The following is a 245,507-nucleotide window of genomic DNA, read 5'->3' as shown; positions in this document are numbered from 1 at the left end:
AGGCCTGGATTTCTGAAGTAGCACATGGCAATGGCTTCACCAGGTCGGAGTTTCTTCTGAGGGCAGACTCGGTAGATTTCTGCCCGTCACTCACCAGCATAAGGGTCCATGTACAGGAACCCTGGCCTCAGCTTTGGTGTGGACACAAAGAGATACAAACCTCCCTCATTTTGTGGCGCAGAGTAAATGCTCAGTAAATCTGTGTTGAAGGGGTAAAACTGTCATACCCTTCATTGAAGGGACATGGGAGGGTCAACTTTGGGCTTTCCAGGTGAGGCTTGGCTCTCCAGCCACTGAAAAACACTGACGGAACTCCTGATGCTAAAGAGCATCCCCAGATGTCAGTGACATTCTGGAAAACACTGGAGGTTTAATAGGCATAGCCAGATTGTGTATGATCTCACTGTGGGGCTAGTGATATATCTCGGGGGCAGGGTAGGGTAGAGTGTTTGCCTAGCATACCAGACGCCCTAGGTTCCATTCTTAGGACCACATAGAAAAAGAAAAAAATGTTTCAGTGTGAAATAGATCAGTCTACACAGTGTAAACCCTAACAGAGCACCTTAGGGAAAAAGAGTAATGGGGCAGAGACCCGATCTCGTGGCCGTGATGAATGGGATTCTATGCATGGAGTCCCGCCCCTCAGAGATACACATCGGCAAGTCACAGTGGGAGGCCAAGGACAGGAGGGTTTGTTTTAGCCAGAGACTTCTAACAGCAGATGTTAGATGGTGCCACTTCAAGGTAAGAATTGTCACAAGTTGAAGTCTATGGGGAGGCATGACAGTAGTGAGGCAGGGAGGGCTTGGGAGGTTCCTGTCACACCATGTGGCACAGCTCTTGGTTTGTTTCCCAGCGTTTGGCCCAGCATTTGAAGGTAGGGGCCGTTGCCTTGCTCTAGACAGAGGAACACACACACACACACACACACACACACACACACACACACTGCATTTATACCACCCTAGAACCTCTCACTCTCCCAGCGGGGCACACCCTTCATCCAGATGGTGCCAGTGGGTGCAGGCTTGCTGAGAGCAGTTTCCTCTCTGGAGGGCGTGTTGCAATCCTCCTTGGAAAGAGAAAGAGACTGAAAACCCCAAGCAAATTAAACCAGCCCTGCCGTAGAGTCAGCACAGGCCCTCGACCTGGTGCACAAACCTTTCACGAAGCTACAGTTTCCTTTCTCTGTGGAACTCATCACTGCCGTGGTAATGGCCTCCACAGTTCAATATCCTCCTCGTCCTTTTACAAGACACCACTATAGACCAACAAAGATGGTCCCAAACTAGCAAAGCCCGAGGCCATCAGAGTCCAGTAAGGTGTGCCTCCACTTCCTTGTTGTGCCAGGCTCCAGGGGTCATTTACAAGCATTTCCATGCCTGGCCTGGCCTCTTGGGTGCTGAGGTGAATGCCAACTGTCTTCTTCCACTTGAGCCACCGTAACAGAGTACCAGGTGGGTTCACCACCCAAAGCATCTTTGCCCACAGTCTGGAGGCTGGTAAGGCCAAGATGCTGGGGAGGGCCAGCCTCCCACTTACAGACCCCTGTCTTGTGCCCTCACATGGCAGAGGTCCAATCAACCGTTTGAGGTCTATTAGAGCACAAATCCCAATAATGAGGGTGTCATCTCTAGGCATAATGGTCTTCTACAACCTCTACATTCTATGGTGTTGGGGGTTGAGATTCCAACATAATGAATAAATTTTGGAGGCAGGGATGTGGGATGGGGATCTCTTTTATTGGCCAAATACACTGGGATCTCATTTATTGGCCATATCACTCCCCAACTCAGGAATATCAATTGTTCCTACTCATGGTGACACCTTTGTCCCTGCATGCCGCTGGGATGGGAGGGAAGGAGGCGAAGAGTTCTAGAGCTGTCCATAGCTCTGCCTAGAGCTCCGGCATGGAGAAGCCACACTGTGGGGCAGCTTCGGCAGGGCTACCGTGTCCTTAGCTGCTGGCCTGCTGACTCAACGCCTGTCTCCCCTCTAAAAGTCCCACTCGGCCACTCAGCCTCTACACCTGAGGCCCTGTGTGCTGGCTCCTACAGAAACAGACTGCGGATGCCAGCTGAGTTCATGGCCACAGTGGGGCCACATCCGTGATTGCACTGGAAGTTTTGGGTTCTTTACAGACTCAGTTATGTAAATATGTTTTTATTTTAATCCCAAGTGTGAGATACGGGGCTGCCTTAGTTTGTCCGCAGCTGTTAACTATGATTGCCTCGTGAGGGGAAAGGAGCCCAGGGAGGAAGCAGGCTGCTATTAGCTCTTCCTGCTGCTGCGTTTGCTGTTTGCTGGTTTGCTGCTCAGCTGGACTGCTGGATATACTGTCCGTGAAGATCGAAACTGCTCCCCAGGGAACTTAAGTCTAAAGAGGTCTATGTCCCCTTTCCCTTCTAACCTCCTTTCTCTCTTACTTAGTGTTGCGGGGAGGGGAGGTTGGAAGCAAGGTAACCCAACCAAGAAACCCAAATAAATTAGTTTAAAAAGTACACCTGCAGGTGATGTTCACACTAGTTGTTTCTGCACGTGCAATTCTCGGCTGCGAACACCAGCCCCAGCCTCACCCACTGGCTTCCTCCATCTCAAGAAGTGGTACCCACTACAGCCTGGTCCATTCCGCAGTGATCATAGCCACACCACATGGGGCTCCCGTTCTGTGGGTTGTCCTGCGCTCTGCTCCCACGGCTGATCCAGGGCCTCCCACAGCTACAACACTCTCTGTTGCCAGGGGCCAGTATATGCCTGGACCTAAGAGCCATAGCCTGTCATGGCGAACCCCTTGACCTGGGCAGATAGCCTATCTCCACTGCTCCAGGAGCCTCCCCTCCTCTCCTACAGGCAGCCCCCTGCTTGAGGAGACCCCAGCAGGAGACAGTTACCCCTGCCGTCCTCCTTCCCCACAGGAAGGAGCGGCTGGTCCTGAGATGGCCCAGAGACCTCTTCCTTCGGAAGGAACGCAGATGGCTTTTCCACATTAGAGTGCGGGGAGCACGCACGGAGAATTACCAGAGTTCACAGCGCTCAAACTCAATCTGCTCATTCATCGAGGGTGTGAAACTGAGAACCACCTTGGCTGTTACCCACCGGGACCCAGGGATGCCAGTCAGAAAGAGTACAGATTTGGCTTCTAGTGGCTTCAGGAAACACGAATGTTAACAAATTATAAAGTTGTGGCCTTACAAAGTAAGTCACATACACAGAGAATTAAAAATACTGATCATGTGCCTGATGCCAGAAGAGGAGCCAGGAGATCTTGACCGTTTCCTTTCCGAGGAGGCATCTGAGGTACGCCCAAACCATATTAGGGTTTGGGTGATGGGGCTTTGGTTAGGGTTGGGTTTGGACTAGGAATCTTTGGACTATCCCAAACTAGAGTTTGGACTAGGACCAGGAGTAGGAGATGGAGTTTGTGTAGGAGTCGAGGTTGGGATAGGGTTCAACTCTGGGGTTGAGGCTGGATTAGAGTTATAGTTGGGATTATTTTAGGATTGGGGTGGGGTGGACCAGGACTGATGCTGAGCTAAAAGTGGGGTTGTGTGGTTGGTTGGTGCTGGAGTTAGTGCTGGAATTTAGTTAGCTCAGGGATGTTGTTGGGGCCAGGCTTAGGTGCCATTTAAGGTACTGCTAGGATTGAGCCCGCTTGCCTGGCTCCTGGCATGGATTCTCATCAGGAGCCCCCACTGCTACAGGAGGCTCACTTGGAGGAGGTCATTCGCCCTCTGTTGGGATGTGGTGCTCATTATACTCCACCCTGCGTCTCTGCACCTCTCTCCCGGGGCGCAGGCCTTCGCTGCATGGCGGTGATGGGGGCTGCGGCGTCTGTGCCTGCAGTGAGGGCAGAGATGGTAGGAGGCGAGCAAAGTGCCTAAGTGATTGCCACGGAAGCCAAGATGCCCCCAGCCGGCATGCGGAGACCTGCATGTGACGCTGTATTCGTGAGGCTTGTCTGTGTCGGTGCTGCACGTTAGCACGGCGTGCTGTGCATGTTGGTGTGTGGTGAGTGCCGGGTATTTGTGCATACGGTGTTCACAATAGTGCATGTATACAGCCGGCGTTCACGTGTGATAACACGCCCAGCACGCAAGTACCATCTTAGCACTTACACCCACGTGTACACCAATCCCACACGTGGCCGCATCAGACACACTACACAGAGTTCGTGGATGCTTAGCACACACCAACTACACACATGGCACACAATACATGTTTTCCACGTGCAAACATCCCGTGAGAGCAAAGCCACACTCTAGAACACGGATACAGGCATGGGCTATATACACACACATACTGCAAACATAAACACACCACCACAAGCAGCTCCTGTATACACGCGCGCCAGGCACAGAAGTGCATCTCACACATTTCCGCATCACATTCACGCAGCACACACCTGCCTGCCACGACGGTGCCTGCATTTGCTAGCATGCACATGACCTGTTCCTGAAAGCTGGGAAGAACTTCCGTGCCGAAAAGGCCAGACAGTGCTCCCAACAGCTCGGCCACGCCTCCAGCCCCACACCAGCAACTAATCAGTTCTGCTTCTCAATATGCCGGGTGTCAATTAGCTCAAGCCCACCAGGGGCTGGAGGTCAGCCGGTCAGGCTGAGAGGCGGTGGGTGTGCCCGTCCCGGGTGAGGGCTGTGGGTGTGGCCTTGAGGATGTCCCAGAAAACCGTGAGCAGTGGTGCTGGGCCGTGTGCTGGGTGGGGACAGGAAGACGGTGAGAGAGTGATGAGGGAATCAGGGAAAGACGGTGCCTAGGGAAATCTTGTGCACTGCCAGCGTGTCCCCACACAGTAGGGGACACACACACACAGGCACACACAGGCTTCCACACTTTCACTTTGGCTGCATGGACAGTGGCATTGGTGGGATCTCTTTGGGGAAGAGATCTGGAGAAAGACACATTAAACAAGGATTCCCAGAAGTGCTCTCAGGCCGTGAGTCATGATGACGATCAGAAGAGCCAACGCAACGGCTGAGAGCAAGCGTGGCAGCCGCCCTGCTGTCGCCCTGGAGGTGAGAGGGGGCCCTTAAAACACTAACCAGATAGCTAGGTGGTGTCACACGTCTTTAATCCGAGCACAGCACTGGAAGAGGCAGAGGCAGGCCGAAAATGGGAGTTCGAGGCCAGGCTGGTCTACAAAGCGAGTCCAAATCAGCCAAGGCAACACAGAGAAATCCTGTCTTGAGAAACTTAAAAAAAGGTAAAAATGTGTACTCTGTGTGGGTACAGATTTGTGAGCTCAGCAGTCTGAAGCTGAGAGCCATGATTCTTACGCACAGTCCGAAAAGCAGTCAGGACGATTACACTTACCCACCCTACCCCACCCCTGCGGAGGCATTTCTCCAGCCACTTGCTTCTTTTTCCCTTGTCTGTGATTTTTGACTCATACAGTGAACATGTACACACTTTAAGAATACACAACAGAGAATTTTGTTGGTCTGGGTTTTTTGTTTTAATTTCTTTTTTGTGGGATTTTTAATCTTTTATTTTCTTAATTTTAATTTTTATTTTTTTCTTCACAATTTATTATATATCCCGATTGAAGCCCTTTCCCTCAACTCCGCCCAGTCCCACCCTCCCTCCCTCTTTCCCTCATCCCCTTCCCTTAGTTCACTGGAAGGACAAGGGCAGGGAGTCTTATGGAGGAAGAAAGGGGCGGGAATAGAGGGACATGGAGGGGACAGGAGCCCCACAAGGAGACCAACAAAACCAAAAGATCTGAGCCCAGGGGGTCCTGCAGAGACTGATGCACCAACGGAGGACCATGCATGGAGAGGACCTAGACCCCCTGCTCAGATGTGGCTGACTGGCAGCTCAGTCTCCATGTGGATCTCTGAGTGAGGGGAGCAGGGGCAGCCTCTATCATGAACTCGGTTGACGGCTCTTTGGTCACTTGCTCCTGAGAGATTCCTTTGTTTAATTCTATGTATATGAATGTTCTGCCTGCATGTGTGTTTGTGTACCACATGCATGCTTGATGCCTTCACAAGTCAGAAGAGCACCTTGGGTCCCCTGGGACTGGAGTTGCAGACAGCTGTAAGCCTCCATGTCAGTGCTGGGAATCGAATCTGGATCCTTTGCAAGAACAAGTGCTCCTAACCTCTGAGCTATCTCTCCAACCCCAGTCATTTTTGTTTTTGAGACAGGGTCTCCCTATGTAGCCCTATGTTGCTGGCCTGGAACAAACTCTGTAGACCAGGCCAGCATCAAACTCGCACGGGATGCCTGCCTCTGCTTCCCTAGTGCCGAGATTGGAGTATGCCCCACCTCTCCTAGCAGGTCTGTGTTTTTAATCAATTAATTTGTGTTTTTATACATAGTTATGAAAGGCTGAGCCTGTCATTTCCGCGCCCCCTTAATGTTCCTCCCCCCTACTAGTCCCCCCTAGTTTCATTTCTACTTTCACATCATATACCATTCATGATTTTATGTAGCTATATGAAATATAGGAACCACACAAGAGAGAAAAACATCTGCTATTTGTCATCCTGAGACTGGCTTCATTCGCTTAACGTAATTGCCTCCACCTGCGTGCGTTTTCCTGCAAACATGGCGGCTTCTTGTCTACAGCTGGGTCATGGGTATTGCCGAAGCCCCTCTCAGTTGTTGGCAAAGCCCTGCGCTTTCCCCGCTGAAGGGCACTCTTTTCTAGCTTTACCTGTGGCCCTTTTTAAAAAAATCTTCGCATCTCTGTCGTGGTGGAGCACATCTCCCAGTAGCTTTCTTATGTTTTTGTTGTGAACCTAACCTTTCACGGCTGAGCCATCTCTCCAGCCCTCCAATGGCTCTCTAAAGACCTAGGCCCCCTACACAGATGTAGCTGATGGGCAGCTTGGTCCTCGTATGGGTTTCCTAGTAAGGGGAATGGCAGCTGACTCTGACGTGGACTTTGATGCCTGCTTTTTGATCACTTTCCCCTGGTGGGGCTGCCTTGCCAGGCCATAGGGGAAAAGGATACACTCAGTCTTGATGCAACTTGATATGCTGAGGTGGGTAGGTAGGTGGGGCTACCCTTCTCTGAGGAGTAGGAGAGGGGGTATAGGGAAAACAGGGAGGGAGGGGCCTATGACAGGGAGGTAAAATGAATAAATAAAAATTAAAAAAATAAAGACTCTCTTTACATGAAAGAGTCCTTGTCTCCATGTAGGTGGCCTCCTCAATGTATTGGGATTCTTTTTTTCTAATTAATTTTTTTTATTAGTTACAGTTTGTTAACTTTGTATCCCAGCTGTAGGCCCCTCCCCTATTCCCTCCCAATTCCACTCTCCCTCCCTCATCTCCTCCCTGCCCCTCTCTAAGTCTAAGGGGAGGTGCTCCTCCCCTTCCATCTGACCCTAGCTTATCAGGTCTCTTCAGGACTGGTTGCAATGTCCTCCTCTGTCGCCTAGCAAGGCTTCTCCTCCCTCGGGGGAGGGGGGGTGTCAAAGAGCCAGCCATTGAGTTCACCTCAGAAACAGTCCCTGTTCCCCTTACTAGGGTACCCACTTGGATACTGAGCTGCCATTGGCTACATCTGAGCAAGGGTTCTAGGTTATGTCCATGTATGGTCCTTGGTTGGAGAAACAGTCTCAGAAAAGACCCCTGTGCCCAGATATATTTGGTCCTTGTAGAGCTCCTGTCCTCTCCAGGTTTTACTAATTCCCCCTTCTTTCATATGATTCCCTGCACTCTACCCAAGGTTTGGTTATGAGTCTCAGCAACTGCTTTGATACACTGCTAGGTAGAGTCTTTCAGAGGCCCTCTGTGGTAGGCTCCTGTCCTGTTACTTGTTTTCTCCTACATCCAATGCACATCCCATTTGTCTTTCTAAGTGAGGATTGATCATCTTACCCTGGGTCCTCTTTCTTGTTTATCTTGTTTAGGTGTACAGATTTTAGTATGTTTATCTTATCTAAAAGGTCTAGTACCCACTTATAAGTGAGTATATACCATGTGTGCCTTCCTGCTTCTAGGATACCTCACTCAGAATGATCTTTCCTGGATCCCACCATTTGCCTGCAAAATTCATGATTTCCTTGTTTTTAATCGCTGAGTAGTATTCCATTATGTAAAAGTACCACAATGTCTGTATCCATTCCTCCATTGATGGATAGCTGGGTTGTTTCCAGGTTCTGGCTATCACAAATAAAGCTGCTACAAACATGGTTGAGCAAATGTCCTTGTTGTGTACTTGAGCATCTTTTGGATATATGCCTAGGAGTGATATAGCTGGATCTTGAGGAAGCACTATTCCTAATTGTCTTACAAAACACCAGATTGATTTCCAAAATGGTTGTACTGGAATTCTTGACTTGGCTGGTCAGACACCTCCATCAGCATGGGAAAATCCTTTTCCTACCCACATCGCCTTTGTTGTCCCTGCCTCTCTGTCCCGATCATTCTCCTGGTGTCTTCACACAGCCAGCCCCTGCACCTCCGTCCTCCCACCTCACCCCTGGACACTCTCTGTGTGTCAAGGTTCACCTCCTGAGGAGGTCAGAACTGAGTTCAAGCCCACACTAACAGCCTCATTTTTAAAGCCCCATCCACAGGGCACCACATTCTGAAGCCTCGGGCATCAGGATCCCAGCTTGTGAATCTGGGGAACATCTCCATCTTCTCCACAACAGTGTGAGGCCCAGTAAGCTAAGGGAAACAGGCTCAGATCAGGACTGACTCCAGGTGGGGACGTGAGCTACCTCGTCCCTCTCCTGGGAGGACAAGGCCGGCAGGAGGTGCCACATCTCACCTCCAGTTTCCCACTGTTGGCCCAGGTCACCCACAGATCCTGGCTGGAATATGTGAGAGACGAGACACTAATGCGGCCAGGTGCAAACACGGCACAACAAGGTCATCTCACTGCACCTCCAGCGTGACAGTTAGCGGCGGTCACCCTTCCTACTCACCTTCCCAACGCCGCCCTCGCGCTTCTCTGTGCCCCTTGATGCCAGTCCACACAACGTCAGTGTAAGTGTGCCCATAAACTGTCTGAGCACAGATGTAAATTCATGCGCCTCGGGACTGGGCAGGTAAGAGTGATCAGGGCGGCACGAGAGAGGGCTTAATGAAGAGTGTGGCTGGGTGGAGACACTGCTCTGCCAAAGAACGTCCGCATGGAATGCCCTTTAAAACATCTGCTAGCCACACACAGAAAGATCGCTCCCGAGCCTGCCATCCCCACCCAGCTGCGAGCACCTCATTTGAGCGACCCCCACCATGGATGTGTCGAAAAGTGGGTTCCGAAGGCAGACACACAGACTTGAGTGTGAATCTTGGATTTTTTTTTTTAATGTGCGTTGGTGTTTTGCCTGCATGTATGTCTGTGTGAGGATGTTAGATTCCCCTAGAACTGGAGTTGCAGACAGTCATGAGCTGCCATGTGGGTGCTGGGAAATGAAGGTGAGTCCTCTTCTCTTAACAGCAGCCAGTTCTCTTAAACCCTGAGCCCTCTCTCCAGCCCCCACTCCCATACACTATTTTTTTTTTGAGGCAGGGTTTCTCTGTGTAGCCTTGGCTGTCCTAGACTTGCTTTGTAGATGAGGCTGGCCTAGAACTCACAGAGATCCGTCTGCTTCTGCTTCCTCAAATGCTGAGATCACAGGCATGCACCACCGAGCCCGGTTTCTCCAGCCCCTTTTTAATTTTAATTTTAATTTAATTTAATTTAATTTAATGTGTTTTAATATTTTGCTGGTGTATATTTCTGTGCAGTGTGTGTGTGTGTGTGTGTGTGTGTGTGTGTGGACTGTGGAGGCTAGGAGAGGGTGTGGAACTGGGGCTACAGACAGTTGTAAGCTGCCATGTGGGTGCTGGAACTTGAACCTGGGTCCTCCAGAAGAGCAACATATAGAATAAAGCAGGTAATAATGACAGTGATTTTATTTTTAAATTAGTATCTTCTAGAGCAAGTCTGTTTTCATGTGTGGAGCAGTTGCGCCTCCTAGTGGTAAGCATTAAGAACTGCACCTTAAATAAATAATCCTGAAGCTACAGTAAGCTCTTCGGGTGAAACAATGCATCGGAATCCAGTTCTGAAATACACAAAGCGAGTTACGCAGGTCGTTGCTCTTTATGCTTAGCCTCCATATCCAAGAACTTTCCCAACAATTACAGCTATCCTAAAGTGGCCGCAACGACAGTATAACACCCTTTAGCGTGCAGTAAACACTTAAAAAGCACTTACCCAAAACAAATCTAGCTAGGCCCTAGCACCTTCACAAGCTTAGGGCACCTCTGGGCCCACTCTATACCCTTCCAGCTGCTGAACAGGGGAGGCAAATGGGTACCCAGATGGTTTCATTTGTTTGTTTGTTTGGGTTGGGTTGTTTGGGGAGCTTGGGAGGGGTTGCTGTTTTTTTGTTTGTTGTATTGTTTTGTTTTGTTTTTCCTTTAACTGGGAAACAGTAGGGAGGGGTTATCCTGGCCTGTAACCAAAAGAAGATTAGAGTAGAATGCGCCTTTGGATTGTTGGGAGTGCCACCCAGATTTCTCTCTTAAGCGGAGAGGTGTGACCACCAGGATTACAAACTTCATCCCAGCAATCAAACCAAGAAAGGCGGACTTTACCACAGATCTCCCTCCTGGAAAGGGGGAAAGTTGAGGTCACTGGGGGTCAGGGAAGGATGGCAATGCTATTTGCCACTTGTCCACACACCTACACTGTCTGGGGCTCCCTGCTGAGTTGGGACAGAGGAGGAACCCACACAGAAGACCTGCCCTGCAGCTGGAGGCCCCTCTCAGGAGAAGGAGGGCCAGAGGCCAGGCCTGACAGCGGACTGCAGGGCCCCTGGAGAAGGCCAATCCCACCCCAGCCCCTCCTTCCACTCTCCCCACGAGATCCTAAGTGCTGGCTTTATCTTGCATACTGCTGCTTGCTATTGTTCACCATCGATGCCTTACGGAAACAACAGGAGAAGTCATGGCATGTGCAAGAAAATGGACACAACCAGAGACAATGCCAAGTGAATTAATCCAATTTCGAAAAGACATGCTTTCTCTCATTTGTGAGACCCAGATTTTTAAAAATAATGTATTTAACTTTATTGTATGTGCATTACTGTGAAGGTGTCGGATCCCTTGGAATTGGGGTTACAGACAGTTGTGAGCTGTGGGAATTCAACCTGGGTCCTTTGGAAGAGCAGACAGTGCTCTTAACCACTGAGCCATCTCTCCAGCCCCTGAGTCCTAGATTTTAAACTAAATTTGTTCTTTGACAGTTTGTGTGTGTGTAACATTCTGATTACTCTTACTTCCTGCTCTCTCTTATCTTCCTCTCATCCCTGTCTACCCTTCTCCCTTCCTGCAAGTCTCTTTCCCAACTTCATGTCTCTTTGCTCTGTTTAATGACCCAGTGAGTTTAACCAGGGCTGTGTATGCGCTTGGGTTCAGAACTGTTCAAGAAACCTGCTGTGTTTGTCTCACCAGGATATACACATCTAAGCATGATTCCTCCTCTCCCAGTGTCCATCAGTAGCCAATAGCTCAGCACAGATTAGTGGGGGCCTACAAGTCTGGTTTTTTGAAAGAGGGTCTTCTGGGCTAGCCTTGGACTTGCAATCTTTCTGCCTTAACCTCACAAATTCGGAGAATCACAGTGTGTACTTTCATGCCCAACTTTCTCCTGGCTCCTTTTTCAGCCAACAGAAACATTATGTGTGGGGAAGGTGGGGGAGAAGGGCCTCTGCTTGCTCCTAGAGGACCCTTTCCTCATGTCAAACGGGGAAGTCAGAACAGCAGGCTGGTGCTGACAGAGCCCCACGGCCGCCCTTTCCACCCCAAAGCCAGGGACCTGCAGCAATTTACCATTTTTATTGTGAACTAAGAGCAAACACCTGAACCCATTCCCAGACTGGTCACCAATGAACAAAAGTAAGCCACTGAGATGACGCATCCTAACCAATGGATCTGGTGGATGTGTGGCTGACCGTACCCGGCTCTGCCTGGACCAGTTCACCTTTGCTTTTAGTAAAATTTTAAATTTCTGAGCTAGGGAGGTAGTTCCCAAAAGTGCTTTCATGCAAGTGTGAGGACCAGTGTTCAGGTGCCCAGAACCCATGTTAAGCTGGACATGGTATTCCCAGCACTCTAGGACACAGTAGGTCCCTCTGCAACCCCAGCACTCTACAGGCACAGTAGGTCCCTCTGCCATCCCAGCACTCTATGGCAAGCTGAGAGGTGAAGACAGAACCCAGAGAACCCAGAGAACCCAGAGCTGGCTGGCCTGGCTCAGCAGTGGCTAACAAACCCTGACTTAAAGGAAGTAGAAGCTAAGGCCCAACATCCTGGGCTGTCTTCTGCTCTCCACACATGTGCACGGCACAAGGCACACATATCCCTGCATTCATGTACATGAATGTGCATGCGTACACATATCATTGACACACGCAAAATTCTGAAAGTTCTTCACACATGCTAAAGAAAAAAAAAAAAAAAACCAAACAAACCCCGAGGTCTAAATTACCTACTCTAACAGGCTTAGATTTTAGGGGTAGAAATTGATGGGTTTGTGTCTTCCCCATCCCAGACCAGATGCAGGACTTCCCATCCCCCAGAAACTCCCTCACACCCCTTCCCAGCCAACCCCTCCCTGCCCAACCACCGTGTCCTTCAGGCAACCACTCTGCTGACCTGGGTTTACCGTTCGGGGTCTTTCCTGTCTCCGCCCACGCTATTTCCGTGTCTGCTTCTCACCTGGTATGGTGGCTTTCAAATGGGATCCCTCTGTCTACCCCTGCTCCCCGCTCATCCGGAGCAGGTCCCTAGTGATGGACAGAGCCATTTGTTTTCCGATTCTCCTGTTGACAGCCACGCGTGTTTCTAGTCTTTAGCAGCGATGCCCAGAGCCACTGTGAACATTCTTGTTCGCGTCTTCTTGGACATATGTTTCCATTTATTTTGGGTAAATATGTGGGAGTGAGAAGCCTGGATCATAGGGTAGGGATGTGTTTAACGTCGGCAGAAGCTGCCAAACTGTCTTCCCGGGGAAGGCAGACAATCTGGCCAACTGATTTCAACAGCCCATCTCATCAGCCAGAACAAGCCACCAACTGCCCTCCTTCCTGGGGACTGCGCAGCGAGCCTCTGCAGTGGCTTCAGGAGACAGGCAGGGAGGGGCTGGCCAGAAGCAGAGGATGAAAGGTGGATGGATGCCCACGTGATTTGTGGGCCAACAACTTCCCAGCTCTCCCTGAAGACCCCAGAGCCTGTATGCAGAGATTCTGAGGTGTCCCAAATGTCTTTATGAGAGCTGGGGTGCAGAGTGGGACAGAGGGTAGGGAAAGGTCACTAGTAACTGCTGAAGGAGCCAACAGAAAGACCCATCCCCATTCCTGAACACCAATGGCTTGGAGGTGGAGTGGGGCCACCGTTGACTTCATTTAACCTTTCTGATGGCTAACTCGCTGGAGCTAGAAGTGACAGGTTTTGGTTTGGGTTTGGGTTTGTTTGTTTTTGTTTTGTTTTATGGTCGTACCTCTATCCCAAGGCTCTCCATCTGAACTTTTAGCCCTTCCTCTATAGCAAGTGCAGGTTCAGTGTCAACCACAGTTTCCCTGATTAAAGTTTTAGAAAACTGTATTTAATGCAGTTTAATACAGATTATAGGAGCCACTTTCACTCCAAGCACCGACTCTTTACCTGGGCTCACGAATGGGCAACCAGAGGCATAAACTTGGCTTCTCACACAGGGTCTTATTCAGTTACTAGAATGCCCGCCTAGCAGGCACAAAAACCCTGGATTCAGCCCCCAGCACGGCAGAAACAGAGAGGGGTGGCATGTGCCTCTACTCTTGGCCTACAGTGCTGAGAAGGTGGAAGGCAGAAGACCGGAAGTTCTGCATCATTGTCAGCTACAAAACCCTCCTAAGATACCAGAGGTCCCCGCTAAAAAATAAACCAAACAAGGAGATGAATCCATAGGGAGGGACGCTTGCCGCAAAGCCTGATGACCTGGGTCCATATGGTGGAGGGAGGAAAAAATGGACTAGAGGTTGTCTTCTGGCCTCAAGGTGCACACCATAACATGCGTGTCACACACACACACACACACACACACACACACACACACCACCATGTCTCATAGCCATCTACCCTCAGCTGCCTCTTCACCAGCAATGGTGCCCACTCTGTTGTCCAGGGACACTGAATGATTAAGCAGGATGCATACAGGCTCTGGTTTGGGTCCCAGCTTTACCTCCCTCCACTTCCGTGGTGCCTGGACCCCGTCTCTCCAAGTCTTAGTTCCCTCATCTTTAAAACCAAGGGGGCTAGTATCCACGTGGTAGAGCTGGTGCTTGGCTCTCTTGCGCTTGTGCCGTGGCTGGAGTTGTTAGAATACTCATTATCAACTTTGCTCTCGTGCAGACTAGTTATCGCTGCCCTATGGGAAGTCGTCAAGGGGAAGAATCCGGAGTAGAAGGGACAACCTGACTGTAGGTAGATGTGTGAGCTGAGCCGTGCTGCTTACTCTTCTGCCCCTGGAAAGGGAGGGAAGGGCTAGCAAGGACCAGCTCCTCCAAGCAGCCGGGCACACGAGCCTGTAGGCGAAAGAGGGGTATCTGCATCCACAGACACGGCCAGGGTTTAGCCGTGGAAAACAAGGCCATCGCAGCAGGCTACAAGGTCAGCTTTACCTTTCAGGTGTTTGTTTTTATTCGAGCAAGGTTCAAGGCAGGTGTCCATGTAAGTCTGTCAAGCTTCGTGCCTCCAAAGGTCATAACGGGGCTGGTGACTCTCAACACAGCCAGCGTCTCTGTAAGTCCCTCAGGGGTGATGAAACTGCTTGCTAAGGCAATGGTCAATTATCACAACCCTTATCAATGTCCATAAGTCCCCAGTTTATAATACCTTAAGTGACTCCAGCACCACGTCAGGACATGAGCCAGAAACCAAGATATCCACCAGGGGGCGCCCTTCTGGCCAGCCTTACCTGACTCAGTCTCTAAGATTCGGCAGTCTTCTGGACGGCAGACCAAATGGCCACCGGTCAGACACCCATTCCCTTCCCCTCTGTGGATTTTATCAAAGCCTCTGCAGGCTAAACAAATTCTGTTTCTGCTCCTGCTTGCACCGACCCTCCTGAGGTACCCAAAGCCAGCCAGCTTCCTGGAAATCATGGGGGTATAGAGGGTTGGTTTGTTTCTTTTTCGAGTCAGGGTTTCTCTGTGTAGCCTTGGCTGTCCTGGACTTGATTTGTAGACCGGGCTGGCCTTGAACTCACAGAGATCCTCCTGCCTCTGCCTCCCAGAGTGCCAGGATTACAGGCAAGTGCTACCGTAGTGCCCACCTGGGTACAGAGGGTATAGAGTTTTTACATCCTCTTCACCACCCAGAATCTATATATGTGGTTCCGAGCAGCTCGCCTGGGAGGAAGGCTGTCGGGCAGGAGCTACTCTCTGTGGTGAAATGGAACAAAGGAAGGAAGGCGGCCCTGAGGGTACAATGCTGCTAGTCGGCAGCAGTGCCAGACAACCAGAACTGATGACATACGGCACAGCTTGGGCGGTGACAGAGTCTGTCCTCATGAGGTCCCCCTGGCCACGACCTGTAAGAGAACCCTCATGGATATGGCTCGTTCCCAACCAAGCCAGAGAACATTTCCCCTCCCCAGGAACCTGTTATGGGCAAGCCAGGGCAGGGCCACCTCTTCCCCCAGCCTCTGCGAGGGTAAGACCGCCTTGGTACTCCCAATGAGGCAGTCTGTAACTGCTTAGTTGAAGCTCAAGTCATCTCTGTCTCTTTGAGGCCCTTGGGGTCTCTCTACATCAAAATTCAAGAAAGCTCACACACTACACTGTGAGAGCGATGAGATAGATTTCTCAGCTGCTTTCTGTAGCTGGCCTCTACATAAACTTTGTCGTGTGTGTGTGTACCTCGCCGCTGTAGCTTTGAAGCAGAATCTCTTGTTCAACATGCACCATGTTTCAGCTAAGCTGACCGGCCAGCGAGACATGGAGTTACAGGTGCACATTGCCGAGTTCCACTTTTGGGTAGATTCTATAGATCCAAACTCAGGTCCTCCTGCTTGCACGGCACTTGTCCCACCGATCCAACCCTCTAGACCCTTTCCGTCCTTAATGTAACCCTCATGGTAACCCCAGGAGTCAGGCAGGCTTGCCTCTGTTTTACAGATGGGGTAATGAAATGGAGGCCCCAGACATAAAGAATCTAAGCCAGGACTGGGGTCCAGAGGGTCCCCGCCCCAGAGGGCAGACTCTTACTGCTGCCACAGACTAAGAGATGCATGGTCCTGGACCCCTTCTTCAGACTGGGGGCCCCTCTGCTACCCTTCCATGCTTTATGGGAGCATCTTTAGAAAGAGGATGTGAGGTAGGAGGACCATCCATCCCCCAGTCTCTCCCTGTGCCCTTCGCCCAGCAGCCCCTGCCCCTCATCGTGGATCCACAAGCAAACACCACACAACAGTTGGACCTGTGAGCAGATGCAAATTTATTTTGGCACAGAAATAGCATCCTGAACCCTAACCCCTCATCCCATATACCCTAAAACAGCCCTGATAGCTCTGACAGTCACAAGCTTGTCCTTAGGGCTGGACCGGACCCAGAGTAAAGCAATGGCCTCCAAGCCAAGGCGTAGGGCCTGTCACTCCTGAATAACCTTCACCCACCCCCTCATTCCCTAGAATCCAGGAAAACCCCCAACCAGAAGCAAAGTCCTGCCCACACTGGCCAGCACAGGAACATCTGCAGGCTCCTCTCCATAGAAAAGCCATCCCAACCAAGCCACCGAGCCCCAACCGTGCCGGGAACAGCCGGTGTGACGCTGGAGGAGAAGGTGCCCATAGACTGAGAAGAAAAGGAAGATGACCCCCCAATATCCTGGTCAAAGGCTGCTCTGGGAGGAGGTCTGGCTTCCAGGCCCAAGTCCAAGAGCCCAAAGAAATGGAGTCTAGAGTATCAGCAGCTTCCTCCAACTCAGCTTGGATGCCATTGCTTCATCTTCCCTAAACTTGAGGGGCCTAGAAACTCTTTGCACCCTCCCAGGAATAGAGAACCACTAGTCCTGGGCTACCAAGCTGCACCCAAGCCCGAGGGCCCAGACTCAGTGTGGTGCAAACTTCTTTAAGTGAGGTGCATGCAAGCAAACTGTCTGCCAAGCACGATTCATTATTGCAAAGGCTGCACCCTTTGAAGCCCAGACTTCCTCCCGTCTTCTTGCATGATGTTTATCTCCTGCCTCTGCTAGAGAACCTGAACCAGAGATGTGGCCCCTTTTGACTTCCACAGGCTTCTGGGCCATGCTCCCCTGATTCCACAGTGGCCTCGGTGGAGGACAGGGATAAGCCAATTCATAGCTGTAGCTCTCAGGGCCAGGGCTCCTACAAAATGACCCAGGGCACATCAGTGATCTAAAATGAACCCCAGGCTCAGGCTCAGACACACTCAAAATCGGGGGCCATCACCAACATGCCTTGCCTTCTTTCTTAGCACCCAATCCCAGACCCCTGTAGGTGGCTTCCCAGCCAAAGGCTCAGATGCTCAGGTCCCCCCTGCTACTGGTCTTAGGGGATGCCAACTGGACTGGTGGGAGGATACAGACTATTGCATGCCGGTATACTCAATTGGGCTTCTCCATGTCCTACACTGCCCTCCCCCACCCCGCCTAGAACCCTGTGAACTCTAGAGCAGCATGGGCTGGGGAGGACTGCACTACCCAAGGTCTTCACCCCTTCACTACCCAAGGGACTTCTGCACCCCTCGATTTCCTGGGTGGCCTTCAGCCATTGGCCAGGGAACTGGGTTGGGGATAGGGTGGGAGGAAGAGAGAGAGAGAGATATTAGTATCTTGCTTAGGTGACATCTCTCAAAACACACAAAAGCCCAGGGGAGGGGGACAGGGCAAGGTGAGACAGGACCGAGGTCAGGTGCAGGAAAAGGTCAAGGGGCTCAGGAGACCAGGGCTCTTCCTCAGGACATCCTTTGCCCTGGAGAGTGCCTAGACATTCTCTTCCTCTGGCACCCCGGCACCCAGCATGGGCTCATAGGAGGCCTCCTTAAACGTCCATGGAGTGGATGTGAGCAAGGCTTCAGGTCCACAGTACAGTCCTCCTGGGACACCTGCTTGGCATTGCAGAAAGGCAGGTCCTGGCATCCTCAGTGGAACTCCTGGCTCTGGAGGGAGACAACACTAGTCAGCAGAGGGAGATGGTGACCAAGGCTGAGCCACCAGCGGGGAAGGGACCAGGCCTCTGTCTTGCAAGGGAACCAGAGGCAGGCCCTTGAGCCTCCCTCCTGTTCGCTGCTGGCCCACAGAGCCTATCCCTTCCCTGCTGTCTTCTGGGTGAGTCCTATTCTCTGGACCCCAAAGTCATTAGTGCCAGAAGAAAGGGCTCTCAGGTGTCCAGTGGCACAGAGACCCTCCATAGCTCAGCATTAGAGCCCAGGGCTATAGCCATGAGGCTAACACCGCTGCTGGCTAATTCCACGGTGACAGAAGGAGGACCTCCTCCCTCCTGGGGCCGCCTAGAGACCTCCAGCCCACACTGAGCCACCATCAAAGCAGGAGGTCTCTTGGGGAGCCGAGCAAGATTCAGTGTGGCCAAGCTCCGGAGAGTCAGGTTGTAAGGTTTGTCCCCACACTCTCACACCAGTGAGGGCCACTGCCCTTTAGCCCAAATCCAGATTCTACCCTAGGAAGAAAACAGAACCAGCTAAGGGCGTGTGGAAGGATAGAAAACTGAAGGTGGCGGTGGGTCAAAGTGGAGGGAGAGTGCAAAGAGGAAGCCGCAGATGAGTAAGGGGGAAGTGCAAGGAGTTTCACGCCTGCACACTAGAGGGTGGGCTTTGGCTAGCCACGAGATCACGCTCAGTACCAAGTGCCATCATCCAGGTTTCCAGGCTGCGTCCTCTAGCCATACCTGTCAGACGAGGGTCAAGTCAGGAGGTGAACGAACAGGATAGCCAGACCGATGTTCAGAAGGATCACCATACAGATGAGGACAGTGTTGGGCACCTGAAGGCATGAAGAATGGCTGCCTGAGTCCCCAGGACCGCTGGACCCATCCCCTACCCCCAACCAGATCACAAAGCTGGACAGAAAAGTGGGGCTTCTAGAAGAGTCTTCCAACAAGCATCCGTGGTTTGTGCACAGTTGGATCCTGCGCCCTGGTCCATATCGGAATTCTTGGAACTAATTAGCCGGATCCTCCAGGGCCTCCAAAGGACATACGGCAAGCCCCGTCGAGGGCAGAGTGGAGTCTGGAACGCTCTCCGCTGCTGTGTTAGGTTCCTGGACCCCAACAGAGGCCGGAAACTCAAGCCCTGTTGGGATCATTCCTCCCAGGAAGCCCTCCCTGCTGTGTCCTGAACCGAGGTAGCTCGTGCCCTGGCTGAAAGCCAGAATGGGCAGGTGCACGCTCCTGCTCAGGCTCCCGCCTGCCGCTACTCCTCTGCGTTAGTGTTGAAGCCCTCTGAGGGTCAGGCCACACTCAGTATCCCACTACCTCTGGGGTTAGTCCCTGTCCTGTCCTGTCTCCAGTCCCCCAAGTAACCCCGACTCCGTGCGCACACACAAACTCGCCCGGAGCTACAAGCTTCGCCCCCGCCCGCAGCCTCACCTCCTCCACCTCCACCTCGGCCTCGGCCGCCAGAGCCACCTCCTTCCGGCCCTTCTTCTTGGCCTTGCTCAGCCCCCGGGCCTCTGTCTTGCGCGCCTTGGCCTTGGGCTCGGCTTTGGGGACGATGGGTTTGGGCTCCAGAGTGGCTGGCGTGGTGGGCGTGGCGGACACGGGACTTCGAGGCGTGGGGGGCTGCTCCTCTGGGGTGGTGGCGGAGACGGGGGACGAAGGAGCCGAGTCAGACCCAGGGACCTCAGGCTCGGGCTCGTCCTCCAGGGGCGGGGGCGCAGGTGGCCCGGTGCGCACGGCGTAGCTGTGGTACCCGCTGTACCGTGCCACTTCGGGCTCCCGCGGGGGCGCAGGCGGCGGCTGCAGCGCCTCGATGGCCATGTGCTCCGAGGCGGGGCGCGCGGGGCTGCGACGGCCGGCGCCATCGGACGGCGTGGCGGGCCGGCTGCCCTCTCCGCCAGGCTCGCCGTTCCAGGCGCCCGGACTCAGCAGGCCGTCCTTCGACGTTCCGGGCCGGGGCCTCTTGGGTTGCGGGGGCGTCCCGGCAGGAGACGGGGGACCGCCCTCGGGCTGCGGGGTCTCCCGCTCGTGCAGTTGCGGGCTTTCTCGGGGCCGCTCCGGGAGGCCCGCGCCCGGGCCCCGCTCCGGGGGCTCCAGCAGGCTCTCCGAGTTCTCCAGGATCTCCTGGAGCAGCCGACGCTTCTGGTACTCCGGACCTGCCGGGGACAACAGAGAAAGGTAGGCTTCGAACCCATGGCCTGCTGGGTAGCCTCGGCTGCCACCACTCACTGCATTGAGAATCAGACTCTGGTGGAAGCAGTCAGCTTTGATAACTCTGTGCGGTAGGTGAGACTGTGAATTCTGTAGCACCGAGGAAAAGGAGACCCAGAGATGCTAAATCCTCAGCCCAGGGTCACCCAACGCAGGCTAGTGTTGCGCTTCCTGTGACCAGCAGGGGGAGCACTGTGACTAAAAGACGGACCTCCTGCAACGCAGACAGACCTAGTGTCCCTTCGGATGGTGAGCCCCAGCCAGGATGTTGTTTCCAAGGTTCTAAGTGTGTGGCTCACTTTAAACGCCCCCGATGCTGAGAACGCCAGTCTGCATAGGCCGTGTCCCGGCCCTGAGTCTTTACCCAGCCCACCCCCTGCTGCCTGCCGTGCTTCTAGCTTCCTGCGCGCCCCGCTATTCCGCTGTTCCGTTTCTGTGCCTTTGAACCTGCAGCCCCGCCTTCCCCACCTACCTGTCCCAGCACCCGGCCCTTCTTGTGCAATAGTTCCCAAAGGGTCGTTCCAGGCGCTCCATCGCCTGCCCTGGACCTCATTAAGTGGGTCAATCACTGGTTCCACCCAGACCCACCAGATCAGGAACTCAAGAACGGGCCCAGTCAGTGTCGAGTCCACAGACCTGGCCTGGCCCCAGTGTGACCCCTCAGCCCAGCGTTCATCCCCTGTGTGAGATGCCGTAGACAGGAGCCACTGTCGCCGCAAGCTCGCTGCGGCCATGCCATGCGCTTAGTTCTTGCCCAGAAAGTAGGCACTGTTCTTGTACCCACATCGCAGCTCAGGAGCTGAGCGTTCACCATTGACCTTGCGAGACAAGCTGGCGGGCCGCAAGTGAGAATTTAAACACATGAGTCTGTGTTCCAAAGCTGCCTGTGAGACTCTTCCTGATTCTGGGTCCCAGCTGCTTGTCCCCAGAGCCCAGCCTGGTGCCCGTCACACAGGCAGTTCCTGATCGACTCTCCACAAACCTTGGAGGGTGGCAGTGAGCCCTTTGACCTTCCCGTGCACCACAGACTTGTTCCTCGTTTCAGTGTCACCAGCTCCCCCTCACCTGCCTTGCCCAGAGGACAGACAGGAGACAAGCCGGGGTGGGTCCCATGCGCAGCAGTTTGGAACCTCAGCTATCCATGCCCCAGGCCAGCACAGAGATAATGGTGTGTGCCCTCCTCGTGAGCCCCTGGATTGTCTCAGCTCCTGTTTGCACCACACCCACGGGTTCCAAACTTAGACACTCCCCACCCCCACCTTTCCTCCTGTAGCAAAGAAGGAAAAAGGGCCTACCCTGGGACTGCTCTGCCCACCCCACCCCTGCTTGGCCCTACCTGGTTGGTAGAAGTCTGGAGCCAGCTCCTTGGCCAATGTGCGGGCAATGTTGGACTCCTGATTGGCAGCCAGGGCAGCCTGTTCTGCTGCCTCGGCCTTGGCTTTGGCATGGCTTGTCCTAAGGAGACAATATGGTGGGAGATTTAGAATCTAGCCCTCTCCCCATCCTCCTCAAGACACATCGAGACGAGAGTCTTTCTTGGGAAGCCAATGAGTATTACAGCCCTCTATCCATGACTACTGTGCACCCCCAGCTCAATCCTCCGGTCTCTAGGTATCCACTAACTACATTCCCCAGCCTCCCTTGCAGGTAGATATGATCAGATGACGACATTCTTCCCAGTGCATTCTGGAATGACCTGATGTATGTATGTTATTTCCAGGTCTGATCAGTAAAGCCCTTTCTCCTGTTGCTGGTTGAATACAGAAGAGGCAGTCACCCCAGCACAGGCTTTTTAACCTCTTTCATGTCGTAGATCCTCTCTCTCTCCTTCAACTGACTGATGAAGCCTATGGTCTCCTTTTCCACTCAATGTTTTGTCTTGTTATTGAGACGGGGTCTCACTATGTAGCCCTGGGTGACTTGGAGCTCACGTGTAAACCAGGCTGGCCTTGAACTCCCAAAGATCCATCTGCCTCTGCCTCTGCCTCCGGAGTATGGGATGTAAAATCATGCACCATCACGTCTGGCAGAACGTTTTAGTTTCACAAGGTAAGAGACAGGTAAGAGACAGGCAAGATGGCCCAGCAGGTAAAAGTGCTTGCTGAGCAAGCCTGAAGGCTAGAGTTCAATCTTGTGGACCCGTGTAAAGGTGGAAGGAAAAAAACAAACTCCACAAAGTTGCCCTGTGACCTCCTGCAAACAAACACACACCATAAACACACAACAATAATATCAATAAGGTTTTAAAATACACAAAGTATATAGGGCTGTGAAGAGCTGCAGCTGAATTGACACACTTAATAAAATATTTGAAAGAACAAATCTATGGGGCTGGAATGATGGCTCAGTGGGTAAAAGTACACTCCCAGAGGACCCAAGTACAGTTCCTAGCACCCACATCAGGTGACCCACAACTGCTTGTAACTCTGGCTTCAGGGCATCCAACACCCTCTTTGGACGATTTGAGCACCTACAGTCACATGCATGTATCCATACACAGACATACAATTTTAAAAAATTAACACATCCATGATATAGCATACATGGATTTTTGGTTTTGTTTGGTTGGTTGGTTTTTCAAGACAGAGTTTCTCTGTGTAGCCCTGGCTGTCCTGGAACTTGCTCTGTAGACCAGGCTGGCTTTGAACTCAGAGATCTGCCTGCCTCTGCCTCCTGACTGCTAGGATTAAAAGCATGCACCACTGCAACCCAGCACATATATTCTTTCTTTACCAACATTAAAAATATCTATCAAGGATCTGGATATATATATATAATATATATATATATAATATATATATATATCACATCTGTAATCATAGCACTTGTGTCATTAAAACCTGTGATTTCTATTAGAGACAAAGCCACAGATACAGCAAGTATTCCTATGACTGTCTATTCCCAGAACTGAAGAAAATGCTGAACTCCAGTTCACATGTGCATGGACAGTTTGGGTACCTGGCCCAGCCCCTTCCTGGAGCAAATGCACCTGTCCTAGCTGCTGTGAGTACTAGCTGCCCATGACTCCATGGAACCCCGGAGAACTGCAGCCAGCCAGCAATGCTACTGTGTTCAAAGTGAAAGTGCCGTTTCCCCAGCCCCAGAGAGCCTCTACCACACAGGATGGCGCCAGCCCACTCCCTCCGTGACCACCACAACCCCAAGGTGCAACGCCCAGCCCACAATCCCCTATGCTCCGTCTTTGCTCACTCCCTTCCTTTCCTATGAGTCTGCTTCTCCCTGCCCCCCCTCCGAGGGCATTTTCTCAGCATCACTAGTTTGGCAATTGCTACCACAGGCCGTGTTTCTAGGGGCAAGGAAAATCCTATCCACAAAATCTCTGGTGACCTGCAAGTTAAGAAAAGCAGTGGAAGAGCTGGAGAGATGGTTCAGCAATGAAGAGAGCTGGAGCTGGGTGGGAATTGAACCTGGATCAAACCTTTATGACAGCCCACAACCATCTGTAACTTCCGTCTTGGGGATCAGACCCCATGTTATGGCCTCTGTGGGCAATGCAGGCACATGGTGCGAAACACCCATACACATAAAAATAACCAATAAAAATATTTCATTTAAAGAAATTCAGAAGGCAGGCAGTGGTGGTGCACACCTTTAATCCCAAAATTTGGGAGGCAGAGGCAGACATATCTCTGTGAGTTAAAGGCTGGCCTGGTCTACAGAGTGAGTTCCAGGACAGCAAGATCACAAAGAGAAGCCCTGTCTCAGAGAAAAGGAGGAGGAGGGGAGGAGGAGGAAGAAGAGGAAGAAGAAGGAGAAAAGAAAGAAAGAAAGAAAGAAAGAAAGAAAGAAAGAAAGAAAGAAAGAAAGAAAGAAAGAAAACTCAGGGAGTTCTGCAGAGGAGGGTCAAGGAAGGATTGGAGGAGCCAGAGGGATCAAGCATATCATAAGAACTCGGCCCACAGATCCAACTGAGTGGGACTCAAGTGGGATCACAGAGATCAGGGAGCCTATCTGGGTCTGACCTAGGTCCTCTGCATATATGATACAGCTGTGTAGCTCAATGTTCTTGTGTTCCTAACAGTGGGACCAGGGGCTGTCTTTGACTCTTTTATCTGTCTTAGGGACCCTTTTCCTCCTATTGGGTTGCCTCATCCAGAGTTGATGTGAGAATAAGTGCCTGGTCTTATTGTAGCTTGTTCTGGTGTATTTGGCTGATGTCCCTGGAAGAGCTTTTCTAAGGGGAGGTGAAGGGATCTGGGGGGAAGGGGAGGTGGGTGTAGGGAGGAAAACTGCACTCAAGTTGTAACATATGAGAGAAGAATAAATAAAAGAAAAAAAATTCTGAAGAAGAGGAAGAGGAGGAGGAGGGGGAAGAAGAATTATTTCTGTGGAGGTCCTGGGCCTGTCGGTCAGTGTGCAGAGGGAAGACTCTTCCTGCCGCCCCACACTGGAATGCTACAAGAACAAACTTCACACATTTGTCATGTCACACGCTTGACATTGGAGAGGTATTTGTATCAGCTGTTGGCACCAGTCCGCCATGACTAACAGAAGAGCAATGCCCACCCTCGTAGCAGCCCTGCGTACCGCAGAGCAGGCAGTGTTCTGAGGAGTTATGAGGGTAGCTTGGAAACCATCAGAATGCCCTTGGAAGCTGCTGCTCCCGCCCCTCATTTTACATAGGAGGAAACTGAGGCACAGAAAGGCGTATGAGCCTTCCGAGGGGCAGGACCATCAGGCCACAGCTGCGAGGTGTGCTTAAGCAGGGTGTGTAGGGAACACGTACAAGACTTCTGGTGGAGAGTCTGTGGGGTTGGCTGCTGGGGGAGGCTCGGGGTTAGTCAGAATGGGACTCAAGACTTGAAGAAACACGACTCTTGGGCTGAGCAAAAGTGGAAGGGCAAGAGGAGCCAGGTAGAAGGGAGGGTGCATAAAAATTTGTCGTTATGAATCCTGATGTAAATATTTGGAGGGGGGGGGAGATGAAATTTTGCCAGAGGAGTCGCGGCCCACAGGTTGAGAACCACTCATGTAGAGGCTCTGAGGTAGGAAGAGAGCCTGCAAGTCTGTGCTATCTCGTCTCCACAGATGAGCTAATTCCTCAGAGAGCTGACACGCGTGTGGCTTTCCTCCGTCTCCAGAGTGCACAGTAGGCCACAGGGAAAGGGTCCCATTAAACTCCTATGAACCAGGCTTGTGTGAGTGTAGGTGGGGGTATATGCTATGTGTGCGTGTAAGGACACATGGAAAGGCCAGAGGGTCTTCCTCAGTAGCTTCTTCATCTTCCTTGACACTCACCCTGCCTCCACACTGTAGATGTTACAGCCGTTCGTAGCCAAGCCCAGTTTGTTCTAGGGACCCGAACTCAGATCCTTCTGCTTGTGTAGTAAGAATTCACCCGCTGAGCCTGTTTGTTTGGGGGTTGTGCTCTCCTTTCTCACTGTCAAAACTGCCAGAAAGGTAATTGTCACATAAGTGTAGCTGCTGATGCTCAGAAGGAGCTCTTGCTCAAGGGAGCAAAAGGTAGCTACCACAGGGTAGTGGAAAGCTGCAAAGAATTCCACAGGTGTGGCCTGCCTTGACGCCCTGATCTTTCTGTGTAGTATAAGTTAACCCATCACCCCTCCTTCCAGAGGAGAAAAAACAGAAGAAGCCACCCAAGGATCATAGTGAGGAAGCGACCGCATTGGTTCCCTAGAGTCCGGGGCCTTCCTCCAGGCTTGCCTTCCACACAGGAAGGAATAGCAGAGTCTGACTTCCAAGCCACACAGGCCTCAGATTCCCAGGCCACACCATCTCTTTGCTGTTTGCTCCGGGACTGCATCAGCCCGTGAACACACACAAAGGTACCCATGCATTCACAGGTCACGGTGAAGGGCATGGCTCTTGTAACAGCAGCTTTGCCCTCCTGCTTTGGCTCTGTGGGTTCAGGTGAGGTGAGACCCTCAGATGCCCAAGAGCTCAGTAAACAAGACAAATCGTGCTTACTTTCATTTTTGACTTTTTTTCCATTTGTATGTGTGCCATGTACATATGTGTATATATGTTTTGCTTGTGTGTCGGGGCACACGTGTGTGAGTTCATATGTGTGCTCATGGGTATGGAAGCCTGAGGTTGATGCTGGGAATCATCCTCAGTCCATCTTCCATCTTCCTCATGAGACAGGGTCTCTTAGTTGAGTCTTGCTAGGCAGTTTGCTCTGGGCTCCTGTCTCTACAACCTGACACTGAGAATTACAACAGGAGTGCTGCCATGTCCACTTGGCGTTTACATGGATTCTGGGGACCTGACCTCCAGCCCTCATGGCTGTGCATTAACCATTAACTGCTGAGATACCTAGCGTCCCCCCATCACATTTTAATAAGATATTTTCCAGTAAAATTAATGCAAAAAAAATGCCAGATGAGCAAATAAGGAAGACTAATTTAAATAAAGACTAAATTGGTCTCTCACTTAGCCTGGTATAATCCCTCTAGGACTCCAGAGTTCTCAGGCACAGGGCTTCGTCTTTGTGCCTCAGTTTCCTCAGGTGGAGGGTGGAAACCGTTTCTGAAAGATGAAATGAGCGGCAGGTGAAAAGTGCTCCCCCCACATCACGGTGACAATCTACGCAGGTGATGGTGGTGGTGGGTAAGGCCAGAAGACATTCTTGACATCAGAACAGAGTGGTAGGCGAGCACCCCCAGCTCAGTCTGACCTGTGTGTGGGTGTGTGTAAGAAAGAGCCCTGTGTCCGTGGAGTGGTTCTCTGGGAACCTGAAACGTCAGGTGGGGGGAAGGAGAAATGCCAGGCCAAGAAGGCGCCCTTTTTTGGTCATATGAGCTGAAGGCCTCTCCTTTCTGATGCCTGCACCCGGAGTCCTGGAGGATCCTGGGCACTGTCGCCAGGGCGGCCAGTACAGGCGTGGAGATGGAAGTGGCCACGCTGTCTCAGGCATGAGGGCCGCGGTGATGGCAGGACACACCGCCTCCATCCACCCCGTAGCCTGGCTGGAGAGCCCCTTACCAGCCTTTCTTTCTGCGTCTGCTGGGAGACACAGGCTCCCCGAGCCAGCCACACCCTCATTCCCTGTCCTTATGTCTCCCGCTGCATCTTCCTTTCCCATACTTGCCCTACCTACACATGAGTCCAGAGAACTTGTACGTCCCTACACCTGAGGGCCTCACCTTCCGTGAGCTTCCAACCATGTTCTAAATGTAGCCCAGCTGTGCGACAAGGCATGTTTCAGGCCGCTGCACGAGGGGTGATTACCACGCACAGCTCAAGGTAGCCTTCACACGCTGTGCCAGGCAACCCTAGAAGGACCGGTGGCACCACTGTCGCCGAAAGGCCGCAGCTTTCAGTCGGCTGCCGCTCCTCAGGACGTGACCATCACACAGGCCCAACATCATCCCCCCCCCGGGGGCTCATCAGAAACGCAAATTTCTCAAGCTACTCCAGAAACCCACTGACTCAGAATGGGAGTGACCTTTGCCCCCACCCCCAACGCCAAGCTGTTCTGCCCCTCTGCTGCTGACTCCAGGTTGAGAAGCAAGTGTCCACGGAGCTGAGGTCAGCTCCCTCCTAGGCTGTCCCCAAGCCTGCTGGTGTGGGGGAGGGAAGGATGGGAGCCTTGGATGGCGGTCTTTAAGCACCCATGACCCTCCCCAGCCTGTAATAAGAGACCCAGGGCCACTTCCTTCTCTATGACCACTCCCTAGATTCAAATAAGGCCTCTGGGTGAGGGTCTCCTAGGGTGGTGGTGTGCCTGGGGGAGGGGGTAAGGGAGGAGAGCAGTAACTGGGGCAAGGGGAGGGGCAGGGAGAAGACGCTCTTCTTGGTGGCTTTCGGATTATCTTTCAGCAGTTGGGTTAAAAATAAGGCTGGTAGTTCTGGAATGGTACAGCGCCATCACTTAGCACAGACACCTCGGGGAGCATTTGCCCCCCCTCCCGTCCCCTGCACCTCCTTTCCCTCATCCCTAGCTGATTAATTACAGCCAGTCTTCTTGGGCCCCGAAGGGGATGCCCTCTGACTCCAGGTCTTAGCTTGGCCTGATCTCCAGCCTGGAAGGGTCACCCCTCCCTCCATGCTCGGGACCCACATCAATGCATTGATCCATCCACTTGCTACAACTCTGTGGAGTGTCTATTATGAGGCAGGCACTACTCAAGGCCTCTCAAACACAGCACTAATAGAACGCCCCTGAACCCCTCCAAAGTTAGTGCCAGGCTCAGCCAAATACAGCCCCTGACTGGTTTTGTACCACCCTGGCTAAAAATGGTTATTTTATTAAGTGGTTGGAGAGGGGAAAAAAACCCCAAAGGAGTAATATTTTCTAACATGTGGAAGTGGTCTGGGATTCAAATTTTGGTGTCTATATAAAGTTTTAATGCAGTGCAGCCACACCCACTCATTTGTGTACTGTCTGGAGTTAGGCGGTTGCCATGGAGACGGGATGATGAGCAGTGCCAGAAGTATGTCCCTTCTGGTCTGTTACAGAAAGGTCTGCAGTCCTCTGTTCTAACGCAGGAGCAAATGTTCCCATTTCTCCCAAGGTCACTGACGTTCCTTTGGCTAACCTTTAAGCACTTTGTGCCCTGTTTGTACCAGGCAGGAATATTATGGGGTGTAGTCGTGTTCTGGTGATCCAGCCATCTTGTCCACCGTGTCCTTGACACACATCCTACACTATAGCGGGAAACAAGTCATTGAGATGGTCAGCTAAGCAGCAGGCAAGAGGGCTCGCTTGGGGCAGTGCCGTTGAAGCACTGTCTGGATTCCCAGCACCCACATTACAAACGAGGCTCAGTGACATCTGTCTGTAGCCCCAGCACTGGGAAGGCATAGACAGATGGATCCATGGGCTGGATAGATGGCCACTCCAGCCAAACTGGTGAGCTCTATGTTCAGTGAGAGACCCAAAAACAGACAAACAAACTAGAGTGGGTTTTCCCCTTCCACTTTTACACAGGTTCTGGGGACTGAACCCAGGTCCCAGGCTTACAACACAAACAACTCAGTTACTAAATCAGCTAGTCAACTTTTCTCTCCCCCGCCTCTCTCTTCAAGACAGGGTTTCTCTATGTAGCCCTGGCTGTCCTGGAACTCACTCTGTAGACATCTGGCCTCGAACTCACAGAGATCAACCTGCCTCTGCCTCCCAAGTGCTACATCACCGCCCAGCACTTTTTACTTTCTTAATGGTACTCTTTGAAACACAGTTGTAACAAGGTTCCATTACCCTTTTCTTTTGTTATCTGGACTTTTGGTGTCTATCTAAGAATGTTTGTGCCTAAACCAAGGCCACAAAGATTTCCTTCCATGCGTTTTACAGTTTTCATCTTCCTGTTTAGAGATGTGAGGATTGCTTCTGATAAGAAAAGAAAAAAAAAAAAAGATGAAGAGATTAGGGGTTCACACTACTTCTAAGATTCTGTCACCGTTTCACAGGTGGGAAAACTGAGGAAGAGAGAAGTCAAGTCACTTACCCATTGATTATTAAAGTGAAAGTTGAGCCATACATGGCCCCTGCTCTGGAAAGATGAAGAGTCTGGGGGAAGAGATAAGACAAGGTGAAAAGTCTTAAGAGTAGAATGAATGAAAGGCTGCTGGAGGAGAAAGCCCACTGGACAGGTTACATGGTCATTGCTGGCATCTTATTATTTCTATTTTACAATATATGTAAGTTTATTTCCTTATTTCTATATTCTAAATTTTAAAGATATAATTTGTAAGTATTATCTATCATAAAATGATATTAATACATTGAGAGACCAAAAGATAAAGTAGCAGCGAGTAGCAGCGATTGTTAAGACGGTAGAGTAGGTGCGGTAAAGTAGTTAGTAAATGCCCTGAGAGGGAGAGCTACCTCGCTGCTTTCTTTCCCCACCCACTAGAGATACAGTTGCTAGGAAACTGGACCCTCCCCCTAGGGAGGGACACCTGGTCATTAATGGTCTGGGAACCTTCCTATAGCCAATCGATTCAAAGTGTAGCATTTTGACCAATAGATGCCTGCCAGGCAGGAATCGCCCCTGCCTTGGGCATGCTGGGATGGACCAGAATCTATATATCACCCAACTAACCTGGGGGCGATGTGCTCAGCTCCCACCGCTTCGGTGGTGGGGCTGTGTAGGCCCAAGCTGCAGCTTGTAATTTACAATAAAAAGACCCTCATGTGTTTTGCAACGGAGTCGATTCCTGGAGATCTTTTGGGGGCTCGTGAACTGGGTATAACAACATCAGATAAAAATTAGAAAGTAAGTAGTTCTATAAAGAAAAACTTGCTCATATGTTAGTGTTTGGGGTGTTAGGAGTGTTAGGAGCACAGGTGTAAAACTGGGTGGCTTAAAATTCCTGTGCCTTGATTTTTCCATCTGTAAAATGGTGATATAAACAGTCCTAGAGTCATAGTGTAGATTTGCTGAATTATATAGCCAAGCAACATACAAAAAACACTTGGAATGGGCACTGTTATGATGGTTAATCTCAGTTTTCAACTGGATGAGATCTAGAACCATGTGGAAGACGAACCTCTCAGCACATTTTAGCGAATGATCTTGTTCTAGGTTAATTGTGGTGGGGAAACCTGCCCACCGGATGTGGCCCCATTCCCGGGGCTTGATTCTAGACTTCGTAAAAAAGAGGAAGTGAGCTGAGCACAAGCATTCATCATTCTGTCTTCTGACGGTGGATGTGATATGACCTGTCACCTCAAGCTCCTGCTGCCTGGACTTCCCTCCATGATGGCCTGTGCCCTCAAAGTGTGAGCCAAAACAAACCCCTTCTCCCTCAATTTGCATTTATCGGGCTGTTTTACCCCAGTAGCTAGGAAAGTAACCAAGTATACCAGCACAGAGCAGATCTCGTGTTGGTGTTTGCAACTGCTGAATATGGATGCCTTCCGTTTAAAGAGGGCACCAGAGGTGGCACTGGGGGTGTGGGTTCAAAGTCTATGTGCTACCTGCTCCCAGTCCCTATGCAGAACCTCCCCACCGTGGAAACTCTTCCTAAATCCTGCAGGATGAAGGGGCCGACTTCCAGAATACCTATGTCTTATGTAGTGATGGTCTGCTTACAAGAGGAGCCTCCTGAACAGAATTTGCTCCAGCGGGGGACTGGGAGGATGAATGGAGACGCACCCCCTCCAGCCTTAGACGAGTGGGCCTTTTACATCCCAGCCACTTGTCCTATTCAAATGGCTGAAAAATAGTCCCAAAGTACCTCCTGATCACAGGAACCTGTGAGCGTCCCCTTAAGTGGCGTACAAGCCCCGCAGAGGTGAGATGGGGCTGTGTTGGGTTAGGTAGGTCCTACATGTAATCACCAGTACAATAGAGGCACTCAGGAAGGACTGACAGTGGGGGAGGGATTGGGGTTTGCTGTGCCTTAAGGACGCAGGAAGGGCCACGAGCCAAGCGTCAGGATAATGACCATCTGAAGCTGGAAAGCAACACATGGGCTCTCTCCCCAGAGCATGATGTAAGAACCAGCCCTGCTAACATTTGCCTTTTGCCCAGTGGTGTTCCCAGACCTTTCAGCTGGAGAAATAAAAAGAAAGAATCTTTAGTCCCAAGTTGGCTGTTGTTGGTGGTAGCAGCAATGGGAAGCTACAACTACTATGACCACATTCATCTTTGAGACACCCCAGTTCCCTGCAAAAGACATGCTGGCACAGAAAACCATCCACCTAAGGATTGCAGCTAGAAAGAGCCAGAGTGGGCCAGCGCTGAGCTCAGATCCCCAGCACCACGGCCCTCGAGTGTGTGCGTCTATTCCCAGTACTTCACCTCCAGTCACAGTCCAGAACAGCCATCAACTGAAAATGGCCTTAAGCCAATCTCTCCCTCCAGGATCATTGTGAGGACCACACATCCTCACAGCCTGTCTGAGGGGCCCCAGAACAGGTGGTCACCAGCAGGGTCCCTTACCTCCCCTGAGGAGGCTGTACTGTGGGGCCAGTAGTTCCTGGTAGACAGACCAGGGTTGAGCCACGCTTTGGCAACTGGAGGATCCAGAGAAGGGGATCATGGACCTGGAGAGCCAGCTGTGCAAAGGACAGAGGTCTTCAGAGCCACTCAGGAAACTTCCCTTTCACAACAGTTCACTCATGGGCTGAGGTAAAGTGGCAGGATATGTGCCAAGCGTCAGTTTCCAGCCCAAGCAACAAATAAAAAAATAAATAAATAAAATAAATAAAATTAAAAAGCACTCTTTTTTATTTCGTCTTGTTCTGTTGAGGCAAGGTCTCTCTATGTAGTCCTGGCTGTCCTATGATTTGCTATGTAGACTGGGCTGGCCTTGAACTCACAGAGATCCCGCCTGCTTCTTCTGCTTCTTCTTCCTCCCCGGTGCTAAGGGTTAAAGGCGCAAGCCTCCACACCTGGCCCACATTTCCAATTTTTAAATGAGATTTTATGAATGACTGCAAAAGTAACCCTTGAAGCAACAGCATTCAGAAACCACCATGCCAGTGTCGTATGGATATGGATGTATTTGTTTTGAGGTCTGCCTTCCTGGTGTGTCCATGCCTGTACTGGTTTGCCAATGGGACTGTGAACACAAAAAGACTCAACTGAGCCATGAACATTAAGATCATGGACTCTGAGCATGACATTTGGATTTGAATCTCAGACTCCCACCCTTCCTAGTTGTGTGACCTGTACGAATCGCTTAACTTCCCTGGGCATTCCTGGAAAATGAGGGTAGCAGGCAGATTTCTCCGATGGCTCCTGAAGGACATGCCCTGTGTATTTCCCTCCCTCTGAATGTATGCTAACTCTAGTGATTTGCTCTAACAAACAAGATCTGCCCGAAGTGATGGACACCGCTTGGTTATAAACTTATAACAGCGTGTCACTGCTCTCTGGCTTACAATCTTCACTAACAGGTGGGTAGGCCGGGAAGCCAGCCCCCACACTCCAGCAGGAAAGGGGCAAGCCTGGCATTCCATTGTGACTCCCACCATTGTAAGAAGATGGAAGGGGCCGGGGCCATAGCTCAAGGGTTGAGTGCTTGCCTGGCATGGGCAGCAAGCCACACAGCAGTGAACAGGAGAGCCCCCTCAGGCTCACAGGCTGACTTACTGTGGTGCCTGGCACAGAGGGCCTCCCACAAATGGTAGCTGCTATTTTTTGCTGACAGGGTGCTTTGTCTCCGCAAGGGTTGAACTTGCCACCCTGGGGTGTCTGGGTCTCCTGGGATGTCGGCCCGGAGCTTGCTGACTTAGCTGCGATTGTGCTCAGCCTGCTCCACCCACCCTGAGAGAGTGAGCCCTCTGGCTGTGGCATCCCGCAGACCCAAGTCAGCAGCCATCTCCTGCCTAAATAAGGACAAGGCTCCCAGGAGCCAGGAGCGCTCTCCCTGAGCCCCAGGAATGTGACAGCTGAGCCCTCCCTGCTCAGCACCGCCCCCGCCTCCAGCCCCTCCCCAGGTGGGGCTCAGCTGTGGCATTCCAGCTTTCTCCAGAGCAGCCCCCAGCGGCACCAACCCCCGCCTCAGCACTCCCCACAACACACACCAAGTGGATGGAAATTGATGAGGACTCTGGGAGGAATTCCAAGCAGGTCCCATTTGCTCTCCTGTGGCCTGGGAGCTGGGTTCCCAGCACCTCCACTGAGACTCTGCAAGAAGAAGCTCAAGAGGGACCCCACACACACACACACACCTACAACCAAATATCACACTTTGGTTCCAAAGGCTGTCCTAGTGACAAACCGGTACAGACCATGCCAGGCGCCAGGCTCCACAAGAGATGTCAGTCACTGCCTCTCAGCCACAGAACTGCTCAGCAGCTACAGTGATGAGTCCCTGTGTATGGGATGTGGGAAAACCTGCAGCCACTGTGAGCAGCACACTGTCAGGGGACCCATCCCGGAGGTCCCTGCTGAGGGTGGGTTTGAACAGGAAAACTCTGATGCCACCTGAGCTGGATTCCAGCCCTCTCCCTCGCTTTTTTAAACTTTATTTTGTAAAAATTACATTTATTTACTAGCTGATTGGCTTTCCTTTTCTTTCGTGTGTGTGTGTGTGTGCGCGTATGTATGAGTGCGTGCATTCATGTGAATGCTCATGTGTGCTTGTAGAGGCTAGAGGACAACCCTCTTTGCCATCTAGCTTTTTTGAGACAGGGTCTCTCACTGGCCTGGAGCAGGCTAGGCTAACTGGCCAGTGAGCCCCGGGGGTTCTGCCTGTCACCCCTTTTCCCAAACTGGTATTACAACTACGTTGCTGCACCCTTTTGATGTCCGTCTGTTTTTATTAGGTTTATTCAGTTTTTCTCTTTTGTGTGCAAGTGTTTTGCCTACATTTATATATACATGCCCTGCTTGTGTGCCTGGTGCCCACAGGGGTCAGAAGCGGGCATTGGAACTGGAGTTACAGATGGTTATGAACCACCATGTGTTTCCTGGGAATAGAACCCGGGTCCTCTGGAAGAACAGTGAGTGCCTTAACCACAGAGCCACCTCTCCAGCCCCTTGTTTTATTTTTTTTTAACGTGGGTTCTGAGGGTTGAACTCAGGTCCACATTCTTGAGTGACAAGCATCTGACTAGCCATCTCCCCCGCCCACAACTCTAGGGACTGGGCCCTGTCATCAGCTCACACCCTGCTTTTTCCTAGCTCTGTGACCTCGAATAGGTTACTTTACTTTCTGTGTCTTCGTTTCCCCTTTGTGAAATGGGGAAGACCCCAAAATCTTAGTATCTGAGGGAGCAGAGTCTTTATGATTCCATCAGAGCATAAACAGCTGGTTGACACCTAGAATCACCCAGGACTGCCCCGGGCTAGGGACTGTGCCACACCAGGAAGCCCACTAAGGCCAGAGATGACCCTGCCTCTCTCGCAGCTATGTAACCCCTGCATCACTGAGCACCATGACTAGCACACAGTAGGTGTACAGCTGCAGCAGTGAACACTGCACCCAACACGTAATAGGTGCATGCAGGTTGAGGTTCCGCTTGATGTAATGGACTTGACTTTCAGATTTCCCTGGAAGGATAACTAACCCACACAATGAAGGCATTTAAAACCAGTAAAATTAAGGAACTTGATACAGTAAGTCAGAAGCATTTGCTGGGCCTCTCAAGAGGTCACAGGCTGGGGGCTGGCATAGCAAGAGGTGTCCTACCTAGAAAAGATAAAGAAGCAACAGATTTCATGCCTGGTGACCAACAATGGCTAGTTAAGCAATGGGGAAGGATGTGGAGGGGAGCGATGGAGCCTTGGGTAGGATTAGAATATGTGCATAGGAACGAGTCAGATGGGAGAGAGCACTCAGTGGAAGGAGGAAGATAGAGCAAGAGCAGAAAGGTGGACTGAGGTGGGGGGCATGCTGGGTGCATGGGGGAAGATGGCTGAGGACATAGGTCCAGGGACTGAGCACCAAAATGAGTCCCTGATCCACCCCAGTCACTGAATTTGTGATTCTGCTTCTTACAGAAGGAAGCTGGGTTGCCCCCAAACCCAATGAGACAAAGTCTACACAATTTTGCTCAGTGGCTGGGGAGACAGCTTATTCAATAAAGGACTTGCCTCAGAGGCACAAAGACCTGCTGGGTTGAATCCTCAGCACCCAAGTGAAAATCTCAGGCACGGTATCTCACCAGATTAACCAAGGAGCTGAGGCAGGCGAACAAACAGTTCGCCAGCCAGTCTCCACTTCTCCCTGTTACACATCTCGTCTTTCTCTCAGGGTCTGTTATAGGCCATCAGACTGTTTCTAGTCCACAAAATGTGAGAGAGAGAGAATATAATTTAGCTCTTCCCAGCCCAACCAATAACCCCCCCCACTAGTATCTGCTTTCTCTTTTTACCAGCAGAAGAGAATGTGATCTTAGGAGCCATATAGCCAGAGCCACAGATAGACAAATCCTCGTCCCTGAATTGTCACATGGAAGAAGGGCTTTATATGACCAAGAAGTAAACTTGTGCTGATCTGTTTGTTTGACATTTGGGCTTGTTTCTTATCTAGTACAAGCAAAGGGATGGAAAAGATGAAGTCCAAGTGGCCTTGCATCCCTCCCTTCCACTCTGTGGGCTCTTCTTCTAGCCATCTGACCAGGCCCAGCTGCTATTTTCAGATGAGATTCTAGCAGACACCATTTGTCTGAATATCTGTCCTTCTTCCACAGGAATCCTAAGAATTGATAACTGTGACTGCCTGCTGTATACAAGGCCTAAAAAAAAGACGGGTTCCTTTTGTCCAAAGCCTCCAAAACCCTAGTTCCTGGAGGACAGGCCCTTATAAATCTAGCTCTTGTAGGACATCCCCTTACAAAGACTGATACCTATGCCCCTTATCACTCTGGTCCTTAGAGTGGAAGAGGGGCAGGAGAAATCTTTCAGGCCAGCGTTTCTTTTCGTGTGTGTGTGTGTAGTGGGGTATGTGCACATGTCTAAGTCTGTGCGTGTGTCCACAATGTTCACGTGCAAAGCAGAGAACATCACGTGTCACACTCTGCCTCTCTCCACCCTATTTCCATCAGAGTTCCCCTGGAGGTAGGCTGGCAATTGGCAAGCCCCAGTGGTCCTAAGGTTTCCTAATGCTAGCTTACAGCTCCTCATGGAGCCAGGCCCAGCCAGGAATGAATGCTAAACCACTGCGCATCTCCCCAGCCCCTTTGGACGCTGATTCCGTCCCATGCTCCTGGTCGGGGCAGAAAAAAATGGCTGATGGTCTAAAGCCATTCATTAAATAGAATTGTTAAAATTCCATTTCTTTCTTTATGTTTGTTTAATTTTTGTTTTGTTTTTTTAAACAGAGTCTCGGGCAGCCTAGGATGGCCTTAAATTCACTATGTCCTGAGGAATGGCCTTGAACTCCTGGTCCTCCTGCTTCTGTCTCTCATGCTCTGGGATTATATGCATTTGCCATCATGCTTGGTTTAAAATTCACTGCAATGAACATCTGCAAGTAAAGATGTGTGACACACGCTGACACACTACAGCTTCCATGCCAAGATTTTTTTTTATATTACTGTTATTCTGTCTTACTTTATTTTCTTTTGGGAAGAAGGTTGCAAGAAGAGAGTATACATACAAAGGGGTGGGAAGATGAGAAGGATTGGGGTTCATGATGTGAAATCTACAAAGAACCAATAAAAAGTTTAAAAAAAAATTAGTTAAGCCAGTGATGGCAACTAATCCCAACAGGACAATCACAAGTTCAAGGCCAGCCTGGTCTACAAAGTGAGACCATGTCTAAAAAACCCAAAAGAAAAGAAAATTCAGTTCCATTTCAATCACTTTGATTATATCAATAAGAAATATCTCATTTGGTGCTTTTGTGCTCTCTCTCTTCTTCTGTCTGTCTTGTTATTGCAAATTCAACCTTCCTATTAACTCTGGGGTACTCCAGAAGCCCCCAGAGCCTATACTCAGCCCCTGAGCTACATCCCTAACTTCCAAAGAATGGAAGACTCAGCAGCCAACAGCCTCAAGACTTTGAGTAAACCAATGGATGGCTCTTATGCCATCTTGCCTTGTTGTATTATTTTTCTGCCTTTGGCTAACTTCTTTAATCTGCTTCTCAATTTTTATTTATGGTTTTATAAAACTCTTTGATCACAATTAAGTTAGGTTAAAGAAGTTCAAAATACTTTTAAATAGAAAGGGACAACTTATCTCAATGGTAGGTGGAGCCATAGTTGGAGAAGGTACCACTGTAGCCAATCTCTGGGAAACCCTGGCTTAGCCCATCATCACAGGTATGGTCCTTAGGATCCTATCTGGGCTAAAGTCATGTTCCAGAGACACCATGGCTGCAGTGGCCGCACAAGGTTGGGATGTGGCAAAAGCCAAACAAGGAAGTGATTCAAGGATCAATTTCATTATCATTGTTGTTTCTCCCCATGAATATGAACACAGCATAGAGAACACAGACCTCTGAGCAACCAGATCCCACTGAGAGTCACAAAGTTACCCAAAGTGTGTCTTCAAGCAAGGGCAGACCCTCCCACTGAAACATGACTCGGAAAGAAGCTAGAATGGGACCACCGCTATAGAGAGCCCTGCATCCAACAACTGTGCTTACGGGGGGGGGGGGGGGGGAGGTTTATTCGAGAAGTTTGCTGGCCTGTGGGAGAAGTGATGGGTGCACAGCATGACCTCTGCAAAACAACACTTAAGCAGCACATTCCACAGCTGCCCAAGAAATTCAACAGTTGCCCAAGAAATAATGAACTATATGGGAGTTTAAAATCACCTGAGAAAGGCATTTATTCACAAAAACAAAACAAAACGAAAAAACAAACACAGACAGGTCTCTAATATATGCAGTGCAAAGAAGGAAAAAAACCCCAAAGTTTAAAACAATACATATAACATACGCTCTTTTAAGAAATAAATTGTGGGGCTGAAGAAATGGCTCCGATCTTCTAGAGGACGGGAATTCGGTTCCCAGCACCCACATCAGAAGGCTCACAACTGCCTGTAAACAACTGTAACTCTATCTAGGTCTAGGGTCTCAGAGACCATCTATGGACTTGATTTCCTCTTCTGGGCACCCGAGTACCTGTGGGACACATACACACAAATGAAAACAACCAAGTAGACAGTAGGTCTATAAATACACATTTGCTTACAGCAGGTTGAGCAGCATTAACTGGCTCTGTGCTCCAGTTTCATTCCTGCAGAAAGGAACCCAGAAACACAAACAATAGTCTGTGACAAGATGCAGAGGCGGCAACAAGACAAAGACAAGACGAGGCAGGCTATGTTTATGATCAAATAAATGTCACACACACGTGCGCGCATGCTCGCTCACACACTTGGCCTCGCTTGTACTAGGGAAATGCTCTACCACGGAACTACAGCCCCAGTTCTATGGTTCTATGTTTGTTTGTTTGTTCAATAAAAAGGGAAATATGGCTTTAAAACACAGACCCCTAGGCTGGGGTAAGCCCCAAAGTGGGGAGAGAGCTGCCTTTCCCAAGAACAGAAGCTATGGCATCCTGGTTTCTGTAAGCTACATACATATACATATACATATACATATACATATACATATACATATACATATACATATATATGATATGTATGTGATATATATGTCTGTTCCAGTTGCCTCTTAAAAGGGGACCTGAGCTAGGGTGCAGGGCACTCAAGTGAGCCTCTCACAAGAACCTTTCCAGAGGACACACTCTGGCATCTGCCCTCGACCTGGGGATCAGAGTCCCATTGCTCCCCCACTCAGCCCAAGCCACAGAAAGCCCTGTGGAGTTAGAAGTCAGTTTAGACACCGAGCTGCCATGACCTTGTGCTAATTCCCCTTCCCAGATAGGGTTGCGTGAAGCCAGGGCTGATGGGACAGGCCCTTCAGCAGGTAGGCAGGAAGCCAGTTGGGGGAGGGATAATGGTTTGCCCGTGGGTGGCTTTGGAGATGGGGTCCCTCCTGTCTGTAGCCCCACACCACACCCTCCTCAAAATAGCAAGAGACAGGTTCTTTCTGGGGTGACTACTGGAAGTGTGGAACACTGGGGGCCTGCCCAGAGAGCGCCTGTGCTGGAATCTCCGGCTCTGCAGTCAGTACCACTGGGAAGAAGATAAAGGTTATAATAATAACCTTGCTGCCCTGCCAGGGATGGCAGACAGAACTTCATGAGCACAGTGCACAGCTTGTCTCAGTGTGCCCACACAACACCCAAGCGGTACACACCATGGTCACCTCTGCCACCTTTCACATCTGGGGAAACCAAGGCTCTGGGAAAGAGCTTGCGCAGGGCGTGAGTGCTACCCAACCCCAAAGCCTGCATTCCTGAGCACAAATGTGCCTCGCACAACACACACACAGAGGTAGAGAATGTAAGCAAACTTGAAACCAGGGACATTGAAGGCACAGAAGACATAAGAGGGCAGAAGACTGGAGACAGAAGATCCGAGGTACATCTAGGTCTCTGCAGAGACGTCGGGGCAGATGTTATTAGCAGCTCAGCCACGTTGCCCTTCTTTCCCACAAGCAGAAGCCTGTTGTACTCAGGGAAGTGTTCCATCTGTCTAAAGACACCTTGGCACCTTTCGGTGGTGGCACACACCTTTAATCCCAGCACTCCGGTGGCAGAGGCAGGAGGATCTTTGTGAGTTCGAAGGCCAGCCTGGTCTACAGAGTGAGTTCCAGGACAGCCAGGGCTACCCAGAGAAACCCTGTCTCAGACAAAACAGAACAAAACTTTGCACCTGGCTAAAAAGCACAGACTCCTGGGATGGGGTGAGCCCCAAGGTGGCAGTGGTGGGGGATGCCTTTACCCGAGAACAGAAGCTATGGCCTCTGATCTTTCTCTTCCTCCTCTTCTCACCTCCAGGCATGCTGGGACCATCTTTAAATATGAGGATAAAAGCTACACTCTAAAGACAGCAGGAGGAAAGACAATGAAATGTGCCACCAAGGATGTACTGGAGTGGCCAAAAGCCCCAGGGAAGGCAACACCGGCAGCCTCAATGGCCCAACTGGCTGATCCAAGTCTCAGGGGTTACAACCAGGACCCGTAGAAAGAAGCCACAGGAGGGCAGAAAGCCCCCTAGCCTATCAGATCCCAGGGCCAAGATGACCAAAGCTGGTCTCGGTCATTCTCCAGCAGTGCTGAGCTCTGCTCATGTGCATGCAGAGGCAGTGAGTGAGCGAATGGCTGCTTAACAGGGGCAGTAGGAAAGATACTCTGGCGTTGGCTTTGGCTGGGGCTGCACTTTATGGCCTTGCGGGCTTCAGTCATCCACACCTTTGGAGGTGAGGAAAGAACCCTGTGACACGTGCCCAGTTCTGTATGTAAACAGTGATGGCCTGCAGTGACCTGCAAAGCCACAGGAAGGCACTGTCCAACGAAGCTCCCAGCGGTTACCATGTTTTATTCCTATGCTATCCAAAATGGCAACCATCAAGCACTTGAAACATGGCCCCTACCCCTAGGGATCGGAACTTGTAATCAATTTAATTAAAACAGCCGCGTGTGAGGATTACAGAGCTGACTTAATTGGTAAAGTGCTAGCCCAGCAAGCATGAGAACAGGACTTTAACCCTCGTGAAAAAGCCAGGTGTTGTGGTAAATGCCTGTGATCCCAGCAGTGGGAAAGCAGAGACTGCCGGATCCTGGGGCTCAGCGGTCAGCCAGCCTAGCCTGAAAGCAAGCTTCAGACCAATAAATGATCCTGTCTCAAAAAACAAGGCAGATGGCTCCTGAGAAACTGTACCCAAGGCTCACCTCTGGCTTCCACATGTACATGTACCTCTATACACATGTGCACACATGTGAACATGCATCCACTTTACACACACACACACACACACTCTGTATGTAGCCAGCGGGCAAGGCCTCCATCTTTTTCCACCAATACCCCCACCTTCTCTGGTCTCTGCTTCTTCCAATCCTTCCATTTCACTCCAGCCACACAGGGTTTCTCTGCCTCATTTCCAAGAGCCCACTCTGCTCCAGGCACACCCTGGAGGCACCTCTGAAGTGTGCCTGCCCTTCCCTCTGCACACGACCTGCTCTTCCTAGACCGTGCCCTGACTGGCTCCCTCTGATTGACGCCTCCTCGCTGCTTTCTCGGTGAGGTCCTCCCTGGTCACTAGGCTACTTCTGTAACAAAGAAGGGAGTCTCGGATCTTCAGGCTTTGTCCCCCCAGCCTGGCACGGATCGGGCTCTCCATAACCGCATGCTGACTGTCTGTGAAGGCTTAAGTGGGTGCACAGTGGTGCCTCTGCCCTGGGGGTCTTTTCCGTCACACGAAGCCTGAGAACTGCATCATCAACCTGCTTTTTGAGGCTTCTATGTCAGGTGCTGGTGTGCATAACACAGGCGACCTCAGACTGGACGGGCGCTCAGAGCTTCCCCGGAGCTAAGCAAGACTGCACGGACGGGCTGGTGGTAGTGAGGGGAACAGTGACATGTGCCCAGTTCTGGTGAAAGGCATTTCAGGCAAGTGGAAACACACATTTGAAGGACCATGGTCAGGAGAGAAGGCCTTCCTCGGAGGAACTGCGGCTGAACACTAGTGAGGGGACATTAATGTCAGATGGGACTGGTGGGGTGACCTGGAGCTACAAAAGGAAGGCTCCAGAAACTCGAGGACTCTGACTTCTCCTAAAGCGACATGTCTGGTGTCCTCACGGTGTCTCCTCTGCTGGCAGACTCACTTGTCACGGTCCCCTAAGCCCAGCTGTCCACTGTCTGCCCAGAGCTTCCTTGGATGCAGTAGATAATTAAGTGGTCTTGTCACCCCCCACCCAAGTCCATACCCAAACCAGAAGTGGGGTGAGACTCGGTAAATTAGGGCTGGGGGGGAGGGGCTCACAGTTCATCTATCAGAAGAAAAGTCCTGGGGGTCCCAGTGTCCAGTCCCTGTGGTCCACAGTGGTGACCCAGTCATACCAGCTTGTACCGGCTGCCCCTCTTCCATGCGGAAGTCCTACTCATCTCCTTCCTCAAATTATCTCCCAAATAAACCACATGCACCAAACCCTTGTCTCAGGCTCTGCCTTCTGTAGTACTAGTCTGGCTGCATTCAGCAGCAAGAGGAGTGAAGAGCCAAGAGGGGCCTTTAAGGGGCCAGGGAGAGGGGCTCGTAGTGATAATAACAGGAAAAAAAAAGGGAGGCAGGGGCTTGACAGGCCAAGGTGCTGCTGAGGCCTGGCTGGGCGAGCTGGCCTTACCCCATGCCAGCTCTCCATCCCAGCCTGGCCCTGAGACCTGCTGCAAAGACTAATTTTAGAGAGCTGGGTGTTTGCTTGAAGGATTTGAGGCCTGGCTTTATTTTTAACATCTCTCCTTTGGCAGGGCAGGATTGCTCCGGACTCAGTAAGGGAAGTGGAAGTCGGACGCAGCTTTGGAAACCCAGCCACGGCTAAAGACAAAATGACACGCAGAGCAGAAGGAAGCCTGGTGCTGGAGCTGGCTGGTTTCATGTACTTTGCTGCCTCGGTGTCAAGGAGGGTTTGGGGGTGAGGGGAGAAAACAGCCTCGGCTCCTACTCACTGAGCACACCCACTGGGTCCCATGGCCACCCAGAGAAAACCGTAGCACCCGACCTCATGTCAACCTGCCGTAACCTCAGGAAGCAAGGCTGTTGTTGACCTGTTCTACAGATGAAGCAAGTGAGGTGAGGGAGGAGGATAGGAACCCATTTCTCTGTGTTCCTGGCTTTATGGGGCCACCGGGGCCACCAGACTGAAGCATGGCCACAAGTTACCCTGACTCCTAAGAGCTAAGGCTCTCTGCCTTAGGGTGAGAGGGCTGAGGCAGGTGAGTGAACTTGAGGCCTGTCTGTGCCTGCTGTTTTGTGGGGTTTACACTACTTTCCTCATAGGTGGAAAACATGTGGCTAACAGGAAGCTCTCCCCATGAGGACGAAGTAGATGAAGGCTCTCAGCATGGAGCCTGACTGTGGGATTCCCACACCTCAGGCTGTAATAGGTACTGTCCTGGACTTGTCACATGGTGGGGCATCTCCAGGTCCTCTCTCCAGCCCACAAAGCCACTTGTGACCTCTATAGACGACCAGGGTGGGGACACATGGTGGGTTGGGGCGGGGGGAAGCTTACAAAAACAGCCACATAACCAGTAATAGGACCACAGTGCCAGCCTCCAGCCCCTGACTGGAGTTCTCAGGCTTCCCCATGAGGCAGCTGTGGCAGCTTCATGTGCGCTCCTCACTACAGCATTCTGGCATCTGGACTCTTCCAGTGCTGACCCCTGTGTCCCTGGAGTGGAGGTGCCAGGGTCAGACCAGACATTTTCCTCCCTGGGAAGTGGGGACACCTGGGCATGTGCAGGAAAGGCACTTTTCTCCTAAAGGTGTAGAGCGCCAGCCTGTCCGCTCTCCGACTTTTCTAGTCAGGCTGAAAAATACTGTAGAGAGGCCCTTTGGCTCAGGGTAGGGCGGCAGAGCCCCTCTTTCCGCCCTGTCCTTTGTCCAGTAGCCAACTGAAGCTACGATGACCTCCCCACCTCCAGCCTATCTGTTCAGATCTCATTCACCACACACCCTGGCTGAGCTCCTCCCCCTTCCCAGGTCTCAGTTTCTCCATTGTGAACCCAGAACACTGGGCCTCACCCTCCCGGGAGAGCCTTCCATTCTGACTGGATTTTTCTAAGGACAGATTCGAACTGGATGTTTGCCTGGATTCTCTGCTCGCCAAGCCTGGAAAGACCTCCCTAACACATTCCCTTCTAACTCTCTCTGCCTCGAAGCCACAGCTGCCTTGTGTATATTTCCAGAATCCCACCCTGACAGCGCAGGAAATTCCGTCTACCACCATCTTCAGACTCTGGGTGGCAGAGGGATTCTGTCCATCTGGTGAGTCACAAAGGAAGGGCTCGGGGAATGGCAGGGCTCTGAGCTGGAGCCTTTCTGCCATTTCAACCAATTTCTGGGAGGTTAATACACTCAACTGATGGAACCTTCTATCAGGAATACCAGAAGCCAAGCCACGGAGAAGACAGCTGTCTTGGGGGATGTTGAAAAGGGTCCCTGAGTGCATGACACTCGTGGCCATGTCCTCAAATAACTGACAAAGAAACAAAAGGTGAAATACATGATGTTAGCAACGGGGTTGCGGGGTGTCCATCTGGTGACAGCCCCTTGGAGGTTATTAGGGGTTCTGAGAGCAAGTACAATACTCACTGCTTAGCCCCACAAAGTCCCCTGTAGGCACATACCCCACTCCTGTAACAATCGCTCTTAAAATGTTTGGTAGATGCGCAGGAGTGGTGTGGCCGCTGGAGAGGGATGGTTGGGAGTGTGCTCGCTTGTGCTAACCCCCTCCATGGGACGGCAGGCCTCACCAGGAGAGCCTGCTGAAGTGGCTGTCGGAAGGTGACTCCCTGCAGAGACTCAGGTGAGGCAGCATTATACCCAAGGTCCGACACGGATTTTTGTTTGTTTCTTTAAGACAGAGTCTCACGTAGCCAAAGCTGGCCTCCCACTCAGTCTGCAGCTCAGGGTGTCTTTGAAACTTCCTTATCCTCCTGCTCTGACATCCCAAGTGCTGAGATGGCAGGGAAGAGAGATCACGCCCCGGGATCACGTGGTGCTGGGGACCAAACCCAGGACTTCTTGCATGCTCGACAGACTATACATAGCCCGGGTCCAGAGGTACCAAGCGGAAATTTCTAAGACAACAGAGCCGTATTCACACGTTGTAACTAACTTCTGTTATAGTCTCTTACTATAACTGCTCTGGGGTATCTGTAACATTACTGAAAAATCTACTGCGCCTAATTTAGAAATTAAGCTTTCTTGGCATTCCTCACACAGGGAAAATATCAGTGTATAAAGGTTCATGTATAAAGTGTATAAAGTACTAAGCAGGCCTGTCGCTGTGACATACAGTACCTCTCATTGGATGGTTCCAGTGAACCCTGATGATGCTTGGATGTCTCTGAGGAGTTTCCTGGCTGGACTATTCCCTCAACCAGACACTGTGAGGAAGGGCAAGGGCTCTGTTGTATTCACCGCAGCCTCGCTTGTGCTCATGAAGACATTAAATGTTTTCAGGCACTGTGAAGTGAAATCTAGTCAACCACATCACGGTACCGACAATTTATGTGACGGGAGTGGGGAAGGGAGATAGATCTATCTCTCGAAAGGCTCCCAGAGCATTGTGAAGGCCACTGTAGTTATGAAAAACAGAACCAAACAAGAGCAGAGAGGTATGTGGAAATTTTTGCAAGTGAACTCTTAACAGTGAGTGGTCCCTTCAGAGGCAGCTGGGGGAGGAGAAGGATTTTATTTTATTTATTATCCTGCCTTTCCTTAAATTTTTTTAACAAGGATGCTGTAGAACAATGTTTCAAGTGGGAGGGCTGGAGAGAAGGCCTTGTCAGTACAGCGCCCTGTCCTGAGTTGGGATTTGCAGCACCCACATAAAAGCCAGTATCCGTGGTGACACCCAGCACTGGGGGAGGTGTGGGAGGCAGGCAGATCCCAGGTCTCCAGCTTAGATGTGAGCACTGTGGCGTTTAGCTGAAGACGTGTTGTGTCTCTCTCCCTGCTGCTTCAGCTTCTCCTCTCTCACCACGTCCTTCGGGGCCTCTTCTTTTCCTCTCCTCTCCTCTCCTCTCCCATTCTGGGACTAAGTTCTCTGATTTATCATGCAAAGAACTTAGAAACTGAAAGATTTTATCCATGTGACTCCATGGGAAACAATATGAAGAGTATAAGATCCATTTGGGAAGATTTCATGTCAGAAAAATTGAGCCTGAATCTGTTTCTGGAAAACAAGTTGAACAGTAGCATAAGGAACCCAGCTGACAGAGGCATAGGGGCACACACCTTGACCACAGAGCTTAGGGGGGTAGATGTGGGAGGGTCTCTGTGAGTTCGAGGCCAGCCTGGCTTCAATCTCCAGCCTCCATCTCCAGCCCTTTCAGGGACTCATCACTTCCTGCATACTTAGACCTTGATGAACACCTTCCAAGTTCCTCTACCTAGAATGGCATTTGTCTTTCTGAGAACTCCCAGCCAGAGGTGGCCACCTCCAGAGTCACCTGTGGACTTCTGTCCCTCACCACCCTCCAGCAGCCACTCTCGCCTTTGCGACCCAATCCCCACCCCATTTCGGCTCTTTCCTCCCTCTGTTCCAGCACCCATCATGTCCACTCTCCGACTTCACCTTTAAAACAGTGTGAACCCTTGGGGGATGCTGACCTTAACAGTTCACATGCCCAATGATACAGCACAAGCCCTGCTCACAACAGAGGCCAATCAAACACTGTGAAAGGCAAGTGTTTGATGTCACCCCTCAAGGTGACAGCAGGAAAGAGGGGCATTCTTGCCCCTGATCCTGTAAGCTTCCACTCTCAGTGTGATTGATGTGCTTAGACCACTTGTGTTAAACCCAGATTCAAACTAATGCCACGGCACCAACTCCTAGCCACTGCACACGGGAATTTCAGTCCCTGATAACCTGCAAAGCCAACGCACATCACAGGCTCTCCCAGAGGGCAGTTCGAGGAAGTGCTGGAGGCAGGGAGTGAGTGGGTCAAGGGACAGAGGAGCCCGTTCGGGGATATCACTCTGGTATAAATTCTTCTAAGTTGTTGGGTACTTCTTCATGGGGCAGCCAAGAACTCTCCAGCAGTGTCCCTTTCCTGCACACGGGGTCAGGGAGGGACACAGAAGGCAACAGCAGGGGCATGTATGGAGCCCTGGGCAGAGTGCTCAGCAATCATGACGATGCTGTGAAGGTTGTAAAAGCTGTGAGGTGGACATCAGCCCTCTCCTTTGAGAAAGGAGGAAAGTGTGAGCTAAAGAGAAAACAGTAACCGGCAGCCAGAGCCCCTCCCTCAGCCACTGTCTGTGCTCCTTCCAGAGGGAGCCTTTTACTGGGGTATGAGTGGGTGTGACAGAGAGCCCAAGGCCCCTCCTAGCTTCCCTCCACCACCCAGATCCATGACCTTAAAAGGAGTTAGAAAAAGAGCTCTTGGCCACAAAATCTGAAGGCCTGGATCCCTCGGTGGCTGTAGGCATGATGTCATGCTTTCTGTGCCTTGGTTTCCCCCATGTGGCCAGAAGATGGCTAGACTATCTCTGAGGGTCTGAACGGCTCAAAGACCTAGAGCAACACTGTCTAATAAAAATGTGATGTAAATAACTCACATACATAATTAAGCTTTTTTTCCCCCCTAGGAACCACCTTTTAAAAAGTGAAAGGAAACAGGTAAAATTAACGCCAGTAGTATGTTTCCCCCCCCAACATACTGAAATACAACCATTTCAACATGTAACGCATGTTGTATGCGCATGTAGTATGTTTGTGCACCATGTACATGTGTGCCTGCGGGTGCCAGCAGTCAGTCTCAGGGGTGGGTCCTCAGGAGCTGTCCAACACGTGTGTTTTTGAGACAGGCTCTCTCACTGGAACCTTGGCCTTGTTGATTAGTCTACACTGGCTGGCCAGAGAGACCCCGGGGATCTATCTTTCTCTATCTCCCCAGTGCTGGGATTACAAGTTCATGCAACTGTGTGTGTGTGTGTGTGTGTGTGTGTGTGTGTGTGTTTTATGTGGGTGCTGGAGATCAAACTCAACTCCTCATGCTTGCCCAGCAAGCATTTTATCAACTCCACCATCTTCCTAGCTCCTTATAATTTATATTTCTTTTTTCAAAAAAAAAATTAACAACTTACTTTGCCATCTTTTTTTAGTAAGACTCCGAAATCCAGTGCACATTCCCCACAAATCACTTGGGACTGAATATATCTCATGGGTCCCATAGCCACATGTGACAAGAGGCTAGCACACAGAATGAGGGTCCAGGTGTTTTTCTGTCCGGTGTCCATCTTAAAGGCCTGAGGTGTGTAGGTACCCTTCCTTGGCTTAGGAGAGATGCCTTGATTGTGAACCCTGAGTTGTTTGATGGGTATAACCAAGCCCAGAGCAAGAGCTAGAGGCTGTGGGGGACAGAAGCCCCGCCCGCCTGAGCCCTGAGAGGCTGCTTGGCTGCTGGGGCTGCTTCCTGCCCCTCTGCTTCCAGCTTACTCACCAAAGCCCCAGGGAGGGGAGAGCTTTCAAAGAAGATGCTGCAATCCTGTGCTTCCTCTCAAACCAAAGACTCCCTTAATTGGAAATTCTGTTGGGCTTGAATTGGTGCCCTAGCCACGCCCACTCAGGGTCTCAGGCTGCATATTCAAGAAGCCTCCAGAGCTCCTCTCCCTCCTCCCCTCCCACCCCGCACACAGCGTACACACCATTCGTAGGAGATGCTGGGTACCAGATTCTCATTCCAGGCACCCAGGCCAGCTGCAGGGTCACTTCTCAGTGATAGTGTCACACATGCAAAATGAGCGAGTGCTTGCAAGGACAAGAGCAGGGAAAGTAAGAGAGCAGATGGAAGTATCTCTGGGTCCCACTAGGGAAAGTTTAAGGAAAGCTCTCCTCAACTAGCACCAATTGTCATTGTCTCTAAAACTAAACTGACTGACTGATTTCCACTGCTGGCGGTGAGTCAGTCACTGGCTCACCTCCTCCTAACCTCCTCTCTGCTCTGTGGGGCAAGAGGATCCCACAGTAAGCGGAGGAGCAATTTGGGCAGGGTCACACAGCTGCTACAAGAGACAGTGTACCATCTCATATAGTCTTCTGAACCCAGAAAACAAACTCTTATTTGCTTTTCCCTGTGACGTCCCCAGGTGACCCAGGACAACCCTGGCTTCCACCTGTCGGTAACCTTATGAAATCGGTGCGATTACTAAGAATTATGACCTGTCTGATAATTTTATTATAAAATTATAACAGCTGGACATGGTGACAAATGCTGCTAATCCCAGCACTCAGGAGGTAGAAGCAGGAGGATCAGGAACTCGAGGCCAGCCTTAGCTACTCAGTGTGTCTAGGCGCACCTGAACTAGACAAAACCCCGTCTCCAAAAATAATTAATTAATATGGGCAGTGGTGGCACACGCCCTTAATCCCAGTGCTCTCAGAGGAAAGGCAAGCAGATCTCCATGTGTTTGAGGCCAGACTGGTCTACAGAATGAGTAGACAGGACAGCCAGGGCTACACAGAGAGACCCTGTCTCAGAAAACAAAACAAAAAGAATTAACTGATGGCTGTATCATTTATTAGTGTGATTGCAGCTCAGTGCTACCTGCCTGGCGTGCCATCCCCAGCACCAAAAAAAAAATGAAAAGAAATAAATGAGTATGTTGTTTATAGAAAAGGGGATAAATTCCATTCAGACAAAACAACTTCAAATAGTGCATCCCCTGTCTAAAAGGTGAAGCTTCCTCTTGCCTGTGAGCTGGACTTAGTGTCTGGGCCCCAGAGAATAGGAGGCAGAATGGGCAGTGTTATGTCTGGGAATAACACTGGCTTTATGTTAGAGAGGTCGGGCAGGCCCCACCTTCATCACAGGCTGGGATCAGAAACACCACCATGTGGAGTTGATGCGCCCAGCGTAACAAGGAGAGAGGGCATCTTACATCTGCGCTCTGCTCTGTGGCTGCCGCAGTCTAATCATTAGAAACACATCAGCCAAATCCAAACGGGGGACGTTCTGCAAAACGGCCTTCAAAGCTGTGGTCTTCTGGGGAACTCCAGAAAGGCTGAAAGCCCCACCAGGAATGACTAAGGACGGCTGTTTAATGCAGCCCAGTGTCCAAGAGAGGATCCTAGAACAGAATGTGGGCGTTTGTATTCCTACAAACGGCAAAATTCAAATGACGTCTAGAGTTTAGCGGGTGATAATGTGCTGGCGCTCCGTGCCCGTGTGTGTCCACACACATGTACATGGGGGTGCCCTTACCCATGTGTATACGTGTGTGGGAATCAGCGGACATCAGATGCTCCTCAGGCACCATCCGCCTGGCTGGCTGGCAAGCTCCAGGAACGCACCTGTGTCCTAACCGTGACAGGGCGCCATGTCACCTGGCTCTTGCTGTGGTTGTTCTGGAGATGGAACTCCAGAACCCATGTAAAAATCCGAGCATGATGGCACATGCCTGGGGAGGCAAAATCAGCAGGATCCCTCCTGTTCTCTGGGTAGCCAGCAAGTTCTGGGGCCTAGTGAGAAACCCTGTTTTAAAAGACAAGGTGGCTGGGTAGCTCCTGAGAAATGACACCCCAAGATTGACCTCTGGCCTCCACAAGCATGTGTGTGTGTGCACACTACACAGACAGACACACAGAAACACACACTGCAAACTCACCTTTTTCTAAGGAATGGCATTAGTCCCACCCATGAGAACAGAGCCCTCACGACCCCAGGCCCCTATCAAAACTCCCACTTCGTGAGCTTGTAATACAGCAATTGCATTTCCCGCACGAGCTCAGACTGGAGGAACATTCTAACCTTCGAAGCCTTTAACCGAGAAGTCCCAAGTAAACCGCCCCTAATTTCATTCCTACTTTACAGTAAGTTAGCCGTTCACAACAATGTGAAGTTTACAGCTGTGCAGGTTAAAGCATTGGAATCGGAAGGTTTGCGCTTAAGACTTCGCCTGCTTGCTTTTTTCGTGGTGTTGGGCACCGTTGTGTCTTGAAATGGGAATGTCCCCACAGGCTCACGCTTTGGAGATTTATTTATTGTTTATGTGCATGCATCTGAGTACATGTGTACAAAGCATTTACACATGGCCTGGCAGAGGTCAGAGGAGGGTGTCCCAGCCCCTGGAACTGGGGTTAAAGGCAGTTTCGAGTGATGGAAACCAAAACCAGGTCCTCTACAAGATCAGTGAGCACCCTATCCTCCAGCTGGTGGCAGCATTTTGGAAAGTGCTGGAGGTGAGGCCCAGCTGGTAAGAGGCCACTAGGTGCAGGTTACTCTTAACCCACTTCCTCTCTGACTCTCTGCTTCCGGGTCCATGCTGGAGAAGCCTCAGCCACACCCTCTGGCCACCATGAACCGAGTCACTCTGCCATACCCTTCCCTTTCACAACAGACAAAAAGCCTCAAAACTGGGTGGAAAAAAAAACAACAATCTTCTCTGTTTCTGTCAGATAATGGCATCGTCATGACACAAAGAGTAAGGAATACGGGCACTCTGTAGAAGTGACCTGGACTGAAGAGAGCTGTCCAGCCCCAGAGGCCATGCTCCTTTGTGGAGAGGAGTCTATATTCCATGTAGAGGGCCTGGTCCAACTCCTTCATTCCAAGCTGGGATGTCTTTGACAGTCATCACTCTGCAGAGCACCCCACATGGTTGATGGGGGCCTTTGTGGAGACCTCACTGCCACCCACCCTCTCTGCCAGCCCCTTCCTGCTTCTTCCCCTTCTCCAGAGTGCCAATCCTAAGAGTGCTCTCCATACACCCCCCCCTCACAACTCGGCTCTCCATCTAAGAGTCTGCCTCCAGAGGACTCACCAAGAGCACTTCACAGGCTTTCTCAAGCTTCAGAACAGCCCTGTTTGTCCAGATGAGGCTACCAAGCTTCGAGAAGAAAACACAGCTGTCCAGAGATGGACAACTAAGAACCGGTGACACCATAGGGGGAAACCCAAACCTTCTGGGCTAGTGCTAGGCAAAGCTCTTTATTGCTCTGAGCCTCGTTTAGCTCGTCTGAAACAGCACAAAATGCCTGTCGGGCTGCTAAAGGGATGTCGTTTAACACAGACTGGAAGACAACTGCAGAACTCCATCTGCTCCACAATGAGAAGACACAGGAAGACGGAATGTAGGTGATGAGGTGGGTGAGGAGCAGGCGGGAGGCCGAGGGGATGCATAGGGGGAGGCTGGTAGGTGGGCAGTGCTGGGAGGGAAGTGTAGGCGATTGTTGGATGGCTGTGGAAGCGGCTAGACGGCTGGGTGGTGGAGAGGCCACTGAGTGGGTGGCAGTGGATATGTCTACGAGTGAAGTGTGGGTAGGAGGCTGAATAGTTAAGTGGTAGTATCTGGTGCTGGCTGAGTGGGTAGACTCGTTACTGATTTTTTTAAAAATAATGGGTGAAGTGGTTGCGTGAATAAAGATGGTAGATGGAGGAGGGATGTTGTCGAATAGATGTGTGAGTAGTTGGATTCGCAGTTATGCAGATGATTAAACAGCTAGGGGAGTAAAAGGGATGGGAAGTTGGCCTCTCGGATCAGGGTGCGCGTGGCTGTGTGGGCACATAGTTTGCTCAGGTGGATATGAAGGAGACTAAGTGGCGGACGTGGTTGGATGGGTAAAAGGGTTAGGTGAGTACAGGACTTGTTCGAGTGGAAGAGTTGTGAAGGAATTGGAGGGATGCTGGGCTTGGTGGGTGGGTGGGTGGATGGATGGATGGATGGATGGATGCATGGTGGTGTAGGTGGGTGACCGCATGGTGAAGCAGACAAGAGATTTCATGGTGGGGTGGGTAGGCAGTAAGTGGAGTGGGTGAGTGGATGACTGCTGAGCAGACAGACATGGCTGTTAGATGGGTTATGTAAGAACAGGATGCGCCAAGGGTTGGGACTGAGTGGGTCGCAGCCGCTGAGTGGATGGCTGAAAAATGATGGTCAACTGTGTAGATAATTAGAGGCCCGGGTGACTCATACAGCCGAGAAATGCAGGTCCAGGCTTGGCCCCAGGCATCCCAGGCTGTGGGTCCCCACTGGGCACCTACCTGGAGGCGGCGATCTCAGCCTTCTGGCGCGCAATGGCTGCTGCACGCTGCGCGCCCTCGACACCATGCTCTACCTTCTGGCGGACCTTGTTGCTCTTGAGCGGCAGCACGCGGCGCTTGGTGCCCTTGACCAGCACGTTGTGGCGGTACTTGCCCTCCTCCCGGTGGCCGTCGGGTAGCGTGGTGCGGCCGTAGCCGTGGCGCAGGTTGTCCAGCCACTCGCCCTCGTAGCGCAGGCCGCTGGAGCGCTCGCTCACGCCGAAACCCGAGCGCCTGTCGTTCTTCCACTCGCCCATGTAGGTCTCGGTAGTGGTGGCGTCGATGTCGGCGTCGAAGGGTGCGGCCGCGTCTTCGGGGCCCTCGGCGCCCTCGGCCAGGCTGCCGGTGGAGGCGGCGTCGCTGGCGCCCGAGCTCAGCTCGCTCTTAAGGAAGCTCAGGCGGCTGCGCTGGCTGCCCAGCGACGTGCGTGACTCTGAGCGCCGAAGCCGACCCAGAAGGGCGCCACGCGTGAACAGCCCGGCCGGACGCGCAGCCTCGGCCGTGGCCAGCAGGCTGAGCGCGAAGCCACCGCGTGGCACCGGGGGCAAGGGCAGCGTGGGTCCGTCGGCTGCGGGCGAGTCCGGGGCCACCGTGCCATTGCTGTGCTCGCTGCGCAGCGAGGACAGCGACGTGCGCAGCGGGGAGCGCACCACCACCGCCATCCCGTAGGGCACGCTTTGGCGCACTCCGTAGCCATGCCGCATGCCGTTGGTGAACTGGCCTTGGTAGGTCCCTGCGGGGCGGGCGAAGAGAGCTGTGTCAGTCAAGTGGAAGGGACTTGGTGACCCCCCCCTGACGTGGACAAGATGGGGCAGAGCCCAGGGAGGGGAGAGGCCATCGGAGGGACAACGAGTGTGTGCTGTTGTGCCAACCTGGAGAGTGGCCTCAGTAGGTGACAGGCCGAGCCAGCAGAGCGCGATGACCTAGGTGTGGGCAAGGCAGGACGGCGGCAAGACTGAGCTGGGCCGTCAGAGGGACAGAATGCATTCTGCTGTGTTCGTCTGAGAACACAAGTGTGCCAGGGCACATAGGAGAGGGCAAGCCGGAGGGGGAGAGGGGCTTATCACCGCTGATGGGAGCCCCCGATCTCCAGTGAATGGTGTGAGTCAGCAGGATCAGTGGGAAGCTGTGTAGTTGGTTAGTCGGGGCCGAGGCGATGGGTGAAGTTAAAGGAGGATGCCGGTACAGGAGGGAACGTGCCCGAAGGAATTTGGGGATGGTGTAAACACTTCCATGGTGGGAACATGCTAACTAAGGTCACGGGTGTGCGACAGACTGTGAAGTGTGTGAATCCATGTGTTGCATTGTAGTTATCCGAGCAGGTCAGGCTGTGAACTCTACTTGATTTTGGATTACATGAGACAAAGAAGGAATAGAGACGGGAGCTCGGGGCAGCATTGTGCTGGGTGTGCAGGGCTGATGCAAGGGAATGTGCGCAATGTTTGAGAGCTGTGGGGAAAAGCACAAAGTCCTGGGTCAGAGCTGCTTGGAAATGCCGGATCATGCAAGGTCATCAGAAGGCCAAAGAGGGGAAGGGGTGCGGAGGGGCAAGATCCCATTAGTACACAGAAGGAATGCATGACTGTCCCATTGTGCGAGGTGACTGATTCGTGAGGGGCACGAACGGATAGACAGCAAGTCTGCAGAGCAGTGTGTGTGTGTGTGTGTGTGTGTGTGTATGCAAGAGCCTTATATGTGTCTTTGGCTACATGAGATCACAGGTGTGAGGGGCCGTGTGCACACAGGAAGCCAACTGTTTGTGGTCCCATGGAAGTGACATTATGAATGTGCAAGGTCACCAAGGTTAGGGCACTTGAAACAGTGAGTGTGAGCTTATGGGCATCCATTAGATGGAAACCACGGAAGATCTAGTCCCCAGACTGTGATATGGACAGGCGCTGCCAGCAGCCAAGGGCCCATGTGGGCACAAGCACTCCGGCTCATGGGAATGAGTGCATGCCAGCAGGCCACTCAAGTCTTGCACAAGTAGAAAGGCATATAGACTCCGGGGACTGCCTCCGCCCTTGCTGTGTGACCTCAGGCAACTAACATGACCTGTGTCTCAGCTTTCTTATCTGTCAGAAAGAGCAAGCACCTCTTCACATCACAGTGTTAAGGCTTAAACGAGTCTGTAGCTGGAAAACTGAAGGAAATGGTACGTGCTTGATGCTGTGGCTCCAGCATTGAGGTCACCGGAGTTCCCTGAAGAATTGGCCAGAAAACTGTCAAGAAGACTTCGTGTTTCACTCCCATCCTACCATGGAGCTACACTGGATCCGTGGTGATGACGCCATCAAGTGCTTTGTTACCACTGTGTATGTCCTGCTGACCTCCAAAATATAGTTCTGGCCCCCAGTCAGGCAGATGTCCTCTAGATGTCTCTCTCTCTCACACACACATACAAGCTTCTTGGTCTTTCCCACAGTCTCACTGAAAGCCAGTCTTCTGCCTCCACCTCTGGAGCGGTCATGCGTACCAGTACTGTGACATCAACATCACCGCCCCAAAGTGGACAATCAGAGACTTTGCTGCATCTTAAGAGTCCTTCACATGTCTGTTTGATTAAAGGCTTAGTCCCCAGCATGGCACTATTCAGAGGTGGTGGAGCCTTTAAGAGGCGAGGCCTCGAGAGAGGTCATGGGAGTCCCTTCCTCTCACCTCTGGAAGTGGAAAGCATTGCTCTCACACCTTGATGAGCATATCACAATATAGAACTAAAAACACAAGGGCCAACAGATCATGGACAAGAACATCCCCAGACCAGAACCTCCAAAACCCACTGCAAGCTTCCCTGAGACCTAAATACCTCCCACTAAGCCCTGCCTCTTAAAGGCTCCATTACCAAAGTTTAAATAAATAAATAAATAAAATTCAAGAAAAGTTCAGGAAGACAGACAAAGAACAACACCCAGCTGTGTTTTGCAAACATTCACCAGAAAGGATGCAAGAGCTCTAGACTACGACCCCTCCTCAGCATCCTCCCTTGAACTGGGCAGTGATTGGACTACAGTTCTCATCCTCTGCCAGCAACTGGTCAGCAGCTCAGACGGGTTCTATCCCAACAGGCAGACAGAATGTTCTTCCCTAGGCTACCTATGTGGTTTACTCTACTGTTGTCTTCAAGCCGTCACTCCTGACCACACTCTTTAAAACAATAACCTTCCTTCCCATGTGAGGTTTCTACCTCCTTCATAGCTCCAGTCTTCCTCACAGTATATATAAAAAGAGATGCTCTTCCTTTCCTCTTGTTTATTGCTCTCACTGGTGGGAGGCTCTATAAGGGCAAGGATTTCTGGCCTATTTTGTTCATTGTGGAGTCCTCGGTGCTTAAAAGAATGAATAATAGGAACGCAATGCAAATACCTTGCATGACTGAATAAAATGTGTCCATTCTACAACTTTTATTCTCCTTTCGCCTTATCTCTGTGTGGGGGTGGGGGAAAAGCCTGAAGAAAAGTTAAAGTTTGGCAAGGATGAAAGACACACAAGATGACATAGCTCATATGTCGCCAGAGCCAAAATTCCATGCCTAGCTATACCTCGTCCTGTTTCTCCAAAGAGGATGGGGGGGGGAATAGGAAACAAGAAAAGGAGCAAGAACAGGGCCGAGAAGCTGGGAAATGGAGACAGAGGTGACACCTAATCTCCATACTGGAGAAGTTTGTGAAATTGAATCCAGCAACCTACCTGTAGCTAAAATTTGACCTGAGATGGGCTGACAGGGCCCCTTTAAGCCCAAGAAAACCTGAGCCTGCAACAGAGAGCGGCTCTTGGCCACCAGTTGGAAATGAAACAGTCTGGCTATATTAGGAAACTTACAGGCATGCAGCAAAAGTCACCGACACCCAGGGGAGATTGATAGTGGCAGTGCCCTGGGAAGGAAGATAAGTGGATGGAAGGGCCGTCTAAGATGGGGCAGTCTTCCCTGGGACAGGAGGCCCACATCTGCAGAGAAAAGCTCTGCAGTTAACTGGCTGAATCGCCCTGGGCAGGGGTGCTTCCTCAGATGCCTAGTGAGGCATTCCATTGTCCCAGAGGACCCGCCGTGCACAGCCCGGCACAGCCATTTCATTTTGACCTGTTCTCTGATCCCTTTTCTTCCTACCTCAGAACCTTTGCATGTGCTTCTTTGTATTTGTTTTTTATCATTGTTGTCCATTGTTTGCTACAGGGTCTTACTATGTAGACCAGGCTGGCCTTGAACTCAGAGATCCACCTCCCAAGTGCTGAGATTAAAGACATGTGCCACCATGACCAGCAATTGGCAATTTGGGGGAGGGGGAGTATTTACATCTTATGCATGTGCGTTTATTGCCTGCGCGTATGTCTGTGCATGCCTATAGAGGCCAAAAGAGGGCATCAAACTTCCTGTGCCTGGAGTTACAAAGGGTCGTGAGCCACCATGAAGGTACTAGAAATCAAACACTGGTTCTCTGGAAGAGCAGCCAGGACACTTAACCACTGAGCCATCTCTCCAGCCTTTTTGTTTTGTTTTGTTTTGTTTTTTGAGACAGGCTCTTGCACTATAGCCTAAGCTAGCTTGGAATTTACTATACAGACCAGACTAGGTTCAAACTGCTGACAATTCTCCTGCCTGAGCCTCCAAATTGCTGAGGTAGCAGACATGAGCCACCCTGTCCTCAGCTTATTCGTTCTTTCTCGGCCCACTCTTCTCTTCCCTCTGCCATGGCCATCTTTGACATTCAGACTTCAGCTTATGTGTGGACATCATCCAGGGAGAGTTCTAAAAACCCTTCCTTGAGTACTACCCAAGACAGCCTGACCACCTTCATAATGCTTTCCCCAAGTGCTATGAAACAATAGTCATAACAATTGATGCACTGGAAGCCTATCATCTCCTGTGGGACTTTAGCTTGCAGGCAGAAAGAAGCAGCATCGAATTCCCACCACAGTCCCAGCATCCTGCACAGTTCCCAGGCCCAAAGAGGCCACTGGCAAACATTGCCGTATGGCTATGCTTTCCTGACTGTGCTGCTAGGTTGGCCTAGGAACAGGACCACACCCTACTTCTTTCTCAACCCTGCATGAAAGGGGCACTAAAAGCAGGTGGTGTTCAGCTCTAGGTTAAGCACTACAAACTCTGGGAATGATGGTCACAGCCATAACACGGAACATGCAGACCTGTCTCCCAGGGAGACAGCCTGCACACAGCCTTTCTTCTCCCTGCTCATCTCATTTAGTTTGGAATGATATGGATTCCAGCCTTAACTCTGACTTTGAGTGATGCTAAACCCCCCATTGGTTATTTAAGCCCGCAGAGCCTCATTTCTGACATTCTGTGATGTGGAGGTGACGAGACATGCCTCACTGGCTGCTCATACCGTGCATCCATCACTCTAACTGCCAGAGATACGGCGGTGGCTGAAATAGACACCATCTCTGCCCACAGGGAGTGTGGACTCCAGTGCCAGGGGTGAACCATAAAGCTCTGGCCTGGGATTCAGCTGGTCACACACACAAAACTAATGGCTGACACAGCAGTGGTCCAGAGAGGAGACAAGAGTCAAGGTTTAGAGAACTGGCAGAGGGCTGTTAATTGAAGATTAAGGCAGGTACGTGGGAGGCAGTTGGCAGAGCCAGCCCACAGGGAGTGCTCCCTAAGGGATGCTGGACAGGAAGTGTTCCTTGAAGGCTAGCTCTTTTTGCCCCTGTGCTGGGGATGGAACCCAGGTCGTGTTTGCTGGTCACATGCTCCAGCACTGAGTTACCCCTACTCCCACCCCAAAAGGCCAGCTTTTTGGCAGGTCAGAGTCTTTGCTCAGAAATGCTGGCCCAGAAAGGATTAACTGTAAAGATGAACCAGAGCCAGGAAGGACAGAGAGAACCCAGGAAGAGATGGAGGATAGCTCCAGTTTTCTGCCTGCCTTATGGCTGCTTGTGGCTTCATTTCCTCAGCCAGGTCTCTGCACTCGCTGTTCCCTCTGCTGCACACAGCATGGCCTCCTGTCTGGTTGGCCCCTCTTCTTCCTCCTGATCTCTGCACAAACTACACTCTCCGGGAAGCCTTCACCAATCACTAGACCAGCCCACAGACCCTTCTGCTTCCCAGTTACTTTTCACTCTCTACTACAGCCACTGCTAAACTCAGGTCTCTGCTAGTAGAACCTATGCTCTTACAGGCAAGGCCACTTCTGCACTCCCACATGCATGCCCAACACATCGAAGGCAATCAGTAGACGCCGTCAAATTAATTGAAGGGCACCTGGCCTTGGATGAAGTTCTGAGTCTCTCTCTCTCTCTTATCAAGAAGTTGAACACGATAGATCATCTTTTCAGGGCTCCTGTGAGCTTTACAAAGGTCACTGTAGAGAATCCCCACCTCTCCACAAATGGGGGCTGCCCTCACTCTACAGAAAATACATGATTTGAGACTGAGGTGTTCCTTTCAAGCCTGTGTTCTGAGTGTGCGGTCTACATACAGAGATGCTATTGGGAAGGGGAGCCTTTGGGAGAAGGGTAGGGCCTAGTGGGCAGAAGCATGTTACTAGGGACAGGACTTGGGTCCCTCCATCCCCACTTCACCCTCCACTGAGGAGTTAGGAGCCTCCACCACCCTGAACCCCATTGTGTCTTGTCTGCAACAATGGATGGAGCCCTATGAAACCAGGAGCCAAAAGTGAATATTCCAATCTTAAGTTGTCTCTGTCAGGTATTTTATCATAACAATGAAAAAAAAAAAGGCAACCGACACAGAAAATGGCTGAAACGGAAGGATTCCTCAAAGGTGATGCGTCCTAACACCAGGACGGTTCCAAGCAAACTGAGAGAGCTGGTGGCCCTAACTCCGGGTAACAAGGGCGCCGAGCTGATATGTTTGTGAGCCAACTCTTCAGGAAAAGCAAACAAGCTCTGATTTGCACCATTCTGAGGTGTAAATACCCCTTCCCTGGCTGGTCAAGCTGCCACAGGTTGAACTTTGAAAATGTCCTAAAAACATGAGCGTGGGCCCTCCTGAGCCAGTAAAAGCTGGCTCGGTGCTGGTATTTAATATGGGGTCTTGGGTTCTTGTTCTCGACAAACATGCCGCTAGCTACGGATGAGCTAGCGGGTGTGAGAATCTCTGAAAAGTTACGGCTGCTGTGAAACTTGGAGAAGATAGTATCATGTCCAAGGAAGCAAGTTACCTGACCACCTCTGTCCCATCCTGTGTCTCCCCCCCCCCCCCGCAGGCAATGCTTATCAGCCACAATGCTGATACTAACAGCGCTTCCCTGTAGTTAGTTAATGTTGTTCGGAATCAATCTGCCTTTAAGAATAAGTGTGACACGTGCCTAGTCCTAGCACTTGGGGAGGCAGAGGCAGGCAGATCTCTGAATTCGGGGCCAGCCTGGTCTACAGAATGCATTCGAGGACAGCCAGGGCTACACAGAGAAATCCTATCTAGGAAAAAAAAAAAAAGATAAATGTGGTCATGTTCTCTTTGCAAAAGGAGAGTCTCAAAATGGCTATGACAATGAACAACGTGCCCAAGGCCAACACAGCCAGGCAGTAGCTCAGCTGAGACTAGAAGAACAGATTTCCCGCTTAGCTTGATCTTGCCCTGTTGACTTCGGAAAGCTGGGTGTACCAGAATGGGAAGGAACGAGGAGGGAGCATTTGGGACCCTGAGTCTAGATTCTGGGAAATGCTCTGCTAGAATCTAAGTCTCAAATGTCCCCTACAGACTCATGTTTTGGAACACCTTGTCCCTGTAAGAATGCAATGTTAGAATCCAGCCTCTGCAGCAGCCCTTCTCTCCCCTCTTAAAGATTCTGACAGGCTCCCTCGCAAACAGACCTCCTGATGTCTGTGGTCCTGACTAGAGAAGTGAGTTTACTCCTGTCGAAGAGAGTATTGGTGGCCACTCATCCCACCCTACACCCTTCTCTGTTCCCTGCCTGGGATTCAGAGAGGCTAGGTGCCGGGTTATTGAAACATCCCCCGAGGAGGATCCAAGATGGTGGCACCAAGAGGACACTGTGTCTGATCAGCAGGACAGCAGTGACTGCACAGCAACCAACAGATAGAACTATGGGCCCCAAAACTCTAGCGATTGTGCTCCCCAGGTGAGAGAAAACCCCACGGTGTAGGCAACAATCAGGTCCGATCTCAGGTCACACAGCTAAACTCTGGGATAGTTCCTGGGTTCTCTACAGGCGCTCAGTCACCAGCCCAGAGCCACACACCTGCGTGCTCTGATCACCGTCCCAGACTGAACTGTGGGCCCCACAGCACCAGAGACTGGGTTTCCCAATCGAGAGGAAACCCCACGGCAAAGGAAGCAATCAGGTCTGACCTCAGGTCACCCAGCCAACCCTCCTGAAACCTTCCCCATCCTCAGAAAGGGATAGGAGGCTACTATTTCTGCCACATGCACTGGAACTTCCTTTCTTCAGACCCCTTAACATGTTCTCTGTCTCTGGTGTTCAGTGTCCCTGCCATGCCGTTGTCTGTCTGTCTGTACACTCTTTACTCTCCAGAAATTTATCTCAGTGTCCCTGTTGATCACGCCCTTCCATCCCAAACCTTTCAGTCCCTGGCTGGCAGTGCTGTTTTAGGTTTGTGGTCTTGACCAGTGGAGGTGGGTTGCTGAGACAGGCCTTACTTCTGTCCCCAAACTCCTTCCCATCCCCCACTCCTTGATTTGCCAAGATGTGAACAAGACACCTAGCCACCTCCCACCACCAGCAGCTAAGCCACTCAAGCTGCCAAGCCATCTCCACCATGATGGACTTTCCCTCTTAAACTGTAAGCCCCAACCCCCAGCTCCCCCCCCAAAAAAAATCCTAAAAACTGAAAACACACATACACACACACAAACCCTCTCTTCCCCTAAGCTGCTTTTATTGGGTGTTTTGATGAAGTGAGAGAAAAGTAACTAATACACTCTTGCCCTCTTTTTGCACCTCAAGGATGTCTTGTCCACACAGACATAGTTTTTGTGTATTGCAGAGGGAGCACATAAACTCCTTGCAACATCTTCAAATAAATGAGTGTACAGACAGAGTCTCTACTGTCATCCCAGGCAAGACTGCGGTCAACAATCTAGGTCTTTCCTGGCCATTTGCTACACACAGCATATGTTCATAACAGGTAAAGTGAAAGGCTGGCAGTTTCCCACTCCGCCACGGCTCCTGTCCCTGAGAATGAACACAGAGTAGGGTGGCCACTCTGTAAGTGCTTGCCAGATGTTTTTTTGTTCAGTGAGCATGGCTTCAGTTCCTTTCCATGGGCATGTAAGAGGTTGACCTCTGTGTACTGTGTCCCATGGGCTCATACCTCTCACTTGACAGTCCCTTTGCTGAGCATCTGGCCAGCTTGGTGTTTCCTCCACAATGGTCCTGAGGCCTTGCTCTCTGCCTCACCTGTGAGGTTGGCACCACAGTCCCTCCAGTGGTTTCCAAATGCCACCATCCATCAAAGCCCCACGGTCTCCAGTTTCCTGGGATCACCAACAGACAGCCCAAGTAGAAGAGTTGGCAGCGTCTGTGACAGCTCCCAAGAGCAGGGTCAGGTTGCAGCCATAGATGCCAAGCCTCCTTAGCCTTCAAAGCTCTGCCACCCCCACATGCAGGGCTGCTGCCCCGGATGACACCCTACGGCTCACACAAGAAGCTGAGGATTAACTGGGCAACACCGGCTGGGTGCTGACAGCCCAGGGCCTGTGGTCTGGGTGGAAGCCCCTTGGCCAGGCCTGGGTCAGCTCGGCACACCGAGGGTTGCCAACAACAGTGAGGACTGTAGACTGGAGCTGACTTGGGTGTGCAGGGGAGGGGGGAGAGGGGACAAGGGGAGGCTCTGGGTTCAGAGGCAGCCCACTACCGTCAGTCCCATGAGAATGTCTGACAGGCATCTCTCTCCCATGTGCCAGACACTGAGCTCCTGACCCTCACACAATTCATGGCCATTTCTCCGTGGTTCGCACAAAACCTGGTGCCATCGTCGCTGCCTCTCCCGCTCCTCCCAGCCACAGTATCATCAAAGCCTACCTGTCCCCCCTTCACAGCACCACATCTTGCCACCTTGGCAATGGTGGTCCAAGCCCCTATCCTTCTCACCTAGATCATTCTTACTGCATTAAACTCACGAATGGGTCTCAACACTGGCCTGGCCCTAGATGGCTTCCTCTGCACCCTGGAACTAAAAGCATCCCATGAAAGCAGAGCAAATCCTGTTGCACTTCAGCTTTGGGAGGCCAGCAAGACAGCTTAGTGGGTAAAGCTGCTTCCTGCCCAAACTGATAAAACCTGAGTTCAATCTCTGGGACTCACACGGTAGGAGAGAAGTGACTCCTACAGTTCTGACCTCTGACCTCCACACATGCACTGTGGTGCATGCACACCCACACAAAATAAATAGGTAAAAGGAAATAAGAAACATTTTAATTTTATTTATTTATTCTTACGGTGCTAACAGTGGAATCCCAGCCACTGAGCAAGTTCGCCAACCCATCGATTTCATTGTCCCCATTTTTCTCAGACTAAAAGCCACGTTCTTACAGTGGCCTTTCCTAGCATGAACATTATATAGACACCACATCCTTCTCTGTATGTCCCATCAAGGGACTCACTATTCATCTGCCTGCTTCTGGGGAAAGTCACAACTGGTTGCCTGGAGAGGAAGGGTTTGCAAGGATTCCACCTTGAAAACAAACAGTAGGAAGGTAGTGACTCCTGAACAGCACATGCTTTAGTCACCCAGGAGGGAAGGAGGCCAGACCCCACTGCCTCCTTACTCTGTGGCCCTGGCTAGGGGAGGGGTAGAAGGGAACAGGGACAGCCCTCTGGCCTGTGGTAGGAAGCACCCTGCCCCCTTCACCCCACGCTCTCAGCAGAAGCCCTCAGAACATGAGACTGAACATTCCTCACAAGGGTGTGACCAGCCGGCTAAGCAGAGCTGGTCTGGGGAACAGCTGCTGGGGGCACAGAATTAGCAACCCCTGGAAACCAGCAAGCCGAGTGAATCCTCAAGGCCTGCCTTGGACAGGGTACATCTGCTGAGACTAGGCCAATCGGATACATGAGTCACGGAATCGAGACCCAGAGAGGAAAGATTGTGTCCGCTTTCTCATCTCTTTGAGGGGGCTCTCCCTCCCCGGAGTACCCAGATAATTCCAAAGAGGCTGCCCAGACAGCAACCTAGCCCCCTGTCACGCTGATGCCTGGCTGTGAACTGTGACATGAGAGCCTTGAGATGAGGTTAAATTATGCTGATTCTACATTCAAAATGGAGTCACGCCTGGTATAGGTTCCATGTACACCAACAGGTCACAGGGCAAAACTGAGCCAATCACCATCTTAGCTTATTAACTCTTCCAAAGTCAGAGGCTGGTTTTTTGTGTCCAAAAACATTATTCCAAAGATAAGAATAGCGATGACTCAAGCTATCTGAATTAATTCACCCTGAGGGATATGGAGAGCACCCCAAGAAGGAGAACATATATTCTGGCATTTTCATATGTGCTGGGCATTGCTTTAAGGGCTCTCCATTTAATATCTCATTCCATTGTTTCAACTGTATGTTAAGAGAAGTTTTAACAGTGGTGGTGGGAAAAGAGCAATAAGACCAGAGAGGTTGCTCAGTGTCCACACGCCGAGCAAGTGGCACAGCCGGAGCTTGAGCATCCATCTACGTGCCCCAACCCCCCTGCCCCAAGAGCCTAAGTGCAACGCGTCTCCCATCAGATCCTCTTCTGTTTTGTTTTCAATCAAGATATTTTAAAATGAAAGGTACTACTTGTAAGTCTGAAAAGCAAAAGTTCTACCAGAGTTGAGAAATGTATAGAACAAGCCAAGAGGATTCAAGGTCAACGTGAAAGAATGAGATCTGGGGGAGAGCTCACTGAGCAGGTGAGAGCACTGGCTGCTACTCCGGGGGACCACAGTTCAGTTCCCCGCCCCCATATCAAGAGGCTCCCAACCTTCTGTAACCCCAGCTCTAAAGAATCGAACGCTCTGGCCTTGGTGTGCTATGTGCTCACTTGCACACACTCACATACTTACGTGCAAATAAGAAATTTTAAAAAGAAAATAATTATGTTTTTATGAACTAGTACTGAATGGTTGGAAAAATAAAATTTAAGGTGCTGTTTACAGTGTCGAAAGAAAACAGAGAGAAAGAGAGAGAGAGAGAGAGAGAGAGAGAGAGAGCTATCATGGAGGCTTAGCAGCTTTGGGCATTTGCCATAAAGTCTAACAATCTACGTTCGTCCTTGAGACTCACAAAGTGGACAAGAGAACTGACTGCAAGTTGTACCGCCCGTGTACATGGTGGCACGTGTGTGCCCCTCACCCAAGCAAATAAAAACAGTGCAACGGCATTTTTGTAAAATTAATGCACAACATTTTTTTTTTAATGTAGGCATTGAAAAGTTCAAAGCATTGCTGAGTGAAACTGAATAAGGCATCAATAAACTGGGATATATACCATGTCCATGGTTTGGAAAACTCAGTGTTGCCAGAATGTTATAAAGCTAACAAAACAAAAGCAGGTTAGCATTGTTAGGAGCGCAGATGAACGACAATAAAGAAATATTCCTTTGGGAGTACAAATGAATAAATAAGGAAGTCACTTTTCTCTAAAGCATAACTCTAGAAGAACACATACTCCAGGCTCAGAAAATGAGACATTCCATCCTGCTCAGTATATGTTCTGACAGAATCATTGCATTTGCATGTTCAGAATCCACTGGACTAAATGAGTTTAGGTCACTAGCTTTGAGCAAGGATAAATAAGTAAACAAACAAACAAATAAATAAATAAGAGCAAACGGGGTCCTGAGTGCAGCAGCTTGGGTTCTGGACTTGGCTGGCAAATATATACATGACTGCCTCGCTTTTCAGGGTGGTAATAATAACAGAAGCATGTGGCAAACTGTCCCAAGAGCTTTACATAGGCCAGATCATCACTGAATTCCCCAACAAGGTAAAGCAGGAGAACAGGAGACATGGAGCAGAGAAGAGGAAATGAAGTGGAGTGTTGGTTTCTGTTCTCCATTTTCATTGATGTGCACAGGTAGAGAACCGCAGTGTCTGTAAAATACATTTTCTGACTGTGGAGTTGCAATCATGAAAATTTGGAAGGCACAGGCTAGGAAGAAGTCTGAGAAATACGATGCTGCATCTAAGGGTCCTAGCATGAACTAGGTACACAGAGAAGCCTAGTAAGGGGAACCTGCAGCCATTCCTGCGGTCGGGTGAGCTTCAAAAGTGCCTTGGAGGTGCATAAGGAAACTAACCTAAAGCTCTACTGTCACCATTTTGAAATCTGTAGGTGATTCTGAAGAGGTCTAGGAAGGGGCTTCAATTGGTAAAGTGCTTGCTGTGAATGCATGGGGTCCTAAGTTTGGCTCTCCAGCACATAAAAAGCCAGGGGTGGAGACACACGCCTGTAACCCTAGCAGTTCTTGCTGAATCATGAGCCCTGTCTCAAGAAATGAGATGGACAAAGACCGAGGAAGATTCTTGCCATCAACCTATGGCCTCCATAAGTGCACATCTGCATGCACACACAAACACATAGGCACAAGCTACACATACACACACATGCACACACAGACACAAAGACTTTGAAGGAGCTGAAGAAGGGTTTGAAGGAGACTGAAGCATACCTCCTGGGTGAGTGTCTGTGAGAGCATTTCCAGAGGATTAATTGAATGGGGGAAGGTCTGTCCTGAATACAGATGGCAACTTCCTATAGGCTAAGGGCAATGGGACTAAAAGAAGAGAGGAGAAAGCCAGGTGCCGAGGCTCTCCTTCCCTCTGCTTCCTGGCCTGTGCTGTGGTGAGCAGCCTCTCGGGCACATGTCCCCACCACTGGGAACTCATCATGCCTTCCCTGCCGTGACAGACTGGACCCTCTGAAGCCTCGTACCAACATAAGGCGCTTCTCCTTAAGCCGCTTCTGTTAGATACTGTGTCACCGAGACATGAAAGTGGGCAACATGGGCTCCCCACTTCCATTTGCTTGGGGTCCACAAATCAGGTAGGCGGTCCTGTCTACTGTGTGTCGTTATCTGTCATCTATCAGAATGCTTTTTAAGGACATAAAACACTTCATTCCTTAAAATAAATTGTATTTCGTTCATTTAGTTATTGTATTGCATGCCACAGCATGAGGACAGGGGACAAGTAGCTGGCGTCAGCTCTCTCCTCGCACCATGTGAGTTCAGAGGATCAAGTTCAGGCCTGCGGGCTCGGGATAAGGCATCTTTACCCACTTTCCCCCCCTGGCTCAGAACATCCCATCTTACTCGCTATTTTCAAGCTCCAGCTCTACTTCTCACCAACCAGATCCTCGACCTTTCTCAGTTTCCTCATCTGCAAAATGGGACAATAACGATACTTCCTATAAAGTAACATGGCCGTGTCAAGTGCGCAGGACAGCACCCGGTACCCAGTGAGCAAACAAAATCAGTAACTGTTATTATTATGAGTTTTATGGAAAACAATGAACCCCAGAGCCCCATCTTCCCGCTGTATTCTTTGTTTGCTTGTTTGCTTGAGATAGGGACTCATGTAGCCCAGGCTGGCCTCTCGTTAGTTGAACTTCTAATCCTCTTGCCTCCTCCTTCTGAGTCTGGCATGACAGACATGCACCCCTAAAGCTGGCTCTGTTGTACGACCTGGTTACTAAATTTATTTGTGCATGAGATTACTTTAAGAATCTGATGATCTTGGGCTGGAAAGATGGTTCAGCGGTTAAGAGCACTAGCTGCTTTTCCAAAGGACATGGGTTCAATTCCCAGCACCCACATAGCAGCTCACCACTGTCTGTTATTCCAGTTCCAGAATCCAATGTCTTCACACACATATACATGCAGGCAATACCAATGCACAATTTAAAAAGAAATATATATATATATACATATATATATATATATATATATTCTGATGATTATCTCAGAAAACATGTCCCAGGGTAAGGACAGGTTATCCATTTGTATGTGCAGGAGGCTAAGGTCATGGCCCCAGGTTGAGAGTTTCATAAAGCAAGGACCACAGCCCAGGGGGTGGCTTTCACCTGTAATCACAGCACTTGGGATGCTGAGGGCTTCAGAATGAGACTTTGTCTACAAAGCAGAGATAGGGATGGGTGGGAGAAAAGGAGAAAGAGGAAGAGGAGAAAGAGGAGAAGGAAGAAGGAGGAGGAGGAAGAGAAGAAGGAAGGAAGAGAAGGAAGGAGGAGGAAGAGGAGGAGGAAGACGAAGAAGAAAGGTGAAAGCCAGGGTCACCAATGGTCTTTGAAAGGGTGCATCTGTGGGTCTCCTGGTGGAAGTAGTCAGGTAGTCACTCAGTGGGTTCCTTCTTCAGGGCTTGGGTATTTGCACCAGCTTTAAGTCAGCAGCTATTTTTAGCTTTGCTTTATATGGCCAGGGAAGGAATGAGGGCTATAGCAGGGGGAGGACGCCAAGAGGCTTCAGCCCAGGAGCCTTCCCCCACCCCCAACCCTTTCCCATGCCAGAGCTAAAGAGCTTAACCTCCCATCAAAGCAAGTCTGGGAAGAGAGGGAGGCTGGGTGGAGGTGGGAATGGCAGGGCCTTCAAAGACAGTCCTGGGCAAGTTTTTTTAGAACAGTGACTTCCAACCTTTTTGGCCATGACCTGCAATAACAAATACTTTTACAATATGACACAAATAAACACAGATTTTTTTTAAAAACACACACACATACAGTGATATATATATGTGTGTGGACATATTATATTTGTATACATGCATGTATACATATATAACATTGACTAAATTTTTCCAGGAAATAATGCTCCAAGAAAGGCTACAATAGTTTCTGTTCTATACCTGCCATTCCTTCAATTTGGAAAACGTAGCTTCTGACCCACTAAATTGATCTGTCTACCAACAAACCACTTGGCACCTCCAGTCTGGAAAGCTGATGTTTGCTTTGGTTTAGTCACAGCTGCCTGCAAGGCAAGGCAGTCTCAGTGTCCAGGACAAGATGCAAGTTTCAACTACGTGTGGAGACTGAGGCCCATGCTTCGGGCCTCCTGCCGCTGCAGACTTTGGCCTTCCAACCAAGAGTGGAGCTCACTCATGAACCTGTGGTGGGGTGTAACTGGCCACTTACTCCAGAAAGTCCTCCTGAATCCTGGAGTCCCAGCCTCGTGCTCTAGTCCAGGCACCCGGCCTTTCCTAGCACTGGCCACTGGGCTGAGTGTGGCTCCTGTTACATTCCTGGCTTGGTCATTCTGTTCTTTCTACATTTCCCAGTAAAGTGCAGTGCTTGCCTTGCAAAACACAGTATATGCTTCTTGAATGAATTGATAATCTCAGTAGTAATGACAGCAACCACCGCTTGCTGGTTTCTGTCATTTCCCCTGTGTGAAATAAATGGGTGGGTTTGATGGCTGGCTCAGCATGGAAAGGCACTTGCCTCTGAGCCTGATCCTGGGCATTCCATCTCCAGGTTACACACCAGGAAGAGAAAACCAGCTCTTGCAAGTTGTCCTCTGACCTCCACACATATGCTGTGGCTGTCCCATATGCCCTGCCCCCCCCCATGAATAGGATAATGATATTTTTAAATCATATGAACGATTAGGAGTGGTTCATCACAGGGATGAGGAAACTAAGGCTCAGAAATAATCCGGTGGGGCAGGGTCATAACCCCAGACTTGTCTGGCCCCCACCTGCTCCTAATCTTAGGATTTTATTTGTGCGCATTCCTCTTGATGCCACCCAGGAGAGGGCAAGGGGCAAGTCCTTAACAAACCCTCAGGGGACTGATGACAGGGTGATTAAAGACATTTTCCGAAGCAGCGGCCACATCTAAATTTGGACAGTTACACCTTGTGTGTGGCTTGGGAGAGAGAACCCACAAGGTTTCCAGAGGCCCTGGCTGTGGGGCCATCTCAAGGGGAGGGAGAAGGCTGGACAATGCAGAGCACCTGCTCTTCTGACCACCTGGCCACTAGAACTCCCGGGCACACCTGGGCTCAAACCCCAGGCCCACAAACCAGGGTCACCTAGCCTATGCCTTTAGTTCCAACCTGTGCTCCCGCCGCCTCATCTTCCTTGTTCTTCAGACATGCCAAGCTTAGTCCCACCCCAGGGCCTTTGCACCTCCACTCCCTGCTTGGGAAGCTCTCCTCTCTAGTCCTCCACAACCCTGCATCCCTGTCCCACTGTTAAACCTTAAGAAATTAGAGAGAAAGAGTGGGCTTGTGCATGTTCCCGTGTGTGTGTGTGTGTGTGTGTGTGTGTGTGTGTGTGTGCGTGTGTGTGTTCATTTCCTGGTTTGCTTCTGTCTCCTTCACTAAACAGGAGCTTCTGGAGGACCGTGTCTTCTCCCTGCTCTAGTCTCTAACATTAGGCATGGCACAATGACAGCGTCGTTGGCTGCAGGAGTGAATAGGTTCCCTTTTTTTAAGACATGTTTGCAGATCGGCCCATCATGTCCTGTGCTCACCTCACTCCAGCAAGCTGTAACCCTGTGACTCACCTCCAGATCGCCAAGCCCTCGGAGACAGAGAAGAGAAATCGGGAGGGATGTTTGGCACACACCTGCCATGTGCCTTTTTGCATAGGTGACCAATACTCTATAAGCACACAAGGATTGTGTCCATTTTATATCTGGGAAAACTGAGGCTTGCTTTCTTCCCAGCAGCCAGTGCCCAGCACCATGCTCAACACAAACATCCTCTGAGTTGAAGGGCGCTGATTTGGAGGCTTGGTGAATGACTCAAGGTCATTGGAATTTGTCCTCAGTTCAATCCAGTTCCATCCAGTTCTATAGAGCTGCCCTATGTGTCCTCAGAAGATGGAGGGACAGAGCTGATGTTTGGACAGAGTTTATGCCTCAGTCCAGGCATAAACCCATCCTACATCTTAAGTTACCCTCAGTGGGCCCCAGCTTGAGCGAACTCACCCCGAGGGCTGCTCTTGTTCAGCCCTCCTTCCTTGCTCCCCTCTCAGAATGTCCCTTTCCCATATTCTGCCACAAAGAAGAGGAACAAGTCATGGCTACATCGGCCTACAAGTGGTTTTCATGCCGAGAGTGACTTTTCTTCTAAGGGGCCACGGTTCATCAGGAAAGTGTCACGGAAACGCCCCAATCAGGGGAGCCACAGCACATGATGGTGCATGCCTATAATCCCAGTACTCTGGAGCTGAGGCAGGAGGATTACAGATCCAAGCCAGCCTTAGCTACCTTTTGTCTCAAAGAAAAAGACTGCAGGAGTTGGTAACTGTTTTCTATGAGAGAAAGCAGGTGAATGCTTTAGGTTTTGTGAGACAACAGCCAAATGTAAGGATGTCGTATGGGGACTTTTATCTATTTTCCATGTGTTACAGAGTATCTTTCTTTAGAGCTTTTTCATATAATTATAAGTCTAAAAAACTGTCACCTCACGGTATATATAAAACAGGCAGATATTCGATGACCAGTGATCCCTACAGTTTGCTCACCTCTGGTTCCCTTCTTTCCTCTCTTGCTTTTTTCCTTCTTCCCTCCCTCCCTCCCTCCCTCCCTCCCTCCCTCCCTCCCTCCCTCCTTCCCTACCTTCCTTCCTTCCTTCCTTCCTTCTTTCTTTCCTCCCTCATCAGGGTCTCACCATGTTTCCAAGCTGTTATAAAATGATCCTCCTGCCTCAGCCTTCCAAGTGGCCACCACATGGTACCAGAAAAGCAACACTTTCCTGGTGGGCATGTTAAAAACAGCCTTTGTTGGTCACAGTGCTGGTTAGAGGTCTGATGAGCCCTGAACTTGCACTTTGCCGTGGGTACACACTGGCACTATTCGTTCACTGCCCATGCTCTGAGCAGTACTGACGTCCCACGTGCCCCCTGGTGTGGACAAGAAACTAAGGCTCAGGTAAGTGACATGTCCAAGTCACACCCTGCAGTCGAGTAAGGTGTCTGCACTGACAGCTCCCAGTGTTCTCTTGCCTCAGAAAACTCCTCTCTGAACTGCGATGCTCTCTGAGTCTCTTTAAATCCCCCCCCCCTGCTGGGACAGACCCCAACTCCTACCTTCATGGTCACAAATCGCTCACAAAAATCTAGCTCAGGAGAAAGCCTTCCCCACACCCCTCAGACTTGCCTGCTCTTTTCTGCCACCATTCTCTGACATGTGACAGGTTTATGGGTGACACTGGCCTGCCTGCCCATCTCTGAAGCTAGAGTCCAAGTCCTAGTCCTCTTTGTATGTAATTATTTGTGTATAACTGACAAATAGGAAGTCCCACTGAAATATTCATGGAATAAGGCTTGAGATGTAGAGCAATTGTCTAGAAATACGCATTGAATGAAAGAATATACGAGTGGATGGATGGATGGATGGATGGATGGACGGACAGACAAGAAAGTGGCTGCTGGGTGATGGATGGATGATGCATTGGTGGATGGATGGATGGATGGATGGATGGCTGAGTTGGTGGATGGATGGATGAGTTGGTGGATGGATGGATGGATGAGTGGCTGAGAGATGGATAGATGGGTGGGTTGTGGGTGGATGGATGGGTGATGAATGGTGGACAGTTAGATGGGTGAGTGAATGGGTGAATGGATGGATAGATGAATGAATATGTACTCTTATGATCTATCCTGTGGAAGTAATTTTCATAGCAAAATTGAGGCCAGTCCCCTAGCTCTGCTGAAGCACAAGCTAAAACCTAGGTGTTTACAAACCTAGAGAGTAAACAGAAATGATGACATCTTATTAGGTGTCTGATGAGTGTGCATCCACAACCTTGCACTAGTCCATTCCTGCCAATCTTCTTAATAACCGCTTTATTGCCCCACCTTTTCTGATAAGAAAACGGATACAGAGAGGCAGAGTAGCTTACCTAAAGCCACACAGCAAATATCACCCTCGACCATCTATTTCTTTGCCAGCTACCCTGCCGTTTCCCACTGCCCCTTCCAGAACCCCCTCCAGCTCTGCGGGCCGAGCTGGGCTCACCTCCGTCGGCGTAGGTCTCCGTGCCGTAGCCGTCCTGTAGGCCATTGTTCCAAGTGCCCTCGTACTTGGCACCGCTGCTCGTGCTCTGCCGGATTCCGTAGCGCCCCTTGAAGCCATGTGTCCACTCTCCCTTGTAGAGCCAGCGCCCCTTGGTCTCTATGCCAAGCCCATGCCTCTTGCCCTGGCTCCAGTATCCCTCAAAGGTATTCCCGCTGGGCCAGGTGTAGACTCCTGCCACTTCAAAGCCAAAATTCCAGGAGCCCGAGTATTCACCCTGACCCTTGGGGCCGGTGCATAGGCCGTGCCCGTGCGCCTTCCCTCCCTCCCAGCCCCCACAGTACGCCCCGCCATCGTCAAAGTCAAAGCGGCCCCCACTCATCTCATCCTCGCTCCTGACAACGCCTCCGTCCTCCAGCTTGGGCCTTTGGGGTACCTGATGCTTTCCAGGCACCTCCAGGCTGAGCCCCTAGACTCACAACCAGGCTCTCCAGGAGTGGGAAAAAAAGCAAAATGCCAGCAGAGGCGGAAAGAGCCCAGAGGCCAAGTCAGCAGTGGGGGCGCTGGTCAGTGCCATGGCTGGGAGGCCCCCTCAGTCATCCCAGCAAGGCAGCAACTGGAAAAAGAAGCGGACAGAAGAGACTCCAAGCTCCCACAAAGCGTCCCAGGTCCAGCTTCCATGGAGTCTGGTGTGCCCTCCTTAAAAAGAGCAGCGAAAGGAGTTGAAGGGTCCTGTGTTTTCAAAGAGGGGCAGTTCCCAGGATAGCAACCTAGCCGAGGCTGAATTGCCCCCGCCCACCCTGAAGCAGCCGCTGGCCCCCTTCTCATCCACCCCAGTGGGCGTGAGGCTCAGTCCCGGCTGCCCCGCCCCTTCTCCAGCCCTGCCTTCCTCCCAGGATAGAAAGGTCAGTGTTGCCCTAACAAGGCCATTGGATCTCAGAAGCTGCTCCCAAAATAACCCCCGAGCTGGCCCAGCCTCCTTCAGAGCCGGAGGGAGGGGGCCTTCCAATCCGCTGGGCTTGCAGACCCAGGCAGTGGCCCTAGGGCTGAACGGGAAATCTGAGAACCAAGTGTAGACAGCCACTTGGTGGCTAACCTTCTTGTGGGTCGGAGCTGCCTCCCACCTGGGAGTCCCCAGGATCTGCAGGCAGGGAGCCTGAGACCAGCAGACTGGCCTATCCCGGGCCACCCCTTATCTCCCGGAGGGCAGAGGATGGCAGACATGGGGCCCTACCACTGGGGGCATGCTGTGACAGGACCTGGGGCTTCAGTGCCACTGCCAACCCCATCGAAGAATCCAGTGACCCACAGAGAAAGGAATGGGGGGACGGTAACACATATGCCTTTGAAAACAGAGTGGAACTCAGAGTGAGCGGAGAGGGTCTAGCCACAGTCCCTAACGTGAGCAAGTCCCAGTTTAGTGTTCATGTCCTCATCCCACGCCCCGCCCAGAAAACTTGGGAGAACGCTGATAGAAGGAATCAGTTCAGGAGGCCGGGGAGATAGCCGCGTTGATAAAGAACTTGCCATGCAAGCCTGAGGACTTCAGTCGGATCCCCAGAACCCAGTTAAGAAACAGGGGGGCGGGTGGGTGAGGGGGGAAGCGAGGAGCCAGGTGTGAAGGCATGAGCTGGGGAGGCGGAGACTGGCAGATCCCTGGAGTTCACTAGATGCACAATCTAACTTAATCCGTTAGCTCCAGGCTAATGAGAGACACTTTTTAAAAATTGGGCCGTACTCTAAGAAACGACACCCAAAAGAGACCTTTAGCCTCTACACACACACACACACACACACACACACACACACACACACAGACACAAGCTAAAGTCAGTCATCTGACTTCAGGCATGTCTCCTTGACGTATTTCCAAGTCCCACGATGGTTTGGTCCCTGAACATCACTGTGGACATTTCCTTGTTGTAGAAATGGGCAGAACGTGTTCTCTGCTTCCCATTCTACTGATAACCAGTTCTTATGACTCGGTTCCTGCCAATTGCTGGTTCTCATGATGACCTGCGTAGCCACTGATCTCACAGAGTCCCTTTGGTCCACATTCCAGCAAGCACCAGCCTCCACACAAACTGTCATTTTGTCCAGGTGGCTGTCACCCTGTCCAGATGGACCTTCAGCCTGCTCAGGCCATTCCCCACTAAAAACAGTTTCCGTTTCTTTCCCAGATTCCTTCCAGCTTGGCAATCATGGGAAGCTGTTATCCCTGTTCACTCCTAGCAGCTCCCCGTGATGGTCTCCCTTCTAGAAGAAAAACCTACAACCATACAAACAGGCTGCACAGCCCCACCAGACCAGGGAAGTTCAGTCCTCCTGGGAGAGGCCCTGGGTGGTTGCCTGGAGCTCCCAGCACCCCACACAAATCTATCTTTAAAATAGATTTTTATCTATTCATTTTTAAAGATTTATTAAAAACTGTGTGTATCCGTGTATAGGCATGTGCACACGAGTGCAGGTGCCCTTGGTGGCCAGGTGCTAGATCTCCTAGGACTGGGAATACAGGTGATTGTGAGCCACCCAGTGTGGGTGCTAGGAACTTAGAGTCCTTTGCAAGAACAGCACCCCTTAACCACAAAGCCATCTCTCTGGCTCCTCATTTATGTATTATTATATTTAAACCTCCCCCACTATGAGTGTGTGTGTCTGTGCATGTGTGTTTGTGTGTGTGTGTGTGAGAGAGAAAGAGAGAGAGAGTGAGAGAGAGAAGAACATATGTGGAGGTCAGATGACAACTTGAGGAAATCCATCTTGTCCTTCCATCTTGTGAGTCTCAGGGGCCAAAGGTCCTGTATCTCTAGAACTTGCCTGGGATCAACATTTGCATTGATGATAATCACCACCACCTTACATGGCTGGGGGGGGGGGGGAGTCACAGGAGTTTCTGCACTAAAGAGGGGGCTCAGTACTTATGAACACTTGCTGCTCTCGCAGAGGGCCCAGGTTTGGTTCTCAGCACCCCACACCATCCGTAACTCTAGTTTCAGGGGATCCATCTCCCTCTCTGGCTTCTGTGGGCACCAGAAAAGCACATGGGACACAGACAGATCTACATATAGGCAAAATCCAAGTATTAAACAAAGAAGATTCCTATTTTGAAGGCATTAAACACCTAAAACAATGCTGGCCATTATTACTACTCTCACATAACAAATTGCTTTTTAGGCTACTGTGATTAATAAAATGGTCACCAAAGAAAGACTAAATACTAAATACCTTGACATTGAAGGACTCCAGCTAGTCATTCAGCATTACCCTGTGGCTCCTCTGTTGCCAGAGAAGGCCACTAGTAAAGGAACACTTTGATTTTGCAAAAACAAAAGTCAGATTGAAGAATTTGCCATTGGCCTTAACTATGCAGCCAGAGCAAAGCTGTCTTCCAAGCTGTAACTTCCCTGTCCCACCTCTCTGGCTTCAATACTGTGAATTCTGGAGAAAGCATGCCCCCTTGTGGCTATGTGTGTATTACAACAGATTCTGCTCGGGAAAACAAAGTTCTTAAAAAAACTTACTAAGCTCATACAAGTTTAAACTGTTTTTAAAGATGAATTGGGTTGGAAAGCTGGCTCACCAGTTCCAAGCAACTGTTGCTCTTGCCAAGGACCTAGGTTTGAGTCCTAGCACCCACCTAGGTCCCAAACCATGCCTGTAACTCCAGTCCCAGAGGATCTGGGGCTCTTAGGCACTGCATGACATACATTCAGGCAAAACATTCACACACATAAATCCTTGAGGAAAACAAACAAACTACGTCTTGCCAAGATTTTTTGCCACCCGGCTGGCTCTGTAATGTCAGAGCCAGCCACTCCTTTCCTCTACTTCCTTCCCAGGGAGCCCAGGATGAGGGGCTGAGAAGGGGGCCACTGGAATTCTGGATGTCTGAAGGCTCACCTTCCCAGGAAACTTCTTGCAATGCTGGCTGGGCCAGCACCCCTCCCAGACCGCTGTGCAAAGCAAGATTATCTTTGCCCTAGTTTATAGACACTTGCTATGTTTGTGTCCCACGCTGGGCCACCCATGCCTGCAGTGGCTGCTCCTGAGGCCTCCCTTGTGAAAACTGCTTTTTCAGTTGACTTTTTTTTTTTTTTTTTTAGTTTTTTTTAATTTATTTAATTTTATTTTATGTGCGAAGACTTTATATTAGTGTGAAGATATCAGATCCATTAGAATTGGCATTACAGACAGTTGTGAACTGCCATGCAGGTGCTGGGAATTGAACCCAGGCCCTTTGGAAGAACAGACAGTGTTCTTAACCACTGAGCCATCTCTCAGGACTTTTGAGTCCTCCTCTTTAGTTAGCCCAGTGCCTTGCAGGTTCCCTGACCATTGCACCTTGGGTGTCCTGGACACTTTAATCCTGACTTTTTTTTTAAATATATTTTTATATTAATTAGTTATTCGCTTTGTCTCCCAGCTGTAGCCCCCTCCCTCGTCCCCTCCCAACCCCACCCTGACTTTTCTTTTTTGAGACAGGTTTCAGAGTGTTGCCCAGGCTGGCCCTCAAAATCCTACGCTCAAGCTCTCCTCCTGCCTCAGCTTCCTGAGCAGCAGAGACTACAGATGTCTATCACTGTGCCTAGGACTTATTTGACTATCTGTACTTGTGCACGTTCACACGTATGCTTCACTACTCGGCTAAATCCCTGAGCCTACCTCTTTGTCAGTTTTTAAGTTGTGTGTGTGTGTGTGTGTATATATATATATATACATGTATGGCACAGTGCACATGGAGGCCAGAGGGTAACTTTCAGGAATTGGTTCTTTCTTCCACCATATGGGTCCCACGGACTTAACTAAGGTCATTAGCTTTGGTGGCAAGCGCTGAGCCATCTTGTCTTGCCTGCTCCTTTAACTTTTATATACTCACTGCCTAGGTGTTCTCTTCTTATGGCTTTAAAAACAACCTATTTTTTTTTAAAGTAAATTGTTTTAAATAGGTCTTTCTAGCAGTTTCAAGCCCAAAAAATGAGCAGAAAATACAGCATTCACCCATACTCCCTTCTTCTAAAATCCTACATTAGCATAGCCATATACTGATAGCGCCTACATTTGGCTCTCCAGCTGTGCCTCTCCTCCCGAGTTTAGTAATTAATGCAAGCACCCACTCAACTGCTCTATGTAGCTAATACTAATCTCAGACAAAAACAGAGCCAAATTTCCAATTCCCCCTCCCAAATCTAAGCCAGCTCTGAACCTAAAAGCTGCTGGAGCATTCTTAATCCCTGTCTTCCTCACACCCTGCATTGGGTCTCTCTTCGGCTCTACCTGTGAAGTAATTAGAGAACAGCTCCTGCACTGTCCAGCCACCCAAAGCTACAACCTCCCAATAACCTACTCAATAGCCAGGGTTTGGGTCTCCGTGCTACATTTCTGTAACCCCAGCACTAGAAGGCCGAGGCAGGGGTGAGCCAGGGCTAGTGTGAGCCCATCTCCAAACCTCTCTTCAGGTCTTCCTTCATACATCCACCAAGTGGCTATTTCACACACTAGGAGCCAGAGCTTTTCAAACCACCCACTGATTATCCACAGACTGACCCCACCCTGAACCTCTTCACCTCACCTGCTCTGGCAGCGTTTAGATTCCAGTGGTTTGTTTGTTGATGGTACTCTTCAATTGTTCACATGGCTCACTTTGATTCCTTCCGGTCCCATGCCACTCTATAAGAAGCTGCTGGCCTTAAATGCAACAGAATCTCTCCTAATCCTTTCCCAATCCAAGAACACTTACATTCACACCTTTCCCCACTGACAAGGACAGGGTCTGCCTACTGTTGTATCCCCAGCACCTGGTGCAATGAGCACTTGCTTGTGCTGCAATCAAGAAACATCCCCCAATGACCGCTTAGAGAATACCAAAATAAAAGCCTGGAAACTAGGTGTTCTTCAGAATGAGTCCATGCACTCCTCAGCCATCACAGAATCCATTTCTCAGTACGTTATGAGACTAGTTAAGCCATACCACATGACCTCTAGGTCCTTTGGCAAAGATCAAGTGTGATGAGTCACCCACAAATCAAATGCTCTCAAGGACATTAAATTGAAATCTGCCCGATTGGATGTGAGCAGGGTAATTTTTAACCTCAATATTCATGTCATGGGTTTCGTTTGGAGACAGGGTGTTGGAATATAGCCCAGGCTGGCCTTGAACTCTGACTCCTCCTGTTTCTGCCTACTTGCCATAACAAGTTGATGATACCACACCTAGCAAGACTATTTTGCCAAACAGTTTGAATGGGATACAAATAACTTGCACCTTATTCCCTTATTCCCACAAATCTGCATGTCTAAGCTCTGATCTGACCCCTTGAAGAAGTTATTAGGTCACTGGGACTTTGTCCTTTATAAAACAAAACAAAACACCTTAGAAGGACCTAGGAAGGATTTGAATTCATTTTAAGTAGCTTGGCACTCACTTGTTGTTGGAATGGTATCTTTTTAGTCGATACCGTAAGTGGGTCTGTATATTCTGGGAAACCTGGCGCTCAGGCTTTTGTGGAATCTGAAAGGCCAGTTTTCAGGGTGCTGAGACCTTCTTAAAGGTGCACTACAGTTACTGGTGATCACCTAGTTTGTGGTCTCTTATGAGAATACATGTAACAGACGTCTATAATTTTCAAACATTAGGGAGATGTGCAAAGCAAAACAATTCTACTCTCTTCATCCCGTCCTGGAAAAGCTGCCTTAAGATGTATCAAATAGTATACATTCTGTCACCACCAATGACAGCATTTTGTGCCACAGTGGCATTTTACTTCTTGCTCTAACAAGTGCCTTAACTAGATGCCTACTACACTAGAGGCTGTCTTCCAAAGGTTAGGTTCTAGACCTTTCTAGTAGTTTCCAGCTTCTCCCAAGTGCAAACGACTCACATGTGAAGCCCAGATCCACTGTGCTGAGTCAACACTAAGGCAAATGAGGTACTTTAGTGAACAGTGAAGACCTACCCTACAACATGAATGAAACATATTTCCTGTATCTTTCACAGCTAGACATTTTCACAATTGGTAGGTATGTATAATGTGAATTAAAATTGAAGCTACATGGCACATATAAAACTTAAAACCAACCAAGCCAGGCCTGGTGGCTATTCCCAGCACTCAGGAAGAAGAGGCAGGCAGATCAGATCAGAGTTCAAGGGCAGCCTGACCTACAAAGAGAGTACCAGGCCAGGGCTACATAGGAACACACTATCTAGAGGAGGGACTGAGGGGGAAGCGGGGGGAGGAAAGAAAGAAACCAAATCACCTAGGAAAAGTTAAGAATTAATTCAACCTCTCAAGCCAGGTGGTGGTGGCACACACCTTTAATCTCAGTACTCTGGAGGCAGATCTCTGAGAGTTCGAGACCAGCCTGGTCTACAGCGCAAGTTCCAGGACAGCCAAGACTACACAGAGAAGCCCTGTCTCAAAAAAAAGAAAAAAAAAAAAAAAAACAAGGTAGTACGGAAAAAAATTCGCCCCCCCCGCCCAGTTGAAGTGAGCTCCACCCTTGAACCACACTTCAGTGGGGATTTTACAATGACTCAAAAGAAGTGTGTATTAGGATAGGTAAGAAATCCTCCAGGGATTTCAGGGTGGGAGATGACGTCTAAAACATGAGACATTAGACCTATATTGCAATTGGCTGCAAGAAACACATCACATACACGAAACACCAGAGATAGAGGCAACACACACACACCTCAAATGCTCAGGAGTCCCACTTTAAACAGCTTGTTTTTGAGAAACAACACACCATACCTCTGGATAAACAGCACCAGCAGGGGTTTATTTAGTGATAGTAAAGTTAATGACTCCCTCAAACAATATAGGACAGGCCACCTGGTTTATTCAAACTGAATCTAAACCTTAGATCTGACTCAACAGTAACATAAGAAACCTTTAATGACACAAACCCGTGTTAAACCAAAGATAGTTTAAATGAGTCTTATACGCTCTACTATTGGTGGGTTGGCATCTACAACATGACAAGTGTTCAGTTCAGTTACAAAAGCACATTTGAGTTTCTTGGCTGCCACATCTTAAGCAGGTCTGAAATATGCTGTCTTAACAAGGATTTCACCATGTCCTCACTGCTGCCAGTCTCCAGTCATGGTTTCTTCAGCCCTCAGAACATGTTTAGGAGATTTTCTTTGACCTGCTTGCCTTAACAGGTACGTAAGAACTCAGTAAACTGACAGAATGAAGATTAACTGAGATGCCAAGAAAAGTTTTTATTGCAAGCACAGTGAGCAGATAGAGATGTCTTCTCACAGAGTGGCCACCGGGTCTGCTGTTAACTAAACCTCTGACAACCTTTCATTGGTTTAAAGCACATGAATTAGCTTCTTTATATCAGGTGTACATCATCTCTGCCATGTGGGACATTTTCTTAGGGATATACAAGTAATACTCCATGTAGCCTGATAGGTCCTCAATGGTCACATCATCTACATAGACACGAGCTTGCTCGGAACAGGATCGAGGAGAGCCAGACAGAGTTCTGGTGTGCAGTGACTGAGAGTAGTCCTCAAGTGATCTTCGTTCTGGGGCCAAAGGAGGGACATTCTGCAGACCTGAAAAGGAATACACTTCCATATCATGCCATCTCTTACACTGGCATTCCTTGCCTACACACGCACATGGCTTGCCCTGGCTTAGCTTGGAAACAGATCGAAAGTCAGAGAGATTGTTGGCTGTAAGACTTTCTTGGGAAATGTGGGTAGCATCAGAGGGCTCTTCTGTTTTACTCTCTGACGGGAGCCTTGGAACCGAACTTCTCAGAGGCTCAATGGCTGCCCCTGTGTGATTAACATCAAGAGAAGTAGAGTTTTCTCCTGTGTTGAACTCTTTGGGGGTTGAAATTCCCCGTCCACTGCTGCCATCAGGTGGCTCAGTCTGGCTTCTGTGCTTGAGCTGGCTGCTAGAAGGAGATGCTGTTGTACTGCAATGTATGAACTTGGGAGGATGAAGGACAGGAGACTTAGAGCGTCTACGACGCTGGGTTCTCACTGCTCCTCGTGAAGACTTCCTTGTAGACCTAAAAAAGAAAAAGACACAAGATGTGGAGACACAGATCCCTCCTTAAAGAGGACGAATGAGAGATGGAAACAAATCTCTGGAATAAAGTCATCAACGCCCTTTTTAACCTGCTTAGGACTCTGTTCAGCACCCTTGTGGTCATCTACAGAAGCAAGTAGAGAACACAAATCACCCAGGCAGATACATGGGACACAGGGTGTAGAACACTTATTCCTTCCATTTTTGGCTTCCAGTATGGGAGAAACAGATAGACTCAGGCAGTAAAACCAAAATGTAGACCCTCAGCCTGAATGTGGCTCCAGTACCCAGGCTAATGCTACAAAAGCCACTGTGCCAGTACTACCAAAGAGTGTGTCAGTGTTACCAATCATTTCTATCACTGGTATCAGACAACAGAAACAAACAACAAAAGTAACAGAAGTGGGGAGCTGGCTCAGTCAGTAAACTACTTGTACCAACACCCATGAAAAAAGAGCTGGGCACAGTGGCACGCACCTTCTAGTGCTGGGAAGACAGGAAGGCCCCTGGGACTTGCTGTTCAGCCAGTTCAGCCACTGCCCCCAGGTAGGGGAGCTCCAAATTCAAAGACCTTACTGCTGCAGGATATTCGATCCCATTGTGAAGCCCAAAATTGTGAACTGTAAAACCCTGTTTCTTGTTTGGTGTAGCTGAGTCCTATCACATACCTTTAATCCAAGAACTTTCTGTTTATTGTAAACAGGTGATTATGCTGTGGTTCACCCAGCCCTAACACACACCTTTAATTCAAGAGCTTTCTGTACACAGGATGTTATAAAGTTAACCCTAGGTCAAGAGTCAAGCAAGAAACCAGCTGACAAGAATTAAAGAGCAGGAGAAACTTTGAGTTGAGGGGTATTTAAGTCAGCATGGAGAAGTAGAAGGGACTTTTAGCTCTCTAGCTCTTTAGCTCTCTGGCTTTTTGGGTTTCTTGAGTTTTGCACTAGCAAGCCTTTGCCCTTGGGGTTTTTTTTTTTTTTTTTTTGACCTTTTCCTTCTGGGCTGTCAGCTGAACTAGTGAAAGTTAGGCTTTTCCCATCAGGCCATAAGCTGAGAAGGAAGGTCAGCTGGGTGCTTTCTCTGCCTCTCTGAGCTAGGAGGTTTTCACCCCAGCATCTGGCTCCTTTATTTATTGGCAAAATAAATAAATACTAAACAAACAAACAAACATTTTTATAACAATACCTTACCTCATTAAAAAAAAAAAACAAACAAAACAGGGAGATAACAACTGAGAAAGACAAACAGTATTAATCCCTGGCCTTCACATGTGAGCATGCACGTACACACAGACACAAACATACACACAGAGGATTTGGTGTCCCTAAGATTTCTAGAAAAACCCAAAACAAAACACAATCTTTTCCATGAGAAGCTTTTACCCAAGCCAAAGAGATAGCTTAGAATAGAGGTGCTTAATCCAAGCCTGACAACCTGAGCTTGCTCCTTGAAACACATTCAGTGGAGAACCAGCTCTCACAAGTTGTCCTTTGACTTCTATGCATACTCCCTGGCAGGTTCCACACCCCAAATAAAAAAATGTAATTGGGAGGGGGCACCCTTACCCATGCCAACTGTCTTTAGATGCACATGTGGTTTTAGGTTTGGTATCATCTGCTGCTGTTCTGACTGATGCTCTGACACTTGTGCCTTCTCCAACAGACAGAGATATGATGGACCTGAGGACAAGAACAAAATTTACTGAGATGGAAAACTGTATCCTAAGAATAACTTTCCATGCTTAATAACCCTAATACAACCTTATGAGTGATACTGTCATTTTTCTTTCTAGCTTTCAGTTCTCAAAATTCAACTTTCTAGCTGGCAGTGATGGCACATGCCTTTAATCCCAGCACTCAGGAAGCAGAAGCAGGCAAATGGATCTCTGTGAGTTAAAGGCCAGCATGGTCTACAAAGCTAGTTCCAAGACAGCCAGGGCTCTGTTACACAGAAAAACCCTGTCTCAAAAATGAACGAATGAAAGAGAGAAAGAAAAAAAAAGAAGGAAAAAGGAAGGAAGGAAAGGAAGAAAAAGAAGAAAGGAAGGAAGAGAGGGAGGGAGGGAGGGAAAAAGGGAAAGAGGGAAGGTGGGAAGAGGGAAGGGAAGGAGAAAAGAAAGGAATTAATTCAGATTTTAATGTAAAATTTCCTCCAAAAACAAGCCCATAATTGCAAAATCATAAGCCTGAAAACAATCTGTAAGTGTAACCAGCAGTGGGATATAAATAGCCTTTTAGGCTGTTTATTTGGGGCAGATCAAGTCCTCTATGTTCAGGGAGACTGTTAATGACACTGATCACTCTTTTATCTAAGGAACCACAGCCACAGGAACTAAGTTCACAAACCTATCTTTTAAGAGTCAATTCAACTAGCAAATGGCCACACTTTTGAGTATTTAACAACTTTTAGAATATTTTCCTACTTTTGCAACTAGTAAATCTGAAATATTACCGAGTTAAATCTTTACTTTAAAAGTATACAGCAAGTATTATGGGTTCCTGGTGAAGAACATGTTTTTAAAAATGTGACTACCAATATGGGCATTTTGATATGCCCTTCCAAAATACACACAGCACAAGAACCGTATGCTTGTAATCACAAAGCTGGGTAGAAAAGAACAGGATCCAGGGGATCCAGGGGCTCACTAGCCAGCCAGCCTAGCCTATGTGGCAAGCTCCAGATTAGTGAGGTATTTTGTCTTTAAAAAAAAAAAAAAAAAGATAGCTATCACCCATGGAATAAAATCGTCTTGTGGACACACACACAATTTATATATACAGCCAAGCATGATAGTGCCCAATTGTAAATCTAGAGGCAGAGGGAGGAAGGAAGTACATGTAGAAGTTCAAGTCCAGCCTGGGCTACATACACAGAAAGGTGCTTGGACTACCTAGTAAGACCCTGTTGGAACCTCATCCCTAGAAATACAAGTACAAAGAACTTTAATGACATGAGCACATGTCTGGATTATAAAAGACACTACAGTAAATGTCTGTGTATGTCGTGGCCTAAAACACTATGCCCACAATCCCAGAACTAAGGAGGCCAAGGAAGATCACAAGCTGGGAATCAGTCTGGCTAAACAGACAGACCCCATCCATGCCTCAAAAACACAACAACAAACAAAAAGGCATGTGTGTGTGTGTGTGTGTGTGAGAGAGAGAGAGATAGATTTTTCTAAATTTTTTATAGTCAAAAGGTTTATTGTTTTATAACAAATACAAAGATATTTGTCCTGATAAGGCAAATACCACTGAAAATCGAAACCCATTGAACAGGATCATACGAAGTTTCTGGCGAAGCTTAATGAGTCAGTCCTCCACAGTAGTCCCATTGGCAGTGTATGACAACAGTAGGAAACACTCAGGAACATACACTGCAGACTCTACAAGCTTACTTTGCTTAGTCACGCTGATGACTCATCTCTTCTACTCTTAGTTTTCTCAAATATTCTCTACTATTCCTTCTTCCTATAATTTTAGTAAATGCTTATCACATGCTACAAATATGTAATTTCTTAAAAAGACAAATTTTATTATCTATTACTTGTAACTGTGAATGGGTACATACTTTTGAGAGCAGTTCTCTGTGGAGACCTGAGGCACAGGATCTCCTTGGAGCTGTAGTTAAACAGCTAAGACACAGACGCTGAGAACTGAACTTCGGTCCTCTGCAAGAGCAATATGTGCACCTCCCCACTCAGCCCTGTCTGTAGCCCCCAAATATATAATTTACAATCTAAGCTGCATGGATATTTTGTAAGATTTTATAATGCCCAAAGTAACATTTAATGCCTTCAATAGCTTAATTTTATTTTTAGCTTGATTTTATTCTCATTGATTTCTTCTCTCTGAAACAGGGTCTCTTTTAAGTAGCCCTAGCTGTCCAGGAACTCTCCATGTAGACCAGGTTGGCTCATAACACAAAGATTTGCCTGCCTCCTGAGTGCTGGGATTAAGACTGCGTGTCACAACAGCAGGCTTCTATTTCAATTCCTTACAGTAAGGAAAAGTCTGCATATGAAGTTCCTTACATAGGTCTATACACATGATGCTTTGTGTGTGTGTATGTATATATTTCTAATTTTTTTTAATTTAAGTTACTTATGCACCGAAATCACAAAGAATATACTAAAACCACAATCTAGAATTATGCTTTCTCACTTTATTTCCCTTCTCAGAGAAGGATTACCAAGGGCTAGCCGATACAGCTTAGTGGCTCAGTATTTAGGTACCACGAACAAGGCCCTGGTTCTATCCTCAGGACAGAGTATCTCCATCAAAACAAAAAACAAAAAACAAAAAAAGACAATGGCAACAAGAAAAAGTTGGTTATGGAGGCATGGATTTAACTCCAGTACTCGGAAGACTGGGAAAGGAGGACTATGATAGAAGGCCAGCCTGGGCTACATAAGATTTTGTCTCAAAAACCCAAAACAAAAATGTGTATCTAAGTACTGACATGGGGAAAAAAATCCTAGAAAAAACAATGGGAAAATGGTATACTTTTAAAGTAGTGTGGAAGCAAACATGAAGATCTTAACATCCACTGAGCACAAATACGCTAAGGTGGGCCAGAAACAGTGCTAGTCACAGGCAGGCAGCCACTAGCATCTGTTTGGCTTTTACTTTGTAAAATGTTTCCATGCTGTCTGCAATAGACCACATGAAAGAATGACTAAGGGCAGGTTCTAGAGCAAGAATGCATTCAAACTCCAAGTGTAACTTCTACCAGTAGAAAGATGACAGCAGTGTCTGTCTTCTAAGACAGTAGACAGATTAAATCTGTTCCAAGTACTTAATTAGTACTCAGGCCAAGAGTGAAATGCTGGTGACTAGGACTATTATTACCAGGACAGTGCTCAATTCTGAGCTTCCAGTGTTCAGTTTCCACTGATAAAAAGAAAAAATTCATCATATTCATAACATGAGATTTCCCCTGGCTTGGAGCCAGTAAGAACTACAGGAGATCTGATCTGTACACAACATTTTATAAAGGGTTAAATAATAATACTCAGACAGCAGCTAGTCTGCAGATACGCCAGTTAGTTTGGCCAAAAGCTCTAAGACTACTGATCTTGGTGACAGACCCTTACTGAATACAAGTTTCCATAGAGATTCAGCAATTAGAAACTATGAAATCAAGAATGTCATCCCAGACCACTATTGGGCTAATTTATTTTTAGGTAAAAACAAAACAACAACAACAAACAACTGTGATTCCCTTGAGGTATATGATAAATCCCTGGTGGGATATTACTTGACCTAACATTTGATTAACAAAGGGAAGAGGGACCTCCTCAGGCCTAAGGAAACCAAAACAATCAACCTCAGAGTAAAAATTAACTGCTGCTTTTCAGGTATTTACAAAGAATATGGCAGAAGTCAAAAACATTACCATGTACATATCCTAGGATGAACAAAGAAGTCACAAGAGTAACCATTTTAACCAAAAGAACTATTTAAATCCAGTCAATAAATAATCCCAAGTCACACGTTCCATATTTTATTACCCTGATGCATCCACTCTTAATTTCTTGAAGGCAGTTTGTAGACTCTCCTCCTCTCCATCCTTGGCTTCAGATTTCATTGTGAAAGATTAAGCACTCCTATGGATGTTCCTGTTAATACTAAAAAGGAAATAAAAAAAGTGAAAATCGGTGCAACCAAGAGTATGTTTCCTTATATAATTACTGTTAGAAGACAAACACTGTGTTAATTCTAAGCAGCAGTTTCCAAAATCAGACTATAGGGCTCATTTCCTAAGAAAATAAGTGATATATATATTCACAGCATTCAAACCACCTAAACAGTTGATGCCAACATCCTCTAAAATCTAAATCTGCAAACTATATTTCAGGCTATTAAATGAAGAGAGAAAAGCTCTACTACTCTGACTTTCCATGTACATGTCGATAAAACTATGGACAAAATTAACATCAGAGACAGGAGAAAGCTCAAAATGTAACATTCTGATTAACTAAAATGCTATGAGTATTTGTCTAATCTGGCCATAACAATTCTAAGTATGAATTTATGACACCACGGCATTTGTACAAAACAATTTTAACGGATGTTTCAACATACATGGAAAACACCATGCTATTGTTGTTAGAGCAGGAATAGAGACTTACTTCAGCATCACAGTTATTTTATACTCTACTCCTCTCTTAACTTTATTTGGTGTTTGTTAGCTTTGAGTACCGTAGTTATCAAACAAGAAATGATACCTGTACTCAAAAACAGATAAAGAAAAAAAGCAGAGTTTTTCTTTAGTTACAAGAAGAAAAAAAAATACATAAAATACTGTTCCACAGATATGACTCTATATGCTCTTAACCAACTAGTTTGACCACTAATGGTCGCAACCTCTACTACTGACTTTCCACCTAAAGTAAAGACATAAAAAAACATCAACTAAAGCAACAAGAAACACAAATAACTTTTTTGATAAATTCTCAAATCTAATCTTCAAATTACAAAAGTAACTAAATCTTTAACAAAAAGGGAGTATCCAAAAAGGGAGAGAGAGGGATGAAAAAACCCTAAAAAACAGTAAGAGATTTTTTTTTTAAGCCAAGGATATACTTTACCTTTATTTCTATTTCTAACCTGGTACCCCCTAAAATCCCCCACCCCACCCCCCACCTCCCACCCCCCACCCCCGGCACTCTCACAGAGAGTAGCGCCCCTCTATGTATGAGTCCTTGGGTACTCTCTGATTCTAGATCAGCCTATTTCTCAGAAGTGAGTTATATGTTATTGTGAGATCTCTAATATTCCAAAGGTCAGGATGTCATAATGTTTGACATTTATGTTTACGCTCAGCCTCAAAAGAACTTAGCTAGTTTTCACTGCAACATCAGAAGACAATTTAGGCTCACGCTTCCACACACTTCATTTACTTGACCTGGTCATAAACACGAAGAAACCTCATCCACATGACTGCAGGCCTCACTGGTCTCTAGTTCTTCAGTGGAGCAGGATTCCTCCATATACACAACATTCTATATACTAACCGGAGGGCTGAGTTCTGGTACATCTGAAGTTCCACACATAGGTCTATCATAGGTTGTAAACAAATTATTTTTCCTACCACAACTCCATTAAAGCTGGACTTATAAGGACTGATGAGATGGCTCAAAGGAAGATTTATAGGGACTGATGAGATGGCTCAAAGGGTAAGGGCTCGTGCTACCAAGCCCGACCATCTGAGTTTCTTTCCTTGAGTAACAGAAGGAAACAACTCCCCAAGTTGCAATATTCTCATACACATAATACATTTAAAAAATTTTATAAAGTGTGGTTCATAGTTAGCACACACCAAGCTACACGTACACTGGTGAACACCACAGGCAGAAATGCAACCCTTTCACAAGTACTTCCAGAATTCCTAGCACTACCTTGGATGCCACAACAAAGGCTGAACTGAATGGGGATCCTGGGAACCCCATTTCAGCAGGGATGGTGTCTCACACTCCTACCCTCCAGGATCTCACACTTGCTTGGCTAAGAAGCTTTCTGGCTAAACTTCTCAACTTCTAATTACACAGTGCTGACATAATAGTATAGCAGATGACCACCCTAGATGTTAATACAAACTTAGCCTTCTTGTTGAGACACTGACAGATGCAGCATTAAAAACCAAGGCAGCCCAAAATAAAAACCTGGCTACAGACCAAAACTAGAATAAAGCATTGTCTAAACTGTCTTCAGACTTCCAGAAGTGTGCCTGCTCCTGTTTTTCCTCAGTTACTCTAAACAGAGCAAAAGTGACTAGTCTAAGGTTTAACCTCAGGGGCTGCATCAAAGCATGCTTGTTATTTATTACAAAGGGCTTACCAGGCTCCCCCTTGCATCAGCTCAACAGCTCTATATGACAGGTGACTGGATTGCCCATCTACGTTAACATTGCATTTGTGGGAGATACTCATATTATCCCTTCGCACTAACTTCTCGAAGAATCCCCAATGACCTCAGATTGGGGGTGGGGGGGAGAGGAAGAAGCCTCGAAAAGCTACTTTGCATGGTTTTAAGTCAAATCACATCCCGGTTTGTTTCTACAGAATAGCGTGTACACAATCTCATTTACACTTCTGAAGTTTTAACTAAGTCCTCCTTAGGTTTCAAGCCTAATTCCTCGTCTTCAGAAGTCTGAAAACAATCACAGTTCCGTAAGCGTCTTCACAAAGTCAAAAGCGAAGAAACTTCCCCAGACCTCCGGGAAGTACAGAGCCCTGGGAAGGAAAAAGCCCTGTCCAGCAAGTCGACACGAGAACGGCTCCCGATAGCATCAATCAATCTGTCCCCAGGACAAAAACAAGTCCGCACCTCTCTGGGCACACCCACCCGAGCCCTCGAGTCCAGCCAGGCAAAGCAACGCGTTCGCTCCTTTTCAACAGAAGCCGGGTCTGTCGCGGTTAAAGAGGGCCGGGCGGGAAAGGTCAGCACCCAGGGACACCCAAGCGGGAAGCTGTCACGGCTTCTGCCCGGCCCGCCCCGGCCAAACACGGGACCCGGAGAGGCCGGAGTGGATCTGCGGCGCGAAGGACACGGGAGGAGAAGCGAGCGGAGCCGCCGCAGGAGGCAAAGCCGAGGGGAGTGCGGCTGGCAGGGCGGGAAAAGGCGGGAAGGGGCAAAGGGCGGCAAGGAGAACGAAAGGGGAAGCTGCGGCCGGCGCGGCCCGGGCACCGCGGGGACGCAGGAAGGCGGGAAGCGAAGGCCGCGCAGCTCCGCACTCCAGGCCGCGGCAGACGAGGGCCAGGCCCGGCCAGGCAGTCGGCGCGGGCAGACGCCGCGACCGGACGGGAGGGCGGGACTCCGCCTCCTGCCGGCGGGAGGCCTGGCGGACGCGACGTCCCGACCCTCCTCGAAGCGTCGGACTACTCACCTCCTCGCAGCTGGGGCGCTCCCGGGGATCCAGCCCCGTCGGCTCCGAGCGTCTCTCCGCGACGGCCGCGCCTGACTGACCCGGATCCAAACCCCGCAGATAGGGCGGCCCGCGCCTCCAGAGTCGTACTGCGCCTGCGCCGCGTAGGCTCGCGCCCCGCCCACCGGCCACGCTCCTCCCACCCCGGTGACTCGGCAGCCGGGCCCGCGTCAACTGCGCAGGCGTACGGCGGCGGCCCCGCCTTTCGAAAGGCCTGCTCCAACCCCTCTCCGGAGCACGTGCGTCTTAAGTCATTTCCTGTTATTCTTTTCGCTTCCTCCGCCCCCTGGCTTGGGTTTGCTCCCGGCAGGCTTTTGGGCTTGCCTACGTCCTCTTCTGTCACGTGAGTGAGTAGGCTGCTTGCTTTGCAGCTCTCAAGCCGCCTTTTGCTTGTTTCTTCTCGTCTCGAAGTCACCAAGGCAACGGGATTCGACGGGCTGTGGGAGTGTTTGCGCCAAAACTCCGAGAATGCTCGACGGAGTTTTCTAGGTGCTCGAATCGAGGGCACCTGCTCTCGGGCTGCAACCCTCGATAAGGTCATCTCTTTTGAACGAAGTGGATACTAGCCCGGAATTGGAGTGGAAATTTTTTAGGTTTTGTGTTTTTCTTTTTTTAACAGGGTCTCACCTGTTTAGATTAGGCTAGCCTGAAACTCCCGTTGATCGCCCTGCCTCAGCGTCCTGTGCCTTCACTTTTGATGTATTTCTTGAAGCAACTGTTTGCCTCTCTGGGCTCCAGTTACTTCATCTGGAAATTGAACGCTGTCAGCGAATGTAAAGTTAGTTTGTAGAAGGAAGTATCAGTGTTTGAAAGTGATGTCTAATTGAGTGGCAGAAGAAAAAAAAAAAGGGACGAATCAGAAGATTTGATGGAATAGGATATGCCCTACTCTCACGAGAGAGAAGAGGGAAGCTAAGGAGCAATGCAGAAAGAGGGGCAGTTTTATTAGGACAGTAGTAGAGCGAGAACGAGCCAGAGAATGAGAAGCCAGGAGATTAGAGCAGATTGCTTGAGTTAGTTTGAGGCCAAGCAGAACAGTTCAGAGGCCGAGAGAAAAACAAGATTGAGCAAGTCAGCTGGGAGAGGAGTTTGAGCCAGAACAGCTGAATTGAACCAGCCAGCCCAGAGCTCAGTAAGAACAAGAAAGGGTGAGCTTATTAAAAGTAATTCTCAGAGGCTGAAAACATTATAGATGGTACGCCCGCTAGAAGCGTCCAGGACTAGGCCTAGGTTTACAAACAGGAAGTAAGCATCCAAGACAACAGTTGAACCAGGCGAATAAAAGTTCCTTTTACAATCAAAGGCATTTTGTTTTTGTTTTTTCAAGCATAGTTTGGGAGCATCAGGTGGGAAATTCTGCAGGAAAGTATTAAGCAATTTACCTGTGTCTGGTTTTTAGTAATCTGGCAATAGGTGAAACATAAAAGATCCCCTATCGACATTGTCAGGACTTGTTCTATCTGGGGACAACGCCCTAGGTTCAACTGATGCCAAAAATAAAAGGGAGAAGAGAGATCTTAGAATCCAAAATAGAGTGCATCCCCAGGGCCTGAAGTCTTGTGGTGTACACCCCTTGCACTCGATAATTACTGCCCAAAGGAAGGTGCTGAATGTTCATTGTGGCAATTGAGATATCTTTAATCTTCACAACTATCTGCAAATGTTTCCTATCACCAGAGGTGGTGGTTGGGAGAGGGGGGAATGGGTTCAGAGGACTCGTTTGGGAAGACTGGAAGGGGCAAAAGCTGTTTGGTTTGCACAGCAGCACAGGGTACCTTTTCTTACTTAGTCCTCACACAGACCTCACTCGCCCAGTGCTGTGCAAAAGCCCTTCAAGTAAGTTCGTGGATTCCTTAGCCACAGAACCAGAAGCACAGTAGAGAGTAGATAGGTGCCCAGCCTGCTTTGGTGGTGCCTTGGAGAGGTTTTCTTGAGATTGAAAAGGCAGCCTTGCCTGGGCAAAGGAAAGGAGCGGGAAGAGAGCAGCTGGGTGAGGCCAGCCCAGGGTAGGTGAGAGGATCACGTTAAAGAGCCTGGACTTTATCCAGAACATCATGAATTATTTTCATGATGGAGATGTGCTAGTAAGTTTGTATCCCCTGAGGAAGCAGGTGAGAAGATCGTGAGTGTAGGAGAAATTATTTTGAGGAAGGGCCACAAGATGGAGAGGGTTCTGGAGAGACTAGATTCTGGGTACTGGACACAGGCTACTGACCAAAAAGATGACCTAGTTCACTAAGAGAAGGAATTCAGAGATAGGTGTGATGGCACACACATATAATCCCAGCACTCAGGGAGGCAGAGGCAGGCGGGTTACCGTGAGTTCGAGGCCAGCCTGGTCTACACAGTGAGTCCAGAACAGCCAAGGCTATATAAAGAAACCCTGTCTTGAAGAAACAGAGAGGTAGGGAACTTAGGAGGACCAGGCTTGAAAAGTGGGTTGTTTGCTTGGGCCATAAGTGTAGCTGGCATTTGTTACTTTGTCGGTTCTTTCCTCTACCCTTCTCTACCCCCTTTTCCCCACCCTTTCAATCCCCTAACACTAGATAGGAGGGAAAAAATGATAGAGGGGACAGGGGGTGATGTCATTGTTAGACTACTTCCTGCTGATTACGGGCACTGAGTTCCTTGGGGCAAGTTTGATCTTCGCCGTTAGGATATCTAATTTCTTATTCCTCCTGTGTCATTGTGCGCGACTACTTAACAAATTGCAACCCATCGATCAGGGCTCTAACATTTTTATATCCTCTGAAAAGTTCCCAAAATTCCAAAAGTCACGAAATAGCAGAAACTATCTGCAGCTGTCAAAATCACACCTTCGCTAGAGCACGAGGCAAATCATAGTCAGCTGCTGCAAAGCAGCCTCATATCCCACACTTGGGATTAAAACAAAACATGTTCTTATAATATCTCTGTGTTTCTTAAAGAAACAAAAATTACAAAATTCTCACTACACAAAAGGAATTGGAACCCCAGGTAAAAGCAAAACTCAGCTAATGAAAGGATACATTCTGTATGTTAATCAGTGGGTACCTGGTAATATAGAATACCAGTCAAGATATATGGAGTCAACCCTGATTTGAGCTGGGTGTCCTGACACAGACTGTTGGACCATGACCCTCAGGACTTGCCTTGAATGGGTATGACCCTTACTATCATCTTCAAGCCTCTGCCTGTCACATGCCAGCTCTTGGGCCTTCTCCAGCTCTAGCACTCCAGTGACACTGCACTTGGGTTCAGGGGATGGCCTCTTCCAATTACCTTCCAGCCTTTTGCCCACTCTCTTGGTTGTATTTCTATCCTGTGATAAAAGGATCATGATCAAAACCAAAATGGGGGAGAAGAAAGGATTTATTTGGCTCACATATCCTAAGGTTACTGTTCACTGAGGGAAAAAAGAATTCGAATCAGGAGACAGGAACTGAAACAGAGGCCATGGAAGAAGACTGCTAATAAGCTTGATTGTTCTGGCTTGGGCAGTTTGCTTTCTTGTACACCCAGGACCACTTGCCCGGGAATGGCACTGACAGAGGCCTGGGCCCTCCCCCACTTATCATCAGTCAAGAAAGTGTCTCACAGGCTTGCCTATAGGCAATCTGATAGAGGCATTTTCTAAGTTGAGGTTCCTCTCCCCAGGTAACTCTTAACATGTCAAGTTGACAGAAATAACAACAACAACTGGAACACCAGATATCTGTCTTCGTCACTGTATGCTGAGTGTCTGGCTGGCAAGACATACCTGCTACAGTGTGTGTGTGTGTGTGTCCGTGTCTTGTCTTGCACAGGCTTGGCACTGTATTAAATGAGTGAGCAAGCTTATGGAGCCATCAATTAGTCGTCAGTCATCTCAGCAAGGACTTCCAGTTGCTTGTTGGTACTTCAGACTCACAACTAATGACAGCTGATCCTGTCAGCCTTTGACCTGAGGAATGGGTCACCACATGCTCTTATTTGGGGACTAGGCAAGGGTTGGGTAGGTAGGGATTAGCTGTTTTTCATGCCCTCTTTGTCGGTCCCAAAGCTATCCTACGCTTATTTAGGCAGTTGCTTTCCTCACATGTTGGAGAACAGAATGAGGAGTAAAAGGACTACTATAGTGGTGCATTATGGACAACCTGACCTACTTCGTCTCTCCTGATTCCTGGTAAACTGGCCACAGCCTGTGCTCCTGGATTCTGTTTAATAATTCTCACCAGGAGGGAGACTGTTTCCTAGTAGTTATTTCTGGCCAGCAGAGGGCGAGGGACAGCAGTTTCCCTTTATAAAACGCTTTCAAAGCTTGAAAGACCCCAGGTGAGTGACTAGCTGGCCTCTGACTTCAGTTTAAATTGTGCAATGACATCAGGAAGGTTTAAGTGGAAAATGGGATCAAGAAGTGAAGCTGCTGGAGAAAGTTTATGATGAGGCCAGGGACTATGGAGAGACTTCTGAAGTTCCTCAGACACCCATTTCTTGACCTGATACTGGTGATAGCAATGTGTTCAACCTGTAAAAAGGCATGAAAATATATAATATAGTATAATATAATATAATATAATATAATATAATATAATATAATATAATATATCTAAATACTTCTGCTTTACTGAAACCCAGTATAGTTCACAATCTGAAAATACAAAAACAAGTAATAACAACAAACAAGATGGCTCCATGGGTAAAGGCCTGACAACCTTGGGACCCATGTGGTAGGAAAGAACAGACTCCTGAAAGTTGTCTTCTGACCTCCAGTGTGCACCACGGCAGACATTTACACACACACACACAAATAAATAATGTAATAAAAATAAGCCTCAGTATACAAACCAACGTGGCAACATGGGTATTGGGTTAGGGTAAGATGTCTTCTGTCACTATAGTTTTAAACTTTGACTGGGTCATGAGACCTTTGAACTGAGCAAAAAGCCCAAAAAGTTGAGCGCTTCTGCAGCAATGGAGGAGAACATGAGTAAGAGACACAATAGTGCACAGAAAAGGTTACAGACAGGGCTGAAGCATATGAAAAGACGCTTACCTCAGATAAAAAGATGCTCAACTTCAATCTTTGTTTTTGAGATTATAAGAGTATTACATCATTTCTCCCTTTCCTCTTCTCTCTCCAAACCTCCCCATATTCCCCTCCTTGCTGTCTTTCAAATTCATAGCCTCTTCATCCATTACTTGTTGATATATATGTACATATATACATATATACATATATATGTACATACACATATGTATATACACATACCTATATACATGCATATACATATGTGTATATATGAGTGTATGTATATAATATGTATATGTGTGTATGTAAGTGCACATATGTGTATATATATGTTTGTGTGTATGTATATACATATATATACCTACAGACACATATATATACATATATACATATAATAACTTGCTCAGTCTGTATAATGTTACTTATGTGTTCAGAGCTGACCATTTGGAATTGGATAACAATTACTGTTCTTTTCTCTAGGGAAGACGATTCTTCCCACATTCAGCATTTCCTAGTTGCCTGAAGTTTGTTGTGGTCTTTGTTTTTGTTCCATTTTTCTCTGTGTAGCCCTGGATGCCCTAGCACTCACTTTGTAGACCAGGCTGGCCTCACACTCACAGATCCATCTGCCTCTGCCTCTTGAGTGCTCGGATTAAAGGCATGCACCACCACCTGGCTGCCTGTAATTCTTTGTGTAGGGTTGACACCTCATGAGCTTTCCCCTACCCACTTTGATATGTCTATTATTCCTGTCTATCGTCTTTGTTGTGCTAATAATGTTTAGGCAGTCATGTTGTGAGACTATAGGTGTAACTTTTGACATTACTAGGAGACAGCTGGTCACAGCAAACTCCTGATCCTTTGGCTCTTTTGTTATTGTTGTTTAGGTTTTTTTGTTTGTTTGTTTTGGGTTTTTTGTTGTTGTTGTTGTTTTGTTTGGTTTTGGTTTTGGTTTTTCAAGACAGGGTTTCTCTGTGTAGCCCTGGCTGTCCTGGAACTAGCTCTGTAGACCAGGCTGGCCTCAGACTCATAGAGATCCACTTGCTTCTGCCTTCCACGTTTGGGGATTACAGACAAGCACAGCCACTTCTGTCTTGGTCCTTTGGCTCTTACAGTCTTTCTACCCCCTCTTCCACAATGTTCCCTTAGCACTAAGTACAGGAGTTGTTCTGTAGACATATCCTTTGGGGTCAAGCCCCACAACTGCATTTTGATTGGTTGTGGTTTTCAGTGATGGTCTTGGTCTGTTGCAAGAAAAATTATTTGATGGGGAGATAAGTCTAGAGTTCCCAGTGAGTATAAGGACAAATATCTAGAGTCTAGTTAGAGGTTCTCCTTCACGCTTCAGTCTTTTAGAGATAAATGTTTATTAACAGTGTGATGAGGACCATTTTTAACCCAAAGGTTGGCAAAAGTCTCACAATTTGATGGTATCCATCCTGTCAGATGGAGGAGGAATGGATGGGCAGTGGGTAGCAGGCTCATTCAGGAATGTCTAGTTGAACTCTGAAATGAACAATCTTGTTGATTTAGTAAAATCAAAACTAAAAGTCTAGCTATCTCCACAACATCTAATTCTCCTTGGTTGGGGAAAAGGTTTCACGTGAGAGGTTTGCCTGTCTGCTCAGCGTGGGTGAGTGGAGATCTTGTTCTGTGTCCCTTTCCTATGTCTGTCCCCAGTCCTGTGTGACACCATCCCTGTTCTAGTAGCCCTCAAGATCCCACACTTTACACCTTCTCTGGAAACACTGCTTTCTGTATGCCACGTCTTCTCTGGGTTTGATTTGTCACTGCTGTTTTAGTTTTAGTCTTAATTGGCTTCATTTGCAGTTCTAAAATCTGGCAGCAGTCCAGACCAAGAAGGGTTCAGAACACTCCACTCTGCCACATGGGCAGGTTTTATTTATAGACAGAAAATTTCTCTCACCTTTTAAAACTCCAAAATAAAATGGGAAAAAAAATCAAGACCAAAACTCATAAAGCCCCCTTCTGTCCAGGCCCTTCTAAAGCAACTGTTCTTTCTCCCTCCAGAGTCTTCGCATCTCTGCTTGCACTTACTCATTGTCTGTCTGTGTATCTGTCTCTCTGTCTCTTCCTGCACATCTTGCCAGCTTCCTGAATAACCTCTTTGTGTTTCTGAATCTAGTTGCCATGGCTGAAGTCTAGGCACTCCTTGACACTGGACATGGCCTCCTCCTGACTACTTTTGGTAATCTAAAGGAGTAGTTCAAATAATAAACGAAGCATAGAGTTGATCTTTTGACAAAATAAATAAGAAAAAACCTTTAGCCAGCTGATCAAAAGAGAAGACCCAAATTAAAATTAGACACTAGGGGAAATGGCTGTTCTTCTGGAGGGCTGGAGTTCAGTTGTCAGCACCCACGTTGAGCGTGTCCCAATAGCCTGTAACTCAGCTCCAGAGGATCCATGGCCTCTTCTGCCTCTGTGTGCAACAAAACCATGTATGTACACACACACACACACGCACACACCTCTGTGTGCAACAAAATCATGTATGTACACACACACACACACACAGAGAGGATGGAGGAGAGAGAGAGAGCCTTAAAATCGGAGATGAAAAGTGGGGATAGTAGATTTCAACGAAATATAGAGGATCCTTGGGGTTCTACTTGGAAATTTTGCATATTATTAAAACTGGGAGATCTCGATGGAATTGCGGAGTTCCTAGACAGACAGGACCTACCTAAACTAAATCAAGACCAGTTCCGGCTGAGTTACATTGGCCCATCGTCTGAACTCCATGACACCTCTCCCACCGCAGTGATCAAGCTAGTGTCTGTTGCAACTGCAGATCTCTATCAGCATCATCTCCTGTGCCAAGTCTGCGATGGGGTTTGTCTAAGTTCCCAGAAAGAGAAACAGTGGTTCACCTCGTAAACCTAAAGTCACCTTCGACATGAAGGTGCATTTACACACACATCCCACAACTTCAAAGAGTTAGATATGTTTATCGGGGACTTACAGATGAGACCCAGAAAAGGGAGGCCCTTGTGGAGTTGAGGTGTGTGTCCACGGGCAGTGCCTTACTCTCTAAAGCACACCTCCTTCAGCGATGAAGATGAGTGCCAGGAGACACTCAGGCTTCATCAGAGACGTTTGGGGGAAGATGTTGGTGAGCCCTCCCACTGCGTAGGTGCTCTGCCAGTGCTCTGACCATTTCAGTGAAGCAGCGCAAGGACTGCGCGGTGGGTTTCAGGAAGAGCTGGCTTCCTTCCAATTTCTTCATAGCTGCCACTTCCTGTGAGACCTTGAACAAGCTACGGTACTGTGCTGGTTCTCTCTGCTCAGACCCTTGCAAGGTGTAATACCCATTCCTGTCTGCCAACTTAGGAGAGTGGCTGCGAGGGCCTGGTACTGGGGTTTAAAGTTTGCCACTCCAGGAACCCCTCCAGCTGGATCTGCTGGGGGGTAGGGGAGCAGGCTGGACGTTTGTGAGGTTTCTGTCTGACCGTCCTTCCTTTTCTACTGGTTATTTTACAGAGTTCCTGGAAGATGGTAGGAGTCTGGGGTGCTACAGAAAGGGAAAGCTGTCCTGTGCTCTCCTGCCCCTCCCTACCACAGTACAGAGAACACCACTATGGTTTAGCACACATCTTTCCGAGTCTTGTGGAAGTGTGAACCTGTAATCTCGGCAGCTGGGAAGGTAAGCTGGGAAGATCCCAAGTTCAAGGCCATCATGGGCTATAGTGAAACTCTGTCTCAAACAAATGAATTAGGAAAAAAAAAAAAAAAAAACCCTGAAAACCGAAACACAGTTCTCTGTATATACATACTTAGGGATATACCTGCTCATATCATTTTGGTCATTAAATGTTATAAAAATGTCACCCACTGTTTTTGCACCTCACATTTTCCTTTTGTCATTGTTTATTGCCAACCTTTCTGTATGCAATCTACCTGATTCTAATTCTAGGCATTTTACAGGTATATCTAGTCAACTACTTTCCAAAGCTATTAAATTTTAAAATGTTACATTATGTGCATTAAAATGTGCATTAAAATGCTTCTCAACTAAATTTAAATGCTTCTGAATTTACTTTGAAGTGAAATTGGTGGCACAAATGTCTAGACTTGGTATAGGGGGAAGGCCATGATTGAAAGACCTGAAAGGGCAGAGGTCCCCAGTGGAAACCACTTCTTTCTCTGAGGGGTGTATAGGGAGAAGTCATTTGTGTGAGCCTGGAGGAGCCCACAAAGCTTGTAAGTTAAAATTTCCCTTCCTCTGACCTTCTCATACTCTCCATTGCTCTTCCTTAGCACCTTCTCTTAGTACACACCCAGAGCCAGGAGCTGCCTCTCAGCCAGTTAGCCTCACCACAGACCAGGGCTCCACCAAGGACTAGTCTACCCAGACACAGCAGAGGTCCTCACACTCATTCCTCAGTATCCGTTAGCGCATGCGGGCGCGCGCACACACACACACACACACACACACACACACACACACACACACTGCACATGTGGAGCCTGAGCTGCTGGTAGAGCTTAGCTGAAGCGTGAACAGGCTCACACTCCCCTCTCCCAGGTCCATTAGCACATACATGGAGTGGACCTCAGGCTACACTTCTGCCCATCCTTCCACCACTTCAGAGCCAGCCTGGAGGAAGCGTCCTTGAAGGACTGTGTAGTCTGACCTAGATATTCCCAAGAAAATATCCCGTGCAGCGGAAGTGCTGTAGAACTGCCTGCAGCCTTTGTGAAGGGGGTGGCCAACAGCAGACACTCGCAGGGAGCAGATGTTCCTGGCCCTGATGCTGGAGACAAGAGTTCTGTGTCTTTTGAAGCCGCAGCCCAGTGTGCATTTCCAGTACAGTAAAGGGATGCAGATGCTGCCTGGTCTGTTGGCCCCCTCCACTCTCAAGTCATGCAAAAACCAAGCCAGCGGAAGGCAGCGTTCGAGCTGCAAGGCCACAGATATCTCAGATACTCCGTCTTGCTGACATAGAGACACGAGAGTGGCAGGAGGCTTGTGGTGGGAAGAGAAAGGAGGCTGAGAAGTGAGGAAAGGCCTGAGCTCTGGTCCTGTCCTCCTTCCTGGCCCACACTGGATAAATCACTGGGCCTCTGGCTTCCCCACTTACTAGAAATTGGAAACATTCAGTTTTTCAATCCTGCATTAGGGATTTGGGGATTTAGGGTTTGGAATAATGCCAGTTCCTATTTGTTGGTTCTACTTATTTGTAAGTAACAGATGTTCAGAGCAGCAGAGGGGAAAAAATGGGACAGAAGACATCTCTAAGCAGAAAACAGTTGAAGAAGATGGTAGAGAAGGCCACTTATGAGATACTGCCTTATTGAGTTACTTAGTGATTTACTTAAAGCATTTCGTGCACTGTGCTGCTCATGTCCAAGCGTGACTTCACTCATTGAAACAGAGCTAGTGACCTGGAAAAATAGCTGAAACAGTGAGCCATTGCCTGTAACAACCTGACCACAAATGCTTACACCTGTCAACCTTAACAAATGCCTTTAAAAACAGCCTGCTGATTGCCGTTAACAATTCTGTAAAATCCCGCTTGTTTGTTCGCCCCCACCTTGTGGTTTGGGGGCATAAGATGAGAATGCTGCAGGAATCTTTCTGGAGTTAGCACTCTGACACCAATGAGAATAAAAGAGAGCAAATGTCACTGGTGGCAGGACGGCCCCTCAAAGGCTCCAGGGCCAAGTCTGGTTTGTATTTTGGGTCTGGTTTATAGTCTCATGTTATACCCTAAAGCCACAAGGTGAGGCAGGCAAGCAAGCAAGATTTTATAGACGCCTGCTCAGCAGTTGGCAGGTAGTTAAGAGCAGTGCCCATTGTTACGGCAGATCCTCTAGGACATTCTGTTCCGGGTAGCAAGTGAAGTCAAGCGTACAAGCAGTGCTTTAAGTAAATTACTAAACAAACCAATGTATCGATAGCTGATAATTCATCTTTTTCACCTTATTCCATTTCAAGAATGCAAACTAGACCCAGGTCAGAGGCCTTTGAAGGAGCTCGCCTGGCTCCAGCCCACTGGGGAACCTCTCCTCCCTTCCACTCTGGTGTCAGAGTGTTTATTCCAGAAAGATCCGGTAAGGAGGTTTGGCTTTTTGCTTGTTTGTTTGTTTGTTGTTGTTGTTGTTGGTTTGGTTTGGTTGATTGGTTGGTTTTTCAAGGCAGAGTTTCCCTGAGTAGCCTTGGCTGTCCTGGAACTAGTTCTGAGGACCAGACTAGCCTTGAACTAAACAGAGATCCATCTGCCTCTTCCTCTGGAGTCCTGGAATTAAAGGTGTGCGCCACCACTGCCCAGCTTGTAACAAGTTCGTAAGAGTACTGTGCCATTGGCATCTTAGTGGGTCCTTTCAGATACAGGTGGTTTGATAGTTGGTTCCTAACCTAGATTGTAGGGAGGATTTAGAGAGCCCATGAACCCACCAAAATTGTGGGCTTGGGATTTCTGCCCATCCACTCCGTTTCCAGAGTTTCCAATTCTCCTCTAAACAAAACCTGTTGTCTTAACTGTTTCAGAGGCACATTTTAAAAACCCTTTTTGTGAGCCAGACCACCATGTCTTTAACCCCAGCACTGGCAGGGCTCTTTGAGTTCCAGTAAAGTATACGTAAAGATACTCTGTCTCAAAACAACTAACAAAATAGAAGAGTGTCTACCACACAGCTGCCGGGTATCCTGCTGTTTCACTGACTCTTAGGGTTAGAAATCTGAAACGCTCTCGTGTTGCAGGTTTAATTGCCAGTATAGGCTTTGGGGAGGTGACTGAATTCTGAAGACTCTGGGTTCAAGTATCTCAGTGGGTTAGTCCCATGATGGATTCATAATGTGGCTACACTCTGTAGGGAGTGGGCCACCAGGTGCATGCCCTTGAAATATGCATCTTGTCTCCAGCCCCTTCCTGCCCCTCTGCTTCCCAGCTGCCCCCAGGTGAGCAGCTCTGCCCACCTCCTCCTGCCATGGTTTGTGCCTCGCCACAGGCCCAGACGGACTGAGACCTCCGATACTCAGAACATACAGGTGTCCTCCTTCTTAGTTCTCTTTCCAGGAAATTTGTAACAGCAAGGAGAACTGACTGCCTGTGTAATATGTAAATATGTTTATTCTTATTTCTCCTTTTGAAACAGGGTATCATTGTAGCCCAGGCTGGCCTCAGCCCCACTGTGGAGCTGAGACTAATGTTGAACTTCTGACTTTCCTGCCTCCACTTCCAGAATTCTGAGGATACAAGCTACCATCCTCAGCGTAGCGGCCTTGAGGACGGAACCCAGGGCTTCATGCATGCGAGGCAGGTGCCCTGTTGACTAAGCTGTAATCGCTCGCAGTTAGGAAACACGTTTTTTTTTTTTTTTAAACAAATAAAAGCAGCGTGGGCAGTGGTGTTGCATGCCTTTAATCCCAGCACGTGGGAGGCACGCAGCTCTCTGGGAGCCTAATCAGAAACTCTTAAGGGATTACCATTCGTTTTCAACCAATTATATTTAAGTCAACAGTTATCTATCCGGCAGCTACTTTTTTATGCCAGATGCTGTGACAGATGCTGGAGACTTAACAGCACGCACTGACCTGGGGCTTAGGAATAAGAAGAGAGCAACCCAGACCCTGTTCTCTTCATAAAGGCTTTGATTAAGCAGCCACAGGAGGAAGCACTCGATGACCCAGCCACTCTGCCTGTGAGATGGCGCCACATTTCAGGCTCAGTGGAGGCCTCCTTCAAGTACACAGCCGGTACAGATGCTTCCCTAAAGCCCCACAATGAAGGTCATCCAGGAAGCTCACTGTCCTTTGGCTCCACCCCGGCCTGCCAGTTGGAAATTTTTCCTGATTCAGCTGAAACTTCCATCTTAGAGGTTTGTTTGTTTGCTTGCTTGCTTTTTGTTTTGTTTTGTTTTGTTTTTCTTCTGACTGACTCAGAACCTCACAGAGCAAGCCTGTTATTTTCTTCAGCCTGTGGATCTAAAAACCTTTAGATCTGTGGGCAAAGCACCCTGTCTTGTGGTCTACTTCTCCAGTCCGTGAAGTCCTTCCCTGACAGAAGAGCCTGCAGGTTTCCGGTTGATTCATCAAGCCCAGCATATGCCCAGACCTATCAGAGTCCCCAAGAACAGATGGCCCACGCCATGGGGGCAGCAAGGCGCAGACCTCTGAGGACAGACTGTGCTGGTGACACCGGGAAGGGCTCTGCTTCTTCCACAGGTGTTGGGGGAGGGGAGACAGCTCTGAGTTGGGAGACCTAATCCAGTCCTTCCGGTAGGAGCTTACTTGCCTGTGTCTCGGAGCAGAGCCTCTCCCTTCTAAGTGAGGCTGGCCTCCTACAAGTCTGGCTGCTCCGCAGTCTGGATCCAGCTGGTCAACATAAGCCTGCGTCTGAAACGAACCCATGATTTCAAGGGTTAGTCCAGACGTCAGACACCCTCAAAAGGCTTTTGACAAATCCTATCAGATGTGTTTCCTAGAAGACTCGGTTCATTCACAGTATCTTGTCTGGGGTGAGTTTCAGGACTCAGATTTCATGAGATTGTAGGAAGCGAACAGGCTTGTCCTGCATGACATGCAATTCCCAGGCAGGCCGTGGCAGCATCTCAAAAGCAGACAGCAGTCTTCATGAAGACTAAACAAAAGCTGTGTTGGTTAACACCGGATGGATCTGGAATCACCCAGGAGGCAAGCGCAGGCATGCCCATGAGGGACTTCTGAGAATTCAAGGTCTGTATAGTGAGTTCCAGGCCAGTTAGGGACACACAGTGAGACCTTATCTCCAAAACAAAACAAACAAACAAAAAAAGGTTTAAAGAGAAAAATAAATGGTTTTTCTAAGTTTCCTCACCACAGGTCAGCATGAGGTCTTCTTCTGTTTGCTCCTTCCTAGTGTCTCTCAACCCCTTCTTTGTCCTCGTAACAGCTTTTGCCAAGATGTGCTATGACTGGATGTGCTATGACTGTCAAGGTCTCCACTGAAACAGAGACAATTCACTGAGAAAGAAGTTGAAAGGCTCAAAGACATTTGAAGGTGGGAAAATTAATTCGTAGTTCATGACATTCAAGCAAACAAAGCAGCTGACGAAGGCAAATGAAAGGGTAAATTGGCAGGTCATTTCACAGCGTCTGACAACCAGCTCTGCCAAGGCTGTGAGCAAAGTGTGTGGATTCCACCAGGCAAGGGCTGGAGAGGGCATGATGGACTTACCGTAGAAAGACAGCACCACCTATGACCAATCCTGACCTGCTTAACAGGGAGACAGTAAGACACTGTGACTCTAATGGGCACCCATAGCCCCACTCAGGAATAGAAATTAAATTCTAATTGTCTAGCATAACTAGTTACTAAAATACAGGGGACTAAAAGGGTATGGACTAAAAAGAGATAAAGGAAAAAGGAAGAAAGGAAAAGGAAGGAAGGAAGGAAGGAAGGAAGGAAGGAAGAAAGAAAGAAAGAAAGAAAGTAAGAAAGAAAGACCCATGCATTTAATCCCAGCACCTAGGAGGCAGAAGCAAGGCAAATTCTTCTTGTGAGTTTGAGGCTAGCCTGGTCTACATAGCGAGTTCCATGCCAGCTAGGGCTAAATAGTGAGTTCCTACCTGAAAAAAGAGATAAAGGGAAAAGGAAGGAAGGAAGGAAGAGAGAGAGAGAGAGAGAGAGAGAGAGAGAAAGAAAAAGAAAGAAAAAAAATACAGGGGCTGGCCTAGAACATCTGCCAGGCATACATGGGACTCCCAAGTTCCATCCCTAGCACTTCAAAGAGAGGATATGAGAGAGGGGGAGAGAGAGGGAAAGAGAGGGGGAAACCAAGAAGCCAAGAGACCAAGCCCAAGCCCAAGGGCACCACGGTGCATCAGCCGGGCAAACCTCAGAGTGGGTGTCCTGCAAGACAATTGCCCAGTCTTTTCCAAGAGTGTGAGTCGATGTCATGGGAGAAGAGAACAAGGGCCTGTCTAGACATAGAAGACATTAGGAGAAATAAAGTGTGTTGGGTGGTCCTCGATCGAGTCTTCATTAAACTAGCTATAATGACCGTTCTGGCAATACTGAAGCAATCTGAATACGGAGTAATCATTAGAGGCCTACAGTGATTTTTTTTTTAGCATGAAAGTTGTGTTTAATGTAAGAAAATCACTTTGTGTTAAAGCTGAGCACAGTAGCTCACCCTGTGACTTGAAGCAAGATAATTGCCAAAAGTTCTAGCTTGGGCTACAGAGTAAGACCCTAACTCAAAAAAGAAAAAGAAAAAAGAAGGAAGGAAAGGAAACAGGAGAGGGGAAGAAGAGGAGGAGGAGGCTCAGGAGAAACTGCTCGCTGACTTGAGTTTGGATCCCCAGCAGCCAAGCAAAAGCCCAGGGCTGTTAGATGCGGGGAGACACAGATCAGAGGACCTCTTTGGCTCAGTGGCCAGCCAGCTGAGATGAATCAGCAAGCTCCAGGTTCAGGGAGAGACCTTGTCTAAAAAGCTAAAGTGAAGAGAAACTGAGGGAGACACCATCATTAAGCTTGACCTGCAGGAGTGGGCTCACACACTTGCATACACATGTGCGTGTAAAGAGGAGCACATGTACAACAGCACATGGTAGATAGGAAGTTTTTTATCATTTCCGAAGTCTCTGGGATGCTTAGGGTGGCCCACGCCTGTCATCCCAGCACTTACAAAGCTGAGGCAGGTTGGGCTAAGAATGAGACCCTGTCTAAAACACCAACAGGGGTCTGCAGAGGTACCTCACTGGTCAAGAACACTTGCTGTTCTGGCGGAGGACTTGGGTTCCATTCCCAGAGTGGCTATTCACACTTATCTGTTCCCAGGAGATCTGGCACCATCTTCTGGCCACGAAACACATAAGTGTTACCCTGACATACACGCAGCCAAAATACCCATACACACACACACAAAAAAATTAATCTTAAAAGACAAATAGCGAGGGGAAAAAAAGGTTCTCACACAGAAGTGTTTCATCTGAGAAATATGATACCTACAATTTACCACAAGTAGTCCAGCCTGCAGTTAAACAAGAATGGAAAGGGTTTTGTTTTGTTTCTTTGAGACAGGGTTTCTTTGCATAGCCCGAGCTAGGGGACAAGGTTTTAATGACAATTGTGTCTTGTGATGGAAATATGAATGTTTGTTGTGCTCTTTTCTTTCTTTCTTTCTTTCTTTCTTTCTTTCTTTCTTTCTTTCTTCCTTCCTTCCTTCCTTTCTTCTTTCCTTTCTTTCTTTCTTCCTTTCCTTCTTTTTTTTTCTTTTTCTTCTTTTTGTATGTTTGAAAAGTGAAAACAAGGGGGTTGGAGAGATGGCTCAGTGGTTAAGAACACTGACTGCTCTTTCAGAGGACCTGAGTTCAATTCTCAGTACTCACATGGCAGCTCACAACTATCTGAAACTCTAGTTCCGAGGGATTGGCGCCCTCACACATATGCAGGCCCAATGCACATAAAAGGTAATAAATAAAAATATAAGTGAAAACAAAATGAGTAAAGCAAAATGCTTAAAGCAAAGTTGCATCTTTTGCCTATGGACTCCTACAGAAATAGAGGAATCCCTAGGAGCAAACTGAGCAGTGTACCTTCCCAGCTACATTCATTCACAGAACCTGTCCAATAACAGGGCTTGGGATGCCATGGCAATCACATAGGTCTGCTGTGCGTCCAGGACGAAGGAGGATACCCACACTTGTAGCTCATGAGTAGGAAAGCTTGTGGGGGCTTTGGAAAGGTGTTCTTTGATCTCACGAGGCTGTTTCTGGGACTCAGCGTGTAGGTGAGATGCTGTGACTCCCACAGGTCCAGGTGAAGAAGACCCCCAAGATTTTCTTTTTTATATAACAGAGGACTTGGAGCAGAACATGTATCCATCAACAGGAGTTGCAAAATACAGTCCTGTGCGTGTCCATGCAGAGTACTGCGAAGTGTGGCGAAGATGCTCTGTGCTGCTGGGACTCTCAGTGAACTGCTGAGTGGATGACACAAAGGCAAGCCAGGCTCTCTTCTGTCACTGAGTCTCTGGGACCTACTAAGGTTTCTGGCACACATGGATCATTCCCACTAGCTGAGGGCCTGGGTATAGTCAGATTCACTGCAAGGCAGATTTCCTACCTTTTCAAACATCTAGGGTTATGTTTCCATAAATTCACAAATATTTGACTGTTCCTCACAAATGCACCAATTTTGATTATCAGTTTGATTGGGCCTGGGATCAACTAAGAGACACACCTCTGGCTGTACCTGTGAGGGTATGCTGACTAGTTTAATGTCAACCTGACACAAGCTAGAGTCATCTCAGAGGAAGAAACCTCACTTGAGAAAATGCCTCTATAAGATCAGGCTGTGGGGCATTTTCTTAACTAGTGATTGATGGGGGAAGGCCCAGTCCACTGGGGGGGTGTGCACCCTGGGCTGGCCTTTCTGGTTCTATAAGAAAGCAGGCTGAGCAAGCCGTGGGGAGCGAGCTACTACACAGCACTCTTCCACGGCCTCTGTTTGCATCAGCTCCTGTGTCCATGTTCTGCCTGATTTGAATTCCTGCCTTGGTCACCCTCAGTGAACTGCAATTCAGAATATGTAATCTGTTTGCTTTTCTCCCCCCCAACACACAAGCTTCTCTGTAGGCTAGGCTGGCCTCAAACTCAGAGATCCACCTGCCTCTGCCTCCCAAGTACTGGGATTAGAGGCCTGTGCCACCATTGACCAGCCAGGATATGTAATCTAAACAGACCTTTTCTTCCCCAAGTTACTTTTAGTCATGGTGTTTCATTATAGCAGTTAATAACCCTGACTAATACAGGGAGTATTTCCTAGAAGGATTAACTGAAGGAGGAAGACCACTCCCTCCCCTGCCATAGGCACCTTCTTTTGGTGGCCCAGTGTAAAAAAATCTAAAGGAAAGGAAGGGCTGCTTTTTGCCTGCCTGCTTTGTGCCCAACTAAGCGTGCATCCACTTTGCTGCTGCCACCATCACTCTTCACCAGCTTTTTTGGTCTTCCAACATAAAGACCAGTGGCTACTGGGGCCTGCAGCACCAAGTTGGAACTGCTGAAACATCAGCCTCATGGACCAAGCAGCCTCTGGGCTCCCAGGCTCTCCAGCACACAGACTGCCGCTATTGGACTACTCAGCCTGTGGCATGTAAAGCAAGCTAATAATATGAAAGCAAGCCCTTTGTGACATGCATTCATTCTGTCAGCTCTGTTCCTCTAGAGAAGCCTGACTAGTATAATATCTTCCTCTGCAAAATCAAACTGTGAACAAGACTCTCCAAGGAGAAAGAAGGAGGGAAAAAAAATCCTAGAACATGACAAAGGATTTCCTGAACAGGGAGGCTAATGTAACAGTGAGACTAAGAGAATGCAGCTCTAAGCTTCCTTTAAGCCACCACTTAAAGGGAAACATGGCGTCTGCAGAAGTTTGCTTACTTAGTAGAAGAACGAAACTCCATTTCTTTAACACGCTGTTATAGTCCATGAAGCGATGAGCCTAGGAGTCCCAAGTAGCAAACTGAGAGGTCTGCTCTCCCAGTTACATTAGCTCATAAGAATAGGGTCCAACAACAGGGCTCATGAGACTGTGGTTCTCAGTAAAACTGGTTTATGTAAGGCCTCACGCTATGACATTGGCAGACATTGCCCAAGGATATATTTCTCAGAACATCTCCCCCTTCTTAAGAGGCCAGCAACTGTATTCTCATCTACTGTCTCAGGGTCCACTTCTCAAAGGTAAATTAGGCATAATATTCTGGGACTGAAGAGATGGCTCAGCTGTTATAAGCACTGGCTGCTCTACCAAGAGGACTGGTGTTCAAATCCATATGGTGACTAACAACTGTCTGAAACTCCAGTGCCAGGGGAATCTGACACCCTCTTCTGGCCTCTGAGGGTACCAGGCGTACACAGATATATATGTAGACAAAAACATCCATATACATAAAGAGAGAGAGAGAGAGAGAGAGAGAGAGAGAGAGAGAGAGAGAGAGAGAAAATTCTCTAAAGGAAGCATGAGTTTGCTAAGGAACTTTACATAAGTTCCAAAGAACATTCAAGATACCCTACCTGGCTGATTATCCTGGGGTAAAGGTGTGAGCTAGGATCCCACCAATGGCACCCCTCCTCATCTGGGAAAGTCATGTCCACACAGCTGAAACACATGCTTCCTTGAAAGGGCTTGAGTTGCTGCTTGCATGACTGCTGAATCACCAGCTGGTCCTGTCCTGCAGGCAGCCAGCCTTGAGTTTGAATCTCAGCGTCACCAGTTAACAGCTCCGTGACCTTCAGCAAGGTCGCTTCTCCTCTGAGCCTTCCTTTCTTCCTCGGTGAAACAGACCAAAGAGATAGACGGCTGCAAAGCCCTTAGTGCCATGCCCGGGTAGAGAGGAAGTGCCAATGTGGCTAATAAATTGTAGTCCACTCCCTTCTGCTGCTGGAAGTCACTTTTAAATGGAGCAGTCTCCAGACACTACTTGTGAAAAAGGGCTAAACAGACCTCTATACTGCCGTTTATCTAAACTAAGAGGTGCTTTCGCAAGATTGAAAGGCACAAACGCGTTATGGTGGTGGAATCTTCTGCAGGTGACTCTCCAGCTGTGAGCGCTTTGGGGGGCGCGGCCCTGGTTTCCGCATCCTTCCCTCCCTGGGGCCTTCAGGGAGGACCCACAGCTGGGAGGAGGAGGAAAGAGCCCCGGGATCCCCTTGCCCCTCCCCCTGCACCCAGTGAGTAATGACATCGCGGGGAGGGGGAGGAGAGAGAGAGGGGCAGGCTCGGCGAGGCCATGTGATGCTGGGCGCCAGCGAGCCGCCGCCGAGCCGCCTCCTTCCTCCTCGGATCTCGGGCTGTCATGGCGACCCCCAACAACTTGACCCCCACCAACTGCAGCTGGTGGCCCATCTCCGCGCTGGAGAGCGATGCAGCCAAGCCGGTGGAGGCCCCCGACGCACCCGAGGCAGCCAGCCCCGCCCATTGGCCCAAGGAGAGCCTGGTTCTGTACCACTGGACGCAGTCCTTCAGCTCCCAGAAGGTAGAGCGGGCGCGGGGTGCGGACAGGAGGCTGGGAGGGGACCGGCGAGAGGGGCAGGTAGCTCCCGGGTTCTCCGGAGGGAACTGCCCTGTCTGGCCGCAGAGCCCAGCCCCAATTCCAGGAGAATCTCCTTAGGCCCCGTTCCCTCCTGGGGACACCTGAACAGAGAGACAAAGGCCGGGGACAGACCGGGCCCTGCTGGCAAGCGGCCTGATGGGGCTGAGCTGAGGAAGCCTTCATCCCATCAGCTGTCCCAGACACCGTGAGCCCCCAGGGCACAGATGCCAGGCCCTCGTTCTGGCTGGGGTCTTCTTCGGTCTGGGGTTTGGAAAGTCTGTCCCCCAGCCATCACCCTTTCTCTAGAGCTGAGAAGGAAGGAGTTAACCCATCCCCTCAGAGCAGCTGGCTTGTCCATCAGATCTGTGTTTTGCTCTTAAAGGCACACACCACTCCCCTACTTTTTAAGGTAAAAGCAGTTGAAAGTACACCCTAGTGTTCTCGCTGGGGCTCCCGCTTTGTGGGAGTGAGATCAGATACTGCGCCCCCAATGCCCAGCTGCCTCTGAGCCACTCAGTCCCCCATCGTGGGTAGCAGTCCTGTTTGTAGCCTGTGGGTTCAGCACCATGGCCAGAGCCCAGGCCTGCGTCCAAGGCAGAGCTGCTAACTGACCACCCCAGCTCTTGTCCCATGCATCCATTTTACACACGGGGGCAGGGGAGGGGGGGGTCAGTTTTTGGAAACCAAAAACTTGGATTTGTGTTTTGGTCCAGACTCAGTTCTATAAGCTGGAAAATGAGATAGTGATAGAGGTAATAATAGCCACCAGGAACGTTAGCCCCCTGGTAGAGTTGCTGGAGGGGCTGTTTAAGGGGTGACACAACACTATTCCAGGCTGGCTCTGCTCACACCCCACCGTGCCTTGAAATCACTTTACGATCTTGGCTAAGACACAATCTGCTGGATTCTGCCCCAGATGGCTCAGTTAGTCTAGAGGGTAGTCTAAGTGATACTGAGAAGATTGGGCCACCCAGCACGGTTTGGTCACCCAGTTTAGAGTCCTTGAGTCTGAGGCCAGGCAGAGCCTAGTGGGAGAACCATCTTCTTTGCTGACCCACTAAGAGGCTTTGGACACCCCTGTTTGCCTCTCCAAAGGCTGTTTCTGATCTGTAGAATGGGGCAACCATCACTTCTGCAGGGAGCTACTGTGAAGATGAAGTGAGATTGTGCACAGAAAGTGTTGGTGCTGATGTCTGGTGAAGGATGGAGGGTCTGCTGATAAGGGTATGACGATTCGTGAAAGGGTTCTGGGGTGGGTTGGGGATCAGCTCAGCGGCAGAACTTGCGCTTAACACTAAATGGGGCTCTGGGCTGGAGTCTCAGCAATGGGGGTTGGGGGGGAGACCTGCTAGATAAAGAAGAGTCAGACACAGCCAAGGTCACTCTGAGACCTGCCCATGCATTCTGCATGTGCTTACCAAGCACCTACTTGCTTGCTGAGTGCGTCCCGGGTTTTACAAGGCACTGGGGATTTGGAGATGGGTCAGACTGACCTCCAGAACCCAGAACTGTCCCAACCCAGAGCTTCAGGAAGCAGACCTCAGTGAGTGGGACACAATGTGGGGCAGGGGGGAGGCATCCCCTGCTGTCCCTCAAGAGGCTCTCCTGCTCCTCCCCCAGGGAAGATTCACTGTTCAGCCTGAGCACAGGGACATAGGCGGGCTACAGTGAGGGAAGGGACCACTCACAGCAGCATTGCTTTAGGCTGAATGTCTCTCAAGCTAGCCGAGGCATCTTCCTGCCTTCTCCACCAGGGCAGAGACACAGCCGCCTGAAAGCAGCACTCAGGAAGATGGGTTTGGCAACCATATGTCCTGGTTCATCTGCTCTTGGCTGCTTACCCTCTGAGTGACTCTGGGCAAGTCACTTCACCTGGATGTAGCTCAACATCCTCACCTGCAAACAGGGCCTCCTCTCTGGCCCCTGCAGATTTCCTGGGGTGGGGGGAATTTCAGAACACAAGTGTGTGTTAAGAACTTGGAGTGTGGTAGGAACTGAGCAGGGGCATTCCATCTTCCCCTTTGGGCCTGAAGCCATGCTTGCAGCAGACTCTCCCCACAGGTGCCTCAGAGAAGTCAGGGGACTGTGTTAGATCCTGAGGACAGAGAGACCATTCAGGAGCCTAAAGCCTAGACCCTGGGCCCAGACAGGCAGGCTGGCTCTGACTAGCAGGACAATCTGTACACATTACTTTGCCTCTCGTGTCTCAGTTATGCATTTGGTAAACTGGGGGGGAAGGTCATTGAAAGTAGGCAGTACATGTGCTTCTGGACATCATCTAGAAAGTACATGGCACCAGCCAAGGACTCTGTGATCACTGACTACCATGAAGACACCAGTTGTGGCATGAACCAGATTCAGTCCTTGTCCCTCTTAGCCACATGGCCCTCTGGGTGTCCTCACCTCTATAGGTTTCACTTTGTTTGGTCTTCTCAGTAGCAACTCCATCTGAGGGTGTGAGGGCTGAATGATGTCATGCATGGTCACACATAGAGCACCTGCATTACTCGGCTGCACACTGACAGGGAACGTTCAGGCACCGTGGTGGGCGATGGCTGGAGGCAATTAGGTTTGGAAGAAGATATGGCTGCATATTGGGAATGTGAGCCTGGTCCCTAAGGATGTTCCTTCTCTAGTTTCCTCTTTCTCTCAGGGAAGAAGGGAGGCTGAGAGAGGCAAAAATTAGGAAATCAGAGGACCTTAGCTCCACTGATTGGATATGTCCTCAGCCCTCATTGGACCTTAGGTATTTTCCTCAATATGAAAACATATAAGCTACAACCTACCAGAATCCCTCCTTCCCCATACAGAAAGAATAGCCTTTCTTATCCCAGTGGCTTCTGCCTTACACACACACACATACACACACACACACACACACACACACACACACACACACACACACACACACACACCACTCCCCTTTTACCTGCTAATTTTTTAAAGAACTAAGCTACTTGGTAGGTACTGAGTATCTTGGCCAGGTTACTTATGGTCTCTGGGCTTACTTCCTCTTGTAAAGCTTAGATATTGACAGTGCTAGGGCATCCATAGCTCCTGGTATCACATCCCTGAGTATATGTAGGAGTATCTGATTTCATTCGCATAAGGCTGTCAGGGCAGCACCTGGCCCAGCAGAAGAATATAAGAGAGCGGCCCGGTGATGACCTTGCTACCTCTATGACAGTGACTCTCAGGACCCCTGAAACCTACCTGATTCAAGGTTCCCCCTTCCCTCTTCTTGGGCCTCTACCGCTGTCCCGACTGTGCCTGAGAGGAGCCCTAGCCCAGCCTTCAGCCCCCAGAGTTAAAAGCCTTAGGTCTGGGTCCTGCCAGGGACCCATCCTCCTGACACCATACAAGAACTGGAAGAGCAACCAACTACCCTGCCTTCCAAAATCCTGCGCACTTCCTACCAGCCTGCCTTGCCATATGTGCAGCACGCTCCTGCTCAGGCACTGACAGCAGTTCCCTAGTGCCCCCCAGGAGAGGCCCAGTGTCCTCACAACGGCCCCAAGGGTTTCAACCTGATTGAGAGTCAGGATGAAGCGCAGAAAGTCCATGAACCCTTCTCAGCATGCTGTTTTCAGTTGAATAATGTGTCATGATAGGGTCATTAGAGCAGAAAGGGAACCAGTCTTTTTCAAAGTCAGCTATGAAAACATTTTTAATACCACTGCTCTACGTAATGACGCGTCTTTCTGCACTAGCCCACTATCTAACACGACCTGGCGGCAGGTCGTGTTCAAGTCCCAGTGAATACATACATACTCTGAGTAACTGCAACAACTGTGAAGCCACGCCCACACCCGACTTTATTGCCCACATCCTTGAAGAAAGGATAGCAGTCAGGCAGCTTCTGTCACTGAAGAGATATGTCATTCCTGTCCTCACTCACGGACTCCCTGTATTTTACCTGCACATGCCCCCCTGCCCAAGTCTGGGAGTCTTCATTAGGCCCCAGAATACAATCCTTCTTGTACTCCATTCCTGGGCTTCACACATTCATCCTGGCTTCCTGATGTTTCAGACACGTCCTTGTGTGCCTCTGTGGTAGCTGCTCTTCCTCTGGAACTCCCTGCCCAGGTCCTCGTGTGGACCATGCCATTACCTTGTTAGAGTTGTGTTGAGATGTTATATCCCATAGCTCCTGTTTGGAGCTGTCCTTGTCTCTCTGACACCCCGATACCCGTGGCCCTGCCCTGTTGTCTTCACATTTTACCTTCATCTGACGTGCTAGAATGTCAGCAATAACAGAACAGGTCTGTTATGTTCACTGCAGGGCCTCCAGCACTTAGAGGAAGGTCTGGCTTATGGGTTCTCAATGAACAAATACTGAAAAGTGATGTATCCGTAGGTCACTGGTGTTTGATAAACCAGGTGTAGTGGCACACACTTGTAAACCCAGCACTAGGGAGAGAGAGGCCTGAGAGTGAGAGTTGAAGGTCATTCTTGGCTATCTAGGGAGGCAGAGGTCAGCCTGGCTTAGAGACCTTGCCTCAAAAAAAAAAAAAAAAGTATTTACTTCAGTACACTGGCAGCTGTTCATAAATAGTCTACCTTGGGGAGGGGATACTGGAAAGATAAATAAAGCTCGGAGATTTTGAATGCCTTCCACAAAGTCACACCACAACTACATTACTGGGTAGAAGAGCCAACCCAGGCCATCACAACCATCGCACTGTGTGGCCAGCCCAGTGAAGCAGCAGGAAGCACTTTCTAGGCACCCACAGAGGAGGGAGATTCCCCGGAGATGGCTACACAGAGTTGTGACCCCCTGGGTCTAACCAAGTCTCCAGGAGACTGAGTGGCAGATGGTTGTGGGGGCTGTGTGCCCTTCCCTTGGGCCTGGCTTCGTCTCTGGGTCCCTCCCCTGCAGGATGGCACTGGGCTCTGGCCTTCAGCTCCTCTAAAGGTGAAAGCCTCCTCGGCCATCTGCCAGGGTGACCCGAGGCGGCTCCGAGCAGGGCTACTATGTCTCTAAAGATAGTCCCTCCCCAGGCAGAAGCCCATACCTGACTCCCTCAAGGGAGCCTCAGGGTACAGCCCAGAGTACAGCTTCTGGGGAAAGGTGCTCTGGCCGGATAGAAGGCCAAGGGCAAGGGCAAAGGCCTGGTGTGGTCTTTCTGGCCACTAGGAAGTTCCAGCTTGATCAGGAGCCCCTTCCCCCAGCTTGGCAGAGCCAAAGGCCATTGGGATACACAGGAAGAAGGGACTTGGTTTTGTCTTGCTCAGATCCACCTCAAAGCTTATGGGCTTCTACAGGGTACATGCGCGCGTGCACACACACATCGAAACCATGGGCTCACCTAAGCACATCCACACACACTCTGCCCATGAGTACACACACTCCACCAGGCAGAGTACACACACTTCCTCCACACTCCCACAGCACGCTGCACACATGCAGGCACAGATGCCCACTCGTACCTGCCTACTCGCACACCTAGAGCAAAGAGATGCCGCCCCAGCTGCTCACTCTGCACTTGTTCCTCCTGGCTCTGGTAGAGCGAGAAACCTCTCCCACTACCCCAGATGGAGGTGATGGGAGGGATGGAGAGAGGGAGGGAAGGAGCTGGAAAAGGGGTCCCGGAAGGGGTCAGTGACAGCTGAAGCTACACACAGAGTACACCAGGAGGATGAGCTGGGTCCTCATGTCTAACCTAGAGATTCCGTCTATACCATGGCCACCCCTTATAGGGCTAGCTTTTGGCCAGTGGAACATGTAAAGCTGTAAGTGTTGGGAGTTCAAGGGTGAATTACATCTCCCTTTGCACAGCCACCAAACAGAAGGAAGGGTGTTCACATTAGCTGTGACTGTGGACCATGAAGGGCTCCAGGACACCAAGTCAGAGTGCAGTGTGTGTGTGTGTGTGTGTGTGTGTCCAACCAACCACATTAGGACCATGGATTAACTCCCCTGTGCTCGGACTCTGTCCACACCACTCCATAGCAGCCTGGTCCCACCCAGAGGTCAGCGAGGTCAAGTCCTTTTCAGATCACACAGCAAATATCCTGTCAGACTTCAATTCCAAGTCTCTGTCTCCCAAACCTGGTGTCTTAGTTTTCTACTGCTGTGATAAAAACAAAACTGACCAAAAGCAAATCGGGGAGGAAAGGGTTTATTTCAGCTTAAACTCTCAGGTAACAAACAGTCCATCACTGAGGGAAGTCAAGGCAGAAACAAAAGCAAGGCGGGAACCTAGAGGCGAGAACTGAAGCAGAGGCCATGGAGGGGTGCTGCTTACTGGCTTGCTCCCTATGGTTTGCTCGCCCTGCTTTCTTGTACACCCAGGACCACCTGCCCAGGGATATCACTGCCCCGAGTGGCCTGGCCTCTCCCACACCAATAATTAATCAAGAAAATGTGCTACAGACTAGCCCACATTTGGCTCATTTTCTCAATTGAGAGTCCTTCTTCCCAAATGACTCTAGTTTGTGTCTCCCAAACCAACCTTGTGTCATTGTTTTCTATGGCTCTGATAAGAACAAAACACTAGCCAGAATACCTGGTCTAATTCGAGTAGCTAATACACACTAACCCTATTGTGTGCCGGAACACCATACAGGACTGAGCTTTTACTCCTTCCACAGCCCTCCAAGGGAACACGTTAGGACTCCCTACAGCAGGGGGCTCCCAGAAGTAAGGAGACTTTTAAAGCCATCTTCTGGGTTGGAACACACACAGCAAGCCTGTGACTCTGACATCAGGACTCCTTCTGACACTACCCTGGAATCTCGGAGCGGGTTGGGATGTTCAGCCTGGGACTTGCCATGTGGGGTGTGGGCAGACGTAACTGCTCAAGAATGGCTTCTGCCTCTTTCAAGGATGGCCTCCTGGCCCTAGACTGGGGCCAAAAGATGGGAGGGCAGCATAGGAGTGGATTGCCACTACCCCCTTTTCAGGGAGGAGACTAATCTCCTTCCTGGGTCTCATGTGAGGGTAGGCTACAAGAGCTTTAGGCATCTTCCAGCTCCCCGACACAGCCTGGGTCAGGAGAGTGGCCAGCCTCATTGGGCCCCTTAGGGGTATAAGGGAGGAGAGGTTAGCCCCAGGAACTCCCCAGAGGATACCTTCAAGGAAGAGAGCCCTGGCCTGGAACCATCGCTTCCAGTTATAAGCTGGCTGCTAAACTGTTGTGTGATGTAGGCCGTGATGCCTGCCCTCTCTTGGCTTCAGCTCCCTCCCTGTCCTGCTCACCCCTGGTTACTGTTGCCAGAATCCAACCAGGCAATCAAGGTGGGAGGGTATCTGGAGCGACTCAGGAGGACTGCTTGGACACGGGCACTTTCTTCTACCTCACTTTGTCCCCCAAATCATCTGAGGCATTTAGCTCTCGGTCGTGATGACAACTGGAATTTCTGTGAATTTCCACCCCTGGAATCTGAGCTCAGTGTCTGCATCGTGGAAACAATAAGCATGAACTGAGCACCATCTGTGTGCTGGACACAGACATGGAACTATTAATACTTTCATTGGGCCCTGGGGGGCAATTAGGCAATTTACCCACATCTGCACAGATGGAACCCCAGCCCAACATGTAGCCCCTTCACCACTGGGCAGCACTTTTCCCTGTGTTCCAGCCTAGGGCAGCTAGGGGGTCTCCAACCCTCTAGCGTATGCCCCTGAGCCATAGCCACACCCCCCTCATCCAAGTGCCCAAGAATGGGCTGCAAGCAAGTGTCCCCTCTTGTGTGTGACCTCTGACCTCCCTTCCTGCACGCCTCCCCCACCCGGGCAGAGTGTCCCTGTGTCCACCCGCCTTCCCCCCGCTCTGACCCTGGCGCCTGCAGGTGCGGCTGGTGATCGCAGAAAAGGGCCTGCCCTGTGAAGAGAGGGATGTGAGCCTGCCTCAGAGCGAGCATAAGGAGCCCTGGTTCATGCGGCTCAACCTGGGTGAGGAGGTGCCAGTCATTATCCACCGAGACAACATTATCAGTGACTACGACCAGATCATTGACTACGTGGAACGCACCTTCATAGGAGGTATGCTATGTGAGCAGCATCTTGAACCTAAGCAGGCCATGGGCAGGACTCAGGGTTCACCCAAAGAAATCGCTGGCTACTGTCGGGCCTTAGATGCCCCCAGAGCTACACACCTCTCCCTGGCACCTCCAGGGAAAGGTATGGCCCAGATAAGCCAGGTCAATTGAGGTATAGCCCCCTTCCTTTGCCAGGACCTCCTTTAGGTTCAGGTTCAGCCCTGGTGTCAGGATTCCTTCAGGCTCCCGTAGACAGGATCAAAATTTCTCAGGGCCCAGTACCCTACAACCCTTTAGTGAGAGCCAGACTCCCAGGAACCCTATTGGCATGCTCTCAGGCATGGAACCCTGAAGACGCTCACAGGACATCCCAGAACCCCCCTGTTTCCTCTCCCTGCCTTTGACCTCTGTAGGCTTAGATGCTTCCTATCGTAGAAGTTCAGACAGCTGAGACAGTGGGCCCAGGGCCCAGGCTTGTACTATTTTTAAGAACAAGAATTTGCAAGTAGGACATGGTAGCACATGCTTATAATTTAAGCACTCAGAAGGTAGAGGCTTGGAGCATCAGGAGTTCAAGGCCAGAATCAGTTGAGTTTTTAGGCCATGCTGGACTACATGATACCCTAGCTCAAATCAAGACTTTTTAATTTGTTTGTTTGTTTGTTTGTTTGTTTGAGATATACTCTCATCATGTAGCTCTATCTGGCCTAGAACTCTTATGCAGACCAAGCTGGCCTTGAACTCACAGAGATCCCCCTGCCTCTGCCTCCCAGGTGCTAGGATTAAAAGCCTGTGCCACCTCACCCAACCTCAAAACAACTTTTTTTTTTTTTAAAGAATATAAGTTATCTGAGCATGGTGGCACATGTTTATACCCTGTACTTTCAGTCCTTTGGAGGCTGAGGCAGGAGAATCTCTAGTTTGAGAACAGACTAGGCTGCATACTGAGTGAGATACCATCCCGGAAAAGAAACATAAGTATGAATGATTATTTGCCAAGTCAAGGCAGCTAAAGTTGTAAGAATCCAGCTTCTCAGCCTATGGAAAGCAGGCAACACTGGGCATATTCCTCCACTTGGCATCAAGAGGTGCTGGCCCCATGAGGACAGCTTAGTGGAACCCAAAGTAACCACTGCGTCACCAGGATCCCCAACGGCCAGTGGCTAAGCCCCAGAAGGATTGGTCTGGGACCTCTGAGCATGACATTTGGGGCCCTGGGTTCCTAGGGGTGGGTATCTAGGTGGGGCCAGATATGGACCCTACTCCAGCTCTTGGCGGTATCCACAGAGCATGTGGTGGCCTTGATGCCCGAGGTGGGCAGCCCACAACATGCCCGAGTGCTGCAGTACCGGGAGCTGCTGGATGCACTGCCCATGGACGCCTACACACACGGCTGCATCCTGCACCCTGAGCTCACCACGGACTCCATGATCCCCAAGTATGCCACGGCCGAGATCCGCAGTGAGTGCTCCCCCACAAAGCCCTCCGTCCACCCTCCTTGCCGCTTTCCTTACGGAAGGTCCTCCCTCCTCACCTCAGCTTCCACTCCTGCGGTCTGTCTATTCATCCTTCCCCTCCCTCCCTCCCTCCCTCCCTCCCTCCCTCCCTCCCTCCCTCCCTCTCTCCCTCTCTCCCTTTCGGCTTTCCTCCCTGTGCACCCCCTCCCCGGCCCCTGCCACCCCATTCAGATAACTGCACAGATGCCTATCCATCAGTGGCTCCTCTCTTGGGTCTGTGAGACCCCCCCAGAGCAGTCCCACTTGCAGATACTTGAGGTCAAAGACTGGGGAAGGCCCTGCAGAGGCAGCCAAGAACACTGAGCGACATCAGGGTGGAGTTTCTGCAGAAGGCTGCCCAGCATGACAAGACACCCAGCAGGTCTCTGCTTTCTGATCCAGGGCCACCCTTATACTCTCCTCCCTTCCAGCCTGCCCACAGTCAGTGGATGCAAATTGGATCCAGCCAGATGGCCCAACAATAGTTTATTCGTGAGGATTCGAGTCTAGATACTGTTAGAGCACTTGTGGGTCCTGGAGGCAGAAGAACCATGACCATGTCTAATAGGTCCTAGATACCCAGTAAGTGGTTACCTCCTTTTCCTTCCCATCCTCCTCTGTCCCACTGATGTGCAAAGGTGGGCATGAATCAGGTTGTGGAACTCACCCCTAACTCGTAGCATGCCTTGAGGAAGACTCAGGAGCTATGTGTATGCTGTTGCTCCCATTCAGTCAGCCTCACCCCGGATGAGGCTGCCAACAGATAAACACAGCTTCTGCCACCCCAGGGTCACCTGAGAGCAAAGACAAGGTCAGGTGATGACAGTGCAAGAGAAAGGAAATTTGGATACCCGCCGGGGGGTGGGGGTGGCACTCTGTACCAAATGCCAAAACGGCTCACGCCGTGAAGATTATCCCAAGGTCAAACTTGAACTTGTGCACCAAGAAGTGCATTCAAAGATGTCTTCCAGGGGTGGCGGTGCACACCTGTAATCCCAGCACTTGGAAGTCAGAGGATCTCTGAGTTCCGGGACAGCCTGGTCTACAAAACAAGTTCCAGGTCATGGCTACACAGAGAAACCCTGTGTTGGGGAACGGGGGTGGGTGGGGGATTTACCACAGCAGAGTGAGAAATCTCACTGGAAACAACCTTGGGGTCTATAAGTTAGAGACTTAAGTAAAATTCATAAAGCTGTTATACTGAAAAAATACTAGACACATGGAATGTTCTCAAAGTTACGCTGACGTGTCGCAGAAAGAGAAGAGGACTGAGCACACAGCATGCCACCTGCTCTAACAGGTGCTGAACAATGCCCTGGGCTCTCGGTGCGAGGGGCGTTTCTGGAAAGCTGAACAAGAAACTGGAGTAGTGTTAGTCTCCGGGGAGCAGCTAACAGTCTGAACACAGACATGGATTTGTTTTGTTTGGGGGTTTGTTTTTAATATTTATTTATTTATTTAATATGTTGGTGTTTTGCCTGCATTGTATGTCTGTGTGAGGGCATCAGAACTTAGTTACAGACAGTTGGGAGCTGCCATGTGGGTGCTGGGATTTGAACCCAGATCCTCTGGAAGAAGAGTCAGTGCTCTTGACCGATGAGCCATCTCTCCAGCCCATTGTTTGTGTGTCTTTGAGACAGTCTCGTGTAGCTTGCTCTGGTCTTGAACTCACTATATAACTGAGCATCACCTTGAACTCCTGATCCTTCTGCCTCCTAGCGCTCTGTGTACAGATGTTTTGGTCACCACACCTGACTGAAGAGAGGTATTTTTATTGTACATCTTTTACTTTTGCTTGAGTTTTTAATTATGTATACTTTTAATGTCTGTACACAAATCAGTTAATTTTTAAAATCTAGTTCCAATATCAGGGTCAGCATAACACTGAGGGTCCAGGGTCACAGAATCCCAGCACCTGGGATTGTGGCAACATCAAACAACAAGTAGGCACATTCATGAAAGGAGGGTGGGGAATTGTGTCAGGCTGTGGGGTAGGACAGGTGCAGGGGTCAAGAGCCGAAGGAAATATAGTGGGGCAGAGAGGAGCACGGGGCAGCAGCCGGGTTTTGTGTGGAGCAGGCTTGGAGGACAGGGAGCTTTACAGAGAAATAGTGGGCCTTGACTGGGCAGCAATGCATTTCCCAAAGACAGAGTCCTGAGAGAGGAGGCGTAAAACCTTGGCTGTCATCTAGGTGAGTAGTGACATGGCCTGGCTGGGCTCTGGGCACTGCACTAATCTTGTCCTGATCCATCTCATAGGACCTGGAAGGCAACAAGGTTCAGAGTGGACCCAGTTTTCACCCCTTTGAGGAATCAGAGATAATTTCAGGATCCCACAGGATGTGGGGAAAGGGGGCTCTCATAGGGTGCAGAAGAGTAAAGCCAGCTTGCAGTGACTATGAAAATGGTCCAAGGCAGGGCTGGGGAGATGGCTCAGAGGTTAAGAGTACTGACTGTTCTTCCAAAGGTTCTGAGTTCAATTCCCAGCAACCACATGGTGGCTCACAACCATCTATAGTGAGATCTGGTTCCCTCTTCTGGCGTGCAGGCATATATGCGGCATATATGCAGCCATAACACTGTATACATAATAAATAAATAAATCTTTTAAAAAAATCTTAAAAAAAAAAGAAATGGTCCAAAGTATTCCCCATAGGCTAGGCTAAAGACAGGCACAAGGGCAGCCATGGAAAGAGGGGAGGGAGGAGAGGGAGAAGGACAGAGAGAAGGAAAGGCAGAGAGAGAGAGAGAAAAAAAAGAGAGAAATTAGCTTTACTTCACATTCATAAAACATCAGTGAGAATTAATATAGCATAGGGCTGAAGGAGCCAGTTGACAGTGTTTGCTAAGACTGCACCAGAGCATGTGGTGGGTAGATGAGGAGACCTCAGCGGGCAGAGAGCAAATGGCTGCAGCCTCTCACACTCTTGCTCATCTCCTTCCTTTCTTCCTTCAACACTCGTGGAGACCTGCTCTGGCCCAGGCCTGTGCTGGGCTTTCAGTGAACAGGGGTGAGTCTCATATAGCTGCAGCTCAGCAGGAGCTCAGAGACTGTGAGAAGAGATAAATACACCAAAACCCAAATTACCACATCTTGCACACTGCAGTGTGCAAGAAGCGCTGTTCACAGAGGCCACAGATGAGTCGTGTTGCTGTGGCAGCTCTGGTTGGTAGTTTTGCATCTCCTGGCAGAGGTCTGTAGAGCACTGGGAATAAAGGCCCTAAGGTCAGACCAGGCAGTTAAGGGGAGATGTTCAACTAGATCTAGAAGGAGGCTTTCAAGAACAGAGAACATGGGGGCGGGAGAGATGGCTCAACAGGTAAGAACACTTGTTGTTTTTGCAGTTGTGTTCTGTACCTAGCACCCAAAGGGCAGCTGAAACTGTTAACTCCAGCTGCAGAGGCTCTCTGACACCCTCTTCTGGACTCTTAGAGTATTACATATGGGTGCAGACACATGCAGGCAAAACATCCATACATATAAAAATAAATACAAATAAATCTTTTCTGTTTTGTTTTGTTTTGTTTCCAGACAGGGTTTCTCTTTGTAGCCTTGGTTGTCCTGGAACTTGCCCTCAAACTCACAGAGATCTGCATGCCTCTGCCTCCCAAGTGCTGGGAGCAAAGGTGTGTGCCATCACTGCCCAGCAAAAAGAAATAAGTCTTAGAGAGAGGACATGGTTATATCAGGAAAGGAGATGCGGGCCAGGGGGGTTGAAGCAGTCTGGTACATGGGGATTTATTTGAGTGTCTGAAATGTACCTGGTGGAGACGAGGTTTAGGGGCAATTCAGTGAGAGACAAAGCAACTGAAAGATGGATCCCATGGTTCCTGAAGGCAAGCAGACAGCTAGGACATTGTCTGAAGGACTAGTTTAAGCTGTAGACCGGAGAGGGGGTGGGGGGAAAGAGATGGGTGAGAGTGGAGATGGGTAGGATAATGCAAACTTCCAGTCTGCTTAGGAGACAGAGGCAGCAGGATCCCCACAAGTTCAAGGCCAGCCTGGTCTATACAGCAAGTTCTAGGCCAGCAAGGGCTACATGGCAAACTCTGTGAAACTCACCCAAGTGAGAGTTCACAGATGGGCACTGAGCCCTGAAGGTCTAGATGGGGAGTATACAAGTGAGGAGTGCTGGAGGAAGAAACTACGGGACCTGATTTGAGGTGAGGGGCTCTGAGGACATCCCAGGTGGGGCTGGCTTCATTTGGAGGAGGGGATTCTGGAAAGGTGAGCAGCTCTGGGTTTCAGGTTCTACACATTTCCAGCATCATCTCCCCTTCCCCTTCCTCGAACCCTTCTTCTTCCTCTTTCCTTCTCTAGGCTACAGTCTCCCCTTCAACAAGGTTTATTGGCCCCTTGTGCCCTAGGCAGGTGGCCCTCTCCTGGTCAGGTGGGAAGGAGAGGCCCTAGTGAGCAGGGAGACAGGACCTTTCCTATTCTGTCCCAGGACATTTAGCCAATGCCACCACAGACCTCATGAAACTGGACCATGAAGAGGAACCACAACTCTCTGAGCCCTACCTTTCTAAACAGAAGAAGCTTATGGTGAGTGCTCTGCTGATGTCCACTCCCTCCTTCCCACAGACAAGGACAGCTACAATGAAAGCCCTGCCCATGACCCCTCCCTCCCTCCTTCCCTCCCTCCCTCCTGCAGACAGGGACAATTAGGAGAACCCAACTCTAAATGGAGGATCAGCAGATGCTTTGACAGGAAAAAGTACTGGCTCGGCCCTCCAGTCACATCTCTTCGACCCTACCCTGGCTGTTTGGCCATGAAAAGCCAGTGCAGCTACCCCCCCCCCCCAGCCTCTGGTTTCTTATGTTGTCCCTGGAAGCAGAGCCCTGAGCACAGGTTCTTGCATCAGACAGTATGGAGAGAATGCTCCAAGGACATGGGAGAGGTAGGGAAGGGGATGTGGCTGAGCCTCCTCTGACCCCTCCGAAAGCTCTGGAGTATAAAGGGTACCATATCACTGGCCATCCTTTGATACCCCGTATCAGTCAGCCGTTGGCTACAGACTGCCTGGTGGGGTGGGGATCATCTTCCATGTGCTTCCAAGCTTCTGGCTCTCTCAATAGCAGCAAGCCGTTCTGTGGGAAAAGAATACTGGTGCACCCAGCACACAGTAGTGGCATTCCCCCAATCCTGTGCCAGGGAATGTGGGCAAGGTGGCCAAGCTCACTGGACTGGCTCAGTCCTGGATGAGAGCACCCTGCAATGGTGGGCCATGCCATACACCAGAGGGGTATTTGAAGGCAGGGTTATGTGTGTGTTGGGGGGGGAAGGTGTTAGGCAGAGCTCCTCCATCTCTGGATAGCATGAGTCCCATGACAACAGCTCATGCCTGAGCATCTCCCTGCTCTGCCTGTAGGCCAAGATCCTGGAGCATGATGATGTGAGCTACCTGAAGAAGATCCTCGGGGAGCTGGCTATGGTGCTGGACCAGATTGAAGCAGAGCTGGAGAAGAGGAAACTGGAGAATGAGGGTGGGTGCCATGGGTGGTAGAGGGTTCAGCCCACCCACTTACCCTACCCTCTCTGCCAATCCTCTCTTTCTCCCAGAGATTGCAGAACCTTCCCAGGTGGTTAGGACCAGGATCTGAGTGCCGGGTAGGGTGGTAGGCAGACCTAGGTTCTAGGGCCTGGACAAGTCCCTCCTACACTGGAACCTCAGTCTCCCGCATACAGAGTGGGGAGAATGGCAGAACCATTGGAATACTGTGTGACACAAGACATTCAGAGTACCCGCAGCATGGCATGTGCTCACTCCCATGGGTGAAAAGGATGCTGACCGCCGACTGTTGGCACCCACTGTCTCACTTGGCCCTGCGAGGGGATGTCCGAGGACCCCGATGGCTGCAGAGAAGGTCTCTAACCAGCCTCATGCCCACCTCATGCCCACCATGTGCTTCCAAGCTTCTGGCTCTCTCAATAGCAGCAAGCCGTTCTGTGGGAAAAGAATACTGGTGCACCCAGCACACAGTAGTGGCATTCCCCCAGTCCCGTGCCCACCCCCACACCTTTGCAGCAACTCTACCCTAGTGTCCCCTCCATGCCAGTCTGCCCCATGAGCCGGTAGCCCGGGCTCGTTCTGAACTCACTTTGTAACCAAGAATGACCTTAAGTGTCTGATCCTCCTGCTTCCTCCTGTCAAATGCTGGGATCACAGGCATGCTCTACCACTCCCATCTCATTTAGCGAAAGGGCTCCAACCTAGGGTCAAGTGCATGTTACCAAACTGAGCTGTGCACTCAGCCCCTTCGGTTTTAAACTGGCAGTCTAGGGAGCCCCTTGAAAAGACATGAAGGCCTATGGAAGGAGATAGACTGAGCCCATCACTTCGGTAGGAGAACATTGTTCCAGACAGAGGAGACTGCCAGTGCCTAGGCCCTGTGGTGAGATTGGGCTTGGCGTGAGGATCTGCAGGGACATCAGTGTGGTGGGTAAGAGTAAAGGGTCAGGGATGGGAGCAGAATCTGAGGTCTGGAAGGAGGGGGCAGAGAACCACACAGTAAGATCACAGGGCTTGGCTCTGACCGTGACGCATCGGTTTTGACAGGATCCCACGTAGATCTTGACGGGATCCTTCTGCATGCTGCTGTGCTGGGAGCAGACCTAAGGAGGCAGAAGCTGAGGCAAGGGGGACCATTTAAGAAACACTGTGATCACGTGGGTGGGAGAAGCGACTGGGATGGTGGAAGAAAAGACACCAGAGTCTGAAGAAAAAGCTAATCAGACATGCTGGCAGGCTGACTATAGGGGAAACGGAAAAAAAAAGAGTTCCTGGTGTCACCAAGAAGAAGGAAGGAAGGAAGGAAGGAAGGAAGGAAGGAAGGAAGGAAGGAAGGAAGGGAAGGAGGACGGGAGGAAGGGAGGGAGGGAAAATAAGAGAGGAAGCTGGGGAATGCTTCCCTTGGTAGAGTGCTTACCAAAGTCCTAGCCCCCGGCACCACACTATCTCTAAATGCAGGACTGCATACATTTTATGTGGTGGTATAGATCTACAATCCTAACACTCAGGTATGGACAGGAAAATGAGAAGCTCAAAGTTATCTTCACTACATTGTGAGTTGGAGGCCAGCCTGGGATACACAGGACCTTGTCCTTTTTAAAGAAACAAACAAAACAAAACCCAGGGGGAAAAAATACAAGGTAGATCTTTGGAATTTACAGGTCAGTTGGCCTAAAGGAAAAATGAAGGCAGCACATATAAGGCTATGGCAGCAACTGCTAAGGGTTCGGGAGAAAAATGGCCTCAGGAGGCACTGGCAGGCAGATCAGAGAAGTGAGTGCCTGGTGTCCTTTCCCTTCACAGGGCAGAAGTGCGAGCTGTGGCTCTGTGGCTGTGCCTTCACCCTGGCGGATGTCCTCCTGGGAGCCACCCTGCACCGCCTCAAGTTCCTGGGACTGTCCAAGAAATACTGGGAAGATGGCAGCCGGCCCAACCTGCAGTCTTTCTTTGAGAGAGTCCAGAGACGCTTTGCCTTCCGGAAAGTCCTGGGTGACATCCACACCACCTTGCTGTCAGCTGTCATTCCCAATGCATTCCGACTGGTCAAGCGGAAACCACCATCCTTCTTTGGGGCGTCCTTCCTCATGGGCTCCTTGGGTGGGATGGGTTACTTTGCCTACTGGTACCTCAAGAAAAAATACATCTAGAGCCAGGCCAGGGCCTGGTGTGTGACTGGCGGTGTCTCTGTGCTATGTGCTTCCCAACTCCCTCTCAGTAACTTACTGTCCCATGAGCACTGGACAGAACTTCCTGCCCCTTCTTCCTAGTAATTCTATTGTCAGTGTGACAACATTCCATAGTTTAGAAGTAGACATTGTCAACGCCGTGATTTGAGGCCACGGCTCTCCCAGAGGACACAGAGAAAAAGCGCGAGAAAGGAAACCCGAATGTCTTTTCTTCTGATTCAAGGACTCAAGACGTTACTGTGGGGACTGGTTAGGATCTGAGGTGAGTCCCAGGAGGTTCCACCCAGCAGGGCCCAGATTCTGGGAGGTGCTGGGGACTCAAAGGACCTGACCCCAGCCTCCCCTTCCCTCTTGGCAGGGACTTCTTCTGTAGGACAAAGCCAACATGGAGACTCAACTCATCCAACCAGTACCTCTGTCTGGGACTGGAGAGCCAAAGTCCCTGTGGGAGGCCTCTGAGGATCGAAAGGGGTCTCATTCTTCTCCTGGACATGGACTGAGCGAGACAGCACTGGCTCAAGCCAAGCAGTGGCACCCCAAAACCCCATCCATGGCTGGGACCAACTAACTTCCATGAGTATCCCATTTACCCCCTTCCTCATTGTCCAGCTGGTGAGGTTTGGCATTTAACTAGCAACCTCCAAAGGCCACAGCCATCAGCCACTCCTACCTTGAGCTGAGCTCCCACCCTTCCAGGTGGGACTTTCAGCAAAAGCCATTTCGACCTTCCCTCCCAAGGTCGTCTCAGCTCACGAACAGGGGTGCATCCCTCATGACCTCCACCTTTCCATCTTCCCAGAAACCCCTCGTACTGCATGCAGCAGGGTCCCTCCTCCACACTGCCCCCGGTTCTCACTTTCCTGTGCCTTCTGCATGTTGGAAAAGGGTCTGGGTGTCACTGCCGCTCATGCTTAGAGTCCCCAATAAAGCATCTAGGAGGAGCCATTGCTTTTCGTTTCTAACCCATGTGTGTGGTCTACTCAGCTCTCCTTTCCAAAGTCAGGACAGAGGGGTGGACATGTGAGGTTTCCAGACCCAGCTCTGCTGGGGAACAAGCCAACCTGGAAAGGTGGCAAGTGCCTATTGTCCCAGCACGTGGGAGGCCAAGGAAGGACAGAGTACAGCCTCACCTACAGTCTACACTTCTGACATTGTCATAAGTCCACTTCATTTGGGCACAGAACTTCACAGTTTACGTCCATTTGCTTACATCCATTTGCTTACATTTGCTGTTAGGGTTGCCCAGGGCAAGCTTATACAATTTCTAATTTCTAAGTGGGAGAAACATGCTAAAATGCTCAAAGACTGAGAATATAACTTGTTCCAAAGGGAACATAGTCATTTATTTTGCAAAATATGAATAAATAAAGTATAAAGTAGGCATGGTGGTGCACACATGTAATTCCAGCATTTGGGGAGGCAGAGGCAGGCAGATCTCTGTGAGTTCGAGGCCAGCCTGGTCTACAAAGAGAGTCTAAGAGAGCCACGGCTACACAGAGAATCCCTGTCTCAAAACAAAACAAAACAAAACAAAAAGTATTAAAAAATTTGGGTATTTTTTAGCAAGGTTACAAGAAAAAAAGTAAGGCTGGGGATGTGGCTCGGTTGGGAGAGTGCTGGCCTAGCATGCTTGAAGCCCTGGGTTTGATTCCCAGCACTGCATAAACTTGACATGGCAGTGCACATCTGTAATCCTAGCACTTAGGCTCGGACAGGAGGATCAAATTCAAGGTCACCCTTAGGTAGTGAGTGAGTCTGAGGCCAGCCTGGACTACACGAGACCTTCTCTCAACAAACAAACAAACAACCACAAAAAGATGGGGCTGGAGAAATGGCTCAAAATGTAGAGTACTTGTTTTTCTTACAAAGGACCTAGGTTCGATTCCCAGCACCCACACGGTGGCTCACCAAATATCTGTGACTCCACCTGCAGGGGACTGGACACCTCTTCTGAGCTCTGCAGGCACGCGGCATGCAAAACTTTCATACACACAAAAATAGCCACGGCCAAGATAGAACAAGGGTGGGATTCGTACACAGGAACCTTCTGGCACTGTCTACCCTACTGGGCATCCCATGAAGACCCTTCTCAGTCCTAATAAATGTTCTCATGACGAATAACACATGGGTCCTAGTGGGGTAAACACATATAAAAGGACATGCTCCTCCTCACTCCAAAACGAGACTCTCGGAGCCCTTCTCTCAGTCTCCTCTCTGGAGGAGGCAGGAGTTGGATTCTGCTCAGGCCTCCTTTAGTTCCAGCATTCACAATCCTCCCTCGCATACTTAATATACAAATTAGATGCAAATGTAACCATTGCCAGACTCCTTTTATTCAGCCTGCATTGTGCGGCGCACACACACACAAACACACACACACACACGAAAATCCTATCAGTTTCCGAAACTGATCCCTGAACCACCACTAATCTTTATCACTTCTCTCTTTCCAGTATTGCCTCCACCAGTTGGGGTTTATCTGGAAAATGACTTACACCCCAGTAGTCCTTGGGTGGCTGTGGTTTTCTGTTGATCTTTTATGGTTGGATATGGTAGTCCCTTTCCCATTATCTTCTGAGCCACCATGGTAGAGAAGCAACTCTGTGTGCCTTTAGCAGTCAGTACCCATCTGCCCAGCCAGGAAACAAACCATGTTTTTGCCTACCGTGCCAATAGTGTAAGTCCAAACTGAATGTCTAATTCAACAGCAACACTGATGTACTCCCACTTGGAACCATAATCTCTAAACCAGAAAAGCCCTTGAGGCTGGAGAGGTGGCTCAGCAGTAAAGAGCACTTACTGCTTTTCCAGAGGACCTAGGTTGAATTCCTAGTACCCACATATCTGCTCACAGCCATCCAACTCCAGTTCCAGGGACTCTGAAATGTCCTCTTCTGGCCTCCCTTGAAGCAAAAATGCTCATACATCTAAAAATATTTTTTAACTAATCAAAGTCCAAAATTTCAGCTACTTTTTCTTATTACTATAACAAAATACCCAGAGATCAACTGAAAGAAGGGTTTGTTTCGGCATATGTTTTTAGATGTGTCCTGGCAGGAAGGCAAGGCAATAGAAGATGAGGCAGCTGCTCATACTGTATTGAGAGAGAGAGAGAGATAGAGTGACAGAGAGAGACAGAGACAGAGAAAGGGAAGGCACTGGTGCTCAGCTGGCTTCCTTCTTCTCTTTTTAATTCAGTTCAGGTCCCCAGCCTGGTCTCTCCCTCACTGGGTCCTCTCTCCTCAGCTACACCTTCTGAAAAAATCACCACCAATAGGCCCAGGGGTGTGATTCTAAATCCCAGCAAACAGACAGTAAAGATGAGCCATGACGGGAAGCAAGTTTTGCGACTGAGACACACGGAATCATGGGAGCAGGCACCTCCACTTCTACCTCAGCAGTACTGGCCTCGGGGGTTTTCCCACGGCCCCACGGCAGGAGCAACCCGCACAGGATCGGCTGCATCATGTGGTTCAGAACCCCAGCTACCCTGGAGCACAGCCTTAAGCGGTCCACCTCGGTGCCCCTATGACTCCCACTCCTGGTTAGACAACACGCGGGCAGCACAGCACACGGTGAGGGCCACAGCCACATTTCTTTTGCTGTATCATCGGATCTTCGGCGACAAGACCCGGTCCTCAGCTCCGGGGAGGCTCCTGCATGGGTGCTGCAGAGGAGCGCATTGCACAGGACTCTTGGGCAGCAGGGGAAGTGCTGACTCAGAGGCAGGAGTGGGAGGAGTGTGGTGGTAGTTTTAATTGTCAGCCTGACACAACCTGCAATCACGGAGGAAGAGAGTCCCCGTGAAGGGCTGTCAGGCTGTGACATGTTTGCGGGGGACTGTCTTTTTTAAATGATTTATTTCTTTGCTTGTGTAGCATTGGTGTTTTGCCTGCATGTATGCCTGCGTGAGGGTGTTGGATCCCCTGGAACTGGAGTTGCAGACAGTTGTGAGCTGCCATGTGGGTCCTCCGGAAGAGCAGAGAGTGCTCTTAAGCACTGAGCCATCTGTTCAGCCCCCTGTCTTCTTCTTCTTCTTCTTCTTCTTCTTCTTCTTCTTCTTCTTCTTCTTCTTCTTCTTCTTCTTCTTCTTCTTCTTCTTTTCTTATATGTACAGGTGTTTCGCCTGCATGCATGTCTGTGCCGCACCTACATGCCTGGTGCCTGCACAGGCCAGAAGAGGGCAATCGCATTCTTTGGAATCGGAATCACCGATGTTGTGGGCTGTCCCGAGTGAGCGCTGGGCGGAGTCGGGTAAAGGAGGCGGAGAATGTTGAGTTGTGAGGGTTAATTCTGAGGTGTTTTAACACAAAGGACTCAACCCCTGGGAAGAGTAAAAGACCCCTGCTGGCAAGATGAGTGCCAGCGACTGCTGTGATGTCCCTCTCCCATACCCTCATTCAGCCCATGCTGTCGCTCTGCCTTCATCTGTATGGTCCAAACTCAATCTCAGAGGCTGGGGGCCTAGCTCAGCATGGCCCTGAGTTCCACCCCATGAACCACCAAAACTCTACCATAATGGGGTACTAGAGTCCCTGTCGGTCACACTGATAAAGACAGGGACCACAGCTAGGTAATGAAGGTGGAGAACTTCCAAGGTGGCCAGCTTCTCCCTCACCCTCCTGACCTGAAACAAAAGCTTGGCAGCTTACAACAAAGGCTCTATGGACCCTTTTCCTGCCAGCAGGCCCTGCTGATGGACAGGCTCAACAAGTTCCAGGCCAGATCAGGAAATATTACACAACAGTTGTGGGCCAGTCAGCCATCCTGTTTCTCAAACTGCCAAAGTAGGAAAGAGAGGTGGACCCTTCAGAAACTTAAAAAACACCCAGCCTGTGAGAAGAGACTGGATTCTTGGCTTCCCAAGTCCCATCTCTGTTTTACAAAGAAGTTATTTTTCTCTGGGGGCCAGGACGCAAGTGTTTCCTCACAACTCTCCCCGCTCCCACCACCAAACACCTTTCCTCAACTGCTGATTCTGTCTGTTCTGTTTGCTGTATTCAAGACTTCTCCACAGCTGCTTGCCCTGCTCGAGATTTTTCCTGCCTTTTAATCCTTTAACTGGCAGAGGAAACAAATCTGATCAAGACCCCTAGGTGGCAACAACAAAAAGCCCAGGTTTTAATGTGTTAGGATACTGAAGGAGGGATACAGGAGCATACGTGAGGCAAGGAAGGCATCATGCAGCTGCAAAGGAAGCTGTGGAGCATAGTCTCTGGGTGGGCAGCCAACTGCAGGAAGGGAGAACAGCCTCTGACATAAGGAAGGGGAAGAAGTGCTGATGAGAATGGGAGAGCCCTCGCCTAGGCTGGACAGCTTTGGCTCCGGCCTGAAAGAGAGGAGGGTAAGGAAACCAAGGCCCTGGGAGGGGCAGGTGCTCCACCAGGTAATGACCCCACTATGAGAGCGTTATCGTGGAGAAAATCCAGGGTGCTGACAGGCAGAGTCAGTACACCCCACCTTCTGTGCAGTTACAGGTGTCACCGGGATGAAAGCAAGGGCGCTTGCAGGTGTCACAGTCAGGAAGCTGGGCAGCAGCACCGCAGGACTGGAGTATCCCAAGGTTTCTGTCACCAAGGAGGGTGTGGAGCGATGGCTGCTGCTCTGTCGGCACTGTGCTATCTAGCTTGTAGGACACCCTGGACCTAGGACGCAACAAGATAGCCATGGTGGTGCACTTGGGAGGGGGAGGTGTGAGGATCAGGAGTTCAAGGTCATCACTCACTTTGAACTACATAGTGAGTTCAAAGCCAGCCTGAGCTATATGAGACAGTTGTGAGAAAGGAGGAAGAGGAGGAAAGAGGCGAATGGAGAGGAGAGAGTCAGAGGGAGGAAGGAAGAAGACAAGGAAGGAAGGAAGGAAGGAAGGAAGGAAGGAAGGAAGGAAGGAAGAAAGAAAGAGTGGTTAGGTCTGCCTAGCATTATCCTAAAAATTCTTGTTGAGGAAGACAGTAAGGGCTGTGAAAGCTATATGTTTTTCAGCTCACTGCTAAAATCACTGGCTCCACTCTGGTATCATGGAAATCTGTTGGGTACTTCTCTAGCGTCCTGAGTCCACAGGTGCCTTAGTCTTCTCTCTGAAATGGAGCTGATAATGAGAGTTGCTATTCAGTAAGAACTCTATTCATTGAGAACTATCTGTCCGCTAGGAATTTTACACAAACTAATACCATTTTGTTTTCATCGATGTAGAGACTGAGGTTCAGTGTCCAAGTTCCCACATTGCAAGCTGTAGATTGGATCTGAATTTCATGAGCAGCCTTTGCTATAAAACTGCAGCCTCCCACTGTGGGTGGACTTTATTCCAACCCAATGAGAACAGGCCTGTCCATAGAAAGGTGTGACATGAGCAGGGTCTTCACGTGTATTATGTGGTTTGGCTGTGTGTATCTTAGTGACCATTTTGAAAGGAGTGTGTCCCAGGCAGTTGTTGCCTGTGGTGGTTTGAATAAAAATGGCCCCCATAGGCCCACAGAGAGTGGTACTACTATTAGGAAGTGTGTCTTGCTGGAGGAAATGTGTCACTGGGGGATGGGCTTTGAGGTTTTAGAAGCTCAAGCCAGGCCCGGTGGCTCACTCTCTCTTCCTGCTGCCTGCTGATCCAGATACAGAATTCTAGGCTCCTTCTCCAGCACCAGGTCTGCCTGCATGCTGCCATGCTCCCTGCAAGACAGCAACGGACTAAACCTCTGAACCAGCCCCAACTAAATGCTTCTGTTTATGGGAGTTGTGGTCATGGTGCCTCTTTACAGCAATAATACCCTAACTAAGACAAGCCCTTGCCCCTCCAGTCTGGAACCAGAATGAATCAAAAGAGCAGCAGAGCTGAGCCCATCATGTGTCCTACAGATAAGCACAGCTGACCTCGGGCCTAGCACTAAGCAGCTGGAGACAGTCTGTCAGCAAAACTACAGCTGGCCAAACTTGCTGTCAGTCAAGGAGTTTGTCAGGGTTGGTGATAGTTGTTACCAAGCATCAGTGCAGCAATAGCTGACTTATCCGGCAAAGGTGCTGAGCTAGGAAGCCACACGTGTAAGGAGCTAAAGCCTTTGCTATTTTTCTCTTGGTCCAAGAAGGTATCAAGGAACCAGAGGTGAGATGATACAGTCAAATGTCAAGTACTAGGGCTAGAGATGGCTTGGCATAGAGAGAACATATCGCTCTTACAGAGGACCCAAGTTCAGTGACCAGTGCCTATGTAACTCTAGCTCCAGGGTACTGAAACCCAGTTCTGGTCTCTCCAGGCACTGCACCCACATGCATAAACACACACATATACACATAATTAAAAAATAAAATATTTTTAAATGTCAGATAAAGAAAAACTGAAAAGTAACCATTGGGTACTTGACTAAAACAGTTAAGGACCGTGACGCACACCTTTAATCCCAGAACTTGGGAGGCAGAGGCAGGTGAGTATCTGTGAGTTCGAGGTCAGCCTCATCTACAGAGTTCTAGGCCAGCCAGAGATAGCGAGACCCTGTCCCTCTATAAAAATGGCAAAGGTCAGTCACCTGCTTTATTCAATGTCGCACTTTGTTATATAGATGGCTCTAAGTCCTTTCAGAGTTACTGGGGACATCTGGGCTTCCAACAGAGAAGATAGGCAAAGATAAACGTCTTTAAGTGGGTAGCAGCAGTGGTACTTGGGAGGCAGAGGCAGGCAAATCCCTGAATTCGAAGCCAGCCTGGTCTACACAGAGAAACCATCTCAAAAAAAGCAAACACACAAAAAAGTGTTTCTCATAGGTACCCAACATTTTAAAGTTTATGTTTACCCATCTATGGTTTCATTAAGCAAATCAAAGACTAGTACAACAGAAAGCATTATGATTCCTTAACGCTTTCCTCATATAGCTCAGGCTGGCTTTGAACTCACTATGCAGCCCGTGATGACCTTGAACTCCTGATCCTCACACCTCATATGGAGATGTCCCATATGGAGATGCAGGCTTAGAGAGGCTGAGAGGCTGAGTGTTGTGTCCAGTATCATACAGCTGAGGGGCTGACAGGCTCTGAATGCTGCCTGCTTACCCTAAGGTCCTATGCGTCTAATCACAGCAGCTGAAAATCAGTGTCTGGTCCGCCGGCTTTCACTGCCTTGCTCCTGAAGCACAGAGGTACCCAGCAGTTCAGGTGTGCCCTGAAATTTCAGGTAGAAGTCAGGGAAGCACAAGAGGCATGGAGGGAGATACTGCGGCCTGTTGGGGCAGAGCCTGAATACCTTTGCTCTTAGACACTACGGTCTAATCCAGGCAGTTCCCTGGTGCCCCACCCTCTGGCCTCCCAGGCACTCAGAATCTCAGGAGCATGTACGCTGACTGGCAGAGCTGGAGTATGTACGCTGGGTGGCTGAACCTGGCAGAGAAGGCAGCGAGGGGAAGCAGAGAGAAGGTTCCTAGCCCTGTGCCCCAAACAAGCTGCTAGGAATTGGCCTCAGGCCGCTGTCAGCTCCCTGTAGCTGTCAGCACCTTCAACATGGCCCTAACTCACCCTGGCTATGGGGATACCACAGATCCAATGTCCTTTCCTGTTAGCTGTCCCAGAAATCAGCTCCCCTGCTTTCTGCTACCCTTAGTTAACCCAGATACCACCAGACTGGAGCTAGACTTTGGGGACGTGGCCCTCCACACCCAGACTGCACAGCTAACCTACCCGGAAGTCCATCAGAATTAAAACCATCCCTATGGAGGAGTGGCGGCAATGGTGCAGCAGGGGGCTCCACATACATCCAGAAGCCATTTATACAGTGCCACCTCCAAGCGCTATGCCCCGTTCTGAGGACTTCTCCGGTGTTAATTCATCCCCACAGCCCTGTGGGAACTAGGGCACAGCGAGGTTAAGGAACTTGCCCACCATCGTACAGCAGCTCGGGTGTGAACCCAGGTGCTCTGGCTAACGTTCCCACTCCTCTGAGTGTAAATGTGTTAGGCAGATTGTATCTGCTTGAGAGGTGACAACATCGGGGCAGTGTGATGGCGAACCCTGACTGTCAGCCTGACAGACCGGGAGATGCCTGGGAGCTTAGGAAAGCACAGTGTCCATGCGAGTACTCCAGAGACCACGAATGCTTTGACCTACAGATTAATCTGTTGACAGACTCCAAATTGAAACAGACCATTGGGAGGTGGAAGAACTGTGGAAGGTGAAGCCAGGAGAACCCCCTAGTTGTGTCCCAGAGGATGTGCCTTTGTTTTATTTTGTTTTGTTTTAAGACAGGGTTTCATGTAGCTGAGGCTGGCTGCAAACTTGTTATGTATCTGAGGATGACCCTGAACTCCCAATCTTCCCGATTCTAAGTGTTCAGGTTACAAATATGTGTTCAAGCACACACGGCCAAGGGTGGCATTGGCCCTTTCGTGTTACTGTTCTCGGCTCCCTGACTGCCACAGGTAAGCAGTCTCTCTTCTACCTGCTCCTGCTGCTATGAGGTTCTGCTCACCTCTAGCCTAAAGTGACAGAGCCAGGCCTGCTGCGAACTGAAACCTGTCAAACTGTGAGCCAAATAAGTCTTTTTATCCAGGTGTGGGGGTGCACACTTCTAATCCCAGCACTCAGGCGGCAGAGGCAGGCAGATCCCCCAGAGTTCCAGCCATGGATACAACCCGAGTGACTGTCTCAAAAAACAAACACCACATATCTTTGCCCCCACCACCTGCCCCATAAGTTGATTCTCTCTGCTACTTGTCCCAGACTGAGGAACACTCTGCCCTGGACGGTCCCTTCACTTTTAGGGGTCACATTCCACTTCTGCCCAGCTGGTAGCACTCACAGAAGTTAAGTCCTTCCCTCTGACTTAATGCTGTGTCCCCCGTGCCTGGCAGATTTCAGCACACAGGGGCTCCTCTCCTTCCAGCCTGTGCCTGCTGAGTGAAACCCAGTACTGCTGACCCTGCTTGAACTCCAGAAACAGACTTAGAGGCTGACCTGGCCAAGGGCACCCAGCCCAGACCTTCTGCCTTCACAGTTGACACTACATACATCATTCATTTGCTGTGGTGACTGTGTTCAATTATCAGCAAGGAACTGCAATTGTTTATGTGACTAATTAGCATCAGGGTTCTTGGCATTTTTGCAGACAGCTGTCATGAAGTCTTCCTGTATGTCACAGCACAACCCCACCTGCACGTTTTAAGCGAAGCGTGAATACTACCCGGTCATAAGTGCACAGGTGGTGACAATCTGCCACACTTTCCCTGAAGCACCTGAGTATCTGTGCTCTGCACTGTGAGTTCAACAGTAAAACTCCCCAGACATTCCCGAGAGGTTACTAGAACAATTCTCAGTGGTGCCTAAGCTGGGAATTAGGTTGACTTCCTTGTGCCGAGAAAGCCCGCATGGTCCAAGTGCTCAGGTCAGAACTCATCCAGATGTCCACACGGAGGGAAAAAGAGGTGGGCGGCAAACAGCTGCAGCCCAAAGATTGCTCCCTGTCACTCACTGGGAGGCCAACTGCTACTCGACCCAGGCAAAGGTTTCTTTTCCTGTCGTTTCCTAAAATAAGTCGGAATGAGCTCGGGAGGAACTCTTCAGCAAGCAAAGCAGAGAAACGGAGAGTAGAGTGGAACCCAGGGTTCCTGAGGTTACCTGGGCAACCTCTACCCGTGGCTTATCAGATGAGACTGAGGCCTAGAGACGCTGTTACTAGCTCAAGATCACAGAATGGCAGAACCTGCCCAAGCCAGGTGTTATAATAGCCCAGAACCATTTGGATCAAAGCAAGTCACGCCTACAAGTTCCATCAACTACCCCCTAAACCTTTCCTCAGTCTCCAGGGCTTTTGAAAATGAGAAAGTGAGGCTCCCTCCTCTGAACAGAAGTCTTGGGACTACCGAACATGGCCTTGAGTGTGCTGTCCCTGCCTTCGTTTCCCTTTCCTGTGGGAGTGTTTGAGTTCTTCTTCATCCTTTCAAAACAAAAGGAACGTTGTCTTCTATGAATGTGTTTCGGGATCCCCAGGGCAGCAGGTTCTCTGTTCAGTGTTCCCAGGTCCTCACCTTGCCCCAACAGTCAGGACACCTGATGGCGGCACAGGCTCTCTTCCCTCTCTTCCCTGAAATGCACACCTGCTCTACATACATTCATCTTTATAACCCGCACACAGCTTTAGCTAGGAGGGGGACTGCTCTGAGCCTGAACTCCTGAGTTGAACATGACTTGCCCGCACCTAGCTTGCAGCGAAATTTAGAGTTGGCTGCTGCCACAGGACTAAACAGCGTGAGAAGATTCTAATCTTGGGTCCAATGGGCTTTCGACATACACTGCCTCTTGGTGCCAAGCAGGTCAGGCTGACAGTGACTGGGTATAAAGGCACAAAATGCTATTTTGTGTGCAGAGGGTTCCAGGGCTGTGAAGTGATGTTAGCCCAGTAGACTGTCACTGCCCTTCAGCATTCTGTCTGTGAGGCCTACTTCATCCCTTTTGCTAAGGGGACAACTCCTAGGCCTGGCTGATCCAGACCTCAGGATCCAGTGACAGAGAAAAGAGTAAGGCAAGCTGAAAAATATCTGTACTTAGGACAGAAGATGTAGGTGAAACAGGCAGAGAAACTCCAGCCATGAAATGGCTCCTATGAGAGCAACTTAAGAAAGGATCAGAAAGTGGCCTGGTGAAATGGCTCAGCGGGTAAGAGCTTCTGCTGCCAAGCCTAAAGGACTAGGCTTGGTCCCCAAGGTCCACAATGTTGTCCTCTGACCTACACATGTAGATTATGGCACATGAGTACAAACACATGCATTATACACATAATAATAGTAGTTTTAAAAATAGGGTCAACAAGATAGCTCCTTGGCAAAGGCACTTGCTGCCAAGCCTGACTGCCTGACTTTGACCTGAAAGTCCTACATGATAGGAGAAAATTAACTCATGCAAATTGTTCTCTGATCTTCACGTGTGCCATGCATTCATACACACACACACACACACACACACACACACACACACACACATAAACCCACCCACACACATTTAATTTAAAAGGTAAAGTTAAAAAATTAAATTAAAAACAAATAGAGAAAGAAACACACCACACTCCGGAGTATGGGACTCCATTATCTCCAAAGTATTTTAATTTGCTTGTTTACACATGGGCTCTGTGTGTACATAACAGTGGCATGAGCCGTTCTCTAAATACAATCTGGTATCCAGACAATGACAGATGTACATGGAAGCTAGTGAGCAAACCTCCACACAGGGAAGCAAAATAGCATGGCATGACTCTGGTCAGATGCTCCCAAAGCCTCATGTTTAACACCTAGGGACAACAGACACTGAAAGATGACTGGAGACTACTTCAATAGGAGAGCCAGACTCGGAATATTTCCTCAACAGAGATTGGTTCCTCTGCTTCCTGTAGAGGAGCCAGAACACTATAAATGCCATCAAGAGAAAGGCGGGGAGAAAACAGCCCATGCAGCACACGTGCTCAGCATCTTACATGTCTTTCCTTTAGGCACTCAAAGAATCGCCTCCACTTTACAGACAAGAGCAGCAAGGCTTGCACACTGGTCAGGTGGTTTGGGAATGGCGGCAACATTCAAACCTCCGTCTCATGGCTGCCCAAGCCCAAACACTCAGCCACGCCATGCTTCCTCACTGGAGGGAAGGCACGCTCCTGAGAAGGCAAGGGCTCTGAGGGACTCGGGGTGTAGCTCAGGGACAGAGGGCTTATCCAACATGCACAAAACCCTGGGTTCCACCATCCCCAGCCCCGGGAGAGGAGGTGGAGGCATACCAAGAATATGCATGTAGTCTAATCCAGCTCATATGCAGAAAATGCTGAGCAACTCAAAGTTTCTACTCCTAGTCAGCTTAATGTTAAACCTGCTCAGACCACTGGACAAAAACGTCCAAAGCCTCAATGTGACAGATGAGCCTGTGGATGCCTCCCATGTCTGCTCCCTTCTGCTGTGGACATGAAGCTTGAGAGATATCTGGTGGCCAGCCCTACCATCTTCCCCAGGCCCACTCCAACCCGGGGGAGATGGATGGAAAAGCCCAGATGGTCAAACACCCTTTCAGTCCATTGTCAACTCACCAAAGCATCATGGTGACACTGCCTGCCTTTCTTCCCCTTTGGTGAGAGCATCTCACATCTTATATTGCAATTGGTCAAACTGACCTGTAGCTCAACAGGACATAAAATACATCTTTTAAATAGATTCTTATATATTTTTAAAAATTCCTTAATAGCCAGATGTGGTGGCTTTAATCTTAGTATACCTTTAATCCCAGCACTCAAGAGACAGAGGCAGGTGGATTTCTGTGAGTCTGAGACCAGCCTGGTCCACAGAGAGTTCCAGACTAGCCAGGGCTGTAAAGTAAGACCCTGACTCAAAAAAAATTTTTTAATTTAATTTAAAAAATAAGATTAAATAAAAAGAAAGAAGTTACTCTTAATTTACTAAGTGCTAACAACCTGAGCTTGAGTCAGACCAAAGCTTATCATGCCATTATCCAGCTCTGCCAGGAAAGAGGCGTCAAAGCAGCTTCAAGGATGTTCATCCAAAAGGCCGGGGGCTCCGGTGTGAAAGGCTGAAGATGATCACCTGAGGGAGGAAAGGGGCCTTCTTATCTGAGACTAGAAGCCTGCCGTGTGGGACATGGGTTGCGAGACTTCTTACCCTAGCAGTCACAGTGAGGGCCACATAATGACACAGCTGAAAACTAGGCAGTGCTGCCAAGAAAAAATGTTGCAGCTATTAAATGCCCCCCTTGTAGGTTGTTCTGTTGGTGAGATGAGGATGAGGAAGCAGGCCAAAAGCATGCTACTATGTGAGCTGCCGTGTGGGTGCTAGGAACTGAACCCAGGTCCTCTGGAAGAGCAGTCAGTGCTCTTCACTGCTGAGCTATTTCTTAAGCCCCAAACATGTCACTATGTAACGTGGACAACTCTGCATGGCAATGATATGTAATAGGGGCGGCTTTGCATGCCAGCTGGCTTCCTGCACGAGAGGAGACATTTTACCTCACCTCCAAATAATCATAATATCCAAAGGTAAAAATCCCTTGGGCTGTGGTAATTGTCCTATGATCCTATGAGGTCCCCAAACCCAAATCTGAAATTCTCCATACAATCACTTGACAGAATTTCTCTCTCAGCTTAAAATATATCAAATAATGAAAGTGTCTGCATTTCAGTTTTATTCTTTCTTTTATTTTCTTTCCTTTTTCTTTGAATCAGGGTCTCACTCTGCAGCCCTGGCAGGGTGCCCTCAGACTCAGAGATCTGCCTCCCTCTGCCTCTGCCTCCTTAGTGCTGGGATTAAAGGCTTGCGGCACCATGGCCCCTGCTCCAGTTTTATTACCACAGAGAGCACAATCCTATGAGGTGGAGTTTAATATGATTAGCCTGAGATTTGGGCTCATAAAAAGTTAGTGTTCTAAAAAACCAAACAAAATCCCTCAAAACAGTTTTCACACACCAAAGGGCAGTACTGGAACATTGTCAACAAAGAACAAATGTCATTTGTGGTGACTGAAAACCATACAGCACCCAGTCAGGGAAGAAGAGGGGGTAATGCGGTTCTCTGTGACCGCTCCAAAAGTCAACACATAACAATACACAGTGCGAACAGAAAAAGCTTACTGTTCACTACACAAAAATCATCCAGGTGCTGGGCAGTGGTGGCTTGACCTTTCATCCCAGCAGTCAGGAGGCAGAGGCAGGTGAATCGCTGTGAGTTTAAAGCCATCCTGGTCTACAAGTGAGGTCAAGGACAGCCAGGGCTGCAAAGAGAAACCTTGTCTTGAAAAACAAAACAACAACAACAACAAAATCATCCAGGCACTGCAGGGTAGTGGGCCCTTGTTGGGAACTGATCACAGTCAGGTGCAATTGTCAACTCCACAGAGGGTATGAATACTACAGGCAGAGAATTGTTTTAGGCATTGGGGTGTTTAGTAAAGAACCTGCCAGAGAGAATGCTTTTCTCAGAATCAGCCACGGGGAGACACTGTTAAAACAACAGCATTAACGTGGCCACTAAACTCTAAGGAGAACCAGAGCCAGAGAGACCACAGCAGAGGGAGAGCTGAAGCTCTGGTTTCCCCTTGACTCACACACAATGAGGCTGTCTCCTGTCCCTCTGCTGAGCCTTAGCTCTCCCTCTCCGAACAGATTAAGGTCACGTCTTGACAGAGATGACACAATTCTGACAGGAATGGCGCTGCTGGTGATACGGGGGCACCACCAGCAGAACCTGAGGACTAAGCTTGTTTCCCAGACTCCACCCCATTCCAAAGACCCTCTAAGGGTCCTCTCTGAAGGGGGACCCAATAATTCAGCCAGTCACTGGACAAAGTAGGTGGGACATCTATTAGCCATTGTCCTCCTGTCCCCATTTCTTTCTCTTTTATTTCTTGTAAGTATCTCGCTTCAGAGTCAAACTAGAGGTCTGGGGAGGAAGTCCTGGAGAGAAAGACTTCAGGTACCAATACCCGTATGTCCCATACCATCCCAGCAAGCCAAACATGGTGCCAAACACTTTCTGGGTCAAGTCATGGAAATAAACCGCTGTGCACAAAAACATCCATACCCAGATGAAGGTCAGGAAGCCCAAGGCGACAACCAGGGTGGTAATGGCAGTATGAAGGTGGTGGCTGCGATCCGTCTTCACCTCATGCAGCACCGCCATCTCCTCCACAATCATGAGCGCACAGAAGGTCAGGAGGAAGGAGTGGCCTGAGATGTCAAAGCCATGCCAGAAGCCCCCTTCCCGGTGGCACTGCTGTTTGCTCCGATGCTCCTGTCTGATGCCCTCCAGGGCTGGGGACTGGTAGCAGCTGCCTGTGTAGTGTTCAATGTTGGAGAAGAGGGCTGTGCAGGTATACCAGATGGCTGTGCCCACAAGCAGCGTGCTCAACCGCCGAAGAACCAGGCTAGTCTTGCCTGTCAGGTGGTAGTTGGTGAGGGCAATGAAAGGCAGGAGGAGACAGACTGTCCAGGCCCAGGCCATTTTAACAAAATACCTGACAAAGGAGGAGAGTGCAGGTGAAGAAGAGACACGGCAGAGAGGAAACGGTGCCATTACACTTGAGCAACCTAAGCTCCCAAGGGAAGTCAAATGAAATTGATCACAGCTGCCCAGCCACCTAATGTGTCTGAGTCCTTAATACATGCTTACACATGCTTTATCCCCTAAGTATTGAACCTAGTTAATCTGTAACTCTGTAAGGTGACCCTGGGCCATATAGATGTGTCATGCCAAAGTGGAGGTCATAAGTGGTAGGGCTGGGGTTCGAATCCAGGGCCTGAAATTTTCCAGTTGGGCTATTTGTTCAGAAGAGCAGTAACTGATCATCTGTCAGATGTGTTCACATGTGATTCACTTCCACAGAACATTCACAACTAGCTGAGGAGGAAGGGGTTGTTTTTTTAAAGTATAGCCCAGGCTGGCCTCAAACTGCCTATGTAGCTGAGGATAGTCTTAAACTATGGATCTTCCAGCCTCCACCTCCCAAGTAACACCATCACAGGTACCACAGCCAGGTTTTGTGGTGTTGGGGATCAAACCTTTGTGCACGAAAGCACTCTATCAACTGAGTTGCACCCCTCATTTGTCTCATTTTACATGACTCCGAGGGCCCAGAAAAACCGACTACTACTTTGCCAAGGCCACACACACAACAGCAAACACAGACTGAGCCACACTTTGCCTAGCCCCAAAGCCAGTGCCTTTTCTACCACACTGATGTTCTCTCCTACAAGGCTGCTAAGTCTTAGAAGAAAGAGCTTTACTTTAAGCTACAAGACCAGGGTTTGAATCCCAACTCTGACTCTATTTATCACTGTGTCTTCAGGCCTCAGTTCCCTCAGCTGGGAAAAGCTAAGGGCACCAAACAGTTTTTTGGTTTTGTTTTTTTTTTTTTTTTTTTTAATCTCTTTCAGATCCAATGAGTCATTGCCAGTTCTCTCCCATTAACCATCACCATGTCTTGAAACAAAACATCAGAATCCATGGCTAACTCCTAAACAACAGAGACTGTTGCGTCCGGCTGCTCCCGATAAAGCAACACCTGCCATATCTGCCTCCTCTGTGCCCATGAGAGGTGGCTGACTTGGGGGTAAGGGGCAGAAAACACACACAAAAGAGATCTGAGGCAACTACCCCCCTCACACTCTATTGTTAGCCCAGCCACTAAGGGCGGGGAAGGATGAAGGTGGGCCAAGGTCAGATCGCCTCTTCCCTAGGTTCCAGTAGTCTCTCAGACAACACTCAAGAGCCTGTCACTAAAACCTTCATGAACATTGATAAGGAAAGCCTTGTCAAAGCCAAGGCCTCCAAGCCAAGCTCTGCCAGAAACCTGACCCAGCTGCCAAAAAGAGAAAACAGGGTTTTAAGTAGCTACCAAGAGTTAGACTCTCTTGGCATGCTGCAGACACAGTCTGAAGCATCAAGTTTACATGGAAGGGGCAATTTCATCTTCCAAACTCCCTGAATTGATGCAGTGGTGTTTTGTGCAATAAACATGTGATGTAAGTGTTTTAAAGGACTAGGAAAGAAGTGAGTGGCATTAGAGAGACGTCCCAAAGAGGTCCGCTGGGCTTGCTTTCCTGGGCAACTGCCATGCACTGTAGAGGAGTGAGGAAAGTCCAAGGAGATCCAGGAGAAAGGTCACCAGTGTGAAAGGTTTCATGGTTCTACCAATATAGGGCCAGGAGGGAAAGGCTCTCCAGGGTGGTAAGTAAGTCTAGAGGTGGTCTTCAAAACAACGGTGGGATTTTTGTCACAGGGGTTAGGAGAGGGGTGTCTGAGAAGCCGGCAGGAGGGAGGTGACATCTCCCTAAACAGGACAGGGGAGAGCGCCAAACTCTGGGAGGGGGAAAACAGCAGCTTCAGTGCACCCCATGCACACTGTCACTTACAACCCGCCCTGTCACCGACCCGCCCGTCAATTCGGCCCTCCTATCGGAATCCTCAAATGCTGGGCGCGAGTGTCACTCGCTTTCCCAAGGTCCCCGCGTCGCGAAACGCACACGAACGCGGCTTCCACGACAGGGCTTCCTCCCGATGGCTCGTCTCCCCCCCAGCAGCGATCTGGCGTCTTGGACGGGGGGACCGGGAGCCTGGTTACTCACACGTTAAGGACGTTGCGCTTGTTGCTGAGGTAGCTCTCGGGCAGCGGGGACAGCTCCTTGAGCAGGGAGCCCGCCAGCATGGCGGCCACCAGCGCCCAGGGCAGGTAGCGCCGCACCGCCACCCTCACCAGCGTCCCGCGGAGAAACCACGCGCAGCGCTCCAGATGCTCCATGCCGGACCTTCTCGGCCACCGTCAACCTCCTGGTGCCCTCTCGGCCACCGTCTTGCCCTTCGCTCGGGCTGGTACCATCACCTCCCTCCGGGCGCATGCGCGTTCCCGCAAGCCCCGCCCCCTAAGGGGCGCGTGCTCCCTCTAGTGGCCGTGAATGGCCTCTACAGAGCGCGGGTCTGCATCTACCTGAGCCGCTCTCCCCTCTCTCACCTGGGCGCCCCCAGGCGACGTGCTGCGAGTACTGCAGGCCACGCTTTGCCTGGAATTCTCGCTTGCTTTTCTTATCCGCAAAAGACAAAGGAGAGCTCCAATTTTCTTAAGAGCTAATTTAGGAGTTCCTTATGTTCCAATATAGGGTTCCGAGATGAAATTTTATTGCAAAGTAATTCCATAAAATAATTAAATTACCTAATTTAAATCTTATTTGCTTTTGCTTTAAAAGACAGGGTTTCTCTGTGTAGTCCAGGCTGACCTGGAACTCACTCTGTAGACCAGGCTGTCCTTGAACTCAGAGGAATCCCTGCACTTTGCCTCCGGAGTGCTGGGATTAAAGGCGTGTGCCACCGTGCCCAGCACTACTTTGTTTTGTTTTGTTTTGTTTTGTTTTCTTTGTTGGACACAGGGATAGTTCCTGCAATCTTCCTGCTTCGGCCTCTCAAAAGAACGAAAACTTAAATTTTAAATTGATAAGTTTATTTTTATTTAAAATAACTGTTACCTTTTTATTGCTGTGACAGAACACCCCCACTCAGGCAAGTTATAGAAGAAAGGGTTTATCAGGGATTACCTGAGTCACTGTTCTATTGCGGTGAAGAGACTCTGTGACCGAGGCACTCTTATAAAAGAAGTTAACTGGAGACTTGCTTACAGATTCAGAGGTTTAGCCTATTATCATCATAGGGGGCAGCTTGGCAGCAGGCATGACAGGCGCGGTGCTGGAGTTGAGAGCTGCATCCTGATCCACAGCCAGAAAGAGAGAGAGACACTGAGCCTGCCACGGTCCTACTCCTAGTGACTCGCCTCCTCCAACAAGGCCACAACTCCTGATCCTTCTAATCCTTTCAAAGAGTCACACAAATCTATGAGCCTATGGGCCGTTCTTAAACTACCACAGGGGGGTTACAGTTTCACTGGGCCAGTCCATGACCATCATGGCTGGGAACATGGCAGCTGGCAGGTAGGCATGGTACTGGAGCAGTAGCTGAGAGCTCACATCTTGAGATACAACCCATAGGCAGAGGGGAGAGAGAGAGAGAGGGAGAGAGAGAGAGAGAGAGAGAGAGAGAGAGAGAACTACTAAGAAAGAGCTAACAGGGAATGGATAGGAAACATCATACCTCCTCCAACAAAACCACACCTTCTAATCCTTCCCAAATAGTTAGTTCCACCAACTGGGAACTAAGCATTCAAATACATGCGCCTATGGAGGCCATTTTCATTCAGACCACCGAAGTGAATCTAGAGAGCTGACTCAGCAGGTAAGGACACTTGCTACAAATAACCTGGGTTCAGTCCTTGGGACCCACATTGTGGATGGCAAGAACCAATTCCCATAAACTCAACACACATACATAAACACAGAGAGAGAGAGAGAGAGTGAGTGAGAGAGAGAATAAATGTAAGAATAAAACAACTGCGTTGTTGACCGAAAATCGTGGGTGCTGGAGGTTAGTGGGTCTCAACTGAGGTGCTGGTGACTCAGTCACTCAGTTTGGTCCCATAGCTAAGCTCCTAGCCTGTGAAGCTGGGTGTCAAAATCAGGGGTTCCCAACCATTAGTCCTTCCTGGGCTACTGTATTATATAAACCAACACTTAAAATCAATACTGAAAACTCATCACTTTGTAATTATTTTACTATGTTTATTATTATTGTTGTTGTTGTTGTTGTTATTTATATTCTTGTTTGTCTGTTTTGAGACAGGACCTCATTATATGGCCCTGACCGGCCTGGAACTCGCTATGTAGACAAGGCTGGTTTTGAACGTGTAACAGTTTTCCTGTCTCAGCCTTCCTCTTGAGTGCTGGGATTAGAGGCACGTGCCATCACACCCTGTTGCTTAACCTAGCGGCATCCATTGTGCCTGCCTGCTGTGTCTCTGCGCTTTCTTCCCACGTCTGTGCTGTCCCCTAGAAAGCTTGAAACCAGCTACCACGGAAGTATTTACACTAAGGAAAGTGGCAATTGCCACAAACAAGGGTTTTATTTTGTCGTTGAGGGCTTTCATTGGGCTACAACCTGATTGGCTAAATAAAGCTGCCTACACACTTAGGCAGGACAGAAGTTAGGTAGGCATGGCCAAGGCTCCAGGGCTTGAGGAGGAGAAGAGGATCATGGGAAGAGAGAAGGGAGACAAGACAGGTAGAGGAAAAGCAAGAAAGCAGGACTGCCGGGGGTTAGCGTGGAGAGAAACATGTGGCCGGGAGGAGTTAACTCTGAGGTTCCATGTGAAGAGAAATGGCCCAGATGAGAAACATGTGCAGGAATTTTAGGATTATGGATGGGAAGTAGCCCAGAAAGAAATGGTTAAGAAAAATGGCATGGAATGGGGAGGAGGGGCTGGGAGGTAACAGGGTGGCTTAAGGGGTTTACACCTGCCCAGCCCTACCTGAAATAAGGATTACTCAAAATTCTATCAGGTGTCTGTGTCTTTTGTTGATATGGGTAGGGGGTTAAATAAAACCACCCTAATGGTTGTAGGCTTTAATAACAAACTTTATCAGCCATTTTAAAAATTTTCTACAACAGGAAACAAATATCCAGCAAGAATCAATAAAATTGTTAGCCTCAGTGAGTTGTATTTATGATAAAGAGTTCCGTGGGAGCTGGGGCCACAGCTCAGTTGTAGGGTGCTTGTCTGGCAAGCACGCAGTTCTAACACGGCATAAACCGGGTGTGGTGACACACGCCTGTGATCCCAGCACTCAGGGAGTCAGAGGCAGGCTGATCTCTGTGAGTTCAAGACCAGCCTGGTCTACAAAGGGTGTCCAGGACAGCCAAGGCTACACAGAGAAACCCTGTCTTGAAAAACCAAATATAAAAACAAAAAAGTGTTGTATATCTCGTTGTTGGTAAATCATGTACACTACTCTTCATACTGAGAGATTTTTTACTTTTTAGAAAATTTATAATAAAACTATATATGTATATACTTATCTATGTTCTTCAGGAAAGTTCATTATATTAAGTGTTTGTTAGCAAACTACTGTTTGCAATATAGTACACACATAAGAAACACGTCCAGCAAATAAGCAATTATATATGTTAATGGATACATAGTTTTAGCTTCAGGACGGTTCATGATACAACATACTTCCACCATGTGTGAGGCCCTATGATTTTTTTTTATATACTCTATTATACAACTCAATTTAACTTTTAAAACATCCTGGTGTTCCTCACCTATAATCTCAGTACTTGGAAGGAGCCAGGGGGACCTTGCACGTTCGAGAGCCGTCTGGTCTAAATGAAGAATCCCAGGGCTGCAAGGTCCTATGTTTAATCACTGGTACCAAAAAACAAACAAACAAACAAACAAACAAAAGCTGGTCATGACCTCACTGTTTGTTTTAGAATAATATATGAGAAAACATTGAAGTTTTAAGATATTGGAAAGCCATGCCCTTGCCTTTCCCACCAGAGAGAGATGGAAGACTATGGGGAGGCGATGGAGAGGAGGCTCAGTGGGTAAAGAGCTAACTGTGCAAGCGTGAGGACCGGGGTTCGGACCACCAGCGCCAGCCAGGTGCAGCGCTTTGGAATTCCAGCGCCAAGGAGAAGAGGTGGGAGATTCCTGGGGGTGCTAGCAGCCAGTCTAGCAGAATCAGTGGACTCCAGCACCGGTGCAAGACCCTGCCTCAAGGAATGAGGTGAAGGACAACTGAGGAAGACACCAGGCATTAACTCATTAACCTCTGGCTTCTGTATGGACATACATGCACGTACACACACACACACACACACACACACACACACACACACGGTGGGGGGGGGCAGAAACAAGTCCCCATTTGTGCCAGAGACCTCACTGTGCCACCCTCTTGTTGGTTTTTATCCCTCGTTTGTCTTTTATGTAAATACTCATTAGAAGCACTGTTTCTGTACAAAGAACTGGAAAGATACCCCCATCCTCACATACTGGAAGAATTAATGTTGTTGAGAACTGTGCACACTATCTAAAGAACCTACAGATGCAAAGCAATCCCTACCAAAACTTCAGTGGCATATTTCATAGAAGCAGAAAACATAATCCAAAATTCCTCATGTACGTGTTGCCTCGACATACATCTGTACATCACCTGCATGCCTGCTATCCGAGGTGACCAGAAGAGGTCATCACATACCCTGGAACCGGAGATACAGATGTTTGTGAGCCACCATGTGGATGTTAGGAATCAAAGCTATATCCTCTGGAAGGAAAATAAGTGCTCTTAACAGCTGAGCCACTTCCCTGGCCCTTAAATATCAAACCAAGGCAGTCCATGAGCCAAAAGAAGAAAACCGATTCTACCACCCATTTCAAACTACATTACAAAGCAGCAGTAATTCAAGCAGCATGGTACCGCCATGAGAAGGCATGCATTGACCTTCAGAACAGAATAGACGTCCAGAAGTGAGGAGCTGGGGTGGACCTCAGTTGTCAGAGTGCTTTCCCAGCATGCATGAAGCCCTGGGCATCAGCTCTAGCACCACATAGCCAAGTATGACAAAATATGCCTGCCTGCAATCCTAGTATGTGGGAGGCAGAAGCAGCAAGGTCAGGGAGGAAGGTCATCCTTGGCTACCTAGTCAGTTCCAGGCCTTCCCGGACGAGAGGGAACCCTATATAAAAAGAAAAATAAAATGGGGCGGGGGGGGGGGGGGAGAGCCTGCAGGAGCTTTAAGTTTGAGGCTAGTCTGGTCTACAGAATTTCAGGACAACCAAGGCTACACAGAGAAACCCTCCCTGTCTTGAAAACCAAAAGAACAAACAAACAAATAAATTAAAAAAAAAAAAAAGACAAACCAGTCAACATTTTAGCAAGGAGTAGGGAGGGGGTCCCACACTCCCACTCCTAACTGAAAATTTATTGACAGTTGAGGCTTCTAGGGGAGGAAGAGTCAGTTTTCTTTAGGGGTGTGGCCCCTGATGGGGCAATCGAACTCTAGTAAATGGTTCCACAACCCGAGCATGCGAGAAGATCAATTAGCTCAGTGGGATATTTTGTTAAAAACAACAGTTTGAAATTGGGAGGGGTGGGAAGGTGAGGGGTGGAACCAGGAAGATTTCAATATGTTCAATATGAACATATGTGAAATGTTCAAAATACATTGTATGAAAGTCTGAATTAATTAAAATGTCATTATAAAAATAAAGAAAAAAAGCCCAGAAATGAATGCATGTGCATAGCACCGGTTAAGCATCAAAGAACATGCCAAATAAAATAAAATAAAGTGAGAAAAGAACAGTGTCTTCCATAAACGGTTTGGGATGACAATATCTATAAATAGATCAAAACTGAACTCCTAGCTTATACAACATAGAAAAAATCAATCAAAACAGATTAAAGACTTACATGTAAAACCCCAAACTGTAAAACTCTTACTGAAAAATTATGGAAAAGCTTGGCATGGTGGTGCATATTTGTAAGGCCAGCCAGCATTTGGGGAGGTGGAGTCAGGAAGATTTAGGAGTTCAAGGCCAGCCGACCAACCTAGGCTACCTGAGACCCTGTCTCAAAACCAACAAATCAAACAAAATGTTAAATAAACTAAAATAAAAGCCCAGGGAGGAAATCAAGGAAGTAAACTTCTGTTTTGGTTCCTGGTTTGAGAAGTTGAGGACCCAGGTAGCAGGTGTTCTGGTGCTTTTAGTCGTGGCAAGGTGGGAAGAAATTTGAAGGAAAGGTGTGATCTAACTGCACCCTCATCGAGGTCAGGGAGAAGAGAAAGTAGAGAATGGAGGAGCCCAGACCAACCCTCTCCAACCAGGCCCTCCTGCCTTCCACCTCATGACAGCACCATTAGCAAATCACAAATCTATCTGTGGATTACTCCCCAGTGAGGTCAGGGGCCTCAGAATCCATCTGTTTCTCAAAAGCAATTCCCTGGGACCTGTGCCTTTAGCAGGGGAGCCTCCTAATGATTTTTCGGGTTGGAACCACAGCTCTCCTTAGCAGAGCTTTGTGTGAGCACTCAGCACAAAAGCAGGAGGACGGCACAAAGCTCCATCCTGGGCTACACAGAGTTCCTGGCCAGAGGGCTCCAGAAGTGAGGCCTTGTCTCAAAAACCCAAGTAAACAAATGAAAACAATCTTGAAACCCAGTTCTCTCTCAGGCAAATAAGCCTTCTTCTGCCTCCCATCCCACACACACCTTTGGTCTGTCCTAAAGTAAATCAGACCAAAAAAAAAAAAAAAAAAAAAAATATATATATATATATATATATATATATATATATATATTCTGGATTGGAAGTACTTAAGATAAATCTTTTCTTTTTTTTAGACATGGTCTCAAGAGGGCTTAAGCTCATATATCTGAGAATGAAGCTGAACTCCAGATCCCCTTGCCTCTGCCTCCCAAGTGCTAGGATTATAGGTCAGTACGACAAAACTTGGCTCTTAAGCTACAATTTACTTATTCATGTATTTATTTTTCTGTTTCCCCCACTTAGATGCCAGATCCAGAGAGTCCCGCATGTACTGTTTCATTCGCTGATGTATCCCAGGGGCTAGAATGGTACCTGGCACTTACAGTGCAGTTAAACAATCATGTTGACGTGGGGTTTGGGTCATGCTAAGTAAGTAATTTCCCCTGAGCTGTATCCAGTATACAGAATCATTACTAGAGCTAGAAATACTTGCTTAGCAGTGTAGAGTGCTAGCTGCCCTTTCAGAGGACGCGGGATCTATTCCCTGCACCTACACAGCAGCTCATAGCTCTCTAACTCCAGTCCAGGGGATCCCGCACCCTCTTCTGGCCTCAGTGGGCAGCAGACATGCATATGGTATACAGGCATAAATGCAGATGAAATATCATGATAGATCGATAGATAGATCTTCTTAGAAGAAGCATTACAAATGCAGTGAGCAAAGGGAAGCTATTTCTGAACTTTAAACAGATTTTTTTTTTTTAACGCATGGAAAATAACCCCAAGTAACAGCTATGAAATAATTACGTCTTTCATCTTGAGGAGTTCCCACCATTATGAACGACTGTGAAAGCTGCTCTGTGGTCCCCAGTGTCTGGAAGATGCTGAGCTGAAACGGCGGCTTTGGCAGAGGCCAGCTTAGGCCCTGGAGGACAGGGAAGGGTCAGCTCTTGGAAGAGCTGAATTCTCCCCACACTGAGGTCTGACGGCTTGGCCAGCGGTCAGCCAGAGGAGCAGTGGGAAGCACTCATTCCCGGAAGAGTGACCTCCCCCCACTCCCCCCCCCCCCCCGTGCCCTTTTGTTGGCTGGTGCCTATGAAATAGCTCATTCAGATGGGGGATGAGAGAGACAGCCAAGTCAGCTCTTCCAGCAGGAGGCTCTCTTCATCCACAAGCCCTGACCAGCAAGATGAGTGCTCACTCCCAACATCAATGCCGTCCTTCTGAACTCGGTCAGCAAAGCCTTCCTCATTAGTCACCTCTGGCCACTGCTCTCTCTCACCCAAGGGAATTACCAGCCACTGCCTGGAGTGTGGCAGCTGAATAAGGCTGGCGTCTGCCAGAGGCCGGATCTCCTGCCTTCCTAGCTGGAAAGCTGTGCATGCTGTCTGTGCCTCCAACACAGCAATTTAAGCATAGGGACAGCAGAGCTGGCGCTAAGGGTAGGATCCATCTTTGCTCATTAGCAGGCTGCAGTGAGAAGGGCAAGGGGTCTCCCTTGGGACCCTCACTACCCCCAAGCAGCTTTGTGGACAACTTCCCAACTCCCAGCTTCCTCCTATAAATACGCCTCCTACAGATCCCAGACCATAATATCTCGGCAGCCAAGAGCAGCCTAGGAGAGGTAGCTATCATTGCCTGGAAGAGGTTGGTAAAACCAGAAAGAGAGGAAAGGAGCAGCTTCATGCCAGGGTAGTGGCTACCTGCCAAGTAGGAAGAGGTGGGCATGGGAGTTAGAGATGGGCTGGGTGTTTAGACATTCTCTGTTTCTTCACCTGGGGTGGGAGTGGAGGCATCCCATAGATGTGTGTGCAGAGAGAAACAAACAAAGCCTACTCATTAAACTCTACACTGACATCTCATAAAGCTCGTCTGCATGTTATATTTCACCAAACTCCTTTAACACACGCACATAAGCAGTCAATAACAGCCATAACAGAATAAGAAGCACGAGGTAGATTAAAAGGCCCGAATTCTAGGAATATGCCTGGCACTGGGCTCAGTGTTAAACACAGTCAAGGTCACATAGCTAGCTAGCAGAGATGCGGTTCAAAGATCTGTGTTCCAGACAGGAACAGGAAGAAGTACCTAAGTCCTCCCCCGGACTCGAGTCCTGGGTCTGGAGGACGCAGCTCTAACAAGGCCTGCTTCGGGATAATCTCACACGACCACAGCGCTTTGCAAAGTTTACCAAGGGACGGCGAACAGTGTGTGAACATTAAAGGCGGCCCAAACCTTTAATTCCAGCACTGCAGGGAGGCAGAGGCAGGCAGATCTGTGAGTTCCAGGCCAGCTTGGTCTACAAGAGAGAGTCCAAGACAACCAGGGCTACCCAGAGAAACCCTGTCTCGAAAAAACAAACAAAACAAAACAAAAAAACATAACACAAAAAGTGTGTGAACGTCATATGTTGCATTGATTAAAACACAGGTGTGAGTTCAAGTCTAGCTTGTGTTCATTACCTGTCCTACCTCTGACAAGTTTTCCTTGCTGAAAAGCCAGAATCGTATCTTGTCTAGTGTATTGTCTAGACAAGTATGTGAAATCTTATTATGTTCATGGTCAAGCATCCAGTAGGTGCATAATAAATGGTCGTCTCTGAAATAATGATGGTCGTTGGGGAGATGTTTACAGGAACAAGATAGCGAAAGCAGTGTAACCACCCCCACTTAACAGACGGGCAGCGTCTCAGCTGCACCAACAGGGTCCCACGGTCCCTTCCCACCCCTCCCTGTCGAATTCTTAGGGTCCAGCTGGGCGGTGGCTGCGGGTCGTGCAGGAATGCGAGGCTGGGTGGCCAGGCAGGGGGCGCTGACGCCTGGGCTTTTCCGCTCCAGCTGCGCGGGCAGGCGACACAGCACATTCCGCGGCCACACCTGGCGTGATGCAGCTGTCCCAGACCAGGGTGAGGATTTCCTAGTCCTGTCGCTGCCAGCCCCGAGGGCATGGCGCTGACCCCAGACTGCCGGGCAGGGGTGCAGGGGACCACGGAGCATCCCTGGGGTTCCGGGCTGCCGGACTACCTCTTCCTGCCTTGCAACACCAGGCACCACCGGGCACCCGCGGCAGGCAGCTCTGGTGCGCCTGTTCTGTTCCCCTGTCCTCCACCCCAGGAGGGCGAGCGGTTCTTTGGCTTGGTTTCAGCAAACATCAGGCTGATGTCCACATCTCGGGGGCACCTCAGAGGGTTCGGGGGACTGTGGGAAATCAGGCATTGGGCGGTGGTGTGGGTTGAAATCTCCTGCCCTGCAGGGCTCAGAGCTGGTATTACCTCCACTCTCTCCTCCCGTGCCATCTCCTGTACTTAACCTGGCTCTTAGCTGTGGTCTAGAGTGAAAAACGAAGGTCTCTTGCTGAACTTCCTTGCAGACCCCGTATTGCCTCCGGCTCTCCTCCCTCACACTCAGAACCCCCAAGCGCTTCCCTAGCCTGGCCTTTCAGACCGTCAGTGTGGGGAGAATTCAGCTCTTCCAAGAGCTGCTTCAGTAAAACCCAGTTACTTTCTGCCCCTGCCCGAGTCTTGACCCTCCCCGCCCTCCGTCCCCCACCCCCACCCCGGCCCCGGCTGACCACGGCTCCTCAAGATTAGTAAAGGATTTTGAAAATTCCTAGGCAGTATGTTGGGGAAGGTACTTATGTGTGGTTAGAAAGTGTCTGTTAGGAGAATAGGAATATCCCCCCAGCCCGACACCATCGGGTTTCATTCTGTACCCCACCCCCACCCCGCTAGCCGGCAACCTGCAACTTTATGTAGACTAGGCTGGCAGCGAACTCACAGAGATCCTCTTGCTTCTGATTCCTAACTGCTGGAATTAAAGGTCTGCGCCACTATTTCTCTTAAAAAAAAAGGTGGGGGGAGGGTGCCCTGGAGGTGGCTGTGAGCTGCCACATTTGGGTGCTTGTAACCAAATTCTGGTTCTCTTTAAGAGCAGAATATACTCTTAATATATATATGCATATTACTTATATAGTGTTCTGCCTGCATGTGTGCCTGCACACCAGAAGAGGGCACCAGATCTCATTATAGATGGTTGTGAGCTACCATGTGGTTGCTGGGAATTGAATTCAGGACCTCTGGAAGAGCAGCCAGTGCCCTTAACCTCTATGCCATCTCTCCAGCCCCTCTAATTCTGTTCTTGTTGGCAGGATAATTTGTTAGTCTTTACATTAACATATTTACTGAAGGAAGAGGCACATATGTCTCCTGGCACGCACACGGAGGTCAGAGGGCAGCCTTCAGGAGTCACTTCTCTCTTTCATGGGTTTCGAGGCTCAAACTCAGTCAGTCTTGTCAGCAAGTGCCTTCACCCACTGAGCCCAAGCACCTGGGTGGAAGCATGTAGTTTTTGTTTCCATTTCACAGATGGGGGAAGAGTTTCAGAGAGGGCCTGGGACTCAGTGAAGGTCGTGTGGAGCTCTTGACTCTGAATGCTGGGTCTCACCCACCAGACCAGCAGTTCTCAACCCTTTGACACAGCTCTATCTCCAAAAAAATTTACATCATAGTTCCTAACAGTTGCAAAACTACAGTCATAAAAAAGCAATGAAAGTGATTTTATGGTTGGGGTCACCACGTGAGGAACTGTATTAAAGGGTCCCCACCTTAAAAAGGTTGAGAAGCGCTGCCCTGGACCATTCTGCTTCCCTCTGAGTGGGCCACTGAAGAGGCAGCACTGCACCAAGTTCAGAGAGAGCAAAGGGCAGTGCCAGGGGGCCCATAGGTATTTTGTGGATATTTATTCGCAAAGGCACGAGACACTCTGAGCTCCTGTGAGTCTCTCCAGCACCCTCGCCTAGGCCAAAGACGGTCACCAGCAACCTTTCCATTCTGCTATTCTGGGGACACAGGCCTGGCTTCGGGTCAAATTTTGGTGTCCAGATGTATTGGCTATGGGCTTCAGGCAGTTGCCTCCCTCTTTGAAGCTATGTTCTCAACTGTTAAAAGAAGATTAAAATTCCTGCACATAGCTAAGGCGGTAACAGGTGGGAAATGTGGGTGTGAACCTACAGTCATTGTTATTGTTCAGCTTTCTAAATTATAAAATAACACAAACACAAAAAGTGAAATATGGGCTGGGGATGGAGCCCATTGGCTCACTGGTAGAGTGCTTAGCTAGCACGCCCAGCGTGCCCCGGGTACCACCCTCAGCGGTGAACTCGCTGGGAGGTGGCCCTTGGCTAGACCTAGACACAGGAGGATTAGCAGTGCAAGGATTTCCTTGGCTACATAGCAAGTTCGCAGGCAGCCCGGGCTGCTTGAGACTGTCTCAAAACCGAACATGAAAACCAACTGTGGGAGCAGCATATATACCTGTGTACTAGAAGCTCTCAAAAATTGTCTTTTGACTGGGCACACACAAAATGAATAAATATATATTAAAAAAAATTAAGCCAATTGTGGAGCATGTAGCCCTAAGGCTTTATTGGGAGGCAAACCACTTTGTCAGCACTAATTCCAGTCAAGAACTAGAAGCCCCTTCAAGGTCCCACCCCAAAACTTTTGGAATATTTTCTAGTGTTGTTGACATTCTTCTTTGCTGTGCTCTTCTTTATAGCTTTGTTGCTTTGGGGGCATACCCTTAGTCAATAGTATGTCCTTTTGTTTTTGTTTTTGTTTTTAAAACACAGTCTCATGAAACCCAGGCTGCTGGCCTTTAAGTTTACTGTGTAATTGATGCTGGCCTTGAATTCTTGATCCCTCTCCCTCTACCTCCAGAATACCAAGATTACATGTGTGTACCACCATGCCTGGGATAGAGTGTATCATCTTAACCATGTTAAAAAAAACTATAGTATTATGTCTAATTAAAATAAGTGAGTTACAAAACACACACACACACACACACACACACACACACATAAAAGTGGAAGCAAAGGGCTGGAAAGATGGCTCAGTGTTTAAGACCATTGTCTGTTCTTCCAGGGTGCCTAAGTCAGGGTTCCTATAGTTGTGATAAACACTGTAACCAAAAGCAACTTGGGGAAGAAAGGGTTCATTCAGCTTACACCTCCAAATCACCCTTCATCATTGAAGGAAGTCAGGACAGGAACTCATACTGGGCAGGAACCTGGAGGCAGGAGCTGATGCAGAGTCCATGAAGGAGTGCTGCTTACGGGCTTGCTCAGCCTTCTTTCTTATAGAACCCAGGATCACCAGCCCAGGGATGCCACCACCCACAATGGGCCGGGCTCTCCCACATCAATCTAATTAAGAAAATGCCCAACCCTATGGAGACACTTCCTCAGTTAAAGTTTTCTCCTTTCTGATAATTCTAGCTTGTGTCAAGTTGACATAAAACTAGCCAGCACACAGAGTAACTGGGTTCAATTCTTTATACCCATATGGTGGCTCACAACCTTCTATAATTCCAATTCCAGGCATTTCTATACCCTCTTCTGGCCCACATGGAGCACAGATATACTAGCAAACAAAATTACCCATACACATAAAATAAGTAAACCATTGTTTAAAAAGTAAGAGGGATGCCGGGTGGTGGCACACACCTTTAATCCCAGCACTCAGGAGGCAGAGGCAGGCAGATATCTCTGTGAGTTCAAGACCAGCCTGGTCTACGGCGTGATTTCCAGCACAGCCAAGGCTATGTACAGAAAAAAAAAAAAAAGTGAATAAATAATTGTTTAGAGGAGACTTGGTGAGAGAAGGGATTCAGCAGAGGGAGTGGATGTGGATGAGGGTAATGGGGGTGAAATGACCAGAATACATAATATGTGTCAAAGAATAAAAAAACATAAAGCTATGGGGGCTAGGGAGATGGTCCAGCGGTTAAGAGCATTTGTGGCTCACAACCATACCTGTAACTCTAGTTCCCAGTGAACCTGCTCCATTCTTTGACCTCTGAAGGCACCAGATACACACGTTGTGCAGGACTGCTATAATTTTGAGGCCAGTCTGGGCTAGATAGGAAAATCCTGTTTCAAAACAAACAATGGCTAATGGCTGCCCTCCTGCTGCTTGGATTTCGAGGGACAGAGCTGGGCTGTAGTCCTCAGCCTGCCAGCTCCTGTGTATTTTCCTTGGACAAGCTGCTTAAGCTCTCTGAACCTCCTCCCTCTCAGCTTCTCAGGCTCCTCTGCCAGCGTCAGTCTCACGGTCCACACGCTTGTTTCAGGTACAGTCTTGGCAAACTGCTTATCCTCGCTGAACTTCCGCTTTGTCCGCTGGAGAGCAGGCTTGCTGATGTCATGAAGGTGGGATGAGGCTTGCCAAGATGGCGTGCATAAGGCACTTAGATTCTGTCATCTCCCACATGCTCCACAAATGCTGCCTGTTGATGTCATTATCAGGTGTTATGAGAAGTACCAGCGGCTTGTCCTATGACAGGCATTTCATTGAGTGTCTTAAGAGATGCTAATTCTGGCCAGCAAGGTCTCTCAGGTGAGTAAAGGCACTCACTGCCAAGCCTGACAAACCGACTTTGCTCTCTGGGACCCGCCAGCTCCTACAGTTCTCTGACCATCACAGGCGTGCTGTAAGAAATGCAACTTAACTAATTAATTATTATTATTATTATTATTATTATTATTATTATTATTGGAGACAGAGTGTTACTCAGTAGGCCTAGCTGTCCTGGAATTCACTGGGTAGCCCAGGCTGGCCTTGAATTAAAAGCCTGCTTCTATATCCTAGGTGCTGGAATTAAAAGTGTGTGCTACCATGCCTGGCCTCAGCCTCATAATTTTATTAATTTTAGTTCCCTTTCTCTCTTTTCCCTCTGAGGCTTTCTGGATGTGTCTCCTGTGACCCACAATCTACACAGCCTCAAACACCACTCTGGAAGAACTTCCCTTCACTCACCGAAGCCCAGAGTAGGCAAGAAGCAGGCAGTAGCTGAACCCAGCAAGAATAGAAGCCACTGAGAGACATTAACCAAGAGCTCCTAATTTGGGCTACTCCTAATTACTTCCTGCATTACACTGGCTGTTTTGCTCTGTTTCATCTTGGTTTTCTGAGACAGGGTTTCTCTGTGTAGCCCTGGCTGTCCTGGACTCGCTTTGTAGACCAGGCTGGCCTCGAACTCACAGACCTCCACCTGCCTCTGCCTCCCAAGTGCTCAAATTAAAGGCATTCGCCACCACACCTAGCTCACACTGATGTGAAAACTTACCTCATAGACCTGGGTCCTCCTTGTCCAGAGCAGAGAAGGCCTCAGTTTGTCCGTCTGTACAATAGATGTATGTCCATGTACTGGGACCATTGATGCTAAGCTCTGAAGCAAGGCTTAGGCACTTCACATGGGAGTGGTCTGGGTTGGGCAGCGCTCGGCTTTGGACATATTTTGGCAGTCCTCAGTCCCCAAGAGCTGGAGATGTTTGTGTCTGCTCTTCTTGCCCTATGGTGGGAAGGCCCTGCTGAGGTCAGGGATCTCAGCCTCCCACAGCCTCCTTTGGTTTCCAGCGGTCATTTGGGCCAAGCCAGGGATGTTGTGGCTAGGGACATGGCCGCAGCAGGAGAGTGTGTGCTTTGGCGGCCTTGTTGTCTGGCCTGTGGAGGAGCGGTCTGGGTGGCAGCCTGGAGCTAGGGTTTCAAGCGTCTGGAGGCAGACCTGGCGTAAGTCCTGTACCCCAGCTGGGCAGGGACTCAACCTTACTACTTCTAGATTTGGTTCAGCCTGGGGAGGGGAGGTTTCTAAACAAAAAAAAAAAAAAAACCTTTCTTTTGAGATTTTTATTATTTTTTTTATGTGTATGTGTGTTTTGCCCGCATGTACATCTGTATACTACATGTGTGCCTGGTGCCCTAGGAAGTGGTGAACCTCCAGGTGGGTGCTGGGAATCGAACCCAGGTCCTTTGCAACAAGCGCTCTTAACCACTGAACCAACTCCTCTCCTAGTGATAAAGGATGCTTGTTATCAGCGCAGAAAACCATAGAGGAGAAGAATGAACGCCAAACCCACAACTTGAGCAACTCAGAGGCCAGTGGGAGCCGAATCACACCCACACATGTTTGTATAGACACTGTGTGCTCACACCCACACCTGGGTATACAGGATATGGCACATGAGTCCGCATGCCTGTGTGTGTGTAACTGGACGGCACACGCGTAACACACAAGTGCAAACAGTCAAATAGGAGCCCATGGTTGTGCGTGAGCATGCATGTGCACACTCACAGAAAACACTCTGTGTGCTAGCTGCTGCTGTAACTCTACAAACATTGACTCGTTTGCACTCACAACAGTGTGATGAGACAGGTGCCTATTTCTCTCATTTGTACCAGCGAGGATAAAACAATTCGGCAATCAACTGTTTGTGGGCACTTTGCAGTGAGTATTATAAAGGGGTTTGCATCGCGTTGCTGAACACACACACACATACACACACACCATGCTGTGTGAGTGCGGTTCACCCCATACACTTGTATTTTGTTTGAATACAAAACAGAACATCATTTGCTCATGCTCACAGAGCCCTGGCGGGCAGACTTGGATTTGAACCCAGGCTCTCTTGACTGTGACCTTCTTCCTTCACCTCTGTGGGGCTTGGAATCCTCTGCTATAGAATGGTACAAGGAAGGGTTGTGACACCTGCCTCCAAATGTTGGGCTGAGCTTTTTGTGTGTAAAGCTCCCATCCTACGGTGTGGCACATAGCGGATGCTCATACCTGGACCACCATCACATCTGTCCACTCTGAAGCTGAGGGCTTCCTAGTGAGAAGTCAGAGCTCCCTCCTGCTGCTTCGTTCTACAGGGGTCTGGCAAGGAAAGGCCTCCCCTGGGTCTGGGATCTCCCTGGGTGTAAGGGCATGCCCTCCCAGGACTCCTACCCCTTTACCCTATCTCCACCCAGCTGGCAGCTCAGCCACAGCCCCTGTGCACGCCAGATGGCAAAGGGACCAGGAGGAGAAGGCTGGAGAGAAAAGCCCACAGAAGAGGCAGGCTCCGCCTGCCTCTTCTGGCTGTGCTGCCTGGACAAGGAGGGGGCCCAGTGACTGGGACGCCAGATGCCATCGCTCCCTGGGGACTGTTAAAGTCGCTGCACTACCAGGGTATTTGCAGAGGTCCCCTGACTTCTCCAGCACCTCCTGCCACCTCCTGGGGCTGCCTGTTCAGGGTATGTGCCCCCAGGGAACCTGATGCCTAGCCTCCTCTCCTCTCCTTTGTTCTATTCCTCTTTGCCTCTATTTCTCCCTCGTTCATTCCATCATTCTAGCTCTCCTTTCCTCCCTCCTTCCTACTTCTTTCACATTCCTTTCCTCCTCCTCCTCCTCCTCCTCTTCCTCCTCCTTTTTTCCTTCTCCTCTCCCCCCTCCCCCTTTTGTCTCTCTTGCTTTTTTTTTTTTTTTCTGACCTCTGGTGTCCTTTCCACCTCTGTGTCATCCTCTGCCGTCTGTCCTTCCCATGTCACCCCCTCCATCCTGAGGCTGCTGCCCTAAGAAAAAGGCCTGTCCTGCTTCTGTGGGCAACTACCGGGCCCAACATTATGGGACTGGTGAAGAAGGTATTTGGCCACAGGGGATCGCCGTCTGTCTACTGGGCAGATGTGACAGAGCCATGGCTTTGAGGTGGTAGCACCTTCCCACTCCAGTCTGAATTAGCCACTGTCTGGGCACTTCTCATCACCTAACCCACTGAATCCACTGGGGAGGAAGGAGGAAGCACTGAGTACCTGGACCAGAGCTGGGTCAGAGCATCTCTGCCAAGTTCCCAGGGAGCATTCTCTGGCCTGGCAGTGCCAAGGAGACCTCTCAGGGTTTGGCATTCTCACACCCACCTCTTCCAGGCAGCGGCTCTAACTACACCAGACAGGTACACCATCCCAGACAGCTATGCCTCTTCTGTCCAGCATCATGGGCCTTGCAGGCCTTCTCCTCTGGACAGGCCACACAGTGGGGGCCTTAAAGATGCCCAACACCACACTGGTCCAGGGCCAACCCAAGAACATAGCCGTGTGGCCCCTGTCTGGCCTGGGGGTGCCCCGGCACCGCCGGAAGCGCCATATCTCTGCTCGGGACATGAGTGCCTTGCTGGATTATCACAACCACATCCGGGCCAGCGTACACCCACCTGCTGCCAACATGGAGTATATGGTGAGTCCCAAGCCTTCCGGGTGCGCCTTCCAGCTGACACCAAATTGCTCACTGTGGCCTGGGGCTGGCTTTGAAGAGCTGGACCATCTGCCTGGCTGGCCCAAGCAAACAGTGAAAATGAGTAATCCATTTTACAGATGCAGAAAGTAAGGTCCTTGCCTAAATCCTCAGTTGATGGGAATGGGGTAGAGAGGGATGGGGGTGGAGAGAGAGGGATAGTACCTGTAGAGCACCTTGGGACCCTTCCCATAACCCTCTTCCTTCAAGACAGTACTGTCTGTTTTCCAAATGAAGGGACTGAGAGTCAGAGGATAAATTTGCCCTGAGTTCCCCAGTCTGGATAGCAAGCCAGGTCTGCCTTTCCACTAACACAGTATGCTGCCCAAGGATTTTGCTCCGCACTGGGGACCTGCAGGGGGTGGGAGATAGGGTGCTCTCCAGGCTATTGTCTCTCAGCAGAGGGGGTTGACTGACACGCCCAGACCATTCATTCCCAGCCTCTGCGGAGGACAGACAGGCACCAGGGTATCTTGGGCTGAGGAACGCCGGGAGCCGAATCTCAGTGCAGGTTAGGATGTCTTTTTCAAAAAGTCAGTCCTGGTGTCTCTCAGCTCTGTCTGCCAGAAGGCAAAACCTTCAGCACAGGAGGAATATCTTCCTATCACAGCTCCTCCCCAGGACCATTGTCCCCAAACCATGGGGACAATAGGCTGCGGGCCCACAGAGACTTCTTTAGTGAAAGAGATAGCTGATAGACCCCCTCCCGCCTAACAACTGGAAATATGGCCCCTTCTCAATGTTCTCTTGCTTACTACCTCCTTCTTGAGAGCCAGATACAGCGCTTAGCCTTCTGGGTACTGTGGAGAACAAGGCTTGTTCCCTCAAGAAGCCTACTTTCAGGGTTGGGGCGAGGTGGGGTAGGTAAAAGAAATTAAAGACCACAACAAGATACAGAGCCCCAATATCAGATATCAGGGGGTAATTACGAAGAGGCCAGATGGGAGCCAGATAGCAAGCAATGGGGATGGGTGGGTGGGTGAGGTGTCATTTAGTTGTTTGCTCACCCGTTCGTTCGTTTATTAACACTAAACCTGCCTGCCGTGCAGAAGGCCCTCAGGTTCCCAAACAAATGACACATTTAATTGAGCACCAGCGGTATGGGTGGCCCCGATAGGTGTTTACATAGGTGTGTGTTATAGAGCACAGGAGCAAGCTAGCCAGTCTCAGCAGGGATGCTGGGGAAGGTCGCCAGTGCTTTTATTTTGTTCCTTCCCTCCGTTTTTTTTCTTTGCTCTGCTTTCCCTAAAAGAACACGAGGCAGCAATGGGAGTGCTTGGACGTCTATTTCTTATTTGCAAGGTGGCACCAAACAGCCCTCACTCCTGAAGTCTTCCAAGCACCAAGAAGGTCTGGGGCACTTTCCACATTCCCACATGCCCTGGGCCTGTCGTGAGTCATGCCTGTTTGACAGCTCATTTCCTTGCTAGACTGAGTCCTTGGTGCCAAGGAATATTGTTCAATATTTGCTGAGTGAACAACAAATACCAACACAAAGAATTCCAGGGAGTCAGAGATGGAAGGAAACTGAGGGCTTGGGGTTCTGTTTGTTAATATTTTCTCTGTTTATTTTTATGTGTGTGTGAGTGTCTTGCCTGCATGTATGACTGCATGTATGACTGTACCGAGTAGGTGCCTAGTGTTCACGGAGGCCAGGATCCCTGGGAACTGGAGTTCCAGATGGTTCTGAATCTCCATGTGGGTGCTGCAAACTGAACCTGGGTCCGTGGGAAGAGCAGCCAGTGCTCTTAACCATGGAGCTATCTCTCTCCAGTCCTCGGTTCAGATTTGAAACAAGGTCTTTGTCAGCAATAAAAAACATTGTTAGCTCCTCTAAGTCTCAGCTGTTGGAGGACTTTAACCAGGTCCCAGGGGGAGGGCCTCTTCTCTCCTCCTGAGGCCCGGTAATTTTCCGTGTCTTACCATCCTGCCTCAACTTCATGTAGTCCTTAAAGAGAAGTGGGTGCCAGCTCCTCTAGAACTGGAATCATAGGCAGCTGTGAGTTGTCACACGGGCACTGGGGAACAAACCCAGGTCCTTGTAAAAGCAATGACCTGGCCCTTCCCCACTGACCCATCTCTCTAGCCCTGGGAACCAGCACTTTTTTAAGAGCTATTTCCCCCCAGTATAAACTGTGAAGAATTTCCACGCTGGAAACTTACATGACTACGAAAAAGGATAAGAGGGGATTTAATAGGCACTGGTGTGGAATAACCACTAGGGTGGCCTGTTCTTGTCAAGGGAAAGGAGTTTGGTGCAGGACAGAGCACACGCAGCACACATGTCTACATGTCTGGGTGTACAGAGAGTATTTAAAGTTGGAGAAGGGTACAAGTGGTTTAAGGGACAGTACAGGAGTGAAGAAAGAGGTAGGGTGGCCCACGTTGCCTTCTTTTGTCTCACAACAGCGTCTTCCTGCCATGCAGCCTCAGCTGGGCTGCTGCTGGCTATGTGGACCAGACTGGCCTCAATTTATAGATCTTCCTGTCACTGCCTCCCCAGTACTAGGATTAAAAGTGTGCATCACCATATCCTGCTTTTATTTTTAATCTTAATTTTTGGCATGTTTTCAAACCTTAAAAAAAAAAAGATCTTGAATTCAGTTTTTAAGTGAAAATACTGTGATCTTAAAAATCAATGACTCAAGCTGGGCATGGTGGCACACACCTTTGATCCCAGCACGTAGGAAGACAGAGGCAGGTGGATGGCTGTGAGTTCCAGGCTAGCCTGGTCTACAAAGAGAGTTCAGGACAGCCAAAGCTACACAGAGAAACCCTGTCTTCTCAAAAAACAAAAACAAAAAAATCAATGACTCCTCTCTACCCTGGACTCAGTCACACATAGGGACTGCCTGTAACTATTAAATCAATGACCTGAGATTCAGAACAAAGCTTTGGGCTTTAAGTTTGAGGTCTAATGAGGAAGAAAGAGCATGGGACTCAGAGGCTCAGCTGTGGATTTGTGCTTGACCTTGGAGTCAGAGCCTCTGTTTTGTGATTTTTTTTTAAGTGATGTGTTGATCTCAGGAGACTGAGTAAGCACTGTGCCAGATAAACAGGCATCTCTAGCCCACTACGGTCATGGTGGTTATCTACCCTGGGGCAAGTTCACAGTCTTTCCTTCATCAGGTTTGGGATGAGCAGCTGGCCAGGTCTGCTGAAGCCTGGGCCACCCAGTGCATCTGGGCCCATGGACCCTCCCAGCTGATGAAGTACGTGGGCCAGAACCTGTCTATCCATTCCGGCCGGTGAGTGAACCTCTGCCCTGTCTTCATTCAGTCATTCAACAAATGTCTACTGAGTGCTTACTCTGGCCCTCTGGCCGGGTGCTGTGCAGGATGATGGGTGCTGTGAAGAACCAGCTCTGCACGTGAAGAAGCCTTTTCTAGTCAGGCGACACGGGCAACAAGGGGTAGACAAATTACAGCTCATGCCACTTCGGAGAGTGGCACAATAAGGTGACGGTGGCTGTGGGGAGTGGAGCTAGGACAGCATGTAGGAGGTGAGGTCCACTGGGCCCAGGAATGACAATGAAACTGAACAGCCAGCCTGGCTTTCGTCACCATTCCAGCTCATGAGTCAGGATGTGGACGTCTGAGTTCTGCTATACGTGGCCTGAGGAAGTTATGCCTATAGTACAAACTTGGGGTCTCTGCCGATCTAGGTTAGCTGTTTCTAGACACGCGGGTTTCATAAGCTAGTAAACGTTCAAAGACATTTACAGGGGCTGAGGAAATGCTCAGCTGATAAAGTGTTTGTCGAGGGCCCATGTTCAATCTTCAAGGTTGGTCCTGACCACTGAGCTCGTCGTTGGGCCTGTCTGCGCCTTTGTACGTCACCGTGGTTGGAGGCAGTGCCAGGCCTGAGGAACTGTGGAGGGTCTCTCAGAGCCCTGCAGAGCTGCTCTTGATGACCATGTCCTTCCCGAAGCTCACACACCCTCTCTCCTGCCACGAAGTCCTTCCAATCTCACTGAAATTGCCCGACGGCTGGCCCTTCTGAAGCTCAAGGTGAAAGTGTGTTGAAGAACTAAGGCACTGCCAACGTGCACACTCCCACATCCCCTGACTGCTCTTTTGGCTTTATTCCTATCTGCTAAATATAATGACAAAAGAGTAAGATAAAACCCCAGTGGGCAGCCTGGGAAGTGAAAGCTAACAGCTCATTTAGAGAAAAGGGTTAAGTCAGTGGTTAAGAGTTGAGGACCACAAGTGGAGAACCTAAATCAGACAGCTCACAGATGCTTGTAACTTCAGCTCTGAGGGATCCAACACTCTTTTTTGACATCCTTGGGCACTATACTCATGTGCACAGATACATACAAACATATACTTATACGCATAGCTTAAAATAAAAATAAAATCTTTAAGAAACTGTTTTACACTTATGGGTATATGTGTACGCCACTTGCGTTCCTGTGCCCTGAACTTGGATCTTCTGGAAGAGCAGCAAGTACTCTTAACCTCTGAGCTACCTCTTCAGCCCCAAAGATTAGCCTTTTTAAAAGAGTGAGAATAAGAGACAGGAAGAGAGAAAGAGAGAGACAGACACACAGACAGAAAGACAGAAAGAGACAGCTGTAATGACAACACCTTTCGTCCCAGCATTCAGAAAGCACAGGCAGAGGCAGGCCGATCTCTGTGAGTTCAAGGCCAGCCAGAGCTATCGTGAGATGCCCTAAGAGAAATGGTGAGGGGAGGTTCGCAAGCCTCTTCAGAGAAAACATCAGATGAAAACACCAGAGCATTCCCAAGAACAAATGGAACATCAAACTTTTGTATGTTTGAGGGTACTGGCAGGAAATTTCCCGTCATGGGATTTTGTTTATCACAGCATCAAGCTACAGCGCTAGACTGCTTCTAAACTCTGTCCCAGGAGGTGCTGCTTGGGAGGTAGCCTGATCTCTTCAGGCTGTGGACAATGTCAGGTATAGCTGGTGGAGAGAGTCTTCTGATCCCATTAGGTAGTTTTAGCCTGCAGAGAGCTTCCTGGGTTGGCCTGATGGTCCAACATACTTCCTCTTTCATGAAAATACAAGCTCTGTCTGAGACGTCATCACTACCTGGCTCTTTGCACAGCTTTATGGAGTACTTACTATGTGCCAGGGACAGGTGAGCTCTCCATAGCTTACCTCAGCTGCTCTTCAGAACGTAACTATGAAGTAAATATGACTGTCTCTACGTTCTCCCATTTTACAGATGGGGAATGTGATGGAGAGATGAAGTGACTCACCCAATGAGCTGGTGACAGAGTGACTTCTCCATCTTTCCCCCACCTCATGTTCTTGGCCTCCCAGGTACCGTTCTGTGGTAGATCTTGTGAAGTCTTGGTCTGAGGAAAAGCGGCATTACTCATTCCCGGCTCCAAAGGATTGTACCCCGCACTGTCCTTGGCTCTGCAGTGGTCCTGTCTGCTCCCACTACACCCAGGTACCCTTCTGTCAATCAAGAATGCTGAGCAGACCCTGACATCTTGGACAGACCATACAGGGGATAGCAGAATGAGGATGAAAGCAAAGGTCCCATGGGCTTTCTTTCTTTTGTTTCTCTTTGTGTAGACAGGATCACTGTGTAGTTCAGTCTGGTCCCTAAGTCTCCACTCTCCTGTCTCAGCCTCCTGAGTGATGGGTTGCAGGCAGCCCACCATTCCCAGTGTACGTTTTCCTTCATGGAAGGTGTACATTCCTGGAAAGTTGCGCAGACAATAACTTGAGATGAATCATACTGAAACACAGGTGCTCGTGGGCCTGGAACTCATAGAAATCCTCCTGTCTCACTTTCTGAGACTACAGGCATCAGAAGCTGCCATTGTTTTGTTTTGAATATTTTGTGTATTTTCTGTTTCTCAAGACTCCTAGTATTTGTTTTGTTCTACCACTGAGCTACACCCAAGCTCATTCCAACTATATTTAAAAAAAAAAAAAAAAAAAAAGCCAGGTATGGTGGCTCATGCCTTTCAGCTCAACACTTAGGAGGCAAAGGCAGGCAGATCTCTGTGAATTCAGGGTCGGCCTGGTTATATATCAAGTTCCAGAATATCCAGGGATACATAATGAGGCTCTGTATCAAAACAAAACAGAACAAAACAAAAAACTCCAACAAATCCATGGGCCATTATTACCTCCATCTTCCTAATGCAGCACAGAGGCACAGAGGGGATTAGAGACTGAGTTAAAAACCTCACAGCAAGCAATGTTGAGATGCTGATTCAAATGTGTGTGATTCAAAAGTCCGTGTTTAACTCCCAACACTACAGTGACTTACAAAGGTTGTCGCTAAAAGGAACATCTTAAAAAGAAGATGAATGAGAAGGTATAGAAAACACCTTTTCTATATCATACCTGATGTGAAGAGATATTGCTTTGCTTTGTAACATCCTTTGGTACGCTGGGTATCAATCCCAGGGGCTTAGAACCAACCACTAGGAACGCGTTCTACCCCTAAGCCTTACCCCTGCTTCTTCCATCACTCTTTTATACAACAATGTGACAAGGTGAAACATTCCTTACTGTTGGTTTCAGTAAAATGTCATTTTTGAGAGACATTCTATTACAAATTAAATGCCTCAAACCATCCTCCGACCCCTTAGAATAGGCAGATATGGACCCTTTCCCCATCCTATTCCCTCCTTCTGACCCCCATTTGGGTGTCCTGTGCCCCACCCCAAAGCTTCACGTAATGTACTCAAATGGAATGGGAACCAAAAACCTTGCAGCCCAGAGCTCCCGGGCTCCTCCACGTCTCACCCACCTGGCTCTGTGCTTCCGCAGATGGTGTGGGCATCCTCCAGTCGGCTGGGCTGCGCTGTTCACACCTGCAGCAGCATCAATGTGTGGGGCAGCACCTGGCAACAGGCCGTGTACCTGGTCTGCAACTACGCCATCAAGTAAGTAGTGTGCCAGGGCTCCTCCTACTCCTGTACCGGCTCTGGCAGTTTTGGAGTCAACCGACAAGACCGTTTGTTTGTTTGTTTGTTTGTTTGTTTGTTTGTTTTGTGGCAACAGGACTGGGTCTTGCCCAAGCTGAGCAAGTGTTCTACCATTTAGCCACAGCTTCAGCCAATAATCCTTCTGTATCCAAGTGGAGGGAGAGAGAGAGTGAGACAAAAGAGTTGTGGCCTGAATTAGCCCCTCTGTCCCCTAAACTTCACCATGAAGCTAGCCTCTCACACCAAGGCCAGGCATCACTGAGCATTTGCAACCCTGTCGTCATGGGTGCAGTGACCCCTCTGACATCACCCCAAGAAACAGACAACTAAGATCACCTGCCCCTCAATAGGAGGGCGGATTGGATGGAGGAGCAAAGATGAACAGAGCATGCTCAGCTCTCTCTCATACTCACATTGGTAGGCAGGAGATCAGGAACCATCTCGGAAACCCAGGGAAATAGCAGGAAAAGTTCCCATCCGATATCAGTGTGCAGACTTGTGAACATCACAGATTTTCTTCTCATTGAAGAAAATAAAACCTGTTTTGTTTGTTTTGAGACAGGTCTCATTCTAACCTGAACTGGCCGGGAACTCGCTGCTCAGTCAAGAGTGGCCTCAAACTTGCAGTGATCATTTTCTGTCTCAACTTCCCCAGTGGTGGGATTAGGAGCCACAACAACCCACTTTAGCCTTTACCTTTATTTTATTTGAAGCAGAACTTGCCCTCAAATGGTTACACAAAAACAAAACAAACAAACAAACAAAAAAACAACAAAGACCGGAACTACTTTGATTCTATCTCAAATTGCCTCCCTACCCCTTCCTCTTCCTTCCCCCCCCTCCGCCCCCCACATCAGGCTCTTTTGTAGCCCAGGCTGGCCTCAAGTTCTCAATGAAGATAACTGAACTTCTGATTCCCCTGCCTCAACCTTCTGATTCTTGGGGTTATAGGTGTGTCCCCCATGCCTAACTCCTAATCGTACTTTTAAAAGATACAATCTATAGTATCTGGCGCTAACCCTGATGTTCTGAAGAGCGCAATGGATGAATGAACAAATTAATGAAACCTGTTAGGAAATGAGAAGTATGTCTTTTCCTGAGCACTGGCCAGGCCTGGTGGTGCATGGCATAATCTCAGCACTGAGCCGGTAGAAGCCACAGGGTCAGCTGGGCTCCATAGTGAGGACCAGTCTTAACTACAAAGACATCCCAACTGAAAAACAAAATCAAAACAAGCAACATTTAATACCAACCCAATTACTTCTAATGGGGGTGAGGAGCTGGGAAGTAGGGGGTAGGAGGATAGGGAGGATTCCATTTCTGGTCATAAGGGGTATTTGACCATGCAAACTGTGATAAATAAGCCTTGGGAGTTGTAGATAACTTACAGAAGGGACAGAAATAAGATCTTGGGGTAGCCTGGAGCAAGAACAGGAGGTGATTTTAGAGTTTCAGAGGAGGAAGAACAAATAAGAGTGACAGGCACAGCCAGATGGAGGAAGTGAGTTGTGGATTAGCTGAAGGTGCTACTTGGGTAGCCGGGAGCCTTTAAATGTTATTTAGTTTCATTGTTGTTTTGTACTTTTAAGACAGGGTTTCTTTATGTGGTCCAGGCTGCTGGGAACTTACCCTATACCCCAAGCTGGCCTAAACCCCATAAATCCTCAAGCTTCACCCTCCCAAGATGGCTGAAGGACTACAGATAACGCACCACCAGCCTTCTAGCCAGGGCACTCTGGAACACCAGCCCCACAGCTGGTGATGACATTCTGTAAGGCAGGAATCTGAGGACTGTGATCTGTGGTCAAACCTGGCTTGTGGTCCATTTTGTAAATAAAGTTTTATTGACACACAGGGATATGATTCCTGTATCTCCTCTCAGGTCAAAGAAACACAGGCACGCACACAATAAATAAATAAATAATAGAAACTTAAAGTTGTAGTAAAATGTGACATATAAGATACCATTGAGTCCTTTTAAGCGAAGAACACCGTGACAATTATTATCATAATATTGTGTAACCATTGCCATTTTATTTATTTGTTTGTTTGTTTGTTTGTTTATATTACGGTCATGTATTTGTTTGTGAGTGTGGTGTCCACAGGCCACAGTGCATGTGTGAAGGTCAGAGGAAAACTTCTTGGAGATGATTCTCTCCTTCTACCATGTGGGTCCTGGGGTCACCAGATCACCAGGCTTGGCAGCAAGTGCCTTTACCTGCTGAGCCACCTTGCTAGCTCTATTTTTCTCTTGAGACAAGGTCCCATGTAGTCCAGACTGGCTTTTAACTCATCAATTAGCTAAGGATGATCTTGAACTAATCCTCCTGCCCCCACCTTCAAGGGCTAGAATTATAAACCTCCACACCTGTTATATGTGGTGCCAGGAACTGAACCCAGGGATCTGTGCATGCTTGGCAAGATCTCTACCAACTGAGCCACACGCATCCCCACCCCTGCTAAACCTTTTCCCTTTTCATCAATTTACAGAAAGCTCCGTAACCGTTAGGCAATAACTCCCTATCCCCTCCCCTAAAAGGTGGTGGTTTTTTGAGAGGGTGATTTTAGATCAGAGTACCTGGTCTCCGGGGAGACTGGGAGAACGAGAGAATACCAAACCGTACAGGATGTCACTATTTGCCAAGCATGATGCTGTGTCCATGTGCACAGGCTGCATTTTTGCTCTCCTCTGTAGCCCTGTGGAGGAGGGATCCGCTGGGTCTGCATAGGAAGAAGCCAGGGCTTACAGAGGTGCTAGGCTCAAAGTCACACAGGCAGCAGACGCCAGGGCCAAAACGTGAAAATGTGTGAAGGCTGTATAAACTCTCCTGCTCCCTAACCCTGTTTCTCTGGGCCTCCTCTCTTCTAGGGGCAACTGGATCGGGGAGGCGCCCTACAAGACCGGGAAGCCATGTTCTGCCTGTCCCCCCAGTTACCAAGGCAACTGCAGCAGCAACATGTGCTTTTCTGGGCTCAAATCCAACAGGCTCCCGTGGGTCTGAGCTGTCCCAGTGCTACGGCGTCCCGGGCTGGGCCTGACCCTGGAAAGACTCCTCCCCAAAGCCAAAAGGGAGAACAGGAGTTGGGGAGGCCCTACAGTTCTTATAAATTCCTTTTCTTAAATGTTCAGTATATATCAAAGGAGCTTTCTCTCCCTTCCTTAGAAACATCTTTTTTTCTCTCTGATATCTGAGGAGACATGCATTTCTCTTAGTTTTCTTCTTTCTTTCTTTCTTTCTTTCTTTTTTTCTTTCTGGTTTTGGTTTTCAAGACAGGGTTTCTCTGTATAGACCAGGCAGGCCTTGAACTCAGAGTTCTGCCTGCCTCTGCCTCCAGAGTGTTGGGATTAAAGGCTTGCCCTGCAAGACGTGCAGTTTTCATTTGCATGATTATCTGGAGCCAGGGCTGCTGGGAACAGAACCGGAAGCTTAGTTTGTGACTCTCGGGCTTCCAATCCACAGTCCACCTAGTGAAAGTCACCTACAAAACAGCTGTAACCTGTAGCTCAGGGTTGGCGTGTGCCTGAAAGCACTGCGCAAGCCCAACACGGCGGTGCACACCTACGATCCCAGGGTTCAGGAAGCAGCGGCAAGAGGATCAGAAGTGGAATGTCACCGTTAGCTACATAGCGAACAATGAGGAAAACTGAGCAGCTTTAACGAAGGCTTGCCTCCAGCTATCCAGTTCCGGCCTTCCTGGCTAACCTGTGCAAGCTGGTGATTTCCTCTTCCACTGGGAAAACTTCAAGTCCTGGCTTTTTTTTTTTTTTGGTGCACATCATAGCCCCATCCTTAGTACATTTTCTAGAACAACCACAGGGTCCAGGCTCGTTTCAGAGATGAGGACACTGAGGCTTAAATTCACACTTCTTTGACCTTCCTGGAACCTCTCCAAAGACACAACTGCAAGTTGGCCAATGAGCTGTGTCTGCCTCTGCCTTTCTTCCCTGTCGCACGCCATCATGTCCTGCGCAGTCTTCCCTCTGAGCCATCACTGTACTCCGTTGCCCTCATCTGCTCCACCACTACACAGTGTAGTTCTCCATCTTAGATGCCACAGGCTGGTTCTCTCCTTTTTCTCCCTTACAAGGTCATTTTCATTCCAATAAACCATTTCCCCTCTCTCCACCCCATCTCACCCACAGATCATAAAACACAAAAGTCCTATTGTCCTAGAGATAGTAAAATCTCCCCCTTCAGACCTTGCCCTCATGCTGGGGTCCACTCCCTGTGGGCTAGAGAAGGCTCCATTCAAAAAAAAAAAAAAAAAAAACACTTAGCCTGGGCAGAAAGCTCACCCCTTTCTCTAGAGGCCCTATGGAATCCTGAGTCTTCTTAGGGCTCTATCAGAAAGCAAAGCAGTGAGGCGGCACATTAAGATCCCACCACTGGAGCCATGAGGTGGCACGTGCTTTTCTTTAATTCCAGCACTTGGGAGATAGGCAGGCATATCTCTGTCAGTTCAAGGCCAGCCTGGTCTACATAGCAAATCCCAGGCCAGCCAAAACTTCCTAGAGAGACAGTGTCTCAAAAAACAAGCAAGCAAACAAACACAAAACAAAACCCAAGATCTCATCACTGGAATGACACCCCCAGGTTTTCACTGGAGAAGACAAGAGCTACATTGATGAGGTGAGGACCTGGTTTGTCCAGGGCAGCACCAAAGCTGGGAAAGAGCAAACAGCAATTTTCAGTAGGGAGGTAAAAAAAACGAGGTTGGCTTGAACCCAAGTGCTAGCATGGGAAAGGAAAGTGAGGGAGCCGTCAGGGTGGGATTAAGGATCTTCAGGTGCCCACGATGGAAGATGGAGGGCAATGAGAAGGCGGGCTGCAGGGTTTCCGAGTGGGGCTCTGGAGGGCTGACCCTGGCTTCTTCATTCCCTGAGGAAGGTCAAGTGGCATCCTGTTGAAAAGAGAGTGGGGAAAGTCCAAGGAAAGAAAAATCTGGAATAGGAGAGAAGAGAGACCCAGGAGAGGATTTGGGGCAGAACAAGAGGATGCACTGAAGTTGACAGCTGTCATGGGCTCATCTGTCTTTCCCAAGGGTTTTTGTTTTGTTTCAGCATGAATGGTTGGCTGGATGTAGGCAGGAAGAAAGCAAAATACTCTCAGGTCCTTCCTAGCTTCAAGTCTGAACAGGGAAGGGGCTGGGAGAGGAGCAGAGAGAGTAAGATAACAGTCTTGGAGACTTAACCTGGATGAGAAATAAAATGAAGGCAAGAAGGTGCCGGCATAGGGGGAGAACTTGGGAAGCAGAGAACAGTGACAGCCGGTGCCCATAATGACAACTAGGGGGTCTCCTGGAAGTGGCTGGGAAGTACCCTGGAAGACGAAGAGAATCTATCCACTAGCTGGTTTTGGATGCAGGGCAACCCACCATGGGGAAATTACTGTAAGACAACAGAAGAACTTAGCAAAAGACTCACCAGGAAAATGGAGGATCTGGGGGTCGCTCATTCCTCAGAGTTTCAGGTTTGTCGTTTGAGCAGTGTTTTAAGTGAGAAGATCTAAATCACAGAATCCCAAGGCAGGCTGGGAGCTCCAACAACAGGCCAAATGAAATGGGGTATCCGCAAAAGAAAACAGAGAGCTAGGTGGTAGGTTGTCATGTGTGAGAGAAGGTCTCAGCCAGACTGCCGGCTTCAACGGTGGGTTTCCTGTAGAGTGGAGAAGGAAGCCAGCAAAGGGCTGTACCAACTAGTTGGTCCATCTCAAACAGCTTCCACCCTTGACCAATAATGTGATTAAGCTTCCTCTCTTCCAAGTTCCACGTAGAGCAGATGACATCCCCTTGGCTCATTTCCATGTCACTGGAGTTCAGCACAGAACGCCACACATAGTAGGTGTTCAGCTGACCTGTGAGACGAGGGGTGGACCAGGGCTGTGACCCCCAGATGCAGACTGGAGTCTGCACACAGTGGAGACTCTAGGCAAGCAGCTTCTCCCTGTGCCTCAGGGTCCTTCATTGATTTACTTTTAGCCTTATTTTAGTTTACGTGTATGGGTGCTTCATCTGCATGTGTGCCTCTATACCACATGCTTGCCGGGTGCCTGAAAAGAGCCCTGGGTTTCCTGGATCTGGAGTTACAGATGGCTGTGAGCTGCCTTGTGGGTACTCGGGATCAAAGGCAGGGTCCGCAGAAAGAGTAGCCGGCGATCTTAACCACTGAGTTATCTCTCTAGGGCCCCCTCCCCCCTCAAACTCCTTTATCTCAAGGCTTGATTAATCCTAGCAATGTCTATGTTCAGCTCCCAGCATCCAGTCTGGTATGCTATAAAAACCCTTACCCTCCCTTCTCCCTCTACCCCTCCCTCAACTTCCCCACTTTTTCATGCACTTACCTCACCCATAATCCAGAACCATAAAACTCCACCCATCACCGACACTCTACTCGCTAGGCCCTGCTGCTGCTCAATCTCTTCTCTCAAATTGGAGGGCTGATGTTTCCCACATCTGGCTTCAGGTTCTCCTAAGCCCAGAGTCCAGGACTAGGGCCTGAGTGGACCTCAGGTCTAGCCAGGTTGCCGTTGCCATGACAAAAGCGACAATCCCCAGCCACAGGTTCCCTAAGTGACTGGTTACTCTTTAACATATCCACCCACCTTGGGTGATTAGAAGAATCAATAAGATAACCGGGCGGTGGCAGCTGGCTGTGCTTACTGCCTTCCTGGTGGACTGGCTCCCCGTGGCCCCTTTGCTGCTGTGTGCGGGCCCCAGCTCCTCCATGCCTCCCAGTGTCCAACTGGGTACACTTGGTCATGGTCAGTGTGAACGCCCCCCTCGGGGCTCCAGTGGCGAGTCCTTATGGTAAGTAAAGCTAATATCTGGGGCTTGGGGATGGCTGGACAGGGAAGGACCACGTCAGAAGGCTACAGGATAGGCTCCCAGACCCTCCAACGGTTTCTTTAGAATAACCGGGAAGTTCAGAAGGGTCTGGGCCTTGATCTCTAAGGTCCCTGACAAGGTGGTGGTTGTGTGGGAAGTGCTGGGAGGGGCCACAGGAGACTGCAGCTGGGGCTGGATTCTTTTTTGCCCGAGGAAGGCTTTCCTGAGAACCTACCACCGGGGAAGCTTTTCATAACTCTATAGAAAGTAGGGGTCTCCATACAGATGTTCACAATCCCCTGAAGGTGGTGCTGAGAGTGTGCACGTAGCTACCTGGGGTGGCGCCTTGGTGGACGGACACCAGGGGATACTATGTTGGTTCCTCCATCCCTCCCTGCGGATGAGGTTGAAATCACTGTCCTGCGGGGGCTAAGAAAGTGAGTGCGATCTTGCATCGGGTGTGGGAAGCTGGGAAAATGTGCACTGACCACAAAGGCTTCGGATGACCAGTGAACTGGGTATACGTGGATTTATAATGCAATGCTGTTCCAGTGTGGAAGAAAAACATGCAGATGTGTGTACAGATAGAAAGTCTCAGTTGCAGCAAAGCCCTGCGGATGTTTCTGATAACAGAACGGATGTAGTTCCATATATGTACACACGGGTTTGTATTTGCATAGAAAATTCCAGGAAGGACACAAAGAGGTTGGTGACAGTTTTGTTTCTGAGGAGATCCAAGAGAAATTTTTTTTTTCTCTTGAGACAAATTCTAGGCTTAAAAACAATAACGTGGTGTGTTTTAGGGAGCTAAATTACACACGCACACACATATACAGCGCTTGGCCTGTGAAATGCTGGGCATCTTGGCCGTGTTCTTTGTTGTGGGACAATCATTTGGGTCATTGAACGGTTCTGTGCCCCCACCGTTTTTTGTTTTTGCTTTGACATGGAGACAAAGCGGGAGCTGTGAATGCGTAGGGGTCAGCTGAGGCAGGACGTAAGCTCATGGCATCACACAGACTGTGAAGACTCCGTAGATATTAACACCATTCTCTTTTAAGAGTATACATGCATCTGTTTCTTATTTGTGTGCGTACATGCTTGCATCATGATGTGCTCATGGGGACCGACACACGACCCTCAGGAGCCGGTCCTCTTCTGCCATGTGGGTCCCAGGGATGGAACTCAGGTCATCAGCTTGGTCACCCAGTACTTTTACCCACTGAGCTGTCATCAGCATCTTGATAGCATTCTTAGCTGAAGCTGGATGGCCAGTAACTTTTCAGGGATAGGTCTTCTGACTCGTCTGGGGATTCTTGGCCTTGAATCACTACTAAGCAGGAGAATGTGACAACAGAGCAAACTACAAAACCCTGAGAACCAACTAGCCTGGGACCCATCCCACATACCATCAGCGTGACCTTGGAAGAGTCACTTCCCTCTCTCAACCTACTTCCTCTTTTGCAAAATGAAGCTAATTTTACTGGATTAGAGATTACAGGAGGATATCTAAAGGGCTAGATATACTTTACTTCATAGTTGTTAAGACTTGGTTGAAACTGTGGCCAGAGTTGGCTCTGGAAGGGGGCAAACACATTGTCTGCAAACTATAACCTTTCCATTAGAACAGGCTAGAGGTGACGAAGAGGCTCCACAGAGGGCTCCGAAAGGATGATGTAGTAAGAACATCCTTCAGCAGCGTCTCTATGTCTCCCAGGTCTATACTTAGGAAGATGTTTGTACATCCTTTCGCTCCAGATCCTTTGCAGTGCTTACCAAGGACTGCTATCCAACACAAAGTTGTTGTCATAGATAAATGGGTGGTTGGTTGGATGGATGGGTGCATAGATGGATGGATGCTTGAATGAATGGATGGATGGATCCATGATGTTTGGATGAATGGAGAATTAAATGTATGGATGAATAGAGGGGTGGATGGAATGATGATGGATGAATAGATGGATGCTTGAGTTGATAGCTATAAGAACAGTTGATGGAAAATAAATGGATGTATGTATAAATGTATGGTTGATGGATGGATGGTTGGGTGATTGGATATATGGTTGAATGGATGAGTGGATGTTTGAACTGGTGGGAGGATTGCTGGGTAGATGGGTGGTTAAATGGCTATGTGGATAGTTGGCTGGAAGGAAGGATAGATTATTAGATGGATGATGATGGATAAATGAATGGATGGATGGTTGAATGCTTGAGGGGATAGTTGGATAGATGCATGATTGGGTGAATGGCCATATGACCAGTTTAATGGTTAGACAATGGATGGTTAATGGATAAATAGATGGATGGTTGAATGTGTGGTTTGGTGGCTAGATGAATGGGTGGGTATATGGTTATATGGACAGATGCTTGGTTCTGTGTTTAGAGAGTTCAATTTATGGATGTATGGATACATGGATGGTTGGTTGAATGGATATATATATATATATATATGTGGATGGATAAATATTTATGTGCACATATGTATGCATATATGTTAAGTGTATATTCTATACCTATTGTCCCATTTAATGGTCACAACAGTTATGTAAAAGAAACAAGTCACCTCTGAGGGATAAAAGAATAAAAAACCTAAAGGTCAGGATTTAAAAAAATATGTCTGACTTGAGATATGATATAGTCACCTGTTTCCAGTCTTCCGGGCCAGGCACAGATGTGACTGGTCAGAGAAAGGGGGACACCAATGGCCAGAGTCATAATATACATCTCCCATAACTACAAAAAAAAAAAAGTACCATTGTCCCAGGACAGTGGAGTATTTGCAGTAGGCTCTCTCTCTCTCTCTCTCTCTCTCTCTCTCTCTCTCTCTCTCTGTGTGTGTGTGTGTGTGTGTAGGAGGTGGTTAAAGAACAGCATTTTCTGATAAAACATGCCTTGGTTAGCATTCTGGCTCTACCTCCTTTCTTCAAGCCACTGTTCCGTTAACTTTCCAGGACTCCAGAGAGCTCGTCAGTAAAGTGAACGAGGGAAGCCTGCTGGGAGACTCTGGGAAAAGGTCTCGTTCTGATTTTAGAACAAAAATACTTAGAAGAAAAGAACAAAACCTTTTTCTGGGGACAGCAGTGGCCACTCCTGAGGTTAGCACAGCAGAGGCTAGGTCTTGGGTGAAGGCTGGGAACAGCAGAGGCAGTGAAGGGCAGGAGCTGGGCAGCCCAGGAAAAGTCCCCGATAAGCCACTGTTGCTTCCTGGGCTTGACCCATAGTAGGGCAGCCTCTTTGGTGTGGTGACACTGGGAGGACAGGGATTTCTGAATGTCCAGTCTGTCCACAGCACATCTGATTTTCCTTCACACTTACCATCTCTTTGATGAGATTACTGGCGTGAGTTGTAACACTCGTTACATTTGCCCAAGGTCGGGAACATTGATGGTTTGTCTTATGGAAGCTCATATGATGACTGACACCCCAAAGTGTCTGTTGGGTGGACCCATCAGGAAGGTTTTAACCACAGAACTGTGACCCTCAATATCAGCCAGCAGTGGGTACTTCCTGTCCTTTCTGTCATCCTCACTGTGCTGGCTTTTGTACCTAGTTGTCTGTCCCATCCTAGGACCAAAATGGCTTTCCGGGCAGCATGCTGACCCTTAGGTGTCTGAGACTGGAGAAGACTGAAAGCGTTCCCCTCAGTACACATGGGGTTCTCTCAAGGCTACACAGAGAAACTCTGTCTCAGAAATTTAAAAGAAAACCAATAACAACCAAAACCAAACAAACAAAATCGTGCTTCTCCAGAAATCTCCCAGCAGACTTTCCATTGAGGAAAGCTGGAAGTCAAGGTGGGAAGAAATGGGAAAGTTATGGCTGCTTTAGCCCAGCCATGCTCCTCTCTTGGGCCCAGCTTACTATTGCTCCACACTGTTCTGCTATAGGCTTCTGGGCCTCTGCGCTATCAGCATGTTGGCTGTCCTGTGTGTGGTGCTAAGCAGCAGCCCTGAGCCCCGGCTCTGCTCAGCAGAGGCCAGAAGTGTCTCTCCCCATCAGGTGTGGCCACTGAAGCAGTCTCTAGATTCTAAACAGCTGCCTCCCAGGACACGTATCCTATCCACGTATTACATGGAATTAGAAATAGCTTCTGGGCAGTGTCTGTGACAGGGGAGCACACCGGGACTCATGGGTTGGCGTTTGCTTTAGGTGCCAGGGTCTAACTCCTAGCTGACTTTGGCTGTTCTGGGCAATTGTGAGTGTAAGATGCTTCAGCATCCACATTGTGCGCTAATCTGGACTCATGGCTCTGTATATTTCCTATCTTTGTTTTCTCCATTACTTTGACCCCTTAGCAGTTATCATTTCTACTCTGATCTCTTTGAAGGCTAAACCTGTATTATCTGCTTCTTTTTTCTTGTATTTGTATTTCTTGTATTTGTATTCTTGTATGATCTATACAATGGGCTTCTATAGGGCAGGGCTCTATATAGTCTTTGGGGGAGATTAGTTGAGTGGCTGAATCAATAGAAAGATGAATGGGTGGATGGATGGATGGATGGATGGATGAACCAAGGAGAGCAGAATAGCAGCACCTGCATGTGCTTAGGACAGAACAGGTTAAGGAGATAGGAGTCATTAAGCTACTAGACAATAGGCCTTCGTTAGAGTAATATAACTGTTTCTAAGTGTCAAATGAGCCCCAATTTTTTCATGAGATAAAAGCCTCAAGTCCTTTTGACCAACAGCAGCAGCCTTGGATCAGAGGTACTCTGGGTAAGAGCTTCCTAGCTTAAAACCAGGTAAAGCTGGGCTCTTTCCTTCATCCCTCTGACTGGTGCTTCTAGGATCTTGTGGGGGAATCTTGTCTCTCTATGTAACCCTAATTGGCCTGGACTCAATACGTAGACCAGGCTGGTCTCCAACTCACAGAGATCCGCTTGTCTCTACCTCTGGGGTGCTGGGATCAAAGGTGCACACTACTACGCTCCGTTTAGGGTTTTACTCTGTAACTCAGGCTGGTCTGGAATTCACTCTAAAGGCCAGGTTAGGTTTAAACTTGCAGCAATTCTGCTGTTTCTGCCTCTTGGAGGCTGAGATGTGTGTGTTCTACCACATCCAGCTTCAATGTCTCTATCCATCAAACAATCCTTGGGTGGTTTGTAAGGATTCCATGAGCTATTGAAACAAGAAAAGTTCAAATGATAGCATGTTTAGTTCCCTTGAAGGGTGATAGGTCCGAAGTTGAATAGAACCTCCGATCCTAGTCAATGACTGGGTCATTCCAGTATCTATGGATGCTTCGTTTCCAAAGTGTAGCCTTTCCCACCACTCTCCCAAACCCCTCCATATAGCTTTTCACCCTGCCTCAACATGGAAGCCTCTATGATTCAGGCTCACAAGAGTGGCTGCCCATAAGCTTTTCTTTTCTGTTTTGAAAGTGTGTGTGTTGGGTATACCACAGATCATTGTAGGGGTCAAAGGACAGTCTTGTGTCAGTCCTTTCCTTCTGCCTTATTTGAGACAGGGTTTCTTTGTTATTCACCACTGTATGCACCAGGCTAGGTAACCCAGTGGCCTCTGGGAAGTCTCCTGTCTCTGCCTCCTATTTCTCCTATAAGCACGCTGGAATTTCAGACACACGCTGCTGCATATGCCTTCACACGGGTTCTGGGAGACCTGAACTCCAATCCTTACAAATTGTACATCAAGGGCTTCATGCACTGGGCCATCTCCCCAGCCCAATAGAGACTTTCTTAAACTATACACCTGGAGGCTGAGGGTTTCCTGGGGTGAGTTCCAAGCGTCTGCTATTTTTATTAAGGTCTGTATGTGACTTTAGGCATCCTGGTCACATGGGATTGGGAAACTTCTGCCCCACCTCCTCCCAAGTAGCAAAAAGAGGCATGACTGCATCCCGCCTCCACCCTGAAGCTGCATCCATTGCCTCGCTGTGCTCTTGTTCATTCCTGCTTCAGCAACTACCGAAGGGGGTAGGACTGTCTCAGACACTCTGCTAGGCACTGGGAACACACAGGAGACAAATGTGGTTTCAGGGCCTGGCTCCATTTGCTGGGAAGGTGGACAAGCCAACAGGGACCAAAGAGCGCATAGCCCGAGGTGGGCAGAAAACAATGGGAACATAAGGGCTTCTTGGAGGAGAAGACTAGGGACCTCTTGTCTCTGAGAGAGCAGACTGCTATCTTAGGTGGAGGGGGAAAGGTAGCCGGAGTCATCCAGGAGAGGAGAGGAGAGAGGGTTCCAGCTGAGGAGGCAGTCTGTACAAAGGTCCAGAGCCTAGCTGCATACTGGGCTGACTTAATGGGTACTCAAGCAGCAATTGGCTCTACCCTATAAAGAATGCCTGGGGCCCACTCAGACCATTCTGTGTCTGGTTTATCTGCTTCCTAAAAGCAGCCTGGGACACTGAACTTCAGCAGTTGGGCCTTCAGTTTTGTTTTTTTTTTTCTGACTCAGACCTCCCTGGCAAGGGAATGGGCTCCAACCAGGAAAGAAATATTCCTCTTGAGCTGTGATGAGGGTGGCATGCATGTTCACCCCTATGGATTTTTAAAATTAACCAATTACAAAATAAAATTTTAGATCAATTAATTTCGTGGCGCTGAGGGTTACATCGAAGGCTTTCTGCACGCCAGACAAGTGCTCTACCACGGAGCCACATCCCCAGCCTGTGTTGTCGCTGGACGAAGCCACCTGTGCAGCTCATGGAAAGGACCGTGTGCGTCTCGGCTGTTGCTGCTATCCCTGTAGCCACGGAGGGGTACGCCTCACATGTGAGGGACGGCAGGCCTGCCGCGTGCCGAGCATCTTGTTATGTTATGGCATAAACAGAAACGAAGGAGGGAGAGGCGACAGGTTCCAAGAGGCAACTGTTGGGAGAGTGTCCATGCTTGTGTTATATAATGGTACAGCGGTGCGTGGTTGTAATCCCAACACTCGTGAGGATCGGATTTGAGTGCAAAACCAGCCTCTTGAGACGTAGCGAGTTCGAGGCCAGCCTAGAACACTTGAAACTCTGTTCTAAAACACAAAAACAAGGGCCTCTCAAACTTCTCAAAGTGACCCTGTGGGGTAAGCCGTGTTGTTGCCATGCCCGTCTTACAGATGAGAAAATGGAGGTGCAGATTAATCAGGCCACTCAGCCAAAGGGAGCAAAGGCATTCAGAGACACACACGGGGGCCAGCCGGGGCAGGTGGGCGCATCGTCTGTTTTCACTACATGCGCAGTATTCACAGAATATATAGCACAGCACGTTCTAAAGCCACAGGACAGAACGTTCATAAAAGTTCCTGAGCAACACTTTTACTGGTGTCCCACTGGGAACAGGGCTGGTTGTACCAGCACGCAGGCAAACACTTTTAAATCTCTCTGGATTTGTTTTGCATTGTGTTAGGAAGATTTATGACAAGCACATTAAGACGTCCACAGAGAAGCTCCTTGGAGAGCTGGCGAGAGGGCTCAGTAGGCCAGGGTACCCGTCACCAAGCTTGATGACCAGTCTGATCCCCCCAAATCTACAGGGTGGGGAAAGAGAACCAGAACCGACTCCAGAAAGTTGTCTGCTGAGCTCCGCCCGTGCGTGCACGCGTGTGCACACAAAATAAATAGAAAAACTCCCAGGCAACTCAATTTTCCTGTTGTCCCTGATGCTGCTTCGGCTTTACCCCTCTGGTAGCCTTGCTTGCTCTTCAGAAACAAAAGCAGGAAGAAAAGCTCCCTTGTAAAGTACCCGGTGTCCTGCTCGATTAGGGAGCATCCACACTGAAACAGGAAGGCTACAGAGAAGACCAGCATGGCCTCTGTGCGAGGGTGACAATCGAATTTAATGAAGTGTTCCGTATTCTTTGGAATTCCTTTTTTTTTTTTCTTTTTTTTTGACACAGGGTTTCTCTGTGGAGTCCTCTAGACCAGTCTGGCCTCGAACTCAGAGATCTGCCTGCCTCTGCCTACCAAATTCAGGAATTAAAGGCATATCCACCACTGCCCTGCCCATATATATATATTTAAATGAACATGTACATTCAAAGAAAGAAAAATACAGAGCAAATGTTTGCTAGTGAAGAAAGTGTAGCTGATAGGTAGCTGAGTGAAGAGCCGTCGGGAGGGCAGGTGTCGGGCACCCGAGGCTGCAGGCTGCAGCCAGGCCTCAGTCATCTTCCAGCTGCTTCTTTCAGGGCTCCTGTGGGACTCTCTCTACTGTTCAAAGCACTTTGTACAACTCAACTCTTTCATTCCTCCTAGCCACCCAGTGAGGCAGGTGCTGTGATGATGTTTCTCAGGCGAGATAGCAGGCCTCAGAGAGGTTAAAAAGCTCACCTAAGTCACACAGCCCCTGAGTGATGGGACTCGAACTCCAACCCAGTATGTATGAAGGAGAGCAGAGCCAGCTGACGTGATAAACAAGAGTAGAGAACTTACCTCCTTTGCACAGCTATTTGGGGGACAGCACACACACACACACACACACACACACACACGCACACACGCACACCCGCCACTATTTTTCTTACCCCATCACCCCATGACAGCGGGTAAAATGTTCTGTGTCACCCTTGGCTCCTGGTTCTGAGAACGGGGTGAACAATGCTGGTCCTGTTCCCCGTCCTGGTGGCCCTGCTGACAGAGGGAATTCTTCTGTGATTCTCCGGATTCCTCTGCGAGCTGTAGAAGCGTTTTGTGTGGAAAGCACGGCTGGCAGTTGACACAGCTGTGGGTGACAGCTGTGTTCCTTCAGTGGAGGCCGGTGGCGAAGTGGCCGCCGGGTGGGGCGGCTCACAACTGTAAACCTAGCTTCCCCAACAGTGAGGCGGGAAGATCAGTGTGCCCGTAGCTTGGGTGACAGGAAAACCCTGACTCAAAACAACAACAAGAAACCCAAGCAAATTAAAAAAAAAAAAGAAAAAAGTCACTGTGAGGGGTGGTGGTGTGTCCCTCTGATACCAGCATTCTCCCGGAGGAGTGGAACAGGGAAGGAGAAGTGGCGAAGTCCCTTGACACTTGCAATGTGGTGAAGACAGGGGCAAACAGCTCATGAGTGTGTAATTTCACAGCCCAGGGAGATAATGGTACTGATGGCAGTGGACAGAGGTGAGGTGATCTGAGATTGGGTGGTCAAGGAAGACCTTCTGAATGGAGGTCACTCGAGATACGATCCAAATTATGAGAAAAGCCCGAGAAAGGGATCCGTTGGCTGAGGAAGCAACCCCTGCCTTAAAGAGCCTGAGGAAGAGGATGAGTCCTGCACAGGGTTGGGGTGGGGTGTTGATAAAAAGGCTGATAAGTGTGGCTGGAGAGAGGTTAGTGCCGGAGGGAAAGACACCAGACCGCCGGACATACTCTGATCTTGTGAGGTCTTTTTGGTCACAGCCGAGAGCGGAGGAACACCAAGCCCCCACCCCCGCCCCCGGCGTTTCCGCAGAACCCGAGTGCAGCAGTGTCGGCCTAACTGCTTCCCTAACACTGGTCTTTAACCCCATAACCTTCTCACATCTGTTCCAACTCCTTCCCTTTTTTCTCACTCTTAAAATTTTTGTTGTTGGTAGTTTTAAAATCTGTTTATATACAAGGTCTCAGGTAGCCCAGGCTAGCCTTAAACTTGCTCTGGTGGCTGCAGCTGGTTTTGATCCTCTGATCCTCCCACCTGCCACTCACGAGACCCTAGGTGCGTACAACCAAGCCTAGCTTTTACTCCTTTACGGCCGAGTCTTGCTGTGTAGCCCAAGGTGGCCTTGAACTTCAGATGCTCCGACCTCAGCTACAATTGCTGGTATGCTCTCCCATTGTGGCCTGATTCTTGTTTCCAGAGGTCAGGGAAGTTTGAAACAGCGTGAGCAGCACACAGTAGGTCCTCCATAGGCATTTGCAGACTGCGCAAACACAGATGTGGATGGTAGGGTCAGTGTACTGAGCGACTGGCTGGGTTCATGGTGTGGGAAGGAAGCCACAGCCCCTGCCTGGGCCCTGCCCTAGGTAAACATGCCTCCCTCTGCCCAGACAGCCGCTGTTTGACAAGTGTCTGTTGTGGGACTGGCCAAGGCTGGCCACCGCATTGCCAAGGCCCCAGGATTTCCCAAGACAGGCAGCAGAGGCAGCCACACCTCAGGGAGGGTCTGGAAGGACCACTTGGTTTCTTGAACGGCTCCGGAAAAGTAAGCCCCGGAAGCAGACAGAGGGAGGCCTGTGCTGAGCAGAGCCCAAGAAACTGGAGCTGGCATCTGTGACCCCTGCAGGGCTTAGTTGTGGACACAGGAGGAACCAGGAAGTAGTCCCAGCCCCGTGCCCAGGCATCTGCTATGTGTGAGGTTCCATTTCTTCACCTGTACATTAAAGGGCTGTGATTGGGTTTGTTTATTTGACGCAGGACCTCACTCTGTAGCCCAACTGCTTTGGAACACAGTACGTCATTCAGGGTGGCCTCTAATTCGTGGCAATCCCCCCTGCCTCAGCCTCCCGAATGCTAGGGTACAGTGTCTCATGTAGCTCAAATGCTCCTGAACATGCTAAGTAGATAAGAATGAAGTGCCTCTGCTTTCTTCACCAGCAACTGGAATCGTGTGTGTGTGTGTGTGTGTGTGTGTGTGTGTGTGTGTGTGTGTCTGTGTCTGTGTCTGTGTGTGTGTGTGTGTGGTTAAACTGAAGTTAACTAAGGGAAGAGGAATACCATTAATGCTGTTTCTTCCCTCCCACCTCCCGCCTTCCCACCTTCCTTCCTTCCTTCCTTCCTTCCTTCCTTCCTTCCTTCCTTCCTTCCTATTAATATTGCACCACTAGCCAGTCAGGGCATGCTAGCCCTAGGCCAAGAAACAAGTTAGTGTCAGAGCCCAGGCTAGAAAGATGGATGTGGAGACCTGGGAGGAGCCTCTGAGGTCCCCTTGTCACCTGGCCTCTTCCATCCCATGATGGCACTGTAGCAAGGAAGATCCTGTTGTCAGGCATGTGAAAAGCCATTGCAGAAGCATGGCGCTCAGGTCCAGAGAACCTGGCTGTTTACCCACTGCCATGTGATGGGCGGACAGTGGGTAGAGCCTCCCCGTGAGTTTGTCCCCCAGAGCTCCTGTCAAGCTAATAGAGCTCTCTCCGCCCCTGGCTTGCCCTGGAAGGCTCTCTTCTTAGGTGTGTTTCCATGCACCTAAAACCTATGTTTAATAACTAAGTTCCTAGATATTTCACTTTGGTTTTCTTGTTTGTTTTGTCCGGTTTTTGTTGTTTTGTTTTTTTTTGTTTTTAGCTTGTTTGTTTTGTTTGAGACATGGTCCCAGGTAACCCAGGGTGTCCTTGAACTCACTGTGTAGCCAAGGATGACCTTGAACTTCTGCCGATCTGTCTGCTTCCACCTTCCAGGTGCAAACACACATGCTATACTCACTACAGCTAGTGCTGGTCAGCACCTGGGCATGCTCTTTCCAGGCTTTTGGTCTCATAGCCAAATGACTAAAAAAACAGGGATTGCACGGATAGGCAGAAGCAGCAAGGTAACTACATTTGTAGCATGGCGATAGTGAGGGTTTATCCAGGGAGACACTGTCATGATTGACAGCAGGACACACGTGAAAACACACAAGAGTTTTTGTTGCTCCAGGCTTCCTTTATGGGGTTCATGAGAAGGCAGAGCTCATCACTAACAGGTGCCCTTAGGTGCTTCTTTGTTTTGTTGATAGATTAGGCTATATAATCTTTTCTCTGCTTTGCATGTCCCTTCCCATAATGCACCTGTTTTTAATCATTTGTCATCCAGTTATGCAGAGCTGTGGGATGCGGAGTAGGGGACTCTCTGTCAGAGGACATTGTATTGCCTTCCCGCCTTGCGCCCGCAGCCACTTCAGGCCAGATCAGTTCTCCTCACCTTCGCACCCAGGAGGGCTGGCAATACACTTATACAGACACTGTCTAAATCTGTATGTTAGCGGGCATGGGCAAACATGCAGAGAGGGGAGTACGAGCAGCGAGCAGCTGCAAACAGTCAGTGACGCACGGGTGTTCTGAGGTTGCCAGATGAATTTCTTAGAGAGAAGTGTGTGTGTGTGTATCTGAAGGAACCGCCAAGCACATTATTGCAAAAGGGGGTGTGTATGATTCCAAACCAAAATGGGGGACCAAGCTAAACTATCTCCTGTGCTCGCTGGTCACGCTACCATCCCTGGTTTGTGTAAGGCTAAGAATGGGACTCATGGCCTCACTCATGAGTGCCAGGCAAACCCTCTACCAACTGAGCCACATCCCCAGCCCAGTAAGGCTTTTAAAATGAAGTCACGTATGATGTCACACTGCTGTAATACCAGCAATTGGGCGGTGGAGACAGGAGAACCAGGAACTCAAGGCCGTTGTTGGGTGTGTAAGGAGGCTGAGGCCAGCCTGGGCTACACAAAGCCCTGTCTCAAACAAGATTATACTACTTTGTTGTATGGTCTTGATGCACAGTAAGATGGTAGATTGACCATCCCCCCAAGATGCTCTTTCTCTTTCTAAGTAGAAAATGTTCAAATATGGAGAAATGGCCAGACGGTGATATTTTGTTAATAAGGATTCTATCTACCTTTCACTCTTATCAAATCCTGCTATGTGGCCATGTGGGTTTTTTGTTTGTTTGTTTGTTATGTTTGTTTTATTATTTCATTGATATTATTACTAGTTATGTGTGTATGTGTATGTGTGTTTATGTGTGTGTGTGTATATGAGTCTATGTGTGTGTGCAGGCACACATGTGCCATAATACAAGTGAGGATGTTCTAGAACAATCCTCAGAAGTTGATTCTCTACCATGGGATGCAGGCTTTCTGGCACATGGCACCTGTAGTAAGCATTTTTAGCAGCTGAGGTATCCTCCTGGGCCTATTTTAATCCAGGCTTATGGATCTGATGCCCTATTCTGACCTCTGTACCAAGTACCAAGTACACATGGAGCACAGACACATATGCAGGAAAAACATTCATACACATAAAATAATAACACCTACAGGGGCCGAAGGGATGGCACCGTGGACAAGAGCACTTGTGGCTCCTGCACAGGACCAGGGCACAGTTCCCATAGCCCCTTCCGACCTCCAGGCACAAGTGAAGTGTTCAAACACATGCACACAAAACACACAACAAGATAGAACTTAAAAGCCTAAAAAATACATTTATCTATCATTCTAGTTATCTATTTTGTGTGCATGGAGTGAGCACATGCATGTAAGGTACATGAGGAGGTCAGAGGACCACTTGTGGCAATTGGTTTTCTCCTTTCACTGTGTGGCTTAGAACTCAGGTCATCAGGCCTGGTAGCAAGCAACTTTACCTCCTGAGTTATCTTGCCACCTTGAGGTCATTATTGATGTTTTGTTTTGTCTGTCTGTCTGTCTCTTTGAGACAGGTCTCTCTAGATGATGCAGGCTGGCCTTCAACTTGAATCACTCTTCCAAGTGCTGGTATGTAGACGTGAGCTACCATGTCCAACTTAAGAACTGTTGCTCATGCTGTGCAGTGGAGGTATAATCCCAGCACTCAGGAGGCAGAGGCAGGCGGATCTCTATGTGTTTGAGGCCAGCCGGGTCTACAGAGAGAGTTCCAGGACAGCCAGGGGCTACATGGAGAAACCCTGTCTTGAAAAACAGAAAGAAAGAAAGAGAGAGAAAGAAAGAAAGGAAGGGAAGGAGGGAGGAAGAAAGGAAGGAAGGAAGAAAGAAAGAAAGAAAGAAAGAAAGAAAGAAAGAAAGAAAGAAAGAAAGAAAGAAAGAAAGAAAGAAAGAAAATGCAATTCTTGTAAGGGTCTTCCAGAGGACCCGAGTTCAGTTCCCAGCACCCACACTGGGCATGTCATAACTACCTGTTGTAACAGAATGCTCTCTTCTGGCCTTGATGAGCAGCTGCACTCATGTGCACACACAAACACACAAGTACACGTATAAAAATAAATAAAAAAGATTTTATTAACAGGAAAAGAGCCGTTGTTCATTTGGCCCACAGTTCTGAGGTGTGCTATAGGCATCTCCTGAGGGCCTTTCGTGGTGTCTTATCTTCGTGACCTCATCAGATGCTAACTAGCTACCTGAGGCCCTTCCTCCAAAATATCATTAACATAGATATTTGGGGGGTTAGGTTTCCAGTACTTGGACACCTGGGGACACTTTCAAGCCCCTGCAAACGTCATTACACTTTTTGTCATGTGGATGAACAGTTGGTCTAACCTTAGTCGTAGATCAGGTTAGCCTTTGTTGGGTAAATGGTTTACATGGCCATAAATTTTTCTTTTGTTACGCAGATCTGTCTTAGTTAGGTTAGGTTCCTACAGTTGTGACAGAACACTGTGATCAAAGCAACTTGGAGAGGAAAGGATTTATTTCCTCTTCTAACACAACAGGTCACACTCTTGCTACTGAGGGAAGTTGGGGCAGGAACTAAAGGAGAGAGGAACTGAGGCAGAAGCCATGGAGGAACACTGCTTACTTACCGGCTTGCTCCTCGTGGCTTGCTGAGTAACAGCCAGGGGTGGTCCCACCCTCACTGAGCTGGGCCCTCCCACATCGATCATTAATCAAGGCACTACCCCACAAAAACGCCAATCTTACAGAGGCATTTTCTCGGCTAAGACTCCCTCTTCTAGTCGTGTCTATGTGCCAAGTTGACAGAAATCAACCAACACTCTGTTCTAAGCTCAGTAACTATATTTTTTTTTAAAAAAAATTTTTTTAAGACAGTGAATGAGGTTGGACATGGAAGTTCATGCCCAATAATTCTAGCACTTGGGAGCTGGAGCCAGGAGAACCTGGAGTGCATTCGTTAGTCAGGATTCTCTAGCAGGGCAGAACTGATAAGAGAAAAAAAAAATGGTTTAAATCAGTTTACATTGAAGTAATAACAGCCCAGAGGCTGAGACTCTGGGAGCTCTCTGCCCTAGAGGTGAGGTGCCGCGGTAGTCAGGCTGCTTCCACCACAGTTGTTTTACACTACAGAGGCCCAGAATCTAATGGCTGCTCAGCAGTGCCAATTCAGGGCCAAACCCTAAAGGGTTCTGGGAGAGCAGCTGACCGTTGTCAGGTGAGGGATGTATGGAAATGCCGCTTCTACTACGTGGAGGAATCGGCAGCTTCAACGGTAGGGAAAGTTGGCCAAGAGGAAAGGCCGAGAAAGCCGGAGGCAAAGCGAGCAAAGGCTCTTCCTTCTGCCACCCCCATTTTATCTGGAATGCTACCAAAAAGTGTGCCGGCATATGGGATGGCTCTTCCCACATCACTTGAGGCAATAGGACAACTCCTCGGTTGAGGCTCCTTTCTCCAGGTCCTAGTGAAACTGATGGTCACGCAAAGTTCAAGGTCATCCTTAGCTGTATAGCAAGCTTGAAGTCAGCCTGGGCTATAAGGCACCATTTCAAAAACAAACAAGAAAAAAATTGGTAAATTCAGGTCTGGCAGTGTAAGTCAGCTAGCTGGTAGAACATTTGCCTAGCATACCTGAAGCCCTAGGTTTGGGTTATGGACTTTGTGACTCCTGGGAAAAGACCATAGAATCAATCCATTTCTTTTTCTTTTGAGACAGGGTTTGTCTGTGTAGCCTTGGTTGTTCTGGACTCTCCTTGTTGTCCAGGCTGGCCTTGAACTCACAGAGATCCACCTGCCTCTGCCTCCCCAGGTGCTGGGATTACAGGCGTGCACCACTGCTCTTGGCTACTCAATCCAATTCTAATTAATAGGTGTATTAATTAGCTGCTGGCAGGATGAACAGTCTCTGAGGCAAATTTGAGATTGCTGAGATGGAGGAGTACAGAGGAGGACTTTTAAGGAGGAAAACCACACAAAGACCTTCAATATCTACAAGCCAGCAAAGGCTGTTCTGCCAAGTAAAGTAATTAAGGCAACTCAGAACAATCTTGGGTATCTGTGTAAGCGAGTTACAAGAAGAAGAAAAAAAAAGCAGCTAGTCATATCATAACAAGCAGGTAATCACAACCGTGTATTTTTGAGTGGGGGTCAGTGTCAGGGTGGGTACCAAGATAGATGCCTAGCATAAAGTGGAGCTCCTTTAGCTCAACACTTGCCACACCCCCATACCATACAGGCATCCACTTGTAAACTCAGAAAGTGGAAGCAGAAAACGAGGAGTTCAAGGTTATCCTTGCCTACACATCGCATTTGAGGCCAGCCTGAGAACATGAGACCCTGTCTCAAAAGACAAACAGGAAGAGGGGCTTCTAAGGTTTCATCCCCTGTAAGGATGTGTTTTGTTGATGGAGGATGGAGAGACATTTTCTTCAGTAGTGTAAACCCCTGGTAAGATGCTCATACTCCTGTAAATAATTCCTGTAATAACTCATTGACACGCACACACACAGAGTATGAAAGTAGAAAGGAAGGTTTATTTATTAATGGGAAGAAGAGTGGAGCAGGAAGGGTAATGGAGAGAGAGTGAATATGACCAAATTATATTATGGACGTGTCTGAGAAACATCATACCACTTCCCACAGAGGCTACACTGTGTTACATTCTAAGCAGTTAGTGGACAAGCATTTCCATGTCTCTACACCCTCACAAACTTTCTCTAGCACAGGCTGGCCTGGAACTCACTATGGAGCCAAGACTGGCCTTGAACTCAAGACAATCATCTTGCCCAGTCTTCCCAGGTGATGGGACTGCAGACAGAAAATACCATACGTGGCTTCTGTTTAGCTGTTTTAATATTGGGCGATGGAAGCTGTGCTCTTGGGTTTTTGTTTTGATTGTTTGTTTGTTTGTTGAGGCAGGGTTTTGCTGTGTAGCTCTGGCTGGCCTGGAACTCACTATATAGAGCAGGCTGGCCTCAAACTCACAGAGATCAGCCTGCCTCTGCCTCCTGATTGCTGGGGTTAAAGGCGTGCACCTGCTATGCTTAGGTTGGGTTTTGAGGCAGGATATTGCTCTGTAGCCCAGGCTGGTATTGAACTTTAGATCCTCCTGCCTCTGAGTTCTGGGGTTGTAGGCATGCACCTCTATGCCTGGCTTTCTTACTGTTGGTGGGTTTTGTTTTTCTCTAGTGCCTGGTGGGTAATGCTAGTCTTCCCATGGTCACAGCAGTCATTCGATCATTTCTTTGAAGAAGTGTCTGTTCAGGTGCTCATGTAAAGCTGTTTGTCTTCTGACGCTGGGCTCTATGTATTTACAAGTATTTTCCTCCCAGTCCATTGACTGATTTCCACTCTGATGATAGTATCCTTTTGATGTGGGTGCTTTGAAAGCAATGGAAAATTGGCTCTTGGTTATCTTAGCCCAGGGACCTAGGATGCTGGCTGATCATGGTTGTCAAAGCTGCCTTGAGCCAGTGACATCTGGGTTCATTGTCTCAGAAGGATAAGACATACAGGCCAGGAGAGAATAGAATGAACCTACATTTATTAAGAACAGTGAGAGGAACTCTGAGAGGGAAGAGCATTCTCATGCTGCCCTGCCCTGGGATCTTTCATGGGCCTTCTGGAGGGACTGAATACAGACTGGGGTAATCTTTACTGGGACTGGTCATTTTTAGTGCCTCCTGGTCTGAAGCTGCAGAGTCCACATGTCCTACGAAGCTCTCTTGACTCAGCTAGAGAACTTCCTGTGTTCCTGAATGATCTTGAACCTCTGATCCTTCAGCTTCTGCCTTCCAAGTGCTAGCACTACCACATCTAGCTTGTCAACCTCATTCTTTTACAGGTGGGGACTCAGTTTCCCCACTGTGCTTGAGTTTGATTGTGTTTCATTTAAGACATTTGCCCCCCTGGGCAAGTCTGCTTTGCCCAGCTTCTGGTATCCACAGCCCATCTTCCTTAACGTCGTGGTTCCCGGGCTCATGCCTGAGAACCCCAGTGAAAAACGCTGACATCTGGATTCGTCAGTACTGTCCCTGATAGGACAATCACATCGCCTAATAAAGTCTTTTATTCTGGCTCCAAGTTTTTCTCCCATCTATCGATTCTGGCTTGCTTTCTGGGATCATAGGAACCATCAAGTTTCTTTTTATTTGTCTATTTTGTGTAGCCCTGGCTGCCCTGGAACTCACCCTGTAGACCAGGCTGGCCTGGAACCCGGACAGCCACCTGCCCCTGTCTCCCGAGTGCTGGGATTAAAGGAGTGCACCACGACCACCCAGCTAACAGTGAATTCTTATTTCCCAGGAAATACCTTGTTTTGCAGCACTGGAATGAGTTGCAGGATTTTTCACATGCTGCGTGAGCTACCTAATGAGCTACAGCCTCAGCCCCGTTTTGAACCCAAAACATAGCTGCTTTCTGGCCACCTGCATGCCAGGTGTCTAAGGCTTATCACATTGGCTCCACCAAACACTACATAAAGAGGCCCTACTGTGGAGTCCTATCTTGTAGGTGAAGCAAATAAGATCTAAAGAGCTTGTGACCTGCCCGGGATCAGACAGTTCAAAGGCCACAGCCCCGAGCACTTAGCTGAACTGCCTCTCTGCTGCTGATAGCAACCAGCCCAGTCCCCGCCTCGGCTTCAGCCATTCTCCAGAGGGGGCAGCTGTTGTGGCCTGTCCTGTCCTAAATGTTCTTCCTAAAATGAAAGCCCAATGCCAGTGTCCCTATGTGGTCATTTGAGGACACTGTGCAGAGGACATTGGCTCTTCCAGCCTGAACGCTATGTCCTCAAGAATGACGCATGACATGACAGAGTTGGAGTAGCTGTCACCAACAAAAATCAAAGGCTCTGCTACATCACCTGCCACCGACAGAGGGCATGTAGCCTCCCCATCCACGGCATCCTTGGGATTTATTTATTTTTAACCTGTGGAGAGATCCCCCCACCACCACTATGGGGTTCATGCTCTTTTATTTATTTATTTATTGAGCAGACTGGCCTCGATCTCACAGAGATCCACCTGCCCCTGCCTCCTGAGAGCTGGGATTAAAGGCTTGCACCACCGTGCCTGGCCTGGGATTTATACCCTTATTCAAAGACATTTGGGTCGTTGCTGTGTTTTGTTTCCTTGTTTTAAGTCGGTCTCATGTAGCCCATGCCTGCCTCCCCTTATGGCTCAGGCTGGCTTTGAACTCCTGACCCTCTTGCCACAGCTACCCTGGTGCTGGGATCACAAGTGTGTGCCACTGTGGCTAGATGGTGTTTGGATCGTTATACAGTCTTTGTTTTGCAGCTAGCATCTTTGCAGCACTCACAGTGTGCCAGATACGGCTTTAGCCCTTTATCTACATGAACGCCAACAATCCCCACCACAGCCCTTAGGGCTGGGGGTGCTGGGCAGTAGTAGAGCATATGCATGCAAACCCAGGAAGTCAAGGCCCAGAATTTGCTTATTCAGCCTTGGCAGGGAACTGGCTCCTCACTGTCTAAGCATCTCCACTGGGTTTTGATTTTGCAGGATGATAGGGATCCTTTTTTTTTTTTTTTTTTTGAGACAGAGTTTCTCTGGAGACCAGACCAGGCTGGCCTTTAACTCAGAACTCAGAGATCGACCTCCCGAGTGCTGGGATTAAAGGCATGCGCCACCACCACCTGAGACCCTCTTCTTTTTCCTGATTGTTTTTCATTGCTTTCTGTTTAGAAAAGTATATTTCTCTTGATTGGAATAACTTAAAAAAATGAATCTAGGAGCTGGAAATGTCAGTGGGGTGTTTGGCTAGCATGCTCCAGCACTCCATCTCCAGCACCCCACAAAAACTGGCCTAATGGCACATTCCTGTAGTTCCAGCACTAGGGAGGTGAAAACAGGAGAATCAGAAGTTCATGGTCATTCTCAGCTACACAGCAAGTTTGAGCCTGAGACCCTAGGTCAAAAAGGTTTTTACAAGGCTATACAATACATCTAAGTAAAAAAGAAGTGCAAGAAAAAAAATGTATGTAGGTAACATCAGAGGTGGTTTTCAGATATGATAAAAGCAATGATGGTCTTAGGGAAACCTGAGATGCTTTGGGAAGTCTGTCCCACCTGATCAGATATGCTGTCCTGTGACAAAACGCCCCCAAGATTGGTTCCAATAGCTTGTTCTAGCTCTCTTACAGTGCATGTCCCTCTTTGGACAGCAGGGGGCCCTCCTCACCAGGGTGACTCAATACCCATCCTTGTTTCCATAAAGAAAGGGCTGGCCCAGCCTGCTTTTCCTCACCCCTCACAGTCACCTCCAACTTCAGAGAACAGAACAAGTATGACGCTCCCACTTGCCTGTAAGGAGGGTAGCCTAGGAGCGGGTTGGGCCAGGGCCCTTTGATTTGCCTTATCCACAAAGGGTCGAACATCTGCTGTTCCCCACCTTTTCATGTATTTATTGTGTGTGCATGTGTATGTGTGTGTGGACAAACGTGGCAGTGTGGAGCTCAGAGATGACTAAAGAGAGGAGGATCTGTCTTTCTGCTAAGTGAGTCCCAAGAAAACATCTTTATTCACTGAGACACCTCATTGGTCTCTTTTCTCTTTTTTTTTCTTTTTCTTTCTTTCTTTCTTTCTTTCTTTCTTTTTTTTTTTTTTTTTGACATGGTTTCATATAGTGCAAGGCTACACTTAAACTCACTCTGAAGCCCTCCTGCCTCCGCTTTCCAAACGCTGAAGTATTTGCCAACATGCCCGACTAAATTATTTGCGATTCTCAGACTATTTGTTTCACTTTGCAAAAATCCTGCTGTAGGCGTAGAATTCTTTTCACTGACCATTAATGACATTCTCTTCCTTAAACATGCATGTATGAAGCCAGGCATGGTGGTGCACCCCTTTAATCCCAGCAGGGAAGCAGAGGCAGGCGAATCACTGAGAGTTTGAGGCCAGCCAGGTCTAAAAAGTGAGTCCAGGATAGACAGGCTTCACAGAGAAACCCTGTTTTGAAAAAACAAAACAAACAAACAAAAAGACAAGACAAAACAAAAACCATATATATGTGTGTGTGTGTGTGTGTGTGTGTGTGTGTGTGTGTGTGTGTGTATGGAGGAAGGGTGTTCTACAGTGATCTCGTGAAGGTCAAAGGACAGGAGTTGCTCCTCTCCCCCCACCATGGGGGTCTTGGGGGTTGAATTCATGTCATAAGGCTGAAAGGCCAGCCCCTGTACCTGGTGAGCTCACTGTGAGACACTCATCAAGTTCTCCTCACAGGCCCTTTCAGAATGCTACCAAATCTCTACCCGCTGCCTCTTCTCTGTTTGTTTGAACCTGCTCAAGGATTGGGGTGTGCTATAAGGAACGCAGCCAGCAGGCATCTCCACGATGGGGCAGGAGAAGCATAAATAGGTTATCTACAGGTAACTGGACACACTGGCTGCTTCAAGCTGACATGCTAGGAGGAGGTTACGAGACAGAGAATGTAGGTTGAGGAAGGTCCAGAACTCACACAACAAGTCTGGAGCTGCAGACCCACCCTCCCTCCAGGTCACGGCAACCATAGTCAACCGCAGCGGGACTTGCAAAGGCCCAGAGCCAGGAAGGAGGAAGGGAGGGATGAGATGAGGCTGGGGATGTGGGAACACAGTAATAAAGTTCTTGTGGCGGGAGTCTTCTGAGCTTCATAAACGCTCAGGACACTGTAAATGTTTAAAGAGGGGAGGGATCCAGGGCAAGGTATGTTTGTGCGTGATCACCCCCACGGATGGCGCAGGAGCCGGAATGGGCAAGAAAGAGTTGTGCAAAGATTCCTGCTCACTTCCAGAAAACAGGGTGATTGGGCCCAAGTTGGCTGTAGTGGAGTGGAAAAAAAATAACAAAAATTCTAGCTACTGTTGCTGGTGGTGTGCACTGGGTTTGTTTGTTTGTTTGTTTTTGTTTTGTTTTGTTTTATGACTCTGGAAGGACAGGAGGACACGAAGGCAGGAATTGATGTGGTGGTGGTGGTGACGGTGATGGTGATGATGATAAGATCTTAGATGGAGCAAGCCGTCCTCTTGGGCAAAGCTTCCGGTGCGTTTAATATGAACCTAGTTAACAGCCAAATTGCACTCATTTCTCCTTGTTAACTTTTATTTACTTTGATTTAATTATTAGAGGACGCTGTGTTTGTGTGTGTGTTTGTGGTGTATGTGTATCCCCTGGACCTAGAGGCACAAAAGGTTGTGAGGTGCCCCATGGGTTCTGGAAAGGCAGCTAGGAGGGGCCTCTGCAAGTAAGTACTTTTAACCACCGAGCCATCTCTATAGCGTCCATGTTAACTTTTATGATGGGGGAGTGAATATTTAATGTTATGAATTCCATTATAAATGAGGATGGATGCAAATGAAGGCAGACGTTTGATGCCAACAGAAACCCTGGGAACTTCCTCAAAGATGCCGCCACACTGGCACCTGGGGTTGGAACTTTCGTGGCAGTTAGACATGCAGAATACAAGGCCTTGGGACTGTCTTTTAAATCTTGCATTCTGATTGGTGCGGTGGCAGTGGGCAGTGCGGCATCCTGGGATGAATGTGACTATACTGTCTCTGAGCGCCAATTCCCACATTGGCCACTAGGAGGAGCCCTCGAAGCTGGCTCCTGCCACCCTCACCCTGCTGGGACCGGGATGGGCCAGAAGACGCTGAGCCCTGTTAGGAGGCCACGCTTCGCTTCTCTGCGCAGCTCCTTTGGCCCCTTTCCTCTGGCTCTCAGCCTCGCTGAGGACATTGGCTGACCTGGGGGGGTGGGACGTGAGTTTGCGGAGGATTGCAAAGGCCCAGATCCAAGGTGCAAAACTGCACAGTCTAGCAAGTGACTCAGCAGCCAGCAGGCCCCTTCTATCCCTCTGAACAGCCTTGACCATGCGCATGAAGCTTTTCCTAACACCTTACTGGGGTGTAAAACTGTCTTCTCACAGGAGAGGGTCACCTGACAACCAGGCGCTGTCATCTCTCTCGACTTCCTTGTTCTCACTATTTTTAAAATTCACTTCCCTTTTTAATTTATTCCCCCACCCCCACTGCCTGCTATGCCAGGCTGAGAGTGAGGTTGCTGGACAGAGCCCAGGATTCTCAGTTATAAACATAACCGATTTGTGACGAGCCACACCCTTCCTTAAACCTTTTATTGTATTTTTATTTTTATTTATTGTGAGTTCCAGCATGAATAGGTGGCCATAGGCCTCTGGTCCTGTGGAGGTGAGAGATAATTTTCTGGGGCGGGTTCCTAAGGGGACCCAGGGGACTGATACCTTTTCCTGCTGAGCCCTATTACGCCTCCATTTTTTGAGTGTGAGTGTGTCTTAGCATTGTTGGAGATACACTTACCATACAAACACATGCTGTTCACCTGAAGTTACAGTTCCACTGGATGTTTTCGTTTTCATCCCTAGCTGCAATCCTGCATGGGAAGGCTCTTGCCCACTGCCTTCCTTGCTGGATGCTTAGATGGGTAAATTCCTTCAATTCTTAACTCATTTATTCAGCCAGGACGTTTATTTCAAGCACCAGTTGGGTCCCTGAAAACAAAACAAAACAAAAAACAATGATAAGTGGGCAGTCCAAAGGCAAAGGTAGTCACCATCTGATTAGACTTTGCTAAATACAATGTGAAGCTCTGGGGGACTGGGAAGGGACAGAGGAAGAGTCCCCAAACCCACCCAGGTCATCAGGACAACAAGGGGAGACGTGGAGACCCACAGCCCTATCAGGGAGCGGGGCAGGGCCATAGGGTGCTGCGGGAGGGAGTGTGTGGTGTCATAAGAAAGTCACCCACGCACACGGGGTGTCACTACCCTGAGGGAGGCCAGGGTGGCTTTACTGCACTCATCTTATATGTGGGGAAACAGGCCTGGAAAGTGAAGGGCCTGGGAAGGGAACATGGAGCTTCAAGCTCAAGTCTGAGAGACTCAGAAGGGAGCCTGTACTCTTCTAGAAAAGCTACTGTGCTTTTGGGGACCAGAGCCCCAAAAGGAGAGCAAGGATCCTGGGGAACAGGACTCTCCCTACAAGCACGGCTGCCTCCCAGTTTAGCAGGAAGGCATGAAGAGACAGCGGCAGGTCTTAGCAGGTCCCCAGTTCAGCCTCCCTCACCTAGCTAGGCTGGGCCTTCAGGAGGCCCCTTGTGAGGAAGCCTGAGGCTGATTACTCCCATGGGTCCCAGAAAGGTCTTTGGTCTCCATGGTGACCACCTCCCACTGTCCCCGAAATCTCATTGTGACCAGTATTAAGGGATTAGCTCGCCAGCAGCCCTCACAGGGTCTTGGGTGCCAGAGTGGCAGCAGGAAGTTGGTCAAGGATGAGGAGGTTGCCCACCGAGCGTGACCCTATAGGACCAGGAGGAGGATGTCGGACAGGGGCCAGGGCCTCCCGCAGGACCCACCAGGTATGCTGCTGAGTTCACACCTGTCCAAAAGGAAGCCCAGGGTGGTGGGAGAGAGGCCAGAGACTCAGGGAGATGCCCAGCATTCAGGGCTTGTAGGGATCTTTAGTCCCAGTGCTAGGCAGCCCAGGAAGGCCAAAAGGCCAAGGGTCCTGATGGGTGGAGGGCATTTGATCAAAATAAGCTCCAGATCTCCTCAACAAGGGCAGGGGAATCCCGGAGACTCTTTGCGGGGGGGTGGGGGTGGGGAGCATGTACTTCAAGGCTGATCAGCCATCTCATCTCCATTTTGCAGATGGGGAAACTGAGGCAGAGAGAGAAAGTGCATTGTTTAAAGTCAGTAAACTGAGGCAGTGGAGACTTCAGAGGGGACCTCAGGGTTATCTAAACAGAACATTGGTTAAAAAAAGAAACACGATGAAACCCACTGTCACTCCGTCTTGAGCTCCACTGTCCTCTCTGTCTTTGGGAGCCCAAGGCAGCCTGACTCACTGGCCCTGCTACCTTCCCTCCTTGCTGCTTTTCCCTCCTGACTTTCCCAGTCATATACCCACTCAGCCTGAGGCTGGCAGAGCGTTCTAGTCAGGCTCCACAGGGCTTGAGGGTTTGGCCACCAAGCCCTAACTATGTCACCCAGCGGACAGCTAGTCTCTGGGTCTCTGCTCATTCTCTTTTTAGCTTCTCTGGGGATTTGGGATCCAAAATGCCCTGGTGATCCAGCAACCAGAAAGGCAATATAAACCCCAGGGGCTGGGGATACAGTTGATAGAGTGCTCGCTGGCTTAGCATGCATGAAGCTCTGTGTTCTGTACCCAGTGCTGGATAAACCAGATAGGATAGTACACACCTGTAAGCCCAGTATTTAGGAGGTATAGGCAGGAGGATCAGAAGTTCAAGGTCATCCTCCGCTAGCTAGCGAGTTTGAGGCCAGCCTATGCTGCATGTAAGAAACCCTACCAAAAAAAATCAGAGGCTTGGCTCCCTGGGGAACTGAGGCTCTCTGGCTGAGCTGTCTCCTCCTCAGCCCAGGCTTGCCCTAACGGTGTCAGATAACCTACCAACCACCACAGAAAATGAGCAAAGCAAAAAGTGCAGGACAGCGCAGGAGGCCAGGTGACAGCACAGGAGTACGCAGGTCCTGGGCACACACGCAAGGCTCCAGGAAAGCTCAGAAGACAAGAAAAAGTAAGAAATGGCACAGATGGTGCAGAAGCTGAAAGAGGGGATGGACAGAGTCAGGGAAAGCAAGACTTCTCAGCAGGTGCCTTTTTATGTTTTTATTTTGAACCACAGCAATGGAGCTAAAAGCCTGAAACAAATGAGGTAAGAGAGTCGATAAGAAGAATAAGGACACTTCCATAACGACAGGTGTGCAGCGAAGATTGCGATGCACATCCTAGGAATTAGCTCCAGGTATCATCCTTGACCTGGAAGTCAATTCGCTGTTGCCAATAATAACAGCACTAGACATTGGTACCTGGAATTGGAGCTGTCTACAAACTGGAGACAGGGCCAGGTGTGGTGTAAACAGCACTCATGAGTCAGCATTCTGACTTTGTGAGAAGTGATCACTGACCCACCGATTGGATGGGGAAACTGAGCCTCGCCAAAGGTTTGACTCCCACGTAGTCAAACCTGAACCCGCACTGAGACATTTCAGGCTCTCCCCGGCTCCGCAGAGGTTCCGAATTACTCCAGACTTCTCTGGGAATTTCTGACTCCAAGGTTTTTGTTTTAAGTTAGAGTGTAACTCTATGGGTCAGGCTGGCCTTCCACTCCCCAGGATGTAGTCCAGGTTGGCCTGGAATTCCCAATCCTCCTGCTGTAATTACAGGTGTGTGCTACCTTGCCTGCTTGCCTGTCCAACTCCAAGACTTGCCTGTTGGTTTGTGATAGGGCTTGGGAATCACTGTCTTATCTCTCCTGTTGTGTGGTGCTTGGGATGGAACTCACGGACTGTTACATGCAAGGCAGCACGCTCCCACTGAGCCGTATTCCGGCACAAGCCCTTTCAAAGCCAGGATGTAAAAATCTTTTACAGTCTCAAGTAGTTCCACTTTGTTATCCAGAGGGAACCTTCTGCTTGATTTTTCCAAATGAGAAACCAAGACCAAGGAGGGAAATGACCTCTCCCAGCACCACACATGGCTGAAAACAAAGTGGGGACAAGCTGTTCAATGGCTTACATGGACTCTCTGCTCAAATAAGAAATGGAATCTTCCTTTGGCTAGCCCAGGCCCCTAGGGCTTTGGAACAAGGTCTGGATTTCCACCCTCTTTACCATCCCCCGCCTCAGCCTTCTTGACTGGAACATTTGTGCAATGAGCAAGTACACACAATGATTCTGGCCTGTCTCCGAACTTCCAAATACTTTACCCTGATGACATCAGAGAAATCCCTGGGGCCCCTCCAAACAGGAGTCAGGGAGATGAAGGGTCACTTCTGAATGGTAGACTCATTCCTCACCCCCAAAACCAGGACTTGGGTTAGCAGGGGCTTCCCATCACCCCTCAGTCCCCACACAGGCCAAGGTCATTTGGCAGAACACAAACAGCGCAGTGGCAATGTCAGCCCAGATGTCACAAGCCACCTGGCTGAAGGCAAACAGTTGGCAGGAAACGCCGCCCACGGGACCCAAATCCTGGCTTCTACCTGATCGTTCCCCAGACCATCCTCTCACCAAACCTCCTAAACCTTTCCAGCTGGCATCTCCCACGATACACTGCAATCTGCCCAGAGCTGCTTCTGCGTCCTTGTCCTGCCAGCCTTCCCCAAGCACTCACTTTGTCTGGGAAAGTCTTGGAAGGATGGAGTAGTCTCAAGACTAGGCAAACAGGTTCTGGAGTCAGGTTGGATTTGAGTCTTACATCTTATTTCCTGTCAACTATGTGAACTTGGGTACATGACTCAACCTCCCTGGGCCAGCTGTCTTACAAACTGCTGATGAAAACCCAGAAGTATCAGGGCAGTGTGAGAATTCATGAACAAAGCCCCTGACACAAATGTCCACATGTTACCTATGTGCCTTTGGCACTATTTTGTCCCCGTGGGAAAATTATATCTTAGGCATTTCCTCAGCTTATAGGGGAAGACACTGAAGCCGAAGGGTCTAGGCAGTCTGGAAAGGGCTCTGGGTTCTGTGTCTTTTCTCTAGAGGCCTGATGCGACATGGCCAAGGATAGGAGGTGTCTCTACCCCACACTCTTGCTGCTGGGACTACTGCACAGATGACACCTCCTAACTTGGGCCTCTGGTGGCTCTCAAAACCTGTCAGCAGAGGAAAAGACTCCTCATCCTCAAAGTCCCTCAACACATCCCTCAGGCCTATCACTTCTGTCCCAGGAGACCCAGGCTATCTAGAGTGGCCTGTTGTTAGACAGGCTGCAGCCCCTCTCTGCCTCTGTTTCCCACCTGCTGGGTCTGGGCCAGTGCTTCCCCCGGCTTGAAAATGAACTATTAAGATCCCACCTAAGAAGTCATCATCTGACCCCCTCCGTGAGCTCCTGAGAACCCCCATAGCCCAGCTTGAAAAGCTTCTATTTGCGCCTCCCCTATGATTCCCTGGCTGGGACATTGAAGCTAAAAGCCGCTGCTTCGCATCCCCCTACGGGACGCTTCCCGCTACCTTTATCTCCCTGTGGTTAACAGAACAAATATACTCAGGCCCGGGAGCAGGGCACATGCAGGCTGTTGGCTCTTGAGCAAAGTCTCTTCCCTCCGGAGGGCGCAGCAGAGACTGCTGGACGTGTGTGGAGAGGCCAATGGCCTCTTGCATAACCCAGGAGGCCTCCTGGCCACCCAGGGCCTTTTCAGGGTTAGGGGTGAGGCAAACCGCAAACTCATGCCCAGTTAATTTTTTAAAGCGAGACCGAAAGGCTCAGCAATGATTAGCAGGCAGGTAAGTTCATCTTAATCACGCTGAGGACAGAGAGGGAGGAAGAGGCTGCTGGAGGCCCAGGGATGGGGCCCAGTTATCATTAACCACACAAACGTTGTTCCTTCGAAAACCACTGGCCTTCAGCCCCCAGCTCCCTCATCTTCCTCTCTGAGATACTGTGGTCACTGAGTGAGCCAGTGGCCATCAGTCACTGAGTAAAGCAACATGCAGCCCCAGTCTTTTTGGACTGGGAAAGAAATGGAGTGCCCTTTATTAAGATAGAACTCACACACCACCACTAACTAGCCTGAAGCAAGTTCCTTCTCCCCTCTGGGCTTGGCGAGAGGCCCCAGATCTTTGGCCCAACTCCCAAACTTCGGCAAGTACTCTTCGCCTAAGGGTTTCAGGGTCTCCATCTGCCCTATGGGTAGCTTAGGAAGATGGCTTTTCTAGTCTGAAATTCCATGGGACTGAGCCATAGTGGAATGGACAGGGCACAGGAGCTCAAAAAGAAAAAAGAAAAGAAAAGAAGCAGAAAGGCCCAGGGAGGATACCTACCTGGTTTCGGTTGTTGGCATCAACAAGCATCAGATTCCAGCTTCAGGCAGAGCTGTCCTCTCAGACAGGAGCAGGGGTCCCTGGGTAGTGAGCTGGTAGTAGTAGAGGATGGTCTGGCAGGTCCCTGCTGCCCAGGAAACCTACCCTCAGGTCTTGGGAGCTGCTAAAAGAAACGGCCAAGCCAGGCCAGTCTCAGGCTAGGTGGCCGCCTGGACTGGAGTTTGGTCAGCAGTTGGGGACCTATATTGTGAGATAGTTAGGACTTTGTCCACAAACTGGAATTTGAAATTTCAAAGGGGCGAAGCTGAAGGCCCTACCCCAGAGTAGAGAGATGGCTCTTGGCTTCTTGCCCCCACGACTTTTGTTCTTTGTCTTGATAAGTGCTGGTTTCCCCTGCACTGCACCCCGGGTGGCAGGTGGGGGAGGAAGGAGAGGAGATAGAGCTGAGGTGAGCTCTGAGAGGAGCAGCCAAGGCGCCAGGTGCCCCAGGTGGCTGGATGTCTGTAGTATGCCTCTAGATCTACGAGTGGCCAGAGACAGGGCCGAGGCTACTCAGGTTCATGACAACAACTTTGCTGCACCGAGATAGGGAAACCAGCTGCAGCCAGACCCAACCTTCAGGAGTCTGTAGTTATTCCAGGGACTCAGACGTGGGGTAACATGGACAGAGGGGCTTTCAATCCCTTAGTTAGCCTTAGTCCAAATAGCAGACTCTTCTATTACATGCTTCATGGCCTTGGGCAAATGTACTTCATCTCATTGAATCTCCATTTGGCTTTATAAAGTGAGGATAGCCTGGGCCTCAGGGTTCTTATCATGAGGCCAAGAACATGTTTCCATAGCCCCTTGCCGTCACTGTCGCTTGGTTGAGGGGCAGAGGTTGTAGCTCAGTCACTACAGGGCTTAGCTAGCCTGAGAGAAGCCTGGGTTAACTCATGACTCAGCCGTGGTGGTACACAGCTGCAATCCCAGCACTCAGAAGGTGGGAGAATGAGGATCAGAAATTAAAGTCACCCTTGGCCGCATGGGGAGCCTCAGCTACGCGAGACCCAGACTCAAAGAGCAAGCGTGATGGGGAAGGATTTGGTCCATTGCCGCAGGGACCTTAACCTCTGTTAACAGCAGAGGCATGAGCCCCCCAGCCCAGCTCTTGGCTAGCGGCCACCTCTTTGAACCATACTCTTCCCTGCTCAGGCTCTGTCTCCAGCCACAAGATGAAGGAGTTGGGCTTCCAGGCCAGCTCTGAATTCGTTGCTTCCAGAGGCTGCTGCCCCTTGATCTGGGGCCTGACAGCTCAACAAGAAAGGAGAGAGGTGACAAACAAGTTCCACACTGATGGCATCAAGACTGGAAAAATGCCCTATCTAGGAGCTCCTTAGAGAGTAGGGGCTTCTGATTCCCAAAGATGACATGACCGGCGGAGCCAGGAGTCCCTAGCCAGCGGTGACAATCATTACTGTTGTACACTGTATCCCTGGGCATCGGTGATGGAGGTTCGAGCACCCTCCTCAGATATCCAGATTCATGGGCGCTCAGGCACTTGACATGAATGACTATTGTATTTGCCTATGACCCATATACAACCCACTGTATTTTTAGTCATCTTCGGGTTATGTGTGCCACCACGGAAGTGCTGTGTCCTTAGCTGTCTAGTTCTTAGGTTAAAATCATTAAGGAGTAAATGACAAGGAAAAAAATAATATGTATCATGGTCAGGCAAGTGGCACTTGCTTGTGTTCCAACTCTCAGGAGGCTGAGGCAAGGGATTGCTTGAGCCCAGGAGCACAAGGCCAGGTTGGGTAACACAGTAAACCCCATCTCAAACAAATAAATATCCCCATTTGTACAGGTTGATGTCAGAAATGATAATGATGATGATGATAATAATTGTGGTATTATGTGTGTTCATTCGTTTGTGATTTAGTTTATTTTGCTGTGTACGTGTGGGATGAGTGTACATGTATATGTCTGTATGTGTGAATCTGACATCAGGTGTCTGCCTCTATCACTTTCTACTTTGCTTTTGACAGGGCTTCTCACTGAGCCTGGAGCTCACTGGGTGGTTTGGTTGGCTGGTCTGTGAGCCTTGAGATCCTCCAGTCTCTGCCTCCTGTTACTGAGATTAGAAACATACAGCCCATGCCAAGTTTTTCCTGTGGGTGCTGGGGATTTGAACTCAGGTCCTCATGCTTATACAACAAGCACTTTCCCCACTGACCATCTCCCTAGAACCCTTTTTACCATTTTTAAATAAAAATTATTTATTATTTGTGGGTAAAGAGAGATAGAGAGGTGGGGTGAGCATGGGCACAGAGATGGAGAGCTGGGCATAGAGACAGATGTGGTGAGGGTGGGCACAGAGATGGAGAGCTGGGCATAGAGACAGATGTGGTGAAGGTGGGCACAGAGATGGAGAGGTGGAGTGAGGGTGGGCACAGAGACAGACGAGGCAAGGGTGGGCGCACAAACAGACAGGTGGGGTGAGGATGGGCATGATCTTGTTGAGGTCAGAGGACTATGTTGAGAAGTTGGTTCCCTCCTACTGTGGGTTGCAAGACTTGAACTCAGGCCAGCACCTGCTAAGCCATCTCTTCAGCCCTGTTGCTGCTGCTGTTGTTGCTGCTGAGACGGTTTTATACATTCCAGGCTAGCCTTAACTCCCCATCTTCCTTGCCTCCACCTCCCATGTGCTAGGATTACATGCATGTCACTACATCCCTCTCAGACACACGTACGTTGGACTCCATGATCTATAGAGACAATGGACAGGGACAGCTAAATGACAGAGTGATCTCACTTAACTGTCACCCCAACAACAACAAACCCCACAGGTTAGCCCTGTTCTACAGAGACACTAGATTCAAAATAGCTCGACCCAGTCTCCAGGCCCGTTATATCACAGAGGTGACAAATCTAGGCGAAGGAGGGCTGCCGTGATGGTGTTGCTCAGAGTCAGCTAAAGGTGGAGGAAAGTAAGAATGAAACAGTTATGCAGTTTACGATTGATGAGTGGGTAGGTTGCTGTGGGTGGGTTGCGGCAGGGTAGGACATGGATGTGGAATATGTAACACATAACGTATGCCGTAGCTTGTGTACCTAGCAGCTCTTGTCGCCCAAGAGTTCTCTTGCCCTCTTGGTAGTTCTCTGCCTACCCATGCTGTGTCCCGGCAAACCCTCGTTGAATCACAGACCGTATTTAATGGAATCTACATTGTCATCTATAAAAGGGCCTTTTGTTGGTTTGCCACCTAATAAAACTCTGGCCTGCTAACCATCACGTTCCACTGACAGAAGCTCAGAATCATGTCTCTTCTGGGTGACAAGCCCCAGGTGGAGCAGACGTTCCAAATGCTGTGGGGTGGCTGTGGTCTATCACATGCCTTCCCTTTCCACCCAGGCCGCCCCCCCGCCCCCACCCCAGTGTCACCAGGACCAGATGCTGCCAAGTGAAGCTGGAAAGGACCTGAAGTCTTATTTGGGTCTTAAGTTATGGGCTGCAGGCTCCAATCCTTCCCCCTCCTTTCCACCAAGAAACAAAGCACGAGTCTAGGATCTTCCCCCACTATAACGAAAGTTGCCCAGAGAAGAAAAATGAACTATAAAGCCATTCTTGACAGAAATGGTTTCTGTTTGCTTTTAATCAACCGAGAGCGTATATGATAGGAGCAGGACATGCCGGGGATCAAGCTCAGGTCAGCAAGCTTGCAAGGCAAGTGCTATTTCCTGTTTAGCCGTCTCGTGGGCCCCCAGAGATAGTTTCTAAACCCAGGGCATTGACTCTAACATCGTTCTTCCCCACAATTGCCTCCCAGCTCTCTTCTGCCATCTTATTTCTGGGGACAGGATGGAAGGGGCATAATAGGGCTAAGGAGAACAGAAAGAGGGATTCTACTGGTTGTGTCACTACGGCGCTAAGGCGCAGCTATTTCGCTCAATCTTTAATTCACATATCCATTCACTCACTCATTCACCTTTTTACGTACTCATAAATTTCACCCATTCATTCTCTTATATAGGTCTCCTAGTCACTCATTTTTTCTGGTTCATTCACTCATTCCAAAGCAGACTCTGTCTCTCATTCTTGCTCTGTGTTGTTACCATGCCCTCTGAATTGCTATCTCAACTAACTGAACAAGACAGGCCCTGAAGCTCCCAAAGCACCTGCCCTCACTCTCAGCCTTCTGTGGCTCTCTCTCTCTTCCCGGCTAGTGGTAGTTTCAAAAGTGTCAGCAGAGAAGGACGCAGAGGGGGACTACACAAGAGGACAGATGCGCCAAGTCCATAGTCAAACCTCATAGAGGATGTTAGAAACCAGAAGGGACCCAGAAGAGAAGAGTCTTCCTCTGCAAGGATCCGAAAGACCCAAAGGTGGGCCTGGGATTTAGGTTTCCAGTTCAGTCGCCATGCTGGACACTGGACGGCTTTACCTCGCTCGAATTGGGGATGGAAGTCAATGATTTGGGAAGTAGTTGGATTAGGGCTTCTTGAAGTTAGGCTTGTCAGTGTCTAAGCATGTCAGCTGGGATGTCCGACTCAGCACAACGTCGGCTTGGGGGCTGCTGAGGTAAGGGTCCAACCAATGCCAGTCCTGTTCAGTGCCTGCTTTTGGAAGATTGGTGACTGAATATTAATGAGCTGCAGCCCAACAGTTGTAATTAGCACCCCAGGTGTCAGTCAGAAACCAACAAACAGCCAAATCCCTGCGGCTCCGCCTAGCCTACCCAGCAACGGGGGTGATTAACCATTAACTCCCACCCCTCCCCACACAGCCTCCACCCTCTGCAGAAGCTAGGCCAGGACGCCAGGCTGAGTCTCCCAGAGGACAGTTTGAAACAGAGGAAGGCAGAGAAGGGACCTGGGAGGAGGCAGAGGGAGGGCGGAGACAGGGGCAGGGGCTCAGCCCAGGGGCTTGGGTGGCATCCTGGGCAGGGCAGGACAGGGGGCTGAGGCGTGGGTAGGGGAGAATGCGACTCTCTAAAACCCTCGTCGACATGGATATGGCTGACTACAGTGCCGCTCTGGACCCAGCCTACACCACCCTGGAGTTTGAAAATGTGCAGGTGTTGACCATGGGCAATGGTAGGTGGGGGCGATCGTGCCCAGGTATGGAGCGGATCTTTGGCACTGGACTTTGGGATGGGAGGAGAAATATAGAAAATTGTAGGTTGGTCCTATAGGCTTGGACAAGTGTCGCCTGGTGGAGCAAGTGGGCCTTCGTACCGTGGCCAGAGGCAATCTGGGTAAGGGAGGACTGCAGAAGTGGATTTCCAACAGAAAAATTCCCTAGGTCGTCCCTACCTACCTAGGCCCTGGCGTCTCAAACTGCCCTTCTTACCACATTTAGGAAATAGGGCCATGAGGGTGAGCTTCCTCTGGGTGGCTACAGAAATCCTGCCCAGCATGGCCCTGTCTTCGGGCCCCTGGGCCTACTATGTTCCAGCAATGAAAGATCTGTCTCATCCCTTGAGATGGTGACAGGAGGCACGGCTATGGAGTTCGGTGGGAAAGTGGAGTTTCCAGGCTTCCTAGCTAGAAGGCCAGCACAGCGGGATGCATGTACATGTATGCTCCTAGGTGTCCATGTACGCGAACGGGCGGCATGGCAAATGCAAGAATACAGCTTCCTGTTTGCTCGCCTTGTCGGGTTTGTGTCCTGGCTTTGTCTGTATGTGTTTGTTAAATGATCTGTAGTTGTGTCTCCAGGAGCATTTGGTGGTGGTGATGGTGGGTTTTGTTTTTTGCTGTTTTGGTTTTGTTCTTTTTTTTTTTTTTTTTTTTGGCTTGACTATATGCGTGTATGTCTAGTGTCTGTGAACATGGGTCACAGACCGAACATGTTTGTGAATGTGGACATGTGGGCATACCCTGTGCTTCCTGCCTGGTGGCCCTGGATGGCATTTTTTATATGCACATGTGCATACAGCCCCTGTGCTGCTGGGCACTGCTCTCTGACATACAGGATGGCATAGCGCCATTCAACGGGTTTTTTTGCTTGCTTAATTTTGTTTTGAGACAGGGTCTCTACATAGCTCTGGCTGTCATGAAACTCCCTACATAGACCAGGCTGTCCTCAAACTCACAGAGATCCACCTGCCTCTACCTCTCAAATGCTGATATTAAGGCATATACCCTTCAGACCCAGTTTGTTTGTCTGGGGTTTTTTGTTTGTTTATTGATGCAGAGTGTGTGCTCCTGAGCTGGCCTGAAACTTAGAATACACCCAAGCTGGCCTGGAACTTGAGATCCTCTGCTCCAGCCTCTCAAAATATCAGGGTTATGTTGTGAAGGTCTTAATTATTGCTATATACCAAAAATTGGGATTCACATCAGCAGCATGCGTGTTTGTGTCTGAGCAGATTCTGTTGTCTGTGTGTGTCACCCCAGTTCAAACATCTGCTCCAGTGTCACTAAGAATATGTCTGTAGGGGGTGATGGTTTTCCTTTGCCAGGGGGCTGAGAAGGCACAAATCCTGGAGGATAGGAGGCTTCTGGAAGGGAGAGGACCAGGTTCCAGGCTAGCCTTGGAGAGATGGCACCCGGCTGAGGCTGGCCGGCCGGCCACCACCTTCCATCCGTGACTCTGACTGTACGGCAGGTGCCAGGACGCAAGGCTTAGGTCCAGAAAGCTAGCTAGAAAGAGGAGGCAGCCTGTGGGCTCTGTCCATGGTCAGTCCCCCAGCTGCCTGCCCCTCGCACCCTCTTGCCGTGTAGAGTGTGACCATGGGCACGCTGCCTCCTCCTTTGTCGTTTGTGCAGTGTAAAAATGGGCTCCTTTACCCCAGCCTTGTTGGCCAGAAGCTTTCAGAAGGATGGGTGGTTTGGAGGAGGTGTTAAGGGGAAGGAAAAAAAAAACACCCTGGAAGTGGTGAACAACTTGCTTGAGACGGTATCCCACGACCCCCACAGGAAGAGCGTTTGCTGTCACACTCCTGGTCACCGCACATCCCGTCAGCACCTGCAAGTCCTGTGCTCCTGTACCCGCAGCCGAACCCTTGGTTAAGTGTCTTGAAAACATATCAGTCACCCCCAGATCTGGAAAAACCCTTCCTCGCAGCCTCAGGTTTTTTAAATCTGTAAAACAGGGATTGGTCCAGCTGTTTTTTTAAATCTGTAAAACAGATATTGGTCCAGCTGTTCTAGTTTATACGGTTTACAAGAGCACTTCTCCGTGCTTGATCATCCGGGCTACTACAGTTGTGGTCTCCAGGACCCTACTTTCGCTGGAAGGGTCTGCATGCCCTTCTGGATTTCACAGAGGTCTGAGAGCTGAGGTTATAGGAGTTTGTTCCCCAAAGTAATTTGGGTCCATCCTGAGCTAAAGGCTAGAAGGTTCTAAGGATAGCTGCACCCACCTTCTGTCCCCAGGTCAGAAACAGTTTTTTAAGGTCCCCACAGATACCCAGGCATGGACAGCATGACCAGAGCAAAGCACTCTACGCCATAAGCCCAGGCTCTCTGGCTGGCAGCAGCATAAGGACTCCAGGCAAGTCCTTGGTTCTCTCCAAGCCTCAGTGTTCTTAACTGGGAAATGGAAGTGGCCTGCTGTCCTCAAGGGTTGGGGAGGGGTGGGGGAGGACAAGCCAGCTGACTGTGTCCACGATGCCCAGCAAGGGAACACCTTGCCAGCCTCTGCCCAAGTTGCGGGCTCAGCTCTCCCCGGGGGTCGAGGGAGGAGAGGCCGAGGGAGAAAGGGCAGCCATGAAGCTTAACGATTATCCCCGCCCTGGGAATAATTCACCAGCCGGAGGGGGCTCCACTCTAAACGCTCTGGAGTCCGAGGAAGGGTTCAGCCAGGAGACAGCAGAAATGAGAAACAGCTGCAAGGTACCCGCTGGCCGAGTTCTCTTCTACAGAGAAGCATTTGATCCACAGACACAGGTTTAGAACTTGCTGCCTGGCAAGCACTTCCGGCAGACTGACTCACTGAACCTACGGACAATTCCAGGAGATGACTGTGTTCTGTCTGACAAGTGGAGGGGACAACGACAAGAAATAGCCCAGTGCCACAAGACCAGTGGAGATCTGACCAATGCTAGGAGCCTTCAGGGTCTATGCTTTAGCGTATCACAGCCCTCTCCAGTTTGCAATAGGACAGTCCCTTAGGAATCCAGGATCATATACAGAGTTTCTATGGAAATGCTTCCCCTCCAAATTGTGTGTGTGTGTGTGTGTGTGTGTGTGTGTGTGTGTGTGTGTGTGTATTGTGCACATGCATGGACTTTTGTTTTGGGAGGAATGGAGTTTGTCATCTCCAAAGGGTGATTTTTTTTTTTTTAAGACAAGGTCTCAGATAACCCCTACTGACTTGGAACTTACTTAACTTGGAATTTAGCGGAGTATGGCCTTGAAATCTCTTGACCCACCTGCTCCTACTTTCCTAGTGATGAGATTTTCTAAAGTTTATCTGGCCAGGCACAGTGATGCACATCTGTAATCCCAGCACTCAGGGAGATCTCTGTGAGTTTGAGGCCAGCTTGGTATACAAAGTGAGTTCAGGATATCCAGGGCTACCCAGAGAAACCCTGTCTCAAAACGCAAACAAACAAGAGTTTATCTGTGGTAGAAGATTTGCTCTTAGAAAAAAGAGTGATCTTTTGATATATTATATATGTGTGTGTATATATTTACATATATTAATATAAAACCAACTGAACTAGCTGAACTGATCCCTTTGTAGTCAGGAACATTGAGGCCAGGAGAAATTGAAACTAGGAAAAGGAGTTGATCCAAGGCCAGAGGTAAGTTAGGGGTAGCACGGATATAAATGCCCAAGACTCTTGACACACAGGTTGAACTCTCCTTTGCTGTGGAGTCTGTCCTCCTCCCAATCATGGGGAGATGGCTTTTGGTCTGTGGTAAGAGGGTCCCATATCTGCTGACAAGGATCCTTGTCAGCACCCACCCCAGAGGCAAAGAATGTTCCCTGTGAATACCTTTCTACTCCTCGGGGAGGTTCTGTGGTGTCTGAAGGCTGAAGCCTAAGTCTCCCTGGTCCGGTTCTTTTGGTGAGGAAGAGGCTGAGTAGTCACTGTCCCACAGCTCCTGGCTAGGAGTGTGTAAATGACTGTGATGGTCAGATTTTCACACCTTCCTGTGGAAGCTGCTGCTATAGCTTCGGCCCTTCTCTGTGGAGGAGCAAGCCCTTGCAGGTGGCCCCAGCAGTTCGGTCGAAACTGAGACTCCAAATGCCAAGTGACACTGCAGGCAGGAGGACGGAGCCGGCATAGCCCCTGCTCTGGAGAACCTGTTACAAGCCTCAGGTCTCAGGCTTGGGTCTTGTTTGTTTGTTTGTTTGTTTTGTTTTGTTGTTGTTTTCTCTGTGCCCCCTCCTGGCTCCTCACTCACACTCCCTTTTGGTGCAGACACATCCCCATCTGAAGGCGCCAACCTCAACTCCTCCAACAGTCTGGGTGTCAGTGCCCTGTGTGCTATCTGTGGAGATCGGGCCACGGGCAAACACTACGGAGCCTCGAGCTGTGACGGCTGCAAGGGATTCTTCAGGAGGAGCGTGAGGAAGAACCACATGTACTCCTGCAGGTGAGGAGCCAGCTTGGGCCTCAACTTCCTCGGCTGAGACACGGGTATATTGGGATTCATGTCCTCTAGGGGAGGGAGGGGTCCATCCTGAAGCATCTACCCTTCTGGACATTCAAGGATGGTCCTGTTTCTTAGCATCTGTGGATCCAGGTGGGAGCAGCTGCTTTAGCGACTGTCGACCAACCTTAGAGAGGGTAGGAGCAGCCCTCTGACCGGCTGCTTTTTATAGGTTCTAACAAGGCATTGGCCCTAAGCCTTTCCATCTATCCCAGTGCCAACCCCCTGCCAACACAGGTTCTGAAAATCCCTCTTTCAAAAGCATCTCTCATTTTGGACTGACAACAGTAACAAAGTAGGAGTGGTTGACTGAGCCATTGTCCCATGCCAAGCCTGTAATACATCATTGTCGCCTGTCAATGCCCTTCTGAGGTGGTCGCAATTATTATCCTCATTTTGTAGATGGGGGAAGTTATGTGTCGGAGGGCTAGGAATTTACCTGAGGCCAACCAGCTTGGGTGAATGGTGGAGTCGGTATTGAAATCCATCCCTCCTGCATAACCTTTGCCTTTACCCTTTGTGGGCCAACTACCAACGCTAAGCCATAGTCAGCAGGCTGCTACAGGCTCTCATAGGATGTGGTGGAAGTGCTCGGGTACCCAAGAGACTGAGGTTTCCAATTCAGCTCCACTGCCAACCACCTGAGTGACCAAAGTCACATATCACCTTTCTGGGCTTCAGTTTCCTGTGTTGAGTGGGACAAATTAGACTTTCAGACAGTTCCATAGACCTCTTCAGGGTACAAAGACAGAGCAAGGAGGTTGACTGATGGCAGGGTTCTCATTCTGTCCTAAGAAGGGGAGGCTGTTTCTTCTCCATCCAACCATCTAATGTCCCCTCCAGGTTTAGCCGGCAATGTGTAGTAGACAAAGATAAGAGGAACCAGTGCCGCTACTGCAGGCTCAAGAAGTGCTTCCGGGCTGGCATGAAGAAGGAAGGTGAGCCTCAGCCCCCCCTTACACCCCTGCCCCACCTGTACCCAGGCTCCAACCAACCCCGCATTTACAACTGTATGTAGCCATACTTTATGGCTCTGTGACAGGCCCTGGGATGACTGGCTAATGGCTGAGAGGAGGGAGGGCCTGGAGATCTGACCACAGGGAGTGGCTGGGCTTGGTCTTGAGAAAGATTCAGAGATAAAGCTCCCACTCGCTCACTTCAGCTCCCAGCAACTGCCACTGAGCCTCCCTGTGCCACTATGAGGCAGCCAAGATGGGTGTTTTTCTTTTCTAATGGATACCGCATGCATTAGAATACAACCCAGCAAACACCAAGACTTCTGGGCTTCCTGTCCAAAGACAAACACCACCTTTCCCTTATAGTCCTCATTCCTGGGTGTCAGGTAACCTCTAGAATTTTCCCCTTTCTAACAGTGGAATGAGGCGTTAAACCCAGCCTGGATGGTAGAGTTGGAATTACTGAACACAGTGTCTTCCAGCCAACTCCTGCATCAGATATGGAGCTGGCTTTTCCGTGTCGTAGGTCATTTCATTCCAGTGACAGCTCTGTGAGGCTGGGATGAATACTGCCCCCTCTCATGGCCAAAGGAGCCGAGGGCCACGGTGGGTAGTCACCTTGCTGAAGCCCCCACGGCAGTTCCTGGAAGAGCAGAGGTCACCACTCCAGCCTTGTGCTGTTTGGACACCTCAGTGCTGCCTACACTGTGCCTTCAGGCCTCGCTTATGAGCCATTTTCAGCAGCCAGAGCTGTAGCATGGTAGTAGAGCTATTACCGCCTGACAAACATGCAGGGCCCTGGGCTACTCCTGCCTGCAAAAAAAAGAGGAAGGAAGGAAGGAAGGAAGGAAGGAGGGAGGGAGGGAGGGAGGGAGGGAGGGAGGGAGGGAGGGAGGGAGGGAGGGAGGGAGGGAAGGAAGGAAAGAGGCAGACAGACAGACTGGAACTGAGAGAGATGGAAGGAAATAAGGGTGACAGCCTCCTGCCTGGCCTCTGCCCTCCAATCCTCAGATTATTCTTTCTGCCTGACCCTCACAAGGGTTCTTGCAGGTAGGATCCTAGTGCAAGGTCTGGAGTTTTGATGGAAAATTAGAGCCCAAGGGTCCTCCTATACACATTATATTCTAGCTAACCTCTGCTTCTCTGATGTGAGGGCTGGGGCTTCTTCAAGGGGCCTGTGCCCTCCCCCTCCCTCCCTTCCCCCGCCGCTTCCCATGGGCATGTAGGTCCATGGCTAACCTCATCTTCTCACTGAGGAGTGCTTTGTGGAAGGGGACTGTGGTGTGTGTGTGAATACTGGAGGCCAGATGAAGCACTCCAGCCTAAGCACTTCCTCTTGCAAAGAGTTCTAATAGCTGGTGATTCTGTTATCTAGTTCCGTATGATAATAAGCACAATGACTACCCATAAGCATTGTGTTTTAGAATGAGTCCCTCCTATAGAATTATCAGCAGATGGGAGAAAAGCAGGCAGCCAGTGAGGCAGGTGGCTAGCTGGGAAGTCTGCGCCTGGTCGTATGTAATCCATCTTTTGCTAAATGGAGTTTCTAGGGGGAAATTGAGCTTCCAGCCCCAACGGTCTCTGCTTTTCCCAATGACTCACAGAGCCAAGCAACCCTAGCTCCCAGCTCCTGAGAGGAGAGGAGCCCCACCCCAGGCAGCCTTAGCTCAGCCATCGAAACTAACTGCTTACTTCTTAGGGTGGGAAATAAGCCTTCTGCCAGGGGGACAGGCGAGCCACTGAGTCACTGACAGAGAGTGCTGGCCACAGGTGTGTGTGTATGTGTGTGTGTGTGTGTGTGTAACTGTGTCTGTATCTGTGTGTCTGTGTGTATATGTACACGCCTGCATTATTGAGAGGTCGTGAGGTACAAGTAGACCAGGAGAGCAAAGCATTCTGGGCTGCCATGACTATTGCTAGATCTGTCTGTTTTACAGTCCTCAGAATTCCTCAGCTTGATAGAAAGATCCCAAAGCCACTGACCAGGTGACTGGGACATGTCTTCATTTATTTTCTTGTCATGTTAAAGTTCTCTAGGACCAGAAAGTGGGTTGAAAACAAGGTTTACAAAGCGGCTGGGGCAGGTAAAGAAAGATCTACCTGATTCCCGGGTGGGAAAACTGAGGCAAGAGAAGCGATATGATATGTTGGGGTGGAGTAAAATTTAGGACCTGAAGCTGTCAGAACCAAGCCTTCAAGCTCTCTGGACTGAAATTTGGAAAGACCCTTCCTGGGTGGAACATTCTGTTCTTGGTGACTGAAAGCTCCTGGCAGAGCAGAGAAGAGCTCACAGGACCGTGAGTCCTGGACAGAGGATGTGCTACAGAGGCCACAAGGGTCTTTCCTGAAGGAGACAGACTGGGGGTGGGGAGCCTCGGGGGTTAGTGAACAAACAAACAGCTGGTGGAAAATTCTGTCTTGTGACTAAAGCCAGGGAAGAGGGACACCTGCATGGCCTTGGCTCCCAGGACCAGTTCCCAGCAGCAGAAAACCAGGCCAGAGACTAAGACCAAGAAGTACAGGAGGAGCGTAGCCCACCCCATAGGACCGTCCTCACAAGCCCAGCTCAGCCCCCAGGGCCCACCCAGGGTATTCTAGGAAGACAGGCTCATGTCCTCTCCACCTCTGTCCTGCCGGTTAATATTCAATGGAAGTTACATTAGGTCCCCGACCCTGCTAATACTGCGCAAACATTAGGAAAACATCATTCCGTGACTGAGCTCCCGGCTGCTGATAAGGCCCGGCTAACCTTGAGGAGCTCTAGCCACAGATGCTGACAGCGGTCTTTCATTCGGCCCGCCTTCCCGCAGCGCCCAGTGGGGGCAGGCGACAGGGCAGTTGAGCTGCCAGGGAGGGGTGTGGCAGGCTGGTACAATCAGTGGGGGGACTTCTACACCTCAGGGTCTCTGTCCTACCCTGACTGTTTCTGGGTTTTTGAGACAAGACCTCACTTTTCTCTGTTCTAGATTTCTTATTATTCTGACTGTCATCTTCATCATTATTAATTATTGGTGTATGCAGGCACACTCAGAAGGCAGAAGAGGGCATTCGATTCTCCTGGAGCTGGAGTTACAGGTGGTTGTGAGCCGCATGATGTGGGTGCTGGGAACCAAACTCTGATCAACTAAGCCATTCTTCCAGGCCCCATCGTCTATAATGCTGGGATTATAGGCGCGAAGTGCCACGCCCAGCTCTCTATGTCCACATTTTGAAATCAAGAGGCAGTTGAAGGGTAGAATGTGAGTGTTCCTTAAAGTCGTGTGCTGTCTCATCCAGTGACATCTGTCACTCCACAAATAGGTACTGGGTACCCACTGTGTGTCGGGATGTACTCTAGGGGTCAGGGTGACAGCGAACAAGAGGGAGGAAGGTCTGGCTTTATGGAGCTTAGGAGCTAGCTAATAAAGAATTCAGCAGATAGTGCTACAACCGACTGATACCTCAGGGAAATTTAAAACAGGAAAAAAAGGGCAGGGCCAGGGGTGCAAAACTGTATTTGCCTTATTTTTAACTGTGTGTGTAAGTGCACACCCATTGAGTGCAAGTGTCTGCAGAGCAGTCAGCCAAATTCAGGTCCTCCACAAGAGCAGCACACGCCCTTAACCACTGAGCCATTTCTCCAACCCCTGAAGGTGAAGGGAACGGGGTTTCCAGCGTCAGGAAAGGCTGAGATTGCCCTGAGCACACGGGTAGCCTGCGTGCACATCCAGATATAGGGTGAGGCGGGTGTGGGGGCAACTGAGAGGAAAGTAGTAACAGGGAGATGGGGGGAGCAGCTCTGATGAGATGGTGAGACGCCCACTCTGAGCAGAATATGATTCATGACCTGGGTGTGTTCAGAGGGATCCCTGAGAGCAGTTCAGCCCCAAAGGGTGAAGCTGGGAGTCTCAGGTCTCAGGACCTCTAGAAGGGACTGGTCCAGCCCAGGGGAAAGTGATGGGGCCTTCAGGGGCAGAGCAGGGTCTGCTGTGTGATGAGCATCACAGTGGTTCCCCATGAACCAGTGAGGGCGTGTGGCTGTGTGGTGGGAAGACACTGCTTGCCAGCTCCTAAGAGAGAAGGCAAGGAGCGGGGTGGTGAGAAGAAGCTTTGGACAGATGGTGAAACAGAAGCCCCAGGGAAGGCATTCCCACCATCGCAGAAAAGGTCTCTTACAGCCTCACCTTCCCTCTTTCTTCTGTGACTGGTGTGACAGTAAGAGGACATCTGGTACCTTAGCACCATAATGACTTTGGCCAGGGGCAGATGGCGTGCTGGAGGTCTGTGAGACAAGGCCTTAGGTTCCTGAATTCTGGAAAGGTCCCAGTGTGAGCAGGAAGGAGAGTGCTTCCCCTCATTCTCCCAGCTTAGAAAGCAGAACTCCTCCCAGCAGACAGCCCACTTCTGCCCCAAGCTTGGGAGTCTCAGCATTATCCTGAGATTTCTGTGTCGCCAGGAAGAGGTTTGCTCATATGGAAGAGAAGGGATAAACTGGCTTGCAAGTGGGGACCGTGGGCTGGGATAGTGGCGGATTCTCTCTGAACCACTCAAACGTGGTCTGTCCACTGAGTTGTCACTAATCTGCCCCTGGCGACGGCCAGTCATTCCTTCAGCCTTCTCATTGCATATGGGGCAGAGGGAAGTTTTGGTGTCTGGCAAGCTTTGCAAACTGAGTTAGAGAATCTCACTCGTGTCAGGCAAAGTGACTCTGGGGCATCACCTGGGACACGCGTGATAGAAGGAAAGAACCAACTCCTACAACTTGTCCTCAGACCTCCACATACACATCATGGCACATGTATGCTCAGGCACCCCCCCCCACACACACACAGGTGTGCACTCACTCATGAGTGGTAAGTGTCCACCTGCAGCACTCTGACGGCTCCAGTCCAGGTTGAACCCCCCCCCTCCCACCTCTCCCAGCTCCTTAACGGTCAAGGGACGTCCTCCCTCCCCTCAGTGCTCCTCCTTACCTTTCTCTGCCTCCTCATAGCCGTGCAAAATGAGCGGGATCGGATCAGCACGAGGAGGTCAAGCTACGAGGACAGCAGCCTGCCCTCCATTAATGCGCTCCTGCAGGCAGAGGTCCTGTCCCAGCAGGTACCAGGGGATCCTCTTTACTACCTGGGCTCCTTTCTAGCAGAAACTCACTTCTTCTACTTCTGCATCCTCCAGCCAAACCATGGAGGCCCACATGGAAGGGGCCACAAGTACCACAGAAGGAAAACCGAACCCAGTGCCACACACTGGTTTTGTGGCAGATAGAACTCAAACCTAGGTCTGGCATCCTGGGGCACTGTTTAGTTCATCCCAACACCCGTGTTCCCAGGCCACACAAGGGCTAGGACTTTGAGGGCTCAAGGGCAGTCTTACCAAACAGAAGCAACCATTACAACAAGGTGGCAAATGGGCCCAGCCAACCACTGGCTGTTACAGTGCCTCTCTGGGCCACGGTGACTTCATGTACGAGATGAGGGCGATGCCCTGTTCCTCTTTTACAGCCAAGGGAGTCCTGACACTTAGGAGCTAGAAGAGATGGGACAGGGCAGGCAGCAGGTGACGGTCCAAAGGGAGTACTCCGTCTGTGAGTCCCTTTGCTCAGAACTTCCTACTGACCTGACAGTACACACAGCTCAGCTGCCACCAGACAGGGAGACCTCCTAGGGTATGGTCTCTGTGCAAGGGGCAGGAAGTGCAGGGGAAACCCGCCACCCCCAGCATTCCCTTGTCTCCCACAGATCACCTCTCCCATCTCCGGGATCAATGGTGACATTCGGGCAAAGAAAATCGCCAACATAACGGACGTGTGTGAGTCCATGAAGGAGCAGCTGCTGGTTCTGGTGGAGTGGGCCAAGTACATCCCCGCCTTCTGTGAGCTTCTTCTGGATGACCAGGTAAGGGCGCACGTGCTGGGAGCACTTGTGGTCCCTGGGCTGTCACGGTCCAGCTGACTACCAAAGACATAGCCTTGGGCTGGTTTGATTTTATTCAATGAAATGCTCCTGTGCACCCACACTGTTCAAGTCACCCTACAAATATTAGCTCGATCCCCATAAGGACTATGAAGTAAAGATGTTTTCCATCTTCCAGGTGAGGAAACCGGGGCACAGAGAGGTTAAGTAAATTACTCAAGGTCACACAGCCAGTAACCAACATAACAGGGATTAGAACCAGCCACGGAAGCTCCAAAGTCCAGACTCATAACCACTGCATCATTCAGCTCTCCTGCAGGTGTTGACAGGGACCTGAGGCCTGGGGGAATCAGGAGTTGTGGCTTAAGATCTGGTTTTCAGACCAGCTTCCTGGATAAATTAGGGCAAATTACTTTTCTTCAAGGCCCAGGGTCCTTGTCTGCCAAGTGGGAGTTATCTCTTTGGGGCGTTGTTTAGAACTGAGGCCGTTCTTGTTTGGAGAGTCCAGGATGGTGCAACAGCATTCCAGCTGGACCTCTGCTGCCCTCCCAGCGTTGTCTCTTGTTTTTCTCCAAGATGGCTTAAGTCAGCATTTTCCTATCCCAAGGCAGTTTTTTTCTAGACTACTAAAATGGGTCCAGGGAGAAGAAGGGCAGGGTTAGAGGTGTAGTTTGAGTCTTTGGATGGCTAAGTTTCTGAGATGCCTCATTTGATAGCTCCAGCTACACACATACCCCTTAGCCTTCACAGACAACTCCCCTGCCTGGGCCAGAGGGAGGGATCCCCTTCCCAACATGGCAAACACCAGCTCTTTGCCCATGAGCCTAACATTGCATTGTCTCATTTCTGGTGATTTGGGGAGATGGCTTGTTGTTTTTGAGACAGGGGTCTCACTATGTAGCCCCTGGCTATCCTGAAACTCACTCTGTAGACCAGGCTGTCCTTAAACTCACAGAGATCTGCCTGCCTCTGCCTCCTGAGCGCTGGGATTAAAGGTGTGCGCCACCACCACACCTGGCTGCATACAGTCTCTCAAAGCTTCAGAGAAGTCTTGCGGCTCCACAGTTTCTCCTCTTTGCAGAAGCCACGTCTTCCCAGCCTCTTTAAACACCTACAAGAAAGCCAGGAACACTCTAGGTCAACACTGGCTTGGCTACTCCTCAGCCTCCCCCAGGGTCTGGACCCTGGGTGCATCTGTCATTTGGAGAGCTGAGAGTCAGGAATCACATCCAAGCTGTGCCTGCCTTCACCCACTCCTCCTCGTGCTCCAGCCCCTGTCCCTCTGCTGGAGAGCCTGAATTAATGTTTAATCCCCCCTGTTCCTTCTCAGGAACTTAGCAGGACAACAAGATACCCCCAAGCTGAGCAATTGTTAACCTCTATTTCCCACCCAAACCTTTCTGGCTGGGGCTCAGAGAATTCTCTGAGGGCAGTGATGGGTGGCCAGTAACATGGGCCAATCATTAACACTCCCATGCCCACCCACACCCCATAGCCGCCATGTCTGAGGGTTGGACCTGGGAACCTATTCATGGTACATAAGGAGCCCATCTTGTCTAGCATCGGTGAGGCCACCTTGGAGATTTGGAGACATGGCCTTCTGAAGGACCCACATTTCCATTGTTCCAGACCATCTTCTTGTTCTACCTGGGCAGCCATTTCCTGGATCTAGAAGGCCAGATCTGACTGAATGAGGCCTAGAGAGACAAAATGATTGACCTAAAGCCCAGATCACATTGGCCAGCAAGCTGGCATTTGACTCCATCCTCTGTTCTGCAGTCTGAGAGCCACAGAGCTAGTTGAGAATGCACCAGTGCCTACTGGGAAGAGTTCTGAATCCCTTCCTAGTGTTCACGGAAAACAGGGTCTCACCTCCAACCTTTCCCATTCCTTCTCATCTTTGGTTCCAGCCATGGTGGGGTGGAAAGCAATCACAATGAGTGGACTCAGGAGGAACTGAGTCTGATGAGGAAGTCAGGTTGCTGGTTCAGTCATTCATTCCTTCTTTCCCCCATTCATGCCTTCAATTTGCTGTGTTCTTCTAGGCTGCTCTGCAAGTCACAGCTTTAGAGAGGCTTACCCTGAGCTCCCATCGACGCAGCCTCTCTGTCTCACTGCTCTGTGTTCCCTTCCTGTCCTCTCTCTTTTCTCCCTCTCCCTCTTCCCTACTTCTTGCCATTGCAGCAGCACCACCACCACCCACTGCCTAGTTTATCATTCGCTTCTCTTCACCCTCACAGCCTGGCAGTTCTATGAGCTCAGAGACCATTGTGTCCCACACTATCCGGTAGAGTGTCCAGGAGGCATGATGAGACGGTTCGACAAGTAAAGGTGCTTGCTGCCGAGGCTGACTTCCAGGGCCCACAGGGTGGAAGGAGAGAATCGTTGTTCTCTGATCTGCACACGCACATGCACACACACACACACACCAATACGTTTCTAAAAGAATGCCATGTTGTAGGCATCTAACATTTGACACCTACAGGAACAAGCAGTCAAATAAATAAGCCCATGGCAGTGCCTGACCCTCCCAGCACGGCTTGCTATCTGCAGTCTCCCATGGAGCACACAGGTCCCCAGGGACACCAGCTTGCTGCCATTCTTTGGTCTTCACACAAGCACCAAGGCCAATGGCTCTAAAGCACAGGCGATGTCCTGCGCAGCTGCTGGACTTGACCTCGAACTTCAGTCTTCACAGGCTGCCATGAAAATACAGGGCCTGACAACGGATCTCCTGCCACTCCTGCACTTGGTGAGAGCGCATTTAAAGAACCAGCACCCACATGGAAGCTCAAATAGATTCTCTGAGAATCCCAGAATCTTACAGTGTCAGGAGTACAGGCCCTGCGGAGATCTTTAGCACCAGTGACTTCCCAAACTCAGTTGAGCTTTGGAACCAACTGGGAAGCTTATTGCCTGCGTATCTCAGGTACAGCTCATACATACAAAGTCAGAGCCACTGATAGTTGAGCCCAAGACCATGAGTTTCCCCAAAGCACCCTTTACAGTTCCCTGAAGCAGCTGGCACACAGGTGGGAGCTCGGGACTTAACGGTTTTAAAACATCTAGGATAAACGGAGGCTCTTTTGAGAATTTGTTTTGAAGCATGCACACCAGGTATGGCCTATACCCTGATGAGGCCAGGGCACAGCTCTTTGCCCAAAGATGGAGACACATAAGCTCAAGAGCAGAGCCAACAGGAGGTCCCCTAGTTTGGAGAGCACAGGCTTCCTCCACCTTCCTGGTCTCTGTAGAATCCCATCTATGCCCCTGGTCAGTCGAAGGCTGACTGGTTTTATGGCGTTCTCTTTAGAGTCGAGGTAAGTAAAGGCAGAGAGAATACAGAGCTGACCTGCCAAGGCCACTGACTTGACTGTGGGCAGCCTTCTTGGGGTGTGGATGCTAGGCTTCACCCTTCTTTCTTCCAGGTAGCCCTGCTCAGAGCCCACGCCGGTGAGCACCTGCTGCTCGGAGCCACTAAGAGGTCCATGGTGTTCAAGGACGTGCTGCTCCTAGGTGAGGACGCTGCCCACCCCAGACAGAGCTGAGGGCTGGAACCCCACTTGGGACACCCGTGAGGGAACAGTATCTCCATAGTAACACACAGGGACCAGGCAGGCAGAGCAAAAACATCCCAGACTGGATATACTCTTGTAAGTTGGTAATCCCAGCTAGCTAGGAAGCTAGGCAGGAGGTTTACAGGGTCAAGACATGCCCTAGTGGACTACATACAGAGTTGAAGGTCAAGGTCAGCCTGAGAAACATAACATGATCACATCTTCAACTAAAAATAATAATAATAATAATTTTTTTTTTTAAATCTAGGGACTATTAGTTGAGAGTGTACCAGCAATGCCTTGGGCTGGGGAGATGGTTCAGGTGGTAGAGGCCTGTCACCAAGACTTACAACCTGAGTTTGAGCCGAGGGACCCATGTGATGGGAAGAAAAAACCAGCTCCGAGATTGTGCAGGAATCTCTGAGTGTACACCGGGACACACAGGCTACTCCCCCAAAATAAGGAGATGAAATGCAATTTAAGAAAACCTTTAAGGGGAGCCCAGAGGTGTAGCTCAGTGGTAGAACACATGGCCACCCACACCACCACAGCTAAACTTAAAACACATGTAACCCAGCCCTGCTCTTAGACTTAAGCAAAGTGTAAGATTCCAGGCCCAGCTCTCCGGTGGCTCCCAGCTCAGATGGAGGAGGCACGGGTGCAAGGGAGGGGTTCTCCTAGCCTTCAAGCCAGAGAGCAGTCCGTTGTTCCCAGAACTCTGAGTACACGTCAGAGTTTCTTCCGGAGCTGAAACAAAAAGTGGCCAGATATAGTAATATGCCCCCTCCCACACACTACCTGCCACGTCACCTGGGCCCTCAGGACATACTTACTATTTGGAGTGCGTGTGTAACATACCCTATATGTCAAAGGCTATGCAAACTGCCAGACAAGTGTTTATGTCCTCTTTAAAATAACACCCCCAGATCTTTGTGAGATATCACCATTTTTATAGCTGAGGAAACTACGGGACGTACAAGTCAGCTATGTTACCTAACAGTACCCAGCCATAAGTGACAGAGCCACTCAGAGATGGGGTGGCCCAGTTCCTGAACCTGGCCTTTGACCTTGATGCCTTAGTGTCTCCTGAATGGGCCCTGACTTCCTTTCCTTTATCTTGAGTCATTCAGGTAAAAGGGGTTTAGGGAGCCCTGCCCCACCTGCATGCTACCCACCCACCCCTGCACATCAAGCTGCTTCGGGACTAAACTAATCCTCTTTCACCGAAGTCCAGCAAGGCAACCCAGCTAGGGGAAAGCGATACAAAAGCAGGAAATGGAGTCCATGTCAGAGACAGCTATTGCTTAATTGCTAGGGGACCCTCATGAAGACTCAGCTGCCCATCGGCTATATATGTGTAGGGGGCCTAGGTCCAGTCTTTACATGCTCTTTGGTTGGTGTTTCGGTCTCTGAGAGGCCCCATGGTCCTCGATTAGTTGACTCTGTTGGTCTTCTTGTAGAGTTCTTGAGAAGAGGAGGGAGGGAGCTGTGATAAGGATGTAAAGTGGATAAATAAATTAATTAATTAACTTAAAAAATTAATTGGGAAACAGATATCCATATATATATATATATATATATATACACACACACCTATGTATACACACACATCTATCCTCCAATGCATTAAATGGGAGAAAATCATGTAGCCTTTTCTGCAGAAATAAAATATAAAATCCACACACTTAAAAAACAGGAATTTGGGGGATATGAAAGGCCCTGAAAAAGCCAAGTTCCTAGCTCACCCAGGACTTCAGGCAATCACTTTCCTCATGCTGGCCTCATATTTCTTGTCTGTGAAATGAGCATGGTGACCCAGCAGTTCCCCCCAGGAGTACCAGGCACACCCTTACCTGCAAACCACAGCCAGGGAGATAGGGGTCGACTAAGGTGGCAACCCATTCCTCTCTCCTCCACCCATCCAGGCAATGACTACATAGTCCCTCGGCACTGCCCGGAGCTAGCAGAGATGAGCCGCGTGTCCATTCGCATCCTTGACGAGCTGGTCCTACCCTTCCAAGAGCTACAGATTGACGACAATGAATATGCCTGCCTCAAAGCCATCATCTTCTTCGACCCAGGTACCATCCACATCTCCTAACCTGACCTTCACACCCCCAGTCCTGCTGTGGCACTACTGTTGGACTCACAGCATTGTCATGACAACTGAAGTGATTTTCATCAACTCCATTGAGCAGAAGAGGCAGACCTTCCAGGGAGGAAGGAATTGTCAGGGCACCAGCTACAAAAGCCTGAGTTTTACTTTTTCCATCTTCCTTCTTGTCCACCATCCCAAGCACTCTTTCTCCCATCCTCCCAGGGAACCATAATTGCTGCTGTCTGTCTCTGTGGATTAAAGCTTTCAGTGATACACTTCACTTCCTGTCCTGTCAGCTATGGGCAGCACCTTCTACCCTTCAGGTGTTGGAATGAGGGTGCTGTACCCCCTCCCTTCTGGCTCTCCCTCTGCTCTGTCTGTTGACTGTGCTGACTCTTGCCCCTGAGTGTGCACAGCAGCCAAATCTTTGCATTAAGCCTGCTTTTGTTTCTCAGAGTTACCTGCAGCGAAGTGGACTCCTTGGGCGCTAGGCGCTGTCCTTGGTGCTGGCCCCTGATTTCGCAGAGATGACCTCTAGCAGTAAGAGGGAAATGACGGCTACTTATTGAGTGCTCCCAGGTGCACAGTTTTAAACATTCCATGCAGATTATCTTACAGCATGTTACCTGTGAGACAGGAGCCATCATCACCCCATTTTTTTTTCTTTCTTTCTTTTTTTGTTTTTCAAGATAGGGTTTTTTTCTATGTAGCTTTGACTGTTCTGGACTCACTCTGTAGACCAGGCTGGCCTCAAACTCACAGAGATCTGCCTGACTCTCCCTCCTAAGTGCTGGGATTACAGGCTTGTGCCACCACACCCAGACATTTTTTTTATCACCCCATTTTCAAATAGAGAGAAGATGGAGGTATAGAGACACTGATTGGCTCAAGCAAGATCATACAACTAGGAACTTGCAGAGTCCAAGAGTACAGATTTGAACTTCAGGCACATGTCTTTCCAATTCATGCTCTTGCTTTCTGTATGCAACTTCCCATTTCCCAGAGGCAAGAGTCTAGTTCTTGTCCTGCTGTGCAAAGCTTGGGGCTGAGCAGGCGGTCACTGTTTGGTCACTGTCACTGGCCCTAAGGCAGAATCAGCAACTTAGTTGAGGGCAGGGGACCTAGTCTAGGCTGTTCCAGAACAAACACTTCATGAAGTTGGTTGACTGAAGGAAAAAAAGTGGGAAGTGAGGGTGGGGTTTCTTTCTGTTGGAGGAGCTGAAGCCTCAGCTGAATGACAGATGGCAGAAGGCAAGGAAGGAGAGAATATCTTCATGTGACCAGTGCAAGTTTTAGATGGTGGAACCTTACCTGTGGGCCAGCAGCCACAAGTTCACATCATGGTTCTTCCAGCAAACGGCCACATGAACTTCCTTATCTCCCCTTGCCCAAGACAGGGAGAGACTGGGGCTTTCGATAGTACAGAGCTCACCGAGTGTGTGCAAGACACTGGGCTTGATCCCTAGCACAGCATTAAAAAAATGTAAAAGAGAAATGAGATTATTAATATGCTGTGCTGGCTTTGTATCTTTTTCTGCCTGGTTCGACGGGGGCCACTGTTTGTTCTAGAATAAGGTGGCTGTCAGGCGTTTGGGCCTCCCTGACCACCTCTCCCATTGCAGACGCCAAGGGGCTGAGCGACCCAGCCAAGATCAAGCGGCTGAGGTCACAGGTGCAGGTCAGCCTGGAGGACTACATTAACGACCGGCAGTACGACTCCCGCGGCAGGTTCGGCGAGCTGCTGCTGCTGCTGCCCACGCTGCAGAGCATCACCTGGCAGATGATCGAGCAGATCCAGTTCATCAAGCTCTTCGGCATGGCCAAGATTGACAACCTGCTGCAGGAGATGCTCCTTGGAGGTGTGTGACGCTGGGGGAGCTCTCGGTAGACCTGTAGAGCCGTGTCTCTTTGGGACACAGGCTTCACACGGACCTGAACTAGCCGGCCTCTAGACTCCACCGCTTCCTTGATGGGAGCCTTGGACAATCTTCCTTGTCTGTTGGACCTTGGTTTCTCATCGAGGGGAAAAAAAAAACTGGAGATAAAAGTCCATTTGTTCAGACACTGAGGGTCTAACACAAGTCAGTCAGTCTCTGCTGTGAGTAGAGGAGGATGTCATGGGAACAGACAATAACCAAGTGAATAACAAAAATAAATAAATAAAAATAGATGGGTCATGCGAGGGCCTTTAGATGAGGCAACTGAGGGATGCCTCCCTGACGTGGCATTTAAGATTGATGGGTAAAATTACTAGATTTTTAAAATCTTAGAGAACATTCCAAGCAGAATTCATTTTTTTTCCAGACTCTGTGTGGTAAAGGAAGGCACATTGTGAGATGGGATTGTTGGAGGAGATACAGGTGGAAATTAACTAGTTAACCGAGTCATAAGCCAGGGGCATAGGAGAAAAAAAAACAAAAAACGGGAGAATCATAGAATCCAAGACAAGCTATGTTTTCAGAACAAGGTGTATAGCGTTAAATGGGGTGGGGGAGGGGAAGGCAAAAGGAAAGGAAGAAAAGGAGGGAAGAGGGTGTGGAAGGGATGAAAGTCAGAAGTCAGGGAAGGACCAGGGAGAGAGGGAGGAGGGCAGCAGCATGCAGGGTCTCAGTCCTTTTGTTGAGAGCAGTATCAGAGGGTTTGAAGGATAGAAACCAGATTGGGAGGCTATCACAGAGTAAGCAATGGGCGAATGGGAAAGTGATGGAGCTGAGACACAAGAGACAAGCCCTCTGTTCCCCATGAAGAGAACTTGGGTCAGAGCTGAGGCTGGCTGCAAGGCTTTAATCACAGACCATGGCATCTTGGCTGAACTAAAGTAAAACTAAAGACAGCACCCCCTTAGAGAAAAGCGGGGGTAAGTTCTAGCCCCTCAATAAGGCTGAGGCACTCTTTCTGGGGTGGGTGACAGCAGGAGAAGCTGGAGCTGGAGGCTTGGGAAGCATTGAGGTGGCTCAGCGACCCCAAGGCTGTCTGCCTCAGCACTGTTGGTGTTTGGGGAGGTGTGATTGATTCCTCTTTGAGGGCGGATGTTCTGCATGTTGCTTAGCTGCATGTCTGGCCTCTGCCCATTTCTCCAGGAATCACAATAAAAATATCTCCAGAAATTGTCAAATGTCTCCCACAGTGACAACCACTGTCAGGCAGGAACTCACCTCATTCTCACAGTGACCCCTGTGAATAGGTTGTTGTGGGTCAGGTGTCACGGCTGTCAGGATCAGGAGTTGGGAATCTGCTTCCCAACACACCTGGGCAAGATAATCTCCCTGGATACTTCTATCTCATCTGCAGAACGGATGGCAATGGTGTCTGTTCTCTAGAACTAACAAGAGGATAGAGCTTTGTAGAAGAGAAAGTGCTTTAAGCCAGTAAAACATGCGTAACTGGTTCTCAACAATTAGCGACCATCTCACTACACAACCAAGAGACTACTCATTGTACCTAAACTTAAAGGGCCTGGTTTCTTTCAAGTCATGAAGCCCACGGACACACCTGGTGATTTCTGCTTTACTAACCCAGGAATAAGCCCCCAAGAGGCACTATTGGTCCTGATGAGAGGGGGCTGACTGCCACATTGGGGTAAATGATGCCTCAAGGCCAGAATTCTTCACCAAGACTTCCAATCCTGACTGATGGCCTCCTTTTTGTCTACAGGGTCTGCCAGTGATGCACCCCATGCCCACCATCCCCTGCACCCTCACCTGATGCAGGAGCACATGGGCACCAATGTCATAGTCGCCAACACGATGCCCTCTCACCTCAGCAATGGACAGATGTGTGAGTGGCCCCGACCCAGGGGGCAGGCAGGTGGGCAGCCTGGGCTCTACCCTACAAGGGGGTAAGGAGGGGGTATAAGAAAGGATGCAGGAGAAGATGGTGTCTAGAAGGTGGAACCAGGATTATAGTTCTCTGTGTTTCAGAATAGGGAATGAAGGAGGGGTGGGGTTGTTGATGATTAAAGCTGTTTATTCAGTGCGGCTATGTATTCAGTGAGGTGATTGACAACGTCTACTGAATGAGGCAATCCAGTAGGTGTGGGGACCATTGAGAATATTTGTTGGCTGAGAATTACATTAGATGAAATCACCAATTAGGTGAAAGTGTTCATTGAAATAGGGCTGGCCAGACAAATAAGGCCATCTTTGGGCAGTTGAATGAGACTGGCAACTGAGCAGAACTGCCCAAACTCGTCAAAGAACAAGATCATCAATGAGATGAGGTAGCCATGGGGATGAAAGGGATTTCATTGAGTTTGGCTTTGGGAACTTGTCTACTGAATGAAAGTAGTCAATTGGGTGAAAGTTATTCACCCAACCTGTGATGGGAAGCCTTTTTATTTACATTACTCTTCTCCTAAATATTGAAGAAATGCCATATTTGGTCCTGGACCCCAGTTGCTGCTCTTTCTTCCAAGCCAGAATATTTTGCCACATATCTTATTGCTTTTGGGAACAGTCACACCTGGTCCCTGGCCTGGGAAAAGCAGCCTGAGTTTCCATGTCAAATGGTGAACAGGTGGGCAGTAGGACCTCATGAAATGTAGATTTTAGGGCCTGGGACTCCCAGAAGTTTGAGCCATAACAACCTTATGGATTAGATTCATCATATTTTATGGAATTGTCTCAGCAGATGGAAGAGCTTCCCAGGGCTCTTCACTTATTCCCACAAAGGCTGGAATTTTGAGTAACTTATTTCTTTCTCCTTTCAGCCACCCCTGAGACTCCACAGCCATCACCACCAAGTGGCTCTGGATCTGAATCCTACAAGCTCCTGCCAGGAGCCATTACCACCATCGTCAAGCCTCCCTCTGCCATTCCCCAGCCAACGATCACCAAGCAAGAAGCCATCTAGCAAGCCACGGGGGTCGGGGGCTTGGCTGGCTCACACCCTCAGAGAACTCCTGGGTATAACTTAGTCACAGCAAGGAAGATGTGACAAGGGGGCCAGTCCCAGAGCAGCCACAGAAAGAGTGCAAGGCTCAAAAGCATGGGCTGAGGGTCAGTCCCATGTATTGCCACCCCTGACCCCACGTCCAGGAGGGCAGAGCTTTGCTTTGAGGAGACCCCGGCTGGAAGTCTTCCACGGCCAGGACTGCTCTCCTCGAGCTGAAGCCACTGTCTTCATCTTCCTCCGATCTTCCTGCAACTTCTTCCCCCTCAAAGGATGACCGTCTGCAGATGCTGCAGGACCTTGTTTAAACACAACTCCCTTCTCTCCCAGCTGGGGCTGCTTCCTTCCTGGTGCTGGTCAGGGAGTCTGGATACAAAGCTTCTGAGGCTGGGTCAGCTTGCGGTGTGGTACTCCTCTCTCTTCTGCTGAGCCAACCTCAGGTGACCCTCTTCCTACCCTCTATGGTTACCTTCCCCAGCCATTCTGACTTCTCCAAAGCCACCTCTCTGGAGGCTGAGGAAGACATGGCAGCCATTTCCCTATTCATTCTGAGAACCTTTTGAAAGCACTGACCTGGGTGAGGCAGAGGGTAGGAGCCACCATCTCTCCTCTGCCAACATCACCGTGACTCTACCCTCTAGCACTAGGCCATAACTTTGGAGTAATAAGTTCTATGGCTTTCTATAGCAAAGAACCATTCAAAGGTGATAATTGCGACAGAATGTGGAGAGGGGGTGGCGGTCATCAGGAAAGTATCTAGAAAGAGGCAAGCTTTGCATCTGTCCCTTGACAGGGAAAGCAGGCTTCTGGCTAGCAGAGTGGGTGACACAGACCTGGACAAAGGCATGGAGGTAGGTAAAATAGTATGGGAAAGAGGTAATGAAGAAGTCAGTTTCCGTGGAGTTGAGACAGGGCACACAATGGGGACCATGGATTCAATGGGGACCATGCTAGACTGAAGACAGGAGTAGCTGCAGTGTGCGGCTATCAGAAGATGAATACAGCATCTTGAAGAGGGAGGGAAGACTGCTGGGAAAGAGCAAGGAGGCCATATGAGAGCCTGTGGATGAGGCAGAGGGATGGATCAGAGTTCTCTCCAGGACCTGTCAAGCTCTTCCATACTCCCAGATGATGTCACCAGGCATTTGACATCCACCCTCTCCTATAATCTTCCCCAGCACCCAGACATTGTCACCGAAGATTAAAGTGGAGATCTTAACTGTTTCATAGAAAGTCTCTGTCTTCCCCAGATGGAATTCAGAAATTTCCTCAACCTTTATCGGTGTCAAGCCCAGAGGCTTGCTCTCTCCAGACCTGGCTGGTTAGAGGCTGTTCTAAAGTCCACTGGAAGTCAAGAATCCTGTTTACTGATAATAGTAAAGTGGACTCATGACCTCTGTCCTTTTTTTCCTCTGCTCTACCCAAGTGTGGGTGAGGATCAGCAAGGGCGTGTATCCTGGAAGAGGGACCAGTCTGTTCTGCCAATTGGGGATGAGAGAGTTTGGGTGAGGGGCAGGAGAGGGACAAGAAAGCCTGGGTTTCATGCTTGCTTGAGGAACTAGAGTCAAGGTACATTCTGGAACCACCAATCCCCAGCGGTCAGCTCTTAGCCCCTGGCTGACCCTTGATGGCTCTGCAGAGCCTCTATAAAGTGCCACTGACCAGAGGGAATAAAAGGAATGCCTCCTGGGCTGAAGGTGTGCTAAGTGGGAGACTGAACACCTATGTTACATCAAGGCTGATCCTTCTGAGTGGAGAGAGCTAGCACTGCAGTGTCCAGAAATTCCAGCCTTAAGGATAAGTCCTCTGAAGAAGAGGTTTGGAGGAGCACTGGGTGGGGCCAGCTGCTTAAAGAAAAAAAAAAACACCCACAGTCCAGGACTGTTGGGACAGGTTAACCCCTCAAGCCATATCCTGAGTCTCAGGAAAGACCTTCTCATTCTCAGAGCTCTCAAGACTTCTTGGCCACCCTCGCTCCAGTGCCAGAGAGACCCTAGCCAGATTGCTCAGACTGTTCTATATGAGGCAGGGCAGCCAGACTCCTTCCAGACCTTGTCTTTTCCCGCCCTTAGTCCCTCCATCCCCAGTGATGCTCATGAGAGGAGTAGGTAACGTTGGCCTTCAGTAGCAGCAGTCTTCTGGGGCAGGGGTCAGCCACTGCCCCAATCTGTCCTTTCTGAAGGAGATAACCATTCTACATTAGTAACTTTATTACAACAGGGGAAACATGAAATAAAGGAAAGTTTACTCTTCTGATCATAGGCTGAGGACACTATGTTGGAGTTTTGTTTTGGCTTTTTTGTTTGTTTGTTTGTTTGGTTGGTTTGTTTTTTTGTTTTGTTTTGTTTTTTTGTTTTTCTTCTTCCAAGTTCTGCTCCTAACATACAATGTGATGGCCTAGGTACCAGCTGGTGGTGGACAAGGATGGGTGCTACAGTTTCCCCCCAGGGCCAACCCTCTTTTCTACAAGGAGTTCTCAGAATCTTTCAGGATGCAGGAGGTTTTCCTGAGAGTAGACAAGGGAGGGCTAGAAATGGATGTGCTTGATTTCTTGTGACAACCACGCCATTTGCCTTTGCTGGAACTCTCTGTGATCTACCTTGGTAAATATGAATCGTGACCATCACACGAAACATTCGTAAGCAGACTGTTCCGTTAGATCAATCTGCACCTTCCTGTGATTATCTCACATGGGGACCCACAGTGGTCCTCAGGTCCCCACAATTACTGCCCAACGGGTCAAAAAAGAAAAAAAAAAAAAAAAACCTCAAAAACAGTTCTTACTCCTGTGTTTTAGCAAAAACTTATCAAACAAAATAAATGGCACATATGTTTTCTAAGTCCTTGCACTGGTGTCTTTTCCCCTTAGTGTTAGAAAAAGGACTGTCTGGGACATTCATAGTGGACAGAATCCTTTCATTTAAAAACAAAACAAAACTCCCCCCTATCAGTTGGGCAGTGGTGGTGCATGCCTTTAATCCCATCACTCAGGAGGCAGAGGCTGGCGGATCTCTTTTCAAAGCCAGCCTGGTCTTCAAAGTGGGTCCAGGAAGGCCAGGGCTATTATACAGAGAAATCCTGTCTAGGGAGAAAAAAAAATCTTCCCATCAAGATGATAAATTTTATGGATAATCTCCTCTTATATAGATGTGGGAAACTGAGGCTCAGAAAGGTGATTTTCTTTGAAAGGGAGAGGTAGAAATCCCATCCTCTACCCCCTCTCACCTCCCTGTGTGGTCATGCCCAGGGAGGGCAGAGAATGACTTCCTGTGTTGTTTCAAGGACATTATCCACCTTGTTTCTGGAGACAAGGTCTCCAGAATGTCTCTCGCTGGCATCGAATGCACTCATCAGGCTAGCACCAGGGAACCCTGAGGACCTGCTTGTCTTCATCACTGGGATTTAAAGCATTCTCCAGTGGCTAGGAGATGGCTCATCAGTAAAGAGCACTGACTGCTCTTTCAGAGGACCAGTGTTCAATTCCTAGCACCCACATGGTGGCTCACAACCATCTCCATTTACAGAGAATCCAGCTCCCTCTTCTGGCCTCCGAAGGTACCAGACACAAATTTGGTGCACAGGCATGCATGCAGGGGAAACATCCATGCATACTGAATGAATAAAACTTTTTAAGCATGTGATTCCACACCCAGGTTTCTATACATGGCTTCTGAGGATTGAACTTGGGTCCTCATGCTTGTAAGATAAGCATGTTACTAGCTGATCTATTTGCCCAGCCACAGCCCTGGCTTCTTGACTCTAAGGATCAAAGTGGGAAGGGATGAGGGAGAGGGTGATGGAGAGAGATTTGAAAGAGTAGACGGACATCCAAAGATGGAACTCTTTTTTTGGGCCACTTCAACCTTTCAGACACACGGACACCAGGATGTCACAGAGCAAGAAAAATCAAGTGGTGTGTGTGAGTGTCTCCAGCCAGGTCTCTAGTTACTTTGGTCCTTTCCCCCTTAGGTAGACGGCCCTAGCCAGCCACTGCAGATCGCATCCTCAAATTCATGTGGGGTGTGCTGGAGGTGGTGTGTGAAAGCCAGGTGACGACTTAGCTTCCAGCTATTTCCCTCATAACAGTGTGATTGTCTTCAAACAGTCCACAGTGGGGGCATCTCAGCATTACAACTGACCAATTGGATGAGTCAGGGCTGTTTCTTAGGGAAAGCTCATTGATCCAGCACCCCAGGGATGGTGGAACTTTCTAACTCCCAGCTACTGTGACACTTGTAGCCCTCCTAAAGGGGTTCACAAGGATTCTAGTTCATGAATCACATACCTTTGTGGGTAGTGTCACATAGGGCCCGTCAGTCCATCCCTGCAAGCCCCAGAGGTAAAATAAGGACACTGGCCTGAGGGATGCTGTGTCCACACAGATTTCTAGGGAAAAGTACCATTTCATTTTCTATCTCCAAGAGCACACATTAACTGCCCTTTTTGGGCCCTGGGGCCACTCCTACCTTCCCTCAGACATGAACACCAGGAAATATTTTGATGATGTTGCAATAAGCCCTCTCTCTACTCCTGCCAACATGGCTGTGGGGGTGGGAACTGGAGGAGAACATTCAGCCCTAAATTGTGCTTAATAAATCCATATCAAAATCATAAACCCTGGACTGCCATAAATTCCCTGACCTTGGTTCCTCCACCTCACCTGCCCTTTGCCCTCCTGTCTTAGGGCAGGCAGCCAGAGCCTCAACTCTGCTTCCCATTTCAGCTGCTAAACAGTATCAGCTAAGGTGACAAATGGTAAAACAAAAGTTAAGAAAAGTGAAAGAACCATGAGTTGGCTGAGAACTGGGGCTTCTGGGAGAGCTCTTGCTGTCAGCCCATCCATAAAAGTTCTTTTCCAAGACATGAATCAGAAGCTTTTTATCCTATCATAACTAGCAGGGCCTTGGTGCTCACAGTAGGACCAGAAGAAACACAAAGAACACTGACTGACTGACAGGCAGCTTTAAGAGCCCAAAGTCTCAGGTAGCATGAATGACCTGTCACCCCAAATTGATGAGATTACCACCTTCCTCCATTTAAGAGCCCAGATCACCTTTGATTGACACTTCTCCAGTCTGTATGTAAAGTCCAAGCCAAGGTCTAAGGGACCAAGGTCCCAGAATCTCTTGCAACTGTTTGATGATGGAGTGGAGTCATGATGCCAAGTACAATGTGCTTGGGTACTTCCTCTTTGCTTAGCTTGCTGGACATAATGACATTCTCCTACTCTCTGGGGCAGCTATTGTTCTGTCATGTAAGTGAAGGACAGGCTTAGGAGAAGAAAGGGACTTGCCAAAGGTCCCTAGCTGGCGTGGCAGCTGATCAGGTTCCCATTGTCTAACTCCAGGGGCCACCACGAAGACACAGGGGAGCCACTGATGACTAGTCACTGTGCAGTGGAGACAGTAGGGAGAATACTGGAAAGTGACAAAGGTCAATGGGCAAAGACCCAGGATGAGGCATTCTGGCTTTACAGAGAAGCAACACCGTGAGGCACCTCCCTCCCAGAGCTCATCATGTTCATGTGTAGAGGGAAAGGCAACACGTAGCTCACCAGTACGAGCCAAGGAGGGACGGTGAGGTGGAAGGAAGGGAGAGATTGCTAATGTCTGGGAAAGGGAGTGGCGTGCATGTCGAAGGAAAATGATTTAGAGATTGCCATAGTGAGGCAGAAAATAAAAGTGCACTTGAGGTGGAGCTGAAGTCAGAGAAGGCCTCCAGAGGGAGGAGGTCAAATTCCTATCTTGGTTTCAGCAACAGCACGTGCCACCTGGACCTTCTCTATCCATGAACCTTTTCTTCAATCAGTTCATAAATATTCTCTTTGAACTCAAAGCCACTGACATAAATAGGAAAGCTGTAAACAGGAAGTGACTGCAAAATTAAAGCAGAAATAAATTTACCCTGGGTCATATAGCCTAGACTGACTTTGAATTTGCTATGTGCTGTCCTTGGGGGAATCCAGGCTCATTTCATACCAAAAGCTTAGGCAGACATGGGTGAGTTCAGTGGAGAATTTCGGTTGACAGGAGCACACAGGGAACAGACTTCTTAGGAGACAACTTCAGTGAGACAGCTCATTTAATTGGGGCCAAGAAAGGTTATTTAAGCTTTTGAGTGAGTAGGGGCTTTCCGGGGAGTGTACATCATTGGCCGGGGCCAGAGTGCTGAGGATGCCTCATTTGCATAAGGAAGAATTCTAGTTTCTGCTGAGCCTTACATTATATGGGAAGAGGAAGTTTAACCTGGCTGCCAGCCTACATAGCCTCCTCAGGGGGGAAGGGTGTGGGCACAAGGCATGGGGGCTTAGGACAGGGAAGGAGCCAGCCTATTCCTGCCAGCCTTAAAATGAGATTTCTGGAATTTGGACACCTCTCAACCCTACTCTTGCTCCCTCACCCTGGCCCAGCCCCTTCACACAGCTCCCCCACTATGTTTCCACAGACAGCTTTGAATTTTTGATTCTCTTGCCTCCACCTTCCAGGGCTTTGTGTATGCTAGACAAGTACTCTACCCACTGAGCTCCCTTTTAAGGCCCTGCCTCATGTGCTCCAAAGACCCCCTTCTGCTGTGCAGAGAACAGGCTTGTGACAGACACTGGGTTGAGGCAGTGAGCTTGGGAGTGGTACAGGTGAGGGACAGGTGCTTGGCCTGAGGAGCAGGCAGAGTGGGGAGCAGACGGAATTCTGAAACAGGGCCCAGGATTTCTGCCCCACTGCAGCCACATCTTCTCCCGTTCTTCAATCTCCCTCTCACTTACCTGCTTCAAGAAGACTTTTTAAAAAATGTTTTAAAAGTACATTTTGTTTATTTTGTGTGGGTGGGGGATGTCCATGTTCACCATGTGATTATGGAGCCCTGAGGGTAGCTTGCAGAAGTTGGTTTTTCCTTACACCACGTGGATCCCTATGAATGGACTCAGGTCATCAGGCTTGATGGCAGGTGTCTGTACCGACTGAGCCATCATTTCTAGCCCTATGGTAAGGACTTTCACAGGCTTATTTAAGGACCTAAAGCCTTATTTTTAAAGGTTTTTTTTTTAAAGGCTTTAGGGGCTCATCAGTGATCCATTGAAGGAGAGAGAGTAATTTCTAGCATATTAAGAACTATAGGAGGAGGGTGAAGGGGACTCCATAGCAAGAGTGTAGGTGGCCCCTGCTGGCAAGCAGCAAGAAAATGGTGACCGCAGTCCTGCAACCATGAGGAACCAAAGTCAGCCAACAGTATACATGACTTGTGTCCTTCCTTAAAGTGGTGACCGCAGTCCTGCAACCATGAGGAACCAAAGTCAGCCAACAGTATACATGACTTGTGTCCTTCCTTAAAGCCTCCGGTTAGGAATACAGGCAGCTGGCAGCTGGCCTTAGGACACAGTAATGCCAGCCCATGCTTCTGAGCTAAGCATTGCAGAGGTATCCAAGGGGTGTTATACTTGATTGTATTTGGGATCTTCAAAGGAGAACAAATACAGGCGGTGGTGAGAGGATCACATTGGGATGTCTAAGGAATGGGATCAAGGACTTCTTGAGGTTGAAGAAGAAAAGCGATGGCAGGGAACGTGGCAGTGGTGCCCTGGGATGACATGGGGAAGAATTAGAGGAGCCACCCATTTGAGCTGAGCTTGGACCGAGTTACTTGAAATGTCAGTGAGACACCTATGGAAACACTAAGTATCCTAATCTTGAAATTAGGGGGAAGTTGGGGCTGGAGATGGGAAGTCCACATCGAGTTTCTCAGGGTCATGTTAGAGGCTGCCAAGCAAGCACTCAGGAAGCTGAGGCAAGTGAATCATGATTCTGGGGCTACACAGCGAGAGAAACCTTGCTAGACAGAAAGAGGGAAATGGAAGGGGAAAGGGAGAGGTGAAGAAAGGGGAAAGAGGAGAGAGGTGATGTGGGGGGGTGGGGAGAAAAACCAACATACATCTCAAATGTGTTGAAGGAAAGAGGCAGGCAGACTCGGCAGAATCCCATGACGTCACCTGTACAATGTTCAAGAAAGACAAACCACAGGGGCAAATGCAGCTGCTAGAGGCTGGGGTAGCTAGTTTCGGGCTAGAGGTCCCAAGGGGATCCGGTTTGGAAATATTCTGACCTCTGGACTGGATGTGAGCACAAGACTTTAAGCATTGACCAAAACTTTTAGAAACACACTCTTGATGAGGAAGAAGGGTCCATTTTGGTGCCTGCGGAGCTCCCAGCAGTGACTGGATCTTATTTAAATGGGTGTAGGTAGCAAGGAGGTGAAAGGTGAGGGCTTGTCTTGGAGGCTGAGGATCCAGGAGGAGGAAAGTCGACGGTGAAGAGAAAGGTTTCAAGCCTTTTCTTGCTGTGCTATGTTACATGTGCTCCCTGCCTATTCGGACCTCAGTGAGGCGGTGGGGAGGCTAAATGAGTTCTCATCACGCAGAGGAAGAGAAGCAACGTGTCCAGGTCAATAAGCAGCACGATGTGGCATGGGAAGAAAACACAAGCTGTTGTGTCCCACACAGCATTCCAAACAAGCAAAAGAAAATGAATGAATGAATGAATGAATGAATGAATGAATGAGTTCTGGAATGAGTGGTTGTCACTGTACTCCAGGTGTGGAGGCCTCTCCAGCACACACAGGCTGAGGCTATGAGAACGTGGTATTTTTAGAGAAGTGGAGGCCATAAAACTTGTACCAGAACCCAACGCCCAGCCCCTCCTCCCGAGCTCTGAGATTGTGCCCAGCCTTGGGAAAGGCTCCCCAGCCTTATCTGGGGAAGAGTGAAACTGTAAAACTCTTTATGGCTTTGAGATCATGTCTGGCAGGAGCAGCGATTGTTGCCATAAACCCGAGGGTGATGCCCTGGGTTGCAAGGAGTCAGGGGACAGTTGAGCAATGCCAAGGGAGTGGCCCCTCCTCAGCTGAGCTCTTTGGTGCCTGTGAATTAAGGCCCATCACAGACTTAGCCCACATTGTCCCTGGCTGGTACTTACACTTTTAAAGCTCACCAGGCCTCTTTCTATGTTATGATGTCATTGAAATTAGGATGTCTCTTTAAATCCTGAATCCCGTGGTGGCTGTTGGTTCTGGTCATTTTTTTTTCCCCTGTGCTCTTACTGGACAACTGCACCTTTTCCTGTTTTATCCTGAGTGACATGAGGGCCATTTGAGGAAGGGCCATGAACTATGGCAGTTTCCAGAAGCCTTCTGTTGATAAGAACACTGGAGCCTCTGCAGCCGCAGCAGCGGTGGGAAAGCATCTAGAGACAACCACAGAGCAGCCCTCCTAGAAGCGCCGCATGATGGAGATGCCTGCCAGTGTGGACAACAACAGTGAGAAGCATAGGGAAAAATGGTTCTAGGAGGTGAAGGGACATAGAACAACTGGATGATGGATGCAGGGTTTTCTTTTTTCTTGGGGGGGGGCTCCTTAATAAATATGTTTTGCTTGTATTTCCCTCTTTTCTGTTTTTCTCCATGTAGTCCAGGCTAACCTCCAAATCTCTGTGTAGCTGGGGGTGGCCTTGAATTTCTCATCCTTTGCCTCCCAAGTGCTGGGATTATAGGTGTGCCTCACTATGCCTGGTTGATGCAGTGCTGGGGCTAGACCCCAGGGCCTTACCCTAGGCAAGTGTCCTACCAATCGGCTACACACCCAGCCTAGTACTTTTATTTTTCTGAATAAACAAGAAAAAAATATATGGATCACGGAGAATCCTGGTGTGGTTGCTCAAGCCTATAATCTTAGCGTTTGAGAGGGTGAGGCAGGAGGATGTCCTGTTAGAGGCCAGCCTCGGCTACATAATGAGTTCGAGCCAGCCTAGGCTTTCTTCATAGTAAGACTTTACATAAAGAGAGAGAGAGAGAGAGAGAGAGAGAGAGAGAGAGAGAGAGGAAGAAGAATAGAAATGAAAAGAAAGAAAGGCAGAGAGAGGGAGGCCTATAAAAATGTCTAGCACATGTGTGCTCAGCACAGGCAAGGCCCTCCGTTCAATCTCCAATACTACATAGGAAAGGGGAAAAACCAAGACAAACAAACAACACACCAAAAATCTCATCTTTAAGAATCTGGGGGAGGGCAGTAAGACCACTGTCTTGGTCAGGGTTACTATTGCTGCGATGACACATCATGACCAAAACCAACTTGGGGAGGAAAGGGTTTATTTGACTTCCATATCCCAACTCAGAATCTGCGAAGGAAACCAAGGCAGGAACTCAAACAGGGCAGGAACCTGGAGGCAGGAGCTGATGCAGAGGCCACGGAAGGGTACTGCTTACTGGCTTGCTCCTCATGGCTTGCCCAGCCTGCTTTCTTATAGAACCCAGGACCACCCACAACGGGCTGGGCCCTCCCATATCAATCACTGATTATGGAAATTTTCCACAGGCTTGCCTACAGCCCGATCTCTTCAACTGAGATTTCCTCCTCTCAGATGGCTCCAGCTGTGCCAACATAACATAAAACTGGCCAACACAATGGCTGAACAAGATGCTTGCCACCAGGCCCGAGAATGTGACTGCAGTCCCACAGACCTGCATGGCCAGGGGAGAGAGCCGACTCTTACAGGTTGTCAGCAGGCCTCTGTACTTGGGCAGTGGCACTCCCTCCTAATTGCTCAATGTAATGAAATAAAAAAAAAAAGAGGTCTTTGAGGACATAGGAAGGATAGGTCTGGCTTTGTAGCCCCAGCCAGACTCAAACTGGAAATCCTCCTGTCTCGGACTCCTGAGTGCTTAGGTTACAGTTGTGAATAACCACACCCAGTTCCAAAAGCTCTTTGAACAAAATAAGATAAAATATTCTAAGTGACAAGGAAGTACTATGTCACCATTTGATTGGCAGTGTCTTCTTTCTGCGGGGTAGGTAAAATGCTGGTTCCTCTTACAACAAAAGCGCCTCAGCTCAACCTCTTCCACCTCACCAAGGCGAAGGACTGATGACAGAGCCAAGATCTCAGCAAACCCTGTGGTCTCTCAGTGCTCAGGCCTGGCTTGATGCACAGTAGCCACTGGGTCATTCCTCAGTCAGTCTTGTTCCAGCTGGACTACTACCAACTCTGCCATCTGTGGCACTCTGAGAAGCAATGGGATGCCTTATTGTTCAGGCTTGGGACAAAACTCAAGCTCAGGTGGGCTTGGTTGTTTACTCCTACAATGGCACCACTTGAAAGTGTGGGGCAGGAGGATCATGAGTTGGAGGTCAGCCTGGGCTGCGTGGCAAACTCCAGTCTCAAGGCAAAGAAACAAACCATCAAAAATACTTCTCCTGGCTGGGGCTGGCTCAGTGGGTACCGGGAGCTTGCTATTGAGTTCCAATTCTCCAAGGAGTTCGCTGATCTCCACCGATGTGCTGTGGTGTGCTACCTGTCCCCACATAAATAAATACCTAGATGTAGTTTTAAAAAACACCCTTCAGACTCACTAGCTCTCTGAGCTCTCCTGTCCAATAACCAGGTTCCTGATCCTTGCCCTAAATTCCCTCCTCGTGCTTAGTCATCCCTCTGTGCTCTTTCCATCCCAGTCCTCTCAACTACTTCCTGTGTGTCTACATGCCCAAGGGTTCCCTTTTCACGGCTCTTTCCTAAGGTCCCTTTATCTGGAACCCTGTTTCCTCTGCTCTTCAAGAAGCCACTTCTTCCTACCCGTTTGGGTCTCAGCTCCAGTGTGGTCTCTTTGAGATGACTTCTGAAAATATGGCTACGTATAGGAGCTTCAAAGCTCGATGGTCTCAGACATGGCTGAGTGCCAAGCAAACTTCATCAGCAAAGCAGGTAGCAGGCTGGACTTGGCTTGAGATCTTAGCATAGCAGCCCCGCTCTAACTTGTCATCTTGTTTGATTTTCTTCATTACCCTTAAAACTTCCAAAAGCATCTGTATATTTGCTTATTGGTTTATTGTCGTCCTCTCCCCTTTCCTCCTAGGGTAGTAACTCCGAAAGAGCAGGAAGCTGGCCAGTCTTGTTCAATGTGGTTACTGTGTTAACTGGCCTCCAAGCTGTACCCTGAAGAGCCCCCATTTTCTGGTGTCCATGCCCTTGTGTAGTCATTCCAGACAGAATAGATG

At 49.3% G+C, this 245,507-nt stretch overlaps 6 protein-coding genes, 1 long non-coding RNA gene and 1 other non-coding gene across 13 annotated transcripts; 4 read left to right on the top strand and 4 right to left on the bottom strand.

Annotated features, from left to right (window-relative positions):
* Positions 1–16,419: 16,419 nt before the first annotated feature.
* On the bottom strand, positions 16,420–74,096 carry Jph2 (junctophilin 2). The gene is made up of 6 exons (XM_060382875.1): positions 73,264–74,096; positions 53,308–54,079; positions 21,687–21,805; positions 19,571–20,295; positions 18,872–18,966; positions 16,420–18,125 (listed from the first exon to the last, which is right to left on the bottom strand). The coding sequence occupies exons 1-5, from the start codon at positions 73,640–73,642 to the stop codon at positions 18,886–18,888; spliced, it is 2,076 nt and encodes a 691-aa protein (XP_060238858.1). The 5' UTR covers positions 73,643–74,096; the 3' UTR covers positions 16,420–18,125; positions 18,872–18,885.
* Positions 74,097–81,015: 6,919 nt separating this feature from the next.
* On the bottom strand, positions 81,016–110,573 carry Oser1 (oxidative stress responsive serine rich 1). Of its 2 annotated transcripts, none has more exons than XM_060382874.1 (4): positions 110,249–110,573; positions 87,820–87,936; positions 83,873–83,986; positions 81,016–82,287 (listed from the first exon to the last, which is right to left on the bottom strand). In XM_060382874.1, exons 2-4 carry the CDS (start codon positions 87,894–87,896, stop codon positions 81,603–81,605), a joined length of 876 nt encoding a protein of 291 aa, XP_060238857.1. In that variant the 5' UTR covers positions 87,897–87,936; positions 110,249–110,573; the 3' UTR covers positions 81,016–81,602. The 2 variants fall into 2 exon arrangements, with proteins under 2 accessions (XP_060238857.1, XP_021492005.1); XM_021636330.2 differs by lacking the exon at positions 110,249–110,573 and adding an exon at positions 91,197–91,354.
* A 325-nt stretch (positions 110,574–110,898) lies between these two features.
* Gdap1l1 (ganglioside induced differentiation associated protein 1 like 1) lies at positions 110,899–128,926 on the top strand. 3 transcript variants are annotated; one of them, XR_009591595.1, is made up of 7 exons: positions 110,899–111,210; positions 119,062–119,254; positions 120,538–120,711; positions 125,195–125,292; positions 126,120–126,234; positions 128,064–128,708; positions 128,805–128,926. XR_009591595.1 is itself a non-coding variant. In XM_021636326.2 (6 exons), exons 1-6 carry the CDS (start codon positions 111,031–111,033, stop codon positions 128,405–128,407), a joined length of 1,104 nt encoding a protein of 367 aa, XP_021492001.1. In that variant the 5' UTR covers positions 110,899–111,030; the 3' UTR covers positions 128,408–128,926. The 3 variants fall into 3 exon arrangements, 1 of the variants encoding a protein (XP_021492001.1); XR_009591596.1 differs by having other exon boundaries at positions 111,076–111,210; positions 119,010–119,254; XM_021636326.2 differs by having other exon boundaries at positions 128,064–128,926.
* Positions 128,927–140,484: 11,558 nt separating this feature from the next.
* Positions 140,485–146,791, bottom strand: Fitm2 (fat storage inducing transmembrane protein 2). Its single transcript, XM_021636343.2, has 2 exons — positions 146,526–146,791; positions 140,485–144,415 (listed from the first exon to the last, which is right to left on the bottom strand). The coding sequence occupies exons 1-2, from the start codon at positions 146,696–146,698 to the stop codon at positions 143,800–143,802; spliced, it is 789 nt and encodes a 262-aa protein (XP_021492018.1). The 5' UTR covers positions 146,699–146,791; the 3' UTR covers positions 140,485–143,799.
* A 16,698-nt stretch (positions 146,792–163,489) lies between these two features.
* On the top strand, positions 163,490–174,437 carry R3hdml (R3H domain containing like). The gene is made up of 5 exons (XM_021636292.2): positions 163,490–164,097; positions 167,284–167,402; positions 169,451–169,583; positions 170,924–171,039; positions 173,951–174,437. Exons 1-5 carry the CDS (start codon positions 163,837–163,839, stop codon positions 174,081–174,083), a joined length of 762 nt encoding a protein of 253 aa, XP_021491967.1. The 5' UTR covers positions 163,490–163,836; the 3' UTR covers positions 174,084–174,437.
* Positions 174,438–177,762: 3,325 nt separating this feature from the next.
* Positions 177,763–236,313, top strand: Hnf4a (hepatocyte nuclear factor 4 alpha). Of its 3 annotated transcripts, none has more exons than XM_060382873.1 (10): positions 177,763–177,888; positions 215,850–216,024; positions 216,925–217,019; positions 222,010–222,116; positions 222,755–222,910; positions 226,357–226,444; positions 228,411–228,566; positions 230,206–230,442; positions 232,238–232,390; positions 233,292–236,313. In XM_060382873.1, exons 1-10 carry the CDS (start codon positions 177,840–177,842, stop codon positions 233,432–233,434), a joined length of 1,359 nt encoding a protein of 452 aa, XP_060238856.1. In that variant the 5' UTR covers positions 177,763–177,839; the 3' UTR covers positions 233,435–236,313. The 3 variants fall into 3 exon arrangements, with proteins under 3 accessions (XP_060238856.1, XP_021491978.1, XP_021491977.1); XM_021636303.2 differs by lacking the exon at positions 177,763–177,888 and adding an exon at positions 211,325–211,566 and having other exon boundaries at positions 232,238–232,360; XM_021636302.2 differs by lacking the exon at positions 177,763–177,888 and adding an exon at positions 211,326–211,566.
* On the top strand, positions 185,606–185,713 carry LOC132653927 (U6 spliceosomal RNA). Its single transcript, XR_009591747.1, has one exon. It is a non-coding gene; the product is annotated as a U6 spliceosomal RNA (small nuclear RNA).
* On the bottom strand, positions 194,179–207,008 carry LOC132653746 (uncharacterized). Its single transcript, XR_009591594.1, has 2 exons — positions 206,488–207,008; positions 194,179–201,189 (listed from the first exon to the last, which is right to left on the bottom strand). It is a non-coding gene; the product is annotated as an uncharacterized LOC132653746 (long non-coding RNA).
* Positions 236,314–245,507: the final 9,194 nt, after the last annotated feature.

This window comes from Meriones unguiculatus, chromosome 4, assembly GCF_030254825.1.
Source record: "Meriones unguiculatus strain TT.TT164.6M chromosome 4, Bangor_MerUng_6.1, whole genome shotgun sequence".
Classification (NCBI taxonomy): Eukaryota; Metazoa; Chordata; class Mammalia; order Rodentia; family Muridae; genus Meriones; species Meriones unguiculatus.
This window is presented reverse-complemented; position numbering and strand designations above follow the sequence as displayed.

Coding starts and splice junctions, on each gene's coding strand:
- Jph2 (XM_060382875.1), bottom strand. CDS start 73,642: ATGAGTGGGGGCCGCTTTGACTTTGACGATGGCGGGGCGTACTGTGGG. Junction 20,296..21,686: donor TCCAGACTTCTACCAACCAG/GTAGGGCCAAGC, acceptor TGTCCCCGGCAG/GTCCGGAGTACCAGAAGCGT. Junction 18,967..19,570: donor CCGAGGTGGAGGTGGAGGAG/GTGAGGCTGCGG, acceptor TCATGCCTTCAG/GTGCCCAACACTGTCCTCAT.
- Oser1 (XM_060382874.1), bottom strand. CDS start 87,896: ATGAAATCTGAAGCCAAGGATGGAGAGGAGGAGAGTCTACAAACTGCC. Junction 83,987..87,819: donor TTAAGAGTGGATGCATCAGG/GTAATAAAATAT, acceptor TCTTGTCCTCAG/GTCCATCATATCTCTGTCTG. Junction 82,288..83,872: donor TCTAAAGACAGTTGGCATGG/GTAAGGGTGCCC, acceptor TTTCTTTTTTAG/GTCTACAAGGAAGTCTTCAC.
- Gdap1l1 (XM_021636326.2), top strand. CDS start 111,031: ATGGCGACCCCCAACAACTTGACCCCCACCAACTGCAGCTGGTGGCCC. Junction 111,211..119,061: donor AGTCCTTCAGCTCCCAGAAG/GTAGAGCGGGCG, acceptor TGGCGCCTGCAG/GTGCGGCTGGTGATCGCAGA. Junction 125,293..126,119: donor CTAAACAGAAGAAGCTTATG/GTGAGTGCTCTG, acceptor CTCTGCCTGTAG/GCCAAGATCCTGGAGCATGA.
- Fitm2 (XM_021636343.2), bottom strand. CDS start 146,698: ATGGAGCATCTGGAGCGCTGCGCGTGGTTTCTCCGCGGGACGCTGGTG. Junction 144,416..146,525: donor AAGCGCAACGTCCTTAACGT/GTGAGTAACCAG, acceptor CTCCTTTGTCAG/GTATTTTGTTAAAATGGCCT.
- R3hdml (XM_021636292.2), top strand. CDS start 163,837: ATGCCTCTTCTGTCCAGCATCATGGGCCTTGCAGGCCTTCTCCTCTGG. Junction 164,098..167,283: donor CTGCCAACATGGAGTATATG/GTGAGTCCCAAG, acceptor TTCCTTCATCAG/GTTTGGGATGAGCAGCTGGC. Junction 171,040..173,950: donor GTCTGCAACTACGCCATCAA/GTAAGTAGTGTG, acceptor CCTCTCTTCTAG/GGGCAACTGGATCGGGGAGG.
- Hnf4a (XM_021636302.2), top strand. CDS start 211,452: ATGCGACTCTCTAAAACCCTCGTCGACATGGATATGGCTGACTACAGT. Junction 216,025..216,924: donor AACCACATGTACTCCTGCAG/GTGAGGAGCCAG, acceptor TGTCCCCTCCAG/GTTTAGCCGGCAATGTGTAG. Junction 217,020..222,009: donor GGCTGGCATGAAGAAGGAAG/GTGAGCCTCAGC, acceptor GCCTCCTCATAG/CCGTGCAAAATGAGCGGGAT.